This window comes from Choloepus didactylus, chromosome 2, assembly GCF_015220235.1.
Source record: "Choloepus didactylus isolate mChoDid1 chromosome 2, mChoDid1.pri, whole genome shotgun sequence".
NCBI lineage: Eukaryota > Metazoa > Chordata > Mammalia > Pilosa > Megalonychidae > Choloepus > Choloepus didactylus.
Window position 1 is genome coordinate 213,277,879 of NC_051308.1, and position 257,580 is coordinate 213,535,458.

General features: G+C 45.5%; 7 protein-coding genes, 1 non-coding gene and 2 pseudogenes across 25 annotated transcripts; 5 read left to right on the forward strand and 5 right to left on the reverse strand.

Annotated features, from left to right (window-relative positions):
* Positions 1-14,410: 14,410 nt before the first annotated feature.
* On the forward strand, positions 14,411-17,363 carry LSM10 (LSM10, U7 small nuclear RNA associated). 2 transcript variants are annotated; one of them, XM_037817646.1, is made up of 3 exons: positions 14,411-14,571; positions 14,719-14,851; positions 16,396-17,363. In XM_037817646.1, exon 3 carries the CDS (start codon positions 16,427-16,429, stop codon positions 16,802-16,804), a length of 378 nt encoding a protein of 125 aa, XP_037673574.1. In that variant the 5' UTR covers positions 14,411-14,571; positions 14,719-14,851; positions 16,396-16,426; the 3' UTR covers positions 16,805-17,363. The 2 variants fall into 2 exon arrangements, with proteins under 2 accessions (XP_037673574.1, XP_037673567.1); XM_037817639.1 differs by lacking the exon at positions 14,719-14,851 and having other exon boundaries at positions 14,413-14,571; positions 16,396-17,361.
* Positions 17,364-22,855: 5,492 nt separating this feature from the next.
* STK40 (serine/threonine kinase 40) lies at positions 22,856-65,923 on the forward strand. 4 transcript variants are annotated; one of them, XM_037827708.1, is made up of 12 exons: positions 23,489-23,679; positions 32,013-32,499; positions 44,387-44,506; positions 46,238-46,323; positions 46,677-46,820; positions 49,023-49,250; positions 50,042-50,094; positions 58,238-58,353; positions 60,975-61,119; positions 61,263-61,382; positions 61,741-61,825; positions 63,580-65,923. In XM_037827708.1, exons 3-12 carry the CDS (start codon positions 44,395-44,397, stop codon positions 63,796-63,798), a joined length of 1,308 nt encoding a protein of 435 aa, XP_037683636.1. In that variant the 5' UTR covers positions 23,489-23,679; positions 32,013-32,499; positions 44,387-44,394; the 3' UTR covers positions 63,799-65,923. The 4 variants fall into 4 exon arrangements, with proteins under 4 accessions (XP_037683637.1, XP_037683634.1, XP_037683636.1 ...); XM_037827709.1 differs by lacking the exons at positions 23,489-23,679; positions 32,013-32,499; positions 63,580-65,923 and adding exons at positions 22,856-23,250; positions 62,152-62,867; XM_037827706.1 differs by lacking the exons at positions 23,489-23,679; positions 32,013-32,499 and adding an exon at positions 22,861-23,250.
* Positions 65,924-78,231: 12,308 nt separating this feature from the next.
* EVA1B (eva-1 homolog B) lies at positions 78,232-79,826 on the forward strand. The gene is made up of 3 exons (XM_037827714.1): positions 78,232-78,417; positions 78,815-78,912; positions 79,114-79,826. Exons 2-3 carry the CDS (start codon positions 78,846-78,848, stop codon positions 79,542-79,544), a joined length of 498 nt encoding a protein of 165 aa, XP_037683642.1. The 5' UTR covers positions 78,232-78,417; positions 78,815-78,845; the 3' UTR covers positions 79,545-79,826.
* A 750-nt stretch (positions 79,827-80,576) lies between these two features.
* Positions 80,577-97,445, reverse strand: SH3D21 (SH3 domain containing 21). Of its 3 annotated transcripts, XM_037827711.1 has the most exons (16): positions 97,322-97,445; positions 96,989-97,146; positions 96,837-96,900; positions 96,469-96,587; positions 96,177-96,267; positions 95,978-96,033; positions 95,842-95,887; positions 95,597-95,697; positions 95,401-95,487; positions 95,136-95,178; positions 82,407-82,497; positions 82,273-82,316; positions 82,050-82,144; positions 81,008-81,882; positions 80,849-80,912; positions 80,577-80,760 (listed from the first exon to the last, which is right to left on the reverse strand). In XM_037827711.1, the coding sequence occupies exons 1-16, from the start codon at positions 97,323-97,325 to the stop codon at positions 80,689-80,691; spliced, it is 2,010 nt and encodes a 669-aa protein (XP_037683639.1). In that variant the 5' UTR covers positions 97,326-97,445; the 3' UTR covers positions 80,577-80,688. The 3 variants fall into 3 exon arrangements, with proteins under 3 accessions (XP_037683639.1, XP_037683641.1, XP_037683640.1); XM_037827713.1 differs by lacking the exons at positions 95,597-95,697; positions 95,842-95,887; positions 95,978-96,033; positions 96,177-96,267; XM_037827712.1 differs by lacking the exons at positions 96,177-96,267; positions 96,837-96,900; positions 96,989-97,146; positions 97,322-97,445 and having other exon boundaries at positions 96,469-96,783.
* Positions 97,446-98,436: 991 nt separating this feature from the next.
* On the reverse strand, positions 98,437-177,398 carry THRAP3 (thyroid hormone receptor associated protein 3). 2 transcript variants are annotated; one of them, XM_037827715.1, is made up of 12 exons: positions 177,282-177,398; positions 147,559-147,669; positions 117,484-117,652; positions 112,605-113,507; positions 110,371-111,084; positions 109,032-109,204; positions 108,165-108,276; positions 107,156-107,240; positions 105,007-105,194; positions 102,411-102,609; positions 101,846-101,989; positions 98,437-100,030 (listed from the first exon to the last, which is right to left on the reverse strand). In XM_037827715.1, exons 3-12 carry the CDS (start codon positions 117,618-117,620, stop codon positions 99,809-99,811), a joined length of 2,877 nt encoding a protein of 958 aa, XP_037683643.1. In that variant the 5' UTR covers positions 117,621-117,652; positions 147,559-147,669; positions 177,282-177,398; the 3' UTR covers positions 98,437-99,808. The 2 variants fall into 2 exon arrangements, with proteins under 2 accessions (XP_037683643.1, XP_037683644.1); XM_037827716.1 differs by lacking the exon at positions 147,559-147,669 and having other exon boundaries at positions 177,282-177,359.
* Positions 125,748-125,877, reverse strand: LOC119528386. The gene has a single exon (XR_005215687.1). It is a non-coding gene; the product is annotated as a small nucleolar RNA SNORA40 (small nucleolar RNA).
* Positions 177,399-182,206: 4,808 nt separating the features above from the next.
* Positions 182,207-188,253, reverse strand: LOC119514233 (annotated as a pseudogene).
* A 5,998-nt stretch (positions 188,254-194,251) lies between these two features.
* LOC119519896 lies at positions 194,252-195,031 on the forward strand (annotated as a pseudogene).
* Positions 195,032-202,903: 7,872 nt separating this feature from the next.
* MAP7D1 (MAP7 domain containing 1) lies at positions 202,904-225,183 on the reverse strand. Of its 10 annotated transcripts, none has more exons than XR_005215437.1 (18): positions 224,844-225,183; positions 212,674-213,027; positions 212,454-212,522; positions 211,710-211,873; positions 210,803-210,917; positions 209,251-209,361; positions 207,811-208,184; positions 207,566-207,711; positions 206,738-207,066; positions 206,238-206,415; positions 206,005-206,143; positions 205,776-205,880; positions 205,474-205,527; positions 205,233-205,275; positions 205,048-205,138; positions 204,732-204,925; positions 204,425-204,544; positions 202,904-203,160 (listed from the first exon to the last, which is right to left on the reverse strand). XR_005215437.1 is itself a non-coding variant. In XM_037827725.1 (18 exons), exons 1-18 carry the CDS (start codon positions 224,887-224,889, stop codon positions 204,534-204,536), a joined length of 2,361 nt encoding a protein of 786 aa, XP_037683653.1. In that variant the 5' UTR covers positions 224,890-225,183; the 3' UTR covers positions 202,904-204,533. The 10 variants fall into 10 exon arrangements, 9 of the variants coding, with proteins under 9 accessions (XP_037683653.1, XP_037683649.1, XP_037683648.1 ...); XM_037827725.1 differs by having other exon boundaries at positions 202,904-204,544; positions 206,238-206,349; positions 207,811-207,965; positions 208,062-208,184; XM_037827721.1 differs by having other exon boundaries at positions 202,904-204,544; positions 205,233-205,272; positions 207,811-207,965; ... (1 more) ...; positions 212,674-213,018; positions 224,844-225,181.
* Positions 225,184-230,398: 5,215 nt separating this feature from the next.
* TRAPPC3 (trafficking protein particle complex 3) lies at positions 230,399-240,304 on the forward strand. 2 transcript variants are annotated; one of them, XM_037827728.1, is made up of 5 exons: positions 230,399-230,555; positions 237,347-237,444; positions 237,677-237,776; positions 238,894-239,076; positions 239,551-240,304. In XM_037827728.1, the coding sequence occupies exons 1-5, from the start codon at positions 230,514-230,516 to the stop codon at positions 239,668-239,670; spliced, it is 543 nt and encodes a 180-aa protein (XP_037683656.1). In that variant the 5' UTR covers positions 230,399-230,513; the 3' UTR covers positions 239,671-240,304. The 2 variants fall into 2 exon arrangements, with proteins under 2 accessions (XP_037683656.1, XP_037683657.1); XM_037827729.1 differs by having other exon boundaries at positions 230,501-230,639.
* Positions 240,305-257,580: the final 17,276 nt, after the last annotated feature.

A 257,580-nucleotide genomic window follows, 5' to 3' on the forward strand; every position in this document is an offset into this window, starting at 1 on the left:
CTGGAATGCCCTATAGAATACACAAGGCAGAAGTCTAGAAAAGCCTTCTAAACAAAAGTACTTCAATGGCACACAGAAGAAAGATATAATAAAATTGAGATGAAGGGGGAAGAGAAAAGGGGAAAAAATATACTTAGGCCTCAATTCTTTTTTTCTCTTTTCTTTTTTTGAATCTTGGTAGACTTTATTTCTCACAGGCAGGCAGCCCTTTGTCTTATAACATACATAGTATATACTATTTCCTGCTTACTGGGTCGAATATGAATTAATCCATATAGTGAGCCATTGTGATGTTCTGCATAAGGTCATGATAAACAGAGTGTTACCTATTTTTGAACAGAGAAAAGTTGAGTTGAACTAGCCTTGGAGCAAGATGAAGTCTTCTGCTCTTTTCACAGAAGACAAACAGCTACTAATATGGTAAAAATGCATTTACCGTATCAGTAGCTATATACTATAAAGTGCCCAAGGCTGAGTTGATATATTTAGGTAAAGGTACCTCATTCAGAACTTCATATGTGATAGGGGCTAACATTTGATTAAAATTATGGTAATCCACAGTCACCTATAACAAACCATCTGATTTCTGCAGGACCCAGACAATTGAAATGAATGGAAATAATGAAGACCACTTTTCTATGATCCTGAAAGAATTTGATGGTAGATTTAATCTCCTCTTGTGATAGAATACAGCTTTACATTTCCTGTCTTATCTGGTAGTATGGGGCTTTTACAGGGACTTCCAGTTTGTTCTTAGCACAATGGCTATCACTCAATCACTCAGAGAAATAATGGTTTTTGCCAACTGCTAACCGATGCCAAATATGTAATAAGGGTCTATGTGGGTGTGCAATCCCAATTAACCCACTGTGAAGCAGACATGAACATATCAACATTTATCATATGACCTCCATAACCTCCCACTCTATTAGGAGGGCCTGGTAGCATTTCAGGTCCCCATGACATATTTTTGAGGGATCCCAATTTTCCAAAATGGAAGTTGGCACGAGCCTTCAGCTCTCCAGATCTCATTATTTTCTGGTTATACAAGTCAAGGAGTACATTAGTCAGCTGTCCATTTGTCTTACTCCTGTATTTATCACGGTCTTTTAGCATTTCCACATATACCTGCACTTCCTGGCACCCTGTCTACCACTCCAGCCATCCAACCTATTACAGTACCATTTCCACTTATTTAGATGATTCAGTGCTACCACCTTGTCCCTGCCAATCCGTAATACTGTTAGCCTCATACTATTAAGGAGACCAATTGTATGCAAAACATTTTCTGTTAACCTTGGTCAACAGAGAACAGCCATCCATGGATTTCTCAGAGATATTAGTGCCTACCTCACCCATGCATTTCTCTTTGCTGTAAGGCTTAGCCCTCAATTCTGAGAGGAAAGTCATCCCATGTAGTAACAAGCCTTAAAAGTAAGACTCTTTTTCCTTAGATCCAGATCCCAATAGGAGAGAAAAAAAGTTCAGCATAACAACCAGATTCTGGAGATGCCCAAATCTAAACAGGATCAGATTCCTTCATCCATCTCCACCTGGTTGTAGCTATCTGGTTTGTCACTCTGGTTTATGTCCAATAGAGAGACAAGTCGTCCCCTTTGCACCAACTCAAGTCACAGGAAACCATGGAAAGAGAAATGCACATTTTAAAATGCGTATATTTAGCATAATACCTAATCGTAAAGACCCAAAATAAAATATGAAAGCTAATACAACCTTTACCTACCTACCCACCCCCCACCCCCCACTCCCTTTCAACTGTGCCCTGGGTAATATCCGAAAAGCTGCTAAATTCCTAGACACTAGACAGTAGACAGAGTTAGAGGAAGTGCTTATGAGGGATCTGGGTAAGGAAACCCCTCGATAGTTGAATCTTCCCTGCATAGCCTCATGATTTGGTGCAAAGTAAATTCTCAGCTCATAACTTGCCTGTTTTCAAATGCGAATGTCAAGATGCATTCCAAGGGCCAGTGGAGATTATTTCTGTTTATTTGATTACCTTATTACCCACCCACACCCCACACACACACACACACACACACACTCTTTATTCTTTTTGTTTCTGACCAGTGTTGCCTCTGTTGCCACAAACACTACCTTCTCTGTTAGTTCCCCAAACTACAGGAAACCCTAATTGCCGCCAGCACATTTTCAGCAGAGCTGGGGGTGGAGCCCAGGACTCCTGGTCTCTCTGCTCTCGGTTCCCTTCATAAACTTCCTAACTTCCTTCTTTCCTCCTTTTTTTCTTTCCTCCTTTTTTCCTTCTTTCTTTTTCTTTATTTCTCATTGTAGGTTTATAGAAAAGCCATGCAGAAAATACAGAGTTCTCATATACTACCCCCCCCCATTATTAACACCTTGCATTAGTGTGGTACATTTGTTACAATATATGAAAGAATACTACAGGGTGATAGAAGACAGGAGTGTGTGGTTTGCAACACAATTTTGGGAGATGGTAGCACAACAATGTAAGTACACTGAACAAAGGTAACTATGAATACGGTTGAGAGAGGAAGGTGGGGAGCACGTGAGACACCACAAGAAAGGAGGAAAGATAACGACTGGGACTGTGTAACTTGGTGAAATCTAGAGTATTCAACAATTGTGATAAAATGTACAAATATGTTCTTTTACGAGGGAGAGCAAGCAAATGTCAACCTTGCAAGGTGTTAAAAATGGGGAGGCATTGGGGGAGGGATGCAATCAGCATAAACTAGAGACTGTAACTAATAGAATCATTGTATTGTGCTTCCTTTAATGTAACAAAGGTGATATACAAAGGTGAATGCAGATAAGAGGGGGGGATAGGGGAGGCATGTTAGACACTTGACATTGGTGGTATTGTCTGATTCTTTATTCTACTTTGATTTAAGGTTATTTTTCCTTTTGCTGCTTCCTAGCTGTCATTTTTTTGTTTCCTCTTTCTTTTGCCTCTCTACCTTCTTTGACTCTTCCTCCTGCCTTGTGGAAGAAATGTAGATGCTCTTGCTTAGTATGAGCAGAATGTTCAATTAGGATGAACTTAAATGTTTGGAAATGAACAGGGGTGTTGGTAGCAAGATGTGAGAATAACTAACAGTGCCGAATGGTGTGTGAATGAGGTGGAAAGGGGAAGCTCAGAATCATATATGTCACCAGAAGAAAAGTTGGAGGTCAAAAGATGGAAATGTATAAAACTGAATCCTATGGTGGGCAATGTCCGTGATCAACTGTACAAATACTAGAAATCACTTCATGAACCAGAACAAATGTATGACAATACAATTAGAAGTTAATAATAGAGGGGCATATAGGGAAGAACTATATACCTATTACAAACTATATACTACAGTTAGTAGTATTTCAACATTTTTTCATAAACAGTAACAAACGTACTATATCAATACTAGGAGTCAACAATTGAGGGGGGTTGGTGAGGGATAGGGGAGGTTTAGAGTTTCCTTTTCTTTTTTTCTTTTTTCATCTTTCACTTTATTTCTTGTCTGGAGTAATGAAAAGTTTCTAAAAATTGAACAAAAATTAAGTGTGATGGATGCACAGCTGTATGAGGGTACCCAGGGGCAAGTGATTGTACACGTTGGATCTTTGGATAATTGTATGGCATCTGAACAATCTCAATAAAAATGAAAAAAAAAAACAAAACAAACAAAACAAAACAAAACAAAACAAAAAAAAAATCCTAAAGGGAGTTGAGCAGGCTGAAAGGAAGGGACACTAAACAATTGACTGAAACTATATGAAGAAATAAATATTTCCAGTAAAGATCACATGATAAATATAAATACCAATACTACTGCATTTTTTATTTATAATTCCACTATTTACTTCCTACAGGATCTAAAATACATAAACTGGAATGATAAATCAGTGGTTTTGGACTCAATGTACAATCTGTAATTTTTTACAAGAACTACATAAAGGTGGGGGAATGGAGGAGTATAGGAACATAGTTTATGTGTCATATTGAAGTTAAGTTGGTATCAAAGAAAAACAAGATTGTTATAGATTTAAGATGTTAAATTTAAGCCCCATGGTAAACACAAAGAAAGTATCAGAGAATATGACTATAGAGATGAAAAGTAGAGTAGGTGTTCTGAGAAGTGGGGGAAGTGACAATGGAGAGTTAAGAAATGAGAGTAGGGTTTCTGTTTGGGGTGAAGGGAAACTTCTAGAAATGGATGGTGGGAAGGTGATAGCATTGCAACATTCTAAATGTGGTTAATCCCACTAATGGAATGCTAGCAAGGGGTTGGAATGGGAAGATTTAGGCTGTATATATGTTCCCACAATTGAAAAAAAAAAAAAAGTCTAAATAGATGACAAATGCCAAGGTTGATCCTGGGTGGGATCTGAGGATGGAGGAGAGGAAGCTCAAAGGGACACAGATGGGACACACACACACACACAAAAGGAAATATAGAATGTAAGCTTTGTATCAATGTTGAATTTCTTGAACTTCTTAGCTGCACTTAATGAGATTGCATAAAAGAATGTTCTTGTCCATGGGAAAGGTATATGTGAATTACATTGTTTGTTCAAAGATAAGTGCAGCTTGCTCACATATGTTCAGAGGACAGAGCAATAGATAAATGATAGATAGGGAGGGAGGGAGGGAGAGAGGGAGGGAAAGAAAGAAACGGTGGTGTGACAGGATGTTAAAGGTGGTGGATCAGGGTATAGGGGGAGGGGGGTCGGGGTATGATGGAGTTCTATGTATGGGGTTTGTACTGTTTTTGCAACTCTTCCTATAAGATTGAATTTATTTCAAAATAAAATCTATTAAATTAAAAAAAAAAAGAATCTTTATGGAACTTAGAAAAACATAGTTCCACATCAAGAGAATGTCTATGCCTAAGTCATGCCCCTAACCAGTCTCCCCAAGCTCTATTCCAAATAGTAAATAATGTCCATAAACCCCAACACCTTCGCCACTGCCACAGCAAAGGCTTTAAAAATAAAAATTTTTGTACCAAAATAACCTTAACCCAAACTCCCAGTACCTCATTCCCAAAAATATCAAAAAGAAATAATCTCCTTCAACTCCTTTTCCACAACATGATGTGCCAAAATCAAATCAGCCAGCGAGACCCCTGAAAACCTCACTTTTCTCCTCTATACGTAGATGAACAGTTTAATGGAAATGAAAACTTAAATCCCCAAACTGTCTTTCTCCCTACTAACTCCCATTATGTCCGCCGTCAAGGATCTTCAACAGCTCTCTCTCTCATAGGCACCAGGTATTATTTCCTGTGCAGAGATACAGCAAACTTGCTACTCCCAGGAAGGTGGACAGGAACTTGTACTATTACCACACTAGTTCCCAATGCTCAAATCCTAGCTCCTGCTGATATGGCCTCTTTAGGACAAATTCCTAATCTAGGATCTTCTCTTGAAATGAGTGTCAAGAAAGCCCGAAAACGTAGAGAATTAAACCTCTTTGGAACACAAACTCAAATCCTAAATCCAAACTGAGGACACATCAATCTAATTTTAGAACACCCAGGGCTAGGTCACACTATATATCGTGGTCTTTTTGGGTTCATTGGTATTAATATGCTAGAAGCCTCCATTTTAAATATATCCCGAATGCTACAACAAACATGGAATGCCACTGTCAAGGCATTAGAAAAACAAGAACAATCTTTAAATAGTTTAGCTAAAGTAGTCATACAAAATAGAAGAGCACTAGACATTCTAACTGCAACAGCAGGAGGAGCTTGTGCAATAATAAATGAAACCTGTTGTTTTTACATCAATAATACAGGGCAGGTCGAACAAAACTTACAAGTACTAAAACAAAATAAAAACATAATAAAAAGTAGTCTAGCAAATGTAGGTGATTCCTGGTTAGAAAACTTTCTCTCAAATTTTCTTTCATTCTTTTCTACACCTCTATGAGCTATTCTGCTCCCCCTTATTGGGCCATTAATTATCCTTATATTAACTTTCCTTTTTGCTCCTTGTCTCTTACAATGTCTATTTAAATTTATCAATAGATCAATAGCAGCCATGACTAACCAGCAAAATTCCGAAAACATACTCCTGTTGCAACAAAAATTCGAGAATTTGCTCCTGCCGCAGCAAAGCCTATCAGCCCATTCCTGCAGAAGATGTACAAGCATCAATTTAATAATGCTGAAACTTAGTTCAAGGCAACTTTCCCCAACTACGTCCCCACCCAGCCAGAAGAAGCTAAAGAAGGAACACAATGCCCCTACTCCCTCCAAAAGTTGCCTCGAGCAAAGTTAAAGGATTAACCCAAATTCAACCTAAACTTTTGCCAATTTTATTAAAAGTAAAAGACAGGAATGCCAGACCCCAGAAAAAAGAGTCTAACATATAGAAGGAATGGCTGATCCAGGGGCCCCGCAGCTTATCTCATAGATACCAGATGTACCATAAACTAAGAGTTAAAGACTGTTTTAGAAATCCCAGTCATAGTGGCACCTCGACCCCAAAAAGCAGATAAGACAAGATCAGATAGGTCCATAAGATGAACACCCACAAGCAAGCCAAAAGGTCTGCTTCCTCCACATAGATAATACAGCTGCACACCAAAGAAGAGTAGTGTGTTAGAACCTTAGCAACGAATCAGCTCAGAAGTTGATAAGCCGTCACCCACTCAAAGCACAAGACACCCTTCCCTCCCCACATGGTTTTTTTCTTTAAAAAATGCCACTCTCAGAAAGAGAGCTGGAGCCATTTTCTTTCTTTTCACTGGCTCCCACCTGCTTTCTTCCTCTAATAAATCTTAAACTTTATACTTAAACTTTGACTCGCTGCATTGTGTGGATTCTTGAATGACTCCAACCTAACAGTAACATTTCTATAACCTAAAATTTCCCCTTTTAACCACATGCAAATATGTAATTCAGTGGTGTTGATGACATTCACAATGTTGTGCTACCATCACCACCATCCATTAACAAAACTTGTCCATCACTCCAAACAGAAACTACTCAGTGTAAGCATTAACCACCCCCCATTCCCTACTCCCACCTTGGTGCCTGGTAATCTGTATTCTTAGTTTCTGTTACTCTATGAATTTGCTTATTCTAATTATTTCATATCAGCAAGCTCATACAATCATTGTCCTTTTGTGTCTGTCTTATTTCACTCAATGTATCTCTCCTTTTGAAATGTTGAGGTCAGCAGGTTGTCAGGGAGAACATTTTGTGTGAGCCAAGGACATTTGGCCCTGGTTTTCTAGTGATCCTAAAGACTTTTCAGCTAAGGTTACAACTAATTCACAGGTGTCCAGGTGTCCAATAGCCTTTTCTCATCTCTATTCTCCTTGGCTCTTTGGAAGCTCCTGGCCCTGCTGAATATCCCCTTTCTTCTCAAAACTCATTCAACCTTTGGACTTGGTGGCTCTAATTGTATTACTTTTCTGCCCACATCTCCTCTCTCTTCCTCAGTGGCTTCTGATTGAGGATTGCCCTGTATGATACAGATTTTGATGCAACCATTTTAAAAAGTCTGCCAAATTGGCCAGATCAATTCCCAGATAATGTACATGACATATACTTCATCCTCATTTCATACCTGTGATTTTTTTTTCTATTCCTCACCCTCATTTCATCTCTCACTCTCAGTCTATTTCTCGAATCCCATTGCTGACTGAAAGTTTCATATACCCTATGGTGCTCTGTTTGCATTCTTTTGCAAATTGCTTGCATCGCTTTTTTTTTTTTTCAGAGAGGCCATTTTAGTAACTTCAACCATTACCTCTGTGCTATTGAGTCCCAAATCTCTGTATCCACCCACCCCAACCTGTGCTGCAAACTCACTTTCACTGACATTTCCACAGCACTTTACATTTAAGATATCTAAAACGGAAGTCATTTTATTTTATTTATGTAGTGGATTTATTGAACTTTCAAACAACATTGTCATGGGTTCTTCTCTTTCCACCTCAAACCTATGGTCTCTGTTAGAAAAGGTTTGAGCCTTATCAGGTCATGATTCAATGGGTTTGGGCTCATCAAGTAAACTCCCACTCAGTTAGGAGTATAGGGACAGACAATAGTTTAAAAGTAAAGAGCACGCAAGACAAGAATTCACCTTTAACACATTTTTACTAAAAGGAGCACTTAAGGTAAAAGGAACACGTTTTCAATGTAAAAATTAATTGATACATTACCAAGCCTGGGAGCCCCCACTCCTCCAGACGCAGCTGGACATGAGATCAGAGCGCTCCCCCTTGTTTCAGTTACAGAGAATTTAAGGCATTTTTGAGTTACAGTCAATCAAATCATATTCTATTTTTACATTAAATGATGCTTCGTGAACACACATGTCTCACGAAGCAAAGCATCTCAACCCATGAATTGTTCAAGATCAAAGGAAGGTATCCACATTATCAGAGACTTAGCCTTGAATGCCCGTAAAACTCCACTGATAATATTTTTACTAATTAAGCTATGATTTCTGTAAGAGCAATTTAACATACTTTACTTGAATAAAAATTAGAAAAGAGATTACTATTACTTGTCTCTAACTTGTTAATATAGTTTTTCTTATTTTATCCTATTGATTAGTTTAGCCATTACATTATATTGATAAACATACACTTGATTAGTGCTGTATTCAACCTTGATACACTATTTACAACTTCTCTATGATTACAGTAACAGCTGCAGTCCATCATATTTTCACAGAGGACTGGGTGATTATATGTTATCTGTATCTAAAAAGGTTGAGAGAGCCTTTCTGCTTTCTTGAAAAATATTCACAGTTCTTTTAACTGTTTAGCTTCTCCTTCAGTATAATTTTCTTATACGGGTCTTGAAGGGTATGAAACATCTGTCCCAGTTATTCTTGTAGGGCCTTTCCACTTTTTATCATTTGGAAATTGTACTTGAGTGTTTTTAGGTAAAAGTTCTGTTAAATATGCTTCTATATCAGAAGGAATAACTGGTTCTTCACTATCAGAACAGAAAACATCAGGTGGTACCAGCATACCATCATAGAGAGAAGGAATCAGAGTTCTCATTATCAGATTCCTCAGTAGAGATATTATCCTGTGACAGCATAGAGAAACTTTTGAAATTAACCTAATACAAAAATAAGATATTTTCCGTAGAAGAGAATTAGAAGCAATGCGCAAAAGTTACCAACCAATGGAGTAGATCGCTGTTCTAGTTTGCTAATGCTGCTGAAATGCAGAACACCAGAGATGGATTGTAAAAGGGGGGTTATTTGGCTACACAGTTACAGTTTTAAGGCCATAAAGTGTCCAAGGTAACATATCAGCAATCGGGTACCTTCACTGGAGGATGGCCAATGGTGTCCAGAAAACCTCTGTTAGCTGGGACAGCACGTGGCTGGCGTCTGCTCCAAAATTCTGGCTTCAAAATGGCTTTCTCCCAGGATGTTCCTCTCTAGACTGCAGCTCCTCAAAAATGTCACTCTTAGTTGCACTTGGGATATTTGTCCTCTTTCAGCTTCTCCGGAGCAAGAGTCTGCTTTCAACGGCCGTTTTCAAACTGTCTCTCATCTGCAGCTCCTGTGCTTTCTTCAAAGTGTCCCTCTTGGCTGTAGCTCCTCTTCAAAACTTCACTCACAGCTGCACCGAGTTCCTTCTGCTTGTCAGCTCATTTATATGGCTCCACTGATCAAGGCCCACCCTGAGTGGGTGGGGCCATGCCTCCATGGAAATGATCTCATCAGGGTTATTACCTACAGTTGGGTGGGGCACATTTCCACGGAAACACCCAAAGGATTCCAATCCAATCAGCTCTAAAACGTCTGCCCCACAAGATTGCATCAAAGGATATGGCTTTTTCTGGGGGACATAATAGATTCCAACAGGCGCAATTGCCTTGCAAAGAAGCGAGTGGCGGGTCACTGGAGTTGTACAGACAGAGGTTAGGGGCATCTGCAAGGTGTTGTGGAGAGGGTTTGGCACTGGCGATTAAGTTGGAGCACATGGCCTGGGGAGTCCATTCTAGCTTTTAGGATTCTGTAATCCTCCGACAGTTGGAAACAGAGCCAAAACAGAGCTTATCTAAAGGGAAGAGATACTCAAGGCTCCTGAAATGAACTCAGTTCAAGTGGGCCCTGTACTAAAACCAATTCTGGCTGCTTAAATAGAAAAGGAATTTATTGAAAGGGCATCAGGCAACACAGAATTGTCCGGAAGACTGGAGAACCACCAAAAATTGTGTGGGAAACAAGGAAGGGTAGGCAGCAGAGTAAAGAAACCTAACACCAGCACCTCCACCCAGAAATGAGACACTGGATGACACAGACCCCAGGATGGAATCTAAACAGTCCTGCTGGTTTGTATCACTTGCCCCATGTTTAAAAGTCTGATAATGGCTGAGTTTAGGTCATGAGCCCACACCATAGCTGGCAAGAACTAGAGACAACATCTAGCCTTTAAATCAGCTGTAGCGGGATGCAGAACTCTACCTCCTACTGAAATTCATAGGATGTCAGATTTCCGCAAACTTGAGGGAAGGAGTTTCAGCCAGAGTGATCAAAAAATAAGATATTCTCCACATGTATAAACCACACACCCCCTCCCCCAACACTAATTCATATTGATGGGCCACCTTTTCTCTGGATTCCCGGTGTTAAAATTTAAGTCGTGCTAAACATATAATCAAAAAAATTTAATTGATTCCTTCTCCTTCCACCCACATTCCATATTTAATCAGCCTCCAAGTATTCTGATTTGCTCATTTCAGGGTCTTTAACATTGCTCCTCCTTTCCATTCCCACCGCCACCATCTTCATTCAGATCCCTATCATCTTCTCATCACATTCATAAAACTAGTGTTCCTCTTGCAATTGTGGTTTGCAGAGTAAAACACTTGGGCTTCCTAAGGCCTTCTCTCTGTCCCACCATTCAGGAGACTAATAGGAAGGTAAAATTTATATAAATAACTATGGCAAATCAGCATGCAACAAGCAAATTAGGAAAGGTATGAGAGGTCAGAGGAGATCTGTTGCTCCCAGTTGGGGTGCTCAGTGAATACTTCAAAAGATGTAACAGTTCAGATGGGCTTTGAAGTAGAGATTGGATTTGAACATCCAAGGATAGACAAGGGAGGATCTGAGGCAGATGGAGCCTAGCAAAAGCAGAAACAAGAGTGTATGGCTTGCCTGGGGATTGCTGAGTAGTTGAATGCATTATTAGATGGGCAGACTCCTGGGCTTCACTGCTGATTCAGTAAGCCTGGGGTTGGGTTTAACAAGCATCCCAAAGAACTTTGAGGCAATTGGTCCCCATACTATTTTAAGAGGCACTGGTTAGGGAGCTTGGGTTGAGAACTGTAAGGAGAGCCAGCTGTAAGTTAGGTTGGAATCAATCATGGAGGGCCTTAAATGTCAGCATTGGAACCTCGATTTTGCCATTAATTGAAAGTTTTCTTGACAGGTAAATAAGGTCAGAACTATACTTTGGATCTGTTGGCAAGTGAGATTGTAAGAGACAAAGACAAGTAACATGGTTTTTACAATGAATCAGATGAGGAAAAGGGACTCACCTAGGATGGTGGTAGTCAGAATGAAAAGGCAAAGGAAGGATGGGAGACATACTTCACAGAATTTGCAAGGCTCAATGAATGCAAGGTATGCGGGAGTCAAGAATTGATGGATGTTGTCAAGGTTGCTCAAGATACCCAACTTGAGTAGTTGAAGAATAGTGGTAGCAACCACAGAAATAGAAAAATTCAGAGCAGCAACTGGTTTGAGAGGGGCTTGCTGAATTTGTCTTGTAGACAATGTTGAGTTCCAAGTACTAATAACACATGAAGTGATAAGCAATGGACAATTGGAAAATAGAGATCTGTAGAGCACCCTGGGCTGAAGACCCAGACAGGAGTCTCAGGCTGTCAGTAACAAGGAAAAGGCATGGAAATAGGTGCAATCAAGTAGAGAGGAGGGCTGGGAATATGGCACTTTTAGGGACCTGGAGAAAGAAATGGGCTGAAAAGAAAAGAGAGAAGTGGGTGAGGAAGCAATCAAAGAAATGGATGAAACCATATTATATAATGCCCTAGGGGGTGGCAGGAACAGCAAGAGGATGGTCAATATTGTCAAGCACTGAAGAGGATCACAGAAGTGAGAACTGAGAATGGGAATATAGGTTTTATGCACAAGGAGATCATTAGTAGCCCTTGCCAGAGAAGTTAGGGGAGTCCGGGTAGCAGAAGCCAGATTACAATGAGTTGAGTGAGTAGGTGTGAGACAGTGAAAGCCCTCCGTATAGAGCAGCAGTTCTTAACCTTTTTGGTCTCCAAACTCCTTTTTACACTCTTAAAAATGATTGAAAATCCAAAAAAGTTTTTGTTTGTGTGAGATGTACACACAGGCACCACACTTCAATATTTACCACATTATACATTAAAATAAAACTTTTAGATATTAAAAATTCATTTTTAAAATAGCAATAATCCATATAAGTTAATATACTTTTATGAAAAAAATGACTACTTTCCAAAAGAAGATTCAATGAGACAACCCATTTAAAAAATCAAAAAAGGACTTGAAGTTTCCAAAAAGAAGATACACAGATAGTCAATAAGCATATGAAAAGATGTTCAATATATTAGCTTTTAGGGAAATGCAAATTAAAGCCACAATGAGATACCACTTCATACTCTCTAGGATGGCTATAATTTTTAAAATGGAAAACAAAAAGTGTTGGCAAGAATGAGAAGAAATTAGAGCCCATGTAGAGTATCAGTGGGAACGTCAAATGGTGTGGCTGTTGTGGAAAACATTTTGACAGTTCCTCAAAAAGTTATCCCATAACCCAACAATTCCACTTCTAGGCATATACTCCCCCAAAACTGAAAACAGGTACTCAAACAAATGCTCATGATTGAATGTTCAAAGCAGCACTATTGACAGTAGTCCAAAGGCAGAAACAACCCAAACATCCACCAGCTGATAAATAAATAAACAAAATGTGGTCTATACACACAACGGAATTATTCAGCCATAAATGAACCTTGAAAACATTATGCTCAATGCAAGCAGTCAGACACAAAAGGCCACATATTATATGATTCCATTTATATCAAATATCTAGAATATGTAAATCCATAAAGACAAAAAGCAAATTTGATAGTTGCCAGATATTGGTGGTAAAAGGGCTGAGAACAGACTGCTTTATGGGTTTGGGGTTTTCTTTTGAAGTGATCAAAATGTTTTGGAACTAGATAGAGGTGGCAGTTGCACAACATTGTAAATGTACTAAATACCATTGAATTGTACACTTTAAAATGGTTGACTCTACGTTTGTCTGAATTATACTTCAATTTAAAAATGGCAAAAAAATACATTTTTAGAAGTCTTTAATATCTGTCTTAATAGAAGACATCTGGATTCTCATGCCTGCTTCTACACTTAATCCATTGTGATATGTTGGTTTGAGAGGTCTGACTGTGCAACAGGAGCAGCTTGCATGGAAGAGGAAGATGGTTTTAATTTTTAGAATAAGAAGAGACAGGGCTGTGGTCCCTGGTAAGAAAGAAAGGCTCTCTTAATGAATAAGAGAGTGAATGAATGAATGAAACAAACCTAACCCTTATTGAGCTGCCAGGTGCTTTCACGCATTGATGAAGGTCACTCAAACCTTACAACAATTCTCTGTGATGGGCATTATCTTTCTCCCCACTAATGAGGAAATTGAAGCTGAGAGAAGATAAATCGGATCTTGTCATTCCCCTTTGAAAGCCGATCATTGCACTGGTAATAGATAAGGAAACGGAAGCACAGAAAGAATAATTCACTTGCATAAAATCATACAGTTAGCAAGTAGCAGATTTGAAACCAGGCACTGCTCCAGAGCCTACGCTCCCAACAATGAAATCCAAAGCCCTCACCTTGGCTTACAAAGGTCTCTTCTCAAACCACGCTCCTCAGCCTCACTGGCTTTTCTGTTTTTCCAAATTGTTCAAACTCGTTCCCACCTGGTCTTTTGCACAAACTCGTTCCTGTGATTGCAGTGCTCTTCCCCTCGTTTTCACAAAGGGCTTCATGTCATCCATCTCAGCTCAAATGTCAGGTTCTCGGGACATCCCTGACCATCCAGTAAAAGTAAGTAGCCAGGCACTATCACATTACCCTGTTTTAGTTCTCTGAAGGGATTTTAACTTATTTTGTTGTTTATTTATTCCCTTACGACTAAACCTTTTTCCAGTAGGTTTAATCCTATTGCCAAATTAAGGAGCCTGTCTACTTGATCACCGCTGTATACCCCAGTGCCAGGAAAAGTGCTTGTCACATAAGTGATGGCTCAGTGAATATCTGTAGAATGAATGAATAATTGACTGGGATGAAAGAATACAAGGACGTAAACTCGGGAATTACAAGGGCGCGAGCCATGACACCCCGCGAGGCATTCTGGGAGTTGTAGTTTCCGGTTTGTCCCGCGGTGACGCCATGCGGATAGACGCACTCTCTATGCTCCCGGAAGGTAGAGTGGCCCGTCGTTGCCATGGCTTGTTGGTCTGGAGCGGGCAGGAGGCATTCCACTTAGGCACCCGCTAACTTCGGCGACAACTTGGACGAGGAAAGCGAAAGGAATCCCGCGCGGTGAGTCAGGGACGCCGGGGTGCTGGGAGCCAGGGGGCGGAGCGCGGGGCATCCTGGAACCCCGGAGGGCGGCGGGGGAGCAAGGGGAGCGTTTTCTTCCCCATTTACTGACTATAACAGCTCTTCTCCCCAAACCCATTCCTGCAGCTTGTGAGTAAAAGGTCATCATCATCCCCGTTTTGCAGAGGGCTTAAGCTAAGAGAAGCGAAGTGCCTTGAGCGAGATCTCTCATAGGAAGCGGCCGAGTAACCCCGTAACCCAGGTCCAGCCCAGACTCGAGGTCCAGTGATTGCTCTTTTATTTTTTTAAACATTTTTTATTGTGAAATATATACACTGAAAAGTGATAACTTTCAAAGTACGGTTTAACAAGTAGTTATAGAGCAAATTTCGAAGTATGGTATGGGTTACGGTTTCAGTGATTGCCAGTTGCAGTCAGTTGCACCTCTAAACCTTTGCTTGATCACAGATTCCCCAGAGTGAAGTCTGGGTGGAAATGGGTGAGGATCGTTAGACTCTCCCCGGGGCCCAGATCTCAACTTCCCCCATCAGTGGTGTAGTCTGGCTTGTCACTGTCAACGCGCATGGTCCTGGCCTGGATTCTGAGTGAGGTCTTATTGAAAGAAAGTTCCACCACCTTCCATTCAGGGTCTGATGAGAGGAGATAGATAAGACATAGTCATGTTAATATAATTTCAAGGCATGTTGAAAGAATGTTAAGTTACTGAGATTCTGTTAGCCTCATTTAACCTAGTGTTTAATAGATGTGGAAACAGGTTCAGAGACACTGTCCTAGGTTTACTGCATTATTGAGTGGAGAGGGGACTACAACCCAGGTCTCTGCCTTCAAAAGTGCTTTATATTTACCTAAATTTCTACTTAAATTGTACTGCATAGGGTAAAAAGCAGTCCTTCTCAAAGTGTGGGCCCTAGACCAGCAGAACCTGGGAATTTGTAAGAAATGCACATTCTGAGGCCCCACTGCAGAAGCTCTGAGAATGAACCCAGCAATCTGTATTTTAACAGCCCTGCAGGTGCTACTGATGCCCACTAATGTCAACTGGTGTTGACCAATGATTCTAAGGCTTTAAAGTGCATATGATGGCCTGCATGAGGCCCTGGGTTCAATCCCCAGCACCTCCACCAAAAAACAAACAAAAAAATAAATAAAAAATAAAGTCCGTATGATTCACCCAGGGATCATGATAAAATTCAGATTCTTTTTCAGTAGGTCTGGGATGGGGCCTGAGATTCTGCATTTCTAACAAGTGCCCAGGTGATGCTGAAACTGCTAGCCTCTGCTAGTCTACAGGCCATACTTTGAGTAGCAAGGGTATAAACTGCCCTCTAGGGCAATGGCTCTTAAACTTGTCTGTACATTAAAATTACTTGGGGAGCTTTTAAAAATTAAATACCTAGGCCCCATCCCTGACCAAATGAACCAGAATTCCAGGGGTGTGGTGGCCAAGTAAAAGCTTGCCAGGTGAAATGTATAGAGCAGGTTCAGAACCATTGGTTTAAGGTTTGGAGTCAGGCGGCCATGAATGCCAGCACTTCACTTACCAACTGAGAGACCCTGGGTAAGTAACTTAACCTGTCCTAGCCATATTTTCTTCATTTATAAAAACGGTATAAGTCATCCTCGGCTTGCAAGGTAGTGCGAGGATCCTATGAGATATGTACATAAAGCACCTGGCTCCTAAAGGGTATTCCATAAATACAAAAATTGGGGAGGACTCTGCAGGGCATTTTGTGCCAGATTCTGGGGTAGGTGAGTTGGCAACCGCACCCTCTAGCCTGACGCAGCTCTGACGGTGTGTTCTAGCCTACAGTGAGCAGCCATCCAGTGCGGCAGAATGGCCGTGAGCCACTCGGTGAAAGAGCGGACCATCTCCGAGAACAGCCTGATCATCCTGCTGCAGGGCCTCCAGGGCCAGGTAACCACTGTGGACCTGCGGGACGAGAGTGTGGCCCATGGATGCATAGACAATGTCGATGCTTTCATGAACATCCGCCTGGCCAAGGTCACCTACACAGACCGTTGGGGGCATCAGGTCAAGCTGGATGACCTCTTTGTGACAGGCCGTAATGTCCGCTATGTCCACATCCCAGATGATGTGAACATCACCGCCACCATCGAGCAACAGCTGCAGATCATCCATCGGGTGCGCAACTTTGGGGGCAAGGGCAAGGGTCAGGGCCGGCATGAATTTCCCTCCAAACGCTGTAAGTGAGACTGTCTCCTGAGCAAGGCCCAGTTGCCACTCTGGTTCTGCTGAGTTCTACTGAGCCAACTCCCTGCCCAGATCATAGGAAGGGAGCAGGGCCAGCCCAGAGACTGGAATCTGCCAGACACCTCCTGTCACAGCTGCCTTTCACAGTGTTCCACCTCCCAGACTCACCCTGGGACCCAGAATCCTATTTGTCTGTCTGTGGCCTTGGGGTAGGGACAGTCTCCTCTTCTGATCATTTGCATCTGAATCCCTGATTTATTGATTTAGAGAATCGGCCAAATAGTTTTTAAACCTCTCCCAGTGAAGATGATTATATGTGCTTGGCCTGAGCCACCCATAAGTGCCCCCTTTTCTCTTGGAATTGTGTTCATTTTCTCATAAAACTAAATTTAGATACAAACAAGTCCCTGTCTCATGCTTTCCTGGCTATGTGCTAGGCTCTGTCTTTCCTGTGTATTGGGACACTGTTTCGCAAGCTTGACTGCACATTGGAATCACTTGGGAAGTTTAAAAAAAATACTGAGACTTGAGTCCTATCCTCAGAGATTCTGATTTAATTGGTATGGGGTGTGGCCTGGCATTGGGATTTTTTAAGATTTCCCAAGGCAATTCTAATACACAACAAAGTTTGAGAATGGTAGTTTGAGTAGGAAAGTACTTCAGTCTGGTCAGGTAGAAAGTGGCTTTTCTGTTCAGATTCCCCATGGGACAGGCTGTTAATCTCATTTCCATTTCCTAAGGTGGAGAGAGTAGAGTATCCTGGCTCTCACCTTGGCTGTGAAATCACCTTGACTTCAGCCAACAGAAAGAAATCAGCCTCAGATTCTGAGAGTTGTTGGGCCCTGAGGGACGAGAGGGTTATCAGGGTTAGAACCCAAATCTTTGTTGGAGCTACCTACCCTGAAGTCATTCCAGTCCTGTCACAGACAAACACCCATCTCAGTGAAAGCAGCTCCATCCTGTGGAAATTGTTTGTTGTCATGAAACAAACATCCAAGCACAATCCAGCTGTGTGCCAGGCCTTCTGCCGATTTAGACCCTGCTGGAGAGGGGCTTATAATCCACTAGGCATTATAAGAAATCCACAAGAAAAACAAAGATGGAATCCAGTTGAAGAACTGCTGTGCAGTCTTGAATAAGTCAGGGCCCCTGGCCTTAAGAAGCTTTTTCATTTCTTGAGGGAGATTTGAGAGAGGCCTGCTCCTTTGGGCAGTAGTGGCCCAAGGTCATTGTATTCACCTTTTGGCCTAGTCTTTGTCAAGGTGTTGTCCTTGGACCTTCTCATCAGAGCCAACTGGGATGTGTGTAGAAAATTCCCTTTCCTTGGATCCACCAGGAACCAGAATCTGGGACCCAAGAGTCCACATTATTAACACACATATACCCTGTGATTCTTCTGCGCGCTGTATTTATTCCCTTGCTTTAGAGGTCCTGGCATCCCGACTCTGCCTTTTGCGTTCAGGAGAAAGAATAGTGAGGTCCTAATGGAGAAAACCACTTCTGAATTTCCAGGCCTCTCTGACAGCCAGAGTTAAAGGAACCAATACCACACAGTCCTTGTAGTGAGAGAAAGCAGAAGGCAGGCACAGAGGGGCAGTCCTCACTGGAAATGCCCACGTGCCCTCAGTGGGTGGGGACAGAACCTCTCCTGGAACGATGAACTGGTGGGGCATCCCCACAGACAGCCTCCCTGGCCAATGTTTCCCACATGTCTGCAGATGTTTCCAAACTTGAAGAGGGTTAATGCTGGGAGTTTAGCCTACGGATGGAGAAAAGGTCTAGCTCTGAGGCTTCTAAATGGTGTGCCAAGGTCTCCTATATCCTCAGCAGAGCAAGGGAGGGCCCCCAGACCACAGAGGGAAGCCCCTAGAGCTAGAGCAGATTGCTGAGAAGAGAGGCTCAGGGCACATTCCTTAAGCACTGTGCTTGTGCCAGACCCTGCTGAGCCCGCTGACACACACACACATGCTGAAACCCTGGGGTGTAGGACCCAGCTGAGTCTTCAAGCCCCAAGAATATGGGTCTTTTGGCATCTGGCCCTGATTTGCTGGGAAAGGCTGTCAGGAGCTCAGGGCCACAGGCCTATGGGAATCCAGGAATTCTCTGTTGATGGTCATTCATTCCACAAGTAATTCTTGAGTGCCAAACATGTATCAGGCCCAGTGCAAGCTACTGGGAGAGAACAAGATGGACAAGGAGGGGACATTCTAGTGGGCGAGACAGATAATAAACAGAAGTAAATGAAATATTTACAGATGTGATGAAGGAAATGAACAGGGTACTTTGAGAGAATAACATTTTGGAGAGTGGTCTAAAGAAGTGAAAATTAAACTGAGAAGGAATGTGCCATTTGTAGAACCAAAGGAAGGCAGAGGAAACCATCATTGACAAAGGTCCTGAGGTGGGAAAGCTTGGGGGTTTGGGGTAACAACAGAGTACCACTGTGACTACAGGTGGAAGGGAGTATGGAGTGGGACGACTGACAGAAGTCCTGCAGGTAAGGAGTGTAGCCAGTTCTGGTCTCTGATGTGCAAAAAATGTAATCTGAATTTTCTCTTAACTCAACTAAATTCCTATTTTACCCTAGTCAGTGAGAGTGGCAGAAACTTAATCACAGAGAGAATTAGAGTTTCCCCCAGTTTCCTTGGAATTATGTTTGAATTCTAGGGCACTTCCTTTCAAGATACCAAAGTATGGGAAGGGTGGTCTGATCTGGCAGTCATCTGACCACACTGGCCTCCATTGAGATGTCCTTGTTTTGTTCCCGTCTGGTCTTGTATTACTGGTCCATGAAGGTTGCTGCTGAGCTGTTCCTCCCTGACCAACAGACCCCTCCAGCGTGTAACCCATAGCCCTCTCAGGTGTTCATTTTTTTTTCCCCCCTGCTTTTCCCAGGCTACCTGAAGGCCCAGGAAATTCTTTGGAGCTTAGATTAATTAGGCCCTGTTTGTCCAAATGCAGCTGTTTCTTCTGAGGGTCCTGTAAACTGCCTGGTGCTCCACCCATGAAAAAGCACAGCTGCTCTATGATCTCAAATCCCCTAGACCTAGAGGCTGAAGACAAGTTCCTCTGTTCTCAGAGACACCACCCCCACCAAGTCTCAGTCTTCTAGCTCCCCCTTGTTACAGTTTTCTAAATTTGTATCTCTGCACAGGAATTCTTTCCATTCCTCCCTGAGGGCTAGGCTCTTGGAATTCAGAAGCTAAAAACTGACTCCACGTTCTGCTGTATTATTCCTTTCCTGAAGTACTGAATGCAAAATAACCTAACTATCTGCATAAGGGAAGGGCTGAGAACACCAAGAAGAGGTTGAAAATAAATTTCAAAATGTTATGCCCCCATCAGGATTTGGGTTTTATGCCACTCATTGCCATGGTCTTTGTTCAAGAGAATATATACACTCTGCAGCTTCAGCCAGTGTGGGGATGCGAATTAATGACTGACCCCCAGGCATTCTGAGGGCTCAGATGGCACAGGGTTTCCACTCCCTCCCCTCCTGCTCCAGGAGAGAAGAATACAGGGGTCTCTCTCATTTAGGGGGAGGGGACTACCAGGGCTCTGAGGAATGCCAGTGGGCCTGCAGCTTGATGTTCAGACTCCCTGAACAAGTGACCCAGTCTCTGCAGTTCTCAGCAGGGCTGAACTGGATGAGAGCATCCAGGTCAGTGGTTTCCAGGCTGGCATCCCCAGCTGAAGGGTCTCAGAAAGCGGCAGGGCTCTCTTGGCATTGACCCAGAAGGACCCAGAGAAACAGTGACTGTGATGTGGAGGGTGTTCAGGCTGGCTTAGTCTCACCTTTGGGCTGGAAATATCCCAGCTCAGTGTGGTATCACATTGACTTGCTCCTGCTGAGCACAAGCTCTAAGGGCTGAAATATGAGGCTGTAATAAAGAAAAAGGAAGAAATGACTGCATGCTGGTCCTATTCAGGAGACAAAACCTGACCAATTATGCGGTTCATGTAGACGGAGAACACTAAAAGAGGCTCTGAAGTTGAGAAGGTTGGGAACTGATCCAGTCCAACTCTGTCATTTTACAGTTGGGGAAATTGAGGCCTGGTGGGGGGAAGAAGGAGGTCTCTCCAGGTCCCATGATTAAGTTGGTGGCAGAGTGCCAAGGGGGAGTCATCATAAAGATAGCTACTACTTGTTGGATCTCACTGCGTGTCAGGCTGGGTTATGGGATACTTCATGAGAGCTGAGCTGTTGTCCGTTTTGGTAACACTGGATTCCCGGCATGGACTCCAAATAGCTTTGTAGGATGAAAGAATCACCTCATTTTGTCATCACAGCAACCCTGGAACTATATATTAATAACCTCATTTTACAGATGAGCAAATAGGTTCAGAGAGGTTATGTGATTTGCTCAAGGTCACAGAGCCAGTAAGCATCAGAGGGAGGATTCGAACTCAAGTCTACTGACTCCAAACTCCATAATCTTAACTATCACACTATACTCTTCTGCCTCCTGGCACTCTTGTCATCATACTGACGACAGCGTAAGATGAGCGGTGCTTTTGCTTACTTCAGTGGTGACACCCAGCCACGGGGTGTCAGTCTGACACTCACAACTTGCTATACCAGCCCTTGGGGTCTGGCCACAACTGAAGCCAGCCAGTCAGTAGGGCTTGCTGGGGCTCAGAAGCCTGAGGAAGCCCCTGGGGGCTGAAGGTCTTCTCTCCTTCTGTGAAAGGCAGATCCGCCTGTACCTCATCAAGCAACCATCTCATCTCATGCTGTTGTGACAGGCGTCACTTTGTTGTGGCAGCGCCATCTGCCAGTATGCCCAGAGCTGGAGAGCCAGGGGGAGAGTATGTCACCATGTGTGTGTGTGTCAGTCACACTAGCAGCCTTCCCATGTTGGTGTCCTAATAACAGCTTTTCATTTCCTCTGGCTGGCACCTTTAGTTTCAACTCATTACCTCTCCTCCTCTCTTTCTCTTCCTCCTCCTCTCCTTTATAAAATCCTATATTTTGAATCAGCTGAGAGTCTCCTGGGGGTGGGGATGGTGGTGTCAGCCCCGGGTGATTCATCTAGCTGATAATTAGAGCTCTGGAAAACCCAAAACTCATTCCTGTCAGAGTCAGGGCTTCCGGAATCCCTAGGCTTTTCTCTTTGTCAGAGAGAGGAGCTGGGGGGCCAGGGCCTGGCTTCTTTGTGCCCGTCTTCTGGTCACGCACCTCATGTAAGCGCTATACCCAAGATAACCGTGAGCACTTGTCAGGGACTGTGAGAAACTGTTTCTGTAACTCACTGAATCCTCACAGCGATCCCATGAAGGGTTCTGCCTATTCTGACAGCGTGGGAGGCTTACAGAACTCACACACACTCACCCAGCTGGTAAGTGAAGCAGCAGGCATTCAAATCTAAGCTTTTTGGAATCCCCCAGACTTCATTCAAATCACAGCCCTGCCATTGTTTGCTGTGTGTCTTTGGACATGTTACCTCCCCTCTCTGAGCCCTAGTTTTCTCATCTGTTAAAAAATTCCTAATTCCCACTTTAAGATACTGATGTCTCCAAAGTGCTAAACACAGTGTCTGGCACAGTAGTGGGAGCTGTGTTGATTACTGTTGTTATCCAGCCCTGTTAGTTCAATGGGCACCAGGCATTCAGGGAGACAAAGGCAAGGATACCTCCACCAACTCTCATGCGTTGGCACTGCCTGTGTGGAAATGACAAATGCACATACCCTTAAGTGCCTGGCCACACACCCAGCAGTAAACACAGGCTTGGACATGTGTACCCACACATGGATACAGAATGCCCCATGGGACAGCTGGAAAGGCACCCAGGAGTTAAACAGTCATATGCAGCAGACATCCCGGCTCACACCTCTGAGACATAGGAGTGGGCCTATGGCCACAAGTGCTGCTGCCACTGAGCCCTTCTAGCTGCTTCTGCATGCCAGGATAGGGAAGCCAGGCTCTCAGAGGGCCCCAGTGAGTCACCAGCCTGATGCAATCCCTTTAAAGGGCTCATCTGCTAGTGCAAGAAGCTGATTCATAGAGGGCGTGGTCGCTGGAGGAAGAGGAGAAAGGGACCGAAACTACAGCAGGAGGGACTGAGGTTAGATGGCTGGAAGCGTTAATAGGAACCTTCACGTAAGCCTTAACAAGGAGTCTTGACCAGGGATCTCCAGGTTGAAGCTGGCCATCCTCAGGGTTTCCACCGAGGGGCCTGGAAGGGAATGAATTGTGAAAACTGCGACAGGAATTCCTGTCTTTAATTGAGCCTGATTGCAGCGCTCTCCGCACAGAGCTCCAGAAACCGGATAATGGGGATCGAGAAAGAGCCACTTTCCTGATAAATTCACTCCAATTGGCCGAACTTCCAACCGTTCGAGACTTCTCTAACCCGGGAAAGGCGACCGTAGGGCACGCGAGGTTCTGTGGCGTCAGGGCGGGGGCGGGGCCGCCGTCCCGCTTCACCGCAGACCTGGATGAGCGGTAAGTGCCGCCCCTTTAGCTCTCAGCCTCCAATCGTCTCACAGGTCTCGGCCCAGGTCCTACCTCGAACCAATCCTCAATCTGCTTTTGGCCTTTTGCCTGAAAATTTCCGCCCATTATAAAGATGGCGCCCCAATCCGAAGGCCGGGGGCTGGTAGACACAGGCAAGGGGGCGGGGTCCGGGGGCGGGCCGGGACTGCGGCTCGGGCCGGAGAGAAGGGTGGCGGTGCGTCACTTCCGTTGTCAGGTGGCGGCGCCGCAACCATGGAGGGAGGCGGTGGTGGCGGCCGCATTGGTGGCTGCGCTGGGAGGCGGCGGTAAGCGGCTCCCACGTCCCCGGCCCGGCCCCGGCCCCCCGGGACGGAGAGCCGAGCAGCCCCCGCTCCGGGCTGCGGACTATGGGCCAGCAGCGCTGAGCACCGCGGAAAGGTGAGGGCTGGGGTCCCGGGGCGGGGACCCGGGCGGGGGTTGGGGGTTGATGGGCGGGCCTCGGCGGCCGTGGCAGTGGGTCCGGGGTGACAGCCCGGGGCCATCTAGGTGCGACGGAAGTGGCAGCTGTGAACGCGCGCCCTCTGCTTGGGGTCTGCCCTTCCCGGGCGGCTGGGGCGGCGGGGGTGGGGGCTGCTGCCCTCTAAGCAAGGGGTGGCCGCGGGGAGCCTTGGTCTCCGCCGCAGCACTGGGAGGTGGACGCTGCCTAAAGTCGCTCAGCCAGCAAGTGAAGGAACCGGCGTTTGAACCCATGCCTCTCCATGCTTCCCTCTTGATTCCCAGAGTGACTTGAAAGTTAGAACGAGTCCCCAGGGAGGACCAGGGCTTCCTCCAGGAGCCCTTACTCGTCTGCACGGGTATCATCCCTGCTGGGGAATTTTCTCATTCCTGTCGCGTTCTGGTGTCCGTCAGAGCCACCTGCCTGCGAGTGCTCCACCTGGCCGGTCTTTTCCCAGGAGGGAGTCTGCTGTGGCCAGTGTTTCACCTGCCATGCCCCGGTCAGGCCCGCCCATTCCCACGCCACTTGGCCCCACCTTCCAGCCAGTGGGTCCGGCCATTCCCAGTCCCCATGCTGCCTTCTCTGCCCACCCCACGCCCCACGTTTGTTGCCTTTTGTTGGCAGAAGGAAGAGATGGCAGCCTTCTGTGGCAAGGTAGACTGTTTTAGGTCATGGGTGGAAACCGGTTGGCTTTGCTTCGTTTTGAGAAACAGAGAAGAGGCTAGTCACCCTGGGCTGGGCACATTTCCTTCTTGGCCAAGTAGTTTGCATGAGATAAGGAAAAGCAGAATATGTGGTGACTCTAAGTCAGGGGAAATGTAATCGTAGGGCCAAAAGAATCCTCGTTTGTAAACAGTGCTTGTGAGCCCTTCCAGAGCCCTTTAATGGCCTTGCTCTGCCAGTTTGTTGTTTAGATCTAGATAGTCTGAAGGTAGCTCTCATTCATTCATTCATTCCCCATAGGACAACAACAGTGTCCTTGCCTAAAGAGGCAAGTACAATATAGTATAGTGGTTAAGAGTTGGCTTTGGAGCCAGACTTCCTGAGTTCTGATTTGGTAGCTTTCTAGCTGTGTGACTTTGGGCATATCGCTTAACCTCTCTGTGCCTCATTTTTCTTCATCTCCAAAATGGGGATGATAACAGAGTTGCTAGCTATGAAGATTTAAAAAGTTAACACATAAAACAACATGTAGAACATCTCTGTCTGCCACATGATAAGAGTTCAGTGAATGTTAGCTATTATTCACATTTCCAGGAAGTCATGGTCTCGTTAAGGGAGACTGACCTGTAAACAGATAATTGAAATGTTGTAAAAAATAAAAAATAAAAAAATCTAGTAGCAGCAGGAACAGAGGATTGTGGAAGCCCAGCAGAGGAAGCTGCTAGTTCAGCCTGAGATGAGGAGGGTTCTAGGAAGTCTCAACAGAAAAAGTGATTCTTGAGCTGAGTCTGAAAGGATGGGAAGGCTTAGACACACAAGAATGAAGGGACAAGGTGTTCTACTTAGAGAAAGAGAGACAAGTAAACTCATAATTTGTTCAGAAACCTCAGATTGTTCAGTATGGTGTTATGGAAGTGGACATGGTGCAAGATGAGGCTGGCTAGGTTGACAAGGGAATGCCACATTAGTGATTTGGGACTTTATGCCAAGGGCAGTGAGGAAAGAGGAGTGACATGATTGGACTGTGTTTTAGAAAGTTCTCCCTGTTGTCCCAGCAGAGGAGGGGAAAAGGGGAGAGAAGAGATCAAAGGGCTGGAGACCTTTTAAGAGGTCACTGCACCTCTAAGAGAGGAGAACTGGTGCCGGGGTGGTAGATCTTTGCTGAAAAAGCACTCTGTGCTTTCTCAGCATCTGATGCCAGGTGGCAAGCTCCCTGCATTGGCCTGGGCCTCTCCACCTGTCACAGAAGTGCCTGGCGCATGTGCCCCTCTCTTCCTGGGATTGCAGGTGGCTTGAGCAGCTCAGGAGGTGAGGCTGCCCTCTCAGGGACCAGGGGGTAGTCAGAAGGCCAGTTGTAGGGGCATGGGGGTGGTGCGGAGAGGCTGCATTTGCTCGCTTGTGCCTTTAATTTGACCTTTTGGGAAGGCAGTAGGTTGTAGTGGTTAAGAGCTTTTTTGGCTCTGGAATCAGACAGATCTGGGTTCTAATCCCAGCCCTGCCAGTCACTAGGGTTTTCTTATTCCCTCCATGCCTAGACTTCTCATCTGCATAATGGGGACAATATGAGTAGGTCCCTCGTAGGGCAATTGTGAGGATTAAGTATGAAGTTGCTAGTTGAGCATTTAGCAGACACAGAGTAATAAATGCTTGGTGTTGGCTTTTATTACAGGCTGCAGGAAAGAACTTCCAGGAATTAGATGAAGCAGTTAGTGAACTGTGTCCCATTGAGCTGTCAGAAGTGTCCAGAGGGATCACAAGATCACAGCATTTTATTGTATTCTTAATGAAAAAGAAATCTGTGGGGAGTTTACCCAGTCTGTGTGGGAGTCATGCCGATGATTTGGCTCAGCTCTTTAAAAGAACCGTTTTTAAAAATAGAAGTAGGACTGCTGAAAAAAATAGTATTTTTAAATAAACATGGGAGAATATGTATTTAGAGTTTCTTCTCTGTTTGTCTCTACTAACAATCCTAGTCTGGTATCTGAATTAGTATCATCAGGAAACATCGCCTACGTTGATGTGTATGGTAGCTCAAAATGTAAACCTCGTTCCCACACACAGCAGCTCCCACACGTGGCCGGAGGTGTGCTAGGTACTGGGAAGGAGGATGGAGAGCCAGTTCCTGCCCTGGAGGAGCTTGTGATCTAGCAGGGGTAGGGGTGGGTTCCTAACCAACTAGGCTTGCATAGAACTTGGCGAATCACTCACAGAAGTCCATGCAGCTAACGGTGGGAACCTAGAGGAAGGAGTGAATCACCTTGGAGTTGAGGAGGAAGTCAGAGCGAGCTTCCAGGATCCCCTAGAACTTGAACTGGACCATGAAGGGTGAATAGAGTTTTCTGATGGTTCGGGCATGAATGCATGCTGATGCCCATGGCACTTTAGGGATCCATCCACACAGGCATGAGGGCACCTGGCTGCAGGGCATGCCGAAGGGGTAGGCAGGTACCAGGGCAAAGATGCTTGAATTTTTTATTTTCTTGGTGATGGGATGCCTTAGCTTAAGTGGAGGAAACACCACTAGACCTAAATGTTCCAGAGTCCTCTAGCTGCAGACAGAGAGTGGATTGGGAAAGAGCAAGTCTGGAGTCCTCTTTAAAGGCTATTGCAAGAATCAAAGCAAGAGCTGGTGGGGCCTGGATCAGGGCAGAGGCAGTGGGGATAGAAAGGAAGGGCAGAGACCATAGCTGTTTGGGGAAAATCACCTGGACCTTGGGAACGTTTGGAAGTGATGGCTGAGGGAGGAGCAGTGGCAGGTCACCCTGAGATTCCTGGTTTGGGTGACAGAGTGAAGGATAGTGCAGAGATAGGGATGACTTGGGGAGATGATAATGGCCAATGAAACCCACCAGGTCCATTCACCAAGCCCTGAGTGTACCCTCATGTGAGGGAATGGCTTGCAATGTCTGGTGGAGCACTGTCCAGCTTTGGGCCTGGCTTCCCTCTGGTTTTGTCTGAGTCAGCACCTGGGAGAAGGGCAGCTCCCTTCCTTCACCTTTCCTCCGCCCACATTTGGCCATGGAGATGAATTCTTCAATTTTTCAGAAACTCAAGCTGCTGAGCCTGCAAAACTCCTGTAATATCTTCAGCTTCAAATGGTCCTAAAGCAGCGCTTCATTCTGGTTATATCCACCCTGATTCAGCAAGCTACAGCAGACTGATGGGGTCACGAACAGCAGCATATCCTCAGAGGAGAGAGGGCCTTCCCAGGGCTCCCAGAGGTCTAACCTAGAAAGAGACCTTAAGATTGGATTTCCTCCCTGACTCTGGGTCAGCAGACGCAGCCCCTCTTCTTGGGAAGGAGCCTCCTGCAGAGGCCATCTAGGACTCTGCTCCACCTCAGGGAGGTGAGAGGGAGCTGCTCAAGTGGCCGAAACCCCTGAGTGCGTTGGGTGAGGAGACGATGGGGCTGTTGGGCAGGGCTTCATACAGACCCTTTGGAATGTAGGTTTTCACAGGATTTGCCCTCGGGTTTGTGGTGTGAAGAAGGGAGAAGAGAAAGTGGCCTGCCACTGGAGTGTTTCTGCTCCCTCTACCTGCTCAGGTGAGATTGTGGCCTTGGAGGGGGCACAGGGCCCCCAGCAAACCTGTGTCTCCTCTCAGGTTCTGTGATGAAAAGCCGAGAGAGAAAGGGATGGTATTGCTGGCTTTGATTTACTTATGATCTTAGAGATGGTTGGCATATGCACATCTAGGTCATTTTTGGCTACCTGGTATCCCACCGTGCTTGTGATTTATTCAGCAAGCTCACTGTTGATGAACACTTGGGTTATTTTCTGACTTTTGCTCTCCAGACAAAGCTGAAGTGACATTGCCCACTGTAGGGCATCTGCAGGATAAATTCCTAAAAGTGGGGTTTCTACCTCAAAGAGTACCTGTTAGCTACTTAAATTTTTTAAAAATTTCTAGGCCCCCTTTTAACAAACTGGAGTTTCTTTATTTCCCCTGCACCTGCCACCCCATCAGGCAAATCTGTATGTTGGGTTAATGTCCCCCTTCCTGAGGGGGTGCTGAGCTCCCCTCTTCTTGAAGGGGCCTGCAGCCCAGTGGTGTCCATTCTCAAAATAACAGCAGTCTTGGGTGTGAGTTCAGGCTCTCCAGTGCTTAGCTGCATACAGCCTGATTGTCATTTTTTAAAACTCTTAATTATTGGAAAGCACCAGAAAGCAGCAAAATTGGGATGGGCTCTTGTCATTTGGGATGAAGTGGTCCCCTCTAAATATGTTCACAGACTACTTGGCAAAAGAGATGGACAGAGCATCTTTAGCCTTAGGGAGTCTGTGGCCTGGGGGCCAGAGGGAGGTGCAAGTGGCTTGGTCATTGCATTGAGAAGAGGTGAGAGCAGGACTCTGTACCTGTTGTTGGTTTTGGGTTTGAGGCAGAGCTGGTTTAAGATGTAAGAAGGGACAGCAGGTGCTTCTAGGGAGAGGCTTAGTTCACCCCCTTGGGAGACCTTGAGGGTGGTGTAGCCCAGGATTCTAGGGGACTTTTGGAGCTCCGTTGCTGGCACCTGCCAACTCTGGAAAGCAGGAGTCATGCTACTTTTTGCAGTATGTATGGAGCTTTTGGTGTTACTGTGTTTGGTGTGTTTCCTGGTGTGTGTTCTCTTCTAACTCCTCTTTCAAGGTGGCCCTGCTGAAGGAACAGCAACGAAACCAGGAAAAAATAGAAGGCTCCCCACCACCTTCCAGGTCCTTTGCTAAGTACTCCATAATATGTTACTGAATCCTTATCACAGTCTGTAGAAGTAAGGGTTACCCCTATTTTACAGAAAATACCAAGGATCAGTGGAGTTAAGTAACCTGTCCACTGTTACCCAGCTGGAAGGGCAGAGCTGGGATTTCCAGCCCACACTGAGACTCTAGAGGCCCTGCCACCCCCTTCCTCCCTACTGGCTGGGCTCTGGCCCCAGGGAATGCAACCCACACAGAATCTTGGACTCAGAGAGCCACAGAGCTGGAAGGAACCTAGGCAAAGCTGAACCAGCTCTTTCTTTCTCAGAAGAATGGAAACTGCCACTGCCTGGGGACAAGTCCTTCTCCCTCCTGCAGTGGATGAGGAGACTTGCAACCATGTCACTCATTATTTAAAGGCCTAGACTCAGATCAGACCTGGCTGTAGAACCCCGTTCTGCCACTTGCTAGTGAGTGACCTTGGACAAGTCACTTCCTGTCTCCAACCCCAGTTTCCTCCTGTGTAAAATGGGCATAAGGGTCCCTGCCTCCTAAAGTAGTAATGAGGTATTGTTTGTAGCATGTTCAGTCCAGACCCAGGGGCCAGCTCTGATGAGGCCCAGGTGAGATCTTTGCTAGAGGGTCTGAGAGTATTCCCGAGGAGGCCCCATGAGCCGGCTTCTAGAACTACAGTTTGAATGATTTGGTGGTCCTCTGAGCCCTTATAGATTCCAGGTGGGAAGCAGGGAGTTCCTTACAGGCATGACTGCAAGTTACTTGGGAAAGGGAAGCTAACCCAGAGTGTTGGTTTTTGACCCTCTGTCCCCCACTTCCCTTTTGCACCTGCACAGCACACAGGCTTGTACCTCCCAAGCACTTAGGCTCACACGTTTCTACTCACACACTCTCAACGTGCTTTCTGTGAGGCCCAGCCTTCCCTGAGTCCACTGCTATTTTTTAACAATTCTAAGAGTCAAAAAAATTTAGATTTTTAAAAATTATTATTTTTGTAGTCTAAGATAAAATAGTCAAACAGTATAGAAGAATATAAAATAAAACTCTCCCTCCTCTCCTTGGGTCCCCAGTTCCACTGACCAGAGGTATCCACTGTTAAAGTTTCTTCTAGAAATTTCCTACACATTTTCAAGGATGTATATAATGTTTGTTTGTTTCTTTCTTTTGTCTGTTTGTTTTACCTAAACGAGATCATGTTGTTATACACAGAGTACTGAAGTTTGCTTTAAGGTATCATGGACATCTGTCTTTATCAGCAGGTGTGGATATAGTTTCAACGGCTGCATAGTATTCCATTGTCTAGATGGAATATAATTTAGTTAACCAGTCCTCTCTTGGTAGACATTTAGATGGTTTCTTGTTTTTTGTTTGTTGTTGTTGTTTTGGGGAGGGGTGTGTTTTGTTTTTTGTTTTGTTTTGCTGCTACATATGGTTCTACAGGGATCATCTTTGAGCATATTTATCTTTGTGTACTTGTGTGAGTTTATCTGTAGATATTATAATCCCCAGAACTGGAATTGCTGAGCCTGAGACATGTGCAGTTTCTTTTACTTTGGTGGATGTGGTTTCACATATATTTTCTGTACTCCTGCTGGGCCTCCACAGGGCCTGGGGGTTCTGAGGTGGAGAAGGCCCAGGTGCTGCCCTCAGGAGCTCACCACCTAGAGAGGGACACACAAGCAAACACATGACAAGCACACTCTTGCTGATGCGTGAACATCGTCTGTCAGGTTGGCTCATGGCCTTGGTGAATGGCTGAGTGTCTGGCCTCCCAGCAGCTCAGAGCAGGTGAAGCCCTTGTGTGGACCCTCCAGTCTGAATGGCCAGGACACTGGTAGCAAAGCCTGCCATCTACCTCTGTAACCACACCAGAGAGCCTCTTGCCTCTGAGGAGCTACGGCCGGGACATTGGGGAGAACTTCAGAAAGCCAACTCTATTGTTCATTGTCAAAGCTGTGAAATTTTATTTAATTAAATTTTGACAGGGGTAGTTAGGGAAAGGTAATTTGCTGTCCCCAGTCCAAATTGCCATTCCCACAGGATGATTGTAGTGATTTTTGTTGTTGAAAACAGTAGATGTAGAGAGAATTGCGTGCACCTGGGCCTGGCTTGGGCTTTCCTGTCTGTCGCTCTGCAAGTCTGGATGGAAGGAAAGTTAACATTTATCTTGTGCCTCCCACACGTTGGCTCCCAGCAGTTCTCCGGGGAAGCCTTCGCGGAGGCACCGCTATCCCTGTCCTCTGGGCGAGGAGACTGGAGCACAGGAACGCGTGTCCAGGTCACACAGTGGACAGAAAGGTGGCTCTCAGACCCCGCTGACTCTTCTTCTGTCACTTACTCTTCTCCTTGTCTGACTCGAGCTGTCCTGGTGGCAAGAACTTGAGCTCCACATGGGACTCATGGCAGGCCCAGTTCCCGGACTGGGTCACTGCGCAAAGCAGCAACTGACGGTTTGAGCTGAAGGGCCCCTTAGTCACATGCTCCTACCAGGGGCCTTCTGGTTGCTGTCTCCTCTCCCAGCCAAGAGAGCCAGGGGAGGCCTGTGGGTGACTTGGTCTGCTGTCACTGCACATGGCAGAGGGCCCCTCACGGAGCCTAGGGGCCACCACAAATGTCTCCCAAGCCAGTGTTCCTGGCTGCTTCCCCAGGCAGTTTCCCTGGATGAGGGATATCAGGCCAGCGCAGCCCAGGAAAGAGCTATTAAGTCTGTCCCTTCCTCCTCCAGCACCCACACACAGTGACGGATTATTTGTTATCACATCAGCTGCTTCTGGAGGCCCTCAGGAGGAGGAGCTGGTGCCAGGGCTGACCGCGTGTTGCCCTGGTGGCTCTCAGAGTGGCTGCTGGTGAAGCCCGTACCCCAGGGGCCAGCCTGGTTCAGCATCCGAAAGACTGGTTTCTTACTCCATTTATCCTTTCCGCAGAGGGGCCTGTGGAGAAAGCTTCCTTCCGCCTCAGTGTGCACTGCCCCGGAGGCTTTTCCCCCAGTCGCTCTGGAGCACATTCTCCTGGCCATGGGCCCTTAGCCTCCAGCCTCTCCTGCTGCTTCCTGCCTTCAAGGAGGCCGCGGAGGAGCTCAGCTGGGACTTGCTCAGGGCAGTGAGGTGAAAAGAGACGTCACCGATGACGTAATCTCCTTGTGTGGGGCTCATCTGTGAACTTTGCCTCTTGGAGGAAACTGGAACTGGATCCCCCGAGCTGCAGACACCTGGCCTTCCATGAGCAGCGCGGCCGTCTGGCCCCTCCTGGCCCCCAGGACCGCTGTGCTCATCACGCCCTCGTCCTGCTGAGAAGGCAGCGGTGGAGGACGGCGGATGTGCTGAGGGGGAAGCAGCCTGGGCTCCCGGCCCTCCTTCGGCCGCCCCTCCCACTTCCCACTTGACTGAGTCACTTCCTCCCTGGCTGCTGCAGGTACTCTCCCACATGCCCCGAGCAGAGCTGGGCGGCAGGGGGGTGGGGTTCAGCCCCGGTGCAACAGGAGAGCGCCTGTTAGAAGCCACGCGTTCCCTTGGCACCCCCGAGGCAGTAGAGCACATCCTTTAGAGAACGACGTGATATTATGTATTCTTGACAAATTGGACCTGTACCTATCCTGCATTTTCAAAATGAACAAAATCATCACTCTGTTTTGGAACAGTGAAGATGACAGCACACGCATGGCTCTTTGTCATCAGGGAGTCCTGGCTGAAGCTGAGGGATTAGTAATCTTCCCTCCATCTGCCTCCCCAGCCCCCCAGCATCCACCCTGAGCACAGAAGCAAATGGCTTCTAGTGGGTTCCTGGAGAAAAGGCTTGGAGCCTTCAAGCTCCCTGGGAGAGGGCATATGCCTTCTTCAGAGATGGCTGTGGTTCAGGCTCAAAGGAAAAGCCCTCAAACAGAGCCCCGCGCCAGGTGGGCTCGCAGGAGTGGAGGAGAGCAGGCCACAGCAAGCCTCAGGGAGCCTCGTCCTGGCCCGTGCACTTTTACTTGATAAAAGTTGTTGTGAGAATTAAAGAGACTCATGGTAAGGTAAGAATGTTACCTGGCAAGCAGTAGGTGTCCATCAGATGGTGGTGAAAAATGACATGTGCCTGGAGAGGCTCGTCACCGGTGAAGTGGCCTCAGCTTGGGGCAGGTAACACTCACCCCTTCACCCAGCAAACAGCTGGTGACAGTGGTCCCATGAAGTAGGGAGTTTTATCATCCCTGTTTTGCAGATGAGGGTGACTAGTTCAGTGTCACAAAGCAAGTGAGTAACAGACCTACATAACCTTAATTCCATCTTGCTCTTCCAACTGGCATTTTGGGTGACCGTCCTGTGGTTTGAAATATTTGTTTCCCTGGTTTCCTGAGTTGATTTTGTGGATGGAGAGCAGGTGTGTAGGAAGTCAGTGGCACAGTAGAAGCACCTGCATGTGTGTATTGACGTGCAGTGGGGGTGGCTGCCCTGTTGGGGACGCTTTGACGCTGCCCTTCTCTGCAGGGAGAGCCTGCTCAGGGGGCCCAAAATGCCACCTTCTCCAGGGACAAGTACGGCCCCTCCTTTCCCGCTCACTTATAGCTTTTTATTTTTTTGTAGAAATATATAGCATAAAATTTGCCATTTTAACCAGTTTTAAGTGTACAAATTCAGTGGCATTAATTACATTTACAGTGTTGTACTACCATTACCACCAGCCATTACCAAAATCACCTGCAACTTTACGGCTTAGCAGGTCCCTGATTCAAGGGGAATGATTGCTTATAGGGAAGCCCAGAGGGTGCCGTCCTCTCTGTGGTTGGCATTCCCAGAATCGTGGCAACATCGGACGGAGAAGGTGCAGCTGGGGAAGCAGTGTGGTCAAGGAGATATAATATGGGATTCAGAGTTGGGAGACCTGTGTTTTTGTCCCGACTCTTTGAACAGTTAGCCAGCTGACTTCAGGCAAGTCCCTCGGTGTCTCTGAGCCTCAGTTTTTCTCATTCAAATGTTTTTTTTTCAGAGTGTGATCAGCTATAACCATGTGTTTGAAAGTGTTTTGTAAACTATAAAGCCGAGTGCAAAAGTTAGTTGTGATGGTTAATGAGAGGGTGTGGACCTTCCATTGTGGGTTCTGAGTCAAAACTCACAACCCAGAGAGATGCCCGGAATATCTACTAAGGATCTGGCAGCACTCTAGTGTGGTTGGAGTCGGGTCTATAAAGCACACATCCACCGACTGCCTTGATTGGACCATGTGTGCAGTTTTGACATTGCTTACCCCATATAGTCAGCTAAGTGCCTAGTTGGGTCAGAAGTTCTCTTTTCTGGGGAACTGAAAGTGGTGGGAATTTTTGTGACCAGCAGAAGGACCTCTGCTTCACGTAAAAAACCTAGAGTAGCCTGGAAAGCCTGTCACTGGTGTGAGGGGCAGGCAGACTGGCACTCACACGCCTCTGCGTCTTGCTGCAGGAAAGCAGATTTTTTGGCTGCAAACAGAGGGGATTTTCCCACCTTGGGGGCTGGTCTGCCCCTCACCGGTGGGGTTGGGGTTGGGGGTGGGGGTGGGTTCAGCACAAGCTGCAGGTGTTTTGAGGATAGGTTTAATTCCTCAGTGCAGGTTGCTTTTCAGCAACAAGGAGTGTCCAAGCACAACCCTTGGCAGTCTGGCCAGCCTGGAGGACACGCCTGCCCCCAAGCATTTCTGACTTTGGAGTTTTCTGGCCAAACTCTATTCCCAAATCCATTCTGGCCCATTTACCTACAGAGAGCCCTGTACCTGGTCCTCGATCCTGCTTAGTCCTGTTTGCTGCCCTGAGCTGGTGAACACCAACCACCTGACCATCCCACTTTTCCCTGGATGCCACTCCAATCGTGGGCCTCCAGTTAGGCAGAGGTTTTTTTTGGTTTGTTTTGTTTTTGACTGTTACCACTTTTAATTTTTATGTTTTGAACAGCTATTGGAGATATTATATGCCCAATAGTAGGTGTGGCAGAAAGGAATACAAAGAAAAATGAAACTGATCTCTATTTATAGTCCAGGGTTTGGGGTGGAGGACAGACATAAATAAGCAATAACAATTAAACGGGCCTACAGTATCACAGCTCTGCACCATGAAAGATGGGTGTTCAGAGGAGGGGTGCCAGCTCTGCACTGGGATGTCAGTGGTGCCTTCTAGTGTGGGTAGAGTTCGCCTGTGAACCAGACGTTAAATCTCTTCACTCGGCCATGTCTGTGACCACCTCACTGTTGAGAAATGTCGCCTTTCCCAGCAGGGGCTTTAGTGTCTTCGGATGCATAAGAGACTGTTCAGCACTCTCCGTTTCCTCATTGGGCAGCTTCTTGGGCACAGGTGGTATGCTAGGGAAGCAGAGATGAATTGGGGTTGCTCCTTCAGGGGAGCCCACAGCCTGGGATGATGGGAAGTCAGGTGGACAAGCCGATGGCACAGCACAGTGGGAGGGGACGGAGTATGCTCAGGGGCTCTGGGGGCTCCAGGAGGAGCAGCCAGCTCTGCGGGAGGCCTTCCCTGAAGGCTCCATGATGCAGAAGGTGACACATCAGTGAGTGACGTGAGGAGAAGGACGAGCCAGCCAGGAGAGGAGGGCAGGACAAGGTTGTTTGTGGCATACTCAGGGAGTAGGGCAATTAGGTGTGGCTGGATTTAGGGTGCATATAAGGGCAATGAGCCCAAGAGGAAGCCCGTGCCTGGCCAGGCTCACCAAGGAGTTTGGGTTTCTTTCTGAAGACCATGGGAGCCATTGGTGGATCTCCACAGCAGAGACAGTATAGAGGAGAAAGTACAGCCTGCCGGAGCAGCTCCCAAGACCCCAAAGGGGTCTGCTGTTGAGGTGGGGTCTTCCGATGCAGTCTTCCTGCAGCCTTCCTGCTCAGCCTGATGAAGAGCAGCGTCCCACCATCTTGCACCTGGTGCAGAGAGGAACCCCCGGCCTTCATTGAGAAGCCAGCCAGCGCTGTGAAGATGTGCTCTAAAAAGACGCCACTAGGTGGCGGATCTGGAGATTGCATGAGGCCTCATTTCTTCCCATTCTTTGCAGTGTTAGGTGTAGCCAGCTGTGGGAGGCTCTAGGCGACTGAACCCCTGCTCCCACCAGGCTGGCTGCCCAACAAGTACAAGAGTCCCAGTTCTGCTCTTGTGAACTGGGTGCCCACTGGGTGAACTTGGGCAGGTCCCTTTGAACCTGTGAGTCTGGACAACAGATCCCTCTGGGGTCTTGGGAGCTGCTCTAGCAGGCTGCACTTTCTCTTCTGCCTCATGGGCCTGGGCCCGCAGCATCTCTGTGGGTGTGTCTCTGCTGTGGAGCTCCTCCACTGGCTCCCATGTTCTCCCCACCTATGGAATGAGAGAGTTGGAGTAGAGACCTCAGCAACCCCACCCAGTTCTGAACTTTTAGGATTCCATGCCCTTCGAGTGGCTGTGAACCACAGAGCAGCAGCCACCCTATCCCACTGTCTGCCACCTCCTTGCCACTTGGCTGCTCGGCCTGGGCCCCCCAGCCTGGGGCTGCTGGCAGCTACAGCAGAATACGCCTGCCCAGGAAAGGTAGACCAACTAAAGCTGCCACTGCTGTTCAAGTTGCCAATGTTTAGCAATTCTTGGATAAGCAGAAGAGCTCTAAAAGCTGGAACAGAACAACCTGGTGTAAGAGCCCAGTCTGACAAGGAAGAAGAATCCCCCAGTGCCCTTCAGTGGTCTGGGTGTGGAGGCCCCTAGCATGCCGAATTCCATTCTCCAGCCTGTGAATCAGTGGAGAGCCAGCCCCTGCCAGCACACAGCAGTCTGGGAACAGAGGAAGGTCACTGATGTGACCTGGGAGAAGCTGATCCCTCTAGACAAATCAGGGAACCAGCTGCTGTCTGCTGGCAGCCTGGCAGGGAGAGGGGAGGACAGTGTGAAGAACTCCCCCGTTTCCTCCTGTCCTCCCGCCCCCTTACCCCACTTCTTGAGCTGTGTCCCCAGAGGCAGTCTTACCTCTTCTGCCCAGCCACCTTTCCACCCATACGGATTCCTTTTCCCTACCACTCGGATTATTGAATCACTGCCCCAGAATACTCCAAGAGCTCTGCCTCTTTCCATCGCAGGTGGGGGGTTCTAGGCTGCCTTAGGATGGAGGTAGCTCCCCACCTCTTACTGTTTGGTCCTAATAGCTCCTTGAGCTTCAGGCCCCACCTCTGTGAGGAGGGGTGATCACCCCAGGCCATACATGTGTGTTTTAGGCTTATTGGGTTTGAAGCTATGAGGCTTTTTGTTTTAATTTTGAATAATTTCCAACCTACAAAAAAATTCAAAAATTCTACGCTGTGGCTTGCCAGCTTCAAGATGGTGGAGTGAAATGCTTCAGGGCTCTGTCCCGCCACAGAAGCTTTGAATAACTAGCATAACTGGCAGAAACCTCTTTCTCAAAGCTCAAGAAAACAGTTAAAGGAGGTAGTAACAGGAAGTGTTAAATCAAGAAAAAGGCTACTTAGAAACCGTAGGATCTCTTGGAGCCCTGGCTGGCCTCCCCACCCACCCCAGCTCTGCACTGAGCTGCCTGTGTTCCCAGCAGGAAACCCTGGTCCCGGGTCCACAGGGAGTAGAGGGAGGGAGCATGAGGGAGTATGCCCTCATGCACATACATCCTCGTGGGAGCATGGATGTCTGACCCTGGCTGCCTGCTGGTGACCTGAGGGACTTGCTGTCCCAGAACTTGTCCTGCGTGTAGAAAGCTGCTCACAGAGCTCTCCTACAGAACGCTGTGGGAGAGCAGTCAAGTGACTGCCTGTGGCGAGTAATTGCTGTCTGTAGGAAATACAGAGCAGTGCCCCAGGCCAAGAGGAAACTCTGCTTTGGAGGAGGGAATATCTGTATCCATGTGAATGATGGAATTCCTGCAGCCATATGCACATGCCCCAGACAAGATGCCTAAGCAGAAAGGATCAGGGCAGCCCCTACCCTTGCCCTTGACTGTTCTTTAAATTCATTGTGTGGATAAGCTTTGAAGGAGAGCACTGGCATAGGGCAATCTACAAAATCTACAAAGACTGGAAAAGGTGTTTTCTTTTTCCCTTCCTTTTTTTTTTTTTGTTAGATCCTGGCATTCAAGGAAAGCTCAGCTCTCTCATAACACTTACTGGATAGAAGCTTAAGGAACAGATGCCTCAAAGCCTCAAGTCAAGCAGTAACACATTAAAATATCAAAATGTCCAGGTTTCAACAAAAGATTATAAAACATACAAAGAAACAGAAAGTGATGGCACAAACAAAAGAGAAAATTAAAGCCTTAGTAACAATCAATAAGGAGGACCAGACCTGGGATGTACCAGTCAAAGACTTTTAAAAAATGGCTCTAAACATGCTCAGAGGCTAAAGGAAAACATGGACAAAGAACTAAATGAAATCAGGAAAATGACAGATGAACACAACAGAGAGATGGAAATTATGAAAAGGAACCAAACATAGCAGAAGAGCACAGTAACAGAAAGTAAAAATTCACTAGAGGGGATCATAGCAGATTGGAGCTGACAGAAGAAAGTATCAGTGAACTTGAAAATAAGACAATTGAATTCATCCAGTCTGAGGAATGGACTGAAGAAAGAACCCAAAAGAGTGAACAGAGCCTGAGGAACCTGGGGGACCCCATCAAGTGTACCCATATACACATTGTGGGAGTCCCAGAAGGAGAATAAAAAGATAAAGGGGCAGGAGAGACTAGTCAAAGAAATAATGGCTGAAAACTTTCCAGATTTATTGAAAGACATGAATGTGCACATCCAAGACGCCCAACAAACTCCAAACAGGATAAACCCAAATAGACCCACACTGCGACATGTTATAATCAAACTGTCAAATGCCAGAGATGGAGTTCTGAAAACTGCAAGATAGAAGCAAAATATCATGTACAAGGGAGCCTCAACAAAGTTAAGTGCCAGTTTCTCATCAGAAACCCTGGAGGCAGGAAGCCCGTGGGAAGACACAGTAGTTAAAGTGCTGAAAGCAAAAAACTGCCAACCAAGAATATGATATCTGGCAAAACTGTCTTTCAAAAATGAGGGACAGATTAAGACATTCCCAGATAAACAAAAGCTGTGGGAGTTTGTCATCAATAGACTGGCCCTACAAGAGATGCTAAAGAGAGTTCTGCAAGTTGAAAGGAAAGGGCGAGGGTAATGACATGGGTAAATATAAATGTAAATATAAATATTGTATTTTTAGTTTGCAATTCCACTTTTTACTTCCTACAGGGGTTGAAAGGCAAATATATAAAATGTCATGATGAATCGGCAGTTTGGGACTCATAATGTATAAATAATTTATGACAAGAATGATTTTCAAACTCAGGGAATTTAACATTGATACAGTACTATTATCTAATATACAGCCTCTATATTCAGATTTTGCCAGTTTTCCCAATAATGTCTTTCATAACTTCTTTTCCCCCCAATTCAACCTCCTTTAATCTGGAATAGTTTCTCAGCCTTTAACTATCATGACATCAACATTTTTGAAGCATACAGGCCTATTTTGTTGAATGTTCCTCAATTTGGTTTTGCCTGTTTCCTTGTGGTTAGGTTCAGGTTATGCACTTTTAGCAGAAAAATAACAATAGGTGCTATTGTCTCCTTCTGAATGCCTCCTAACAGGAGGCACGTGGTGTTGGTTGTTTCATGGTTGGTGATATTAACTTTGGCTTGGTTAAGATTCCAGCTTGCTTTTTTTTAATCGGAGTGTAATTTAACACAGTAAATTTCACAGATCGTTTAAAACTGTTCAGTTCAATCATTTTAACAAATGCACACACCCTGAAGTTATGCCCTTTAATAGTAAAAGTTGAGAGCAAAACCTGCACATCTGGCAGTCCCCACCCTACCCCTCCTATGCCCTCGTTTCGGGGGTGGGGGTGCTCACCCTGACTCTGCATGCACAAGTGACTGGTGCATGGGACCCTGTGCCTGGCCGGTGTGTGTAGGCTCACGTGTCTGGATGCCTGTGGAGATGCCTCAGGGGGTGGGCATGCCTTCATCTGCTTTGTCAGCGGAGTGGAGCGGAGCTGAGGTACCATCTTCCTTTGCAGCCACCTCCTGTGGAGGGTGGTGGTGTGTTGGACCATGTTGAACTCTGCCATACAGTATCCTACCTGGCTGTACTCCACCTGCCTGTGCTCTACCCTATTAGGCTATATCCCTGGACTCTAAGCATCGTTGGTGCCTAATAGTCCAGCCTTCCTTGCCTTGCTGGGAGAGCTGGGCTCACGTTGCCCAGCAGCTTTGGGGTGCTTTGGGGTGAGATGACCTTAGCCCCAAATGACAGAGTAGGATCCAGCATCCCCTACTTTGGGCATGCCACAGAGGGCTTCCTTCCTCAGCCTTCTCATGTTGAGGCCCACCACTTGTGCCCCAGGCTGGGCAAAAGAAATAGAAGCCTCTGCTTTCAGAATTCAGGAGCACAGCCACACTGTGCAGAAGATGGGGTGCTAGTCTGGGCTCTCTCTCTGCCTCTTTCCTGGGCTCCACTCCTCACCACCACTGTTGCATCACTGAGCTTCCTGTTGAGTCCAGGTTCTAAAGGAAACTGGGAGGATAGCACATGGAAAAGTTGACAGATTTAAAGTGCCAGAAACATCTGAACTGGGGACTAAGTTCCTGGGGAGCTGACAGTGGGCCCAGAAAAGACCAGACGAATAGCTGTCCCTGAGCCAGGTGGGCCAGGGCCCTTCACTCCAGCTTGAAAACCAGGCATCTCTGAGATATGCCCAGCCCTCCTGAGACCAAGGGAGCCAGAGTTTCACTGTCACAGAGCTTACTGTGAAGCCAGGCCTCCCCCATGGAAGCGTTTATGGACTCTTCGCAGGTGTGTCTCTAGAGGGATGATTTGGGGCTGGGCAGGTCTTCCCCGCACATCGGCAGGTATACCAAGACAGGAGAGCCCATCCCCAGGAGCTTCCCCGACCAGTGAGCCGCGCGGCAGCCTCTGATTTTCTGGGTCTGCCTCTTCACAAGCTTTCCTTTGCTTCATTCAGCTCCTGGTGGCATGGGGAGATGTTCAGGAAGGGAAGCAGCCTTGCTCCTACTTCCCCTGCCAGCGTCATTTTCCTCTCCCTGCCCGTCTGCTCCCATCCTTCTGTCTGCCTGCATTTTGGAGCAGTTCCCATGCCATTTGCTTGAGTAGAATCCTGAGTGGGGTGGGTGGGGTCAGGCTGATCCCACTCACTGTCTGTGCCGCAGCTGCTCCCAGCAAACTGTTGTCTAGACCATGCCTGGGCGTAGGCAGCGTCTACACAGACATGACAGTGCCTCAGTGGGGCTCTCCAGGGAACCGGGAAAGGGGGGAGGCTAGTGCTCCAGGGAGGAGGGAGAGTAGGGTTAGAATGGTGGTGATGCCAACTTACCTACCAAGGGGTGTGCTGCTCGGGGGTGTGAGCACGGTGGTCAGCTCAGCAGCTGCCTGAGGTGCACGAGCACAGGGCTCCTAACCCTGGGAATAACTGTCACCAACTGGAGGGAAGGCGTCTGTTCACTCCTGGAGTTTGTATGACTATCTGTATGTGTATATTTAATATGTATGTATATATATTCTCCCCCATGGAGTGTTCAGTCTGATGGGGGAGGGCAGACATTAAGCATATAAACACACAAATTAATATGTAATTACAAAATACAGGAAGTGCTATGAAGGCAAATTACAGGATACTGTGAGTGAGACTAACTTGGCCCCACTGATCATGGGGGTATCAGGGAAGGCATCTCTGAGAAAGTGATTTTTAAACTGAGAAGGATGCAAAGGAGTTAGCCAGGCAAGGAACAAAGAACACTGTTCTGGACACATTACTTTCCCAGCTTTTTAAGATGTTTCTAGAAGCATGTTTGTTCTTCCTGCTCCTGTGTGAATGACTTTGATTCTGAAAGGCACAGCCAGGCCTAACTGTGGCTTCTGCTCCACCTGGGGCTGTTGAGTGTCAGGGGCTCGCTGAGGTATATGATCCTATTCACTCTCAAAATGAAATCGTGGGTGCACTCCTCAGTGGCACAGATCCGGATGGGCGGCAGGCCTCCTCCACTGGGCTTGAAGTGCATCGAGTCACCTTGCCCTCATTTCCGGTTCACTGCTGCTGGTCTCCTGGGCTTCAAGTAAGGGCTGAAGCCGTAGTAGGTGAAGATTTAACTGATGACTATGCACCTGTTCTCAGAATAGGGGAGACCTTCCAGAAAGAAATACTGGCAAAAGCAAACCCTAAAAGAAAAGACAGGAATATTTATTTGTCTACATAAAAAATTTAGCCTTTTTTGGGCTAAAAGATTAAGAAAAACTTTGCATCCTATATTAGTTATAGCCTAAAAAAAGAGCACCTAAAAAAATCAATAAGACCAATACACACATACCAGTAAAAAATGGAAAAAGAACATGAACTGGAAATTCATAAAAAAAATAAACATACAACCAATAAGCATGTGAAAAGTTCAACCTATGAATAATTAAAGAACTGTAAATTTAAACTGATAAACTTTTTTACCCATCAAATTGGCAGATTTTAAGAACAAGGAGACACTCAGTCCTGGCACGAGTGCTAGGACTCGCTCGCCCACACTGCTGGTGAGACTGTAAATTAGCATAGCCTCCCTGAGTCCTGCAGTGTATGGCAAGCAGCTCTAAAAATGTGTTCCCCATTTGACCTGGCAATGGGATAAGTGTACCATGATGTATGTACAAGACTGTTAACAAATAATGGAAAGAACCTAGATATCCATAAATAGGGGCGTGGATTAAGCCATGATCTGTTCATACCAGGGAGACTGTGGAGCTATTTCAAGTGATACTGCAGATGAATGTTGTCATGCAGGGATGTTAATGGTTTTTGTTTGTTTTTCAGCTATTTTAAGATATATTTCACATACCATTAGGATTCATCCTTATATTTTAAGTGGGGAAAAAAGAAAGCTTACTAATTGGTAATTCAATGGTCCGAATTTTTATAGGAATGAAAACTGTATACAAATGTACACACTCAAAAACACACACACAGGGAAAGTCTGCTAGAATGTTAGCAATTAAATCTGGGTTGTGAGTTAAGGATGCCTTGTTTTATATTTGCATATCTGTATCTTCTGATGTTTCTACAGGGAACACTACTTTGTAAGAAGAAAACCTTACAGAAGTTTGGTGTTCTGTGTTTCTGAGCCCCTTGTGGAAGGGTAGCCATCAGGTCCCCTAGATCTGGCTCTCGCCTCCCTCCCTGGGTCACTGCTCGCCTCTCCCTTCCTTACGTTGTACACTTCAGCAACACAAGCTACTCGGGAGTTTGTTGCTTCCCTGCCTGGGATGACCTTGCCTGTTGCCCAGCTGCTCCTGCTCAGCAGTTCTGGTGTCACCTCCTCAGGACGCTGGACATCCCTGTGGCCCTCAGTGTGGAACCCATCTGTGCACATCTGTTCCTCGCCCCACCTCCCAAATCGCTTCCAGGGTGTCTGGCTTTGAAGAACTGGGAGGAAAACCCCTTTTTTGTTTGTTTGTTTTTGTTTTCCCAAGTCAAGAGGTCAGTGTCTTCCAGAATCTGGCTCCTGTACTGGCCTTTCACTTTAGCCCATGAGGAAGCAGGAATCATCAGGCAAATCACAATCCTCAGCCGTCTCCTGTGCTGTCCTTTAACTGGTTCATAAATGCACAATGCATTTGTTTTCCTCTTACAAATAATGTGCTCATTAAAGAAAAATTGGAAAATAACAGAGCGGGAAGAAACAGGTGTTCCTCCATGTGACAAGACCTTGGAGTCAAGGAGAGTTTGAGAGAGGGATCCTCAGGGCAGCAGTCTCAAGCTTCATGGGAGAGAAGCATCCCCTGGGCCTCCTATGTGACAGGCCATTTGCCGGGCTCCACTCCCCACTGCTCCCCAGATGGCAGGCAGCTGGGGTGAAGGGCACCCAGGAATCGGCCTCTCGGGACATTTGGAGGGAAGGCCTCACTCTGCGAACAGTTGCTTCAGGCCTGGGGCTCAGTTGGAAGGAGCTGTCTCCACAGTGGTCTCCCAGGGCTCCCCTTTGGCTTCAGCAGCTGCACAAAGCCCAGTTTCCTCCTCGCTGCTTTGGACCGGTATCTTTGAAGCAGGCTGGCTCCCCACCTCTGTAGTACTTACAGTGTATGCCCCTTTTACCCCTAATTAATCCCAAGTAAAGGAGGCTTGTTTCTCTGTCAGTGGGAACTGTCAGTGCTCCTCCAGGAGGGGGAGGAGGCGGCGGCGGTGGGAACAGCAGCAGCAGCTGGGTGACGCATCTCCAAGTCAGAGGCTTGCAGCACCAGGCTGGGTGAGCGTAAGGAAACTCGCCGACTTACTCAGTGAGAAGGGATGTCTTGTGTCTTGTCTAGAGCTGAGAATGAAGCGGAGAGCATCAGACAGAGGAGCTGGGGAAACGTCGGCCAGGGTGAAAGCCCTAGGAAGTGGGATTTCCGGAAATAATGCCAAGAGAGCAGGACCATTTGTCCTTGGTAAGCCTCTGACCATCGGGTGAGTGGGTGTGCTGGGCGGCAGGGGCAAGCCATTCTGGCGTGAAAGGTCAGACCTGTAGACATCCAGGCGAATAGTGGGGTCCTGACCGATGGTCAGAACTCAGACCAACCCTCAGCCTAATCTGCTAGCTCCTCACCACTTTAAATGGTATATATTTATATCAGTGGAGAATCTAGGAGCCTTAGATCATCAGTCCAACAAGGGTTGTCATTTTTGTTGTAGCCGCACCAGCCTCAGATCAATCTCAACTGAGAGCTACACCCTGTCCCTTCCCCAGAGAATCCCATATGTATTCCCAGAATGCCAGCCATGCCCATGGGAAGCACACAAACTGCATTATAACCCAAGATCCATTTTCCTAGGTACTTTGGCCATGCTTGCATGGCAGAATTAACTCAAAGCATTTTGTATAGCTCCCAAAACTTCTTGTAAAATTAGGAGAGAAAATTAGGGGAGAAATCCTAATTCATGGTAGTCCTGGGGAACAGGAAGGCCTTTCTGCATGGTGTCTGGGGTCTGGCAAGTCTAGATGGCCTGTGGTCAGGGTCGCAGGTTGTACGGCTCTGAGGCCCCCGACCCTCCAGACAGCCAGAGGCTGGGTGTGCATTTTGCTGTGGGGCAGTATTTTGAATTTGTGGGCTCAGGTTAGTTCCAGCCCCATTCATTCAGCATACAGTTGGTGGTGCCGCTGTGATTTGCCAGGCTTGTGTGTTTGGGGGGCACCCAACAGTGAATAAGACAGACAGGGTTCCTGCCCTCACAGAACTTAACATCCTAGTCAGGAAAGAAACAGAGTAAACAACAGACGAGATCATCACTGATGGTCATAGGTGCCTTGAAGCAAATAAACAAGATGACTTGAGAGCGAGAGGGGCCTACAGCTAGTGTGGGCAAGGAGAGCCTCCATGAGGACCTGACATTTGAGCTGACACCCGAGGGTGATATGGACAGCCATTGAAGAGCGGAGGGGGAAAGCATTCTAGGCAGAAGCAGCAGCCAGTGTAAAGGCCCAGAGGCAGGAAAGGGCTTAACGTGTTCAAGGAACAAAGAGACCAGGGCAGCTGGAGCGCAGGGAGAAGGGCAGGGAACATGTAAAGTTGGAGAGGTGGGCAGGAGCCAAATCACCAAGGTTTTGGAGGCCACAGAAAGGCACGTGAATTGTATGTTAAGAGCAGTTGGGCCGAGTTAAGCATTTGGGGCAGGGCAGTGTCACCATCACACGATCTGATTTATGTTCTGAAAGCTCAGGCAGGGTGCTGTCACAAGGTTAGCAGTATGCAGCTCCAGGAGTATAGAAGTTCCCCAAAGCTGCCACTTAGATGGGGGCCCAGCAGGCTCCTCTGAATCACCAGGGGAAGCTGTTAAAGCTCTAGGCTCCTGGACCCTCCCCCTGGAGTTTCTGGAATTTCTTTTTAACAGATGTTCCCCAAGAGTCCAGCATGCACCCAGGGTTGAAGACCGCTCTTTTTGAGAAGTATGCCTGCAAAAGCCAGGTGTATCTGAGGTAGATGTACACCCCTACCCCCACTCTGTTTTTGGAGGGGAGACCAAGAGAACTCTTCCCCTAGGAGATTTTTGGGGGTCTGTACAGTAAGTATGAACCCTGGTGCCTCATAAGGAAAAGAGGTTGTCAGAAGACCCCTTGGTTACACGGTGCCCCACTGCCCAGGGCTTCTGGAAAGTAAGCAGCTGTTCTTCTCTGTACCGAGGTCCCCGTCTGGGCAACTCGCCGGTGCCGAGCATTGTGCAGTGTTTGGCAAGGAAAGATGGCACAGATGACTTCTACCAGCTGAAGGTAAGTGGGGCACCGCGGTGGGGGAGAGCTCAGGACCCAGACACCTACCCTGCCAGCCCAGTTCCTCCCACTTCACACCTGCATCACTTGTGAGCAAGAGTAGCACCATTTTTTCCCGTGAAGCAATCAAGTTCACACAGTCTCACTCTGAAGAACTCCTGACTTAAAGAACTTTGTGCATAAATTACATTGCCGTCACATTAAGAAAACCTGTTTCACCGCGTATGCATATGTGTGAGTGTGTAAGTGTCGCACAGTAGAAAGTGAACCCACCCCGTTTCTCCTGATCTAGTCATTGTGCTTTGTAAAGTAAGGTTTTCGGTTTTTTTGTTTGTTTATGTGCTTCCCTAAAGATCCTTACCCTCGAGGAAAGGGGGGACCAAGGAATAGAAAGCCAAGAGGAAAGGCAAGGCAAAATGCTGTTACACACCGAGTACTCCCTGCTTTCCCTCCTCCACACGCAGGATGGCGTGGTGCACCACCATGGGCTCTTCCAGGTGAGTGGCAGAGGCAGGCTGCCTGCCTCCCACCCCACCCCTCAGACCCCCCAGGCTGGCTCCCAACCTGTGACCCCCTGGTGTCCCTGCCATGCTGGGTGCGTCAGGACTTCCTGGGCAGGAGGGCTGGAGGTCAGGCTGGGGCCATGCTGGCTGCTGTGATAATTGCTGCCCAGCAGGAAGGCACATAGCTTGCATCTTACAGCTTACAGCGGCCAGGCTTTCTTTGAAGAGCCGCTTTTCCGAGAAAAGAGGAAAGCAGGAAGTCATTTAAAAACACATGGGCTCTTTCAGTGGCTCTGGCCCTCCCAGCTGCATTGTCAGGATTTGGCCAAGCGGGGCTGGAAGGGAGAGAAATGAGGAAGGCCTGGCCTTTGGGGCCACCTGTGGATCTTCACCGTGGTTTTGGTGCTGACAGTCCCTTTGTCCGCCCAGGCAGTTCAGTCTGTTGGGCAGGTCTCCTGTGCTCAGATATCCTAGGTCCCTTAGGAAAGGTGCTGATTAGCAACCTGTGCCCTGAAAAGAGCCATCCTCAGAGCAGAACTGAAGCTGTGTCTCCAGAAAGGAAGCCTCAGATTCTGAATGCCCGGGAGGCCCCCAGCTCAGCGCCGGGAGCAGCTGTGCTCAGCCCTGTGCAGAGCTCTCGGCCAGATGCACTGGCCAGGACCAGCTCTTGCTGAGATGGGCCTTGTCTTTGAGAGGCAGCATGGTGTCGTGGAGGGCACACAGGCTTTAGGGACAACAGGCCTGGATTCAGGTCATGTGAGCTTGGGTCACTTCAGGTTCCGAGCCTCAGAGTCCTCATCTGTAAAATGGGGACAATGATAAAGGCACCTACCTCGCAAGGCAGTTGGGAAAATGAATGAGCGTGTCTAAAGCACCAACCTGCTACTGGCACAGTCATCATCATTGTTATTTCAGGTAATGTCAGTTCAATTTCCTGAAATAAAAATAGATGGAAAACGCCCCCCACCCCCATACATACACATCCTGCCAAGGCCTTTATTCTTAGATTTGCAATTAGAGGCAACTCAGTATCATAAGGCAACTCCAGAAATTAGAGTTTTCCTTAGACATGAAATCAAATCGAGGGTGATTGTGATTTCTTAGTAATTCATCGCTGATGGCTTCAAAATCTTGGCCATGGTTTATCTCATTCTGGACATGAGAACCTGGGTGATCAGAAGTATTTCTTGTGTATTATCTGTATGCCCGATACTGTGCTGGGACCTCTGGGGAAGAGAGTAAGAGATATGATCCTACCCTCAGGGAGAAATGTGGATTGTCACTACTCCAGAAATTCTCCAGAAGGGACAGTCAGTCTGCTAGGGATGACACCGAGGGCTTTTCTGGGCTGGTAGAGTAGAAGTCCCCATGTCACAGCTGTGTTTGGTCTTACTTGAGATGCCTTTTCAGCAAGAAAAATGGGTCTGGAGCTGGTAGCATGGTGTAAGTAGAAGTATCCACTTACCAAGCCCTGCCTGGCAGGACCTGTGCTAAGCTCTTTGCATGAGTTGACTCAATTCTCTCAACCACCTGTGGTGCAGGGATTGCTAGCTCCCTTTCACAGATGAAGAACTAAAGACTTGCAGAGGTTAAGCAAACTGCCCCAGTCACACAGCCAGGATGTGGTGGAGCTGGGACCTGAACCCAGCCGTCTGGTGCCAGAGCCTGTGCTCTTAACCACTGGCACATGACTGCACAAAATTGCTGCAGTGAGGACAGCAGGCATCCCAGACACAGATAACACTTTAACCCCTGAAGCCCTCTAAGATTGACCTCTCTCTAACCCCTACCATCTTGGATACTGATTAGCAAAAGTAAGTGTATCCTCATGATTGTTAGAATCCCTGGGCCTACCAAGGAGGGGAGGATGCCCAGGCCCCCAGGCTTGCTGCCTGTACACTGAGCTCAGTTCAGCCCAAGGGCCCTGATCCAGATCCTTTGGATTATGATCTTAACATTAAACCCAATGAGCAGACTTCTTACCTTTGAGCCCCTTCCTTTAGGCAGTGGGCATGTTCTCTGTGGGCTCTGGCTCCCAGTCTGGGGTGCCTGGAGCCAGGGTCTGACCCCTTGCTGGGCCTGGCCCCTGCACATGGAAAGCCGGGCGATGCCGAGCCTCCCCGCGGCCCCTGCTGCCCAGGCCTGTGTGGGTCTCGCATTGGTTCATGAATCTGACTCTGTCCCTTCGCCTCCCAGGACCGCACCTGTGAAATTGTTGAGGACATGGAATCCAGCCGAATGGTTAAGAAAATGAAGAAGCGCATCTGCCTCGTCCTCGACTGCCTCTGTGCGCATGACTTCAGCGACAAGACCGCCGACCTGATCAACCTGCAGCACTACGTCATCAAGGAGAAGCGACTGAGCGAGCGGGAGACTGTGATCATCTTCTATGACGTGGTGCGAGTGGTGGAAGCCCTGCATCAGGTGAGGCTCTGCCCTCTGCAGCTCCCTCATTCTCCGGAAGAGTCCTGGGCCTCCCAGTGACGGAGAGGCCAGCTGGCCCCACATGCCATGGAGAGCTTTCAGCAGAAAGCAGCTCTGTCCTGCCGTCACCCAGGTGTGCTTTGCTGCTGAGAGCGTCTGGGATGGTGGGTGAATGAGATGTATGCCAGGCGAGGCCCATTGGGCAGGTGCCATCCCACGTTCCTGGAGTGAGCTATCCCGGGCAGCTGAGGAGAGCCCAGCACAAGCACAGTGTTTTCCCCTTGGTCGAGAGGTTAAACTGTTCCCTCCTAGCTCAGGTGACAACAGCAGGATATCCACTGGGGGTGGCCACAGCCTGTCTGAGTTTTTCCTAGGGTTGGGAATGTCTCCCTGTTTCTGTAGGCTGAGCCTGCACTAATTGATTACCAGAATCATGGGACAGTTCATCCCTGTTCCCCACAGCCAGGCAGACAAAGGCTTGTCTTTTTCAGTGGGATGTTTGATAGAGGAGTGGGGCGTTCTCCCCTTAGCTTCTGCCCTGAGAGGAGAAAGAGCTGGAGAAACCACCCTGGGTGGGCAGAGAGCAGGTGGACTCACATGTTGTCCCGTTCATATACACAGCTGATGAAGTGGTAGAACTGTCCCAGTCTGTCTGTGGTTTACAAATCAGTTTCTTTACAAAGAGACAGAACTTCTGCCTTCCCAAGCAGCAGGAGAGCCCACATTCCACAGGCCGGCCTGCCCCCAGCTCTCACCTTCATGGTATAAACCATATGCCTGTTGCTTTCCAGAAAAACATTGTGCACAGGGACCTGAAGCTTGGGAACATGGTGCTCAATAAGAGGTAAGACTCACTTTTCCTTTCATGGTGTAACTTGGGGCCGGGTCAGGCTACATGGTGCATCTCCCCAGCGCCCTACAGTGTCCTTGTGGGGGTTCTGACTCAAGAAAGCCACTGCTCCCAGGAGTCCCGGGAGGGGGGAATGGGGAGTGGGGCTGCCTGCTTCTGCCTTTTGCCACGTGGGAATATGGTGCTTACTACAAATGTGAGTCTTAGAGGCCACAGAAGGGGGCTGTGGGAAGAATTTCAGAGAACCTCCTGCTGCATTTATGATGCCCAGATCCCAGTGGGTGCTCAGTAAATGACGATTAAAAATGCACAGAAGGGTGAACGAAGTTTCACATGAGCAAAATGAGGCCTCATAGGTCAGGTTCCTCAGGAAACAGACTCAGATTTGCACACAGGAGGTTTACTGGGGAGTGATCACAGAGAGAAGGGAGTAGAACTGGGCAGAGGGAGAAGCTGAACTGTGGTGCAGTCACGACAGGGCCTAGGTCTGGAGGGGTGGAGAGCCACGTGGCCCTTCGGAGGTGTCCTGAATCAAGGCAAGGGAGCATGGCTTCTGTACCCCCACAGAAACCAGTCCCTGGGTGTGGGCTCTCCCCAGGAAGGGGTGTAGCTGTGGGCAACGCAGCTTCTTTTGGCTAAGGGCACTTCCTGGAGAAAAATGCTGCTCTGAGCGTTCAGCAGCCAACACTCCTGGCAGCTGGGTAGTGAGTGCCTCTGTCTTGAAGGGGATCTGGGCAGCTCACCCAGCATCTTCAGTGACTCAAAGGCAGGGGAAGAGCCCCTGAGACTCCTGTCCACCCAGGTAGAGGGGCACCACAACGGGGCCCAAGACTGACAGGAGAAGGGACTGCTTTTTGCGCCATCAGTACCCTGGAAACCCAGGAACGGGCAGGGTGCACCCCCCCCCCCCACCGGCTCTCCCTGAGCCTCCCTCACCTCCCTCTCTTTTCCGGATGGTAGAGTGGGTATGAGGGCTTACAGATGGCAGCCAGCACAGATCACATGGAGAAGGGGCGTGATTCATGCCACCATGGGTTTGACCCATGCCAGGAGGACCCACCATACCTGTGGAGTGGCCAGAACCACAGTGGTCACTAGAGAGAAGCTGCAGGGAGGTGGGCCTCTAGGGTTGGGGCTCCAGATCCCGCAGCACCAGCCTGAGACAACTTCAGGAGGAGGGCACCTCAGCCGTCAGCCCCACCGTCCCTTACTACCCACCAATCTGCACCTCCTGTGCTGGATCCAGGATCCACTTAGCACAGCCCCAGGCCCTGTGGAACTCACTCACCATCTGATGGAAAAGAGCTTTCGCTGTTTTGAGGATAAGTGTGCAGAGGGCTGGGGGCAGAGAGAGGGGACCCAGTGGTTCTGCCCTCTGAGTTGATTCTTGAGGGATGAGAAAATTTGCCAAGTGGAATGATGAAACCCTGACCTTGTCATGCTCCGCAGGGAGGAGGGAAGGACAACAGGAAATTCCAGGGCTGCTTGAACCCTTGACTGGATGAAACGAGTTAGGGAAGATGGTAAAGAGCGTGGGCTTCAGGGTTAGACCTGCTTCACATCCCAGCACCGCCTCTTAATTTTCTTTGAGACAGCGAGAGTTTGCTTGTTGGATTATTTACTGAATGATCAGTTCATTCAGCAAACATGGCTAGAGAGCCTCCTGTGGTACCAAGCACTTCTCTGAGTTTCCATTTTCTCATCTGTGAAAGGGGAAGCGGTTATAGCTCCCTGGTAAGATTGGCTTGAGATGCAAATAGCGGATGTGAAACCGCCTAACAGGGTGCAGCCCATCAAAAGTGCACCCCCAGTGCTAGGCTCACTGGAGACCGATGGACCCCATTGCCAAGAGACAGAAGAACAAGGCCTCATCTGCTTGCCTCCCTTGGGAGGGGAGGCCCAGCAGTGCCCGAGGTCTGGACTGTAAGAGGAAAGCAAGTGTTGGGAAGTGCTGGCCATGCCAGCCAGCCCATGTTTTGGAGAGCATGTGATCTTATTGTCAGGAGACTTGAGTCCTGATCTTCCCTGGCCCTCTGGGAGATCTGGTGCCCATCACCATCCCGCTGTGGACTGCAGACTATTCACAAAAAGAGAGCCTAGTTGTTGGACTCCTAAGTCCCATCCAGCTGTGGTACTCTCCAAACACATTGCTCTCGGGGCCTTCCACAACCGCCCTTCGTGGGCTCCGAATGAGCGACCGGAGGGTTGTGGCAGGAACGCATGGTCAGGGACCCCTGGGCTGCTCGCCACTCCAGCACCCAGGCCTCTGTCTCACCGGTGGGTTGGCCTCTGGCTCTCGCTTCTCCAGCCCCCTAGTTCTGGGAACATCACCAGGAGGTCGCACCCCTCTTGAGTGATGCCAGTGTAGTGGTAACACTCTGCTGTGTGTGTCACCCTCAGATCCCAGAGTGCTGACACCCCCTTCTGACCCTGCACTTGGTTGCACGTCCTTTAATCTGATAACCCCCGTCTTTGGGTCTCGAGGCAGAGAGAGGTCCTGGTGCCCGTTCACTTGAGTCACGGGACTCTGAGGGGGCAGGGAGGGGTGGTGCCGAGAGACCTGCCTGACCCCACAGAGCCTGCCCTGTGATTTACCGGACACACTCCTCCCTTTCCCCCTTGCCAAGTGGAGGGCTGACCACAAGGCGCTCCAGCCCCTCCCTGCCCACCATGCCAGGCCCCTAGCTGGAGAGTGGGCAAACAAGCTGGAGGCGTCTGTCCTCTCCTTGCAAGTGAAACAGAGGGCTCCCAGGGAAGGGAACAGAGAGGAACATTTGCAAGGCAGCTGCACGACGAGTTCATCCTGTTTTGGAAAAAAAGGAGAGGGTTGAAATCTGAAATCCCCTTTTGGGATTATGTGAGGTCTGCTGTGCGTTCTTTCTCTTTCCTCCTTTCTTTTTGGGGAGGCAAGTTGCATACCAAGTTCCTAGAAAAGGTGAAAAACACTGTGGTTGCCCAAAGGGCCATGGTGAAAGGGTGACTCACCCTGAGCAGCTCCTGCTGACGCACAGCGCCTTCCCCTCACTGCCTCTCCCCTCCTGTCACAATGTGGCGGGGGCCCTGGGACTCCCAGGGAGTTGCGCCAGCCAGCCGACTTGGGTGGTAGCAGCAGGGCGGGAGGACATCACCAGGCTTCGGGAGGCCAGTTCAGTGGGCCTCAGTGCTGCCTGTGTTGTTTTCTGTGGGAGAGACTCCGGAATCCTCCGCAGGCTGAGCCACACAGGCTGATCTGGCCCTGCTGCCTGGCGCTTAGCATCTTAGCCACCTTTCCCTGGAGCCCATGGCCTTGCCAGCAGAGTGGAGTTGGAAGTTCAACACATGCTGGCCTGTGCACTCCAGGCCTGTTGTCACGATGTGGCACCCCTCACCCCCACCCTGAGGCTTCCCCTTCCCCAGAGGTGGTTTTCTCACCTGGGCTCTCCTGTCGGTAGCCTGTGCCAGGTGTGCTACTCTCCGAGGATGAGACCATCGTACCAACAGGCAGTTAGTGATCAGTTACTATTGGCCAGGCCCTGGGTTAGGTGCTTTCTATAAGATTCTCTATATTTAATCCCAACACAGGGCTGGGATTCAGGTGTAATATTTCCCCTGTGAAGAGGAGACTGAGGCTTAGGGAGATATTACAGAACATGCCCAAGATCACACAGCAAGGAAGTGGCAGAGCCCAGACTGGAGCCCCAGGAATCCGACTCCTGAGCCCACCATACACCCTCCCCTGAGCTGTCCTCCTCCCAGTGTCTCAGGCCTCAAAGATCCCCTGCAGACCACGTTTCCAGCTGCAGTGTCACCTTTGACCAGTGTGTCTGCTGTGTGGGAAACTTCCCAATGAGAGGCCCAGGCAGCCTCATGTTTGGAGCAGGTGACCTGGACGTTCAGAGATGGAGCAGTCCACTTCCTGACATACGCAGGATCCTTGGCCAAAACCCTTCTCTGCACCCTCGGCTCCAGCGCCCCAGGGGCCACCAGTCAGATTTTAATGGCATCTGACAGGCAGGCCTGTATGGAGAGCTAGTGTTGACATTTCCATTTGAAACGCAGAGGACAGACTGGTCTTTGTTTTGTGCCAAGCCCTTTGCCAGCAGAATTCCCCAAGACAGCTAAAGGGCTCTCAGAGCCTCTTGGATGCAGCTCCTGGGGAATTCCACCCCACCCCGTGCCTCTGAACTGACCCTCTCCTCCATCTTTAAGACTGTGTATTCTAATGAGAGGTGGCCCGTGGTCCCTGTGGCTGCCCTCCTTGCCATCTTCCCCAGCGTCTTCACCCAGATGGTGGATGTGGGCACCGAGCAGTTGGCCCTTGCTCAACCCAGGTAGAGGCACTGTCCTCACTGGCCCTTCCCTAAGGGAGAGAGGAAGGCTTTCCCAGGCCTCTGAGCTGGCCTCTCCCAGCCCCTCCAAACAGCACACTGGGGCCACTGGGGAGCTTCAAGGGGGCAAAGAAGGCATCCTTTCTGGGGCACTTCCTTTTGTTCATGTTGTGAGCTTCCTAGAAAGGCTCAGAGCCCAAGGCTGCTCTCACCCATGACCCTGTCAGATAGGGTGAATTTGCGGTTTTCTAGGTCAGGGCAGAGTCTGAAGTACAAGACAAAGATGAGTCAGATTTGATGGGAGGGGAGGAAATGTCAGGCTGGCGCACTGCCCAGGGACACTCACCTGCAGCAGCACAGGCTCAGAGCAGACAGCCCTGGGTTTGTCTCCCTCTCCCCTGCTCACTAGCTGTGTGGCCTTGGGCAGGTCACTGTCCTCTCTGGCCTTAGTTGTATTGTCTGTGAAATGGGATGTTGTGAGTATTAAATGAAAACAGCCCCCATCAAGCACTTAGGGCAGGGCCTGGACTTACCAAGTGCTCAGTACCGGTGCTGGTTGATAAGGACGAGGGTGATAACAACAGAGGACTGGCAAAAGGGGTCAGAAAGTGGCACTCGAGGGTGAACTCCCGTTTTGGCTCAGGTGACTAGCGAGACCACCCCCAGTTGTGTGCAGCATAGAACCCCCACACCCACACGCTGTAAAGCGGGGCAGGCCTGGCAGCTCTCTTTGTATCTCCTGGACTCCCCACGTTACTTCTTAAAGCCATTTGAGCCTTGTCCATCCACCTTCCCGGGATCTTCCTGGACTGTGCTGAAGCATCCCCGGCGTATGTTGCAGGCACACCTGGGGAGTAGCCCTGGCTTGGACTAAACGACCCCTGTGCCTGCCTGTCCTGGCCCCTGGGGACCACATTCCTCACCTGGCACCGGTGTCAGCAGCTCCAAGCTCAGGCCCTACCGCTTCAGATAAAGATACCAAGCACTAAGTACCAGGAAGCTTCCGGCCACACAGCAGGTGGTTGAGAACTGTCAAGAATAAATAAACTCATCACATTGTCTCATTCATGTGACTGCAGTGTTCTCTAAATTTGCATGCAAGCCTGCAGTCTGGTTTCAGCTGAATCACCTGCCACCCAACCTGCAGATGCTCCCCAGTGCCTGCCAGGACAGCCCAGCTAGGTGGTGGTGTCCTGGTGAAGCAGGTCTGTTCCCGTCTGTGGCAGAGACCATGATCTTTGGAGGTGCTTCCTGCTGAGCCTTCAGTGGGGCCCGCCATGGAGCCCCACAGCTTTTCTGGAGTCTACCCAGGTGGTCGACTGCTGCAAAGTTCTGCTTGTCCAGCCAGGGAACCCCAGATGGCAGGGCCGGGCTGTGGCCTCACCAGCTCACAGAGCCCTCTCTGTTCTGGACTGCCCTTCTCAGCAGACCCCAGCCCCAGTCATAGGTGGGGCCTGGGGGACCTTGGGGCAGTTGGCCTGAACTCAGAGAAAGCCAGTGAAGAACCAGGCCTGTGCTGCTATTTTGCAGTAAAAGGAAATGTCTCCTCTGGCACAGTGGGCCTCAAACTCCAGGCCTGGCAGTGGGGTCCCATCCCCAGCACTTCTGATTTGGTTGGTCTGAGCCATAGCCAAGGAATTGCACGATGAATCCGGTCAGGAGATTCTGATGCGGGGGTGTGGGTTGCATTTGGAGAAGAGTGCACTAGCTCAGTACTCTTTGGTGTCTCCAGATGGGAGCTCAGCTCCCGCTTTCCTCCTGGTTCTTGCAGGTGGTACCACCTCCCTCAGTGCTCTTAGCTGGACTCCCAGAACCCACCCCACGGCCTCTGGGCAGTGGCCAGGACTGGGGTTGGGGAGCCTCGTGTATAACTAACACAGCCACCACTTAGCCAGGGCTTTCCACAGTGCAGGTGCTGCCCGAGCGGTTTACCCACACCCAGGAGCCCTCACCGTTTATCCCCACCATTCCTCAGAGGAGGAGGTGGATGTAAGAGGGGTCAGGTCATTTGCCCAAGGTAACAAGTGGCCAGCCCAGGGTCCAGGCCCAGGTCTGTCTTGTCCCCTTGCCCGTGCTCCAGTGCTGGGCCGCCAGAAGCCCTCACCATGACCGGGTGGGGTGGGGTTTCAGAGCACAGACAACTGCTCAGCTTGTTGTGTGACCTTAACTCCTCTGTGCCTGTGTTTCCCAGTCTGTGGTTTGAGGGTGACATGGTAGAGTAGACGAGTTAACGCGCACTAAGTACTCAGAAGTGCCCCCAGCTCGAGGGAAGCCTGGCTTTGGTCCTCACCCTCACCGGGTCTCACGGCCCTCCTCTCAGGTCCTTGAAGTGTGTGACACTCTTCTTCCACCTCGCAGCCTCCGCCGGGCTGTGTCTTCTTCCTGGGGGATGTTCCCCCAGTCTTCACCTCTAGCTCCCTCTCACCCTTCCTGCTCTCCGTCTAGAAAAGCTGATCCCAGGCACTGCAGTCCTGGGAAGGGCCACTCGGCCCGTCCTCAATTGGTGAACCGGGTGGGCTAGACCACACGGGGAGAGGCCACCTCCCGGCTTTTCTCCTTCACAGAATTTTGTCCCTGGACAGAAAACGAGAGGGAACGTATACAACACATGAACCTCTCCTCAACGAGCCAAGCGTCCTTGTCCCCTCGGCAGGCACCGAGCCTGGGTGGTGGGGAGAAGTTAGGCTTGTGGCCCCCCAGCTGCCTGGTTGCCGCTGGCCGACCCCAGCCCAGGTGGGCAGCCCCCGGCACTGAGGCTCACGGCCCCACACAGCCCGGGCCCTGCACCAGCAGTAGCAGCCCTGCCCGTCGGGAGGGAGAACTCGAGGGCTCTGTTTGCTCACGAGGGCTGGGGTGCTCGTTCCATTGACCAGCTCCACGTGCTGACGGAGGTAATGCTGTCTTGGAATTTCCTGGAAAAGTTGCCAGGACATCCTTCCAAAGCCAGGGTCTCCCAGGCCTGTGCTGAAAGGGCAGGGGGTGACCGAGTCTCAGTGTGCTGCTGCTCGTCGGCTGTGACGCCCGTGCTGCCTTCCCTCCCTCTTCTCCCACTGGCCTCTGAGGCGCCAGAGAGGATGGGGGCCTGGTCTCCATCCAGAGGACCTGGTGGAGGAGCAGCTTCCCCACCCCACGTGCTCCCGCAGGACCAGAATTCCCCGGAGGGGCCCAGCTCTGCCTCCCTGCGGGACCGTGTGTGCTGGAGTCCGAGTTCCAGCCCCGCCCTTCCCAGGGAGATTGACTTGGTGTCTCAGTGCTTCCTCCTCTGCAGCTGTGGGGAATCAGTGAAGCAGTGGGGTGGGATGCTCAGGCCAGCATGCTGGGCACCTCATAGCACTGTGCGGAGCTTTTAAGTCACTTAACTCTGCTGGGCTGCGTTTCCCCCAGTGTAAATGAGGGGATCAAACTAAATCTCCAGGGAGTTTTTTGGGCAAACTTGAAAGTTTTTCCAAGCCTTCAGCTGTATCCCCTGAGACTCCAGCGGGCAGCAGGTTCCGGGAGCATCTCTGAGGCCTTCTCCCGGTGGGGAGGGACTCATCCCCGCAGCGACAGCTCTGTGGGTGGCAGCCGAGGGTGGCTGACTGCGGCCAGGTGGACGGCACCTGCCGGCCTTCCCCACGCGGCCTTCGGAGAGGCAGTGAAGGCCCGGGGAACAGAGAAGGAAGTGGGTGGCCCCTCTGCTCCCTGGAGGAGGGTGAGTGGGCAGCGGGGTTGCCCTCTGAAGGGAACCCAGCTCCTTTTGTTCAAGACTGGGCAGCCAGGGGCGCCCCGCTCGGGTCTGACACCTGTGGGTACAGACGCTGAGGGTGGTTCCGTCTCCCTCCCACTCCCAGGACGCATCGGATCACCATCACCAACTTCTGCCTGGGGAAGCATCTCGTGAGCGAGGGGGACCTGCTGAAGGACCAGAGGGGCAGCCCTGCCTACATCAGCCCGGACGTGCTCAGTGGTACGTTGTAGGCCTGACAGCCAGCCCTGGGGCCTTGGCACAGCCCGGCCTGCTCGGGGACAGCCCATTCGTCCAGCAAATCGTGTCTGTGGGCAGGCCCCGGGCCAGGCACAGGGCTCCAGCGGTGGCCAGAACCAGTGCTGTCCCCCATGTTGGTCTAGTGGAGGAGGACAGCGGTCATCACACTAACGCATGTTTAATTACTTAAGGATAGACAGGAATTCACTGGGTGTGTGTTTGGGGGAGGCAGGGTGTTCCAGAGGCAGCACAGCACACTTGAGGAACCCATAGAAGGCCCCTGCTCCGAGAGTGAGCATGGTTCCAGGGGAGGCTGGAGAAGTGGGCAGGGGCCAGAGCCCGGGGAGCCCTGTGGGCCCTCGTGAGAAGTGTCAGCCTTTACTTCAGGTGCAGTGGGAAGCCACAGACAGGTCTTAATGGAGCGCGCCATGATGAGACTTGCAGTTCAAAGATATCACCCCATTTGCTCATTCATCTCTTCATTCACTTGACCCTGTGTTCAAGGCTCTGTTCTAGGCACCTTGGATACAGTAGTGAGCAAAGCAGACGAAACGGCCCTGCCTCGTGGAGCTGACCTGGGTGGGGAGGGGAGATGGAGAATGAAATAAATAAGTTATATAGTTACTACCTGCTGAACATTTCTAGGTTCCAAGTCCTGTGCAGAGCACATAACATGCATTTTCTCTTTAAAACCCATAGCTAACTGGGAGGTAAATACTCTTAGCCCCTTTTTTACAAGTGAGAAAACTGAGGCTGAGAGGGATTAAATGTCTTATCCAAAGTTGTGGTGAATAGTAAACCAGAAAACTGAGGCTCAGACCTCTTGCCAAAACCCATGCTTGTAACTGCTTCACTGTAGGCTGTTTCTTTCCTTTTCCCCCAGGCCCTTTGCCCAATCAGGGTCCCCTCTGGTCCTGATCCCCTTGGGGAACTAGGGACATCAGTTCCCATCCCTCGTGTATGGAGGTTCCAGGGCTGGACAAGTCCCCTCATCTGCTCTCTGACCTTTGGGGATTTGGAAAGGGCCGGGGGCCATACAGCCTCGGGGAAAGCCTGGGAGAGGCTCGCCTCCACACAGCTGCTGGTCCCAGCCAGGGCAGGAGCAGGCCTCACCCTGGCCCTTTGAGGGCAGCCTCATTGCCGTCCCTGGTGATGACAAAGTAGCAGCCTCAGTTTAGAAGGCCACATGGCATTGTGCAAAGGGGGAGGCCAAAGCCCGTAAGGACCCTCCAGGTGCATGTGCCCTTACCCCCTTCAGTGGGCACGGGGAGACTTCCAGTGTCCCCCACCCCAAAGGCACTGCAGCTAGCCAGGGGGCCTTGAGGCCAGGATGGCCCACTGCAGGGGACGCAGAGGAGGGCTCCAGTTGCCTGGGTGCTGCTTGGCACCCAGGGAGGTGACACTAAGGGACCTGAGTGTGCACTTCCATACCCATCAGAGTTGAGTTGAGTTCATGGGACTCGAGGGTGCCCAGGGCGCCACTGGTGTGCCAGAGATGGTGCCGTCACAGAGGAAGTGGGCACTGGGGCTGGGGCTTTTGAGAGGCTTGAGTCGTATTTTACATTTGGGGGAGTAATTCAGGTAGCAGCTGCATGTGGTAGGCACCCAGTTACTGGTAGATAGATGATGGAATGATGCATTCCCCCCAAAATGGGGACATCCCAGCTCTAGCACTGTCCAGCTGTGTGATCTGGGGCCAGTAAGATCCCTGGGCCCCTGTTTTCTCACAGCATTGTGGTTGAGATTTAACGAAACGGAAGGGTTTATTATAATGCTTTCATGAAGATGCTTCTTGGTTAAATGTTAGTTCCCTTCTGTTTTATAGAGAAGGAAACTGCAGCACAAGGAAGTTTATCAGCTGGACACTTACTCATTTAGCAGATATTTGAGTCTGTGTGCAGCACCGGGACTGAGCAGGGAACAAAGGCAGAAAAGGCATTTGCATCAGAGAATCGTCTAGTGGGAAAGACAGGGTGTAAACAAATAGAACAAAAGAGGGATCCTTACAGATGGAGAGAAGTGCTACGAGGGACAGACTGGGCCGTGGAATCACGGTCGGGGGCAGGTGGGGCAAACTTGGCCGGGGCCAGTTACCTCTTTGTTCCACAAACCTTTGGTGACCTCCCCCTCTGTGAGCCACTCTGCTGGGCGCAGGGACCAGAGGCCCAGGCCCAGCTCACGAGGAGCTCACCTTCCGGGGGCAGGTGCTGCGAGGAGGAGGCATGTGGCACATGGCAGGTGGACCCTTTCTCCACGGGTGCAGGAAAGGCATCTCCAAGGTGGGCATCGTCCTGCCGAGCCGGGGCTCCCGGGCCTGAGCAGGGATTGGTTTGATGAGCAGGAGAGGGAAGAGCGTGTGCAAAAGCTCAGAGCACTGAGACAGTGTGTGTGGCTGGCTCTGGGAAATGAGGGGCGAAGGTGGTGTCCAGAAATGAGGGTGGGAAGATGGAGGGGTCCTGTGGGCTGGAGTTCAGGTGCACAGCTGATAAGCTGAGGAGCTATGGGCCACGGCAGGGGGCATCCCAGGGCCGTTCTCTTCCCTGGCTGTAGGGTGGTCCCTGCAGGCAGGTGGAAGCTGAGTGTGTGTGTCCATCTGCCCCCAGGCCGGCCGTACCGGGGCAAGCCGAGCGACATGTGGGCCCTGGGCGTGGTGCTCTTCACCATGCTGTACGGCCAGTTCCCCTTCTACGACAGCATCCCGCAGGAGCTCTTCCGCAAGATCAAGGCCGCCGAGTACACCATCCCTGAGTGAGTCCCTCCTCCCCAGGGACGAGGGGGTGTCCCCAGCCCTCGGGATTCCAGGGGCCGAAGCCACACTGCGAGGCCTAGAGCCCTGGATCAGAGACCCAGCATCTCCACACACCCCTGAGCCCTCTCTCTCCCTGTACCAGGGACGGGCGGGTTTCAGAGAACACTGTGTGTCTCATCCGGAAACTGCTGGTCCTCGACCCCCAGCAGCGCCTTGCCGCCGCCGACGTACTGGAGGCACTCAGTGCCATCATCGCATCTTGGTGAGTGGGCAGGTGCTGGCACTGGGCACGAGGCTGGGTTCTAAGATGCTCTGCCAGGCAGTCCAAGTTCCAGAATGGGCAGGTGCAGGCAGAATGCAGGGTTTGAGCACCTCCCTCAGGCCAGGTCCAGGCCAGATAAGGGAGGGGCGTTATCTCTGAGTGCTCACCTCAGCCTGCGAGGTAGAAACTGTTCCCCTTGGTCGGATGAGGAAATGGAGGCTCAGAAAAGCAGTTAGTCAAGCAAGGAGGCTGAGTGGATGCCCAAACCCAGGTCTCTGTGGCTCTAGCCAAGTCTTGAAGCGGTGGGAACCTGGTTTTCCGGGCTCCTGCCCACCTGACGGGGCTGCTTCCCCTGCAGGCAGTCCCTGTCATCTCTGAGTGGGCCTTTGCAAGTGGTTCCTGACATCGATGACCAAATGAGCAATGCAGACAGCTCCCAGGAGGTGAGTTGGAAAGGGCAGATGGGCCATCACCCAAGCCCTGAGGACCCAGCTCCCCGCGAGGGCTGGTGGCAGCTCCCCAGCAGGCTGTTGGGCCTCCTTGGCCTTCTTTCCCAGCCCTTGGAGTGGGGAACAGAGACTTGAGAGAGAGGGTTGTGGGGCAACTGAGTGGAAGCTAGCTCCCAGGGAGGCCCCATGGAGGCCCAGTCTGGCCCTCTCTTAGCTCCCTCTTCCTGCCGTCCTGGCTTTGCCACGTGCTGGCTCTTTAAAAGGTCATTTCTCTGCCCCTCTGACTCACAACATTCTCTCTCACCCTTCCTGCTTTTCAGTTTTCAGATGATTCATTTTCTCCCTTTTCTCTCCTCCCCTGTTCCCTGCCCTGGAGAAAGTGCTGGGCCCAGGGCAGGGGCAGGAGACATGGGCACCAGGCAGCAGCTGGTGGGTGATAGTGGGGTGCCCCCAGGAGGGCAGGGCTTGGCCAGGCCCCAGGAAGGATGCTGGGCCCAGACTGCTGCTGGGGCCTTTCCTCCCAGTCCACCCTGGAGTTCCACAGCAAGCCCCGGGCAGGTCAGACCAGAGGGGCCCTGCTGGGACTGCAGCACAGCCTACTGGCCCTTAAGGGTGGCCAGTCCTCATGCCCCTCCTGGGGCATGTTCAGCTTCTAAAAATAGTCATCACTAGCAAGCACCAGTTACCTGCTCCCAGTCCATGTCATTCGATCCTCCCTGCGGGCCTGAGTGGCCTGTGTTCCAGCCCCATTTTACAAAAGAAGGAACAGGTTCAGAGAGGGAAGATCATTTACCCAGAGCCATATAGCTTGGAAGTGCTAGAACCGAGCCTTGAACCTGAGTCTGCTTCCAAAGCTCTGCTTCCCCCTCTGATGATGAGCCCTGGGACCTTGCACTTGAGTGTCTGTTACCGTCTGCCTGGGCTGCTCTCAGGAGCCCAGCTTGGGGCCCCATATGGGTGGTCAAGAGAAAGAAACAGTTGCCCAGATGCAGAGCCATCCAGCACCAGGCCCCACTCTCTTTTCTTTTTTTTTTAATTTTGTAGTCGCATATATACAACATAAAATTCCCCGTCTAACCACTTTCAAGTATGCAATTCAGTGGTATTAGTTAAATTTACAATGTCATGCTACCATCTCCACCATCCAAACCAAAACTCCGTGCCCATTAAGCAGTAACTCCCCAAACACCACTGCCCGTCCCAGCCCCTGTAACCTATAATCCACTTTCTGTCTCTCTGAATTTGTATACTCTAGTTACTTCATGCAGTCTCTGTCTTTTTGTGTCTTGCTTATTTCACTCACCGCGTCTTCACTTAACACTTAACATGTGGCCCCTTCAGGGCTCACGAGACTGTGAAGGGGGATTACGGCCCTGTTCCACGGGTAAGGAAGCTGAGCCTTAAGAGAGAACGTGGCCTTTCCCAAGACCGGCAAGTTAGGAAGGCGGGATCTGGGTCAGATGTGGCAGGTCTCTGCACTGGCTGGAGCCAGCTGCACCAGCCCCAAGGGATGGCCACCAGGTCCCAGGTTGGCTGGCGGGTTTCGGAGACCCATATCCTCAGCCACCTGCCCTAGATCAGGCCCGCGGATGTGGGCACCCTGGAAAGGCAGGCCTCAGGCGCCAGGCCCTCCGGCACTCACTCCCCTGCTCTCCACCACTCTCCTGCCGTTTCTGTTTGTCTCTGTCTCTCGGTCACTGTCTCTGTCTCTTTCTGTCTTGCTCCCTCCCGCCCTCCATGCCTCACAGGCGAAGGTGACAGAGGAGTGCTCCCAGTACGAGTTTGAGAACTACATGCGGCAGCAGCTGCTGCTGGCTGAGGAGAAGAGCTCCATTCACGAGGCCCGCAGCTGGGTGCCCAAGCGGCAGTTTGGCAGCGTGCCCCCAGTGCGACGGCTGGGCCATGACGCACAGCCCCTGAACCCCTTTGACGCCGCCATCCTGGCCCAGCGCTACCTGCGGAAATAGCCGGACGGGGCAGCCTCCGCCGAGGCACCAGCACCATCTGCCGCCTCGCCCCGGCCCCCAGCGAGGGGCCCCACTGCTGGGGCTGCTGGGGCCAGACCCTGTAGTGCTGAACTCTTCCCCCAAGCTGCGATGGGGACTGGGACAGGGACAGCCCAGGTCACACCCGGGGTCAGCAGAGGTACCGCTTGGCTACCTTTCGGATTATTGTGTGATTGTTTGGTTTTTTAATCTGAGAAGCCTAGATAACTAATCTGCTTTTAATCATGACGTTTTAATCTACCTCTGTCTCTTTAACCATGCTGTCTCTGGACTGAGCGTGAGGGAAGAGGAGGGAGCCACCCACCCCCCGGGGGCCTGACCCAGCCGGCCGGGCGCCTACGCTGGCAGCTGCTCCCCGCAGTCCACATAAGCTGAAGGTGCCGCTCACTGCTGGCTCCCAGCATGAACGCCCACTCTCCACTGCGCCCCGGCCCCTCCCGTGGTCTCTGTCTGCCCCCCTCCCTCCCCACTCAGGCCCCTCATTCCCTCCAGCTTTGGAAAACCTTCACCTCATCTTAAGCCTAATTCAAATATATTTATTTTTTTACTGAAACCAATTTCTCTCCCCTCTCTAGGTGGCCCAGTCCCTGGCCACTCCCTTCCCCCGACCTGGCTGGACAGGGTGTCCGACCGCAGCCCACAGAGGGGCTCCCCTCCTCGGCCCCCAGGCTCTCCACTTTCTAGACTTGGTTCTGTTTCCCTCTCGGTAGCGTCTCTGAGGTGCTGTAGACTCGCATTAACCCTGGTTTCCTTCACCCTTCCTGTGGTACCGAGGTCACGCTGATGTACATTGTGAAAGGGGGTCCCTGCTGGTTGGGCCGGGCCGGTGAGCTGGGGGGTCTGCTCGCACACGCTCTCTGCCCCCTCCCCCACTCTTGTGTTCAGAGAACGGTCTCCTGCTCTGGCTTCACATGGGAAGTGGAGGGTGCCCTAGCAGTCCCTGGCCAGGGGCCTCCCTGGAGGGGTGGGGGCTCATGGGGAGAGTTGTAGGGGCTAGGGGACCTGTCCTGCCTGGCTTGAGAGCAGCCCTGCTGCCCTTTCTGAGCCGAGTTTTTTGAAGTGGATGCCTGTCTTGCCAGAAACGCTGTTCTCACCAGAAAGCCCTCCCCTCTCCTTCACTGGGCTTGGCCTTGCCCAGTGCCAAGCAAAGACCTTCCCCAGAGGCCCACCCCCCATGCCTCTGCCCAGCTGGCAGGACCCCCTCGGAGAGGCTGAGCCTCCTCCTCCAGGCAGCCCTGGGCCCTCAGGCCCTTCCTGCCTGTCCTTGCTTCCCAGGGGGAGGTGCCCAAGGCCTCAGCGACTGTGTTCCCAGAGTGTGAGCTGCCCCCCTCCAAAGCTGACTCACTGTGAGTGACCTTGGGTTAGTTCCCAAACCTCCTTGTGCCTCAGTTTCCCCATCTGGAAAAAATGGGGCCACCTCTTGCCAGCAGTAGCAGGGCCACCCATGCCCCTTCCTCCCCATGCCCCCATCCTAGCACTTGGGTGGCTCATGCCTCTGCCTCAGTGGGTTTGTGGGGGCCCCCTGAGCCCAGCACTTACTCCCCCTGAGCATTGAGCTCTGCCTCTGTCTCAGCCGCCCGGCCACTGAGAGCCAGGGCACTGTGCTGTGGGGACACGGGGTGCCCTCTTTTCTATATTTATTTCAAAAAGAAGTCTAGGGGAGGAGAAAGGCAGCCCAGCCCAGGGCTCCCAGCCCCTGTGACTCTCCTCCTTTGGGGCTCTGTGACTTGGCCAGGGCTTGTTACTGCAGAGCCCCTCGTGCCAGCAGCCTGCCCAGACCCTCCAGGGCCTGCTTTCCTCGTGTGGTCTTTCTCCTCCTCTTCAAAGCAATATCCTCCGGGCCTGCGGAGCCCTGTTGGACAGACCGCCCCTTCCAAGGTTCACCCACGCATCTGGTTACATTTGTGGCAAAGCAAAGGAGAGGAGGTTGGGTCTGCCCTCACTGGGTGTCACACGCTGAGAGAAGTCCTATTGTAAAGAAACAAAATGGAAAAAGTCACAAAAAAGTTTGTATAAAGACATATTTTTGTACTACATGGGGACTCTTCCTGCATGTCAGCAATAAAACTTCCTGATCTGGAACCACCGTGGCCCGTGTCGTCTGCCATTCTCACCTGCGTCTCCATCTCTCTGTCCCCCCACCTGGCCTCTCTGATCCCAGCCATGCAGCTTAGGATCCCTAAGTCGGGTTCTTGTAGCTTTTGGCTCTGCCACCAGGTGCGCTGGATCCACCCCCTGGCCAGCAGGCAGCACCTGGCATCCCTGTCTTGAATAAGGACGGGAGACCAGAACCACGCAGCATTCTCCCAAAACGACCGGCCCAGCCTCCTGCTAAGAGCAGGCAGGCGGCGTCCCAGAGCCGCTGCAGCTGGACGTCTCGGTCAATGGATCTTCTCTCTCCCTGCTCAGACGCCCATCCAGGGCAGCTGGGGTAAGGGGAGGGGCCAGGCCAGGCCTTTTCCTGCCCCACCCTCCCCTTCCCTTCCCTCCTCTCCATAGAAGCCAAGGGGGTTCCTTCCTTCCTTCTTTCCTTCCTTCCTTCCTTTGCCTAAATTTAGACTTTGCAGTTTGAGCTTCCTGGGCAGTGAAGCTGGAGGTGGGCCGGCCCCTCCCCCAGCAGGCTTCAGTGCCCACGCAGACCCACTTTTGTATTTATGATCCTAAAAGGACACACACGCCCAGATCTTCAAGCTCACATTGCCACACAGAGCCCCTTCCCAGTCATGGGTTCCCTACAACCAGACATTGGGAGGGGGTGGCCCCTCTCCAAGATGTGAGAAGACCCTGAACCCAGGGGATGCTCTGCAAATGCTTCAGGACAGGCCCTGAGCCCCAGGCCGCCTGTCCCTACCTTCACCCCACAGTCCCACCCCCACCCCAGCAGCCACCCACTCGGCCTCTGTCCAGTATCCAGATGTCTCTAGGGCCCCTACAGTTGTCAGGCTGACATTCAGCAATAAGCAAGGTAGCAGGTTCCGTGCAGGACTCGTTTTGCTCACTGTTGCGTCTGTAGTACGTGGAACAGTGCCGGGCACACAGCAGCCCTCCACAGCTGTTTGATGGATTGCTCTGAACGATCTCCTGTACTCGAATGTTAGAAGCTCTTCCTTCAGCAAGGCTTTTTTTAATAAAAAATAAACAGAAAAAGGTTTTATTGTGAGCTCTGGAAGCAAAGGAAGGGGAGAGAACCAGAATGTACCAAGATATGATCCACAGCCTCCTATACTCTTGAGAGGTCAAGCAAGATAAGAACTGAGGAGTCACCTGGTCTCCAGTGTCCTCTGGGAGAACAGTTTCAGAAAGAAGCCAGACTGGAGCTATCTGAAGGGGGAAAGGAAGTGAGCAATGGCGTCTCAAGAGCTGGGTGGTTCAGGCTCCAAACCCAAGTTACCCTTGACCCTCTCTCTCATACCCCGTGTCCACCCCACTGCTAATCCTGCCAGCCGGCCCTACCTTCAGAACACGGGCAGGCCCTGCTCACCTCCCAACCTCCACTGCAACCACCCGTCTAAGCCACCATCCCCGGACTCACTGGACTTGCTCCTGCGCTTTCCCCAGGAAGGCCCCGTCTCCACATGGCCGCCAGAGGGAGCCCTTTAAAACCGAGTCAGTCCTGTCCCTGTCTGCTCACAAGCCTCCAATGGCTTCCCACCACACGCAGGATAAAAACCCAGAGGCCCGACGTGGCTTTCGGGGCACGAGCCGTCAGGCTGTGTCTCACTTCTCTGCCCCCCGCCCTGCACTCTGTCCCAGCCAACACAGGCCTCAGCGAGCTTTGAGGCAGCCAAGCACACCTCGTGGCCTTCGTGGTGGCTGTCCTGGCTGGCTGGAAGGCTCTCCCCTCATCCCAGCACATTTGATATTTGCATGGCCCCTCCCTCACCTCTCAGGTCTCTGCTCAAAAGGTCACCTCTTCAAACAGGCCCTCCCTGACCACATCCACTGGCAGTCTCTGGCTCCCACCCTGCTTTATTTTCTGCATTGCACTTGGTGCAACCTGACATTGTACATTTGATTATTTATTGTCCCTGTCTCCTCTACTCTGATGTTAAGCTCCTCGGGAACAGGACTCTCTTCTGTCGTGTCCACTGTGGGAGGTGTGGAAATTGAGGGGACTTTGCCAAGAGTTCTTCACTGTTTCACGCTGACGCCACTACAACATTCCAGGAGCAATCTGCATACAGAGGAATTGACCACTTCACAGTTAAATACACATCATTATCTTTTATTTCTTCACATTATAGGAGAAAAATTATATATATATATATATATATATATATATATATATTTTTTTTTTTTTTTTTTTAATTAGATGTGGAGGTTGGTGTACTAGCCATAAATTTCATTTCAGGAGCACCAAGGGGGCAATACAAAGTATTGTGAAAAGGCAGCCTGGGGTCTGAGGGGAACCTAGAGCTGCCCTGTGGGAAAATGGTTAAGAGCACGGGCTCTGAAGTTCAAATCCAGGCTCCACCACTTCTATCCAGGTAACTGCACATACATACTTAATGTCTCTGAGCCTCACACAGGGTTGTGGGGAGGACTTGAGGGGTTGGGAGTGCACAGCATCTAGCAGAGGGCCAGGAACCAGTAGGTTACCCAGTATCCATGACTATTATTACTCAGCAATCAAACGTACTCCATTGCCCTCTTTCCAGCAGCTGTGCCAGGTGCTGAGGCCTGAATAGGGCTCAGGAGACCCTGAGCGAGCCCCCTTGCCCCCATCCAGGACCTAGGCAGTCCCTGCCCTCACGATGGGGTGAGGCTCTCCAGTGTCAGGAGCTAAGCCACCAGGACCAGCCACCAGCCTGGCCATTGGGGAAGGAGCCAAGTTGCACTTGGGCTTTGCACTGGGCCCTGAATATGCCAGGCCAGTGCCCCGGGGCCCTTCCCATAGGCTCTGGATCTCTCTTGGCCCCCTGACCTCGGATCAAGACTTGTCCTACCTGTGTTTCATCTTAAGACTGCTCTCTGTGCCTTCCAAGGTGACACATTCCTAGTCTCAGAGGCACAGGAGGTAAGAGAGGTGGCCAACAAGTGGGCAGATGGGCAGGCAGCAGATAAGTCCTAGGGAGACAAGCAGCAAGGAGGTAAGAAAGAGGTCAGTAGGTTGATAGGTGGGTGGCAAACCGGGCAGGCAGGCGACAGATATGTAGAGATGCCAACCAGAAGACCAGAGAGCAGGTGCCTGAGCAGAACTGCCAATAGGCCAGTAGGCAGAGAGCGGCCAGCAGGAAAGCAGACAGGTGGCCAGGAGGGCACACAGAACCAGGAGGGGTGAACTTCATGGGCCAAAGTCTTTGGGCACCTTCCCTTCAGCTTCTCTGAATCCTCCAGGACAAGGCTGCCGCTTCTCCCACCTGGCCTGGCATGGCCACATGCATCTCCCTGGAGAAGGCAACACTCAGTACTGTCCTGCCCTCTCTCTGAAGGGCCCAGAATCCATCTCAACCCCTACCCTGATCCAGCACGGCCACCTGCTCCACCAGGGCTGAGTCACACCTGACCCACTCCAAACTCACATGATCCACGCAAACTCAAACACACCTTTGCCTACAGGTAGAGATATCCAGAGATGTTTATGTACCATAGCACAAAGGTACACAGAAAACAATAAATATGAACATACTCAAAACCCTACAGACCCCACATATGCAAAGAAACAGACTTGTGGACCTCACAGAGGTCCAGGAACATGCCATAGAAACCAAGGGATACATCCCTCAACCTCACAGTCAGCCACACTAGCACAGCCGTAGCCCACACCAATATTCACATGAATGCTAGGCGATAAACATGTCATGTAGCAGCGACACAGGGACACACTACCCCTGCAAACTGCAGTTCCACACATACCACACAGCCCATGGAGACCCATAGAAGGCACACCTCACCCAGGCCAGTGGATGAATTCTGGCCTCATTTTTGCCCCTCAGCCCAATTCAGCACGGCTGAGCGTGTCCTCTTTCTGTCCTGTTCTCTTCCCCACACCCACCCCCCACCAGGCTCTCCTCACCAACTCCTACTCCAGGAGCTCTGCTTCAGACCTCTTCTCCCCCTGCCCCCTCGCCCTAGGTGATCCCTCTTAGCCGATGAGGACGCTCAACTCCCCATTTGCAGTCCAGATGCCTCTTTGACATCTCCACCAAATAGCTAACAGCTATCTCAAATCTAACACAAATAAAATGAAACCCTGGTGCCCTCAAAACCCTGTTCCCACATAAGCTCTCCTCAGGTGCTCTGGTCAAAAATCAAGATGCCCTAAAGTCCTCTTTCCCATCCACCTGCAAACCAGGAAGTCCTGCCGGTACTATCTTCAGAACCCCGCCTGACTCTGACGACCTCTCACCTCTGCCCCCAGCCATCTGGGTCCAAGCCCCTGCCCTTGCTTGCCTGACCAGCCTGCTTGCTGCTCTCCCTGCTTCCATCCTTGCCCTGCTGTGGCTCATCCTACACTGAGCTGCCAGAGTGATCTTTCCAAAGTGTGTCATGGGACTGTGACAGTTTCCTGCTTAAAATTCTTCTCACTACATTACAGTAAAACCCAAGCTCCTGGTTACTTAGTATGTGCAGAATGTTTAACTAGGGTGAACTTAAAAACGTTTGGAGATGGACAGAGGTGACAGTAGCACATTATTGTGAGAATAATTAACAGTGTTGAATGGAGTGAGAATGTGGTGGAAAGAGGAAGTTTAGAGTCATGTATGTCACCGGAAGGAAAGTCGGAGGTTAAAACGTGGGAATGTATAACACAGTGAATCTTGTGGTGGACAATGTCCATGATTAACTCTACAAATATAAAAAAGTTATTTCATGAATTAGAGCAGATTATAAGTAGTTAATAATAGAGGGGTGTGATGGTTAGGTTCATGTGTCAACTTGGCCAGGTGATGGTGTCCAGGTGTCTGGTCAAGCAAGCACAGGCCTAACCATTACTGCAAGGACATTTGTGGCTGGTTAATAATCCAGAAGGCTGGTTTATTAAATCATCAGTCAATTGATTGTGCCTGCAGCTGATTACATCTAGGATCGACTAAGGGAGTGTCTTTTGCAAGGAGAAAATACAATCAGTTGGATTTGATACAATCAGTTGAAGACTTTTAAGGAAGAGAGAGGACCTTCACTTCTGCTAGCCAGTGTCTCCCGAGTCCTTGGAGTCACCAGTTTGCTGCCTGCCCTATGGAATCTGGACTTGTGTATCCCCACAGTTGCATGAGATACTTTTACAAATCTTATATTTACAGATATCTCTTGTTGGTTCTCTTTCCCTAGAGAACGCTAACTAATACAACTTGGTACTGGGAGTGTTTCTTGAGAAACAGAATCTTAAAATGGGCTTTTACAATTTGTCTTCTACTCTAATTAGATTCAAAGGCACTAATGACTCCATTTCCAATAATCAAGATGGCACTGATAGTTCATGGCATGAGTTGGCAATATATAACTATTTGATTCTCCTAATCATACTTCTGTATGAAGCAAGACTCTGGATGACAGTGTTTTTGACACATTAACAGAGTTTTGCAGAGTTAAGAGGTATAATGATGTTGGCTGGTTGCTCTTAGATACGCTGGATAAAGTTATAAGAGAAAGGGACGAGCTAAAGGCTTCAAATTTGAAACTTAAGCACGGTAGGACAGGTGTAAAGGTTTCTATGTGTGCCCTGAAAGAAAATCTTATTTCCTGTGGCCACAGACTTCCGATCTCTGAAAACCAGACCCAGAGTCTCATTGTGTGAGTAGCAGATTTACAACCTAAACTAAAATCTCAGCCTCACAGCATGTCTGCTGTTAAAGTAAAGGCATTGATTGGAAAAGAATGGGATCCTGAAATTTGGGATGGGGACAAATGGATTGATAATGATGGCAGTGAGAACATGGGAATCCTGGATTCTGCTGAGTCTTTGCTAGATATACCTGCAATGGTTTGTCCTGAGGAAACAGCCCCCCCACCTCCAGCCTGCCCTGAGGAGACAGCTACCCAACCTCCACCTAAAGAAATTAACCCTTCAGTGCCTGCTAAACCTGTAATCACCTCCCCTGAGGAAGCAGCCCTCACTCCTCTCTCTGTAGAGACTAATCCTGTTACACCAGATAAAACAGCAATGGAATGTCCTGAGGTAAATGGCTTTAGGGATACTTCTAATTCTTTTCATGACCCACCCCCAACACCAGTCTTTGCTTCAAGACCTATAACTAGATTAAAGTCCCAACATGCCCCGAAGGGTGAGGTACAAAGTGTGACCCATGAGGAAGTACACTATACTCCAAAAGAACTGCATGAGTTTTCCAATTTATATAGACAGAAATCAGGGGAATGTGTGTGGAAATGGATATTAAGGGTGTGGGATAATGGTGGAAGGAATATAAAGTTGGATCAGGCTGAATTTATTGATACGGGCCCACTTAGCAGAGATTCTGCATTCAATGTTGTAGCTCTAAGTTTTAGAAAGGGTGTTAACAGTTTGTTTGGGTGGTTGGCTGAAACATGGATCAAAAGGTGGCCAACATTACCTGAGGTCGAAATGCCAGAACTGCCCTGGTATAATCTAGAGGAGGGGATTCAAAGGCTTAGAGAGATTGGAATGTTAGAGTGGATTTATCATGGTAGACCTGCTCACACACCCCAGGAATGTCTGGAGGACACACCTTTTACAAGGACTGTGAGGAATAAATTTGTGAGACTAGCTCCATCATCCCTGAAGAGCTCTGTAGTCGCCCTTCTCTATAGGTCAGATATTACTACGGAACTGCTGTCACTGAGCTGGAATCCTTAAACACAACAGGGATAAAGGTGCGCATGGCTACCATAACAGAAAACAGGCTCAAAGCAGCAGTAAAAATAATCTGACTTGCAGAGACTTAGGGCTTTGGCAAGTAGATCATGGACTACATAGAAGTAAAATAGATGGGCAGTCTATAAATTCTTATTTGATCTGTATAAGCAGAAGAATTCTAGGTCAAGTGAACAAAAGTCTACCTTGAATTACAAAAACAGAGTCACAGCCCCTTAATCAATTCCCAGACTTGAGACAGTTTACAGATCCAGAGCCCCTTGAATGAGGGGAAGGCTGGGTACCCTTGGGAAAGGACCCTGTTACACTGCCAAAAGTTTATATTGTTAATCTTCCTCCCAGCCTTCCCCAGGGGGACCTACGACCTTTTACCAGGTAACAGTGCACTGGGGAAAAGGAAATGATCAGATACTTAGGGGATTATTAATCACTGGTTCAGAAGTGACATTAATTCCAGGAGACCCAAAAACGTCACTCTGATCCACCAGAGTTGGGGCCTATGGAGGTGAGGTGATCGAAGGAGTTTTAGCTCAAGTCCATCTCACAGTGGGTCCAGTGGGTCCAGTGGGTCCTCAGACCCATTCTGTGGTTATTTCCCCAGTTCTGCAATGCATAATCAGACTAGATGTACTCAGAAACTGGCAGAATCCTCACATTGGTTCCCTGATTCCTGGAGTGAGGGCTATTATGGTAGGAAAGGCCAAGTGGAAGCCACTAGAACTGCCCCTGCCTAGCAAAATAGTAAACCAGAAGCAATACCGGATTCCTGGAGGGACTGCAGAAATTAATGCCACTCTTAAGGACTTAAAGGACGCAGGGGTGGTGATTCCCACCAGATCCCCATTCAACTCTCCTATTTGGCCTGTGCAGATAACAGATGGGTCTTGGAGGACAACAGTGGATTATCGTAAGCTTAACCAGGTGGTGACTCCAATTGCAGCTGCTGTTCCAGATGTGGTATCATTACTTGAGCAAATCAACACATCCCCTGGTACCTGGTATGCAGCTATTGATCTGGCAAATGCTTTTTTCTCAATAGCTGTTAGGAAGGACCACCAGAAACAGTTTTCATTCAGCTGGCAAGGCCAGCAGTATACATTCACTGTGCTACCTCAGCGGTACATTAACTCTCCAGCCCTATTTCATAATATAGTCCACAGGGATCTTTATCATTTCTCCCTCCCACAAGACTTCACACTGTCCATTATATTGATGATATCATGTTGATTGGACCTAGTGAGCAAGAAATAGCAACTACTCTAGATTTGTTGGTAAGGTATTTGCATGTCAGAGGATGGGAGATAAATCCAACAAAAATACAGGGGCCTTCCACCTCAGAAAAATTTCTAGGTGTTGAGATATCTCTTCTAAGGTGAAGGATAAGCTATTGTATCTGGCAAAAAACGAAGATATTTGTATCCCCTGTGAGTGCTCACCAGAGGGTGACTTCAGCAGAGGAAGATTTTAATAATAAAGTGGATGAGATGATCCGTTCGGTGGATACCAGTCAGTCTCCCCTATAGGCTAATGAACAAGTGGTCATGGTGGTAGGGGTGGAGATTATGCATAGGCTCAGCAACATGGACTTCCATTCAAAAGCAGACATGGCCATAGCCACTACTGAGTGCCCAATCTGCCAGCAGCAGAGACCCACACTCAGTCCCCGAGATGGCACCATTCTCCAAGGTGATCAGCCTGCTAGCTGGTGGCAGGTTGATTACACTGGACAATTTCCATCATGGAAAGGACAGTGATTTGTTCTCACTGGAATAGACACATACCCCAGATATGGGTTTGCCTTCCCTGCATGCAATGCTTCTGCCAAAAATACCACCCATGGACTTACAGAATGCCTTATCCACCATCATGGTATTCCACACAGCATTGCTTCTGACCAAGGACCCACTTCACAGCAAATGAAGTAAGGGAATGGGCACATGCTCATGAAATTCTCTGGTCTTACCATGTTCCCCATCACCCAGAAGCAGCTGGGTTGACAGAACGGTGGAATGGCCTATTGAAGACTCAATTACGGCGCCAACTAGGTGGCAATACCTTGCAGAGCTGGGGCAGAGTTCTCCAGGAGGCTGTGTGTGCTCTGAATCAGTGTCCACTCTATGGTGCTGTTTCTCCCATAGCCAGGATTCATGGGTCCAGGAATCAAGGGGTGGAAACAGGAATGGCACCACTGACTATTACCTCTAGTGATCCACCAGGAAAATTTTTGCTTCCTGTCCCCACAAGTTAAGCTCTGCTGGTCTATAAGTCTTTGTTCCAAAAGGAGGAGTGCTTCCACCAGGAAATACATCAATAATTCCATTGATCTGGAAGTTAAGATTGCCACCTGGCCACTTTGGGATTCTCATGCCTTTGAATCAACAGGCAGGGAAGGGGATTACTGTACTGGTTGGGGTGATTGATCCTGACTATCAAGGGGAAATAGCCCTGCAACTACACAACGGAGGTAAAGAAGCGTTTTCCTAGAACACAGGAGATCCCCCAGGGCATCTCTCAATACTACCATGCCCTGTGATCAAAGTCAATGGAAAACTGCAACAACTCAATCCAGGCAGGACTACCAATGGCCAAGAAACTTCAGGAATGAAGGTTTGGGTCACCCCACCAGGCAAAGAACCACGGCCAGCTGAAGTGCTTGCTGAGGGTAAAGGGAACATGGAATGGGTAGTGGAAGAAGGTAGTGGTAAATATGAACCATGGCCATGTGACCAGTTACAAGAATGAGGACAATGATGGCATGAATATTTCCTCCTTGTTTTGTTATATGTTTGTATTTGTCCATAAAGCAAATATCTTCGTTTTCTTCCCTATCTTATCCTCTTATCATATGACATAAGCTGTATTGTTCATTTCACAGTATTTAGGTTAAAGGGAATCAAGTTTAAGAGTCAATGTCACTCAAGGACTTGCATCCTATTCTGGAGAGATTTCATGCGTTTCCAGTTGTATGCAGGACAGCTGAGCATTGTTATGTGAAATATATGTCTGTTATTGTTCTCTATTTAGAGATAAAGTATGGTTTAAGGTGATGTGTATAACTGCCAAGTTGACAAGGGGTGGACTGTGATGGTTGGGTTCATGTGTCAACTTGGCCAGCTGATGGTACCCAGGTGTCTGGTCAAGCAAGCACTGGCTTAACCGTTACTGCAAGGACATTTGTGGCTGGTTAATAAACCAGAAGGCTGGTTTATTCAATCATTAGTCAATGGACTGCACCTGTGACTGATTACATCAACAAAGGGTGTGTCTTCCATAATGAGAGAATTCAAGCAACTGGATTTAATCCAATCAGATGAAAACTTTTAAGGGAGAGAGACAGAGGAGCTTCACTTCTTCCGCTAGCCAGCGACTTCTGAGGAGTTCACTGAACACTTTCAACAGAGTTGTCAGTTTGCTACCTGCCCTACAGAATTTGGACTCTTGCATCCCCACAGTGGCGTGAGACACTTTTAAAAAATCTTATATTTACAGATATCTCTAGTTGGTTCTGTTTCCCTAGAGAACCCTAATTAATACAAGGGGCATATGGGAAAAAAATGTACCTATTGCAAACTATGGACTATAGTTAACAGTAATATTTTAATACTCTTTCCATCAACAGTAACAAATGTACCACATCCACACTATGGGTCTGTAATGGGTGGGTGGGGGTGAGGGATGGTGTATGGGAGGATTAGGGTTTTCTTTTTTATTTTTCTGGAGTAATGAGAATGTTCTAAATTTGATCATGGGGCTGTATGCACAACCATGTGATGATACTGTGAGCCAGCGATTGTATACTTCAGATAGTTTCTATGCTGTGTGAATTTATCTCTATAAAATTGCATTAAAAAAAAAAAAACCAACTTCCTTACCAGGGCCCACGAGTCCCTGTGTGATTACCCCATCACACTTCTCTTCCCTCCCAGCACACCATCCCCACGGTTTTCCATCTGCCTTGGGGCCTTTGCACTTGCACTCAGCTGTGCCTGGAGCACTCTCCTGGGGATCTTTTTTCTCTTTTTCCCTGGAGCAATGAGTATGGTCTCAAATTGGTGGGGTGGTGAATCCCCTAGTTCTTGGCCTGGCTGCCTCCTCCTCAGGATTCAGGTCCCACCTGATGTGACCCTGCAGAGCCACCTCCAGCTGTTTTCCAGCATATGACCCTAGTCCAGCAACCTCCGACCACTTAGGACCACTTAGCTGTACACAAAATTATCTTCATGTATTCTTTGTCTTTCCAACTTAGTGTGTCAGCTCCACGAGGGCAGGGTTTACTGCTGAATCCCATTATCTAGGAAACGCTGGACACATGGTGCCAGTTAGTATTTGTTGATTCGCCGCCATATATATACAGACATACCCACCCCCACAAAAATATTCAGCAGATACCACATTAATAGACACAAATAAACAGATGTGGGCAGAAATTCCTCCACACGCACACAAAACAGAACAGAAACCCAGTCCCGTCCCCATCTCCATGGGGTCAGTCCTAGTCCTCCCCCATCTCCATCTGCCCTCTGCTTGAACCCAGTCTCAGGACTGGGAGTGGGGGTCTTCAGCCTGGACAGGGAGGGGGTCACTGGCCCACAGGCCTCAGGCAGCGCCTTGAGCTATGCCTACAATTTCCTCTCCCCCTTCCTTCACTCCTCCTTTCTAAGGCTCCTGCCAAGAAGGCCTCCCCCTCACCCCAGCCTCCACACAGGGAGGGGGGGACCCAAGAGGAGAGGGTGCTGGGAATCTGGCCAAGAAGACCCCAGCTGCACACACTGATGGGGCAGTGCATTACGTGCACAAGCCCTGAACCCAGGCAGAAATGCATGTGTGCAAGGGCACATCTTGCTAGGGGGAAACGCTTTCCTGCCACGCTCTCCTGCCCAGAGCCTGGGGGCTCGTGTGTACACTCAGAGGCCCCCTCTGGGTTCTGCAAGGCTGCCCTGGGCCTGGCTCCAAGCCAATAATCATTAACCCTGCATGACCCAGGGTTTGGCCAGCTGGACACACTCCCTGCCTGGCCCTGGAAGGAGGGGCAAAGAGCCCTTTCCTCCAAGGGTGGTTGAAGGACTAGGGGGAAGGCGACCCCTGGGGAAGGGCTGGGGGCTGGGACTGAACATCTGCGCCCGGAAGGAGGGGCAGATTTCCCTGGGTGAGGGCGTCTGGGGCCTCCTGGGAGGAGGGGCCACGTATAGGGAAGTGGTGAAGACACTGGACTTTAGGGTCCAAGGACAGTGGGTTTAAATCCTGACCGTTTGGTAAATTCAGTCTCTCCTGACTCAGTTTACTTATCTGTAAACTGGAAATAATGGCACCCACATTATAGGGCTGTTAGGATTAAATGAAATAATATTTAAAGGACTCGCCCGTTGCCTGGCACTTCTTCGGAACGCCATCCCCATCATTATTTTTGTTGTTGTTAGTAGTCCGGGGGTGGGTCCCTGCAGCCGGCCTCCCCGGCGGTTTCCTGTGGGGGAGCGGACGGCCCCCGCAGGCCTGGCTCCCCTCCTCCCGGTCGCTCCCTCCTCTCCCCTTCCTCTCCCGGCCCTTTTCCTCCCCGCCTCCCCCGCCCGCCCCGCCCCATCCCTCCTCTTTCCTCGGAGGAAACTTTCCGCCCGCTGGTCCATCGGCCCGTGTCCGGCCCGCGCTGCCGCCGCCTGGGAGCCGAGGCGGGCGGGTGGGGCGGCCGGGACCGGACGGGGCGGGAGCGGCCGGGCCCCGAGCATATGTGGCCGCCCGGGACGGACGCCGGAGTCGCTGGGGCCGTGCAGCCGGGAAGCGGGGCGTCGACGGTGAGCGAGCCCGAGCCTCCGGGCCGGTGGGTCCCCGCAGGGGGCTGGATGCGGGGAGGGAGCTGGCCTTGCCCCTCCGGGGACCGCCTGGGAAGTGGGGGAGGCAGCCGCGTCTCTACTCTCCATCCCGCTCCCCGGACGGCGAAACCGGGCCTCTTCTTGAAACTCCGCGAGGGGACGGCCTGCGGCCCTCTCCCCTGACCTCCAGGATGGAGGCGCGGCCTGGCCAGGGGGATGACCCCACCTCCCCCCCAAGACCGGGCCCTGGCCTGCATTTAAGTTAGGGAGCCCCTCGCTCCTGGGTGGAACTCCGGGCTGCTCCTCCAGGGAGAGGCGCTCCCCGGAGGAGCACACAGCTCTGGACTGGGGGGAAGGTCTGACCTTGCCGACCTCGCAGGCTGCCTAGGGAGCTACCTGTCCAGAGCAGTATGGACGCCCCCAAAAGGGACATGGAGTTGCTCAGCAACAGCCTGGCGGCCTACGCACACATCCGCGGTGAGGGCTGGCAGCCAGAGGGGCCCTGGGAGCATGCACCCCTCCCTGCCCCTCTCAGACCCCACCCCACCCCCTCCACGCCGATCACTTACTCCCAGCTTCCCCCACCCTCACTGCCCCCCAGCGCCCGTGCCCATTTTCGAGAAGGAATGACACCCACCCGCCAGGGCTCGGGCATGACCTCCACTCTCTGCCCCATAGCCAACCCCGAAAGCTTTGGCCTCTACTTCGTGCTGGGCATCTGTTTCGGCCTGCTGCTGACCCTGTGCCTCCTAGTCATCAGCATTTCCTGCTCGCCTCGCCCGCGGCCCCGGGGCCCCGCTCCTCGCCGCGACCCCCGCAGCAGCACCCTGGAGCCCGAGGACGACGACGACGACGAGGAAGACACGGTGACGCGGCTGGGCCCCGACGACACGCTGCCGGGACCCGAGCTGTCCCCGGAGCCCGACGGGCCCCTCGGCGTCAACGTCTTCACGTCGGCGGAGGAGCTGGAGCGCGCGCAGCGGCTGGAGGAGCGCGAGCGGATCCTGCGGGAGATCTGGCGCACAGGCCAGCCGGACCTGCTGGGCACTGGCACGCTGGGGCCCAGCCCGTCGGCCGCGGGCACCATGGGCCGCATGCACTATTACTGACCGCCCCGGCTCCCGAGACAGCGCCTTCTGGGTTCAGGACCTGCTGGTGAGCCTGGAGCTGTCCCTGACCTCCGGACTGCCCCCACCCAGGGTGCAATGGAAGCCCCGCTTGCACGGCTCCCATGGTGCTATTGGGCAAGGACCCCCACCTCCTGGGAGGCGGCCTTCCCAGTCCTGCAGAAGTCTGTAGGGGAAGGGTAGGATGTGGGGTTCCCAGGTCCCCACCCCCTCTAGGGGACAGTGAAGAGGTGACATGACCAATGAAAGTTGCGTTCTCAGTGACTCGGTCTCTCCCTTTGTTAGCCCTGCCCCCAGCGGCCTCCAGGACCCTGCCACGCAGGTCGCCCCACGGCCAAGGCCCCACTCCACTGCTTTGCCCTGCTGCAGTCACCTCGGTGCACCCTCCCGACTTCTCTGCACAAACGTTCGCGTTCACTTCACACACACCCTTGCACCCACATTTCACTCACACAGGAGTCTCCACGCTAGCAGCTGCATTCCTTACCCGCAAACGCCTCTGCACACGCCACACCTGTGCCTACAAATGCACAAGGTTCACGCATACATGATAATCGTGCGCGTGCATTCACCCACCAGTCCTCAGGGAACCCTGACTTTGAGCCCCAAGATCCTATGAACCCCAGTGAAACTACATGAGCCTGAGCTGGCTGTGGAGTTTGTGTAGGGGTCGAGGTGCGTTCCTGTGAGTCCCTCAGGGCGGACAGTTGGGGCCAACTGGGAGGGGTCCGGGCTGGCCAGTCCCGCCCTGGCGCACAGCTGGATCCGGGAACACAAGCCCCGAGGGCAGAGGCTGACCCCGCGGGGCCCCTCCTGCCCGGCGCGGGGCTGGCGACAGAAGGAGAAACTGTCCCCCCTCCACCATCCGGTGGATAAAAATAGCCGCGCGCAGGCCTTGGGAACGGTAATGGGAGCCACATGTTGGCCAGATGTGCCCGGGAGAGACCGCCAGGAATGCGGAGGGCCGGGACCGCCCCGCAGGCCCCGCCCCCCGCACGGACCAGGCGCGGCGCGCGCGTACTAGGCGAGTTTACTCTCTCCAGTTTCCCGAAGTCCTGTGCAAGGATGTGGGCGGCCGAAGCCATGTGTCCCTCTAGGTCGGACCGTATTCCTCCCGGGTCCGCCCTCAGTTCGTCTGCGTCTGCGCGTGCATAGACTCCCGATTCGGGGACTCCCGAGTCTTCTGCACCATCTGAACCTAGTAGGGAGAGGTCGTCAGAGGAGGACCAGCCGTCAGCACGCCCCCCGTCCCACCTCCACACACGTGGGGCCCACAGTCCCCCCACCTCCAGCAACAGGCGCTTCTCCCGCTCGTTCCTCAGCTCCTCCCAGATGTTGGTCAGTTTCCTTCTGCAAACACAAGACCCGGCGGTGAGGGGGAGGGGCGTGCAGGCCGAGAGCCCCGCCCCTCTGCTTCCCACACCTGCTCCGCAACCTCCACTCACTCCAGCTGCACCCCCATCAGCTCCAGAGACCTCCTTAGAGACTCCATCTCCTCCTTTAGACTCATTAGGTCGACACTGTCGCCCTTGATTTCTGTGGGATTTTGCGGGGCCAGGGGATGAAGGGAGGGAATCTCTTGGGGATCTGAAGTCGGCTTGTTAGGATGTGGTTTCTTTAGAGTAGGGGCTACCTCTGTGGGAGGTACCTCCTCTTTGGGAGACACCCCCTCTTTCAGCGGCATCTCCTCTTTAGGGGGCACCTCCTTGTTCAGGGTCATCTCCTCTTGTGGGGTAGTCTCACCCTTGGCAGGTGCCTCCTCTTTGAGGGTTGTAGCCTCTGCCTGTGGGTGGGGCTTTTCAACGGAGGACATGGTCTTGGGCTTGGACTTGGGCTCATGCAGGAGGAGGGAGCTGTCCCTCTCATCCAGGAGGTGTTTCATCATGCTCTCTGGGGAGTGAGGCTGGAGCAAGGGCTCCTTTGGTATGTGGCCCTCCTCTTGGGATTGAGCCTCCTTGGCCACAAGGGCCTTGGCCTGCTGCAGAGCTTCCTCTGGGAAGACATGATGGACTTGAGCATTATCTTGAGCAGAGGCCTCTTCAGAGAGCACCTGTTCTGGGGTCAAGACCTTATCTAGTGCGGGGGCCTCATCCCCAGAAGGGGCCATCTTTGAGTAAGGGGCTTCATGCCCAAGTGGGACTTCTGGGACCTTATCCACAGAAGAGACCCTTTCTGGGGCAGGGGACTTGTCAGGAGTTGGGATCTTCTCTGGAGTGCTGACTTCATCCGAGGCCGGGGTCTTCTCTGGGGTGGAGGTCTTGTCCAGACTGGGGGTTTTATTCACAGAAGAGGCCTTCATCAGGCTGCTCTGCTCTTCCTCCTGTGGTGATGGAGGTGGGGTCTCAGCTGAGGGCTGGATACACCGAAGATTCGGGTCCGGTTCCCCTTTTCCTGGGATCCTTTGCCCTTGCACACCAGATCTCGGGGAACCAGACTCTGCCCAATTCCCTTTTCTGCCCCCATCCTCCCTGCCCTGATGCCTCTCACCTGACCGAGTACAGAACGTTGCCGGGGAACCTGGGTTTTGGATCGCTTTCTGCCAGAGTAGCCAGGATTCCCGTTGAGGAAGCTGCCGCTATAGCCTATGAGAGCAGAACCTCAGGGGCCCAGGCCTACTCTGACCCTCAGTCTCCTCCCATCTCTATCCCTCAGCACAACCACCCCACCCTTATCCCCGAGTCTTCCCCCACTGGAGAGAGGCAGCCCTTACCTGAGTCATGGGGGAGGCGCTTCTGACCTTCCCCGCTGGGTGTCCTGGAACATACCTTCATCAGACCCTGGGTGTGGGGGGCATTTATGTTGTACCCTCCCCCCTTTATCCTACCCCCATATCCTACTCCTTACTTGGTTTTGCTGGGCCCATTTGGGGCTGTTGCCAGCTTCTTGAGCATAGGTATGGCTGTTTTGGGCATCTTTTTCGGGTCCTTAATAGGAACTGGGAGGGGAGAGAGAAGTGAGTCAAGTGTTCATTCATTTGTTCATTCATCCAACAGTCACTGGTCCTGCTTGTGCTGTGCACAGGGGACTAGAAACAGGAGATGAATCATATTCTGATCACCTAGTGCCACATGGGCATAGGGAACTGTGGGAGCTCCTTGGAGGGTCCCCTAGCAAGCTGGTGTCAGGGAAGGCTTGGCCGGGGAGAGGGCTCCATATCCTGCCAATTTTACTTCCACACTTATTCTAAGTCCTGTCTCCTTCTTAATGCCCAGGGCTGCTTTTTTCAGGCCTCTTCTCTTCCCTGGACCATGGCAACTGCGTGCTCCCTTCCAATCAACCCTCCCTCAAACTTCTTGGTCTTCTCCATCTAATTTACTCTCTAAAAGATCTCACCCAGTCTTATGGGTTTAAGTATCATTGATAAGCCAAAGACTCCCAAATTTTCATCTCCAGCCACTTCCAGTGGCCTTTAACACCAGACTCACATCCAACTGCCCTTTCAGTATTTCCATTTGGAAAGCTGATTGACATCACACACATGGAACACACCCAAAACCAATCTCTTTCTTCCCCTCCTTCCCCTATGAATTTCTCCTTCCCATTTGTTCCCCAATTTACCCCTTCACCCATTTGCCTGGACAACAAATAAGGAGTCATTTCAGACTCCTTTTATTCCCTAATGCTGCACATCCAAACCATCAGCAAATCCTATCAGCACTAACTTCAAAGTATATCCTGAATCCAAACACTCATCACCACTACTACTACTAAGCACTCTAGAGCAAGCCACCATCATCTTCACCTGGACTATTCACCAGCCTCCAGCTTGGGCTGCAGCTGCACCCACCCTGTCTACAGTATTTCATCCCATAGCAGCCAGGGTGGGCTTACGTTCCACTGGGGAAGCAGACATAAACAAAACAAGTCAAATATGGAGTATGTTGGACAGTTAAGTGCTGCTGAGAAAGGAAGTGTACAGTTTTCCACAGGGTGGTCAGAGAAGGCCACAACGAGAAAGTGGCATCAGAGTGAACACCTGAACGCACTCAGACACTGTGATATTCATGTCCACAGACACACATTATCACACGCAGATACACACAATACACACACAAATCCATTGAAGTGCAGAGGGTAAGAACATGGATTCTACAGCCAGACACCAGCATTACATTTCAGCTCCATTACTTGTAGCTGTGTGAGAACTTGGGCAAGTAACTTCACCTCTTTGTGCCCCATGTCCTCATCAGTAAAACATGGATATTACCAGTACACATGTCGTAGGGTCGCTGTGACATGTGAGTGACTTAATACATGTGAAGTGCCTAGAAGAGTGCCTGGAATATAGTCAAAGTTCAGTAATGCTAATTCCAACTTTTTCTTGCAATATGTGGCTATCTGGGTGCTCTGAAGAACTTTCCCACTAAAGAACAATTTCATCCTATTTAGGACACACTTCTTGAGGCACAGCTAGACCCCAAAAGAGGTAGGGGGTGTGAGGGCAGCACTGCTCTGTGGGATACAGCTGTGGATGTCCCAGACTTTGCCTCCCCGCCTCCTAGGAGGGAGAGCTGAAGTAGTCTCTGGTGGCTGGTACCCTCCAGCTACGAGAAGAAGTAGAAGCAAATCCTGTCTGGAAGAAACCTTCCCCAACTAAGGTCTGCAAGACTCCCACAGATTAAGCTCAAGTAATGACTCACAAAGATCATAAAGCACTCAAGGAGGCAGGCCACTGACAGAGGGTGTCAGCGGATACGAAACCCAGCAAATATCAGAATTGTCAGAGACAGAACGTGGCACAGCAGTGTAAAACATACTTGAAGAAATAAAAGAGGCAACCAAAGGACCATTAGGAATAAACAGGCAGACTTGGAAAAAGCAAAAGACAAGTTGAAGTGCTAGAAATAAAAAATAGTGTTGATCAGATTGGAATCCTTTGAGTGTTTCCATGGAGATGTGACTCAATCAAGTGTGAGTGAAACATCTGATTGGGTAATTTCCATGGAGGTGTTACCCCGCCCATTCAGGGCAGATCTGAATTAAATCACTGAAGCCATATAAACGAGCTGACAAACAGAAGGAGCTCAGAGCAGCTGTGAGTGAGAGACAATTAGTGACCTGAAAGCATAGTGAGACAAGGAGTAAAACATTTGATAACAATGTTGAGAGAAATGGATAACAGACAACTCTTGGCTGTAGCTGGGTGAAGTGGTAGGCAAATCCTCTCCCCAAAATACAACCATGTAGCTGGACAAAACTGATGAAACAACTGTTTCAGAGCTCTGGAAACTGCCCAAAGGCGTACAATAATCTGGGAAGTGTTTATGCTTGATAGTGTTCTTACCTAGGGCTGTCCCCATCCCTCCCTCCAGCTTGGTTTATACAGATGTTCTGCCAGGGTGAGGCAGGTTGTGAGGAGCAGCAGTTTTGCTGCCATGGTTGAAGGGAGTGGTGGTGATGTCCACATCCATATGCACTACACGGAGGTGACCTTGGCAGCAGATGGGTAAGACAAACTGCTCTGCTAGCCTGAGGTTGCAGTCTGGTTGGGACAAGCATATTACCGGCTGAGGCTGTGGGCCTGGGCAGCAGAGACCAGAGAATCCAAGCTATCCACACATTCCTAGCCAACCCTGAGGTCGCCTGCATGCTCAGTAGATATGTAAAAGGCCAAGACAAAGGAAAAACCAGGGAAGACTTGAAAATGTCCTGAAATTTAAATGTGCCCCCTAACACACACAGATCAATTAGCAGAGGATGGAAGTCTTCCTTACCCAATGTGTCTAAGCACACACAACCTCTGTCCTATTATTGGCTCAGCAATAAGCTACGCAGACAAGGTTGACCCCTAAGAAGTCATGCTTTTAAAAAAATATCAAACTGAGTGTGCTGGTTTGGATGTATTATGGCCCCCAAAATGCCATTATCTTTGATGCAATCTTGTGGAGGCAGACATATTAGTGTTGATTAGATTGGAATCCTTTGAGTGTTTCCATGGAGATGTGACTCAATCAAGTGTGAGCGAAACATATGATTGGGTAATTTCCATGGAGGTGTTACCCCACCCATTCAGGGCAGGTCTGAATTAAATCACTGGAGCCATATAAACGAGCTAACAAACTGAAGGAGCTCAGAGCAGCTGTGAGTGACATTTTGGAGAGCAACTGAGAGTGACATCTTGAAGAGGAGCTGCACCTAAGAGAGGACAAAATCCCCCAAGAGCAACATTTTGGAGAATGCCATTTTGAAACGCAATCTGGGAGCAACAGATGCCAGCGACGTGCCTTCCCAGCTAACAGAGGTTTTCTGGACGCCAATGGCCATCCTTCAGGGAAGGTACCCTGTTATTGAGGCCTTATCTTGGACATTTTATGGCCTTAAGACTGTAACTTTGTAACCAAATAAATCCCCTTTATAAAAGCCAAGCCATTTCTGCTGTTTTGCAAAACGGCAGCATTAGCAAACTGCAACACTGAGCAACCACATCAGCAGCTACACACCACAGGAAATACAGATATAACAAATTTAGACCAGGCAAGTTACTAAACAAAGAAGCAAAGAAACAAAAGCAGCAAACACCACAACTTTCAGGGAGAAGTCATAATCCAGAGAAGTTCTCTAAAATGTCCAGTTTTCAACCAAAAAAATTGAGACATGCAAAGTACGATTCATTTCCAGGGGGAAAAGGGTCAACAGAAGGTATTGCTGAGTGTCCATAGATGTTGGATTTATTCAAAGAACTATTATAAATATGTAAAAAAAAAAAAAGAAAAAAAAAAGGAAACCATGTTTAAAGAATTAAAGTATGATAACAATGAATCAACAAATAGAGAACCTCAATAAGAAATGAACCAAATGGAAGTTCTGGAGTTGAAAAATGATAACTGACAAGAATAATTCACTGGAGGGGCTCAAGAACAGATTTGAGATGACAGAAGAAAGAATCAGTGCACTTGAAGATAGATCATTAAAAATTATCCAATATGAAGAACATGGAGAAAAAAAGAAAAATGCAGAGCCTCAGAGACCTGTGGGACAGCATTATCATATCAACATAAGTGTAACGAGTTCCAGAAGGAGAGGAGAGAGTGAAAGGAGCAAAATATTTATGAAGAATGACCCAAAACTTCCAGATTTGTTGAAAACCATTAGTCTATACATCCAAGAGCTAAAACAAACAAAATATCCAGTAGGATAAATAGATTGAAATCTATACCTAGACACATCACAATCAAAGGGTTGAAAAGCCAAGACAAAGATAAAATATATCCTGAAAGTAGCAAGCTACTACCAAGGACAAGGGAACATTTATACATTTAATGGCTGACTTCTCATCAGAAATAATGGAGGACAGAAGGCAGTGCAGTGGCATATTCAAAGTGCTATAAGAAAAAAACCTGTCAACCAAGAATATTAGAAACTAGATAGCAAAACTATCGTTTAAAAATAAAGACAAACAAAAAGATTACAAGATAAACAAAGACTGAGGGAATTTGTTTGCATAAATACCAAAGGAATTATTGGGCTGAAAGGAAATGACAACAGACAAAAACTTGAATCCAGGGGAAGAAATGAAGAGTACCAGAAATGGTAAATAAATGGGTTAATAGAAAAGATGCTGTTTTTTCTCTCATTTCTTCTCTTAACCTTTTTAAAATATATAATCTTCCATAAAGAAATATTTATAACACTGTATTGCTGGGTTTGTAACACGTAAACAGATGTGATATATATGACAATAGTAGCACCAAGAAGGGGGAAGGATTGGAGCTGTTAACAGTATAATTTCTATATTTTACTGGAGTTAACTAAGTATAAATCTGAAGTAGAGTGTGATAAATTAAGATATTTTTTAAACCTTAGAGAAACCCCTAGGAAAAAAAAAAACTAAAAAAACTCACAGAGAAATTAAAATGGTTCACTTAAAATCTTTAACACAGTAGAGTAAAGGAGGAAGAGAAGAACAAAAAAGGCAGGGGACATATAGAAAGCAAAGAGCAAAATGGCAAGTGGAAATTCCACTAACAACCATTATATTAAATGTGAATGGTCTAACAAAAAGCCATATATATTGTATGATTCCTCTGATATGAAATGTAGACAAATTTATAGAGACAGAAAATAGAACAGTGGCTGCCTAGGGCTGGTGGGGAGGAGGAGAATAGGGGTTGATGGCTAAAGGACATGGGCCTTCTTTTTGGGGTAATGAAAATGTTTAAAATGGTGATGTTGGTTGAACAATTCTGTGGACATAATAAAAATCAATGAACTGTACAATTTAAATGAGTGAACTGTATGGTATGTGAATTATATTTCAATAAAACTGTTATAAAAGCAAAATAAAACAAGTGGCAGGTCAGATTTGTTCCATGGGTCACGGTTTGTTGGTTTCTGGTCTAAACACCCCACCCCAATCAAAATACAGATTGTTGGCTGAATTAAAATACAAGACCAAAATATATGTCTTGAATAAGAGATTCAAAGATGCAAATAGGTTGAGAGTAAAAGCCTGGAGAAAGAAATACCATGCAAATAGTAACCATAAGAGAGCTGGAGTGGCTACACTAATATAAGAAAAAACAAACAAACTTTAAAACACAAAAGTACTAGAGACAAAGGACAGGTCAGAATGATAAACAGGTCAATACAAGAGGAAGATATAACAACTATAAATGGATAAATGCCTCACAACAAAGCCTCAAAATATATGAAGCAAACATCGACAGAACTGAAAAGAGAAAAAGACAATTCAAAAATAATAATTGGAGATTTTGTTCAAGAGGAAGATTAAAATTTTAAATTTAGCCTTGTTCAGGAACAGCCACTAAAACAATAAAAATAAAGTGTACAAATTCCAAATCAATGAAAAAGTGAGATAAGAAAAAAAGGAAAGGAGAAAAGAACCACTGTAAAATAATTACATTTAATATAAACAGTCTAAACTCCCCAATTGAAAGACAAAGTTTGACAGATTGTATTTAAAAAAAAAAAGATTTTTAAAAAGTATTTGAATATAGAAACAAGTCTGGCGACACTGAACAAATAAAAAGGGAGGAAAAGTAAACAACACTAGAAATGAAAAAGGGGATGTAACTGCATGTACAGCTAAGATTTAAAAGGTTGTAAGAGAATACTATGAACAATTTTACACAAATTTTAAAATTTAGATGAAATGGATAATTAAAAATACATACAAAAGGACAAATATTGTATGATTTCCATTTATAAGAAATACCTAGAACAAGCAAATTCATAGGGACACAAAGTAGATTAGAAGTTATCAGGCGCCAGGCGTAGCAGGAAGGGGAAGTTATGGTTAATAAAGAAATTTTGTTTGGGGTGATGAAGAAGTTTTGATAATGGATGGTAGTGCAGCATTGTAAAGATAACTAATATCACTGAATTGTACACTTAAAAAGTGATAAAATGGTAACTATTATGTTATAAAAGTTATATGTTACCACAATAAAATTTAAGTATCTACCTAGCTATCTTGCCAAAACCAATTCAAAAACAGAATGATTCCCACTGTGTATAAGATGTACCAGAGAAGTGAAAACAGAATGAACATACTTAACCCATTTATGAGGTCAGTATAATCTTGATAACCAGATGATGACAGTAAAAATAAATGTAAAAATCTTCAGAAAATAAAAATTGGGAAAATGATTCCAACATATTTGAAAAGATAATAAACTATAACTAAATTGAATTTATCCCAGGAATGTAAGGTGGATCACTAACAGAAAATTCTACAAATGTCAGTCATCACATTAACAGATTAGAGAAAGCCCATATAACCATTTCTAAAGATTCAGATAAACAACTTGAGAAAATTCAACATCCATTCTTGATTAAAAACTTTAAGTAAACTAGGAAATAGAAAGGAACTTCTTTAGCCTAACGAAAAGATAACTATAAAAGACCTAAGCAAACATCCTTGTTAAAGGATGATAGAATTCCATTTTAAAATCAGGAACCTGATGATGAAGCTCATCATCATTGCTTCTATTCAATATTATATTGGAGATCCTAGCCCGTATAGTAAAACAAGAAAATGAACACAAAAGACTTAAGGATTAAAAAGGGTGAAGCAAAATTGTCATTATTCATAGAACACATGACTGTCTTCATAGAAAACTTTTAAGAACCTACAGATAAATTATTGAAAATAATAAGAGTTTAGCACCATGGCCAGCTAAATGATCAATATACAAAAATCAGTATTTTCACACACCAGCAATAAACAGAATAATATCTAATGTTTAAAAAGACACTATTTACAAGAGCAGTAAAAATTCTGAGATACTTGGGAACAAATCTAATAAAAGTCGTGTGAAACTTACTTGCAGAAAACAATAGAACTTGCATTGAAAAACCTTAAAGAGAGATAAACCATGTTCATGGAAAGCAAGACTCAATATTGAAAAGATGTTAATTCTCCCCAAATTGATCTATCAATTAAACGCAAGCTGACTGAAATTGCAACTGGATTTCTCATGGAAGTTTGTAAGATGATTCCAAAATTTTATGGGAGGGTGAGGAGAAGATGGTGGTACAGAGAGAAGTGGAAGCTAGTTAGTCTCCCTGGAACAACTAATAAACAACCAGGAACAACTAGTAAATAATCTGGAATAACTGCAATAACTGCTGGAGGACAAAAGCAACTGTCCACACATCATACACCAGCCTGGATTGGGAGGAATGCCTGAGCTCACAGCATAAAATCTCTAAGTAAAAACTGCAGACCTGAGCCGACAGCCCCTCCCCCACGGCAGCCCAAACTGCAAAGCCTCACTCTGCTAGAGAGCAGCACTTTCTGTACAAGCAAACATACCTCAGCCCAGCTCCAACTGAGGTTTTAATTAACAAATGTTGACTGCTCAATACAAGCTACGAATCCCCAAAAAGCAGAGGCTTTTGGTGACGACTGACCTTGGAGAGCCAGAAGACCTCTCTGGGAGGGAGGGGAAGCCCAGAGGACTGGGTGCTGTCTCTGGCCAACAGGTGAAACTGAGGGTGGCTGTGGACTGGCCCTGAAGGGGGACTTTCTCTCCCTTTTTTTGGCTCAGAGGGGAAAGCCTCAGCCATTTTCAGTTCCCAGTGCTGTAACCCAGACAAGGGTGGAGATAGCAGAGGCAGAGAGACTATTCAAATGCAAATGATATCTCCCCAGGGGGTGTATTTTCCCTAAAGGGAAAGAGGTGGTGCCAAGCTCTACTACCTGCCTTCCATTCAGAACCCAGAGCCTGGGGGAAAACAGCCATGGACCACACCTCCTTATACCAATCTGGAGTGACAGGCTGACAGGTGCCACTTGCTGGGCAGAAAAGCACAGTGACTTGAGGCCTCACAGGGTGTACCAATATTCTAAGACACACCCTCAGGGAGATGTGATACTTTTGCCTCCTTCTGAGACCTGAGCCCGTTCTGGTCTGGGAAAACCTGATTGGGGTAACCAAGGAAACCAGATGCCTAGACAACAGAAAATTACAACCTACACTAAGAAAAATGAAGTTATGGCCCAGTCGAAGGAACAAACTTACACTTCAACTGAGATACAGGAATTGAAACAACTAATGCTAAATCAATTCGAAAAGCTTAGGGAAGATACAGCAAAAGAGATGACGGGTATAATGAAAACACTGGGCATACATAAGGTAGAAATTGAAAGTTCAAAAAAACAACTGGCAGAATCTATGAAAATGAAAGGCACAACACAAGAGATGAAGACACAATGGAGACATACAACAGCAGATCTCAAGAGGCAGAATAAAACACTCAGGAACTGGAGAGCAAGACACCTGAAAGCCTACACAAAAAAGAAAAGATAGGGAAAAGAATGGAAAAATATTAGCAATGTCTCCAGGAACTGAATGACAACACTAAACACAAATGTACATGTCATTGATGTCCCAGAAGAAGAGAAGGGACAAAGGGCAGAAGCAATAATAGAGGAAACAATCAATGAAAATGTCCCATCTCTTATGAAAGACATAAAATTACAGATCCAAGAAGCACAGTGTACCCCAAACAGAATAGATCTGAATAGGCTACACCAAGACACTTAATAATCAGGTTATCAAATGTCAAAGATAAAAAGAGAATCCTGACAGCAGCAAGAGAAAAGTGATCCATCACATACAAAGGAAGCTTGATAAGACCATGTGCAGATTTCTCAATAGAAACCATGGAGGCAAGAAGGAAGTGGGGTGATATATTTAAGATACTGAAAGAGGAAAACCAACAACCAAGAATCCTATATCTGGCAAAACTGTCCTTCAAATATGAGGCAGAGCTTAAAATATTCTCTGACAGACAATGACAGAGTTCGTGAACAACATAACCTGCTCTACAGAAAACACTAATGGGAGTACTACAGACAGAAAGGAAAAGACAGGAGTGAGAGGTTTGGAACAAAAATTTGGGAGATAGTAGCACAGCAATGTAAGTACACTGAACAAAGATGACTGTGAGTATGGTTGAAAGAGGAAGGTTAAGAGCATATGAGACACCAGAATGAAAGAGGAAAGATAAAGACTGGGACTGTATAACTCAGTGAAACCTAGGGTGCTCAATGATTGTGATAAAAGGTACAAATGTGTTTTTACACGAGGGAGGAAAAAATGAATGTCAACATTGCAAGGTGTTAAAAATAGGGTAGGATTGGGGGAAAATACAATCAATGCAAACTAGAGACTGTAATTAACAGAAACATTGTATTATGCTTCTTTCAATGCAACATATATAGCAACAAAGACAATATACCAAAGCTAAATGCATATGGGGGGGGACATAGGGGAGGGGTATGGGACTCTTGGCACTGGGGATGTTGTCTGACTCTTTATTCTATGCTGGTTTAATGTTATCTTTCCTTTTACCGCTTCCTAGCTGTCATGTTTTGTTTTGTTTTGTTTTCCCTCTTTCTTTTTTTCCTTTTGTCTCTCTACCTTCTTTGACTCTTCGTCCTTCTTTGTGGAAGAAATGGAGATGTCGTTATACAGATAGTGGTGATAGTGGTGAATACATAAATACCTGACTGTACAGGGAACCATCAATTGTTTACTTAGGACGGAACGTATGGTGTGTGAACAAAACCATCTTAGAAAAAAATGTGTTGGTGAAGAAATCTTGAGGGCACTATATTGAGTGAAATAAGACATATAAGGACAAATGTTGCAAGGTCTCACTGATATGAACTAGTTATAATATGTAAACTCATACACATGAAATGTAAGTTACCAGGATGTAGAACAGGGCTAAAGAATGAGGAGCAGTTGCTTATTATGAGCAGAATGTTCAATTAGGGTGAACTTAAACGTTTTGAAGTGAACAGAGGTGATGGTAGCATGTTGTGAGGATAACTAACAGTGCTGAATGGTGTGTGAAGGTGGTGGAAAGGGTAAGCTCAGAGTCACATATGTCACCAGAAGGAAAAGTGGAAGGTTAAAAGATGGGAATGTATAAAACAGTGAATCTTGTGGTGGACAATGTCCGTGATTAACTGTACAAATATGAGAAATCTTTCTCATGAACTAGAGCAAATGTATGACACTATAACTAGAAGTTAATAATTGAGGGGCATATAGGAAAAAATATATACCTATTGCAACTATATACTCCAGTTAGTAGTATTTTAACATTCTTTCATCAACAGTAACAAATGTACTACCAAAACTATGAATCAATAATGGAGGGGAGGTGGTTAGGGGTATGGGAGGATTTGAGTTTCCTTCTTTTCTCTTTATTTCTTTTCTGGAGTAATGAAAATGTTCTAAAAATTGAAAAAAAAATTAACTGTGGTGACGGATGAACAGCTGTATGATGGTACCGTGGGTAACTGATTGTACACTTTGGATCTTTGGATAATTGTATGGTTTGTGAACAATCTCAATAAAATTTTAAATGAAAAAAAATTTATAGGAGAGCAAAGGTCAAAAAATAGTGAAAGCCACTCTTAAAGAACAAGGTGGGAGGGCACGCCCTATCAAATATCAAGATTTATTATAAAACTATAGCAATTATGAGAATGTATTAATGATGCTGAAATAGACAAATTTATCAATGATCTGGAAGGCCCAGAAACAGACCCCCAAACACATGAATTTTACATATGACACACATCATCACAGACAGGTGGGGAAAGGTGCGGTTATTCAATAAATGATGCTGGGACAACCAGTTGTCTATGGAAAAAGGTATAATTGGCTCATTCCTTAAAATCAATTCTACATGGATAAAAGCCCTTAAATATGAAAAGCAATACTTCAAAAGTTTTAAAGAAATATAAATAACTGTCTTTCTGAACTCAGAGTAGGGAAACAAACAAAAAATCCTAATCACTAAAGACTGACATGTCCGCATTAAAATGAAGAATATCTCTTCATCAAAGAACATCATTTAAAAACAAAGACAAGCCAAACTTTGAGAAAATATTTGCAGCAGGTATAACTCATAAAGGTTTAGATTACTCACAATGTCTGAACTCCTAATAAATATTTAGTAATCAAAGAAATGCAAATTAGGTCCATAATGAGATGTCTTTTTAGTACCTACTAGATTCACAAAAATAATGAAATCTGATAAGATCAAATGTTAAAGAGGATGTAGACCAACAGGACTGCTAATACACCGATGATAGAGTATTAAAGTGTACAGTCACTTTGGAAACAAATTTGACTATCTCATAAAAGTTGAACACTCACATTTCCTGTGCTCTAGCAGTGCCACTCCTAGGATTAGACCCTAGAGAAACTAATTACACCTGCATGAACAAAAAACATGCAAATGAATGCCCACGGTAGCACTATTTGTAGTAGAAAAAAGGAAAAACAACTAAAATGTCCAACAATGAAAGGAAACTGGACACATAAATTGGCATACTCCCTTCAAGGAATTTATATACAGAGAAATACATGAACTACATCTACACACAACAACATGGATGAATCTTAGATCCACACAGCTGATAGAAGAAAGCAAGTCCCACACTGTACACAGTATGATACCATTTGTATAAAGTTCAAAACAAGCACACGCACAAAAAAAGTGGTACATTGTTTAGGCACATACATATGTAAGAAAACTCAGAAACTCAAGAGAATTATAAACACAAAATTTGGGAGAGTGGTTACTTTTGGGGTAAGGGAAGTAAGCGAATGGGAAAGAGGAGCAACACACAACTATTGGCCCTGTTCTAGTTCTTGGGTTTGGATGGTGGACTATGAGTGCTTGTCACCATACTTTATAACACACATTATATATGTTTTTGGCATGTGCCAAATATTATGTTAAAAGATAAATGGCACATGAACACATATATAGAGCTAAGCACTGATCTAAGATCATGTGCACAGACTCATAGAGTCATACATTTCCTCACCAAATGAAATAAACACATCCACCCTGACAGCCACCTTCTCAAGACACATTAACACAATGACACATACAAACTGGCATATTCCTACACATTGACCCACATAAATTCCTACCAGGCCCCTGACCCACAGGGGAGGGAGCACATAAGAGGGTGACAGTGTATTGCACAGTGGGGGAACTACAGGAATTTATGGGCAACTCGACTGGGGAGCCTCCCAGAAGCATCCCCCAATCCCAGGCTTTCTGGGCACCCACCTGATTCCCGAGATACCATTTTCCGTGGAATCAGCTTCTTGATCTGTGCAAAAAAGAAGCATCAGAATCTGAAGGGGAGCCCTCACACTTGCAAGTCTACCCTCATTTAGGGGTGACCCTCCAGATGGGGCCAGGAAGCACCATAACCTGTTTCCAGGGAGTCCTATGCCCCTCCAGCTGTGTCCAATAAGCCACAAACCCTCCAACTTTGTCCAAAATAGCCTACCCCTGCCACCTGAGTGTCTGGTTCTGGCTCTGTACTCACTGGGGGTGGTGGGAGCACAAAGTTGTCTGGAAAAACTCCTCTTCTGCCTTGAGACTCTCCTTCCCACCAACCCTTATCCTCTGTGGTCTAAGAGACAAAGATGAGGTTGGGGAGGTGAGTTGGGTCCCCCAAGCCCCTCTCCTCCTGAGTCCCATCCATTCTCAGCACCCCCTCTCCTGCCCTTTTCCTTTCACACCTTCCTCAGTACTTTCACCTCATCCCCCCTTCGCAGCGCCAACTCGTCCGGGGCCTCCGGCTGGTAGTCAAACAGGACCCTGTAGGTCTCAGGGCGGGAGACTGAAAGGAGGTCAATCCACTAAAGCCAACCCGCCCCTGACCCATCAGCCACTCCCTCTCCCATCAGCCTAGTTCGTTTTCCCCTTCCTCAAGTCGGTGTGGCTTGGGGGAGGGCACCAGGGAACCCTTAGAGTGGGTGCTCACCTGTTCGCAGGTAGTCTGGAGGGCTATCATAGGTCAAGCTGCTCAGCTAGTGAGGGAAGGTCAGGGAGAACAAGCTGAGCTTCTAACCACACTAAGGGGAACTCAGCACCTCTACAGCCACCCCTCCCCAGTTTACCTTGGGAGGCCGCTGGGGACCAGAGATGACCGAAGGCACATCTAGGTTACCAAGGCCTGGCAGGGGAGAGTGAAGTTAGGGGAGATTGCTAGTTCACAGGCTGGATTATGGGAGAGGGTCAAACGGGGGGAGGGAGGGTCACTGGAGATTGCAGAATCTGGTCACAGGGGTTCACGGGGTCACAGGATCGAGGTCTCACTTGGGGGCCCACTGTCCAGCAACTCCACAAAGTTGGATGGGAAGGCTCCCAGCTGCCCGTTCTTCTTCCCCAGCCACCATCCGTCCTCAATCTGGGGAGGGGAGGAGGACGCAGGGCATCTGGTTCTGCCCCAAGGATCTCTAAAAATCCGACACCCCTGGTTCTGCCATTCTGCCCGAGCACCCCCCACTTGCTCCCTTATTTCCCCATCTCTCACCTCTCACCATTCGCACCCATCATCCCGCACTTGCTCCATTATCTCTCAATACCTCTCATCACCTCGTCTCCTCACCTCCTTTATCACTTCCACCATCTCCCCAGCTTGAAGCTTCAGCTCGTCCGCCTGCTCTGGGCTGTAGTTGAAGTTCACTTTGCACCATCTTTGGGCAGCCCGAGGTTTGGAGGGGTGACCTGAGGTCGGACGAGAATGTGGCAGCCTCAGCCGGTTGCCGGTCCGCTAAGCTGGGAAGAGGCGGACAGCGAGCGTGTTCCTGAGCACCTCCAGGCTCCGCCCCGTGACAGAGCATTGTACTCAGGAGCCAATCACAGACCAGAGACCCTCCACGAGGCCCCGCCCAGAGCCACGCCCGGTCACTGCGAGGAGGGGGCGGCCTCGGCTGCGTCGGCTCTGCGTGCACACCCGTTGGCCCCCGCGCTCACCTCTGCGGCGCGCATAGCGCGGTCTCCGCGCCTTCCCGGCGCCTCGCAGGTTCTCGGGAATTTCCTGGGAAAGGGGGCACGGGAAAGGGGAGGCGCTCAGCTCCCAAGCGGCGTGCGCTGGGGCCCCCGGCCTGCCTCCGACCCGGCCTCACCTGCACCAGGCACTCGGGGAAAAGGCCACAACGGCCCCCCCGTTCTCCGCGCAGCCAGCCCCGGGCTGGGCCCGCGCGTACTTCCCGGACTACGTCCCCGCACGCCAGGCTCAGCTCGTCCTCCTTCTGGGCGCGGTATCCGGCCAAGGCCAGGACCTCTACGGGCAGAGGGCGCGGCTCAGCAAGGCCTAGCTGGGGCACACTGGCTAGGGCGCGTCCTCAGGCGAGTCCCGGGTTCCAGGTAGAGGGCGGCGAGAAAGTGTGATAGTGGGACTTTTGTTACCATATCCACACGGTTGCACAGAGGAGCCACCCAAACCCCCTTGCACATACCCATGGTTTCCGGGGTACCCTCCAGAGCCTGGCAGAGTAGGGCGGTACGGCTCCGCCGGCGGCCGAATACTGGACCCGGTTAGGGTGGAGCAGAGTGCGCGGTTTTGAAGGAGGTGGGGACACTAGAGATAGGTCCAGTTCCGGGCGCTGGGAGTGGGCGGCCTGGCTCAACTGGTTCGGCTCCCACGTCAAGGGTGAGGAGTACAGGCAGGGTCTTCGGCTATGCTAAGATCAACTTCCATACTCTTCCCTGCCCAGTGTTGCTACTTTCCCGCTTCTCCCAGTTTTGGCCCCCAAACTCCCACCCACGGGCCTTCCCTGGCCCACCCTCCTGTTTCCCAGTTCGCAAGCTCTTAGCTGCAGAAGAGGCAGGGAGAGGCATATTAACAGGGTGGGGCCCCCAGAGGCAGCAACAGCTCAAACTAAGGCCCTGGGTGGAGACAGCAGCTGCTTGCTTGGTAAGCGGAAAGCTATTGGTGGTAAACTTCAAATCTCGCTGTTCTGCAAGGTGTATCCCCCTCCACACTGAAGAGAAAGGAGAGCAAAGGATCCCGTTTCGGGATCTCCAGGTCATAGTGTGGTTTCACAAAAATACCTCCCCAGCGGATTCTCCTTGGGGGGAAGTCAGAACAAGGAACTTCACAGAGTTTTACGAGACGCCTGCTCAGCCAAACGCAGAGCTGGCAATGATCTGATTTCCGGCCCACCTGGGGCCTGGTCCATGCAGGCTAGGCTTCCAAGGTAATCCTCCAGCTCAGTGATTTCCTCTACAGAGGGCTGAGCCATGTTATCCACCACCACTTGCCCCCTACCCCATCACTGAGGAAGCCAAAATTCTTGCCCATGATGCCACAGTGAAAAAATCTGGTTCTCCAGGGTTGCCCAAGGCACTGGATTCAGCAAAACAATGGGGGGTGGGAACAAGAAGTTAGTGGCTCAAAAAGAGATGGCCAAGGCTCCTCCCAGCCAGCAGGTGAGTGCAAGGCATGGAAGGATGGGGCTGAGTAAGTCTTGGCTCAGGCCCCACAGACACTTTCTTTCAGGTTCCCCGAAGCTGCTGTGGGGAAATACCACCATCACCAACACACACACAGGGTGACAATGACCAGAACCCATTTACATCTGCCACTTCATTTATTATTTTTTTATTTGCAGGAGGAGTTTGAAACAAGTCTTAAGGGTGTTTTTCATCCCCCCCACCCCCAACATGAATCATTCAAGTAAAACCACCAACTTAACTATAGAAATGTAGCAAAGTAAGGGGAAAGTAGCACAACAACCCAAGAGGCAAAGTAGGGGGGAAGAGGTGGGTGCAGTCCCATATAACATACGCATAATGCCATATGATTCACCTGCTCAGGACCGCCTCCCCAGAAGGCAAGCACAAGGACCCGGTTTCAGAGGATGTCCTCCCTGCCCCCCAAATATCTGAGAATGTTTCAACTTAAAAAGTTTAAGGTTTAAAAAAAAGAAGAAAAAAAAATCATACCACCCCCCTCCCAAAAAAATTACACAACAAAAAACCCACAACCCACCCAGCCACAACCACCTTCCTTATTCGATCCTAGGAGTTTCTTTTCATTTTATAAAAAGATTAATAAAAAATATTGAAAAAATTATTTTCTCATCTTGTATTTGTAAAGATAATAGAATTTCAGAAGTTTCTTAGAAAACTGACCAGAAACTGCCCTCTAGTTTCCACCCCAGTTGCTGAGACGATCAGCACAACTAGAAAGTTCAGGATGCTGGAGCTGCTGGTGGAGGATGGGAAGCCCAGCCCAGAAGCAAGCAGAAAAGATGGGGAGTAGGTGGTGGGATGTGGTCAAGAGCAACACCATGTGATACACGGCTGCGCAGAAAAGGGGAACACAAGGTGGTCAGAAAGGCCTTGAACTCCTCCACGACATACAAAACCGGTTTTTACAAAGATCCAAGCAGTTTGGTCCCAAACTGAGGTGAACACTTCAATGTTTATTCACATGCTTTGTTTTCTGTTTCAAGAATCAAAGTTGCCCAAATTAAATCTTTTGCTAATATTACTACATATGCCTAAAAAAAAGGAAGGGCTTTTAAAATCAGGAAAGGGAGGAAGAGATAGAAAATAATCAAATTAGTCCTCTTAGCTCCAAATAAAATGAAATTAAGAACAAAACTGTTGGTTTCTAATAGGGAACAAACCAAAATCCAAGCATTGCTCTTCCCCTCCCCACCCTAGGCCCCACCCCACACCAACAATAAATGAGAAATACAGCTAAAGCCCAATGTGTTGCGTTCTGCTGAAGAGCTGGGCATGACCCCAGGCTTCACGGACGGCCTCCTCCATCTAGTGGTACACAGCGCCAGGGATGCTTTTGGCTGTTGTAGCATTCCGTGTGGCTAGTGATGGGTGGGGGGATTTTCAAAATCTTTGAGGCTTCTCTGTTTAGTTCCTCACCAGCCATCTTCCCAGCGCTTCTCTCCCCTGGGCAGGGGCCACCAGAGTGGCCCCTACTCAGCTGTAGGCTGTAAATTGTCCTTCTCTTCTCGGTTCTCTGTCCCACTCTCGTCGTCTTCAATCTCTCCTTCCTCCCCACTGAATTTGTCATGGGCCCATTTGGGGCTGGTGCTGGATTTCCGGAACATGAACCGGCCCCGACCCCGGGGAAAGGCCCCTCGGCCCCGGCCCCGGCTCACCCACTTCTCACTGCCTTCACCTTCACGGTCATCATGCTGAGAGAAAAGAAAGCTGTCATCAATGATGGAATGTACAAAAACAGCCAGCACCCTGTTCTCTGACACCCATACCAATGTGCCTTTCCAAAAGAATCCGTGCCCCAACCCAGCCTTTTGTTTCTTCTGCCCTTCTCCTGTCCCTGCCACTCCGAAAAATGCCACTAATACAGAGCCACAAGTCAGTTGGATGACACAGATTAGGCAATAACTTGCACACCATAATGACAATGACGAAACTAACCTTTATTGAGCACTGAACTAAGACCTTTATACACATTAGGTCTCTCTCAATTCTCACATCTACTCTATCATTATCAACCGTGTACCCCTGCACAATGCAAATAAGGAAACTGAAGCTTAAGAACTTTAAGTAACTCCATATTATTTAGCACAGCATCTCTCAAAGGATGAGTTTCAGATAACCAATCACACCAAAATATGAAACCATGCCTGATCTGGGTTGCTAGTCAGTTAGCTAGAGAAAGCAACTCTTGGAATACACAGCTAGGCTCCAGCCCTTCCTGACTCTTCCCATCCCCCCTGCCAAGAACAGGCAGTGACAGCAAGGCCAAATACCTGCTCATGGTCTCCAATCAGTTAGCAGTAGAGGCAGGACCAGAACCTAGGCTTCCTGTCTAGTATCTGTCCTCTTCAGGTTTATGCAAGGATGAAAAACCACTTAACCTTCAATTCAAATAATCCCTGCTCTGATGACCTCGTGAGAGAGGAGCGATCCACTGCAAACATTTTGATAACATGGCTTCAAAGAGTATGCTCCCTATACCCTCATGCATACACACAGACCACACAGGCAAGGGCCTTAGGGTTCTGGGTTCAGCCTGGCTAAAGTGCCAGCTGCTTACTACTAGAGCTGAGCTAGCTTACCAACCTAAATTAATCAAGTTGACCACGCTCTCTTTCAGGTGGCAGGTGGAGTAAGGGGAAAGGGGCCTTATGTGGTTTTTAATCCTTTTCCCTACAGCAGTTCCACTCCAGTACCCATCCTGGGCCCAGATATCTGCATTTCCCTAGAGATACGATCAGGGTGCTCTAGGTATCTCAAAAGTTCCCAGCAGTCCTAGAAAAGCAAAGTGGCTGTGCACAGTCACTCACACAGCCATCTGTTGCCTAGCCACACGAGACAATACAGCTCCACCCCAGCCCTTCAGGTGGGTGATGGAGATTCAGCAGCAAGTTTATCTCAGTTACAACACCCCGAGTCACATCTGCTTGCATCTGAGCCTGCAGTTTACATAGCAAGGGCAAGAAAGCTCACTCAGCAGCTAGATAAACCAGCCTAGAAGGGCCCCAACCTGAGAGAAGGAAGGAGGCCCACAGGTGCCTGGGAATGACCAATAGCTTAAATGACAGAAGCCCCAGTGGCGTTTAATTTTGGAGACAGACCTCCTTTCTCAAAGAGATCCTGAGCTGTCTTTCCTCACTGTCAATCTTGTACTGGGAGTGACAGTGGAACCGCAGCATCAGGGGAGCGTCATTGGGTAGAGGCTGGAAGGGTGCTGAGAGGGGAGCAGGTAAACAAGTTCACAGACAAAAAGGGCAAGAGCTCCCTGATTATCTTTGGAATCCATAACATCTTAGATGGTAAACTCTCTGGAGGCCAGCACTGCCTCTCTGTAGAAAACACCCACCCAGCTACCACTCTAATGCCCAAGTGCACATCCCCCAACATGTGCAAATATGTGTGCACACATATTTAGTCACCGCTTCAGACAGACCAATTAAAGCCTCAGCATCAGCGACTATGTGTGCCAAAGGCCTTCTGGCCCTTTCTGGTAATCCCCAAACACATACCAAGTAATACTTCTTGCTTTTGGGTGTGTACTCTGGGTCCCACTCCTCTTCTCGGTTTCTCTTTTGAAAATCATTGTTGCTGTTGTTGTTATTGTTACCAGAGTAGCTGCCTCTGCCCCAGCCTCTTCCTCTGGCTCGAAATTGCTGTGGCAATGAAATGTGGGGGTGTGGAAGGAACAAAGGACCTTGTCAGGAATGAAGAAAAACAACTCCCTGCATTCTGTTTAAACATCTTCTAGCACAGAATGGACAGCTGCCTTCCCATCATATGCTGGTCAATTGATTTCTAGCCATTCCCTTTCAGCTCATCTCAATTCTATAGCCTAGACAGAAGATAAACATCACCCGAGGCCCTCCCTACACACAGCAAGAGTCAAAAGGAGGAGAAATTCTAGGTAAGTGATTATAGACAGAAAAATGACTGTAAAAATGGAAAGCCTGGGGGACTGGAGAGGGGCCTATAGACTCAATTACTAGTATCAGAGGTAACAAAATTGGCATCCTAATAAAGCAGAATTGGTGGGAGCAAGGGACTCGGACAAAGGGGGAAGGGGCAGAGCCTTACAAAGGTTCCTCGAGCTCGACCTCCTCCTCTTTCGCTTGGACCCACAAAGTCTTTGGTCCCCAATCTCGATTTGTCAAAGCCCGTGGTACTCTCCTCTCTCTCCTCTGTCTCTTCAGTGTACTCTTCTGCTTTGTAGGAGTGGGATGAATGGGAAGAAGAGGATGATGACCTGGAGCGGTCTCGTGCTCGCCGGTGCTTCCTATGAAGACAGGAAGAGCCAGGGAAGTCAATGAGCCTTTAAGGTAGGGCCCTTAGCTGGAGCTTCATGGATGGTGGCTCAGGGCCATCAGAAGTGTGTCTGTGACGAAGAAACTGAAGACGAGTAACCGTAAAAAAAAACCCAGTTCACCCCCAACTTGCCCACCCAGGGTATCCAGGGAGGTTCCCCCCAATTCTGTGTCAGTTCAATGACACATCTCCCTCTGAGCCTATGATGAACACAGGACAGATACAGGAGGAGAAACAAAGAACAGTTCACGGACTCTAGGAGCTCAGCCATATACACCTGCATGTATTAGAAAGAGGGAAGGAAACCAACACTTCATTAAGAGCTACCAAGGATCTAGTACTGGGCCAGAGGCATTATATATTATCATCTGTTAGTGCTTTACATTACTTGTACTTCTCATAGGCATAATACTGTCTTATCAGGTTACTCTAAAGTTTAAATAAATGTGTTTAAACACTTTATAGTGACATAGTAGACATGCAAGAAATGCATTAATGGCAACTGATTATTCAATATTATTTTTAAAAACGGGAGACTCGGGTAACAGAACTGAGTGGAACCTGAATTCAAACAGAGCTCTCATTACACCACTGTTGCACCAGTTGCCTCCCACCAAGTCCAAACAGGTTGTGTTATAAAGCACAGGATCTGAAGAAACTCTTCCCTCTCCTTCTCTTCATTTAGGGGAAATTACAGTCCAGGGCAAATTAGCTTAATGTGATGAGTCACTGTCCTTGCAGTAGAGGTCTGTGCCAGCCCTGCCATGTGGTAGTGGAGGCTACTGGCTGCCTCTGAGGTGGCAGGAGGGCCAGTCTCAGGAGGAGGGGTGGGTTCCAAGGGAGGAGCCAGGCAAGTGTCAGTCATCTGCTGCCCTCTCTTCTCTTGGTCCTCTTCCATTGTGAAAAGGACCTCTCAGCACACACACCCAAACACACACACACACACACACACACACTTGAGAAGCTTAAAAACTTAAAATATTTGAATCCTACTGGCTTTTTCTAGCATCTACTTATAAAGGGGAAATCTAAGTTATTGTCATGGAGTTCTTATAATTCAGATGTGTAACTCTGACTCCATTAGAAATCAGTGTCATTTCAAGAAGTTTTCAAAAATAATGTTGTCAAAACACAGCCACTTACTAGCTGTGTGACCTTGGGAAAGGCATTCTTGAATTACATCAGAAAGAGCTCTTGTGAACTGTAGTGTGATAAGTTAATGAGAACACCGTCATATCTACTATTGTTTTCTTGTCCCAAATCACAGGAAATTAGGGTTGAACAGGATTTGTTCAAGGTCACCCAGCACGTCAGAAGCAGAGGCAGGTATTCCAGGGAGAGAAATCAGGACTTTTTCCCCAAACCCAATCCTGAAATGCTTAAGAGTTTCTGCCTCCTTCCTCCAGTGACAGCCGTGAGGGCTCAATGTTCCATCACTTCCATGCCCTGTCGAAAAGGATCAGCTCCTTTTATCTACAAGCAGGCCCGACAGCTGTGGGAGCTCATAATGCATAAGGAACACAGTCCAATGGGAGACAAATGGAAGAGAAGATCTGAGTTTGATGTTTGTACGATTTTAGACAAGTCATTCTAAGCTTAGCTTCTTTTAATCTTTCAAAAGGCAAAATGGGAATCACACCAAAACCACTGAATTTATCTCAAAGGGCTATTATCAGAAAATGGTTATGAAAATGTTGAAATTCAGAAACAGCAAGAGTGTTGCTTTCCAAAAGGTGTGGGGCTTAAACTCTGCTACTTTTAATGAGGTGTAACTGCAAAGTTATGGAACTTTCGAAAATGTAAATAAAAACATCAGGTTGCTGGCATGAATGTTGTCCTACAAAGTTCAACAATGCTACCTTTGTTTAAAGAATATTTAGAACACTTCTCTTAGAACTGTCTTCCAAACTAGTTTAAAATGTAAGAGCAACTATCTCATCCTATCTATAGTTCCACCCTGTTTCTGTGACCATACAATGTTATTACCTGACAATGACTATGAGCCATTTCTAAAATACAACCTTCGCATGAAGATTAGTGATGAGAGAGAAATACACACAAATGATAAAAACAGCTGCAAAAGGAATCTCCAAATGATTTGCCACAACATCCCTATATCCAGATTAATTGTCACTCTCCCAGGAGGCCTTCTTTGGACCAGGATCACACTTACCTTGAGGCAGAAGTTTTGTTTTCAAACTAGGGGCCCTACTTGACCATTACACCATATAAAATAAGAAGCTGTGCAAGCTGCTATCATTCCTAACCCCAAACCCTCTGGTTCTGAAGGTCTGGTGTACAGCCCGAAAGGAGGAGACAAGAGATCCTACAAAGAGTCTGAATGGGGCGACAGACAGGGGTTACGTACTTCTGCTTCTTTGATCCTTTATGAGTTTTTTCTGTTTTCTCAGCTGATCTTTCCCTTGAGTGGCTTGAGTCTCGGGAATCCACTGATTCTCTTGATTTACCTCGTTTAAGATCTCGCTCCTTATGTTTTTTACGACGTTCAATATCAAGGCGGAGATCAACGGGATCATCTTTGTATTTTCCCTCAGCCTGCCGAAAGAGAAGTCAAGATTAAGGTTTTTGGGATTCAGGGCAGCCAGCTCAACCACCCCACAAACTGTGGTTTCTACTCCAATGTGGTGGTGCAGAGGAAGCACCGGGAACGGGAGGCACCTCACCCAACCTTGGGAGGGATGCAGGATGTCCCCCAAGAGTCACTGCATGAGGAGCCCTCACAGAGCCCAAGCCAATTCTCTAAAATAAAGAGGATGGCAGCCTTTTAGAAGGATTATACATTGTTCCTGCTTTGTTTCTGTGCTTCCTCTGTAGCTCAGTAACGACTGCCTAGTCTACAAGTTGAGAAGGCCAAAATCAGCTCTGGAATTTGGTTGGTTAGACTGGCTCAGACTTTGTCACCACTAAAAGTGGAAACCCTGACAGTACTGCTCATGTTATCCTTCCCATACCCATGCTGTAGCAGCCACCCACGGCTTAGTCTTGACTTTAAATGACTTCTGGGTACTGCGTCCAGAGAGAGACAAGGGGAGACTTAGGCAGCCTTCTAAAACACTGAGTTATTGGTAAGACCAGGTCTAGGTTTACAAAAGTGTGTGTGTGTGTGGGGGAACGACACTTTCTTGCTAACTTTCTAGGGAGTTTAACAAATCAGTGTATGCTGCAGATATTGTATGAACCCAGCAGTGGAAACAGCAACTTAACACCCTGAGACATCACAGCAATGGCTTTCAACAATTCTTAACAACAAGAAATTCAGTGAGAGCAAAGATAGAAGGTGATTTCAGGGACATCATGTTAGGACTTGCCTCATGGAAGTAAGCCTCCCTAAAAAAGGAAGGAATGAGCGGTTCACTCTGTACTAACATTTTACTTACATGAACTACTAAACTTTTTGTTGCAATAAAGTTTAATTTTAATTAGCAGCAGAAGTGGCAGTAAGGAGGTATACTGTTTTTTTATCACTGTGTTTTTGAGGGAGGGAATGGGGCCTCTGTATCCTCCAAAGACAAAAAAAAAAAAAAAAAAAAAAAAAAAAAAGACAAATGCAGCCGCTGCTCCCTTAGGCAGTGCGACAGCACCTCTAATGAGTTGGCTTTCTGAGACATGGAGGATGAGATCTCTTCCGATGTTTCAAAACCTTGGGTTTCACATGGTTAGTGCCAAGCTGGTAGGTACTTAGAGAAAGAGAGAAGGGGGGTGGAAGAGAAGAGAGGTTGTGCAAGAGTGCCTCGCATCACATTCAACCAATTATACAAATTTGTTTGGAAAACGTGAAAATTATTATTTTTAGAAAAGGTTTCAGCAGCGTGCGAACAGCCATCTGTAATTTTAAATTTCATTTGTATATGTGAACGAAGGTCAGTAAATACTTAAGATTTAAAAAAAAACCATATCTAGTATTTAATAGGAAAAGACTGCATACAACCTCTAAACCTCTTAACAGGGTTTACGTGCACATCACACTGCAAATGTTGCTGGGCTATCACTATAAAAATAATGTTTAGCTTTAAAGTAACAGTTAACCAACAGATGATAGATATGGTACAATGTTAGAAAAAGCTGGACTAGCTGTTTTAAACAGTCTACTTAGTTAAGATATGAATATTTTACTCTCCTCTGACATGCATGTCTTTTTGAAATCATGGTTGGAAATAGTGCATGTATACAATTGATTTGATAATACTTACAAGCAGAAAAATATCACAAAAAGTTTCTTCTCTCATCATGGGCACTTGTTCCAAAACTCCTCTCTTTTTTTTCTCAAGCTCACCTCAATAGACTTTGGGGTCATTTACCATATTCTAACCACTTCACAAAGGTTGTTGATACATTTAATAAAAATTAACCCTTTGTAGTTCATTTTTAGAATTATGCCCATCCTTAAAAGAAAAACACAAACTTAAGTAGAGAGTAATTTAAACAAACACATTTCTGTCAAGTTCATGCCCAACGCACTCATTTTGTTTGAATTACTGATCAAATCAACAGTTCACCTTGTAGCCAGGTTCCCGGGGACTTTTCATCTCGTCATGAGCCAAACCATGTTTTCTGAATGTACTGGGAGAAATGTCTATCCTCCTAAAATTGAAAATACAAAATGTGTATAATATTCCGTTGTGTGTATATAGTATTGGTAATACTCTAGTTCTTAGATTGGGTAATGAATTCACTGGCATTCCTTTTCATTATGTTTCATAACTGACCTACATGTTACTTATATACTCACATAAACATAGTAAATCCCAACTTTCCTGTCAAATTCAAAAGCACTGCTTGTCCCCTTGCAGTAAGGTTACAGTCAGGCAGACAGACTACAGCCATGCCTATTAATCTCAAGATCACATCATGACCATCTAGGCCCTGCTAACCTCAAAGAGCAGTCTCAATCTTGTGAATTAGAATTCAACGGCCCACTATTCCCCTATGACATTTAGGTATAGGTCAGAAAAAACTGACCGGGGGCACACACATTCCAACAGACCCTTAATCCAAGACTGTTGTACAAACATGGTCTTCCAACCTACTGCAAGAGATTCATGAGTTGACCATTAAGGAATTGAAGATAAGGCCATCTTTCTTTCTAGACGAAATCCCCATCTGCTGAGTAGATTCCGATAACCAGGATATTCATCAGATCTGCCTCTACGGTAATACTATAAACTCTTCCATCCCCCCCCCTGCTGCCAATTCTTCCAAAAGAAGAAAGGATATATTAAGTACATGGGTTTGCTTAAAGAAACTAGTGTTTCTTCTATTTATAGAAAGCACAGTGGTCACAGGTTTACCAGGTGCCAGTCCCAAGAATAATACAGAGGGTTCATCTATAAAGTATGTTCCCCTCTACTCTCAGCTACAAACACTTGCAACTATCCTAGATTCTGGACAACGTGGTCCTAAATTCTGCTGCTCCTAATGCATCTAATGTGGCCAAAAAAGAGCCAAGTTTAATATCTGATGTAAACTCTTTGATTACAACCTCCAGTGTAAGGCTGAGGTCCTCACCTGTGTATCTCTGGGCTTTTCTTGTTTTTAGCTGCCTCCTGCTCAGTTCCTCTCTTTAGGTATTTAGTAAAGCGTTCATGTAATGTCATGCCTGAGGATCCAAAGTGATGCTCTGTGGGAATTCAAAGAAACACACAATACATTATGCTACCAAAGACAGACACAAGGTTCAACTCCGTTGTATAAACCTGTAGCGATGTGACTGAAGTAGTCACAAACATACGGAAAAGAGGGAAGAAAAAAGGCTGGTACAGACACAATCCAATGTTAGGTACAGGATTCCCATCGTGATTCCCTTGTCTTAGAACGTGGACACAATGACAGAGAAACTTGGAGCTTACTTCGTTTTGAAGCACAGCACCAATTTCTGCCTGAGGTAAGCTGGAGATGCAACCTGTTGCTGGCCCAATCCAGCTTTTACATCATTTCTCTACGCTATTCCCCAAACTGCCCACCTCCACTTGCCAGGAGATGGCAGAATGATTTGGAGAAGAAACTCATACCAGAAGGTCTGCAAGAGATCACTATAAGGCTTCCATCTCCCAGAAAGAAAAAGACAGAGGTGCCAGAAAAGCCATTTTCCCTAACTCCAAATTTTTAAGCAACTTAAACCTTCACAATAAGGCTTTTTACCTAGTCTCATTAGCATTTCAAAATGTTCAGCTCTGTAATAAAAAAAAAAAAAAAAAAGGAAACTTCCTAGAAGGAACGTCCTTCAAAGCCAGCTCTTAACTTCTAAGGCCCTTTAGATGAAATAAAGAGCCCCAAAAGGATCCTTTATTCCCCTAGCTGTCCTTCCACTTATAAGTGGGGAAGCTAAGAGTATGGGGGATGGGGGGCAGGAAGCAGGCTGGAGTCTACACTCACCTTTAACATGGTGAACAATGGTCACTATATGCTGGGCAAACAATTCTGAGGGGCTACGCTGAGACTGAGCTGACTGTATGTGCTGGAAAATGGACCGAAATTCCTGTTCCTTTTTGTTGCTATGGACTAAATCCCGACAAAGCTTGCGTTCCTGAGCCAGTAAGCCACTGGGTCTGAAAAAGAAACATAGGGAGGCCCAAGGTAATAAGATATACAGAAAATGAAAACACTCAACCTCACCCAAAGAGTAGTATTTGTTTTCTCCAAGGAGCTTTAAATCTATCCATAAAGCTCCTTTTTCTCTTCCTACAAAACATTCAGTGTAACTCAACACACCACAACTATGGAAAACGGTTACCCAGATCTTGCTCTTTGCTTTTTCTCACTTCTTTTTGATCTTTGATAGGAACAAATATGAGTAGCAAACCTCATTGATTTTGCTGAAGGGGTCACTGCCAGTTTTAAAATATACAACATACAGTTTCTGGATGGGGTGAGGGGAAAGTTTTGATAATGGATAATGCTGATGGTAGCACAACTTTGTGACTGTAATTACCACCAATATAAATCATATACTTGATATAGTAGTTAAAATGGGAAGTTTTATGAAACTTGTATACATGTTAACACGATAAATGTTTTTTAAAATCTACAGAACTGTAAAAAAGAAAACTACACAAGAGATGGGAAAGTATTTTTAAAGATAAACTAGCTTGGCTAGCCAGGGCCATTCAGTGAGATGACACAAAGAAGCAGGGATGGGATGTGGACAAAACATTGTTCGGGCAGACTACCAATTGGCCAGGCAAAGTAAAAAACAATCAGCCTGGGCCTCACCACCCTTTCCTAAAATTGTGTGTGTGCGTGTGTTGTATGTGTGTTGTGTGCATGTGTGTTGGGGAGGGGAAGAGACAGATCCACCACCCCATTACCCCCAACTCTAAAATCGCTATTATCTGCTTGTGAGGACTGTAATACAGACTTCAGTGATCCAGATAAGCATGGAGAAATGGACAGCTTCACAGGCAAAAAATATCTTAAACACACTTAGGAAGAAACAGGATGAGAGCAGGGGTGATGGGTAGAGAGCAAGAAAGAACCTGAGGGGGACCCAGGAACCAAGAAAATCAGTCCCTGAAGAATGAAAAGACACACTGTGATACTGCCCTAGCACATAAATGCTCAGTGACAAACACCCTCCAATGAAGACAGGAGGACTTGAGGGTGGCAGCTTGGCTAGCAAGGGGAAATACACAAGGTCCAGAAAGTCTTCAGGAAGAGGGGTTAGAAGACAGCACTTAGGATACTAAAGCCCTGATGATCAAGGACTATATCTCACCGTGCAAGGTCCTCATCAAAAGAGTCCATCCGGACATTGACCTGGGCCTCTCGAGTAATAGAAAAGGAAGACTTCCCTGTGGAAAAGTCTCCTTTGGCTCCCAGCTTCTCTCGGTTCTCAGAGCTCTTTCTTGGGGGAGGTGATGAGCTTTTCTCCTGGACTGCTTTGTAAGCAGTCACTCGGAAATTCTTTTCAGGCACAAACCCCCTGTGCCCACTATCGGTTCTCTTGGCCGCTCCCCGATCCTCTTTTTTAGATCTCTCTGCAAAAGACTCCTCCTCCAGCTCCTCTGTTTTCCTCTGCTTTTCCTTCCCTGGAGGTGCATATACCAGGCCCTCCCATTTGCCTGACTTCTCCTCCTCCTGGTTTTTGTTTGCACCTGCTATGACTTTTGACATAAATTTGGGTTCATCATCAAACTCAGATTCTTTCCTTCCCTTAGCTTTGTCCTTATCTTGATCATCCATTTCCTCCTTGTGGAAGTCAGTCATCTTCTTCTCAAAGTCATCTCGGAGCTTATACCTTTTGGGAGATTGACTGCCCCGGAAAGGCTTCTCAGCATCAGTTTTGGGAGCAAATGGATCAGATTTCATTTTCCCATCACCCAAGGCCGTGTCAGAAAAGCTCCCTTTCTCTTTCATTTTGTCTTTATCAGTATTTGTTTGTTTCTGTTCCTTATCTTTTCCATTCTCTGTCTTCTGCTCTTCCAGATACCTAGTTATAAAAACACAAGGGAGATACACAAGAGCACTTCTTAAGCAACCCATTCTAAAATAGTACCATCTGATCTTTGGTTTTGATTCTCAGAACAAACATGTCTGGTAGACTTCAGTGTTACCAAAGGACTTTCTATATGGTTACATTCCAATTAATTCTTAACTGACCTACACAGATCTATGAACTTGGCATTTAAAAGAAAAATATATGGCCCATGGACTTGCATCTTACAAAAGCAACAGAATAGCAAGTTATTTTTAGGATGCTTAAAAAAGGCTTTTTTTTTTTTAAACCTACTTACCTTTAATGTGGTCTAGGGGGAGAAAAAAATATCTTACCCAACCTTCACTCAGTCACTTAAAATCTGCTTTCAGCAAAGTTAACATACAATGTTGAAACTTGGACTGTTTTGCTTTTATACGACACACATTTGGAAATCTAAGTCTCAAAAGAGACTTCAAATTTGATGCAAGTCACCTAGAAGATCTGAATATGAAATGTACTGTAAACAAATAAAAACACAATACATGTTAATCAGGGGGCAAACTCATCATACTGTTTCTCATGGAAAAGCCGAGTTCACGCTCATCAAGACTTCTAATGAAATCCACAGTCCTGGCAAGGAATAAATTCACATTTTAAAGCAGACTTACTAAAGGCTAGAAAGTACAGATTCTGAATATCTCACATATACCACTCATGGAGAAAGCGTAAGTTATAGTTGCGTTAAAACAGCAAAGAAGAATCAAAGCATAGCAAGATATCAAAGAATGTGCTAGTAAGACAAAAGAAAGAAAAAGGGAAAACACTTGCCTGGTAAATCCCTCTGGACCACAACCTGGTTCCAGTGTAACTGCCCTGTAATCTCTCTGCAATCCCGATCAATCCATCCATCCACACAAATATTCAGTCCACTCACCATGTCCCCCGGGGGGGTAGAAAGATGGAGCACTGTCATGTCCTCTCCTAATATGCAGCCTGGTTGGCTTTACTGGGACATATGCCCACCTTGTGGTTTTAAAACAAGGCCTTCCTGGACTAAGCCTTGGACTTTCCCATTCGGCCCAGTCTCAACTGGAGGGTGTGAAGGTGCAGTTCTTCACCATGATGGGCTGATGCAGATCAATCAAAGTAGATGGTGGGTTCTAGAGGGTCTAAAAGCTCCAACAGCCATTCACTGTGGCAAAGACCATATCTTTTTGGTAGCTGACCCAAAAATTTCTACTGCTTTCTGGCTTACATTGGTAGAATCCAAGGCAAATTTTAAATGTGAAAACATCACTACAGAGTAGGCTAAAGAAACTTTATGCTGCAATACAAATTCAGGAAGGTAGGAAAGTTAGTGTTAAGCTAAAGGTTTCCTTGGGTGATGCTTTTAAAGTTTGCTAATGAAAAGTTTAAGAAATGGGGATTACCTTATTACCATCAATCAGAGCCCCATCTCAGATCACATTACAATCAAACTGCCAGCTGGTGAGATAAAAACATTACCAGGCAGAGGAAAGGAGGTTACTTGCCTTTTTGTGTAGGCTGCTCCTCCTGAAACAGCAGTCTCCTCCTTCTGAGATGAGCCATATGCGGAGCCAGTAGCTGGCGGACTCTTACCCACAGGGCTCTTTTTGGATGGGCTCAGAGACCCAGAGCCATGATCGAACTGACCTTGATGTGTCCCAGCCTGAAACCCAGCACCACTCGACAGACTCGAGCCCATCTGGGATGGGTTAGAAAGTGGAGGGCTAGGTTTTGCCACAGGGCTAGGACGAGGTGACCGCCGCCTCACCACCACAGACTGGAGAGGGCTTTTGAGAGCAGGGCTTCGCTCCCGGGGACTCAGATCAGACACAGCAGAGGCCCTGGCAGAACCAGCACTGTAGCCGGTGGCATCTGGCCACGGCTTCGAGCTGTCAGATGATTTTGTATCTTGAGAGGTGCCTCCAGAGAATGTCTGCTCCTTGGCCTCATCTCCCTGGTTATCCCCAGCAGCCTGAGACGGCCGACTATCCTTGGAAGAGGACTTCTTCTCCTTTGCAGACTTGTGCTTAGAAGACTCAATTCGGCTGTGGTTGGAGGAAGAACGAGAGGATGAGGAGCGCCTTGACCTGTCAGAGGAAGACTTATCAGAGTTTCTAGAATGGCTCCTGGACCTGGGTGAAGGGGATCTTCTCTTTGGGGATCGTGATCGGGAACGGCCCCGACGAGGACTGTACGCCTGCCGGTAATTCTGCCAATTTGAGCGGTAGTTTCCATAACCTCCTCGGTTATACTGGCCCCAAGGATAAAAGCCTCTGTTGCGCCCACGGAAATAATAGGGCCTTCTATATCCTCTGTTGTGACCTCGGAAATCACGATTCTGATATACTCTTGGGTGATTTCTTTCTCTGTTATGAGCTGGAGAATATGATCTGGAACGAGACCTAGAACTGGAAGGGGGAGAAATGTTTGAATTTTTAGCCCAAGCATTTTTATTCAATAAAGGCCCAGCATCAGAAATCCCTGTTATGTCTTATGTGTTATTCATTTTCAGTTTTGTTTTCAAAGCAAAGAAACAAACTTAAATATTAATCCCACAATTTGCAGCCCATATTAAATACAAAAATATAAATAAGAATCACTCATTAATGCTGTAGCACATTTAAAAAGAAGATGTATTTCTACAGTGACTGAAAGAATCAAAATTTTCTTCATGTAGTAAACTAAACTACGACCATCTTAACATGGCACAATAACTGCTCAGAGTTTCACAAGCACAGGATTTTATAGGTCCCAAGGTTACTGGAAGTGATGAAGAGCTGCAAGCTGTGGTGCCAGACAAGTTAACTATTCAGGTCCCCTGGCCCCTAGACAGTTTTAACTCTCCACTCTCCATCATATTCACCTCTGTTTGTGCAGGGCTAATTTCTTAGTTCCCACTAAGACCTCATGTAGTAAAAATACAATTTACCAAAAAACCAAAAAAAAAAAAAACCAAAAAAAAAACAAACCAAAATAGGCACTTAAATAGGAACTTGGAGAAAGCATCTGTTCAGAGGATTTACTAAAATCAGATCAGCAATGCATACAAATATTGGTTATTTCCTGGGAACCTGGAAATGGCCTCCCCAGGAGGTCAAATTTCTGTGGCTGAGCTACATGCTCTTATGTAGGTGCCACAAGAGGGCACCATCTGACCACAGGGTACCCAATTATAGAGAAACTACAAAAGCAGATCCCACCCCCAGTCTGCACATATTTCAAGTCAATCTGAAACCCAGCATTATATTCTTCTTCATTTAATATAGAATTCTAATTAGGCAAAGGCACATTTCCAGAACCACAGGGCTTCAAGAGTAACCTAACTTTTATGTAAAAACTACACATTCACGAATGCCAGGCTTGTTGATGACAGGGAGCTTTGTTTCCATCAAAAAGTCAAAAACTATATATTTGGTGGTATAAAAATACACTGGAGTTCTTGATACCACTTGTTTTGTCAACTATAGCTTGTATCATTAACATTAACATCTATTCCTAAATACTTAGCTATACATACACAAAATTTACTAGAAAACTCTTTCTAAAAATATTTTCTTTGCAAACAGAAAACCCTTCAGTTTATTGGTAAGCCATCTCATTTCAGGCCTGAAAGGGAACAGATGCATTTTTGTGTGTTTTGAAAAATAATGCCTTTTACACATGAGCCAGGTTCTTTCAGAGTTTAACCACTAAACAAAACTGTACTTTTAAAGAGAAAGTTACATTCAATTTAATCTAAAGAAGATAAACTGGGTTGGTTTTCCACTATTTATTATCGACTATGCTCAGATGCTTAGCTATCCCAAGAACAAAAGCAACTGACAAAGACTTATCTTACTGTTAATAGTTGCTATTTAGTACAATTAAAACAAAAAACAAAAAACTTACCTTTCATACTTTTTCATTCGAATACAGTAACAACAATATAAGAAAAGAAGGGAGAGGCAGATGAGCTATGAAACTGAGTCCAACCCAATTAAAAAGCTATGCTAGAGGAAGATGATCCACCACCAGCACTGAAAGGGTTTAATGCATGCTCCCATCCTCAGCCGGCTACTGCTGCTTCTGTTACCAATTACTAGTGAGCGCCCTGTGGCATACTGCATCCAAAACCCAGTCATTGTACAGATGCAGGAACGTGAGTCTCTGCAGATTGCAAACGCAGTTATTTACGAGAAGTCACTTAAAAGGATACAGTCTGAAATACAAGGAAACAAATCAATTTTCTCCAAATCTGTAGAACTCAGCAGTTAGTTAATTTAAAGGCATGGTTTCTCAAACTCTCTGGATAGTACAGTTTCCTTGTAGGAGAAGGAAAACAAAAGAAAAAAAAAATAACTATGAAACAGATAAGCCAGAAATAAAAATTGAACACCCAGTGGCAAATTTATCTGTTTCTAAAGAACAGAGAAATCAGACTAGAAGCAAGTAAAAAAGCAGGTTTTCTAGTGGGAAAAAGTTCTTCAATTCTATAATCTTCGAAATATAAAACAGCACATGTAGACGGCACATTTTGCCTGCCTAAGATATTTTCCCTTCATTTGCTAAGTTAGTGACCATGCCACATGATTCATACGAGGAGGAAAAAGAGCTGTCCACAGATCCACCCAGATTTCCAGTTGTCATAAATATTTCAGAGCTGGGTAACATTTTTCAATTTGATTTATGTCAATTCAGCTTTGTCTCTTGTTTTAGCTGTACAATCTTCTCTTTTGGGACCAATTTTTAAATTTTCATTTACCAGATTAACTTTTTAAAAGATACCTTTCAAAACAAAATAAGCTAAACTAAAGTTTAAACCACCAAAATTAAAAGACTCTGGGTTCAAGGCAGAGTTACTCAAATGTCTCTGCTCAGTCCAATGGTCTTGATAGCAACTTCCTGAGGTAGATGAATACATATATTTAGTGAGTTTTTCTCCTCCTCTTTGGGGGAGGGGTGAGGAGGTGGGATGAAATTTTACTTACACAGACTCTGACACAATTGGGTGATCACAGACTAGCTTAGAGCTTGAACAAAGTTTGATATGAAAATGCATGCCCAAAAGCATGGTAGAGAGAAACAAAAGCTAGGTCTGGTTACCCTCAAAGTATCATGTTATCTTTTTTCTTAATCTAATCTTTCTTTTGTTTGAGGGAGAAACTTGAAATTTATAACCTCCCATTCTACATTAGATTGGAGCCATCGATATTTACATACAGCTATACTTTTTGTTTAACCTCTGGTCTGAAATTAATTTTTCAGGCGGCTTCTTAGATTCCATTAAAGAATTAACTTGTTCTTGTTGGGAGGAAAACCATTGCCCACCAGAAACAGACTCTTTTGAAGTACTATAGGGCTACAGAGACCATCAAGAATACAAGCTTAATCAATGACCTTTTCTGAGGTTTACTTAAAATTCCATCTAAGAAAAGGATTCTAGAGGTTCATCTAAAATAAACCACAGGCATCCCAAGTGGCAAAACTGAGAAATTATCTCCTTGCCTAGTGCAATTCTGACAAAAAGAATAAAATTATGCAAAGATCCCCCTTTAGTACTTAAACTGCATCAACCACACTTCCCAAAGTCACATACAGAAACGTGTATCCAGTGAAGGGTTCTTAAGTACCCACAAAAGAAAATTAAAACACTTCGAAAGAATGAAAAACCCAACTCACAATGTATCAAAAGAGGAAAGACGCTGGAGGTTTGGCATCCTATTCCAACACAATTGAAATAGGGAAATCTACCTGAAGGTGTGAAAACTGACTGAATTAAAGAATATTGGCAATAAATTCAAAATAATTATTTTCACATGTAGTAAGACAAAATGATGCCCACAATTGTGATTTTTGTTTTTTTTTTTTTAGAAGTGTTTTACTAAACAGATGCAGCTTGTTAGTAATTGGTACATTGGGTATATGCAAATGACTCCTGATAAGTTTTAAGTTTAATTAATTTTAGTGGGTTAAGGCTTTTCTCCTCACGATGGTGATCATACTACGTATGAATCCTCTTAGCTACCCTTTCTACTCTAATGATGCAAACAAAGTGTGGTCCAAACCTTCAAAAATAAATCAGCGAAAAACAATCAGGGGCAGAGATTTGAAGCAAGCAGCTCAAATAAAAACAAAAATCCTTTCTTCTAAAGTGTATGGGAAATAGTATGTGCTAGCAGAGGAGAAAAGAAATTAGGCAAACCACACAGTGATCAATGCTGATTTGCATTTGTAATTTCTGAAGAGAACTGGACATCTTACAGCCCAACACTCCACCTCAAGTCACCTCTCCCCGCCCCACCCCATTTGACACTCGAGGAGAGAGTCTTAACAAAAGATCTTCAGAAACCCACACTGACTGATGCAATGAGTATCTCAACAGACAATACAATGACACCCCCTTACCTCAGCCTGCGCTTCCTTGAACGAGACACAGATCGACTTCGGGATCGAGACTTCGAAAATGAACGAGAACGAGATCTTGATCCAGATCTTGAGCGAGAAGAGCGAGATCCTGACTTGGATTTATTTGTTTTTGACATCTCTGAAGAGAGGGTCAATGTTTCAATTACACCTAAGTAAATATATTCAAACAAATGAGTGAGTCTCTGCAAATCTGAACTTCTCTAGACACTTAGAAACAATTTTTAAAAATCAGATGAAATGACTGATATAAAAAAACTCTTTGCCCTTTCCAAAGAAGGAGTTATAACTCTTTTCTGTAAGGGGAAGCTAAGCCCACCTATAATTATGTCTGTGTCACTTACAGAGAACCTCTTTTGTTGCTCAGATGTGGTCTCTGTCTCCAAGCCAAACTGCAAATAAACTCATTACCCTCCCTCTATGTGGGGCACTACTTCCAGGGGTGTAAGTCTCCCTGGCAATGTGGGACATGAATCCCAGGATGAGCCTGGCCCTGGCATCGTGGGACTGACAATGCCTTCTTGACCAAAAGGGGAAAAAGAAATGTAACAATAATGTGTAAACTCAGAATTGATTCTTAGACTACAGCTTAGGGGAATGCTTATTGTAATGGTCCCTAGATTGTAAGTTCTTACAGCAGTCACATATATTCCTTAGTTGTAATGGTTATCTCTAAATTCTGAGATGCTGAACTCTTTGTGTATAACCTGGTTGGTCTCTGGAACTTTGACTGTGTGACACCTGAAACTCAGAGCTAGAGCTCAGCAGCTATGAATGTCAGTATTACCTCATACAGCAACTGCCAAGCTGAAAAAGAGTTCAGACTTCAGTTTGAGATCTGAATGAAGTAGATCTCATTAGGACTAAGGCAAATCAGGGCAAAGGGTAAAGGACGATGTTGACTGTGTCTTAAAAACGTCAACCTCTGTGTGAGACCAAGGGAAGAGATGTTTATTTGGTGCAGGATCTACATTTTCTGCAGCACACTAAGTAATTTAACTTGTACAGTCAGGCTATTCAAACACCATAATTACATTAACTATGAACAGGAAGTGAGATCTGTTAGGTTTGTATAGGTTAGTGGGAAATCCCAAAACATCCCAAAGTAATTTCGGCAGAGAATAAAAATGTATTTGCAGGACCCCCTAAGGAACTGGGGAAAAATGCAGAAAGGTTGAACTTCCCTAGCCGGTTTACTACCGATACTCTAACAAACTCTGAAGACTAACAATTTAATAGGATGCGCCCTAGATCTTGGGGCTTGTCCTTATGAAGCTTGTTACTGTAAAGGAGTGTCTAAGCCTACTTATAATTGTGCCTAAGAGTCTCCCCCAGAGAACCTCTTTGTTGCTCAGATGTGGCCTCTCTCTCTCTCTATGCCTACGCGGCAGGTGAACTCACTGCCCTCCCCCCTACATGGGACATGACTCCCAGGGATGGAAATCTCCTGGCAACGTGAGCCATGGCTCCTGGGGATGAGCCTGGACTTGGCATCGTGGAACTGCGAAAATCTTCTTGACCAAAAAGGGGAGAATAGAGCAAAATAAAGTTTCAGTGGCTGAGAGATTTCAAATGGAGTCAGGAGGTCACTCTAAAGGACATTCTTATGCGCTATATAGATAACCCTCTTTAGTTTTCAGTTTCTATTAAGAAATACCTGAAACTTGTTAAACTGCAACCCAGTAACCTTGATTCTTGAAGACAACTGCCTAACTATGTAGCTTACATGGTGTGACTGTGTGACTGTGAAAACCTAGTGGCTCACACTCCCTTTATCCAGTATATGGACAGATGAGTAGACAAAATGCGGACAAAAACTAAATGAAGAATGGGGTAGGATGGGGGGATGGGATGTTTTAGATGTTCTTTTTTACTTATATTTTTATTCTTATTCTTATTTTTTGGAGTAATGAAAATGTTCAAAAATTGATTGTGGTGATGAATGCACAACTATGTGATGATTCTATGAACAACCAATTGTACACATTGGATGATTTTATGGTATCTGACTATATCTCAATAAAATTACATTAAAAAGGGGGGGGGTTGGGCAACAAGTGAAGGAACAGGCAACATTCACTTCTACACCCATAAATTGGAAAACTAAGAAGCTAATTTTCATGAAGATGGAAGAAAAAGTCATCTAAATACAAATTGGGCCAAACTTAGCAATTCTACATATATTAAACTTACTGGAATTGACAAGTAAACTCAAAACCAGAATACCCTACACCCACTTCTACTCCTGGAGCTTCTTCTTTAATGTGAATTGAAATTAATCTCAAGAACATCATTACACCCAATAAATTAAGTGAAATAACACAAAACCACAGTTGGAAATAAATCACTGAACCACTAAACTCACTGAACAAGACCCTAGAGAGTGGATAAACATTTTAAGTTAAAACAGACCTGGTCTTTGCCTTCATGGAGTTTATAATCTAGAGGTGCAGACACATAATAAACAAGCAAGCAGAGAAAAACATAGTTACAAATTCTGATAAGTACTAGAAAAGAAGACAAAGAGTACACAACGCTGGCACAGATGATGCAGGGTGGTAATGACTTGTTTCCATAAGATGGCCAAGAGGCAGCATTTAAGTTGTCGCTTGAAGACTAAGAGCAAGTCGTGAAAAGAAAAGAAATGGAGGTGTCCAAAAGATGTGACGTTTCTGCTCCCAATATACATAAATATGTATCTAGACATACATTTCAGAATAAGACAGGGACAATAAACACTAAGAACAACTGATTAAATTACCGAAATCATTTTAATCCTTGTTGCTAGTTCATTCAAAACAACTCTCAATTCTATTTTGAAGGTCTTCAAACTTCATTTGATTAAAAATCTTTTTTCTATTTTTAACATTGCTTCCATGTCCATGTTTAAAAAATATAATGGGAAGTGGGTCAGGCAAATACCATCTTAGGAATCAGTTTAGCACCTTTTACATGTTGAGTATAATGTCTGGTTTCTGTTCAAACTTAAATTTACCTAGGCTTATTAAATAATGCCTGCTCTTTCTGGAGATGCTGTTATACAGGTGTTATAAAAAAAAGTCCAGTCCCTACAGTAGAACTATGGCATAACTTAACATAGCTCATGGCCATGAAATATGTCTTGGTTAAAAACATGCCCTCTCAAATACAACTATTGTAGGTAAAAAAAAAAATTTCTCACAACAGGAACACAATTAAGGTAGGTAGGTATCAGCCATGTTCCCATATCAGTATCATAAAAGATTCCACCAAGTGAACAAGTACTGATCACTACATCTGGTATGTGCTCAGCAAGTTAAGGAAGCAGAAATACAGGACCCTGGTTCCTAAACTCCAAGCTAAGGGCCTGCAAAATGTACTTAATCCAAATATCCTCAACTTTTCAACAGTCCTCAGATGACATGGTTTCATCCTCACATATCTGCCCCTGAATCAATTCCAGTTTGCCTTCCCTCCTTGCAACACTCAACTCTTAACATAATCCTCCAAATGTGGTCTAATACAGAGCTATTTAGATGCTAAAAATGCATCCTAAGATTTTAGTCTTTCTGGCAGCCACATCACATGTTGATTCACAGTGAGTACAGAGTCACTAAGCATTTTATGAAGTCCTTTTTCATAAAACCTTCTTCAGCTGCAAGAAGTCCTCCTCCTCCATCTTACATTTATACAACTACTGTTGTCTTTTTTTCATATACCCCTTTTATTTAAAACCCAAGTGTAGAATTTTAAATAGCCTACTGAAGTAATTTCAGATATGATTCTGTCTCTTAGAGCAAAGGTATGTTTTCAAACTGTTCTCCAGAGCCACCTGAAAGAGTAGTTTCCAGACCTATCAGCCTTTGCAAAGCCCAAGCCTTCTCTCCACCCCGACCACTGCTTAACTACCAAGAACAATAGTCCTTGGAAGAACATACATTGAGTGGTAAAATGCATTGTATTTAAAAACAAAAAACAAAAACACATACACAAGAAAAAAAACCTGCAGACTTAAGATACATAATTACATGGCTTTTGTATCATTAAAAACACATATCTTATTTTTCATCTCCAAGAAAAATAATACTGGCAGAGGAGACCAAAGTAAGCTTCTCCAAAGCAGACTCTTTCAAACATAAGGAAAATTAAATGACTCCTTTCCCTCTTCACTCCAGATTTTTCCTTTCTTCTTGATCCGCTAGTGACCATGACAGCATTGTGCTTAGCACATGATGGGTATCTGCTAAATTCAACAGAATAAACATTTTGGAATATTCACTATAGGTTACCCTGATGACTGGAAATCTGAAGGTGTCCTACTCAAAGGCTCTTATTTGGCAAGGGGCTGGGTTCCCAGAACTAAGCAGTGCCAAAGAGAACTTCTTAAAAGCCCACTTGAAGGGTTCCAACCCTGGCAGCCCTGAAGCAAATATAAACTACACAACTATCCTTCAGTCCACAAATACAAGGTTCATATTCAAAAAGGTCTTCTCAGAAAAAGGCTTAGCTGTTTAATTTTATGAGAAAAAAAGAATTTACCAGTTAAGTAAATTAAAAAGGCAAGCATTATATATATATATTTTAAATCACATAAAATAAAAACAGACCCAAAGTCTTCCTAATCTGTAAAATCAGTTAAAACTAAGTCCTTTGAAGCTCTCCGAACCCGTGGAAGAATATGGAAATTCAAGCCTAAAGTGACTAGTTTGATCTCTGGATATCTCTACGTAACTCTTTGGAGTGGCTCCACAGCTGTAACTTAATGTCTGCAGTGCTATGCTGGGCAAAACTATTTTTTTTCCTCCTCATTCTCATGAATATCAAATTTACTGTCTCACAGGATACTAAACTTCTTCAAGAGATCTTGTTGTACCTTAAAGAATATGCTCAGAGCACCTCCCATGTGTTAACTCATTTCAATGTTCATATTATAACCGATTTAAGACAAAACAAAGTGCTGGGTATTCTACTAAACACAAGACTCTTTTCTTAGCCACAAGTTGCTGCCCTGCAGCAATAAAGCATACAAAGGTGGCTTTATCTTATTTTCTGAGGTAATTATTAGAATGTGTTAACATCATGAAGTTTTCACTATCAATTCTTATTCCATGGCCTCCTAACACAAAAGTCAAGTGTTAATTCAAAGAAGCAGGAACGCTACAAAGGAACATTTATTTTGTTTAATTTGGGTTATAGGAGCCAAGTAAGATCTAAGCCTAGAGAATTTCAGGGCATGGTCAATAAATATCACCATCTAAATTAAAACTAACGGTCATGACAAAGGATAAGAACAATCATTGTGGAAATCTTCCCAGGAAACACTCCTCCAAAAACAAATGCAAAAATCTTAGCATAAGACTTAGAATCTTCTTAGGGAAGTCCCTAAGAAGTAAATACTGTAAGATATGCAGAAATATTGAAATGTGTAAGGCAGCTATGACATAAGTTTGTAAACAAGAGTTTTTAGTAATTAATAAATACTGAAAGGGGGAAACTTGAAGCATTAGAACTTGTATTTTCTCAAAGTTCAGGGAAAGAGAAGGTTGATTTAATGACCGAAACCAATTAACTAAAGAAAAATATCCACCTAAAAACAGGAGGACCATGGAGTTCAAATCTAAAAATTAATATATGGCCTAGCAAAGGATTTTTATGCTGCCTATGGCCATGAACCTGGGATGTCTTTCTGCAGTGTTTTATAGTTTTCAGAGTCCAAATTTTGTGCTATTTTTTAGTTTATTCCTAGATATTTTTTTTTCTTTCTGATGCTGCTGGAAATGGAAATGTTTTCTTAGTTTCATTTTAGGATTTTTCATTGCTAGTGTACAGAATACAACTGATTTTTTGAAATATTCATCTTGTATCCTACAACCTTGCTGAACTCATTTATTAGTTCTAATAGTTTTTAGTGCATTCCTTAGGATTTTCTATATATAACTAAGATCATGTCATCTGCAAAGAGATAGTTTTACTTCTTTGCAATCGGCTCCTTTGCCTTTTGTTTCACTTTTCTTGCCTAACTGCCCTGGCTAAAGCTTCCAGTACAATACTGAATAGAAATGGCAGGAGCAGACTTCCTTGTCTTGGTTCCTAACCTTAAGGGAAAAACATTCAGCCTTTCACTATTAAGTATGATGTTAACTGTGAATTTTTCATAGGTGCTCTTTATCAGATTGAGGAAATTCCCTTCTATTCCGAGTTCACTGAATGTTTTTATCATGAAAGAGTGTTGTGTTCTGTCAAATGGTTTTACTGTGTCTATGCAAATGATCATGTGGTTTTGGTCCTTTATTCTATTGATATGGTGTATTACATTAACTGACTTTCAACTATTCTCTCTCTTAACACCTACCTTTAAAATGGGTTTCAAGATTAGTCCTGTTTATATATCTCTAACATAACCTTAAGAGAGTGGAAAAAAGAGGATAGCACACTTTTCCAGACTAGATGGCACTACATTTGATGACTGTTGGATAGCACAAGAGTCCTACCAAATAAACTGAACAATTCAAGACCAAATCCAGGAGGTCACCAAATCAACCAATCAGGGACCGTCTCTGACTTGCTCTCTATTTTATCTCCAGTGCTTTAGACAGTGTTTGGCCATGGAGTGGACAATCAGTATTTGCTAACTGAATAAACAGGCTCTTTTAAACTTCCTCTTCACTCTCCATTCTCTTCACCATACAAGCAGGAACAACAGAACAGAAGATCAGTTCATCAGATATTCTTAAACAAGACACAGACCCACAAATACAGAAAGAAATTCATCATTCATAAAGGGTTTTAGATAAGGCTATGAACCTGGTTTCTGCTTCTATGTGCCTCTGAATAGTAAGGGGTAGAAAAGCAGAGCTCATGTGAAATATTAAACATGTTTACTATTTTATGCTTTCCTCTGGAGATTGTCTTCTCCTGAGTGTAAGAGGAAGGGGAATACAATCAAGAGCACCTGTAGATATCCCTAGGCTCCTAACACTTTGCCAAGGCATCACACCCCACCCACATCCCTGAAGAAATCAAATCAGACTTCTTCCTCACATTTACTCTGCTACTTACTGGCTCTCTAGATAGACCTGTAAATAGTTCAATTCCAGGGTCTTAAAATTTACAGAAAATGTATACCCACATATTCACTGAGCACCCCCCTGAAAAGGAGAGGGTTCTTTGGGAATAATGGCAATTTTACTGCTTAAACAGTTTAAAGATAAAACAAAAATTTGCCAGTATTATAAAATCAAAATTGTTCTGGAGTTTAGTAAGTTAAATTCTTAAATTTTAAATATTAAATTCTGTGGAATTTGATAGAACTTGCTTTAAAATGTGTAATATGTAGGTAAAGATGTTTGCATAAGATATACCTAGATAAGCACATGCAGCAAACTGTTACCAGTGGTTACCTCTGTGGAGCCGGAAGGAAGATACGAACAGCAAAGTGGCTGCAGAGGAGTGGGACAACAGATGGAGCAGACAGGGTAGAAGCACTTGCTTCTTTCTTTATATGATTTTTTTAGCCAGTAATTTTACAGGTGATTTGCCCCCATTATTATTAAAAAAAAAAAAAAAAAAAAGCCTTGATTCCCTTATCTTCAATGTGGAATCAAACATCATCTACCTACCTTCTGTTGAGCTAATAAGAAATCTTATAATAGTAATTTCCACATGACCCTAAATAAATAAAACTATATTTTTAATTACTTGAAGTCCATTTCAGAAACCTTACAATGCAGTTATTTGCTCTTAAGTCAGTAAATTTTTATTTAAGGAGTTTGACATGTGATTCACTCATTCCACTGCCCATCAAAGTCACCTTTGTTCCTCTGAAGTTCATATTAGGTAAGATTTATCTTCAAGGTAGCCTTTTTTTTTAAATAATCCACAACTGCTGTCAGTCAGCCTTGTCACAATTCTTTTAAATGGGCTTCATTTCACCTCTACTTGCAAATGGACATGTTGATGATGTACTTCAAAAATTCCCTACCTAGAATTCTCTGGACCAAATTTCTTCAAATTATTCACTTTGGGGTCTTTAGAATCAGAATGAATAACTATGCATGGTTCTCAATTTCAGACAACCTGTAATCATGAGTTCGTATCTTACTCAAAAGTTACTACACCCAAGAAAAGCAGAGAGCTGTGGGATATGCCAGTACCTGAAACTCCACACATCAGGGTCTCAAATGCATGGGAAAAAAAGGCCATTTTAATGTTTTAGGTTAACATTAAAATTAGACTGATAAATTAACATAGCTATGATTTCCCTTATGATTGGTGCTTTTTAATTCTTCTACAGTCCTGGGACTAACCTTTATGGGCTATGGATTGCAAAAGAGGATTTATTTTTTGCACCTGTCTATGGGTCTCTGTCCACAAATTAAACAAAACCACAAAAGGGCCATTCACTTGCTCTTGTATGACTTTAAAGAGGGTTAAGAATCATAGCCAACTGGGCTCTATAATTTTTAAAACATTTTTATTATGAAAGTGTTCAAACACACACAAAAAGTAAAAAGTATAGTCTCCAAGAAACCTAAATGCACCAATCAACCAACTTCAAAAATTGTCATCACTCTGCAAGGCAGGCTCTTTTCATGGTCAAAATCCTAACAAGTTTGGGTGAATACAGTCTCTGCAGCTCCTTTTCCATGCCCTTCTCTTACAAAAAAAAAAAAAAAAATCAGATTCCTTACAAAAAGAAACCAAACATGCGATGAAGGAGCCCACAAAAAGCTCACCTCTACTTGCTTCTCCAAGTGTGTGCTCTGTAAATAGGTCTAAAAAGAGAATCATTCATCAGCAAGTAACAATTACACTGATTAAAGCTCCAATACATTTAAAATAAATTCCAGAGTGCAACCTTCAACTATCTCCCAATTATAGGACATGAGTAGTCCAAAATACCATTCCCACTGTAGGCTGTTTGTTTCATCAACTTGTTTTTAGAAGTGTGAATAATCCGTAACAGCTGAGAAAATTATTATGTGAGGGGAGAAAAGGAGAAAATATGCACTAATAAACTACAGATTAGCAGCCCCAAAAGGCTAAGGCTTCTAACTCTATGGAGCCCCAAATCCACTATAAAAACTGACCTCACTTCAACTGGCATTTGGAGAAATATTTGACATTCCAACGTTTTACCAATGTGTTTCTATTCTAGTCATACTATCAACTTCCTTGAAAATAACTCCTCTATTAAAGACAGCACATATTTTAGTTGACATATCCTAACAATGCATTCATTCACAAAACAAATTCTCAACTGTCCTTCCCTACACTTGCTGGGCTGGAAAGAGAATTCAAAGGAAGAACCAGCTCAGCCTCACAGAAATAATTCAGCTCAGGGAGGCTCCATGTTCAGAAACTGGAGAGGCCAGTAAAGAAACCGATGGCCAGTAAAGCCCATACCCTCCATAGAACCTGGCCCTCAGTTCCTGTCTCAGGGTAATTGTAAAGACAAAAGGCCCATCTCTGTGTACTGTATTCATTACATAAAAAGACTAAGTCATGATGGATACAAGGATAATTTTTCTAAGTGGACATTAAGAAGTTTCCCTGAGTGATCAGACACCCAGGGGGTGAATCTCCCTGGCAACGTGGAATATGACTCCTGGGGAGGAATATAGACCCGGCATCATGGGATGGAGAACTTCTTGACCAAAAGGGGGATGCGAAAGGAAATGAAATAAGCTACAGTGGCAGAGAGATTCCAAAAGGAGATGAGAGGTCACTCTGGTGGGCACTCTTACAATATAGACAACCCTTCTTAGGTTCTAGTGAATTGGAGTAGCTAGCAGTAAATACCTGAAACTATCAAACTACAACCCAGAATCCATGTATCTTGAAGAAGATTGTATAAAAATGTAGCTTGTGAGGGGTGACAATGTGATTGGGAAAGCCATATGGACCACACTCCCCTTTGTCTAGTTTATGGATGGATGAGTAGAAAAATGGGGGAAGGAAAACAAACACACAAAGGCACCCAGTATTCTTTTTTACTTTAATTGCTCTTTTTCACTTTAATTTTTATTCTTGTTATTTTTGTGTGTGTGGTAATAAAGGTGTAAGGGATTCATTTTGGTGATGAATGCACAGCTATGTAATGGTACTGTGAACAACTGAATGTACACTTTGTCTCGTATGACTGCATGGTATGTGAATACATCTCAATAAAAAGAAAAAAAAATTTTCCCTGAGGGTAAGCTCTGAAATAGTTTAAAGTATAGCAATTAAGGAATGGCAAGCCTAGCATAAATTTTCACATGGATTATTTGTGATAATAATAGGGCATTTTTTTTCTAGGTCACGATTACTGCCTGTGTGAGAAGTACTGGGCCAGTTCTAATCCAGAAGTCCAATGCCAAGTCCTCAGAAAAAACACCAACCTCTGTTCTTTCTTTTCTATCCCTAATACTCTCTAGACAGCATATAGGAGCACTGGGTTTTTGGCCACTTCGAAATTTGATACTAAACTGCACAGCATAAAACATCATGACATTTTGCTATCAATTCAACCTTGAAGAAAAAATTTTTAATTCCTTTCTAACACTACTGCTATTCACAATGGGATCCCCAATGCAAATGGGACCTATACTGCATAGTTCTGCATTTGGACCTATTCACTCTCCAAAAGCCACCAGATGCCCTGTGTTCTGGGAATGGATGTGGGGACTATAGGTTCCTGTCCATCAAGGAGGGAGCCCATCCTAACTCAGAAATAAATGCTCTTCTTGACTCATCCCCTTCCAAGCCCAAGCGTCAGTCATCAACTAATAAACAACAGATGTTGCTCTCCCTCCTGTTTGGCTATTGCGAATTGCCTTCCTTCCCTCTCCCGTTCCCCACCCAAATATCAAGGGCCCGGGGGGAGGGCAGAACTGATCTTTTTCATTGCCACTGGTGGGCAATGAGAGGCTGAAAAACATAACTGCACCAAGCAAGTGTGCAGGCCACTTAAATAAGAGAAATTTATCAAAAGTAAACCTATGCTCTTAATAAACCTTGGAGGGGCAAGTGTTTTCACCTGTCTATGCCTGTTGTATCATCCACAAAATGATGATTTGGAATAGCTCTATCACTGACAAAACAAAGTTTGGACAAACTGAGCAAGACAGTCCTCATCACTGCTTCAGCCATGCCCTAATAATGGAATTAAGTGGCAAGGGTTAAACTTCTTGTTTCTAAAAGAGAATCCTCCTCCCACCCCCAATCAGCTATGAAATTCACTGCAGAAGAAACGGTTTAGATGCACATCATATTCTACACTTTCTAAAAACTATCCAATCTATTTGAAAAGTCTGATATTAAGAGATGCAAATTAAGACCACAATGAGATACCATCTAACACCGGTTAGAATGGCTGCCATTAAACAAACAGGAAACTACAAATGCTGGAGGGGATGTGAAGAAATTGGAACTCTTATTCATTGTTGGTGGGACTGTATAATGGTTCAGCCACTCTGGAAGTCAGTCTGCCAGTTCCTTAGAAAACTAGATATAGAGTTACCATTCAATCCAGCGATTGCACTTCTCGGTATTTACCCGGAAGATCGGAAAGCAGTGACACGAACAGATATCTGCACGCCAATGTTCATAGCAGCATTATTCACAATTGCCAAGAGATGGAAACAACCCAAATGTCCTTCAACAGATGAGTGGATAAATAAAATGTGGTATATACACACGATGGAATACTACGCGGCAGTAAGAAGGAACGATCTCGTGAAACATATGACAACATGGATGAACCTTGAAGACATAATGCTGAGCGAAATAAGCCAGGCACAAAAAGAGAAATATTATATGCTACCACTAATGTGAACTTTGAAAAATGTAAAACAAATGGTTTATAATGTAGAATGCAGGGGAACTAGCAATAGAGAACAATTAAGGAAGGGGGAACAATAATCCAAGAAGAACAGATAAGCTATTTAACGTTCTGGGGATGCCCAGGAATGACTATGGTCTGTTAATTTCTGATGGATATAGTAGGAACAAGTTCACAGAAATGTTGCTATATTATGTAACTTTCTTGGGGTAAAGTAGGAACATGTTGGAAGTTAAGCAGTTATCTTAGGTTAGTTGTCTTTTTCTTACTCCCTTGTTATGGTCTCTTTGAAATGTTCTTTTACTGTATGTTTGTTTTCTTTTTAACTTTTTTTCCATACAGCTGATTTTAAAAAGAAGGGAAAGTTAAAAAAAAAAAAAAAAAGAAAAACAAGGAAAAAAAAAGATGTAGTGCCCCCTTGAGGAGCCTGTGGAGAATGCAGGGGTATTCGCCTACCCCACCTCCATGGTTGCTAACATGACCACAGACATAGGGGACTGGTGGTTTGATGGGTTGAGCCCTCTACCATAAGTTTTACCCTTGGGAAGACGGTTGCTGCAAAGGAGAGGCTAGGCATCCCTATGGTTGTGCCTAAGAGCCTCCTCCCGAATGCCTCTTTGTTGCTCAGATGTGGCCCTCTCTCTCTGGCTAAGCCAACTTGAAAGGTGAAATCACTGCCCTCCCCCCTACGTGGGATCAGACACCCAGGGGAGTGAATCTCCCTGGCAACGTGGAATATGACTCCCGGAGAGGAATGTAGACCCGGCATCGGGGGACGGAGAACATCTTCTTGACCAAAAGGGGGATGTGAAAGGAAATGAAATAAGCTTCAGTGGCAGAGAGATTCCAAAAGGAGCCGAGAAGTCACTCTGGTGGGCACTCTTATGCACACTTTAGACAACCCTTTTTAGGTTCCAAAGAATTGGGGTAGCTGGTGGTGGATACCTGAAACTATCAAACTACAACCCAGAACCCATGAATCTCGAAGACAGTTGTATAAAAATGTAGCTTATGAGGGGTGACAATGGGACTGGGAAAGCCATAAGGACCACACTCCACTTTGTCTAGTTTATGGATGGATGAGTAGAAAAATAGGGGAAGGAAACAAACAGACAAAGGTACCCAGTGTTCTTTTTTACTTCAATTGTTCTTTTTCACTCTAATTATTATTCTTGTTATTTTTGTGTGTGTGCTAATGAAGGTGTCAGGGATTGATTTAGGTGATGAATGTACAACTATGTAATGGTACTGTAAACAATCGAAAGTACGATTTGTTTTGTATGACTGCGTGGTATGTGAATATATCTCAATAAAATGAAGATTTAAAAAAAATCAGTGAAATATAATAAGAAATTTGGTTACTTTAAAAAATAAATAAATAAATAAAATTGGTTGTGATAATAGCTGCACAGCTATAAATATACTAAAACTGTTGAATTGTACACTTTAAATAGATGAATTGTATGGCCTGTGAATTAGATCTCAATAAAGTTGTTCTCAAATGTTAAAAGAGTCCAGGGACTTTGCCACTGACCTTCTGAATATAATTAAACTTATCAACTGCATCTGGGACAATCCACCTACACCAAATTCAGGTAGCACCAACCTCACTTGGGAAAGAGCTCCAGAACAAGGTCAAGGGTCCACCAGAGAATCCTGTCAGGCTGAGGGACACTCCACTGTTCTTCCCAGCACAGAGAAGGCAAGAGGTCACATTTTCTTCCTGCTTTTCAGTGAGTGAATCAGTTTCTTATCCTGATAACAGTGCAAACTCCATCCCTTCAGTCTTTCAGTTTTTAAAGGAATAGTACTACATTACGTCTCCGAAACTTGGAAAAGTAGGAAAAAGTCTGTGAGATATGTATTTTCCATAAAGGCACAGAATACGGCACGTGGAGGGGCAATGATAATTTCAAGGCTGATTTCTATACAGGAATCAGAGTTTCATAAAGATCTTTTCTAATCTAATATTTTCAAGACCAAAGAAAACATTAAATAAATAATAATTTAAGAGCATAATGACAAAAGTTTTCTAAGAAAGATCTTTATTCATTCTTTTAATCAAACTAAGTTTCTCCCCAGTCAGAAATTAATACATATGGAAGTCTTAAGACAGCTGGTATAATTTATATATTCACAGAAAGCAGCACATTCAGTTTATTTTTGGAAGATATGCACATAGTAAAGTTTACACACCACTGTCTTGACTGGTGTGTATTCTCCAAACTACCATGTTCCAACAAGTGCCAAGTGCATTCTTCTGTTGATTCAATCAATATTTATTGAGCACTTACTCTATGCCATAAATCGTGCTAGAAGCAGCAAACAAGAAATACAAGGTTCCTGTCCTTTTTTAATCATAGGTAGAAAAATATTTTTTCAGGCTCATACTGTGACTTTGCAAGTTTTTTGTTTTTTGTTTTTTGCTTCGGTGAACAGTGAAAAGAAAACCAAACTAAAGTCAGAAAGAAGGTCACTAGTTGTGAGATCTTTTCCAAGTCACATTCCCTCTTTGAAATGAAGTTTTATTACGTGTTAAAAATAAGAGATAAAGCTTTAAGTTAATAATAATGTAACAAAATTTATTGTGACAAATGCAACATATTAATGTAAGATGTTAATAATAAGGAAAACTGGGTGTGGGGTATATGAGAACTCTCTCTCCCATCTTTGCAATATTTCTGTGATTCTAAACTATTCTTAAACAAAGTTTATTAAAAAAAAAAATGGGAGTAATGGCACCCATGTCTCACAGTTGTAAAGACAAATGAAAAATCCCTACTCGATGGAAAAGGTACCTATCACCTCCATACAATTAGCAATCAAGCTAGGACTATAATCCTGGATTCAATGTTCTCCATAATGTTACTTCAAAATGAGCACAAACACAGGTGTTGCTATTAGGTGAGGGAATATGCTAAAGAAAATCCACCTAATTTGCTCTGTCCAAAATGGGAAGAACCCTAGAGAGTCACTTTGTAGTAATACTGGGCCAAGTTCTGCAATGGGAACGGCTTTGGCAGCAAAGAGAACTGAGTTCAAATCCTGACTCTGCCACTCATCAGCTGGACTCTCTTGGAAGGGGAACACTGTGGCCTACTTCACAAGATGAGCATGAGAATTAAAGAAGTATACGTCAAGTGCCCAGCACACTGCAGGTGAGTTAACATCTTGGCCTTTGTTTAGCTACACCATCAGAGCAGTGAAAGGAAGATATATGTGGACTTCCCTAAGAGTAAACTGATTTCACCACTGAGTCTTATTTTCTTGCTATTTACCTGTCTATAAACAAAAAATAACCACATATCTTCATACACAGTACAATAGTGTTCTATACCCTTACTGACTAGATTGGCATATGTTGCACACACACAAGAAGCACTAGAAGCAAAAGAAAAAGTCATGACTCAAGAAAATCTCTGCCATGTCGCTAGCTGAAAACCAACTTAAGGAAGAGAGAACTCAGGGACTAAGTCTCAGGGTTAACACATTAAAATATTAAGATGTACAGTGCGTAACCAAAGATTACAAGACAAACAAACTGAAATGATGGCCCATTCAAAGGAACAAGATAAAAACTCAGAAACCAACAACAAAGGAGACCCGATTTTGGACATAACCTATAAAGACTTTTAAAAAATGATTCAATATGCTCAGAGAGATAAAAGAAAACAGGGAGAAAGAACTAAAGGGTATCAGGAAAACAATGAAGGAATAATATGAGAATCGCAATGAAGGGATAGAAATTTTTTAAAGGAACCAATCAGAAATACTGGAGTTGAAGACCACAATAACTGAAATGAAAAATTCTCTAGCGGGAGATGGCAGAAGAAATAACCAGTGAACTCAAAGACAAGATGACTGAAATGATTCAAGAAGAGGAGGGGGGAAAAAAAAAAAGTCATATTCTCAAGGTCATGACCTTTTGAAAACAAATCCCTTTGCCGTGGGATGCTGACAGGGAAAATCAACATGAAGCAGATCACTCCTCTGGAACTTTTTCATTACAATATCCCTGGTGTAAGCAACTTGTTGTATGTCCCCTTGAGAATTTACTCAATAGGTGTCTATTAAACTCAGGATCATCTATGCAATTAATCTTTCATTAGAGAAATGGAATGAACAGCATAATCAGGAGCTTAAAAAATCTTCAATTCACCCCAGTGGCTAGTCTCTATATCCCTAAGGGAAGGTAACAGCATTTTAGTTCCCCTATTAAATGGGTGTGTGTTACCATTGGGGAATATATTCTTCTCATGTTTTAGAGGAACTCTCGAGGTCTACTAACTTAATAAACACACTGTAGCCTAGGTTAACTAACAACCTATGACTGGCTTCCTTCCAGCTCTCATTATGGAAAATCTTTTTTGTAAACCAAATTAAGCAGCCAATCTTGACATAACAATTTTTAAAAATGAAATTATTCCTATTAAGACCTTGGGTTGAACCAGTGGCACACACAGCAATTACCTACAGAGCTTTTTAAAATGTCCATACAAAATGACAAATATTGTTATGATCCCACACGTGAAGTATCTAGAATAAGAAAATTCACACAGAAAGTAAATTAAGTATTACAGGTGGGGGAGTTATTGCTCAGTGGCATAGAGTTTCTGTTTGGGGTAATGAAAAAGTCTTGATGGAAGCATAGCATTGCGAATATAGTTAATGCCACTGAATTGTATACATGAAAGTGGTTTAAATGGAAAATTCTGAGCTGCATATATATGTTATCACAATACAAATAAGTAAAATTTTTAAAATGTCCTCTAATGAAGATTGTGATTCAGGAAGTCTGAGTCTGGAAAGGGGTTCAGAGCCAGTGGTATATGAACACTACAGATTCCAAGGACTAGGACTGTAGTAATCATCCCCACCACTGCTACACACACACCCATTATTTACATACAGTTCTACCTGAAGCTTATTTGCAACTGTATTCCACCATAAAATGAGGAAAAAGTAAGAAAATTACAGGATCAGTCCACAAGATCCAACATCAAAATAATTCTAGAAAATGAATAAAGAGACAAAAAATTAAAGACATAATTCCAGAAAATTTCCCAGAACTGAGAGCCGTAAGTTTTAGTCCACTGAGAGGCCAGCACAGTAAACGAAAATACCCAGCCAAGAATTCTTTATCCAGCAAAGCTATCCTTCCAAACTTGAGGGAGGGATTAACATTTTCACAGACAAACAAATAATGAATTTGTTAACAAGAGACCTGCCCTGCAAGAAATACTAAAGGTAGCTCTAGCAAATAAGAAAAAACCAAGACAGAGGTCTGGAGAAGGGCATAGAACTGAAGAGGATTAGTAAAGGTAACTTAAAAGAAAAAAAGAAGAAAAATAGATCTGACAACAAAAAACCAAAGCGATAAGAAGGCTGGTTCAAGAACTCCTTTCACAGTAATAACTTTGTATGTGAATGGATTAAACTCTCCAATTAAAAGATACAGACTGGTAGAGTGGATTAAAAAGTATGACCTATTGAAAAGCTGTTTACAAGAGACTCATCTTAGACTCTGTGACAAAAGACACTGAAAGTGAAGGATGGAAAAAAACATTCTACGCAAGCTGCAACCAAAAGAAAGCAGAGCTGCCTGTACTAATATCAGACAAAATAGACTTTAAATGGAAATATGTCATAAGAGACAGAGAAGGACACTACATATTAATAAAATTCACCATGACAATTAACCAGGAAGAAATAACAATCATAGATGTTTATGTAGCCGATCAAGGTGCTCCAAAATACTTGAGACAAACACTGGCTAAACTGAAGGGAGCAACAGGCACGTCTAAAATAATCGTGGGAGACTTCAATTTACCATTCTCTTCCACTGACAGAACAACCAGACCAAGTACCAACAAGGAAACTGAGAGCCTAAACAATATGATAAATGAATTAGACTTAATAGACATACATAAAGTGTTGCATCTCGAAATACCAGGATATACATCCTTCTCTAGCGCCCACAGAACGTTCTCAGGATAGATCATATGCTGAAGCACAAAACAAGTCTTAATAAATTTAAGAGGACTGAAATTATTCAAAGCACATTCTCTGACCGTAACGGAACGCAACTAAAAATCAATAAGCACCAAAGAACCAGAATTTTCACAGATATATGGAGGTTAAACAAACACTCCTAAACAAGTGTTTCAAAGAAGAAACTGCAAGAGAAATAGGTAAATACCTAGAGACAAATGAAAACAAAAACACAACATATCAAAACCTTTGGGATGCAGCGAAGGTGGTGCTGAGAGGGAAATTTATAGCTCTGAAAGCATGTATCAAAACGGAAGAAAGAACTAAAACCGAAGACCTAACTGAAAAACAGAAAAGGCTAGAGAATGATCAGCAAACTAACCCTAAAGTAAGAAAAAAAGAAATAACAATATGATAAAGGGCATATATGAAAAACCCACAGCTAACATAGTGCTCAACAGTGAGAGGCTGAAAGCCTTCCCCCTAAGATCAGGAATGAGACAAGGATGCCCACTGTCACCTTCACTATTCAAAATTGTGCTAGAAGTTCTAACCAGAGCAATTTGACAAGACGAAGATATAAAAGGTATCCAAATTGGAAAGGAAGAAGTAAAACTGTCATTATTTGCAGATGATATGATCATATACTTGAAAAATCATGAGAATTCAACCACAAAGCTACCTGAGTAATAAATTCAGCAGTGGTGAGATATGATTAACGCACATGAGTCGGTAATGTTCCCACATGTTAATAATGACCTAACTGAAGAGGCAATCAAAAAAAAATTCCAGTCACAATAGCAACTAAAAAAATCAAGTACCTAGGAATAAACTTAACCAAGAACATAGAAGACTTCTACAAGAAAATTACAAAATTTTACTAAAAGAAATAAAAAAGGACCTAAATAGGTGGAAAAATACTCCATGCTCACAGATAGGAAGACTAAATATTGTTAAGATATCAATTCTACCCAAACTGATCGACAGATTCAACGCAATCCCAATCCAAATTCCAACAACCTACTCTGCAGGCTTGGAAAAGCTAGTTATCACATTTATTTGGAAGGGAAAGGGGCCTCAAATTGCCAAAAACATCCTAAACAAGAAGAACAAAGTAGGAAGACTTACACTTTCAGACTTTGAAGCCTACTATAAAACTACAGTGGTCAAAACAGCATGGTATTGGCACACAGATAGACATATTGATTAACAGAATCGAATTGAGAGTTCAGAAATAGACTTCCGGATATATGGTCGACTGATTTGTGATAAGGTCCCCAAATTCACTGAACTGGGACAGAACAGTCTCTTCAACAAATGGGGATTGCAGAACTGGATAGCCATAACAAAAAGAATGAAAGAGGACCCCTACCTCACACCATATACAAAAATTAACTCAAAGTGGATTAAAGACCTCAATAGAAGAGACAGTACCATAAAACTCCTAGAAGATAATGTAGGGAAGCATCTTCAAGACCTAGTATTAGGAGGTGGCTTCTTAGATCTTACACACAAAGCACAAGCAATGAAAGAAAAAAATAGATAAACAGGAACTCCTCAAAATCAAAAGTTTCCATATCTCAAAGGAATTTCTCAAAAAGGTGAAAAGGCAGCCAACGCAATGTGGGAAAATATTTGGAAACCATGTATCTGATAAGAGACTAATATCTTGCATATATAAAGAAATCCTACAACTCAACAATAGTACAAACTGCCCACTTATAAAATGGGCAAAAGATATGAAGACATTTCTCTGAAGAAGAAATACAAATGGCTAAAAAAACATGAAAAAATGTTAATCTTCACTAGCTATTAGGGGGATACAAATCAAGACCACAATGAGGTATCATCTCACACTAATAAGAATGGCTGCCATCCAACAAACAAGAAACTACAAATGCTGGAAAAGATGTGGAGAAATTGGAACTCTTACTCATTGCTGGTGGGACTGTATAATGGTACAGCCATGCTGGAGGACAGTCTGGCAGTTCCTTAGAAAATTAGGTATCTAGTTACCCTATGATCTGAAAGCAGTGACATGAACAGACATTTGGAGACAGATGTTCATAGCAGCATTGTTCACAACTGCTAAGAGATGGAAACAATCCAAGTGTCCTTCAACAGACTAGTGGATAAACAAAATGTGGTATATACATAGAATGGAATGCTATGCAGCAGTTAAGAAGCAACAAGGTTTTGAAACATATGGCAACATGCATAAACCTTGAAGATATAATTCTGAGTGAAATAACTCAGATGCAAAAGGATACTGTATATTACCACTTCCACGAACTATGTGAACAATGTAAAATCAGTGTCTCATACTGTAAGAATATTGGGGACCTAGTGAGGGGGAATGATAATCTATTATGTTCAGATATGTTAATGATGGTGAATTCAAAGATATGGTAACGGATACGGGTGACGATCGTTAATGGGATTATAAGTATCAGAGATCGTTAATGGGATTATAAGTATCAGAGATGCAAATAGGAATGAAAGGGATTGTTTAAAGGCATGTTTCCCACAGATCAGCACACAAATAGAAACAGGTGTTTGCATGATATACTTCTAAGGTATGACACTGGCACAGAGAGTTGACAACAGAAGGCACATGGGAAAAACCTACACGTTGCATGCTACAGATTGTAATTAATAGGAATACCATACTAGTATTACACAAAAACTAGGGACATATAATTGGGGACTGACAAGAGCTGCAAGATGTTCTGGGTTATGAGAATTGTTTAAAATGGAGTGATCAGGATTGTACAACTGAGTGATGATACTATGAGACATGGATGGATTATTGTGGACATAAAATATGTTATGTGAACTCAGGAACCCCCTACTTCATAAGTAAGTCATTGATCCTGAGGCTCGCTCTTGTGAAACTTAAGGTTATAAAGGGGATGCTAAGCCCACCTATAATTATGCCTAGGAGCCACCTCCAGAGAACCTCTTTTGTTCCTCAAATGTGGACTTTCTCTAAGCTCAACTCTGCTAATAAATATCACCCTCCCCCCAAAGTGGGACAAGACCCCCCAGGTAAATAAGTCTCCCTGGCGGTGTGGGACATGGATTCTGGGAATGAGTCTGACCCTGGCATTGAGGTATTGAAAATACCTTTTTGACCAAAAAGCGTGAAAAGAAAGGCAACAAAATAAGGTTTCAGTGGCTAAGAGAATTTAAATAGAGTTAAGAGGCTGTCACAGAGGTTATTCCTATGCAAGCTTCAGCTAGGTATGCCAAATGGCCCCAGCACGACAAGCCCAAGTCAATAGTATTCTCGAAAACTCTAAAGAATACCCGAATCCCTATGTCAGACTCTATAAAAGTTTCACTCACTAAGTTTCTTCTTCACAAACTTAAATCCTCCAGAAAGCTCCTATGCCAGCTAAGTCCCCAAATCCAGAAGCAACAGCCTCTTCAGGGACATCAACCAGATGTGTCCCCTTTTCCCATAATGTCAACACCCCTTTTCAACATTAACAAGTTAGGATGTCACTGCCTGGACATCCCTGAAGGTTGGGAAAGTGATTAAACTAGGGGAAGGGGTAGCAACAGACAAGATGGAATCTAATAAAGGATTATGAATACTGAATCTTTTGTAATTTTCTTTTTCTTACTTGCTAGGGTACTAGAATAGCTACAAGGAAAGAACTGAAATGGTGGAACTGTAACCCATAGCATTCTTTGAAATGTTTTCTATAGCTACTTGTTAAACTGTAATTTGAAAATTATCATCTTTTTTATTTGTTATATCTCACAATAAGGAAATAACACAAACTATGGTACTGTAACTCATAACGTTTTTGGAAATTTCCTATATAACTACTTGTTAAATCGTACTTTGAAACTTATTACCTTTTTGCATATATGTTGTATTTCATGGTAAGGAAATGACTGAAACTGTGAAATTGTAACCCATAAAATTCTTAGAAATTTTCTACTTGTTAAATTGCACCTGGAAAGTTATGTATATATTATGTATATGTTACATTCTACAATAAAAAAAAAAGATTTAAATTAAAGAAAAAAAGACCAAAAAAAAATTTTGGTAATGGATGGTGGTGATGGTAGCATAACTTTGTGAATGTAATTAACACCACTGAGTGATATTATCTGAAAGTGATTAGTCTAAGAAATTTACCTGCCATGTATCCTTTTCTCAAGAAGCTACTGGAGAGGGAGTTCCAGGAAGATGGTGGATTAGGAGAGACAGAGCAAAATTCTCCTACATGAAAACACTAGATAAACAGAAAGCACCCCAGAACAGCAGTTCCAGGGTTCCACAGGCTGGGCAGGGACTGTTACACCACATAGTGGGTACATAGGTGGAGAAGCCGAGAGACTGCATTTAAGACTGGTGAGTGTTCAGCCCACAAGGTCAGCAGGGAACAGGCGGTTGGAGACACCTGATGAGCGCGGAGGGGAGCAGCCTCCCATGCCCCGGGCACCCTCATCAGCACTTGGCTGGGGTGATAACCCTTTGCAGACCTGCAGCCAAGAGACCCTGTGCCAGGGACTGGCAGTTGGAGCAGCCAGACTAGTGTGGAAAGGGGCAGCTTTCTACATCCCAGTCAGCCATCTTAGCAATTGGCTAGGAAAATAACCCTTCACTGCCCCGCAGACAAGCACTCCCTTGAGGGAATTCGTGAATTGGCAGACTTGTGACAGTATCCACTCTTCTTCCACGGAAGCCTTTGGTTTGCACAGCCTAGAGACAAGGGCACTGCTCGGAAGAGGCAGGAGCCCTCCCCCCAATCCCAGGGACTCACAGGCGCATGGCAGACAGGGACTGTGGGACATGTGAGCTGGAAGGTGAGACATGCAGCTCTGTGTCTCCAGAGTACTCCACCCAAAGCTCTGGGAATGGCCGGGACCACTGTATCCTGGCACAGACTCCCTGCCAGACTGCGCAGGGCACGTCACCCCACCCACAGGGCTGGCAGTTCCCAGTGCACACAGAAAATTGGTGCACTGATTGATGTCCACATGGTTTGGACCCCCACGCAGTGCATGGATAAAGTTGGGGGAGAACTGGCTTAAGGGTTAAAAGGTAGCTCAAGAGCACCATCTGCTTGTAGGACAGGGAAAGTGCACTCCACCAAGCTGTAGCTCTGCCAAATTATTAATGTTCAGATAATCCTGCATACCCTAAAAGAACACTATCAAGATAAGCAAATGCCAAGAGGCTAAAAGCAACAGAAAATTATAAGGCATATGAAGAAACTAGAAGATATGGACAATCCAAACATCCAAATTAAAAAGCCAGAGGAGACAGAACTTGGAGCAATTAATCAAAGAAGTATACTCAAATATCAATGTCATGGCTAAATATATAAAGGACATCAAGAATACCCTGGGGAAGAGCATAAAGAAGAATCTGCCAGAGTAAATTTAAAAACAGCCAATCTTATGGAAATAAAAGACACTGTTGATCAAATTAAAAATATTCTTGAGACATAAAACAGTAGATTTGAAGAAGAGGAGGAAAGAATTAGCCAACTCAAAAACAGACCAATGGAATGGGAAAGCAGAAAAGAATGAATGGTGAAAAAAACTGAAAAGTTTGAAATGGATCTCAGGGAAATGATGGACAACTTGAAGCACACAAATATGAAATATGAGTCATTGATGTCCCAGAAGGAGAAGAGAATGGTAAAGGGCTAGGAAGAGTTTTTCAAGATATAGTTGGGGGAAACTTCCCAACCCTTCTACATGACATAAATATGCAAATCAAAGACTCCCAATGAACTCCAAATAGAATAAATCCAAATAAACCCACTCCAAGATATACACTGATCAGATTGTCAAATGCTAAAGAGGAGAAACTTCTGAAAGCAGCAAGAGAGAAGTGATGCACCACATATAAGGGAAACAGCATAAGACTAAGTACTGACTTCTCAGCGGGCACCATGAAGGCAAGAATGTAAGAGTATGACATATTTAAATTCTAAAAGAGAAAAACTGCCAGCCAAGAATTCTTTATCCAGCAAAGCTCTTCTTCAAAACTGAGGGATAACTTAAAATTTTCACAAACAAATGCTGTATCTGTTTTAACAAGAGACCTGCCCTACAAGAAATACTAGAGGGAGCACTACAGGCTGAGAAAAAAAGACAGGAGAGAAAGGTCTGGAGAAGGGCACAGAACTGAAAAGCATTATTTAGGGTAACTTAAAGGAAATAGAGAGGGAAAAAAATAGATATGACACCCCTAGCTAGACTGACAAAATCAAAAAGAGAGAAGACCCATATAAACAAAATAATGAATGAGAAAGGTGACATTACTGTGGATCCCAAAGAAATTTAAAAAAATTATAAGAGGATACTATGAATAACTGTATGCCAACAAACTGGATAATGCGGGGGAAATGGACAATTTCCTGGAAACACATGAACAACCTAGACTGACGAGAGAAGAAACAGAAGACCTCAACCAACCAATCACAAGCAAAGAGAGCCAGTCAGTCATCAAAAAACTTCCCACAAATAAATGCCCAGGGGCAGATGTCTTCACAGGGGAATTCTACCAAACTTTCCAAAAAGAACTGACACCAATCTTACTTAAACTCTTTCAAAACACTGAAGAAAATGGAACTACCTAACACATTTTATGAAGCTAACATCAATCTAATACCAAAACCAGGCAAAGATGCTACAGAAAAGGAAAACTACAGGCCACCTCCCTAATGATATAGATGCAAAAATTCTCAACAAAACACTTGCAATCAAATCCAAAGACACATTAAAAGAGTCATACACCATGACCAAGTGGGGTTCTTCCAGGCATGCAAGGATGGTTTAACATAAGAAAATCAATCAATGTAATACAACACATTAACAAATTGAAAAGAGAAAAATCAAATGATCAATAGATGCTGAAAAAGCATTCGACAAAATCCAACACCCCTTTTTGATAAAAACACATCAAAAGGTGGGAATTAAAGGAAACTTCCTCAATATCATAAACAGCATATATGAAAAACCCACAGCCAGCATAGTACTCAATGGTGAGAGGCTGAAAGCCCTCCCTCTAAGATCAGGAATGAGACAAGGATGCCCACTGTCACCACTATTATTCAACATTGTGCTAGAAGTGCTAGGCAGGCCAATCCGGCAAGACAAAGAAATAAAAAGCATCCAAATTGGAAAGGAAGAAGTAAAACTGTCATTGTTTGCAGATGATATGATCTGGAAAACCTTGAGAAATCGATGATACAGCTACTGGAGCAAATAAACAAATTCAGCAAAGTAGTGGGATACAAGATTAATGCACAGAAGTCAGTAATGTTTCTATTTGCTAGAAATGAAGGAAGTGGAGAGACACTCAAGAAAAAGATACCATTTTCAATAGCAACTAAAAAAATCAAGTACCTAGGAATAAACTTAATCAAAGACGTAAAAGATCTATATAAAGAAAACTACATAGCTCTACTAAAAGAAATAGAAGGGGACCTTAAAAGATGGAAAAATATTCCATGTTCATGGATAGGAAGGCTAAATGTCGTTAAGATGTCAATTCTACCCAAACTCATCTACAGATTCAATGCAATCCCAATCAAAATTCCAACAACCTACTTTGCAGACTTGGAAAAGCTAGTTATCAAATTTATTCAGAAAGGGAAGATGCCTCGAATTGCTAAAGACACTCTAAAAAAGAAAAACGAAGTGGGAGGACTTACTCTCCCTGACTTTGAAGCTTACTATAAAGCCACAGTAGTCAAAACAGCATGGTACTGGCACAAAGATAGATGTATCGATCAATGGAATCAAACTGAGAATTTGGAGATAGACCCCCAGATCTATGGGTGACTGATCTTTGATAAGGCCCCCAAAGCCAATGAACTGGGACATAACAGTCTTTCTCAACAAATGGGGCTGGGAGAGTTGGATATCCATATCCAAAAGAATGAAAGAGGACCCCTATCTCACACCCTATACAAAAATTAACTCAAAGTGGATCAAAGACCTCAATATAAAAGACAGTATCATAAAACTCCGAGAAGATAATGTAGGGAGACATTTTCAAGACCTTGTATTAGGAGGTCACTTCCTAGACCTTACACCCAAAGCACAAGCAACAAAGGAAAAAAAACATAGATAAATGGGAACTCCTCAAGCTTAGAAGTTTCTGTAACTCAAAGGAATTTGTCAAAAAGGTGAAGAGGCGGCCAACTCAATGGGAAAAAATTTTTGGAAACCATGTATCTGACAAAAGACTGATATCTTGCATATATAAAGAAATCCTACAACTCAATGACAATAATACAGACAGCCCAATTATAAAACGGGCAAAAGATACAAAGACAGTTCTCTGAAGGGGAAATACAAATGGCCAAGAAACACATGAAAAAATGTTCAGCTTCACTAGCTATTAGAGACATGCAAATTAAGACTACAACGAGACACTATGTCACACCAATTAGAATGGCTGCCATTAAACAAACAGGAAACTACAAATGCTGGAGTGGATGTGGAGAAATTGGGACTCTTATTCCTTGTTAGTGGGACTGTATAATGGTTCAGCCACTCTGGAAGTCAGTCTGGCAGTTCCTTAGAAAACTAGATATAGAATTACCCTTCAATCCAGCGATTGCACTTCTCCGTATACACCCGGAAGATCTGAAAGCAGTGACGCAAACAGATATCTGCACACCAATGTTCACAGCAGCATTATTCACAACTGCCAAGAGATGGAAACAACCCAAATGTCCTTCAACAGATGAGTGGATAAATTAAATGTGGTATATACACACAATGGAATACTATGCAGCAGTAAGAAGGCACAATGTAGTGAAACACGTGACAACTTGGATGAACCCTGAAGACATAATGCTGAGCGAAATAAGCCAGGCACAAAAAGAGAAATATTATTGTTACCACTAATGTGAACATTGCTGGGGGAGAAGGTATGGGGTGTTGGGCTTCCCCACCTCAATGGCTGCTGATGTACTCGCAGACATTGGGGTCTGGTGGTTTGATGTGCTGAGCCCTCAATCACAGGACTTGCCCTTGGGAAGACTGTTATTGCAAAGGAGAGGCTAGGCCTGCTTATAACCGTGCCTAAGTGTCTCCTCCTGAGTGCCGCTTTGTTGCTCAGATGTGGACCACTCTCTTCAGCTAAGCCAGCGTGGCAGGTGAAATCACTGCCCTCCCCGCTATGTAGGATCTGACACCCAAGGGTGTAAATCCCTCTGGCAACGTGGAATATGACTCCTGGGGAGGAATCTGGACCCAGCATCATGGGATGGAGAACATCTTCTTGAGCAAAAGGGGGATGTGAAATGAAATGAAATAAGTTTCAGTGGCTGAGAGATTCCAAAATGAGTTGAGAGGTCACTCTGGTGGGCACTCTTACACACAATATAGACAACCCTTTTTAGGTTCAAATAAATTGGAATAGCTAGCAGTAAATACCTGAAATTATCAAACTACAACCCAGAACCCTTGAATCCTGAAGACGATTGTATAAAAATGTAGCTTATAAGGGGTGACAATGTGATTGGGAAAGCCAGGTAGATCACACTCCCCTTTGTCTAGTACATGGACGGATGAGTAGAAAAACGGGGGGAAAAAAAAAAAAAACACCCAGTGATCTTTTTTACTTTAACTGTTCTTTTTCACTTTAATTTTTTATTCTTATTACTTTTGCATGTGTGGTAATGAAAATGTTCAAAAATTAATTTTGGTGACGGAAACAACTATATGGTGGCACACTGAACAACTGATTGTACTCTTTGTATGACTGTATGGTATGTGAATACATTTCAATAAAATTGAATTATTAAAAAAAATACCATAAGAGACAAAGAAGAACACTATATACTAATAAAACAGACAATTCACCAAGAACTAACAAATCATAAATTCTAATGCACCCAATCAAGGTGCTCCAAAGTACATGAGACAAACATTGGCAAAACGGAAGGAAGCAATAATGTTTCCACAATAATCACGGGAGACTTCAATACACCACTCTTTCCTATAGACAGAACAACCAGACAGAGAACCAAAAAGGACACTGAGAACTTAGACAATGTGATAAATCAGACTTAACAAACATTATATATAGAGTCAAGAGGCTCTCCTGGAGCTTTCTCTTATGCAAGCTCCAGCTAGATATCCCAGATGGCTACAGTATACCATGCCCTTACTGACAGTAGTCCCAAAATACCTAGGTCCCTATCTGAAATTCTATAAAAGTTTCACTAAGTTTTCTCTCTCAGAAACTTAAATTCACTGGAGTGTTCCTTTGCCAGACAAGTCCTAAAACCCAGAGGCAATAGCCTCTTTAAGAACAACAATCATTTGTTTGGTAATAACAAACAAGACAAGATTTAACAAAAGTCTATGGATACTGAAACTATATATATATATTATATATATATAATTTTTTTTTTTTTTATTTAGATGCTGGGGTGTTGGAATAGCTGGAAGAAGGTAAATGACATGGTGGAACTGTAACCTAAACATTCTTTGAATTTTGCTCTATAGCTACTCATTGAATTGTTCTTTGAAAGTCTTCACCTTTCTGTATATACCCTATATTTTACAATAAGGAAAGAACTGAAATTGTGTGGAACTGTAACCCATAACCATTTTTTGAAACTACCTATATAACTGCTTGTTGAGCTGTACATCGAAAGTTAACACCTTTCTGTATGTATGTCACATTTTATAATAATGGAAACTGCTGAAGTTGTGGAACTGAGACCCATGATATTCTTTGAAATTTGTTTTCTAACTACTTGTTAAATCATACTTTGAAAATTATCCCTGTTTTGTAAATATGTTAAAGCTCGGAATAAAAAAAGGATTTAAAAAAAAAAAAAAAGAAGAAGTTACTACAACAAATTGCGAAAGAAAAAAAAAAAAAAGCTACTTGAGTGAAGTGTTCCTCCAAACCAAGGGATTAAATCAAGAAAAAGACATGAGAACAGGTAATGAGATCCAGTACAAGAGGGGTAGGGAAAATCACCCTAATGTGCTGTTGGGCTAGCAAGTTTGATACCTGTGCAGTTGCCTGGAGCACACATCCAGAATGGAGTAGATCAGAAGGCATCTCCAAGAAGATAACATTTATAATATAATTAATGTGCTTAAATATAATGTAGAAGATTTACACTTCTGGTAGAGTTTGTGGAAGAATTACTGACAAAAACACAAAAAAATAAGCAAAACAGACACAAAAATAAAGATAATTAAGAGAAAACGAAAAGCTGTACAAAAAAAGGGGAGAAGTAGCCATTGCATTCAACTTGACTGGCTCTGAATAATCTATACAGAATCAAAACATTGTCAACAGTAAATATTGCCCTAACCAAAATTACACTATAGCCAGAGTGATAAAAAAATGTGGGCATATGAGGTGGTCAACAAAGTCCACACAAAAAAAACATTTTTCAAGGTAGGAAGTTAAAAGATAATACCAAAAAGTAGAAAACCAGTAAGCAGAAATACAAGCACATTATTTAGAGAGGTAATACAAAAGAAAAAGCTAAAGAGGTGGAAATTACTGCTTCTAGGGACTGGCAAGGGGGATGGGAAGAGACTGCCGTTTTTCATAAAGCCCTGTGGAGCTGTTTGTCTCATTTGTCTATATCGTGTTTTTTCCTGCACATGCATTAATAAAAATTAAAACTAAAAACTGCAGATAAATATTAAATGGATTTTAAAGTTAAGAAAATTATGGGGGAAATCAAATATAGCAATAATTTATTCATGTATATCACAAAGTTCTCTATGTGAAAGTCTAAATGTCTACCAAAAAGGAATTCGTTAAATAAATTATATGGCACATCCAGATGATAAAATGCCATGCAGGCAATAAAAAATACAAAAGGAGAAAACGTATTTCACCTTGTTTACAAGAACCAGGTGACAAAAAGTACAATGACATATTTGAGTAATACATACATGAAAAAAGACTGTTCACCAAAATATTAACAATAAAATATGCATGTCAGATTTATGGATAATTTTCTTCAGAATTTTTAAGTGACTACTCATGTGTCATTAAAGAACTCAAAAGTTAGTGAAAAAAACAGTAACTGCTAATTCCATAATTTGAATGGAATCAGAGAACAAAGAAAGCTACTTTATCTGGTTTCAGTTTGTTAAATTGAAAAACATATACTGCTTAATAAGAAACCAGAGCTTACATTAAGGGATCTTCTAGATTAATCAATTCTTAACACAATAGCTGGTCTTATAAATCAGGGAAGTAATTTCAGATCTTTTTATCACCATACATTTACCTTATTAGAACAATGATTCGACTTGCACTGGATTCCAAACAGAAACAGACACCACCACAAAATATTGGCAGTGCCACTATCTTCTCCAATTTACAAAGTCAGGATGCAATTCTGCAATGAGAGGAAATAAGCACCAATGAAACAGCTACCCACACACCTTGAGACAGCATCATTTGATGGCTGAAATCCTTAAGTCCTCAACTTCAATTCAAGAGGATACAGGCTTCTCTCGCAAAGTATTACTGGTCTCTCTTAGATTTTCATCCACCCAACTCCTAGAGTAAGGGTGGAGTATGGAAAGCTAAAACCTTCCTTCTCATAACCTGATACTTTAACTAGCAATAGAGAGGAAAACAAAGTTCCAAGATTAGCAAGCTCATTTATGTCATTAATGTCCTCACTCCTAGCTTATTAAAGCTATATGGTTTGTTTACATTACTATAAAGGCATCCAGGATCCAAATAATCTGAAGATACAATCTTGGCAGTAACCTTTGTTTCTTCATTTACTCAGCATTTATTCAATATTTACTAAGAGCCTGTATCTGCCCATCAACAAGGATAACCTCTCAGTCTCAGAGTCAGGAGGCTACAATGTACTCAATTTTTGTTTTCTACTACTATGTGTAGTTAATTCTCCCATATTCCAAGTACTTCATCGGGGCATATCAGGTCTACCTAGTTTCAAATACATGGGAAAATTTCTATTGGGACTTCCATGATCTAGGCTGCAGCAGGGCCTTTTGATCCCAATGTCCAGCCTTCCTGATTCTCCTCAATCTCTGGAGCTGGTTTACTTTCCACCCTTGTGAACCCAAGTGACCTTAGTAGATACCAAGTACCTTAAGTGCAGGCTACCTGCCTTAGCTTTCTGTGAAACCTGTAGTTTGCAAAAAGCTGAACCCTTGCCAGGAAGGACAAGAATTTATTTCCTTAAAGTATAGTCTCCAAATCCTTAATACAAACAGAACCCTCAGCCTAGAATTCCTCCTGCCCCATCACTGAACTTCTACTTATTCCTTTAAGAGTCTCCTTCCCCTAGCAAGCTTCCCCTGGCTCTTCCAGGCTAATTAAGTTAGGTACTGCTTCTCTGCCTTACCCTGGAAATGTCTCCTCTTACACTCATGTCATTGTATCTGTTTATTGCTGATTTCTCCCACTGGGCTGTTAACTCTTTACATACTGACAGGTGTTTGCTGAGTAAACCGAATATCCAAGGAATAAATTCTTGTCTTATACCAAAAACAATCAGATAATTAACATTACAAAGAGCCAACAACAAAAAAAAAACTACTCATAAAAATACTATCAGGAAAAGACTGCTTTACCCAGATGAAATCAGAATTCAGTCAGACTCCTAAACTGAAGACAATGGGGGTATATATTTACTTAATTGATAAAAAGCCAAAATATTAAACTTTCAAAAACTTGTTTTATTCAAGATACTTTTGCATGTATTCTTTCAATTATTCTTATAATGCTTTCTAAGTTACATCAGCCAGGCACATGAGCTAACATCAGTCTGCTTGAGGGTAACTGTTACAACACTGAGAAAGGGACTTATGCTACGACATTCGGAACTGAAGAAACTATTTCAATACATTCATCCTTAAAATTCCAGCTAGATGGCAAATATTTACTACAAAAAAAAAAAAAAAATCTTTCATGTCCTTACCCCATCCTGTTTCTTTCCTATTAATTAACCTCTTTTCAGATATTGGCAAGAATGCTATCAGTTTGACAAGTCTTCAATTTTTCATCATTGTTGTGGGTGAAGAAGAAAACTTGAGGCTCTGGCCCTTTGTTATCCTGACCGCAGGAGTGTAAGGAGACACCGGAAGCCCTGAGTCATCCTCTGCCACCATGTTTTTATGACCCCCAGCTTGTCCTGCCTGTGTCATCTGCCCAACCACAGAGCTTACTTTTCAGCCTCTATTCCCTAAATCTCCCTTGGCTGCATGCCAGCGTATTACAAACAAAGACCACCTGACACTGCCAACAATGTACCTTTTCCCTTCTACATATTACTAATAGTCCATCTATTCTACAAAAAATTTATTAAGCACCTACCACATGCCAGGTACTATTCTAGGCACTTGAGATTCAAGAGTTAAAAAGACACTTAGTTCCTATAGCTTACATTCTAGGGGCAGATGGGTGGAACAATCGTTACAATTTTATACAAAGTCATCAAGAAAGGCCTCTCTTGTGAGACATTCAAGCAGACATTTGAAAAGAACGAGAATGCTGTGCATGTATCTGAAGGCAAAGGGATCTAAGAAGAGGGAATAGCAAGTGCAAAGATGCTAGGGAAGAACATGCTTGGTTTGTCTGAAGAAGAGATCAGGTCAGAAACCTGAGTCAATGGATAGAACTTTGCAAGCCATTACAAGGATTTTGGTTTTACTCTGGCAGTACACGCAGCCACTGGTTTGTGAATGAAGAAGGTACGTCAAAGGGACACAGGAGCTCACCAAAAGAGCTCAATGGTCAAAGTTGAGAGCAATTTGAACAACAAGGCATAAAATAAAATATACATGAATCCATACTAGAAAACGACTGAATAAACGGGGGAAAATAAACAAATCTCCCATGCAGAAGAATTCCAAATAATTTATGTTACTACTCCACCCTCAAAGAGGTGGGGTATAATGCCTCATCCCTCAGGTGGGGGTGCACGCAGGGATTTCCTACCGATGACGAGAAAAGGGGAAAAAGGAGTAAATTACAATGGAGAACAGTGTCAAACACTACCACAGTCAGGTGATTAAGGCTAACATCAACAGTAAAAAGTCATGTTGCTAGCATTGTAGCTTTGATATGATGTAATAAAAATGGCACTTAATCTATGTGGTCTTTCTCCCCAAAGCCCATTACCCCAATCTAGTCATGAGAAAAACATCAGACAACTCCCAGTTGAGGGGCATTCTACAAAATACCTGACCATTACTCCCCCTAAACTGTCAAGAGCAAAAAACAAGGCAAGTCTGAGAAACCGTCACAGACAAGGGGAGCCTAAGGAGACATGATGACTGAATGTAATGCAGTGTCTGGACAGGGTCCTGGAACAGAAAAGGATACTAGGTAAAAACTAAAGAAATATGAATAAATTATGGGCTTTAGTTAATAATTTATCAGTGTTGGTTCATTAGTTGTGACAAAAATCCATAATAATTTAAGATGTTCATAAGGGAAACTGGGTGTGGGGTATATGTGAGAATTCTACCATCTTTGCATATTTTCTGTAAATATAAAACTATTCTAAAACAAAACATTTACTGAACAAAAACAGAAAAGGCAGATATTTCGAGTGGTTTTCCTTGGCTCTTGATTCAACAGATGCTGTCAGATGATGCTCATTCCAGGAGTCAATGCTGAGAATGAAGTGACTAAAAAGACAGCCTCTATGAATAGCTTGTATAACTACAGGCAAGAGTATTTTCAAAAATGTTGAGAATACACTAATTCAATACAATGTGAACTTGAATCTGCTAAAATGTATTTCAACTGATGGTAGTAAAAATAAGTGCAAAGCAGAAAAGAACTTAGTTGGTTAAATTTACAAGCCTGTGAAAAAGTAAGGTGTGGTAAAAATGTAAGGTGTTTAAAGCCTATGGTTATTCACTGCATTATTCACCAGCAGATACTGTGCCGAAAGTTCTTCTATCAATCATATGTTACTGAACCAGAGTGTGAAAAGTAAATTTCATGGCTCTTATTTGGTAATTTTCTTAATGAATTCAACATAAAATTAAAGGCAAAGCTGCACTTCTACACAAAATTTACAGAGCAGTAAATTAATAAAAACATTATTTATATCACAGGTATTATCAAGGTACTTTATTCACTTCCCATGCTGTCAACAATTTCCCACACAAATTCAAAGTGGATATATTTCCTAAGCTCAAACTACAGTTCCAACATTTTTTTCACTTCAATACAAGTGCAAACTTTCAAAATCCACTTGATTGTGCAACTGAGGAGCTTCCCTAACCTTCAAATGGAAATGGTTAATCCACAATTTAACAACATGCGAAAAAAGCAAAAATCTAGAGAAGAATTCAACAAATGCCTGCCCATGATGAACATCTTCAGTTAAAATCACATGTGCTTTGTGGGCCTTGACCAAGATAACTGAGTAAGAAATTTCAGGGCTCCATTCCCTCACAGCTTTGAACAACCAGAAAGAACTGGCAGTAACAGCTTTCTCAAAGCTCAAAAAACTAGTTTAAGGCTTGCAGAAACAATACCAGTGCCAAAACAAAAAAAAAGGTACTTAAAGCGGTAGGTTCTTGTGGCGTGGTGCCCTGGCTGGCCCCTGAGAGAGGAGAAACCTTGTGCACAAACTGGGAGCATGTATGTCTGGCCCAATCTGTCTGGCGGTGGCCTGAGGGACTGCCTGTCCAGGACGTGTCCTGCACATAGAAGGCAGCTAACAGAGCTCTCCTAAAGAACGCTGTGGGAGAGCAGTCAAGTCGTGGCTACTCTGGCAAAAGACTGCTGGCTATAGGACATACAGAGCAGTGCCTAGGACTGTGAAGAAACTCTTTCCTAGGGAAGAGAGGACATCTGTGTCCATGTAAATACAGGAATTCCTACAGCAACAGGCACATGCCCATGATGCATGTGAAAAAAGGATCAGGGAGGCCCCTACACTTTGGCCTGGAGCTATTCTCTATATTCTCACTGTATGGATAAACCCTGAAAGAGAGCACTCAGGTCAATCTACAAAGACTGTGAAAGACGTTTTCTTTTTATCCCTTTATGTTGTTGCTAGCTCCTGGCATTCAGGAAAGCTCTGTCATAATGCTAGCTGGATACAAGCTTAAGGATCAGACACATCAGTCTAAATTCCAGCAACACCACAATGAAATATCTAAATATCGGAGTTTCAACAAAAGATTACAAAACATACAATGAAACAGTAAACAATGGCCCAGGCAAAGGAGAAGACTAAAACATCAGAAACCATCAATGAAGAGGACCAGAACTGGGACACACAAGACAAAAACTTTTTTTTAAATGGCCCTACTTATGCTTGAAAAGCGAAAGGAAAACATGGACAAAGAGCTAAAAGAATTCAGAAAATGATAGAACCAAAGAGAATATCAACAAAGACATGGAAATTAAGAAAAGGAACCATACAGAGCTGAAGACAACAAGAGAAATTTTAAGTTCCCTAGAGGGGTTCAATAGCAGATTGGAGCTGGCAGAAGAATCAGAGAACTTGAAGAACTTGAAGACAAGACTATTAGACATTCAGCCTAAGGAGAAAGAAAGAACGAAAAATGAACAGAACCCGAGCAATCTGTGGTACACTGTAAGTAAGGGTTAAGTTTAGCTTTCACAAAAAGGCAACATGGAATAGGGAAAATGGAGACTCGGCAGCAGAGCTGGCTTAAACTGGCTCCATGGTAAAGGGAAGGAGAGAGCCCCTGACATAAGCCCAGAGTTGATGCTCCCAAAGGCGAGCTAGTTAGCTCTCTCAGATAGGCTGTACAATTTAAAATCCCAAAGGCGGGCTAGTTAGCTTTCCTGGACAGACTGTACCCTCTGGAGTATCCAGCCAATGGAGAAACAGGGGAGGGACTTGCGTGTTAAGACTTAGGATATAAATATTGCTATGTTCTTTGGTTTGGCGCACCTGCCACATTTCTTTGGTGATATGCCCGCTCTTGCAAGATTGTGAATAAATTCTTTTCTCCTCCACAATCAGGTGAGCATTTTTAGGTATAGTGCTTGTTTCTAACAGATACCATCAAGCATACTACTACATGCAAAATGGAAGTCCCAGAATAAGAGAGAAAGGGACAGAGAGGATATTCAAAGAAATAATGGCTGAAAACTTCCAAAATTTAATGCAAGACAAGAATATACACATCCAAGACACTCAACGAACTCCAAAGAGAGTAAACTAAGACAGACCCAAGCCACAACATATTATAATCAAACTGTTGCATGCCAAAGATTAGAGAATTCTGAAAGTAGCAAAACAGAAAAAGCAACATGTAACATACAAGGGAGCCTCAGTAAGATTAAGTGCCAATTTCTCATCAAAAGGCAAGAAGATACTGAGAAGACATATTTTAAGTGGCAAAAGCAAAAAATAGCCAACAAAAGAATTCTCTATCCAGCAAAACTGTCTTTCAAAAATGAGGAAGAGATTAAAACAATCCAAGATAAAATAAAGCTGAAGCAGTTCCTCATCATTAGACTGGCCCTACAAGAGATGCTAAAGGGAGTTATACTCGTTGAAAGAACAAAAGACAACAGATCAAAGCTGCAAGAAGAAATAAAGATCTGTGGTAAGGGTAACAGCACAGGTAAAAATAAATACCAGTACCACTGTAATTTTAGTTTGTAACTCCACTTTTGACTTCCTACAGGATCTAAAAGGCAAACATAAAATTTAAGGATGAATCAATGGTTTTGCAATCAATGTATAAATATGTAATTCTGACAAGAACTACATAAAGGTAGGAAGGACAGAGAGATATAGGAACATTGTTTATGTACGCTGTTGAAGTAAACTGGTATCAAAGCAAACAAGATTGTTATCGATTTATGATGTTTAATTTAAGCCCTATGGTAACCACAAAGAAAATATCAGAGAACATGCAAACTCATAGAGAAAGTCGAGTACAGACTGCCAGGGGCAGAGGGCAGAGGAAATGGGGAGTTACTGCAAAATAAGTGTAGAATTTCTGTGTGTGGTGAAGGGAAAGCTATAGCAATGAACAGTGGTGAGGGTACTCTAACACTGTTATATGATTAATCCTACTGAATGGTATGCTGGGAGGGGTTAAGATGGGAAGATTTATGTTGTACATTTGTCTCCACGATTCAAAAGAAAAAGAAAGAGAAACTAAACAATTAAATGAAAAACATGATACTGGATGGGATCTAGGAATTGAAGAGAAAAGGCTTAAAAGGCCATCACTGGAACATAAGAAAAAAAATCAGAATCTAGAATGTAAGCTTTATATTAACATTAAATTTATTCAACTTGATCTTTGTTCGTAGGAAATGTGCACGGTGATATTATGTGTTCAATGATAATGTGTGCAGCCTGTTCTCCAAGTGTTTGAATAGATGGATGCATGCATGCATGCATGGACAGATGCACAGATGACAGATGAATAAACCTAATGGTGCAGCAGAGGCAGCAAAATGCTGAAGTTGGTGGGTCTGAGTGTCTGGGGGGTGAGGGTATGTTGTAGTTCTTCTGTATGGGGTTTGTATTATTTTTGCAACTGTCCTGTAAGTTTGAAATTATTTCAAAATAAAAAGTTAAAAAAAAAAAACAACTAATGAACCTTGAAGACATCATGCTGAGTGAATTAAGTCAGACACAAAAGGAGAAATATTGTATGTTACCACTACTGTGAACTCTGTGAAAAATGTAAAATAAGTGTCTTATAATGTAGAATATAGGGGATCTAAAGACACACACAAGCTAGTGAAGGGGGGGTGAATCTAATATGTACAGATATGATAATGGGGGAGAACTTAATGGTATGGGAATAGTCAGGAGTGACTATGGTTTGTTAATGGGATTATAAGCATTAGTGATTCACTGAAGGTAAACATGTTCATAAATGGTTGTTTAAAGGCATGTAACCCACACAGTAGCACCACAAACCTAAATAAGTGTTAGCATGATACAAGGTATCACACTGGTGCAGAGCGTTAACAACAGAGTGGTATATGGAAAAGCTACCCATTACATATTAAAGACTATGTTTAATAGAAATGTCTTACCAGCACTACACTAATACTAGGGATGAATAATTAACAGCTGATAAGATCTCTGAGATGTATTATGTTATGATACTTGTTTAAAGTTGAAACTGATGATTGTACAACTAAGTGAAAATAATGTAAGAAACTGACCATTTATCTTGGGATTTAATATATATTAAGTAAAATTAGGAACACACTACTTAATAAATCAAGCCCTTGACTTGAGACTTGCTCTCGTGAAACTCAGGGTTGTAAATGGGAGGCTGAGCCCTCCTATAATAATGCCTAAGAGGCACATCCAGGGATCCTCTTTTGTTGCTCAGATATGGCCTTTCTCTCTCTCTAAGCCCAACTCAGCAAATAAATTCATTAACCAACCCCCCACGAGGGACATAACTCTCAGGGGAACAAATCTCCCTGGCCACGTGAGACATGACTCCCAAGAATGAGCCTGGCCCTGGCAGTGAGGGATTGAAAATGCCTACTTGACCAAAAGGGGGGGGGGGGGGGAAGAAAGGTAACAAGCTGAGGTCACAGTGGCTGAGAGATCCCAAATAGAGCCAAGAGGCTATTCTGGAGGTTTCTCTTTATGCAAGATCCAGCTAGACATCCCAAATGGCCACAGTATGCCATGCCCCTACCAAAAGCAGTCCTCAAATTCCTAGGTTCCTACCTGAGATTCTATAAAAGATTCACTTGCTAAGTTTTATCTCTCAGAAACTTAAATCCACCAGAGTGTTCCCATGCCAGACAAGTCCTAACAACCAGAGGCAACAGCCTCTTTAAGATCAACTATCAGATGTAGCCTCCTTCCCCATACTATCGACACCCCTTTCAATATGAACAAGTTAGGGTGCTCACTGTCTAGCCACCCCTTAAGATGGAGAAAGAGATTAAGTGAGAAGAAGGGGTAGCAACAAACAAGATAAGATATAACAAAGGTCTATGAGTACTGAACCTTTATATAAACATATATATTTTAGATGCTGAGGTGTTGGAAGAGCTGAAAGGAGGTAAATGACATGGTGGAACTGTAATCTATAACAATCCTTTGAAATCTGCTCTATAGCTATTTGTTGAATTGTGCCTTGAAAGTCTTCACCTTTCTGTATATACCCTATATTGCATAATAAGGAATAACCCATAACAATTTTTGAATTACCCATATAACTGCCTGTTGAGCTGTACATCGAAAGTTAACATCTTTCTATATGCATGTTATACTTTACAATACTGGAAATAGCTGAAGTTGTGAAACTGTGACCCATGATATTCTTTGAAATTTGCTAACTACTTGTTAAATCATACTTTGGAAGTTATCACTGTTATATATACATGTTAAAGTTCACACTAAAAAACAGCATTAAAAAAACTAACACAGAACAAATATATTATCCAATGAATTTGTAAAACACCCTTCCTCACTTAAAACACTAGAATCTAATTTCTCAATTTGACAGAGTAACTCTGAATCAACATCTAGCTTTTTCAACCAGCTACACAAATATATACACAATAAAAAACATCCAATAAAAAAACATAAATACAAGGCAAACTAATTACAAAAATAAAATTACATATCTAGAGAAAGATGGAAAACATCATTCAGTTGACAAATGAGACAACAGAAACAAATTCAAATCACAAACAAATCCACCAACAAATGAAGATCTGGCAGAGTTAGATCAGTTAACAAGTTAGAGAGAAAAGACTTGCAAGAAAATAATGATGTGTTAGATTAAGAAAGATCCTTGGAAAAACTGTTGAAGCCCTCAATATTTTTGCAAAAGTATGAAATGAAATGATGTAGCATATCAAACACTTTTATCAGAATTGGAACAAAAAAAGTAATCAATACTTTGATACAAAATTCTAATAGCAGTGTTAGTATTGCTTACAGCTGTCAAGTAAAGATGTAAAAATCTTATTTTCATAATAGCTAGTTTCATTTTTAAAGATAAATTACCAAACCTTCTCCATTTTTTAGTTTGAAATTTTGGTCTCCATTTAAGTGAATTTACTGCTGTGGTCTTTTCCAATAACTTCCAAAACTAATTATTCTCCAAAGAAGCCTCTCTCTACATACATTGTGCTTGAAACTTTCACAGAGTTAATAGTCTATCTAGTATTTGTGCCTCTCATGAACTAGTCTGCCTTTCCCAGTAGTCTCAGAGTTCCATGAGATCTAGGACCAGGCTACCTGGGAATGAACCCATTAGTGGTAGCTCTACCACTCACTAGCTGTGTGATTTTGGATAAATTACTTCACTTCTTGCCTCACTTTCTTCATCTCCACAACATGAATAATAATCACACCTCCCTCACAGGGCAATGACTGGATGAATAAATAAGCTAACAGATGGAAAGTTACCCGGAAAAGTTCTAAGCACATGTAAGTGTTCATTTTACTTATTATCATCAGATACACTATAGTCACATGTTTAAAGTCATTACTTACCGAAAGATACTGCCAACATGAGATATATAGTACTACAGAAATTCAGAAGGGCATTAAGAACACTTGATCTGGGTCCTGGGGAGGTGAACAAAATATAAAAAAAAATCCTGGGTGGAAAAGCAAATGAAACTGTTCAAGAGCTATTCAAGCAATGTTCAAGAGCTAAGGAATGGAATAGTCTGGCAGAAAAGACAAGTTTACCTAAGGGTGGGACCAGAGCATAAGTAGCCTTGAATGCCAAGTAAAAAGAAAGCTGAACTATATTTCTGAAAATGGAAAGTCACTGAATATTTCAAAGTAGGCAAACTGTCAGGGTGATAATAGGTCAAGTCAGGTTGGGCAAGACTACAGATAAATCAGAAAGCTGTCAGGTTTGAGGTGAAGAGACCTTGGAATAGGATTAGGACCATTCATTTATCATATTTAATTAAGGCACTATCCTGGCCTTTAAGCAGATAATGTGTAAGGTTGAGGGAGAGGTGTTACACCATAATACCTACCAGATTTGAGTGCCATCGGAGAGGTCCAGTGGCAAAAGCCACTTACTGCTGGAGGAACAAGGAAGGTTTCAAGCAGGAAGAGTTGATATTTGAGCCAGTTCTTAAAAAACAAGACAGATGGCAGCATAGAGAGGTGTGAAATTTAGTTAGTCCTCGAGAGTAACTGGTAAATAGCCAGGAACAACTAGTAAACAGTCTGAACAACTCTTGGGGGACATCTGTGACTGTTCACATATCATACACCAGTCAGGAATGGGTGGAACGGCTGAGATCACAGCATAAAAACTGTAAGTAAAACTAACTGCAGAGCCAGCGCACTTCCCCCCACCGGCACGGTAGGCTGAGTTGCAAAACCTGGCTGTGGGCGAAAGCAGCAGTCCCTACCGGGAGCAAAGGAATGTAGCTCAACCAAGCTCCAGTTGTGGTTTTAATTTAACAAATTTGGACTGTTGAATACAACCTACAAGCACAGATAAGCCCTGAGCAAACAGGAATCTGTGGCTCCTCCCAGCAGAGAGGAGGCAGGGCTGAAAAAAATTTAAAAATACACACACACACATACACACATACACAAACTAAATAAAAACAGAGGCTTTTGGAGACAGCTGAGCTCAGAATACTGGAAAATGGCTGTGTCCCAAAAAAGGGGGCACAGAGAACTGGGTACAAACTCCGATCAACTGGCAAAACTGAAGGGCTGGAACTGGCTCTGAAAAGGGGTTTTTTCTCTTTTTCCTTATTTTTTCTTTCATTCTAACAGCTCATTAGAGAAAGCCTTAGGCATTTTCAATTGTCAGTGCTGACCCAGGCAAGTGCGGAATTAAGAGTCAGAGAGGAAAAGGAGAAATTCAAGTGTAGAAGAGAGCTCCTTGGGGGGGGGGGGGGGTTGGTTCCCTAAGAAAAGGGGGGCAGGGCCCAGCTCAAGTGTTGGCCCTTCCTCAGAGAACTTGAACCCCAGGGCCTGGGGGAAGACAAACAAACCAGAAACAACTTAAGCTTGGCTTCTGACACCCTCGGCCCCAGGCCAGGACAGGGTCCAGACCTCTTTATGCTGGTGGGGAGCTGCGGAGTAACAAGCACCACCTGCTGGGCAGGATAGGAAAAGTACAGAGTCTGGAGGCCTCACAGGAGAGTCAGACAACCTGCTCCTCAGGGAAACTTGATATTCATTACAGCTTACTCCTAAGACCTGGGCCTGTCTGGTCTGGGAAAATCTGATTGTGGTAAACAAGGAAACCAGATGCCTAGAAACAAAAGATTTTGAATCACCTTAGGAAAAACGAAAATATGGCCCAATCAAAAGAAAAGCTTACACTTCAACTGAGATACAGGAATTGAAACAACCAATTATTAATCAAACAAATCTCCTAAATCAATCCAAAAACCAAATCAACGAGTTGAGGAAAGATATGACAAAAGACATGAAAGATATAAAAAAGACACTGAGCGAACACGCAGAAGAAAACCAAAGTGTGAAAAAACAATTGGCAGAACTTATGGGAATGAAAGGCACAATACAAGAGGTAAAAACACAACAGAGACATACAACAGCAGATTTAAAGAGGGAAAAGAAAAGATTCATGAACTGGAGGTCAGGAATCTGAAAACGAAGAATTTCAGACAACAGGGAAAAGAATGGAAAAATATGAGCAGCGTCTTAAGGAATTCAATGACAATATGAAGCGCATGAATGTACATGTCATAGGTGTCCCAGAAGAAAGGAAAAGGGGCAGAAGCAATAATGGAGGAAATAATCACTGAAAATTTCCCACCTCTTTATGAAAGACATAAAATTACCAAACCAAGAAGCGCAGCGTGCCCCAAACAGAACAGATCCAAACATATCTACGTCAAGACACTTAGTAATCAGATTATCAAATGTCAAAGACAAAGAGAACTCTGAAAGCAGCAAGAGAAAAGCAATCCATCACATACAAGGGAAGCTTGATAATACTATGTGCAGATTTCTCAATAGAAACCATGGAGGCAGGAAGGCAGTGGCATGACATATTTAAGATACTGAAGGAGAGGAGCTACCAACCAAGACTTCTATATCTGGCGAAGCTGTCCTTCAAAAAATGAGTTTAAAATATCTTCAGACAGACAGACACTAAGAGAGTTTATGAACAAAATTATCTGCTCTACAGGAAATAGTAAAGGGAGTACTACAGACAGATAGGAAAATACAAGAGAGAGGTTTAGAACACAGTATTGAGTGACAGTAACACACTGAGCAAAGAGGACTGCGAGTTAAGGTTGGGGGAGGAAGGGTAGGACAACAGGGAAAAGGATGAATGTCAACTTTGCAAGGTGTTAAAAATGAGGTGGTATAGGAGAAAAAAATACAATCAATGCAAACTAGAATTTATAGTTAATGGTAACATTGTAACATGCTTCTACTAACTGTAACCAAGGCAATACACCAAAGCTAAATGTCTATAAGAGGGGGATATAAGGGAAGGGTATGGGGATTCTTGGTTTTGGTGGTACTGACTTTTTCATTGTATTTTATTTTAATTTAATTTTTTCTTTTGTTGCTTTTTAGTTGTCACTTTTTTTTCTTTCTTTTTCTTTTTTTGCCTCTTCCTCTTTGTGGAAGAAATGGAAATGTCCTTATATAAGATAGTGTTGGTGAATGAATAACTATGTGATTATACAGGGAACCACTGATTGTTTACTTAGGATGGAATGTATGGTGTGTGAATAAAATTGTCTAAAAAATAAACAGAGGGATTCAAGTGCTGGGAAAAAGAAAAAAGTAAATGTGGATAGGCAGAAATGGGGGAAAAGGCATTCCTGACTAGGTGCATTCAATGGCAGTGGAAATGAGAACAGAAGAGAAGTTTGAAACTGCCTTACACATTCAAGGCATTCAACAAATAATTCATTGAACTTAGAAATGAGGGAGAGGAAAACCAAGGCTTCAAAACTGAGTGACTAGGAAAAATATGACATCACTGCAAATAGTAAAGCTGACAGGAAGATTTAATTTCAGGTCAAGAAAATATGGGTTCAGTTTTGGATACATTAATTTGCTCATGTCGGAGACTCCATAAAAGCACATTCATCTTTGAAGACTTTTTCTTTCTTAAATTACTAATCAGAAGTAGCTCTGGATTTGACAAGCAGGTCAATAACCATTTCTCAGAATACTGCCAATTTAAACTTATTTTCAACTGAAACTTATTACGAGAAATAATCTCATCAACAATCTTAAAGATTTCTATCTTTGGAAAATAAAAAACATGCCTATCCAAAATTCCCATATTCTTTGGTTCTCCTAAATCAAGAAAATAAATTAACCCAGTAGCAATACACAAACACCACTAGGGAGTCTCTTCCTCCCACAAAATACCCAATCCCAAAACCACCTCACCACACCTACGCAGAGGGTTTCTCACAAAATGCTTCTTTTTTCCAAAGCATTTATAAGCAATGCAACAGCTCACCATAAGAAGCCCTATATTCATAAATTTAGTTAAGGAAAATTAAATTGCTATAAAACTAATATAACCAGTATAACTGCAAATCTTATTTACTAAGAGATCTGTGTTGTCTGTCAAAGTTATCCTTCATTGGAGCTTTTCCTCTAAAGATTCCATTCAGCTGTTGAATTCATGCCATCTCTGATTTAGCAATCCTACTTTCTATTTTCTGTGACTGTAAGGATTAAATGGATTAGTGTATATAAAGCATATAAACACTGTATTTTAAAAAGGCAGTTTGAGAAACAAAAACAAGAAGTTGGAAGACAGGAGGGTAGCAATGCATAGAAAGAATTTTATTTTTCCAAATCATTTCAGCAGTGAAACAAAACTTATTTCACATTTCACTGAGACCTCCCCCACAATAAAATGTTTACACAATCATCAAGCAGTAAGTTAAATCCTCAAGAGATTTCATTTTCCAGCATCATCTTCAAAAACTAAGCTGACACAAATATTTTACAATGAAAAGGAGAAATTAGGTTAGATCCCTAGGATTTTGCTTGCTCCACTATAGGTCCAATTCAGGTATTATCTACTCAGTGAGAAAAAAAATTACACTCTATGCTGTGTAATTTGTAACAAGAAATGTAGTCAAGAAAAAATAACTTTTGAATATTTTCAACAGAAAACTCTGGTCACTCAAGAGTTACTATATAAAAAGCTGTATTTTACAAGTAGGATGCTTTCGAATGGGAGACAAGAATCAACGAGTTTTATTTAGGATTTAAAATTTAGATCTGAGTACGGTTTTTCTACCCACTAAAATGAGTCAAGGCAGGAGCACAAACAATCCAGAAGACAACCACTGTAACCCTACAGCTTTGCAGTGATATTTAATACCCAACAAGGAAACCAAAGATCCTCTCCTGAGAAGGCACCTCCTATTTCTTGTTGGCAGCTCAGTAATAATTAGTTATTGGAATAAGACCAGGAAAGAAAGGCAAGATCAAAATACCAGCTGAAATGGTATATTGTACACAAATTATATATTGTACAGCTTACAAATACTTGCACATAAAATCTTAGTTTCCTAGTAACCAAAAGCCATAATTTAGTTGTCAACTTCAAAATTAAAGAATTTATCTTTCCTCTACATTCATAGCTCATATATGAAAATACCTCAACACATTAATGGTCAGAGAGGTATCAGCTTTTATCAGGAAATGTGCACTTTGGATTAACCATATTAAAAACTTCATTAAGTTTCCTTTTCTCAAAGAGAAGTAGTTTCAGAAATATAAAGGAATGATCATAAGTGATATAGAAAAGTATTTGCAACAGTTAAACGACGCTCTCGATCAGTCATTCAACAAATATTTATTGACGGAATTCTTCATGAGACAAAGAAATACTGGATCCACTGCTTTTTAACATTTTTTTTATTAAAGCAGTTGTAGGTTTATGGAAAAATCCTGCAAGAGTATAGAGTTCCCATGTAACCCCCACACAGTTTTCCTCATTATTAACATTTTGCATTTGTATGGATACATTGCTTTTTAAACTAGGCGTCCATCAACAATGATGATTTGTTCAGAGACTGTTTCACTGCAATGACCAAATCCAAATAAAGAGTTTGAAACAATTACATTTAAGAATTTCTGGTGTGCTCAATTAGCACTGTTTACATAACAGGAAAAATAAGCACTAGACTAAAGGTCACTGGTTCCATCTGTGCCCAAACTTGTGTGAGATAGGATTTTCCTCACTTTTACACATCCAAATTAAAGGTCCAGAAAGCATGTAGTAAATACAAGGAGTAACAGTAAAGGACTATGCTTTCAAATTCCTTGGTTCTTTAGCCATATTAAAGTTTCAGAAGAAATACTGAACTGTATAATTTTTCATGTATTCTTTATATTATGATAACTTAAAATACTCTCTTTCTCAGGAAAAGCTAAACCTTCTTATAATTGTGCCTAAGAGTCCCCCTCTGAGTGCCTCTTTGTTGGTCAGATGTGGCCTCTCTCTCTCTAACTAAGCCACCTTGGCAGGTGATCTCACTGCCCTCCCCTCTATGTGGGACCTGACTCCCTGGGGTGTAAATCTCCCTGGCAACGCAGGATATGACTCCCGGGGATGAATCCAGACCCGGCATCATGGGATTGAGAACATCTTCTTGACCAAAAGGGAGATGCAAAATGAAACAAAATAAAGCTTCAGTGGCTAAGAGATTTCAAATGGAGATCAGAGGTTACTCTGGTGGACATTCTTACACACCATATACATAACACTTTTTAGGTTTTAATGTACTGGAATAGCTAGAAGTAAATACCTGAAACTACCAACTCCAACCCAGTAGTCCTTGACTCTTGAAGATGACTGTATAACAACACAGCTTATAAGGGGTGACAGTGTGATTGTGAAAACCCTGTGGATCACACTCCCTTTATCCAGTGTATGGATGGATGAGAAGAAAAATGGGGACAAAACCTCAATGAAAACTAGGGTGGGATGGGGGGTGATTTGGGTGTTATTTTTTTAATTTTACTTTTTATTCTGATTCTGATTCTTTCTGTTGTAAGGAAAATGTTCAAAAATAGATTGGGGTGATGAATGCACAACTATATGATGGTACTGTGACAGATGATTGTACACCATGGATGACTGCATGGCATGTGATTATATCTCAATAAAACTGAATTTAAAAAAACTGAATTAAAAAAAATTCTCCCTTTCTCAAATAAAAAAAAAAAGGAAATTTTTCACAGGAAATAACTTGTATTCAAAGGCTATGAACTTAAAACTTAAATTCTAGAATTTGTGTTAAAAGGGGATTACAGATCCCTCAGTCCATGTCCTTCATTTTACATATGGAGATACAAAAGCACAGAAAGGAAAAATAACCTGATTGCATTTGATTGCATAGCCTGCTCACTTTCACTCTGGACTGTGTTGCCTCTCTTGAAATTTATAAACAGGAAAAAAACAGTATGTTAAGATTTACTCACATAGATTTTAAGTTATATATATTTGACCATTATATGTCCATAAATATGGCTTTCCCACTACAACATAGCTATTCTACTTAGCATTCCACTGTATAAATGTACTATAATATAATCAGTTCCCTGGTGCTGTACATTTAGGTTGCTTCCAATTTTTCACTTTCGTGATGATTATCCTTACCTTTAAACACCTTTACAATTTATTTCCTTAAGGTACATTCCTAAAGTACAGATACACACTGTTGTGCTTCAGAAAAGCAATTTATATAGTTACCAGCAGTGCTTGAGAATGCCCATCTCCTTACTCTCCTTTACAAACAAGGATTGTCATATTGCTTCCTATCATGATGGAGATCCGAAGGAGGAAATGTATCTCACTATGATTTAATCTGCAGTTTTCTAGTTACTAAAGAGCTTAAACAACTCTTCTATCAAGTTCTTGTCATATTTAAAAGGCTCTTTGAGATATTAATTCTTCATCATGGTCCAAGTATTTCAGACTATCCTTTTTTGGCCATACAAAAATTTTTAACTTTTATGAATTAAATCTAGGAATATTGTTTTATGATTTATTCTTTATATAATGCTTAGAAAAGCCTTCCCTACCCAAGATTATATACACATTCAATTATTTTTATTCCTAGTTTTTTCATGGTTTCATTTTATTTACATTTTAATTCATATAACATTTCTTTTGTCAAGATAAGAATCTACTATTTTTCAAAATAACAGCCAGCAACAACATTGATGAACCTTGAAGACATTATGATGAGTGAAATAAGCCAGATACAAAAGGACAAATATTGTATGGTCTCACTAATTATAATGAGCAAACTCATGGAGTTAATATCTAGAGTATAGGTTACCAGGAGATAGAATGAGAGCAGAGAATGGGGAGCTGAAGCTTAATTTGGCAGAATTTTTAATCAAGTTAATTAAATGTTTGGAAATAGAGGTGATGGTAGCACATTGTGAATGTAATTAACTGTGCTGAATTACGGGTGTGATGGTGGTTGAAAGTGGAAGTTTAGGTTGTGTATGTCACTGGAAGGAAAGCTAGAGGATAAAACATGGGACTGTATAACAGTGAACCCTGTTGTGGATGACTGCAGTTAACAGTACAAATATAAGATTGTTCTTCCATGAACTAGAATAAATGTATGTCATTATTACAATGTGTTAAAAATATGGTGGTATATAGGGAAAAAATACAACTACTGCAAACTATGGACTATAGGTAACAGAAATACTGTAACATTCTTTCCTCAATTATAACACAGGTACCATACTATACCTATATTAAATGTCAATAAACGGGGAGGGGGACTCTAAGGGGTACAGGATTTTTCTTTTTTGAGCAATGAAAATGTTTCTCAAATCGACTATGGTGATGAATGCACAACTCTGATTATACTGAGAGCCACTGAATGTACACTCTGGAAGGACTGTATTGTGTGTGAACAAAACTGTTTAATAAAGAATAATAACAATTAGCCAGTTGTTACAGCCCTGTTACTGAATAATTTATCCTTTCCTTACTATTGAAATACTAACTTTATCATATACTCTGCTCCTTCCAAATACTATTACTTGAGTGCCCTGGATCTTTCTCATTGTCCTTTTAGGCTTAATTTCATATAACTACTTCACTTTTCCAAACAGTTACCAGCAACCCATCATCTCTTGTTTCCATATTTAATAATGAGATTAATTTGTTGAGTCCCTACCATGTGCCTGGCACTGTGCTAATTACCTAACCATAGCAATAACCCCTTTAGAGCTAGAGAAATCTATCTCAGTTTGAAACTGAACAGATACTCAAGGGGAGTTAAGCAACTTGCACCAAAATTGCAGTTTAAAAACAAACAAAAAAAGCTTCTGATGAGGAAGCAGAGACTTCCATTCCTCATCATATTCATCTGTATCTCCTAAAACTAAGCAGCCTCCATTGCAGAAAAGGAAGACTGTAAGCCAACAAAAAAAATATATTCCTTCTGCATTCTACGTTGCCATTCAAATTGACAGGCCACTTTAAATTGTCCATGACTCGCTGAATGGTGAAACAATTTATAGTTGCTGAAAACAAATATTCAGCAATACATATCTAAGTGACTAATGAGCCAGTAACAGAAATAAAGAGACCAGGCAAGCAAAGTCCTACGCTACTGAACAAAGCATTTACAATTAACCAAATCAAAATATAACCTGCCAAAATTTCCAGGAAAACAAGAGAAATACCAGGACCAATGCTCTTTTTTTTTTATTGAGATTTTTCATATACCATACAATTATCCAAAGATCCAAAGTGAACAATAAACTGCCCATGGTACCATCATACAGCTCTGCATCCATCACCACCATTAATTTTTTTTTTCAATTTTTAGAACATTTCCTTACTCCAGAAAAGAAAGAATGACACACACAAAAAAGGAAACTCAAATGCTCCCATACCCCTAACCACCCCCCCTCCATCACTGATTCATAGTATTGGTATAGTACATTTGTTACCGGTGATAGAAGAATGGTAAAATACTACCAACTGTAGTATACAGTTTGCAGTAAGTATAAATTTTTTTCCTACATGCCCCTCTATTATTAACTTCTAGTTATAGTGTCATACGTTTGTTCTAGTTCATGAGATTTCTACTATTTGTACAGTTAATCACAGACATTGTCCACCAGAAAATTCACTGTTTTATACATTCCCATCTTTTAAACTCCAACTTTCCTTCTGGTGACATACGTGACTCTGAGCTTACCCTTTCCACCACCTTCACACACCATTCAGCACTGTTAGTTATTCTCACAATGTGCTACCATCACCTCTGTCCATTTCCAAATGTTTAAGTTCACCCTGGTTGAACATTCTGCTCATAATAACCAACCGCTCCCCTTTCTTTAGCCTCGTTCTATATCCCAATAAGTTACATTTCATGCCTATGAGTTTACATATTATAATTAGTTCGTATCAGTAAGACCCTGCAATATTTTTCATTATGTGTCTGTCTTATTTCACTCAATATAGTGCCCTCAAGATTTCTTCATCAACCCTTTTTTTAAGACAGTTTTGTTCACACACCATACATTCCATCCTAAGTAAACAATCAATGGTTCCCTGTATAGTCACGTATTTATGTATTCACCACCATTGCCTCTATCTGTATAAGGAAATCTCCATTTCTTCCACAAAGGAGGAGGAAGAGTCAAAGAAGGAAGACAGACAGGAGAAAAAGAAAAATAGAAAAACAAACAAACAAACAAAAAACATGACAGCTAGAAAGCAACAAAAGATGGCATTAAACTAAAGTAGAATAAAGAGTCAGATGACATCACCAATGCCAAGAGTCTCTTCCCCTTCCCCTATTCCCCCCATATGTATTTAGCTTTGGTAAATTGCCTATGTTATATTAAAGGAAGCATAATATAATGTTTCTGTTAACTATAGTCTCTAGTTTGCATTGGTTGTATTTTTCCCCCAATCCCACCCCATTTTTAACACCTTGCAATGTTGACATTCATTTGTTCTACCTCATGTAAAAACATATTTGTACCTTTTATCACAATCGTTGAGCACCCTAGGTTTCACTGAGTTATACAGTCCCAGTCTTCATCTTTCCTCTTTCCTTCTGGTGTCCCACATGCTCCTAACCTTCCTCTTTCAACCATACTCACAGTTATCTTTGTTCAGTGTATTTACATTGCTGTGCTACTATCTCCCAAAACTGAAACCTTTCACTCCTGTCTATTCCTTTCTGTCTGTAGTGCTCCCTTTAGCGTTTCCTGTAGAGCAGGTTTCTTGTTCACAAACTCTCTCATTGTCTGTTTGTCAGAGAATATTTTAAGCTCTCCCTCATATCTGAAGGACAGTTTTGCCAGATATAAGATTCTTGGTCAGTGGTTTTTCTCTTTCAGCATCTTAAATATATCACTTCCTTCTTGTCTCCATGGTTTCTATTGAGAAATCCTCAGAGTCTCATCAAGCTTCCTTTGTATGTGATGGATTGCTTTTCTCTTGCTGCTTTCAGGATTCTTTTTCTCTTTGATGTTTGATAATCTAATTATTAAGTGTCTTCACACAGGCCTATTCGGATCTACTCTGTTTGGGGTATGCTGTGCTTCTTGTATACGTAATTTTATGTCTTTCATAGGAGATGGAAAATTTTCATTTATTATTTCCTCTTATTATTGCTTCTGCCCCTTTTCCCTTCCTTTCTCCTTCTGGGACACCAACAACACGTACATTCCTGCATTTCGTTTTGTCCTTATGTTCCCAGAGATGTTGCTCATATTTTTCCATTCTTTTCTCTATCTGTTCTTTTGTGTGTAGGCTTTCAGGTGCCTTGTTCTGCAGTTCCTGAGTGTTTTCCTCTGCCTCTTGAGATCTGTTGTTGTATGTCTCCACTGCGTCCTTCATCTCGTGTGTTGTGTCTTTCATTTCCATAGATTCTGCCAGTTGTTTTTTCAAACTTTTGATTTCTACCTCTTGTACGCCCAGTGTTTTCATTGTACACTTCATCTCTTTTCCATATCTTCCCTAAACTTTCTGAATTGATCCAGCATTAGTTTAAATTCCTGTATCTCAGTTGAAGTGTACGTTTGTTCCTTTGATTGGGCCATAACTTTGCCCCTCCTAGTGTAGGCTGTAGTTTTCTATTGTCTGGGCATCTGGCCTCCTTGGTTACCTCAATCAGGTTTTCCTAGACAAGAACTGGCTCAGGTCTTGGAAGAAGGCAGTAATTTCAGGTATCCCTGAGGGTGTGTCTTAGAATATTGGTACACCCTGTGAGGCCTCAAGTCACTGCGCTTTTCTGCCCAGCAGGTGGCGCCTGTCAGTCTGTCACTCCTGACTGGTGTAAGGAGGTGTGGGACTCAAATGTCCTTCTGAAGCAAAACGTTAAATATGAACAGTTTTCATAATCAATCCCAAAGGTTTATAACTACTTCCTCCATGGGTCCTTACTGTTCACCTTTACTATTCAGAAATGCCTAAACCACAAGGAAAGAAAAATCACATGTAATATCTCTTCCTTAATCCCAACTATTAACACCGACCCAAGGAAATTACATTATAGGAAACTTTTACTTTCTATGTTATGTATTTCCATAATGTCTAAATTTTTTCAAGCACCTGTTAGGTCTGTGAGCAGAGGGGAATAAACTGAAGCTAATACCCTACCTTCACCAATGGTTTGATATGATATGACTGCCTGGGGTGGAAGTGGGAAGGCTTTAGGGGACTTTGCTGTTCTCTCTTTTTAAAAATGAAAACATAAATGCAGAACTGCTCTGACTGAAAAGGGTATGGGCAGCTCAGAGCCCAGCCAGCTCAGCCTCTCTCCAGATTTCAATGGCTCTTGAATCACCTCCTCTCTCCAACAGAATATTTTACCTGCAGTTCTACAGAATAGCCTTAGAGGATGTGTTTTGAATATAATTTTCATAAAACAACTTGATTAAGATATAATTCACATATAATAAGATATATACATTTTAAGAACACAGCTCAATGAGTTTTGACAAAATACAATGTATAACACCACCCCAACCAAAATATAGAATTAGTTCCATCACTCCAGAAAGTACACTCTTGCTCCTTGGCAATCTCCTTACCCACTCCTCTATACCCACTGCAAATTCTTTTCCACTGGTAGCCTAACAGAATCTGAATAAACTAAAACTCGATAGTGGAAACACTCCTAGAGAGATTGCCACACCTCCAGCCATCAATTTATTCACATATTAATTCATCCTTTCAATAAATATTTACAGAGCCTCTAGTATGTGTCAGAGAACATCCCAGATGTGGGGATTCAGCAGTGAATAAAACAAATCCCTGCTTTCCTCAACAGAGAAGTGAAGAGTGGAACACAATAAATAAAAAACAGTATGTCAAGTAGTAATAATGCAGTTAAAAAGGGAAAAAAAAAAGTACCAGTTACTGACGGAGTGGTATTATAGATAAGGTAGCTAAGGAAGATCTCTCTCAGAACACTTCTCTGTATGATAAATATATGGATACAAAGGGACATCAAAACTGCCAAAGACATTAATTATGAAATCAAAGACATTAAGTATGACTTAATTAAAGTAGGCAAACATCCCTCTGCTTTTTCACCTGTAAAGAGTGTAGATCATATGTAGATATTTTCCCACTACTTAGCCTAATAAAGCATTTTCAGAACCAGGATTATTTTCAGAAAATCTATGCTTATTCAGTATTAATTGCTTTTAAACACCTTTACTCTAAATGCTCAGCATACTGAGCACAGAACTCATAAATTATATAACTAACTCTTATAAATATTGAGTGTCAAATAAATAATTGCTTTAAACAGGTTACATTTACAATTCTTAAATTATAAACTTAGTTTAAAAAAAAAAAACCTCTCAGTTTAAATGCAAGACTAGGTAACTTTTAAAGCTCTTTCTAACTCTGATGCTGTAGTTTTAGGATGTGCTAAGTAAAATGGTATTTCTTTAAGGTGGTATTGTATATGAATTAGAGTATCTGTGAGCTGTCAACCTTCATAAACCGGACTCTGGGAATGGTGAGAGGAAAACAGATGGCTGGGACAAGGCTATCGCATGCCAATATGCTTCCACAGGAAAACCCCGAGTAAAATGCTAAGGATCCCAGTTTGGTAGAGCTGCAGAGCTCACTCAGCCAAACGGCCCAACAGCACCTAGCAATGAGATGGTCACCCCCACTTCTTCCATGCAGCTGGCAAAGACATTGTTGCAGGGGGGAGGCATATCATATCATCTGGAGTATGACAAGAATTAAGGAGCCAGGGGAACACAGGGAAGTTAAATGTGTAAAGAGAGCAATACAGTATGCAGGGTAAGACCAGCAAGGTGATCAATGACATACAGAATATCCAGTAGCCCCAAGCACAAACAGATATTACAGTCACTCTGAACATCTAGAAAGCACATGATGGCAAAGTAAAATGGCTCTGAGACAGAAAACCAGATGCAACAAGTCTGTGATTTAAAGAAAAATACTTTTTTAAATGGCACACAGATCATTTTTGAGTTATAATACCCGGACACTAGCACAGTACTGCACACATCTCTGTCTCCAAGTTTGTGAGTATGTCTCTTGCTCCTCCAAAAATCTTGCCCTCACTGTTGCACATTGCTCTGAACACTCCGAGGAGCTGCTCGAGTCTGGTTCCAACTCTGAAATTCAGGATTATGGGTTTCAACCTCTTTCAACCACCATCCCACACTTATATGCATACACTCATATATGTCTTCTTTTAGTACTTTTCAGGATTTATGTTGTTATACCTGAAACAAATGATCATTTCCTACTACTGATGTATGTGTAATCTCTGAATATGCAAGTGGGGATTTACATTTAAGTCTGAAACTCAGAAACCAGTATTTTAGCCTGTCTGAACACCAACTTGCCACTAAGCCACACTAACTTTCCCAAACCACTCCTGGGTAACTGCAGGTTTTATTTCATAAAAATTTAAATATAGTAAATTTTTAGTGACTTTCTACCAAGAAGTCAGCATGTTATGCTCAGAAACCAAATACAATACAATTAAAAGGTAAGCTAATGGCCTTGGCATCAAGGAATTTAGGAAACAGGAAGCATATGCTCCTTGACTGCAATCTGCCCACACCTGTTCAAAGGCTAAAGGAGAGGTCTGTTTCTCAAAAGCTCTTCACACTCAGTTAACTTTGAATTTCAGCATCATAAAGACAATTATAATGCCTCACACACATGGCATTTAGAGTGTACAATGTTCTCATACACATTTACTCATGCAACAACAAAATTCCCTAAATCACAGGTCTTTAAGGCTGTACAAAGAGAGAGGCAGCAACCCCTTGACAGCTATGAATTTAAGAGTATACAAAACAAAGCTTTGTAAAGGTTCATTTTATTAAGTATAAAGCAAGAATTTAAATTTAAAAATAAACCCAGTTTGTTTTTTTCTACTGAGCAACCCACTCTGGCATCTGATTTTTCCTTCATTGTTAAAGTCCAGAGCCAAAGGTAGTCCTAGTCAAAAATCTAGGACAAAACCTTTAGATAATATGGGACCATCTTCTAGGAGGCCTTCATGTTACAGAGAGCTCTGGAGTGAACAAATCTCCTGGAAAACAGTCTCACCTCTAGGCCATCCTCTATCAATCCTTATTTATTCCACCCCTTTTAATAAAACAGAAAAAAGGGATGCCCACAGAAAACTGAGTTATTAACCTCTCCAAAAATTACAGAATTACTGAAAGCAAAGCAATGGACTTCACAGATACATAGTATTAAAAAAAATTAAATAACTGGTTATTTTGCCCCAGGACAGAAGCCAAAAAAGCCTTCTAATAAGACATTCAGCGATTTTTCTTTGCTTGGCCTATCTTCTGACAATGGCCAAACTATGCAATTACAACATTCCAGATGCTAAAGCACACCAGGCAAAAGAAAAATGAGGACACTGCACATACGCCAGCTAAACAGCATGGGCAAAGGTCAGATCAGTGAATTTGTACTTTCTACAAGGCCTGCGTCTCTTCAGTTTGGAAACAAAATAATTCAGTGTTTTGGGTTTCCCCCTTTAAGCTTCACCTCTCTATTCCAAAGTTACCTAATATTTTGTTCTTTTTCAGAAGGAACAAAGGGAAGAAGTAAGGCACCAAAACAGACAACAAAAATGGGAACAGAATCCAGACCAGTATCGTATATTTAGAACAGGGACAGCAAATTCAAATGTCTACCGCAGACAAGTAATATAAAGGTGTAAAATGACAAACTCAACTTATACTATGGTCCATGGCAGCAATACGTGTCAGAAGCTATGGTGGGGTCTGTAGCAAACTGGAGACAGGACATGCCCCAACTACAGAAGCTGCTCAAAGGAGACACGCAGGTCCTCGGCTGCCAGATCTAATTTCTCAAGGGCAGGCTGAATCCAAAATTTTATATGAAATCTCCCTGTTTTTCTAACACTTCTAACTAATTCAAATTTACAACATTCTGTGGGCCAAACAAAACACATATGCAGACTGGATTTAGTCCACGAGTCTTCAGGTTTCAGCTTCTGCTATAAAAAGAAAAATACATGGTTCTTTCAGAGGTGGAGCTCTAACTTCAGGGTGGAAAGCACATCCTATGCTTCCAGTAAGACACTTTCATCTAGTATCATAATACAATTGAAAATATACTACCAAAAAAATATGAATATATATCTGAGACCTCTAATTATTGAAGGAAAGCCAGAAGAAAATCATGTTGCTTTTCACACACTAGAGTGCTCCATTTCTGCCACTAAAATAGAAACCAGAAACAAAACCCAATAGCAAAAATATTAGGAAGCTGATTTTTATGAAACTGGGGTCTCATTACTTTTCAGATTCCTGTGTGTACAATCAGTCCCCTAACTTCTGGATAATAAGGAACTAAAAGATGATTTCTATGGTTTCTACACACACACAAATCAGAGTTCCTTTGAAAGACTAAGAAAGTCAATCTTTTAGAAAGGGTATACTACACATACAATGTATTACTATCCTAGTAAGCCTTAGACAATTACCGTTATGGGTTATTAACCTGCATTACAGTTTAATAATGCTGTTAACCTGCATCACAGGCTCTCGAATAAACACCTGAGACTCTAATGAATATAATAAAAGGTAAAGACACTTTCTTTGAGAAAGGCACCCACCTCACAAAAATTTTACAGAGTTCATAGGCCCCCTGGAATCCAAGGCCCATGGCCCTGTTCTAGAGAATATTAATCCTAAATTAATCTCCAAACCCTCAGCCTCTCTCCACTACACCATCTCTACTCCACCACCCTACCTCAGTCTGCTACTATCTCTGCCTGGACTAGAATAGCCTCTTAGTTGATAATCTCCCACAATCCATTTTCCATACTACTGCAGAAGTAATTTTAAAAATATAAAATCAACCTCCCCCCTTCCCCACCCATTAGAACTTCTCAACCAATTCCCTAAACAACCTGACCTCTGCTTACCTCTTCCAACCCATCTTTAGCCATTCTCCTCACTTTGTGTCAGCCACACTGGGTCCCTTTTCAGTGCAGAAAGCACACAAAATTCTTCCTATCTTGGAGTTTTTATATTTGCTATTCCTTCCACCTGGAAGGCTCACCCTTTGATGCCCTAGAAATCTGGTTTCTCACTCTCCCCAAAAAGAATTCTTCTGATCACCTTTGGGTCTCCCCTCTTTCAGTGACTACTAGAGTGCCCTGCTTGATACCTATCACCACATCACTTTTCTCAATTTGTAATTTATTTGCTTACCATTTGTCTTCCCCCACTACACTGTAAGTTCCAAAGAGGCAAAACCCCCATCGATACCACACCCCACTGTACATAGGGCCTAGCACAAGAGATGGTACCTGGCAGGCTCTCAGGCACTATTTGTTGAGTCAATCAATCGGAGTCACACAGTGACTCAATCTTGGATGTTTAGAAAATGTGCAAAAGCAATCGAAATCTAATATTTGATGTTTAGAAAGCTGATAGATGGGTAGATAGAATGATACAGCAAATGTATCAAAATGTTAAAAGTTGGTAAACCTGGGTATCAGGTGGCAGGTATATTGGAGCTCCTGTACTGCTTTTGTTATCATTTTTGGAACTTTCCTGTAAGTTTGAAATTATTTCAAAATAAAAAGTTCTTAAAAATCTAATATTAGAGAAAATAGCATTAATGACACTTCCTTCAATTCAAATGTCACTATGCCCAAGAGAAACAGGCTAGCACACTAAGATTCTCAATGGCAAAGATTACCAATTCCAAAAAAATCAGTAAAGCTTACATCTAAGGCACTCTTTCAGTGGGTCTCATTCCTCCCCAGCTCAGTGCTAACCTCACAAATACTCTAAGCTTCCACCTCCCTAAGCTTCCACCTCTCTCCAATTTCTCAGTACAAAAAAGATCACCTTATTTGTAAACCATAATTTCTCTGGCTAAACCATATTCAAAAACTGCATGTATATGGTATTAAAGAAATATGCTTAAGAATTACTAATGCTGCTGCTACTACCACCACCACTATTGCTAAAACGGGACTGTACCTAGTCTGCAGACTAAAAACATCTGTAACCAAAACCAGAGATAGTTCATGGGTGCTAAAAGACTTGGAAAACAAAGAGGTGGAATTATATTGTGCAAAAAAGTTTTTTAATTAAACATTTTCATACAGAAATGTCAACCACCTCTTTTACAAAATGCAATCAAATCTAAAAGGCTGAAGTAAAATTTTTCAGGCGCCTGAAGTACACACACTAGTTAACAAAATACCTCTCCTAGCAAGGAACAAACAGAGCCTGATTTAATCCACAAGTTGTTCATGGCAGCAGCCATTTCTGGCTCTTTGACAGGCTTCTATATGACACGCAGGCCAGGCTGTCTAGGCAACACAACCGACACTAATTCCACAAATAAAAAAAAAGGTAGAAAAGGATCATCTGAAAGGGATGAGTTTCCGCTCTGGACCCAAAATCTAAAATTCCTACGAATAATAACATATAGTTTAACATTTGCCATGCAATAAACAAGAGGTTTTCAGTCTATCGCAAATAATCCTCACAATAACCCTATAAAGCGGCCACTGTTATTTACATGTTATTTTGCAGATAAGGAAACCGAGGCACCTGGAAATAGAGCCCCTCGAGCCAAAATTAAAAGCTAGCAAAGCCAAGGTTCGAACCCAGGAAAACTGGCTCCAGAACCCTTCCGTTACACTACCAGAAGCTTCATTGGCTTTCTCCTGACAAGCCCTCCCATACTCTCAGAAGCTTTCCCTTCAATCCAATTAACAACCTCCCCGTAAACGTTGTACTTCCACAAATGGCTTCCAACTTCTGGAAACCAGACCTACGAGCCAGCTTCTGCCGCCTGTTCTATCCCTAAGATTTAAGAAGGCAGAGAGCTTAATGAATACAAGTTGCTCAAGCGTTAAGAAAAGCAAAGAAAATTGCGTCGTACAAACAGAACACCCGCCAATAATCTCTGGAATGCAGGTCTGCCTCATCCCCAGCCCAGGAGACTGAAATAAGAGTGGAACAGGAAATGGGGAGCAATATTACCCCCGTAGCAGATAAATATGGATTATGCCTCCTTTGGCCACAAGGCACAAAAGAACCGAAGAGGTACTAACATATACCGAGTGCCAGCCACATGCGCCCTAGAAGGCCAATGGAGACTGGGTGGGGGGAAGGGCAGCCAAGAATTCCAAGAAAACGAAAAATCCAAATAATGGGGTTCGTACCACCAAAGTAGTGAGGCAGAGCTCCCCAACCCTCACCCGGGACAGATGGCAGAGGAGAAAAAAAGAGTGGGAGCTGCTCAGGGGAGTGGGAGAGAAGGCGGCCCCGGGGCCTCGCGAGCTAGGCCGAAGTAAGGGGAAGCCCTGAAGGGCGGGGAAGGGGAGGAGTCGGAGGGAGCGGGGCCCGCTCAGAAGCAGCCAGGGGGTAAGCTCCGGGGAGCGGCGTCGCGCCGCGCCTTCCCAAGAACCCTGACCCAACCGCCGCGTAAAAGACACACGGCAAAACGACTAAAACCAGCCAAGCAGCCCTAACTCCCACCAGAATCGCTCACTCACCTGGGCCCAACGCAGCGATCGCAGCAGCAACCTCGCAACGGCACAACCGGCCCGAACCTCGCCCCCGCCCGACAACGCGTCCTGCGTCCCCGCTCTCAGACGACGGCGATGGCAGAGGCAGCGTCGCCCTGCCACCTCCTGGGTAATGTAGTCCTGGACCCCGCCTCTCCCTGCCAATTTTGCGGGCCACTGAACTATGTTTCCCACAAGGCAAGGCGAGCGTTGGACCCGCCGCTTTGCATCACGCGCCGACCTGTCGGCAGTCACGTGGGTTGATCGGGTCCTTCCCTTCCCCCCGCCTGGGTGGCCTACGGAAGAAGGGGGGAGGTGGACGGAAGGGGCGGGGGCGTTGCTGACGCCACTGTCTCCACCATTTTGGACCAGTTTGGAGGTCTGGCCTACGCCGCAAGCCTTTGGTGCCCAGCTTGCGTTGTTGTAAGGTCTCCGAGCTGCTAGTCGAATCGCCTGGGTTACGGTCTCTTCCCTGCCACCTCTCACTTTGTGACCTTGAACAAATCTCCTCCATTCCCTGAGCTTCAGTTTCGAATCCTATAAAATGAAACTCATAATTTCAACCCCACAGAGTTGTGAGGCTCCGATAAAGTGAAGCACATGAAAGCGTCTTGTACCCTGAAAGCGCGATGCACAATGGAATTGGCTTTTTCAATTGTGATGTGATCTCCTTAGGAGGCCCAGGAATCTGGATGGGCAGAACCCTCACCAGCCTATCTCCTGCCACTATTTTCAACCCTACCCTTTCCCTCTTCACGCTGGGAGCACGCAAAGAGGTTTCTTCAAAGTGTGGCCCTGGAAAGCTTGTTGAAACTCAGATACCTGGGTGCCACTCTTCTATGAGCCAGAAGCTTCGGGGAGTTTGGCCTTGGAATTTCCGCATTTTAATCAGACCTCTCCAGTGATTTTTAAGCACTTACACGTTTGAGAACCATGGCGTTTACCAGGGTTTTGTACAGACTGGTTTCCTCCGGAATTCCTGCCCTAGTGAACTAGCACCTTTAAGACAGGTAAACTGCCACCAGTTCTGTGAAGCCTTCCAAGTTTACTAGTTCTACACTTCTGTGCTACACTTGAACTTTATACTATGATTATCAGGGCCTGTGTTTTTTGTCTTCCCCACCAGATAGTGAGCTCCTTGAGAACAGAGATCAGTTCTGATGGCATTCTGCATTCCCGGGGCAAAGTTGACAAAGTCAACATCAATAAATATTGAAGTAATTTACTGGTCTTCCTGAAAGAAAAGCTCATGGCACATCAGCTTTCCATGACTGGCCTCAATAGCATTCCTTCCAATCTGCTCAGTCTTTCTTCTCTGGGCACTTCCTGTGGGCCAGATACTGAGTAATGCTTCTTGAAACGTTTTGATTCAATTTAATTTTTAATTCACAGATATTCTGAGTGTACTATATGCCATGTTCATTACAAAATACTGGGAACACAGCGGTGAACTATATGGATACAAAAAATACATAGTCATTCCTCTTGATTTCTTAAACACTATTCTGGATATATTGTCTTCACCACCCTCTGCCCTTTCCCTGTCCATGGAAACTTACCCTAAGGTTCCAGCCTCCACCCTCTTCATCCTATTCAGCCTCTCTCCCTGAATAACCTCTTTCTTTGAGTGATCGGGTACACACGGGGGAGATAAACTTAACAGTCCATCACATACATAAGTAAGTATGTGGTAAGAGAAAACACAGAAGAGTATATGATACATGCTATGACAGCATAGAACAGGGGTTGGTAAACTGTGACCCATGGGTCCATTCCAGTTACTATCTCCTCTTTACAGAAAGAGTTTGCTGACCCCATGGCATAGAATCATAAGGCCCTGACCTAAGTTAGAGGGTCAAGGAAGGCTTCCCTGAGGAACTGACCCATAAACATGAAGTTAGCCATGCCAGGAATTGGCAAGAAGCCTTGACTTCTTGATATACAATGCTCCAGTTAAGTGTGCTTGTCTTGACCATACTCTGGGCTTCCTGCCTTCCCATGCCTGCTCATGCCTGCCCTCTCTCAGCATCAATAAATATCAAAGACCTGTCTCATTAGTTCAGGGCCTCTCTCCTCCAGGATTCCCCCAGCACCACTCTGCATGTATCAGATTCTGCCTTATGTTGTGGTTTCTGTACCTCTCATCCCTCCACTAATCTGGGAGCAAATATAGGGCCATCTGTTGCTTTTGCCTGCCCAACACCCTCCATTCCTCCTCCTTCTGATAGCAGCACTCTGCTAGTCCTTTGAGAAGTCATCCTTCCCTGACTCTGACTCCTGGGTGACTGGGTGACTGGCTGGTCAGCACATTTCAAATTCCTTTGGTTATAGTGATTGGCAGGTGGTTCAAATCAGGCCAGCAGAGGGAATGAGTATCAGCCTGAGACCTTTGCTGGTACTCTGAGAGCAGAGCCCTCTCTTTCTTCTAGGATTGCTAAGCTGGATGAGCATCAGTTGGACTTGTTAATGGTCATCTTCACCACTGTTCGGAGACAGCCTTCCTGAGATGAATTTAACACAGTAGAAAGCAGAGCCGTGAGTTGGGAAAGACATATCCCCAGCTACATCAGTTGAGCCCTTGGATTCATCCCTGCCTGGAGTTAGCAGCCCCTCTGGACTTTTCTATGCCATGAGCCAATAAATGAGCTAGTTTGAGTTGGGTTTCTGTCACTTCAAGGTGGAGTCATGATTAACAGAGAAAAGGTGTTGGAGCTATCTGTTGTATACAGTGCCTCTCAGGACAGGAAGGAAGGCGGGAAGGGAAATCAGAAGACAGTGGAACCAACACCATTGTCTAATACTCTAAGCTTGAGAAGCTGCCTGAGCAGTTATCTTTGCTATGGCTCAAACCTGGGTAGCTTAACCACCATCTCTGCTTTGCAGGAGAACCAAAACCAAAGTTCTGGTCAGGGTCACAGTTGCTTGTTTTTCTGTTGACAACCAACAGGAGGAGGCCTTACATTGCTGAGCTTTAGTTGGAGATGGTTACTCCTTAGCCAGTCAGCAAGCATCTACTCTCGGGAAATACTCTAGTCCAGGGGTTCCCCAATTTATCTGCATATTAGAATCACCTTGGGATGTTTTAAAAATCCCAATGTCCAGGCCACATCCCATACCAATGAAATCAGACTCTCTGGGTGTGGGACACAGGCATCAATATTTTCTTTGTATTTTCCCAGATGATTCCAATATGCAGACAAGTTTGGGAACCACTGCCCATACCCCACCCCCATTTTCCTGCTTCCAAGGCTGACCTTTCTATAATGGAGAGGTTGTCCACCTAGCTACACATTGGATCTCCTTGGGGTTTTTCCAAAAATATCCATACCTGGACTCCACCACCCAGAGATTCTGATTCTCTTGGTATGGGGTATGGCCCCCATAGTGGCATTTTTTTGAGTGCTCCCCAAGAGATTCTAATGTGCAGTGAGGGTGAAGAGCTAGGTTTGTCGTTATTGCTTTTAATTTCCAATCTGTCACAGACTGATTCTTTTATAAAATACAATAAAAGTAACTTCCTAGAAAGATGAGATTTTAAAAGACACACAAAATACAATTTTTTTAAACTCACAATATGCATTTATTTCAAGGTTAAACAGAAGCCCATTTTCTTCAAAAGTAATTTTCTACTTTTTTCATAAAAATATAAAAGACTTAGCATTCATAGTTTTTACAATATTGAACCCAAACCAAGATTTTTCTACAAATGATACCACTTTCCAAAAAGTTTAAGACATCACCGAATAATGTGATGTTAAACCAAATGGTCTCATCACCACAAAGTATTTTACTTTTAAGAAACATTGTGCAGTATTTCCTTTTAAACCTGATTTTTATGTGAGATTTCAATTGTGTATATGCTATGTAACCACACAAGATTTAATCCAAGTCATTCATATTTATGCAGTAGACTGTCATATGTGACCAGTTACCATATACACTGTCATACAGTAATTGCAGAAATGGCAAAAGGCGATCTTTATGAAAGACAAAAAAAAAAAAACCTTTTTAATAAAAGACAACCAACACTGCCATAATCGTCTGCAAAAATCACCTCTTCCTCCCACTTCTTTTCTCCTTCAAATGGTTCCTTTTATAGCATGCCATTACTCAAAGATATTTATATCACTTTTACTTAAGATAGCTTTATACATGGTTGCTTTCTTTTCTGATATGGGGAATTTATCAAAAGGCACCAAGATTAGACTCCTAAGTAGTTTCCAATTTTTTGCCCCTTTTGAGGTTCCTCTAGAATGATTTCCCTCGGACAAGTGTGACTCTGAGAACATAAGGAACCACAAGATAATGAATAATGCAACAAGCAATGTAAAACTTGTACCATTCTAAAGGTGTAAATATATAATAAGTTTCTTGAACTTTTCCTTTAGGACAAGAAGTCAGAAAAACTTTCTGAATGTAAACATAAAAATAGAGCACATTTATCAACTGTAGGAAAACTCATAACCTTACAATAGCAAGGTATTAAATCTTATAGAATAACACATAGTCAAAAGCATTAGAAATTCATTGTCTGATATTCTGATGCATTATTCTGAAAACATGTCTGATAGATACATACCATTAACATATAACAAAATATGGCCTTTACTTCACAGGGGAAAAAAAGGTAAGTTTCATCACAAAAACAGATTTACTGGATTTCAGTTTTGATTTTTAGAGATATATTTTAAAGATAAAAAAGCAAAACAAATTCCCCTTAAAATAAAAGTCTTTATATATGTAATCCATTATTAATACTTTTTATGATGCTCTTACAATGTAAAACATTTAGAAACTTTTAAACTCTAGAAAGTTTGACCAGTTACCCTTCTTGGCCTTAACATATTTTAAATCCCCTTTAGAGAATCGCTTTAATGCTTTCAGTCTATAAGTCCAATATGGATGGAGCAGTTCTATTTCTTTTTCTTCTTCTTTGGTGGTTCATCCTCAGAGCTGCTATCTGTGCTGGTGGTACTGCTACTGGAGGAGCTGGAATCTGAGTCAATCAGAGGAGGAGGAAGAGCTTGTGGAGGAAGCTGAAGACGATGGACTAGAAGAGCTTTTATCAGTGTCACTATCCTCTGAGGAGGATGAGGTAGATGTTTCTTCACTTTCTGATGAAGAATCACTGGCCGAACTGTCGCTGCTATTGGTACTGGAACTGGTTACACTCTTAGACCTTTTTTTCTTGTTCTTTTTTTCTACATTAGTTTCTCCAATGCTGATACACATGAAGGGGAAAAAAGCTCCTTTGCTGTAATAATAATCTGTTTTCTTTTTCTTTTAAAGCTTTCTTTAGTTCTGCTGTTCTTGAAGGCCTGTGTAGGTATTTCCTTTTTCCTGTGCATTCGTAAGTCCAGTGTCCAAATTCTAAGCATTTCTGACATCTTACATGTTGCTTATTTGCTTCCCTCACTGGCCCGAGCTCCTTGGGGCAGGCGCCGTGTTAGAAAAACGGCTACACTACGCCGCTTCCTACTGGGGATCCAGTGGCCTCGCGTCCCAGCGTCCACTCACCCGCCGGTTGACGCGGTCTCCCGGCTCCCAGGCCGCCCCATCGCCCGACTCGGGCCCTCACTTACCCCTGTCTCCGCGCTTTGAGACGGTGCATGGGAGTCCCCATCTTAGCGACACAATTTTTGTATTAGATTCAACAGACATGAAGTTACTCGGTCTCATTGCTATAAAAGTTTTTAAACACTTTCTCTTAATCTCGTCGGGGACCAGACACCAGCCTGTCTTTGAGCAGTACTTTGAGTAGCCTGGCTCACTTCTAGTCCCCACTCACCCCACCCTCCACTCTGTGCCTTCTCACTCCCTTGAGGAAAAGGAATATTTTATCTGCTGGATGAGTCTGAGAGAAGAATCAACAGGCAAACAAGGTCTGGGCTCCCCTCCCTTTTCAGGCCAAACCCCCAGAGATGAGTGAATTCCCCTCCTGCTTATGTCCTTCACGTGGTCAACACCTGGGGCAGGGCTGGAGCCTGACTTCTAGAGACAGTTCTGGAAACCCAGCTCTCTGTCCCCACTCTCAGGACCCCCCAAGGACTGTATAGGCATGTCTTCATCTGGTCGAGGCTCTCCCTTGGGTGGATCTTCCCAAGGTCTAGAGGTAGGAGGGAAAAGTGTCAGAGCTTGGATCCCAACAAGGGCAATGGGCAATAAAACTGACTTGGCTCTCCATCCTCCTGCCCCACCTGACTTGCTTGAATTCCTCTCACTTGGTCCTGAACTTAGAAGGAGGTGGCATGAGTAAACATCACTCTCAAACTCCCATTCTAGCATTCTTACCATACTTTCATTCACTCATTCTTCTTGTTACATTGGACTGTGTATTATGTCTTGTCTCCTCTGTATTCCCCTAGCACAAAGACTGGCAAATAAATTCTCAACGTGTGAGTAAATTCACACAGGTGTTGATTGAATTCCTCTCCCATTTATGAGCTATGAAAGGGCACAAAATATACAAATGAGACACAGTGTGATCCCCTCTCAGGATTCTCCAGTGACCCATATACAGCCTGGCAGGGGCCGGGAATGCTTCACAAAGAAAGGGCATTTGAGCTGGTTCTTGAACAGGAGGGGGGTGGGCAGGACTGAGAGGGAGGAAACAGTATCCCAAGCAGAGGGACAGGTACAAAGATTTGGAGATATGAAAGGTTCCCTTGAGGGAATATTGTGCTTCCTCAAGGGCGTTTGGAAGGAGTGTTCTGGATGACCCTTCTTACACACACCCACATCCATGGATAAACCAGAGGGAGGAGCTTCATGTCAATTCTTGGTCACTCATGTGGGCAGATCAATTGAGATTGAGCACCCAGACCCAGAAAGAAAAGCAGAATATGGCACCAGCCACCTGCTGCTATTCTCCCCACCCTTGGCTCCAACCATGCTCCTCTTGAAACTGGGGTGCCCCACACACACACTTTGGGGTAACAGTAAGTGTAATGCCACTGATCCCTCTTGATCTTTGATTTGACATTGCTAGGCTCCCACAAAGCCAGTGATTCCCAGGAAAGCCAAAGGGTCAAACCTGGGTGCATCACATGAAGAAACAGACTGAGGCCCATAGTAGGCCCAGCTCCAGGCTGGGATTTGGGTCTTAGACGCCGATGCCCACCCCACCCCAAGAAGCAGGGGACCAGACCTCACTAATCTGTCTCCTCCAAACTACTTTAGAACTGGGAGCTTATTCCTCTCTGGCATATTTTACTTGCTTCTGAGACCTATTCTTTGAAACAGGTGCTTATTTATCTTTGGTCTAATTACCTGCTTCTCAACAGGGGGCAATTTTGTCTCCCAGAGGACATTTGGCAATGTCTAGAGACATTTTTGGTTGTCACAACTTGCAGGGGAGGGGTGGGGGTTGCTGCTGACATCTAGTGGGTGAGGCCAGTGATGCTGCAAACATCCTACAACGCATAGGACAGTCCCCACAACAAAGAATTGACCTGCCCAAAATGTCAATATGCTAAGGTTGAGAAACCCCTTTAAACCCTTTACCTTACTTAGCCAGAAAAAGTTTAGTAAAGCTAACATTTTTTTTTTTTTCAAGTTACACTCCCCTTTAAAATATTAAGATATTCTTATGGTCTGATCAGCAATAACTGACACAAGGTTGTTTTTTGCAGTTTCAATAAATTCATTCTCGCTCACCTTTCCCTGGTCCTTTATAGGGTGGTGATGGAGGTTGTGGTGGGGGGAGTAGACTGCAGAGATGCACTGGGGTCAGGTGGGGATGAGAGATGGGATCACAGTGTGGAGCACAGGCTTTGGAGTTAGACCTGAGTTCACATCCAGCCTTGACTACTTCTTTAGCTGTGTGCCTTCCGGCAAGTGACTTATTCTCTCTGAGCCTCAGTTTTCTCATAGGTAAAATAGGATAACTCCTATCTTACAAAGGTCCAAGCACTCGGTAAAAGATAGCTATTATGACTTTATCCAGAGGCTGTAGAGAGCCATCAGAGGAAGTTATGTGAGCCTGGGGAAGGCATATGAGCTTTGAGTGGTCCCTTGGACAGCCCAGAGAAAAAACTACTTACCCTCACTGTGGCCTGTGCTTAATCTCACTCCAGGTAAGTCAGGAAGTCTTTCTTGAAGTCTAGCCTGAATCTCCTAGTGTGGCCTAAACTCTTTTTGTTTAGTTCAATGCCTCCACTGGTTGTTGCCACCCCCGAGGTCTGACTAAGCAGCAAAAGTATTGAGGTGGTAATTTGCATTTTGTTCTCCCTGTCCTGGGTAAGGTTCCTTCTTCTTGCCTGGGGGTGGGGACTAAGGCTGTTAAAGGCTTTGGGGTTGCCTGGCCAAAAGCAGAGGTTGCCAGGCACCAGAAGACATCCCCCAGGCAGGGCTTTTGTTTATCAAGGCTCAGCTCCAGGAGACAGGGAGCTGGGTTATTTCAGAGCACAGGGCTCCCAGGCTCGGAAGGGGTGGAAGAGGGCCCCTCAAAGAGGAGAAAGGTTTGGAGCATTTTTCCCAAGCCTAAGAAAGTGAACAGGGGTTTGAGTGTCTGCTGCTGTTGTCATCGCTCCTGGAGTAATAGTGACGTGGTGCCACTGCTATTCAGATCTCCCAGGACCTCTGATGGGCCTGCAGCGTTGCCGCTGGGGGAATGGGGTGGATGTCTGAGCACTAAGAGGAGTGGCCTTGGGAGACCCAGCAAAAGACACTGTGGTCAAACAGAGCAGATCCATGGGGGGTGGTTGACCAAAGACCAGAGAGCCTGCCCCCAAATGTTCCAGTCTGGGTAAAGTCCCATGACTCTTGCACAGTGATTTGGAGGAGTGGGACCATGATCAAAACTTAAATTACATAAACTTAAAATTACATGAAGTATATTCAAAGCTAATGACACCCAAAGCTCATTATTTTACTACGTTTTACTATTATCTATGCTCTCGAAGTGAATTACAACTACTTGGTGAAAATACTAGTACATCTTCCCAACTCTCCCTTCAGTGACATCTTGTTGGTGGCTTGAGATTGGCCACAGTGAGAGTAATTACACCACAGAAATCAGGAAATGCTCCCAACCAAGTCTCTTCCTACTTCCCTCCTCAGCTGTTTGCAAACTTTTACCAGCTCACCACTGGGCAGAGAACTCCCAAAATATGGTTGTGATTGAATTTCCTACAAGCCAGGCTGCTGGGGGTGGGGGTGGGGGTTTGAAGCAGATAGTCTGATTTAGAGAAATAAATAAATGTGACATTTCTTACATCTATGTATTGTGGGAAAATGCATACTTGCTACCAGTACCTTGTAAAGACATCGTCCAGGGGTCTCATCTCTCCTTCTTGCCTTAGGGATAAGAGTGCACACTCACTCACAGAATACCCTACAGCACCTGTGGGAGCCTTCTGGATGAAAGAAGAGCAGGGACCTTGTTCATTGTTGTATTCCTGTTATGAGGGACAGGGCAGTGGCTTCAACAGACCCTCAGATCCCTTCTCAACATCAGCGACTCTCCCAGTTTCCCTGGCTTTGGAGTCAGGGCAGTTGAAGCCATGCTGGGGATGGGGCCCTGAGTGCAAGGACTGATGGGAGAATCAGCCAGACAGCAGGAGTTAGTTGCCTACTCTCGAGCACATGGGTCTACTTGGGGGCAGAGAAGGTTCTCAACTTGGGGGAAGGGGGCAACCCCCTTCCGGGGACATTTGACAATGTCTGGAAACTTTTTTGTTTTTTGTCACAACTCGTAAGAGAGCAGCTACTGGCATCTGGTGGGTAGAGGACAGGGATGCTACTAAACATCCTACAATGCACAGGACAAGCCCCCACAACAAAGAATTATCCTGCTCAAAATGTCAAACCCTGGGACAGGGGAACCCTGCAGGGAGAAGCTGCATTAAACTCAGAGACAAAGCAAAGGCCTGCCTGTCCCGTAGTTACCAATCCCTTCCTCCTCCACAACACCCGTTTCTCTGCATGGGCCGTTCGGTCTCTTATTTTCGTCTCTTTTGCCCTGCTTCCCTAGTCTGTCTCTTTGGTTCTGTCCCTGTTTATCTCTCTGTTTATATCTTGGTCTCTGTGTCTCACTCTCAGTCATGCCATCCGCTCTGGCTGGATCCTTGTGTTCTGAGATATGAGACAAGCCTTTGGCATTCGTACTCCCTCGGCCCACACTAATCACTCCAGCTGCCTCAGCCTGGGAGCCGGGCCAGGAACTTGACAAAGGGAGAGAGTGCAAAGACCTGGGGGCCTACAAGGTCCCCACTCTCCCCAGCACCCTCCCTGCCTTTGCCTTTAGGGCCCTTTTGCCTGCCTCTGAGGGTTCTGGGGCTCACTCCATGCTCTCTGCCTCTGGCCTCAAGGTCCTGGGGCCCAAGTCCACTGCCCCCTTCCTCCCCCACCCCAACTACTCCCACAGCTCCTTAAATTTCTCTTCTTGCCCAGTGCAGCAGCTGTTATGAAACAACTGGGGGCTGGGCAGCTCCTCGTTCCTGGCCCCACCCTGGGCAGCAAGTGTCCCTGGGCTCGTGACGCTGCTGAGACCGGTGCCCTCTGCCCAGAGACCAGGAACCTGGGCTCTCTGCCCTGTACCGGGTTTCCAGGACCCAGAGCCCAGTGTTCAGAGCCAGGATGTGGTTCCCTGTGCTTGGAACCCAGAGCTCGGTGTCCGGGCTCAGTTACCAGTGCCTGTCACTAGGACCCAAGACCCGGTGCCACAGCTGCCCACCCTGCCCTTCCCACGTATCTCTTCTGCAGACCTCCATAGTGGCCTAGGCTGCTTGTGCTGAGCCAGGGGGGCCCAGGGCCTGGGACCAGGGACCCTGCAACCGGCACTGCAGAAAAGTCTGGGAGCAATTTTTAAAACAAATTTGAGGGACTTTTAAAATAAAGAAATCATTCAAAGAATAAATGAGGCAATGGAAAGTCTCCTGCCACCTCTGTCCCTCTGTCATTCAGTTGTCTGCCCCCAGTTCTTGGGATTCCTCCCAGAGGCACTTACTGCATCAGCCATTGACAGTCCTCCTGCCTGCAGTCCTGCCCACCTGCCTCCACCTCCAGCCACGTTACCTCCCACTTTAAAACCTTCCAGTGGTTTTCCACACAACAAAAGAAAGAACAAGCTTTGCAGTTTATCTGGATACAAGGCCCTCCTGCTTGATTCCAGCCCAGCTCGAGGGACGCTTGGCAACCCTCCCTGCCTGCCTCTCCTGGAAACACGCCCGCCCCCACCCCTGCCCCGAATCCACCTGTTCAGGCTTCCATGCTCTTTCTTGCTCATATTTCTCTTTCAGTCCTTTCTTGAACACAGACTGAGCACCTACTGTATGCCAGTCCCTGGGCCAGGAAGAATTCAGTGAATGAGACTAAAATGTTCCTATTCTCTTGCAACTCCCATTCCGGCAGAGGAGCATTTAATAGACAAATAGTAACAAAAAAGTGTTTCTTATGGTAGATTACAGAGCTTTGGTGTCAAAGAAGGCCTCCTGGAAGAAGTGCTATTTAAGATTTGAGCAGTCACCAGCCAGTGGGGGGGTGAGGGAAGGAGGCCAGCAGTAGTGTTCCAAGCAGACGGAACAGCTTGGGCAAAAGACCAGACAGCAGACAGCACAGGAGGAGTTGCAGGTTCAGGGTGGTGGGGACACAGTGAACAGGGGCAGAGTGGGGCAGAGGGGAGGAACCCAGGAAGCTGCTCTACCGGTGCAGATTCTATCCCGATGGCTTGAGAAGGCCTGGGAGAGGTTTAAGCCAGAAGCAGGGGAGTGCTGCGGACAGACTTGCAGCTGCTGTGCAACGAGTACATTGAGGGGAAGACCTTGTTTCTAGAACAGCAGGAATGACGGCAGTCTGGGCTAGGGTGAAGGCAGTGCAGACGGATTCAAAGATATTTTGGAGATGAGGCATGGGCCATGTGGGTCATGGGTGACTTCCCAGGGACACTGATTGGGAGACTAGTGGACCCTGCTGATGATCTCTGGGATAGGGGTAGGGTGGGTGGGGGAGAAGGCAGGGTGGGGGATGAGTTTCTGAGTTTAGTTTTGGATGTGTTGAATCCGTGGTGCTTGCAAGATGTCCAAGCCAAGATGTCTGGCAGACAGATTGGCAAGTCTGTCAATCTCAGGAAAGAGGTCTGGACTAGAGATTTTTATTTGGCAGCATAAAAATAACAAGAAAAATGATGTTTATTTTGGTTATGGATGGTGGTGATGGTAGCACAACATTGTGAATGTAATTAATACCACTGAATTTTATAGTTAAAGCGGTTAAGATGGGAAATATTATGTTGAATATGTATTTACCACAATACAATTTTTTAATGCTCTCTAACTCTTATTGAGCACCTACTAAGTGTTAGACATTTTTCTGACTTATCTACATATATTGATTTACTGATTCCTCACAACAACCCTAAAAGGTATGTGCCTCCACTCTTCCCATTTTCCAGATTCAGGAACAAAATGTTCAATGCCCTACCCAGGGTCACATGACTACTAAGTGACAGAGCCAGGGTTCAAAACCCAGCAGTCAGCTCCAGGAGCCATGCTCCTACCACACCCCACGGCTGTCATCTAGATTGTCTGGGTCACTGTAGTCAAAGCCCCAAGAATGGATGAGATTAACTTCAGAATGTAAGAGTGGGAAGGACAGACAGATGATTATCTGTGAGGAACACCAGCATCTAAAGTCTAGGTGCCAAACTGGTGGCCCAGGGCCTGAATCCTGCCCTAGGACAAGTTTTCTCTAGAATGCATAGTGTTTTAATTTTTGAAAGTTAATTTCCAACATTTAAAAATGGAAAGATTCCATATAAAAATCTGGATTTGTAGCTTCTTTTGAAATATCAGCTCTAGCACTCCATTTTGTGCCTAATATCAACACCCAGAGCAGATAATTTCTTTCCTTTTTTTTGGCTTTTACAATGGGTTTATTAGTTTACAAATTTACAGCTTTAAGGCCATGAAAATGTCCCAATTAGGGCATCAATAGGACGATACCTTCTCTGAAGAAAGGCTGATGGCTTCTGGGCTTCCTCTGTCACGTGGAAAGGCACATGGCTAGAGTCTGCTGGGCCTCTCCTGGGTTTAGCTTCTGGTTTTTCCTTTGCTTTCTCCAAAATGTCTCTGTGCTTCTGTCTTAGTTTCTCTCTCTCAGCTCCTATGCGTCCTTGTTTGTTTCTCCCAGGACGTTTCTTTCTAAGTGTCTGGGGTCCTCTCTTATCTTTTCTGGGGCAAATTCTGGATTTCATCTCTTAGTTTCTCTCCTTGTTCTGTTTTCTTTTTCTTTTTTTATTTTGAAATAAATTCGAAGTTATAGGAACACTTGCAAAAACAATACTAACCCCATACACAGAATTCCATCGTACTCTGACCCCCCTCTCCCGATAGCTCAATCCACCAACTTTAACGTGCTGTCACATCACTATTTCTTTCCCTCCCTATCTATCATCCATCATCTATTGCTCTGTCTTCTGAACATATGAGAGCTAGCTGCACACATCCTTGAACATACACTATAATTCACGTATACACTTCCCATGAACAAGAACATTCTTTTATGCAATCCCATTAAGTGCAGCTAAGAAGTACAAGTGATTCAACAATGATATGAAGCTTACATTCTATATTTCCTTTTCTTTATGTCTCAACTGTGTCCCTTTGAGCCACCTGTCCTCTATCCTCCAATACCATTCAAGTTCATTCTTGGCATTCAATTGTCATCTATTTAGACTGTCTTTTTTTTTTTTTTTTCCAATTGTGGAGACATATATACAGCCTAAATCTTCCCATTCCACCCCCTCCCTAGCCTTCCATTAGTGGGATTAATCACATTTAGAATGTTGTAATGCTCTTTCCCATCATCCATTACTAGAAATTTCCCTTCACCTCAAACAGCAACCCTACACTCATTTCTTAACTTCCCATTGCCCCTTCTCCTATTTCTCTTAACCCATACTCTACTTTTCATCTCTATGGTTATATTCTCTGATAATTTATTTGTGTTTACTGTGGGGCTTAAAATTAACCTCTTAAATCCATATCAATCTTGTTTTTCTTTGATACTACCTTCACTTCAATAGGACACATAAACTATGTTCCTATACTCCTCCATTCCCCCCCCTTTTATAGTTGTCTAAAATTACATATTTTACATTGAATTCAAAACCACTGATTTGTCATTAGAGTTTGTGTATTTTATATCATGTAGGAAGTAAATAGTGGAGTTACAGTTCAAAAATTATTGACTTCTATTTGTATTCCATTGTGGTTGGAGAATGTGCTTTGAGTATATTCTTTTTTTTTTTTTTTTTTTTTTTTTTTAATTTCTTGAGGCTTGTTTTATGTCCCAGCTTATGGTCCCTTCTGGAGAAAGATCTGTGATCACTGGAGAAAAATGAGTGTCCTGGTGATTTGGGATGTAAGGTACTATATATGTCTGTTAAAATTCTCTATATCTCTTCCTCCTTTCTTTGTTTCTCTGTTGGTAGGGCTCCCTTTAGAATCTGAAGTAGGGCAGGTCTTTTATTGGCGAACTCTCTCAGCATTTGTTTGAGAGAAGAATTTAAGCTCTCCCTCAAGTTTGAAGGAGAGTCTTGCTGGATAAAGTATTCTTGTTTGGAAATTTTTCTCTCAGAATTTTAAATATGTCATGCCACTGCCTTCTCGCCTCCATGGTGGCCGCTGAGTAGTCACAACTTAGTCTTATGTTGTTTCCTTTGTATGTGGTGAATTGCTTTTCTCTTGCTGCTTTCAGAACTTGCTCCTTCTCTTCAGTATTTGAGAGTCTGATCAGAATATGTCTCGGAGTGGGTTTATTTGGATTTATTCTATTTGGAGTTTGCTGGGCATTTATGCTTTGTGTATTTATATTGTGTAGAAGGGTGGGGAAGTTTTCCCCAACAATTTCTTTGAATACTCTTTCTAGACCTTTACCCTTCTCTTCCTCTTCTGGGACACCAATGAGTCTTAAGTTTGGACGTTTTATTTTATCTATAGTATCCCTGAGACCCATTTCAATTTTTTTTTTCTCCATTCTTTCTTTTGTTCTTTCATTTTCTGTTCTGTGGACTTCTAGGACACTGAGACATTGTTCAGCTTCCTCTAGTCTTGTATTGTGAATATCCAGAGTCTTTTTAATTTGGCCAACAGTTTCTTTTATTTCCATAAGATCTTCTATTTTTTTATTTACTCTTGCAGTGTCTTCTTTATGCTCTTCTAGGGTCTTCTTTATGTCACTTATATCCTGGGCCATGGTCTTCTTGATGTCCTTTAAATCCTTTGCCATATTTTCATTCCTTTATTGTAGTTCTTTATTAATTGTGCGAGGTACTTTGTCTCTTCCGATATCTTGATTTGTGTGTTTGGAATTGGATTCTCCGTATCGTCTGGTTTTATCATATGCATTAAAATTTTTTGTTGTTTTTGGCCTCTTGGCATTTGCTTTGCTTGATAGGGTTCTTTCAAGTTGTAAAAAAAAAATGCCTATCTAATTTTTCAGAAACACAGTTTGGTGGCGTACACTTTCTCTAACTACCCAGCAGATGGCGTCTGTGAGTCACCTATACCTCTCAAGTCAGTTCTCCACCTTGTCCCCATGGTGTGTGGGGAAATGATTCTTGTGGGGTTCAGTTGGAGAACTCAGTTTGGGTGTATTGCTGGAGCCATCCGCCCTGAATGTGGGGCATGTGTACGGGTGGCCAGGAAGGAAGGACAGTTTTAATATTCAAATCCCCCAAGTTCCTGGGGATTCAAGGCCTCCGCAAGAGTCTAAGCCTTCATTTCATTTCAGCCCCAGACCCTCTCTCTTGCTGTCCCACAAACCACTGGACTTGGCGCAGTGTCCCTGGGTTCTCCGAGCAGGTCCCCCCACCCAGCCACGATCCTCCAGGACCTCTGCCAAGGGAATGCCATGCTATGTCACCAGCACGCGCTGTCCCTCAAGGGAAGCCCCGGGCTGCCGGGCTGTGCCAGGGCGCTTTCAGCCTGATGCAAAAATGGCCGAATGGGGCATCTCCACACCCCCCTCCTCTCACAGTTCCTCCTCCCCAGCTCTGGGACAACTGGCGGGGCTCTAGGGCTGTGGGCACAGACCCGGGCAGGAGTTTATCCAGCTCTCCGGGGATCCAGCTGCTAGCCGTGTGGTTTCTTTCTGCTTCCGGCTCTCCCCTCCCTTCCCCCAGCCCCAAGGGCATCTGCAGCGGGCTATCTTCCAGGCCAGACACCAAAAGGCTGGCCCAGCCCCCTCTTGCTGTGTTTTACTGCGTGGTTCCCACTATCGCAGCTGCAGCTGCTCCTGGGTTTTTCCCTTTTTTTTTCTTTTTTTAAAAGAGCCCGTCGGTCACCAAACACCAAACCCTGGGTTTCCCAGACGCCGCGCGGCTGCGGGTCTTCCAGCCAGCTTACTCACTCGTTTCAGAATGCAGATTCCCACTTTCACCAAGCATATGGCCTCTGCGGAACTAGAAGACCTCGTCCAGCTGTTGCATCACTGTAACCAGTATTCTGGGTCACTTTCTGATTTTTATCTAGTGTTTTTCACGGAGGTGTATTTTTTCCCTGTCTCACCTAGCCGCCATCTTAGTTTCTCTCTCCTTGTCAATTTCTTTCCTTTTTTATTGTAAAATATGCATAATGCAAAATTTATTTTAACCTTCTTAAGTGTGCAATTTTGTGACATTAAGAACACTGACAGGTGGGGCGGGTGGAGGGGAGACGGTTGTAGGGCTGGTGTCTGTGCAGGAGCCTGGGCGGCCTGAGGGTGCGGAGACACTGGGGGTGGGGGACGGTGGCAGCATGGCGGCTGGGTACAAGCAGTTCAACCCTCCTCTTCCTCTCTGTCGCTGCCACCGGGATCCTTTAGATTGCGTGTGTTCGTTGTAAGCCCGCCACCCGCCCGCCAGTCCTCTGGTCCACCGGTCCACCCGTTCTCCCTTGCGCCGCCACTGCCAGCTCTGAGGGTCGGCCGGCCGGGTAACTCGCCCTCCCACCCCACCCACTGGCCCGCGGGCCAGGACCATGGAGGACGTGAAACTGGAGTTCCCCACCCTCCCACAGTGCAAAGAGGATGCCGAGGAATGGACCTATCCTAAGAGACGAGAGATGCAGGAAATTTTACCTGGATTGTTTTTAGGCCCATATTCTTCTGCTATGAAAAGCAAGGTATGAATTTTAGGTTAGGTTCACCAAGAAACTTTATTAAACAACTTTTTTGGGCTACCTATACTATAGAAACATGGAATAACCCATATAATATGCATAAGACAAAATATTGAAGCAAACTTTATTAAACCAAACTTTCAGCAATTATTTAGATATTTAGTCTTGGATATTGCAGATAATCCAGTTGAAAATATAATACGTTTTTTTCCCACGACTAAAGAATTTATTGATGGGAGCTTACAAACTGGAGGAAAAGTTCTTGTCCATGGAAATGCAGGGATCTCTAGGAGTGCTGCCTTTGTTATTGCATACATTATGGAAACATTTGGAATGAAGTACAGAGATGCATTTGCTTATGTTCAAGAAAGAAGATTTTGTATTAATCCTAATGCTGGATTCGTCCATCAACTTCAGGAATATGAAGCCATCTACCTAGCAAAATTAACAATACAGATGATGTCACCACTACAAATAGAAAGGTCATTATCTGTCCATTCCGGTACCACAGGCAGTTTGAAGAGAACACATGAAGAAGATGATGATTTTGGAAACATGCAAGTGGCAACTGCACAGAATGGCTGACTCAAGAGCAACCATTACAGAAGATGTGAATTGAATTTCTATTTGGGAAGGAGAAAATACTAGAGACAATAATAATGTAAAATTGTATAAAAAAAAAAAAAAAAAGCAGTTTCTTTTCGATTAAATGTTGCTTCCAGACGTGTTTCTCTGCAACTTGTTGAGCAACATTTTAAGAAGATGTTGGACTTCTGCAATAGACGGCACTGATGGTTTTACTCCTTTTTGGGTTTTTTTTATTTTTCATTTTACAGTTTTATTATAAACCAAGAATTTTGGACTTGCAAAGAGGTATTATTGCAATAATGCACTTTTCATACTTGAAATTTATTTGTACGATATAAAGTTATTACTTTAAACAAAATGCAAGTTAGGGGGGATTTGTTTATAAAATTTGGGTAATTTATAACAAAAGAGTTTACTAAAGTTTGCTAAAAATTCATTTTGTGTTATATATATTACATTTTAAAAATAATTTTACAGTTCAGTTTTATGATGGAGCCTCTTACAGAAACATTAACAAAATGCAGGAATATGCCACGTTTCTCTTTTTTAGTATAATTCAGTACCTAAATTGTCCTTTTATTTTTCTAAGCTCTTCTTGGTCCTTCATTAATAGTCTTTAAATCACGTCATTAGCCAATTTCCTTACTTTAAAATGATCGAATTATTGTTTCCTTACTTGTTACCTTCCTAATTTGTTTATTCCATTAAAAAAAAAAAGTTTAATGAACAAAAGAAGATGTTTTGCTTTATACTATAGATTCTCCCTCAAAAAGGATAGCGTTAGAAGTCTCAAGTAACTTCCCTTTTTTGCATTACTTATTATGGGTTCTTTTGAGAACCTGTTTTTTTGTTTTTGTTTTGTCCAAAATGGTTCTAAATAGAATATACCAATTTACCATTATTGTTTTTTTTCCCCTATGTGAAACCCAAAAAAGAAAAGTGCCTTGCATCATTTAAGAAATGAAAAGACAAAACCTCATGACCTCCAAAATTAATCTACAGAACAGTGAAAAGTAAGATTTTCTGTAATTTCTTTGTTTTTAAACCATAAATTAGTTTAAATAAAAAATACTAAGTTTGAAGAGACCTTAGTAAATTATTTGGAACATGTTCATTTTATGTTATCTTAATGATTCTGTGAGATTGTTCCAGCCCTGATAGAAGCTTTTCTCTGAAAATGCATTTATTGGAGAAAGTGATTTGTGGGAGACCTTATCATTTTAAATTGGCTTTTTAATAAATTCTTTAAACTGGAAAAAAAAAAAAAAAAGAACACTGACACTGTTGTGCAACTTTTACCGCTATCGATTTCCAGAACATTTTCATCATCTCAAACAGAAATTTGTACCCATTAAGCAATAACTCCTCATTAACCTCGAATCTACTTTCTGTCTCTATAAATTTGCTTACTCTAAGTATTGCAAATCAGAGAAATCATACAATATTGTCCTTCTGTGTCCAGCTTATTTTACTCAACATGATATCTTCAGGGTTCATCTGCATTACAGCGTATATCAGCACAGATAATTTTTTAGAAATTTTTTATAGTGGTACTATTAATTGTAGTCCATGGTTTAACTGTGTTGTGCAGTTTCACGAATTTTTTTTGAATTCAATTTTATTGAGATGTATTCACATACCATACAGTCATCTATGGTGTACAATCAACTGTTCATAGTACCATCATACAGTGTGCCTTCATCACCCTAATCCATTTTTGAACATTTTCTTTATACCTCCATGGTTTTTTTGTTTTTTTGTTTTTTTTAATTTTATTCTAGTCCTGTTCTAGTTTTCTAATGCTGCCGGAATGCAAAACACCAGAGATGGATTGGCTTTTATAAAAGGAGGTTTATTTGGTTATGCAGTTACAGTCTTAAGGCCATAAAGTGTCCAGGGTAACACATCAGCAATCGGGTACCTTCACTGGAAGATGGCCAGTGATATCTGGAAAACTTCTGTTAGCTGGGAAGGCAGGTGGCTGGCGTCTGCTCCAGAGTTGTGGTTTCAAAATGGCTTTCTCCCAGGACATTCCTCTCTAGGCTGCAGTTCTTCAAAAATGTCACTCTCAGCTGCTCTTGGGGTGTTTGTCCACTCTTAGCTTCTCTGGAGCAAAAGTCTGTTTTCAACGGCCATCTTCAAACTGTCTCTCATCTGCAGCTACTCTCTCAGCTTCTGTGCATTCTTCAAAGTGTTCCTCTTGGCTATAGCGCCTCTTCAAAATGTCACTCTCAGTTGCTCTTCAAAATGTCACTCACAGCTGCACTGAGTTCCCTCTGTTTGTCAGCTCATTTATATGGCTCCAGTGGTTTAATTTAGATCCCCCCTGAATGGGTGGGGTAACACCTCCATGGAAATTATCCAATCAGAGTCATCACCTACAGTTGAGTGGGCGCATCTCCACAGAAACACTCAAAGAATTACAATCTAATTGACACTGATAGGTCTGCCCACACAAGATTATATCAAAGATAATGGCATTTGGGGGGACATAATACATTCAAACCAGCACAAGTACTATATAAATACAACCTAAAATTTCCCATTTTAACCACATTCAAATAAATAATTCAGTGCTGTTAATCATGTTCACAATATTATGCTACTATCACTGCCATCCATTACCAAAACTTTTCCATCATCCTAAATAGAAACTATGTTAGTACAGATGATTTTAATAATCCTCTTTTCTATTAAAAAAGGTCAGCAATAATCATTATTTTTCAGCTCCATTCTTTTAATTAGCAATTGAAAAGGATAACTAACTTTTAAAAGTATTATTCAAATTCAGTAAAATATTGCATGTTTGAATTAAAATTTGCACTTACCAAACGAAAATATTATACTTCACAGTTCCCATTGTGTTTCAAATTTTAAACACAAAACCTTGGCCACTTCTGAGTTTGTTTTTTTTAAAGCAGTTTTATTCGCATCTTATACCATCCATCTAACATGTACACCAGTGGTTCTCAGTATAATCAGAGAGTTGTGCTTTCATCACCAAAATCAATTTGAGAACATTTTCATTGCTCTAAAAAGAAAAAAAACACCAAAATCTAATACTGCCCTATTATTGACACTTAGCACTGGTACTTTTGTTACAATTGATGAAAGAATATTAAAATATTAGTATTAACTATAGTCCATGGTTGGCATAAGGTATATTTTTTCCCATATACCACCCTATTACTGTTGAGTTTTAACATCTATGTTAGCTGTAAATAAGCACAAGTGGTCACATAGAATTACAGAATTGAAGCAGCCCAAGTTCTGTTTCTTTTTCTTTCCAATCACTGTGCTATCATTGTTTATTCTGAAACTACTATTTAAACTCAGGGATATTTAGTGTCATGGGCCTGAGACACAGTCAAGTCCAAAGCAAGCGTGAGTAATTCTAAACCATTAACAAATGGCTTTCAAAATGAACATGTGTAGCTGAATCTGTATGTGTCAAGAGGCTGACTATATATTTGAGATTTCTCCCAATTAGCTTCCATGGGAAACACAATGTTTATTAAAAAATCTGTAATAAATTTGTACTAATTTGAAGGTTGCAGGTATACTATTAAACCACAAAAGTAACCAGAGCAACTGTTTAGAACATAGATCAACAAAATATTTTTTTCCGGGAGAAGTATGTTTTAATTGACACTGTTTAGAATTGACAGTGCATGGTGATGATAAAAAAGCATACTGACTTTTAGTCACTTTTACTATGGTTCCTAAATTTTCTACCTTCCATGCACCATTATTGCCCACATGTAAGCATGTCCCTGCCACCATCCTGCCCATGGTAGGCCACTGCTAGCAATACTAAGATCAGATTTGGACCTGAGCTATGGATCAGAGCTGAGTAGGGCACAAGAGCTCCCACCAGCCCACCTCCCCAGTGGAGGCAGTCACGTTCTCAACCCTTACCTTAAGGGCCCTACTAAAGATTTAACACTTCTCAGGCATCACCTCCTACAGGAAGCCTTCCCTGACATTTGCTCCCACCTTGAATTTGCGATAAATATCACTCCTTTGTATATATCCCCATAACCCTGTTCCTAGTTCCACCACTGCCTCTTACATTGTATTATGACCATACATCTCTTTCTACTTCTAGACTGAGCACCCTGACCTGGCCCTATTTATCAGTGTTCAGTGTTCAATGTTCTGGCACATCCGGACATGTCTAATATGGGTGTCCTGAAGGGGACTGTTTGGAGAAGTGGGTAGCCGTACAGGGGAGGAGTTGTGGAGCTGCCCCAGGCTGTTAGAGGCCCCTCCCACAGAATACTTTTATTCTTATTTGTTAGTTCAGGGACTGCCTCGCTCGTATCGCTAGTACCGATTAGCAGGGGAGGACTTGGAAGCTCACAGAAGTCAAGGGAGTGGCCCGCAGCTACAGAGCAGCTCACAGGCCTAGACTGGGCCTGGTCTTCGTGGAGTGATGTGGAGTCCTCAGCTGTCTCACCAATGTGCACGTTTAAGCACCAGGGGGAGCCAGATGCCAGTTCATGGGGAAGCTAGGCACCGGTTTAGGGGTTGGAATACTAAGCAGGCCCCTCAGGCCTGGAGGAACACAGACTCCCGTGGAGCTGGGGAGTCGTGATAATGAAGGGGTGTGGAGGGGGTTGTAAGAGAAGCTGAGTTCAGGAGCTGTGGCAGCTGGGATGGAGGAAGGAGGAGGAGGGTAGGGCCTGTGATGTTTTCTGACCCTGCCTTGGCTGGTCCTGTTGGGAAAGGGACAGTGTGGGGAATGGGTGGGTTCTCCAGAGGGGAGGGCCCCTGCCTCCACCTCCAAGCTCCTCAGTCTCACTCAGGGCCTGGAGCAGACCGGACATTCCTAAGTCTCCAGAGGAGAAACCAGGAAATCAGACCAGGAGGCCAGCCTCCCTGAAGCCTGGGCCAATTCTTCCAAAGCCTGGGACTTCTGGGAAGAGTCCTGCTGTGCCAGGAGATCCACCCAGGCTCCTGAGCACTGTCCCGCTCTGAGAACTTCCCCTGCACTCTGCCCTCCTGCCCTGCTGCCTTCCTGGTTCCTCCCTCTCAGGCGATGGGACCAGACCCATCTCCTGAGCACCAGACCTGCACAAGAAATTGCTATTCAAGAAGGGCAGGTCAAAGTCATGACCTGTCCCCCTAACACCTAGCCTTCTTCCAGAGTTCCCTTTTTAAGCAAATGACAATGGTATCCATCCGATTTTCAACCTGGAGAGTTTGGCATCATCCTTGACACCTCCTTCGTTCTCATTCGCCTTGTCCAATCCATCCTTTTACCTCTTCTCTCTACCTCTTGGTTTCTACCAGTCCCTGGACCAAATGCCCATCATTTCTCACCTGGAGTGGTGCTCCTATCTGGACTTCTGCTATCATTCCAGCACCAATCCTACCCCTCCACTGTCCCTTCTCCAGGTATTAGCCCTGACATTCTTTTCAAATTGCTGATCTGATCTTGTCACCCAGCCAAAAGCTTCCCAGGGCTCCTGCAATAAAGATCAACCTCTTAGCATGACCCAGAAGGTCCTGCATGGTCTGGTCCTTCCTACCTCCCCGGCACTGTGCTCCCTCCTGCTCCCTGCATCCCAGCTACATTGGCTGCGCTGCTCATCGCAGAGCCTTTGTATGTACCGATTCCTCTACCTGGAATCCCACCCCTCTGTCTTAACTCTTGCTCCTTCAGATCTCAGTTCCAGCAGTGCTTTTTCAGGGACACCATCCCTGAGCTCCCTGACCAAGTCAGAGCTCTTATGATTCACTCTCCTAGCACCACAGACTTCTTCACGTTTGTCACAGTTATAATTGTACATTGTTTGTAATACTGTTATGGATTGAATTGTGTCCCCCCAAAAGACAAGTTCATGTCCTAATCCCTGGCCCGAGAATGTGACCTTATTTGGAAATAGGATCTTTGAAGATGTTATTAGTTGAGAAGACGCCGAACTGGATTATGATGGGCCCTAATCCAGTTTCACTGGTGTCCTTATAAGAAAGGGAGAATTAAACAGACATGGACAGACAGAGGAGGGAATGCCATGTGACAACTGAGGCAGAGAACGCCATGAATTGCAAGCCAGCCACTGCCAGAAGCCAGGAGATGCATGGAACAGATTCTTCCCTACAGACTTCAGAAGCAGGGCCCTCTGACGCTTTGATTTCAGACTTCTAGCCTCCAGAACTATGAGACAATAAATTTCTGTTGTTTTAAGCTACTTGGTTTGTGGTGCGTTGTTGGGGCAGCCCTAGGAAATGATGACAAACATTATTTAATGACTGTCTATTTCTTCCGGTAGACTGTAAGTTCCATGTCAATTTTTGCTCACTTGAAAATCTTCAGCCCCTTGCTCAGTGCCCAGCACAAGGGTGCTCAATAAATGTTCCTTGAATGAATAAGTAAATATATGCTGCACACGTCTCTCCATCTCTCCCCCAAGCCTAAACCTCTATCATCTTTTGTCTCTGGACATTGGCAATCACTTCTTCATGGTCTCCCAGTTTACACTCAAGTCCCTACCCATCAGCTTTCTACCCAACAGCCAGAGTGAGCTAACAGAAAAAACAATCTGATCATGTCACCCTTACCTCTTGTTTAATAGCCTTCAATGGCTTCCCATGGCCCTTGGAATAAAATCCAAGCTCCTGACCACAGCCTTACAAGGCCTTGCTTGGTCTGGCTCACCTCATGCCAAGCTCCACCTCCCCAGAGGACCTTTCTTAATTCAACAAATATTGAGTGCTGTTATGTACCAGGCTCTGGGAATTCAGTGGTGAGCAAAAACAGACTCACTGTCATGGGACTTTCAGTACCCCAGATCCTCAAGCATGCTTCCTTCCCTGCAGGGCCTTTGCACGTGCTTTCTCCCCCCTGCCTGGAAAGTGCTTCCCCCCAGCCCTCCCTTGCTCTACCTTCCTGACTTTGCAGTCAATACCTACTCAGTCATCCTATCTCAGTTTACACACAATTTCTTCAGGGACATCTTATCTTACTCCCAACCTAGGTCGAGTCCTCCTATTATATGCTCCTATTGTTTCCTATTTTTCACTTTCATGGCACTTAGCACATTTTGTATTTTTACATTTGTTTCTATGGTTATTTGATTAATGCCCTTCCCCATCAGGAAGCTCCAGGAATGCTTGGCACCACGTCTGCTGTTTGCCTACCATTGTTTCCCTCTGGTGCTTAGCTGGTGCTGAGTACATGTGAGGGGCTCCACCACAGTTTACTGAATGAATAAATGAATGACTAAATGATTTCCCCACAAGAGTTCAGGGAGTACTCCCCTTTGGGGAAATATTGACACCTCTACCTCACGCTGCCCACCTCCCCAGTCCTACCTGCTCTCCCCACTGTTCACGATGCCCCAGCAACGCTAATCCCAGCTCCTCCTCTGGGGCTTCCTACATACTGACCCTTCCAACTGCTTTTTCCCCTATAGTTGGCTCCGCTTCACCCTTCAAGTCAAGTTTAAAAGTTTAAATGTTACTTCTTCAGGGCACATCTCCCTGTGTATAATCTCCCCTTTATTGCCCATCCTTTCATCTAGTTCATTTCTTTTGTTGTAGCGCACAAGTTGGAAATTATACATATAAATTAATTATCTGTGCCTCTATGAGTTAGAATGCATTGGGCTACAGGTAATAGAAAAGCCAACTCACAGTGGCTTAAACTATAAGGAAAGTTATCTCAGGTCATCACAATTCCAGAGGTAGGACTGGTTGTAGGGTTGCCTGATTCAGCAGCTCAGTGATGTTCTCAAGGACCCAGGATCTCCCCATCTCTCTGCTCTGCCATCACTGGTGTTGGTTTGGTCCTCGGGTTGGTGAGCAGGATGGATGCAGCAATTCCAGGCATTACATGAAACCTCCTATTGTATAAGCAGGGTTTTCTCATTAGGTGTATTACTTACCCATTGCTGTATAATAAATTATCATGACTTAGCCATTTAAAACAACATTTATTATCTCACAGTTTCTCTCGGTTAGAAACCAGGAGAGGCTTAGCTGGTTGGTTCTGGCTCAGTCTTTCATGAGGTTGCAGCCAAACTGTCGGCCAGGGCTGAAGTCATCTGAAGGCTTGACTGGGGCTGGAGGATCTGCTTCCAAGCTTACGCTTGTGGCTGTTGGCAGGAGGTCCCAGTTCCTTGCTCCTGTGGGCCTCCCCTAAGGCTGCTCACAAACATAACAGCTCTCTTCCTCTAGGGTGAGTGATCCAAGAGCAAGAAAGCAAGCAAGATGAGTGTCTAACCTTGGAAGTGAAACACCATCACTTCTGCTTTATTCTACTGGTGACTTGCCCCATCCCTGGTACATTGTGGGAGGGCACCACACAAGGATGTGAATGCCAGGATGCAGGGACATTTGAGATCATCTTGGAGGCTGCCTACCACATTGAGTCCTTTTCCAAAGTTAGGAACCCTTTCACAGAAGCCTTTGGGAAGGGTCTGTTCATGTCTATTGGCTGGAATTGTGTTATGTGTGAATGCCTAAACTCATGAGACATTTGGGACCATCACTTTTTGGCTCTTTACAATTATGATTCACCCCTGGGGCTGGGATCCACCTCTGCTGAAGCATAGGGTGGCATCTAGGAGGAAGATGGCCACTTGAACAAAATCAGGATTCTTTGTAGACGGAAGAAGAAGAGATGCAGATGGATGTTGAGAGGGCAACCCATAATGTCTATGACACATACCTGCTAGCCTGTAAACTCCCTGAGGATCAAGGCTACAGCTTTTCCTACAACTGCATCCCCAGAACATTGCTCACTACCAGTACAGAAGACATAATATTTGTTGGATAAATATATGAATGAATTCAACACTAACCTGGAAGACCATAGGGCAGGGAGTCTAAGACTGGTACCACTGGGTGAGGACAGACCACCCTTTCCCCAGGCCCTAGGCTCCTTAAATTCTCCTTAGAACTCAAGAGGCCACCTGCTCTCACCCCCACTGCCAGCCCCAAGGATAGACAGGACTGGCAGAATTATTCTCACTTTATTTCTGGAGAAGTTTGATCAGATGCAATAACACTGATTCCAGGCAAGGGAGGGGGCATGGGTGCCCCTGAAGCAACCAGTATCCTGTGGCCCAAGATGCACCCCCATCCCCAGACCTGGGATCCCCCTCAGTTACAGTTAAATAAAGAGAGGAAGATCCCCCCAAGGAGCCTTGTGGGGAGGGTGTACCTCCTGCACCTACCCCCCTCCACTCAGAGGCATCTGAGCAAAAGCTATTTACAGTATTCACATCCACTGTACCCCACCAAACCAAAGCAAATACTACAGGTGGCCCTTCCTCAAATGAGGAGGCCAGAGAGGCTGTGAGTGTATGTGTGTGTATTGGGGAAGGGGGTTGTCCATGCGTGTGAGCACACATGTGCACTGGGGGGAGGGTCTGGCTCCGGCCAAAGAGACATCAGTCTATAAGGTGCGGATTAAAAACAACAGAGAAGACCCACCCCCAGGGGCCCAGTCCACTTCAGCTTTATTCGGTCTCTTTCTCTTCCAGACACCCTGGTGGATGATGCAGAGGAGCCCTCATAGCTGTTCTGGATCCATGGTAACCCTTTAAAGGACTTCTGGGGAAAAAAAGGAGAGGGACACAATCAGGGCAAACCATGCTTCCAAGGCCCAGATAGTTGGGGGTCTTCGGGTTGGAGTTGGGAGGGGAGCTCTGGCAGAGTTAAAAGAGAGGGCCAGGCTGGGGAGTGCAGGGAAGGTTATTGCAGAGGGATGGACGTGGGTCCAGGAATCAGGGCTCCCCACCTGTGACCTGCGGGGGCTGCACCACGGCTTTCTTGAGGAAGGCTTCTGCCTCTGCGAACGGCAAGAGTGCCTCTGGTGTTCGGCCCAGACTCTTGTCCCCGGGGGGCCCCTTGGGGGAAAAGCCATTTTCTTGGTGCGTTGGGAGAGGCTGAAGGCCATTCACCAGGGACCCCTGTGACTCCTTGCTTGGCATGCTGTGGATGGAGGGAACAATGCTCAGTAACATCGGGAACATCCCAGTAAAGCCCGGGCCACCCCGCAGCTCCAGCTTGACCCTGCCTCCCTGCTCAGGGTCCCTGGGATTGGGAGCTGATACCTCCACTGAGGCTCCTGGGGGCCCAGCTCCTCTTTCTGCACAGCCTCTTTCTGAAGCCCCGAGGGCGGAGCCTCCACGGCTTTCACAGGGTCTATCATAGACAAGGGAGGGTGATCAGCCAAGGACTGGTGAGGCGGGTGAGGTCTGAGGATGGGGATGGGGGTGAGGAAGGACAAGGGCTTTACCTGGGCTGGAATTGTCCTTTGCCTCCTTTCTGTCCTGCTTCTGCTTTGAAGGAAGAAGAGCAGTTAAGACTCAAAGCATACCTGGACCCACCCCACTAAGATACTGAATTCCTCTCTCTCAGCCCAGGCTGTGAGCTGCCTCCTCACAGCCTCCTCTTTCTTGACCCTGGATGCCCTTTCCCCAGGCTCCTTTCCTCACACACACCCTCACTCCCTGCACTGCCCCTCAGGGGATCCTGACCTCGGTCTCAGCAGCTTCTGACTTCCGAGTCCGCTTCATGATCTCCTCCAGACGCTGTATTTGGAAATCCCATACCAGTTAGGCTCAAGCCCCGCTCTAATCCTAAACTTCCCACCAGCCCAGTCCCTGTGGTCTCAGGGCCCTCAAAGTTCAAACCAACGCCTTCCAGGCCAGGACCTAGAAGCTGCCCAGCTTCTTCTGGTCCCACCGCCTAAGGAACCCAAGGCAGGGCCCACTCCCCACCAAGCCCCGCCCACGGCGGGTCTAGGACCGCCCCTACTCTCAGCGGCCACTTTCCACACCTTTCTACGCTCCTGCCGCTCCTGCACCTCCCGCTGGAAGTGCATTTCCCGCTCCAGCCGCTGCCGCTCCGCTTCTTCCCGGGACCGAGCTTCTGCCTCCTCTTTCTGCCAAGACCGGGTGAATGTTGGGCAGCTGGGCTGCAGCCTACCCTCCCGGCCGCCTCCCGGCCCGCCACCAGGAGGCGCCCGCGCCCACGCCGGTCCCGCCCACCGGCCCGCTGCGGGGCACCTGCTTCTGCAGCCGCTCCTGCTCCTCCTGCTCGGCCTGCGCCTTCTCTCGGGCCTCCTGCTCCTCCCGCCTCCGGGCCTCCGCCTCCCACTCAGCCCGGGCCTCGGCCTCCCGTGCCAGCTGCTCCTCTCTCATTCGCCTGCGGCACAGACAAAACTTGGGGCTTGGTCCTGCGCTGCTTCTCCACCAGCCTCCCCTAAGGGACTCCCCTCAGTCCCTGAGGGCGCACTCACTTGTCCCTTTCGGCCTGCAGCCTTCGTTCCTGCTCTTCGCGCTCCCGCTGCTCGCGGGCCTGGCGCCGCTTCTCAGCCAGGAGCCGAGTGGCTTCCTCTCGGTCTGTCGTGCCTGCCATGGGTTTGCTAGAGGTCACCGGGGGAGCAGGGGCTGGGGGTGAGATTAGGACAGCAGTACCTGGAGGAGGAACGAGGGCCAGGATTCAGCACCCAGCAGCTCAGGCACTTCCACCACCCCTGCGTGTCCTCCCTCATGCTTCTTGGAGCTCAGGGTGACCCACTTACCCAATTCCTGCCATCATTTCATGGTGGTGAGGTCCTTATCTCTGGCCTGTGTTCTGGGCCTGGACCTGCTTGAGGGCAGGTGCTCCTCCTTCTGTCTCCCAACACCCAGGCCCCAGGCAATTCTGGTGGCCCCCAGCCCTGACCACCTCCCCCACCCAGGTAAAGCTGGCTTCTCTGGCCCCGCCCACTTCTTCGTCCCCTCTCTTCATGCCCACCTGCAGGGGTCTCCACTGTGGGCTGCTCCTTCTGGGGCTCAGCTGGTGTGGGTGAGGGCACAGGCGAGGGGGCTGGTGAGGCTGGGGCTGCTGGCTCCTTCTCATCACTGGCCCTGCCCTTGGTCTGGTTCTTGTCCTCAGGCCCTGACGCGTTGGGGCTCTCCTTTGTCTCATCCTTCCTCCGAACCCGCCCCTTGGGTGATGCAGTGGTGCCTCGGGGGGACGGTGGTTTGGGGGGCAGAGTGTGGCCTGGGCTGGGGCTGGGACACGGAGAGGCAGGCCTGTGCCAGGATGTGGAGGGAGAGGACGGCCGGGCCTTGGCTTTGGGACTGAGAGAAAAGGGAAGGGTTAGATCTTGAGGACAGAGTGCCCGTCCCTCTCCCTGAACATGTCGACCCGCCTTGGCTAGGTCAGCACCGCCACCTTATGCATGCTGAAACAACCACATTATTTCCTTTTAGAGCATATAGCCCAGTATATAATTACATATTCATATGTGAGATTCTTTGATGAATGCGTTGACTTCCCAACAGCAGGTAAGAGCAAGCACTGGGCCTGGTTTGGCTCACCAAGTGTCTCCAGCGTTCAGAACACTGAATGGCATGGCCATTCATTCCTTCTTTCGGAGGTATTTGTTGATACTTCCCATGTATGTGACAGGCACTGTTCTGGGTGCTGGGATACGTCAGTGATCAAAACAAGGGAAAAAATTGCCCTCAAGGAGCCTTCAAGCGAGAGGAGAGTGCCGAACAAATATTGTGAATGAATGGCCTGGTGACGTCATGGCCCCTCCCCCGCCTTGCGCCCCGCCCCGCCGCCTCTGCCCACCTGAGCTCCGAGGCCGCGCCCGTCGACAGGCGAGGGCGCGGGGAGGCGGGTAGCGACTGGCGCTTCTTGAGGCTGCGCTCCCGGGCCAGGGCGCTCTTCTCCTTCTCGTTTTCCCGGTCCTTGTCCTTCTTCTCCTTTTTCTGCACCTGGAAGGGCGGGTGGATGAGGATCCGGGTGAGCGAGGGAAGAGCTGAGGTCGGCGGCGCCCGGTCCCCACCCTGCGCCGGTGAGCGGCGGCCACTCACCGGCGAGGCCTCGGGCCGGCGGCGGGCCAGGGCGGGGCTGCCCCCAGCGCTGGGCTTGCGGCGCTCGGCGGGGACACAGCGGTGCGCGCTCCGCGGGGCGCTGCACGGCGGTGTCAGGGGGCTGGCGGAGGCCGAGCGCGGGCACACGGGCACGGCTGTGGAGGCAGAAGAGCGGTCGGGATGCGGCCCAGAAGCAAGGCTGGCCCCTGCCGCGCCCCTCGTGGAAGGGCTCCCAGGGCCACGGTCCCTACCCTGCTCCCGGCCGTTGCGGGGCAGAGTGACTGCGCTGCGACTCCGTGCCAGGAAGGAGAGGGTGGGCGTCATCAGGCGGTCTACGATGCTGCTCTCCCATGCGCTCAGCTGCAAGCTCCTATCTGGAGGGACAAGGCCAGGTGAAGCTGGTCACCGCAAAGGGCCGCATAGAAGCAGGCAGAGGCATAGGGGGATGGCCAGGTACAGTCCCCATGCTAAGCTCAAGGGTTCTCACCCAGGAGGACGCACCCTCCAATAACACGGGGGCCACACTTGTCCCTGTGCCCCTGGGACTGGACTGCTACTGCAGACCCAACTGCCCACCCCCATGTCCCATTGTAGGGCCCTGCCTTCCTACTCTAGGGGGCTAGTCTGGGGGTACATGCCCCCATGGATTTGGGACAGTGAGGGTCCTTGTGTTCCTCTCATTCAGGAAGGGCTCAGCTTTTAGAAGTCCTGTGCCAGGGAGAGGCTGTTTGGGGGCCTGGTTGCCCTCAGCTGCTAGATTATTTTTAAGCCTCAGTCAGGTGGGGTTGGGACAGCAGCTGATTTAGTTGCTAGACAACAGAACAACCAAATAAAAGCTAGAGGAGCTTATAAATAACTCCAACCACAGCCCCTTCACATGGTGAGCACCAGGGCATGGTGGGAGTTGCAGGGGCCATGCCATCCTGGTAGGCCACAGCTCTGGAGCCAGCCAAGACCATGGCTGGGGCTCTGATGGCAGAAAGGGCAGGGTTGTGTGGGCCCTCCAGGGTACAGCCTGAGCGGGATTCTCCCACCCCCCATCCCCTGCCCACAGCACCCAGTCTGGCACTCCCAGGCAAGGCACCTGCCTAAGTTTGGCCCAGGCCAGCTGGCTGTGGTTGGAGATGAGGCTGCCTATCCATTCCCACCTTCAGCCCCCACCTCCAGCTTGCTCTTGAGGCCTCTGCCAGTTTCTCTGCCTGTGGGGACATTGCCCTTTGTCTCTGTTCTCCTCCCCTGCAGGGCGCAGCTCTGTCCTCAGAGTCCAGACCCAAATGCCGGCTCCCCCAAGGGGCACAGTGCCCCAAGTGTGGTAGAGTGGAGGTGGAGACCTGGAGCATATGAGGGTCCCAGGGGCCTAGGGTTCTGGCTAAGCTCTGGAGGAGGCTTGGTGGGAGCTACAAGGGGCTCTGGAGTGGGGAGAGCTGGACCTTCTCTTACTTCTACTGGGGGAGTTCCAGAGCGTGGCAGAGGACTTTGAGAGCCGCTTGTTGATTATAGAGTCCACGTGTTTGGGCAGGTTTACTGCCGACACGGAGCACCTGCTCCCACCTGGAGGGGAAAAGACACGGCATTAGGGCCGGGCCAGACAGGAGCCAGGGGGGGCACTGAGGCCTTCCATGCAGGATGCTCTTCGGGCAGGATGAGAGAGGAAGGAGTGGGCAGGCTAGGAGGGGGTGGGGGTAGGTAGGAGCAGACTTAGCCCTGGGAAGGGGGTGGGGAGGTAGGTGACCAGAGATAACCCGGGTTGGGGGAGCCGACAGAGAAGGAACAGAGGGAGATGGAGGAAAACTAGAGAAACTACAGCCTTCCTGGCCAGAGAAAGCCATTTCCTAGAGCTGGGGGCGCTGTGACCATCCACCCCAGCCACCCAGCATTGATACTTGCTGACACTGCCCAGCCAAGGCACTATGGCTACAACACCCACGTACTCGGACAAATGCAGAGATGTTCCTAAACAGAAGAGCCCACAGGCATAAGTCACTCGCACAAACAGATATTCATAGAGACGCACAAAGACAAATACAGGCAGATGCAGGCATAGACACTTGAGCATGCACATGTGTGCAGACATGCACAGACCTAGAAACACAAACAATGATAGTGTGCCAGACCTAGAGACACACACAGGCACAACCCCCCCGGAAGCACCCCAACTATTACATTTGTGACAGCTACGACAGCTGCCATTTGTTGGTTGCTTGCCATGTGCTGGACACCACACGGGCTATCTTGCTTGATCTTCTCAAACATCTACCTACAACCTCGCAGACAGGTAGTATGTTTATCCCCATTGTACAGATGAAGAAAGGGAGACAAGAAGTTAAATGACTCATCTGAGGTCACATAGTGAAAGTCAGAGCTGAAATCCTAACACAGTTCTGTCTGATTCAGGGGACCCCACCGAGGTAGACAAAGGTACGTACACGCCAAGGCCAACACACACTAAGGCACACAACACAGATCCATGAGCACCTACGCTGACAGATATACAGCTGGACATACTGAACCCTGCCATCCTGCCATTACATAAAGACATCCGAACACCATGACACATACAGACCAGCAAAGCATCAGACCAAAATCCATGATGGCCCTATGTGAAGAAAACCCAGAGGCAAAAATCGACTTTCCAAGGTATGCACATGAGGGGTGACAGTTTTCTATAAATACTGAGTGCCACCAGGACATTAAAGTCCTCTTTTATGTATTATCCACTGAAAATAATTGACAGGAGCAAAAAAGGCTAATTCTACATTGATAGGGGCTAAAAGAACAAAACAAAATGAAGAGACCCCACCTCTGACATGCTAGTAGACATCGCTGGGAAGGCACAATTTAGGTTACAGACCATTCTAGGAGACAGAATTCACATAAAACAAGGCACTACCTGCTACAGGGAGCCCCCAGCTTTTTATACTGAGCTGCTCCCTTCCCCCACTTCAGCCTCACCCACCCACCCACAAGCCCCATGGCCCCTCCATCCACTCACTAGTCTTATGTCCTGGTGAGTTGTGGTGCAGGGCCCCTGCCCAGGACCAGCGCTGCTGCCGGATTTCAGTCCATGTCTTCTTCACGGACCGCTGGATGGCTGCTTCATAGCGCTCCTGGTGGTAAAAGGGAAAGGAGAGAGGTCTGGGTTCAGAATCATTTGTCATACATGAAGAAAGGCCTCTGTCCCTCCAGTGACATTGCCCCACCCCCAGAAGCTTTTCCTGACTCATTGCAGGTAACTAAGGTTATTGAATCCTTGTTATGATTAGGGACCATTGGCAACAGATCCCTTTCCACTTGTTCTTGGGAAGCTTTTCACTGTTCTTGAGTCACTTCCTGGGTGAATGAGCTGTCTCTCTGAGGACAGGGTGGGACTCCCCTGGGTCTGGGGCCCCTGGGCAGGGCCATGTGGCTCTGGCACTGAGGATCCTGATGTTGAGGCTGTTTTCCCCTTGGCCTGGGGCCCCTGAAGCAGGCGTTGGACCTATGTTTTCCCTTGGGCAAGCCCCGGCCACCTTTTCCTCCATTTCCTCACCAATGCTCCAGTGAGGGCTCTAGCTATGTCATGGAGCAAGTCATGCTCACACAGATACATATATGCATGCATACAAACACAGGCCCCCAGGGGCATGCACCCAACTACACATATGGACAGTACACATGGTTACAGGTATCCACACCCACAGTGCAGAACCAAACATGTACACCGTGGCACAGATCCCCACATACTGCACACACACAGACACAAGTAAAGATGTGAACCCAGATATAACCACATACACACAGATGACGCAGAGGCATGCATGCACATATAAGGACACACTTAGCCAGGATACAAGTGTGTGGACCCACATATACACAGATGCATGCATGCATGCCCAGTTCAGAAACTGGCATGAACGCACCTTGTTTTTCTCTAGCTTCTGTCGCTGCCGCTCCTCCAGGGCTGCTCGGCGTTGCTCAGCTTTAAGCCGCTGCTCCTCCAGCCGCCGCCGGCGCTCCTGGAGCTGTTTCTCCCGCAGCATCTTGGCCTTCTCTTCCTTCTCCAGCCACACAGCCTTCTTGGCCGCTGTTGGGAAAGGAGCCCCCGGGAGAGAGCGGGGTGAGGGGTTCTGCAGTGGGCCCTGCCAAGCGTATCTCCTCCAAATGACCTTCCCATTACCCCAGCTCTGGGTGGGTCTTTCTCCTGCCTGCTTAAGGGGAACCTTCCCTCTCAAGCTTCTCCTCAAATCAGAGGGCTTCCTGAAAGCAGGCGCAGGCCTCAGAATGGAGGCCTATTTCTCCCCCATTGGCCTCATGGACTCTGAGTGCTGAAGGAGAAATAAGTTATTTAGTGCAAGATCCCGTCTGATTTGGGGGCCTGCTGGGCCCCGACTAAGAGCGTGGGATCTGGAGTGAGACATGACTTTTATGACTCTGAATCTCAGCTACTCTGCTGATTTCATCTGTCTGAGACTCTGTTTCCTCATCTGCAAATGTTGGTAATACTTCACAAGGCTGTCGAGAGGATGAAATGAGATGGTGCATGCATTGCTCTGAGCACAAGGCACATAATTTAAGTGTTCTAGAGGTGCCTGCTGTTATTAATAGGATGTTGATGGTGATGTTGACAATAATGAAGATGATGAAGCTGCTTTCCAAACACTCACCCAGGTACTTGGCTCGCTCTTCTCGCCGCTCTTTGGCCAGCTTGTGCCTTTCTCCTGCCTTTTTCGCATCTTAGCAAGCAAGGGGAATAAGAACAGAATTAGTCAGCCTCGGGCCCTCCCCTCCTCTCCTTTTTCCTCTCCCCATCTCTTTCCCCATCTCCTCCAGGGCCAAGGGACCAAGGACATTGGGCCCAGAACTGAGGGCATCCATCACACACACCTTGTTTGGTGGGAGGGCTGTCAGAGGTTGGCACTGCTGTTGGGGATGGCTGGCTGCTCCTTCGAGGAGGCCTGGTATCCCGTGGGCCCGTGGCTGGCGGGGTGGGGTCCCTGCTCTTCACTTCTGAGGAAGGGGTCTCCTCCTGTGGGGGAGCTGGTGTAGGCCCCACCTGCCCTGGGGGGCTCGCTGGTTCCACTAAGAGCTGCTTAGGGCTCGCAGGGTTCTTCATGGCAGGGGGGGTATCCGGGGGAGTGTCAGGGACCAGGGCTGACATCGGTGGTGGCGGTGGAAAGGGGTCACCTTCTGGAGAAGGTCTTGGCTCTGCGGGGATCCTGGCTGCCATAGCTGGAAGACCAACACGGGAGAGGAGAGAGGGTCAGATAGTATGTCTGTGCAATCAGTTCAACACACAGATCACCTCCCTCATCCAACTGACTTATTTTTCATGCATGCATGCATATTGAGTTCTTTCTATGTGCCAGACTCTGTTCCAGATGCTGATCATATATATAATGGTAAGAAAACAGCTGTGTTCTCTGCCTTTGTGGATCCCACCCTCCAGCAGGGCAGATGGACAAATAGCCAGGCAATTACAGGTTAATCTACCTTTGGGGGTGCTTCCTGGAAAAGTGACAACTGGGATGAAATCTGAAGGGTGAACTGGAGTTGGCAAAACAAGGAGAGACATGAGGGTTTCTAGCAAAGAGAGAAGCATGTGCAAATGTCCTGGAGAAGAAGGGAACAGGGTGCACTGGAAGAACTGAGAAAAAGTTTGTAACAATTATTAACGCACCAAATGGTAATGATTTGTTTTGGTGTCTGCCTTCCTTATCTCTCTGCTTCATTGCTGAGTCACAGTGTCCACCTAGCCCAGGGCCTGGTGCACAGAGGGTGCCGGTGCAAGGGGGCACTCGGAACCAATCAAGAGGAAGGACATAAGCCTGGGCCCAAGTGAGGTGCCCATGTTGCTAAAATCCCCAGTGTGGGGGCAACCAGCTATGTCTACTTTGTAACCGTTTTTTTTTTTAAATATCTACCACTCCATATTTCTTCTCTTAAAACATAAATATTCCAGGGACCCTGGAAAAGACACCAAAGTGCCAAGTAAGGAAGACACATAATTTGATAGGTACACGTATACATGTGTGTGTACACACATGTGCACATGTACACTGCGGGAGAGCTGAAAGGCTTTGGAGTCAGCCAGATAAAGGCCCCAATTCTAATTTCACTGAGAAAGGAAGGGAGGGCCCACTTCCCCAGCAGATAACCTTGGGCAAGGCAAGCAACCTCTCCAAGCCTCAGTTTTCCTATCTGTAAAATGGGGATTATAAGCCCAAGGTAGTAGAGGTGTCAGTACAGTGCATGACATGATTCATATGCCAGGAGGCACCTCTCTCCCTTTTCCTGTGGGTCTTATGAAGCTGCCAGGTCTCCCAAAGGGAAGCCTCTGCCTCTTGAGCCCTGTTGCCATCTGCTGCTACTCTCTGTGTACTGAGGAAATGGTGGGGGCACAGCCACTGACCCAAGCTTAGGGAGCAGGGCTGGGGTACATGGGAAGGTGAATCTAAGGAAGCATTTTTTGCTCTCACTGGGCACCTCCACCATGCTGGGTCCTCTGCTCTGGGAACTCCGGCCCCCTCAGGAGGTGGTGACACCTCTGCAGGTGGGTGACAGCATGTGGGGGGGGGGGTGGTGGGTAGAGGCACACCTAAGGAACTGCCTTTGGGATACCTGGCACCTTCTTCAGGGATGCAGTGGAGTCTTGTGGTTGAGTTTGGGCTCTGAAGTCAGGCTGAGTATGAATTTTGGCTTCCCTACTAATTACCTGTGTGACCTTAGGCTAGTTACAGACCCTCTCTGTGCCATAGTTCCTCATCTATAAAATGTGGATAAAATAATACCTACCTCACAGGATTGTGATGACTGTTAGTTATAACAATAACCATTAACATTTATATAATTATTGAGAGCTTTCTCTGTTCAAAGCATGTATTAACTTGTTTACCCCTCACTGACAATATTTATGAAGGAAGCACTATAACTATCCTTCAGACAGGAAGGATAAGGAAAGTAAAGCAAAAAGAAGTTAAGTGATTGGAGGTCACTCAGCTGGTAAGTTGGAGGGGTCTGCTTTTCATGCGCTTACCCATTCCACCCTCTTGCCTCTGGTTAAGGCAGAAAGTGAGGTAATTCATGTTTTGCAATGAAATTACCTGAGGATCACGCTAATTTCCCCTCATTCTTTCCCTTTTAGCTTCCTGGGCTCTAGGCAAGAGCCCCACCAAGGCCCTGTCTCCCCAACGGCCCCTCCAAATCTGCCAGACACTAATCCCCATGACAGTCCACCCAGCTCTCCCCATACCAGCTCAAGACAGCTGCCTGGTCACTGCCAGTCTATTTCCCAGCCAGCTGCAAACTACTTTTCCAACTCCAATGGGCAATAAAACTAACTACTGGCAACCATTTCACGTGTGCCCACTCTGTGCCAGGAGCTGAACTAAGCCCTCATATCCCTATCCTGCAACCTCATAACAATGTTGAGAGACAGAGATTCTTATGCTCATTATACAGAGGAGGCAGTTGAGGCTCACCCTGATAAGTGATTTACCCAGGGTCCCAGAACCAGCTTGTGGTGGAGCCAGGATTTGAACCCAGGACTGTATGGGCCAAAGCCTGGGTGTGTAAGTACCAAGCTTGAAGTCTGAGGGTGAGGCCTGTTTATCCCCGTTCTCCTAGCACCCATGCATGCTTCAGGTGTCGCAAGGAAAACTGGTAGGCGGGTAGTTGTGTACACCTAAGCAAATCACACCCACCAGGCAAGATAGTGAATCCCCAACTAGGTCCCAATTATCCATCTGATGGAAGCCCGGGTGGAGGGAGGAGGCCTGGGAGGGACCTGCACCTGGGCATCAGATGCAGCAGAGTGGAAAGGTCATAGGCTTTACAGTCAGGCATGCCTGAGTGGGGTTCCTGGCTCTGCTCTGGGACCTCGGTCATGCCTTTTACCTATCCGAGCCTATCCGAGCCTCAGTTTCTTCACCGAGATCTTGTGACAGACAGCAAGTAGGTGCATCATCTCTGGCACCTGGCAGGGAGGGGCTCCATAAGTGGCAGCTGCCCTGAAGAATCTGTCTACTTCTTCCCATCTCTGCCACAAGAACCCACTTTGGTCAGGCCTTTGCTTCCACCGCACTATGAAACTGCTCTTCTCAAGGTCAACAGTGACCTCCACCTTGTTAAATCCGGTAGCCATTTTGCAGAACTCACCGTGACCTATCAGCAGCATTTGACACAGGTGATCCCTCCATGGCCCTTGAAACACTTTCTTCTCTAGGCTTTAAAGACTTACACGCTTCCCTGGTTTTACTTCTACCTGGCTGGCTGAACTTCTCAGTCCTCTCTGAGGTCCCTCCTTAACTTCCTGACGTCTTAACGCTGGCGTGCCCCAGGGCTCAGGCCAAGACCTCATCTCTTTTCTGTCCACACGTACTCCCTGGGTGATCTCATCTGGACTCACAGCTTTAAATACCATCACTTTGCTGATGACAACCAAATTTATGTCTCCAACCCCGACCTCTCCCTTGAGTTCCAGTTTCATTCGTGCAACTCCCTACATAACACCCCTGGGGTGTCTAAGTGACATCCCAAGTTTAATGCATCCAAAACTGAGCTCCTGATCCCCATACCTGCTTCTCCCTCCATTTTCTCATCTCAGTTCACAGCAACACCATCCTTCCGATTTCTTAGGTCAAAAGCCTTGGAGTCATTTCAGACTCTTCTTATCCTATACCCCATATCTAATCTCTCAGCAAATCCTTTTGTCTCCTTGATTAAATGTATCCAAATCTGATCATTTCTCACTAGCTCCACTTTTACCACCTTGGTCCGAGCTACCATCACCTCTTGTAAAAGACCCTCTGCTCCTGTTGTGTGTTCCCAATGTTTGCCTTTTACCCACATCGCAGCCAGAGTGATTCTGTTTGAAAAGAAATCAGATCATGTCACTCCTCTGTCAAAATCCTTCGAGGACTCCCCATCATGCAGGGAGGAAAAACCAGTCATCACTGGCCTACCAGGCCCCAGAGAATCCTTCCTCTCCAGCCTGTCACCTCTCCTGCCTTATCTCCTCCTCTCTCCCTTTGCTCAGTCTCCTCAGCCACACTGTCCTCCTCACTGTTCCTTAAACATGGCAGGCATGCTCCAGCTTCAGGCAAGCTTTGCGCTTGCTATTCCCTCTGGGGAGAATTCTCTGCCCCCAAATTCTCCTGTTCTTAACTCGAATGTCACTTCTCACTGAAGCCTTCCCTGACCCCCTATTTAAAATGACAAACTGCACCTGAACTCCCCCTCCCCTTTCCAACTATACCTTTTTCTTTTCAACTCTCTTTTTCTCTACAAGCGTTCTCACCATTCTAACACTGCCTCCCACCACTAGAGTATAATCTCCATGAGGGCACAGGTTGTTGTCTATGTTGTTAGCTGCTGTATTTCTAGAGCCGACAGAGGCTGGCATGGGGGCATTCCATAGCTATTTGTTGAATGAATAAATGAATGAACTCCACCCTGGCAGATACCATCATCCTCTCTCTTACCTGGATGACTGCAAAGTCCTCCCACTGCTCTCCCTGCACCCATCCCCACTCGGCTCTCCACTGAGCAGCCAGAGTAATCTTTCCCAAATGCACATCTGATCATGCTGCTTCCTACTACTCGAAACCTGTTAGTGGCTTCTCACTGCTCTGAAGATAAAGACAAAACCCTTGCACCCAACCTAGAAGTTTAGCATAGTCTGGCCCTGCTGTCCCCCTTCCCCACGTGAATCTTCTCTCTGACCCTGCTCTGCACCTGCTTTCTGCACTCCAGTCACACGGACCTTTTAATTCCAATAACCATCCATGTTCCCTCCTGCCACGGGGCCTTTGCACATGCTCTTTGCCTCTTTTCCTAGTTAACTCTGACTCACCCTTCTGATCTTAGCTCAGTCATCACTTCCGCAGGTAACCCTTTCCTGGCTTCTCTGACCAGGATGAATCTGGCTTCATGTGCCTCTTGTTTGGAGCACTGTCACAGGTACAATTTTAAACTTAAACTTAAACTTTTAAAGTTTCAATTTAAACTTTCTTGTGTGGTTCTTTCTTTATTGCCAGCCCCTAAGAGGGCTGCACCATGCCTGTTTTGCTCACTACTGTATCATCAGCCAAGTACATGGAGACAATCAGGAAATGCAGTTGAATGAAAATAAAGCACTATAATATGGTAAACCTGAGGCCACCTGCCCACATGGGAGATTTTTTTTACTCTAATGAAGAGTAGGTCCATGTGACAATTTATTGCACAGGGATAAACACTTGAAGGGAAGCATAACAACCACATCTCAGTAAGTCTGTGCACCTTCCTGGACTAAGTCCCTAAGAAGTTAATAAAAATAATAATGAGTATTTACTCTAGTAGCTCAACCAGAAAAATTTCTCAAGAGGCAGACAGGACATTTGGAACTCCTTTTCTGACCTGGTGGACTATTGACCCTGAATACAAATATTTTCCTCTGAATCAGGCCAAACCTGATGAAATGTTACTGGGACAGTGGTATGTATCTGGAACAAATTATATCAAGCTGAATTAATTTCTTTATTAATTATCTATATGGCATGGTTAACCGTTTTTAATTTTTTCCCATTTCCAATCATCAGATGAGATTTTCTGCCACTCAGTTTTAGTCTATGTTATTTTTGGTCTATGTCAGATTGTGCAGTTTTAGCCACTTTCAGTTTTACATTGTTACGTTGGTATCTACCAGAAGTATTTGTTAAGAATTGGATAAGAGACAGATAGTTTGTATTTACTTCTTGGCACAAAGAGCACTGGCAGGGCAAAGGTGCAGGAGCTGGTTGCAAGGTAGGGTCAAAAAGTCCTGTCTTCCCAAGAGCCCCAAAAGGGGTTTGGAAAGGATGTGCCTGGGATCTGCAGAAAGATCAGGGCCAAGTTCCTTGGAGGGACTGCCACATGTCTCAGGCTGCTAGCGTCCCTTCTCCACCCACTGGGAGCTGGCAGTCCTTTCCTCTCCGTTCCATCCTCTCCCTGCCCCAACAACTCCTACGGGGCCAAATATTCCTCTCACAACACTGATAACTGAGTTTTTAGCGTTTCTGTTTGCTTGCCATCCACCCCATCCCCCATTAGTGTGAGAGCTCATCACAAGAAAGGACTGGGTCTTCATCATTTTTGCAGCCTCAGGGACTTAGAGAGGGCCTGCCTGGCACAGAGGAGTTCTTTCTGTTAATGAATGCCTGGATGGTTGGATGGATGGATGGGTGGGTGGGTGGATGGTTGGATGAGTGGGTGGATGGATGGGTGGAGGGGTGGATGGATGGATGGGTGGATGGGGGTTCTTTGAACAGTTATAGTCAGACCCCCAAGCTGTTCCAGAGTCTAGCCTTTCTAGATCCTAAATGTCTTGATCATATCAGTCAGTCCTGAGACCCTGCCAGGCCCTAAGCCCAGTAAGGGAAACAAACTAATCTACTGAGGCCCTACCATTTAGGAGGCACTTTCCTTTATCTCATTTAATTCTTTAAAGCAACTCTAAAGAGAAAGTACTCTGATGGCTTCCATTTCCCAGGTGAGAGAACTATTACTCAGGTTAAGTGAATTGCTCACATCAATGTCAGAGTTAGGAAGTGAACCCAGGTCTATCTGATGACAAAGCCCTTATGTCACGCTTTTTCTGGTAGGCGGTCACATCACCCCTCCCTGAGGCTCCTGCCTGTTTTCTGAAAAAGGAAGTGATTTGGTGGCTCCCCCCAGTGGGGGTTCCCCCCACAACGGTGAAGGGTGTAGGTGGGGCAGGGAGGCCATGAGCTCAGAGTGCAGGAATGCAGGGAAGGCAGGCTCCTGCCCGGGCTGGCCACCAGGAGGCAGGAAGTGAGGCACCTGGGCAGGCAGGGGAGCGAGCCGCCCACTTCTCAGGGGCAGAGCAAGAGAGTGCTCAGGGGAGAGTTGGGGAGGGGTGGGGAGTGTGCACAGGCAGCACCCCTGGGTGGGGAGCATGGGGGACACGGAGGCATGCTGCAGAGAGAGGAAACAGAACAGGGCTCAGCACCTCAGGAAGTAATGCTGGGCCAGACAAACGAAGCCAGGAAGGCAGATGGATGGGCAGGGACACCCAGAGAGATGGACGTGTACACACACTAGAGAGGGAGACACCCAGACAATGTAGACAGAGCCCGCACAATGGCGAGAGACAAGACATTCTTTATGTCTTCCTCTCTTTCTCACACAGGAAACAGACCTAATGGAATTCAGAATCAGAGGGCAACACAGAACTACACACACACACATACCCGCACATGGAGTCAAGCACCCACCCCGAGGCACAGATGAAGCCACAGAGACACATGGAGACACAATGTCCCCAGGATATTTACACAGCCTCTTTCAGGCCACTGCTGCCCTGTGCCTTTTAGGCTTTCCTTGACCTGGGCCCAGGGAAAATCTGATTACCAACAGCAACTAATGCTTGTGTCAGGCACAGGTATAAACACTTGAAAAGCATGAGTTCATTTAATCTTCACCACAATCAAATGAGGTAGATATCGTAACCACAATCAAATGAGGTAGATATCGTAACCCAGTTTACAAATGAGGAAATGTTGGGGGAAATTAAGATACTTGCCTAAGCCATATGGCTGGTGAGTAGCAGGCTGGGGGTTGGACCCCAATCATTGTAACAGAGCCTGTATCCTCACCCTACTGCCTGATGGGGGCAGCTTCTTGGGGATACCCTCCTTCTGGAGAGGTCTGGGCTGGGATAATGGGGAGCAGGCAGGAAGGGCAAACCCCAGGGGGCAGGGGGATGCTTGATTGTGGGGCTAGGACAGAGGCAACCGTGAGGGGGCAGCATCACTCCCGGCCTGGATGGGGCTGAGCTCTCTCCAAGAAGGAATGCACCAGGAGTGGGGCAGCCTGTTCCAGGCAGCCCTCAGAACCTGGACAGCCAGGCATCGGGGCCAGATCACCGGCCTGGGTGGGTGGTAAAGCTGGGAACCCAGCAGATACTGCAGATCTGAAAGAGCACTCTGGCCGGGCTGGCGGCCATTGTTCCCGGCCTCCAATCAGGAGCACCCACTTCCTGTTATTTTAGGCGGCAGGAAATGACCCCATCCGGCAGCCTGGGCCCCACCACGTCCCTCCCTCAGCCCCAGCAGGGCTGCCCAGGCTGGGCCCAGATGCTGAGAGCAGAGGGCTGGTGATGGCCCACTGGCTGGACTGTCACCACTGCCTAGGACAAAGGCCTCCTTCCAGTCTGACTGAGACTCTGGCCTAGCAGGGCTCTGGGGGTCCCAGCTGGCTCCACCTCTGCCAGAGAAGAGATCCTAGAGTCCCACAAGATGCCCACAGAACACCAGTCATGAAAGAGAAGGCCAGACCCTGTCACCAGCCTACTTGGCAATCGAGAACTCAGCAGAGGCCAATGTCCAGGGGCAGAATAGCATAGCGGTTTGGTGCACAGGCTTTGGAGTCAGATGGACCTGGGCTCAGATCCTGCCTCTGCCAATTTCTACTTGTGTGACCTTGGGTAAGTGGCTTTGCATCTCTGATGAGCCTCATCTGTACAATGGGGATAATAATAGTTATGGCATTGAGTGAGGAACAAATGAGATACTGCATGCACTATGTTTAGCATTGTGCCCAGCACAGAGAAGGCCTGTAATAAAGGGGAGGTGATAAAGGGGAGTAGGGGATAATTAAATGGGAGATCATTTGGTCCACCAAGGAGTCTACGCTTGGCCCAAGTCTCCTCTACAGCCTGGTGAGGAGTGCTACGCCAGCAACACTGTCCTCTCTGCTCCCCTCAGGGCAGTGCTGCAGCTGAGAGGTGATGCAGGAACACTGAAGGCTGTGCCCGGGGTGCCAGGCAGAGCTACCACAGGCCAACAAAGCTGTATTATCTTGCCTAGCTAGATGGCTCCCTCACTGGCCCCAAAGCCCAGTGGGGACCCAAGTCCATGTGGCCTGAGACTTGCCGCAAAAGCCTCAAGTGTTACCCGCCTAGTCTGGGCCTTGCTTTCAGTCCCTTCCCCCCTCCCTTAGCCTGGTCCCACCAATTTCTAGTGTCCATCATGGGGGAGGGGGAGTCAAGCTGGCCAAATGCCCCTTCTCATTTGCATACGCATGGCTGCACATTAGGGGCTCATTAGAGACCTCATTACTGGGCTCACCAGCTCAAGGATCCCCTACCCCCACCCCAAGTTGTAGGCAGGAGATGCCAGCCAGGCTGGCCACAGCCTTTTGTGTCAATCTCACCAAACCTCAAATGCTTCCTTCTCTGTGAAGCCCTCCAGAGCCCCCTGCTCCGACAGGTATCACCATTGTATCTCTAGACTGCAGTGTTTTGCACCTCTGCCTCCACCACTGGTCTAAGAGCTCCCCAAAGTCACTGGGCTGGGCACATGATGGGGCAGCAGCTTAGGTGTAATGGCTGTCTGGGTACACTCCTCTTGGATCTTCTCTTCTACTCTGGCTGTGCCACTGTTCCCCAGATACACCCTGGTCTGTCTGGATACACCCTGGTCTGTCTGGAACTCCCTTCCTCCCTCCCCTCTGCCTCACATTTGCCTCCTGAAATTCTAATTATCCACCTCCTCTTCAGATCTCCAAAGGAATTAAACATAATAATTCATGTTGTTTTAAAAACAACATTTAAAAACAACAAAACCAATCAACTAGTCAGCATTTATTGAGTACTAACTACATGCCAGGGCCTGGGCTAAGTGTTTTATGCATTCATCTAATCTAATGATTCAAGGTCTCTGTGAGAAAATTTCTACCATTACTCTCAGTTTATACATGGGAAAACTTAAGACTTAGGTTCAACAACTTACTTGAAGTCACACAGTAATAAATTAGGTCTGCACTCTTAACCAAATGGACTTCCAGTTCCCACCCCCACCTCCCATGCTCCAGCCCAGTCTCCTGGCATCAGTTCCAGGGAGCACAATAATGGTAAGAACATTTTATTGTGGGTGTCTGAGTGCCCTCACCTTAACACTGCTGGGCTGATTACACCGCCCCCATTTTCCAGGGCCAGAAACTGCCCGGGATTTCCACCAGGTCTTTGGACCCAAAAAGGGACACCACACTCAGCCCCCTCCTCCATGCTGCCTCCCCTTAATGCTCAGTGTGCAAAAGGGAATGCAAAAGAGGTCAGGGATCGTGTCATGTGCACTCAGAATCTCAGCCCCAGCCTCAAACTCTCCCAAGGCATATGCTGTGGACATGCCAGGTGCTCGTGGCTTGTTGAATTAACTCTACTCCCAGGAAGCTCTTGCTTTGTAGGGGACCCTGTCCCCTTCAAGTTTTCTGTGTAAGGACCAGCCGCCATCCCTATCCAGGTTCTCACATAACTCCATCTAGACACCCTTGTATAAAAGAGTCTTCCCAATCCAGGACGTTGTATGCAGTCACCACCCCCATCCAGGCCTCCCAGCAACCCCCACCCCATGCTCATATTCAATCCAGGCATCTCACCCAAGTGCCCTAACTGTGAACCACTGCCCACTCAGATCCCTCTTATATGGCCCAGTTGCCATTCCCATTGCGGTCCCAACGTACACAGCAGTGCCAGGGACCCTCAGGGGCAGAAGGCCAGTCAGCAGGTAGACCTAGGCTGGGTCTCCCTGGGTGTCCCCTCTCCGGCTCAGCAGAGCCAAGAGAGAAACAGGCGTCCTTATTTCCAGTACAGCCTACAAACCTGCCAACCACACCAGCCTGGTGGCATCCTCCCCTCCACATTCTCCCAGCTCCCACGCCCACCAGGTCCCCTCGAAGCACCCATGCTAGCAAGAGGAGGAGCCCACCCACAGCCAAGCGGCCCCACCTTATTCTGGGTTCTCCGCACCCACAGACACTGTTTCATCCTAGCCCATGCCCCAGGGGGCAGGGAGGTGACAGGATTAGGCTCCAGGACTCCATGGGGGTGTGGGGATAGGGCCACCTCCCCCTGAGTCAGTGGGAACAAAACTCGGGTCTTCAGTAATTGTGCTCTTCCCTCCCCTTCCAGGAAGAGGAAAAAAGAGAAATCGCCTCCCTCCAACACCAGGCAGGCCCAACCAGAAACCTGTCCCCACCCCCTCATCAGCTGCTCCCAGAGACGAATGGGATTTGCAGAAGTCCTGGGCCCCGGTGGTTAGTGGGAGGGAGGGGGGAAGGGTGCTTTGGTGGTCTGGGGCCTGGAGAGTGTGTGTATGAAGGGGGGAAAGTGGCCAAAGCGCCAGCCTGGAGAAGGATGAGGCAGGTCCCAGGAGTGTGGCCTTGAGCCTTCACCTCATTCCCCAGGGAGAGACTCAGGCCCAGAGAGGCTGCGAAGGAGGGAGGGCAGAATAAGCAGATTTACTTCTGTCCACCTCCTCCCCAAATCGGGCTGGGTGGGCTCCGGAGCAGGCCAGGCTGCAGGGAGGCGACCCACTCCCCAGCTCCCGCCCTCGCCCCTAACAATGCCGCCTCCCCCGCCCCCTCCCCCTTGCCTTTATCCGGCGGGTTTCTCGGCCGCCTCCGCCAGAGACCTCCCCCTCCGCTCCGCTCCCCTCCCCTCGCGGCCGGCGGGCAGCAGCAACAGGCCCTTTGCGCGGCAGCTGGAGGGGTGGGGTGAAAGCGACGTATGGGTCAGGGCCTGGGCGTGGGGGACGCCCGAGTCCAGGCTTCGGTATGCAGGGCGCCAGGCCCGAGACTCTGGACCCCCGAGACACACATCCAGGCTGGGGTCACAAGTGCCCACCGGGCATGGGGATGAGGACACAAGCCTCAGCTCAGTGGAAGAGGACTCAGGGCCTGGGGTGGAGCAGGAAGGGGTGGGGGTGGGGAAGTCAAGACAGCACTGGGCTGGGGCGGGAGGGTCACCCCGACAACTCTAGAGCCGGGTTCCCGCGGATCCCGCCGCGTAGGGCGTCCCGGCGTCCCGGCGCCCCCGGTGGGGGAGGGCGCAGCTGTCAGAAGATGCGTCGGCGGCTGGGAATCGCGGTCGCCACAGCAGCCTTTATTTTTAAACTTCAAAGTGGTCAGAGGGCGCGGCGGGAGAGGGGTCCCCGCCCAGAGTGCCGGCCCCATCCTCGGCCTCTCCTGCGGCCCCTCGACCTCCCCACCCCTCTTCCTCTGCGTGACTCCCGGGATACCTGGGGGTGCGCCGGGGCTTGGCTCTGCATCCGGGCCGCTCTCCATGGCTGCAGCGTCACTGGGGGTCTCGGGGTCTCAGCGATGACGGCAGCGGCCGCCCGCGGCCAGGAAGGCGGTCCCGCGGCGCATCATGCCCGTCCCAGCCCGGCTGGCAAGGACTCGGAGGCGGGGACGCGCTGAGGAAGGCCGCGGCTGGAGCGGCTGGGGTCCTGCAACGCTCGGAGTCGCCGTCCGCCTAGTGTCCGTCGGCTCAGGCCGCGATCTCGCTCCTCGCCCGGCGCCGGCCCAGTCCCGGCCGCGACCCAGCCCTATTGTACAGCCCGGGCTGGGCCTCGCCTCGCCGCTGGAGCGTACCAAGTGCGGCGCGGGGAGGACCGCCCCCTCAGGCCTCAGGGACTAGGCCGCCGTGCGTCCGCCCCGCCCGCGCTGCCCCCACCCTGGAGCTCACGGCCTCGAACCTCGGCAAGCCCCCTCTGCGACCGCGGAGAAGGGGGCACCACGGCTGAGGGAGGATGCCCGTTGAGCTGCCTCCCCCTGCCATCGGGCGTTGGTATGCGCCGCAGCGCGAGAAGACTATGTAGGGAGCGCTCGGGTGACTCACCCGCCGCTGGGACTGGGGGGAGGCGTGGGGGAGCCGGCTTGAGAGTCCCCGATCCCACTCTGCAGCCTGGGAGCTCTGGGGCCGCGGGAGCAACTAATAGTCTGAATTGTCTCCCAAACCCACCTGAAACACAATCGGCCCCGGAGACGTCGTGGGGCATGAAGGAGGGTCATACGGAGACCCCCCCTCCCCCAAAGGCTACGCTTTCTCTCTGCCAGTGATGGCTGGGGTGGGGAGCAGGGATGGGGGCGTTGTTGCTGCCCATCCCCCAGCCTCCTATGGTTGGTGTCTTCACTGCTCCTCTGGGGTAATTACAGCCCTCCACTGCTGCTTCACCCAGGTCTTTAATCTTCTGGGCTCTTCCTGGCTCCCCAGTGGGTGGTCCTGGCCCTGTTCCTCCCCCACCCCCATGGGAAGACCCCTCCAATCTCCTCAGAAGCACATTCTCCCCCGCAGCTTGTGTTGGATGGAGTGAGCCTCTCCTGACTCCCCAAAGTAGCCCTGTCTCCGAACCTCCTGGTGTGGATCCCCCAATACCCTTATGGGTGCCAGCTGAGGTGAGGGCCTTTAGCCAAGTTAGGCCCAGCCTGGGGCAGAGAGGGGGGAGCTTGCTGGGAAGGTGGATCGATGACGGTGCTGCAGGATTGACTGAGGGGAGGAAGGAGGAGGCACAGCTGGGCCTGCCCACCCCTGGCCCTGCCCTTGTCCTGACCTCCAGAAGAGCAGTTCCCTATTCCTCCATTGGCCAAAATTACGCCCAGTGAGATGCTCTTTGCCCACTCTCCTTTTGCCCCAGCATCTCTTTTGAGCAGAGGGCAGCCTTTTGGAAGGGGAGGGTAGCGAACAAAATGGTCTGGGTCTCAGACAACCTGGGGGCAGCCAGTCCTGGGAAATGTGAACAGCTGGGGGCCTGAGCCCTTCTGAGAGGGCCTAGGAAGAGAACAGTGCCTTTCCAAAACAGTAGGAAAGGATGGCAGTGGAAGGCCTGCAACTGTAGCCCGTAATCTTCAACTGTGACAACTTTTCTGAAACCCTATTTGCTCACCTATAATTTCAGGAAAATAAAGTGCTATGAAGAATCATGGAGTCTTTCCAAGGATTAAATAATGCAGTGCAAATGAAGTGCTTAGCCTTCTTAAATGAACTGCCCAATAAAGAAGCATGATGATGACAGCTCTGATGATGAGGGGGCTTCGGGAGGTAAAAGTGGATTAGGATGCAGAGCAGGTCTTCCATCTCTGTTGCTAGCCACCCCATCTGCAGGGCAAAGGGAACATGTAGATGATGGAGTTGATGATTGCCTAGCTCAGGACTGGAGGAAGGGGCAGCAGTCATATGTGAGATCAGAGGTCTCTGGAACCTGCATCTTCCAGAGCTGAACAGGCCCAACCTGGGCCAGGCAGTGCTGAGACTGAGGAGGATTTAGGAACAAAACCTGAGAGGAAGACAGCCCTCTGGGATGGTTCTTCCTCCACTCCTCACCCCCTGGTCTTGAAGGATGGGTAGGTAGGCAGAGGTTACTTCAGGGACAAAGACTACAGATGGGAATAGTGAGAGTCCCATGTTGCCTAGAGCTCAAGAATAGTGGAGGGGGAAACTGTAGCTAAAGACGAGACAATAGGCCACGGATGGCCTATATGGATCTTGAGTGCCAGTTGACTTGGAAATGTAAGATCACAGGTTGCCGTTGAAGATTCTCCAATAGGGGAAGGGTCAACAGGGCTTTGGAATTGTCTAATTACCTGGGATTGACTTTGGGGACCTCGCTGACAAACGGTGATGTGGAATATTGTTCTAACTCAGTAGTTCTCAACCAGGGGCAATTTTGTGCTCCAGGGTTCATCTGGTAATGTCTAGAGACAACTGGAAGTGCTACTGGCATTTAGTGAGTAGAGGCCAGGGGTACCACTAACCATGGTACAATGCACAGGAAAGCCCCCCACAAAGAAGAATTTTATCAGGCCCCAAATGTCATCTTCTCTAGACTGAAGGTGGAGGCACCTGCACCCCTTCACAAGATGCTGTAGTGGGAGCCAGCAGCACATCTGGGAGTCAGACAATTTGAGGGTCAGTACTGGCCAGCCCCGGAAGGCTTCCTGCACAGCAGACGAGTTCCACAGGAAGTTCTGGGAGGAGGGCTGAGGGGGAGCCAGGAGGGCGAGGGTGTCCTGTGATTGGTGCAGTCAGGGTGAGCAAATGAAGTGGGTTCCTCTCCATTCTAGCCCTCATCGGAATCCCTGGCAGATCCCAAGCCCCAGCAACCCAGAGGACTTAGAGCAGGTGGCTCTCTCTGAGTTTGGGACTGAATGACAGCACCTAGGTGGCTCCACATGCCCCCCCCCCCCAAATATCAGCCCAGAGAAAGTGCAAGGGGGGCACTTGCGACATCGGGATGAAGCCCCAAAAGTATGTCCTGCCCTCTTCAGTGAGGTGCCGGGAGCTCTGTCAGCTCCTTCCCCCACCCCCTGCAGCCCAGTGCAATCCCCTCCCCCTCCACAGAAACAGGCGTGAGTGAGCCCTTAGTCTCACCACGAGGCTGGGCTGGGGCTAGGGGGCAGGTCACTAAATGGGAATCAGAAATCTGTCCCCTAACTGGCCCCCCCGAGGGGGAAGGCAGAGCAAGAGCACTTACAACCTCCTAGGTTTGGTGGGACCGGGTGCATGATGAATCTGATAGAGAAGTGAAAGAAAGCACTAGGAGATTTGACCCAGAGAACTGAAGCAGGACCGAAGCCCCGGAGGCCGCCTCCGCATCCACAGAGCAGGAAGTGGGAGGGGCCTCATGCTGGGGCAGCCCAGAGAACAGGACACCAGGTTCTCACCCACTCTCCCCACGCCCCCGCCAAGGTACCACAATATGAAGGGGACTCTAACCCAGACCAGCTGTCCAGGGGGAGCCTTAGCCTCCAGGGTCCACTCCCTGGGGCTGAAGGTGGGGAATGTCATCAAGGTGGGTGGTGACACTAGCTGCAATAAGGCCTCCCTCCCTCCAGCTCTGGGGGATGGGGAGGAACAAAGAGAGATTGGAGGGAAAGGAACTCACAGTCCAGAACCAAATAGGTTCAGCCTTTGGGATCCTGGGATGGGGATGGGGGCGATGATCTTGTCTAGAGCCCCTCAGAGGGATGGGAAGCTCTCCCTGAGTTCTTTTCTAGGGAAGAGACGAAGGTGGGGTAGTGCCGGGTGTTCCGAAATGTCTTTGGTGGGAAGGGATTGGGATTTGGGAATGATGGATTGAGAGCCCTTGGAGCAGCTGTTGAAGGAGCTTCTAAGTTCCCATCTGAGCAAGGAGGAGACCCTACACATCCCCCTAAGATGGGCCCCATCCCCACCCTTAAATTCAAGACTGATGACACTGTGAGCTCGAGTCCCAAAGAGAAAGAGATGCCAACAGCAAGAATCACAGGCAGAGAGAGAGAATCTCAGAGGCAGGGAGACCAGGCGGGGGAGTCTCCGCCTCCATGCTCTCCAGGCTGGCCCTGCCTGACAGCAGGCTGGGTGGGGTCGGGTGGCTGGCCGTGACTGTGACTCAGGTTTCTGTGGGCAGCCAAGGGCAGCCGGCAGGGAGGAGCCCAGACCGACAGACAGGGCCGGCCAACTGCAGATTTCACCTCAGCTGTCCTCTATCCTGGGAATGCAGGAGGCTCTTCTCTGGCTGTGTTGGCTTGGCAGACCCCAGCTTCCCTGTCCCCCAACCCACTCTCAGTTCCTTCCCAGAATCCTCAGCCTTCTCCCCTGGGCACTGACATAAGGAGGGAGAGGCAGAGGTCACTGTCTCCAGGGAGGGCCCAGAAGGTCTGTGCCACAGGGAGGAGAAGGGTATACTAATGATTGGTCCTGCACCCTGAGGGAAGAACCGGGGAACCCTGGGCACTGGCTTTCAGCCTGAGCAGCCTGGGCCCCCCATCCTTCCCCAGCTTGGCTAGCTCATGTCTGGACAGGCTGGTTGTCATGGTGAAGGCCAGAGGCTAGACTGCAGCTGCTGCAGAGTCAGGCTACCAGGCCCAAGTGAGGAGAGGTTGCTCAGGGACCCCTTGCCCAGCCCCCTCAAAGTTGACCAGCCAGGGAGGGATTGGCTGGAGCTGAAACCAAAGAGCCATGGTTGGGACTGTAGGACTTCCCCTTGGTGATGGGTGAGGCTGTGGCCAGCACATTCCTCTGGTGTTTCTGGGTCCTGTTTGTTGGGCTGTGTTTTTAGAGGATGGCCTGAAGGAAGGGAAGGCACCAGTTACTTTGTGTCTTTTATGTGCCCAAGAAATCTGCATACAATCTTCACAACTGAGAGAGATCCAGCAATTTGCCTAAAATGGCAAAGCTGGAATTCAAACTCACCCGCTAACTCACCAAAGCTGGTGATCTTTCCTGGGAACCAGGCAGGATAGCTGTTCTGGGAGAGGGGCAAGGAAGGGAGAGAAACTGATCTGAACTTCATCTAACAGACTGGCTATGCCATCACAAGGCCACAGGTGATAGGATGCAGGTGTTGGCTGCCTTTGGGATTTTGTGGATAGATGCCAGTTTGAAGAGAAAGCCACTAGTGCAATGCTTGGAATATAGTAGGTGGTCATTAAATATTTTTGTAATGAAGAGGCCAGATCTATGTGAAAGCCATTGCTAGTTTTCTGGGACATTCTGACAACTTCTGGCTCTGAAGTTGTTGCAGCAACAGCGGAAGAGGCTAGTTCGAAAGAGGGAATTTCCAAGACCGACGGGGGCGGGAGAGGAGTCAGCGGAGCTTCTCTGACCTGGTGGGGATGGAGCGATTATTGATACAGAATTACCGCAAGCTGCGGACGCCACCTAGCGTCCAGAATGCAGGCCTCCGGGCGTTGTAGTCCGACTGCACTAAGGGCGGTTCTGCCAACAGGGCTGTTGGGTGTTGTAGTCCAACGTTTGTCCGGCGGGATTTACCCTCGTCGGCTAGACCATGAATCCCGTGGTGCCCCGCGGCAGGCTGCGCACGCGCGGTGGGCCAGAGGTTGATGGGCCACGGCTGAATTTAGCCGGCTCTGAGGGGGTCGCCGAGTGGGCCTGAGGCGAGGCGAGGTGGGGCGGGGCAACCGGCACCATGTCGAGGCAGGCGAACCGTGGTGCGGAGAGCAAGAAAATGGTAACCCTGAGCGCGTAACCTCGACGGGCGAGGCGGAATTGAAACGCTCCGGGGAAGGGTCCTCCCGTGAGCCCTGGGAGAAGGGTAATTCTTGCAGGAAAGCGGAAGGAGGAGGCCGCTTGGTGGGTGGAAAGGGGAGAGTCAGTCCGGGGGCGTCCCGGGCGGGAGGCAGGTTAGAAGACTGCTGGAGTAGCTCAGAGACCCCTCCTCAGAGACTGCTGGAGTAGCTCAGAGGCCTTCACAGCTGTGTGCTAGACCAACAACAACGACGGTAGTAAAGATAACTACCACTCATTGCTCTTTTACTCTATTAGGCACTGAACCAAGCCCTGTACGTGGGCTGTTTCATTTAGTTCGCAGAGTAACCCAATTAGGTGGGTAATATTATCGCCATTTTGCTGCTCAGAGAGGTTATGTAACTTGCCCAGGTTTACAGCTAGGAAGAGACAGGATTTAAACCCAAATCTCTCTAACCCTAACGCTAATGCTTCAGACTACTAGGCTATAGGGAATCACACTATGCTGTGGGCATTGTGATTGATGCTCAAGTACTGGCCTTACCCGGAAGAACTTTCTATTGGGTGGGGTTAGAGGTGGGCCACAGTAGGCAGTGAGTGGTACCCCTCTAGTGAGGGGTGGGGTCTCCCTTCTTGTCTGGGAATAATGGAACCCCACATAGTCCAATAAAGCTTCTGATACGGGCTGTGACTGGAGAGTAAGGTAGATATAATTTTTCTCCAGACGAAGGGGCCTTTGTGGCAGGTGTTACTTTTCTTTGGTATATTCTTACCTCCTCTGGAATGGCCCATGCAATCTGTCTTTGTGTTCCTTCCAATTAAAAAACTTGAGTATCCAAGGTTGCATGGCTGGGTAGATCAGGGTCCCTTCCTTGACACCTCAGCTCTAGCAGGTGTGATTGAACTTCTGTCATACCTTTGCATCTTACACCAGGAATAGCTACCAAAATGAGCTGCAGGAGGCCCTATTATAAATCGAGAGTAATGGTACTTAGCTCTCAGATACCTTTTGAGAAGCTGATGATTATTATGGATCTTCTCTCAAGAAATATTATATAGATTATGTATAAAATATTACTTACAGTTTTCTGAGGGCTTGTAGGACGTCTGTAGGCCCCATGTATCACATGTATCACAGATTATGAATTCCTGTTTTGGAGGAAATACCAAGAGTTTAAAAGAAGAAAAGGAAGAAGAGAATATTTTTGCTGGGAAACTGTCATGTAGGGGAAAAGCATGGATGTTGGGTTGGAATTCTGGCTTACTCAATTGGTTCTCAATTTCCTTGTCTGTAAAATGGGAGCAGTAATGCCTGCCTAGCACAGTAGCTGAGGTGTAAATAGTGAAATATATGGGGTATGGTCCATATATTTTTCCTAACATATGAACAGAAGTCTTCCTCTTTGTTTTCATATCTTGCTCTCATTTTGGACATTTGAAACTGAAAATCAGTATTGCAAGCATTGAATACAGCTTTAGCAGAAACTTGCTGTCTCTGCCCCCATCCCCCAGTATTCACCCGGCTTTGGTGAAATGAGGAAATTAAGGAGGGGCAGTAGAACACTCCTGCCTTAAGGCTTTTGGAACTGCAGTTGTCTCTGCCTGGAATTCTCTTCCTCTGGATAGTCACCTGGCTCACTCACTAGTTTTCATTCACAGTTACTCAAGTGTCAAAAGGTATCTGAGAACTAAGTAACATTACTCTAGATTGATAATAGGGCCTTCTGCAGTTTATCTTTGGTAGCTGTTGCTGGTGTAAGATGCAAAGGTATAAGAGAAGTTTAATCATCCCTGCTAGAGCTGCTAGATGCAAAAGGCCTTCCCTGATCACCCCACTAGTCCTCTATCCTCTTACTCTACTCTCTTTTTCTTCATAGCACTATATACTTCATTACAAATTATTTATTTACTGGTTTATTTTCAGTCTCCCCATTGAGACTATAAACCCCTTTGAGGGTATTTGTTTTGTTGCTGCTTCTTTTCCAGCACCTAGAAGGATGCCAGGCACTAGGCATTCAACATATGAATGAATGAAATGAGGGTTTGAGTGCATCCTCTCATTCACTTCCTGTTGCTGCCTACCCAGGGCTTGTCACGTGATCTTTGTGGCCACCAGGTTTTGGCATGCGCCTCTTCTCTCTGCTTGGGGAATTTCCCCTTCTAGCAGCCCCTGTCCCCATCAGCCCAACCTTCTGCTAAATGCTCTGTTTCCACTTAAGCCTTCAAGACCTAAATGGTTAATATACCCAAGTAACCAGCTCTCTGCTTTTAGTGTTTGCAAACAGAAACAGCCCATTTGTTCAGCAAACTTTTCCATAGTCCCAACTATATGCAAAGCTCTGTAGTAGGTGCTGTGGGAGATGTAGAGATGAAGCCCTGGTCCCTAGCCTTGAGAAGCACACAGTCTGTCAGAGAGACATGCCTACACAAAACAAGGGGTATAGTACTGTCTGGGACTGAGTTCTAACTCCGCCACTTATTTACTCTATGTCAATTAATTTCTTAATTGTTCTAAGCATCAGTTTCACCATCCTAAAAAAGGGTAAAAAGGAGGTAATACTAGTACCTATATTATAGAGTTGTTCCAAGGATTAATTAAAGTAATGCATCTAAAGCTAGCAGAGTAAAAGTGCATCTAGAATATAGCCGACACTGAGTAAATATCAGGTAGCATCCTTAGTAGTAAAGCTATTAGCCTTTGTGTTTCTGTATAACATTGGTTCCTGAATTCCATGGACAGTCAGGCCTGCCCTTCTTTTCCATTGTGTTACTAGTAATCCATCCCCAGCATTTCTATCCTCCAGTGCTCATGGAGGTGATTCTCCGTGACAGGAGGATGGAGAGCAAGAGAGAGGGCTGGACTTCCTCAGCTGCTGGGGGTGGTTAGACTGTATTACTCTGTTCTGACAAAAATGGTAAGCATGACTTTTGGAGCACTGGCTTCGAAGATCAACCCCTTTAGGGAGATTTGATGTTTTGTTTGGGGCAGTAACTAAAAGCCTTCTGAAAACCATTGACGGCAGTGGCTCACCTGAGTATAAGACTTGGCTTAATATACTGCTCAAGTTGTGCCCTCAGGGAGGAGCCCTTGGAGATTGTACTGGCATAGCTGCCATAACCCCTTATGGTTTCTTGGTCTGCAAAGCACCTTCAAGTCCATTATCTCATTAGCTCTTCCCAAAAACCCTGTGATTGGCATAAGAGGTTTTACTGGTGGTTTTTGTGTCAGGAGATAGAGGTTTAAGCAAAGTGAAGCTACCTACCTAAGGTCTCACAGCATTGAAGTGCAAGTCCAGACTCAGAATCAGGTCTTCTGATTACAAACCTAATTTTCTTTCTCTGTGCCATAGTAATTGTTGGAAAGTTCTTTATATTAACCCCAAATCTCCCTCCTTTCTACTGGCCTTCCTTGAACCTAGTTCAGGGTGCTCTCTGGCACCACATAGAAAAAGTTTAAAATAAAAATAAAATCTTTCTTATTCCTTCCAGATTGTTTCCTAGTACCTTGCAGAAAACACCAAACAAAAATACCATTTTAAAAGAAGTGTATTTTTTTTTCTTTTAGAATGTAAGCTCCTCAAAAGCAGGGACAATATTTTCTGTATGTTCTATTGTGTGTAGTACACTGTAAATGCTCATTAAATATTGATGATGGGAAAAAAATATATATCACTTGAATACTTACTCTGTGGCAGGCTCTCTACAAACATTATCTCATTGGCATTTCACAGTCACCTTGAAAGGCAGATACTATCATCACCATTTTACAGATCAGAAAAATTGATGTTCAGGGAGATTAAGCAATGGCCTAGGATTACTCAACTTTTTACAGGACAGTACTCAACTATAAGAAGACTATTAAGTCTCAGTTACTTAACATGTCATCTGTAAAATGGGGATAACTGTCCTATTAACCTCTTGTGGTTGTTACCGGAATCAATGAGAAACTATCTATGAAGACATTCTGAAACTTTTGCAAATGTAAATGACTGTTGTTATTTTTATTATTATTAAATGCAATCATAGTAGAAGTGTTGCAAAAGAGATTCATGTTTCTGTTGAACCCAAGTCTGCAGACTCTGCAAAATCCCTGTTGCTTCTCTGACTTCATCTTTTATTCTCTCCCTGGCTCACTCCTCTCTAATCACACTGGTCTAGTTTTTTCTCAATATGCCAGGCACACTCCCATGTCAGAGCCTTTTATTTACTCCCTGGAATTTTTTCATGGTTTACCCTTTCCTCCATCAGGTCTTTGCACAGATATCACCCTTATGAGTCCTTCCCTAAGCACCCTATTTAAAATGACACACATACATGAACATACACTCTAATCTTTTTTTATGCTGTATTTTTCTTCATAGCACTTATTACCATTTGGCTGACCATGTATTTTATTTATTTATTTGGTTTATTGTCTCTCTCCTATTAGATAGTCCTGGAACATAATAAATGTTGAATAAATTATTTTTTTCTATACCACAGCCCTACTTCTATTTTTAAAATATGAAGTCATTTAAATTACATATTTACGTCTTACAGTGTTCCAAATAGGCTTGGTTCATACTTGAAGATGCAGACAAACTTGCAGATTAAGAAAGGGTGTTGAACTCCCGTTTGTCTAGTTTGTGGATGGATGAGTAGAAAGGTGGGGGAAAGAAACAAACAAACAGACAAGGGCGCCCAGTGTTCTTTTGTACTTTAGTTGCTCATTTTCACTTTAATTATTATTCTGGTTATTTGTGTGTGTGTGGTAATGAGGGTGTCGGGGATTGATTTTGGTAATGAATGTACAACTATGTAATGGTACTTGTGAACAATCAGATGTACGATTTGTTTTGTATGACTGCGTGGTATGTGAATATATCTCAAATGAATTAAAAAAAAAAAAAAGAGAGGGTGTTGAGAGCCTGGGTCAGGATCCCATTCCCAGGTCCCAGACATATTGATTCTGTGACCATGGACAGTGTTAACCAGGACCTTGATTTTCTTATTGATAAATTGGGGTCAGCTGCATGAATAAAGTGCTTGATAATGTCACCATTTGCATGTTACTTGGCATCATAGTGGGTGAGGCTCCTGGAGTCTCCATCCAAGAGCTCGTAAATAATGGATGGAAAGCTCTCCTGACTTAACACAGTGGTGCCAACTCTTTGGACTGGTAACCACTGGATTGTTTCCATCCATTCATGCCCATGCCATTCTAGTGCCAAGCCTTTGACTTTACTAAAAATCATTCCCCTCCTTAATAGCTTCCCCTTAATTGCAATATTTGGTAAATGGTCTCTTGGAGACACCCTGATCTGACTGTTTTATTTGAGTTCAAAGAACCTCCTGATTCCAAAACTGATTTTCTTTGACTTGCAAGTGTAGCTAAGTTTGTGTTTTTGTTTTGGAGGTGGGAATTGTTAATGTTGCAGTTTTAGGGAACAGCAGAATAAACATTGGCTAAACATGAATAAACATTGGCTTGGAAACCCTTGATTTATATTATCCCTCAAATTACTTTTGTTAATAATTTGCTAGGTGTCCTTGGGCAATCAATTAACCATTTAAGTCTGTGTTCCCTTATCTCTAAAATGGGGATAATTCCTGCCCTTTCTGCTTTACAGAGTTATTGTGGGGTGGAAAATGAGGTGATGAAAAGTAGAATGGGGTGTATGAGCAAAAGGCATTAACATTGTTATTCTTGCTGTGACCCCACCACCAGGCATTGGGGATGAGGTGAGGAGTTCTGCAGCCTGAGAGCCTGGGCCTTAACATTACATCACTTTCTTTCCCAGACTTGAAGACAGAAAGGTGCTTTGCTCAAGGTCTGATGAGCCACCATTCAAAAAAGACTGATTTGGTAGTAGTCTTGATTTCTCAGCCTCAATTCTGTATTATCGACTGGTCCATTAATGTGTTTCTCACACTTGTTTAACTCTGATAGCACCTTTTTCCACACCTGTTTCTTTCATTCTGTAGTCTTTGTATTTGCCGTTCCTTTCACCTTCCACATCTCTCCTGGTAGGTAGTTGACAGGATTGTTTACTTGAGAAAGAGTTTCTGTGATTTTTAATTGCAATTGTAATGGAAACCAGTTCTGGTCAGTTTTGTTTTCCAGGTACACAAAAGGTCATATTCTTGTCAGAGTTACCCCCTTTCCTGGAAACATTTTAGCTATGTGTCAAGAAGGAACATTAATTTTTCCATACTGGTCACTTAGGAGAGGGGTTGTCATCGGTATCATGGTCTCAGCCTAGGACTGACTTCCTTCCTGTGGACTGGATCCCTGGGTCTTCTGCTGCTCCCAAGTGGAGCCTTTGGAGTGCTCTTTAACTTGAAGCCAGACATTCTAAGAGCTTGGGGAAGTCATCAATAGCACCTGCTAACACAAAGAATCTAATTTGTAAATATCTGCTGCAGGTCTTTTTTCACAGTACCTAGTGAACCGTTGCTGCTCTCACACCAGCTTCTAGTGACCTGAGCTTAGGCTTGGCAGCTGTGGTGGGGACTTGGTTGGCAGAAGGCTGCCTTGGTATGTTGGAAGAGTGACTGCTTACTGCATGAGGTGCTTTGTACAGCCCAGTTTTGCAGTGGGTCTGGCTGCAGGCCTGCTAAGTTCACCTTGAGGGGTCAGATTCCCTGGCCACTCCACAGGAGATGATGTTCTTTTCCACGAGATACAGGCAACCTTCTTTTGAATCCCAGCAGTTACAACAGGGCCAGTCCAGACTCTCACTACTCTTTCTCTTCTGTACTGTTTGGTTCTGACTGCTTTTGAATCTCTTTTAGAGCTCTGAGCTCTTCACCCTGACCTATGGGGCTCTGGTCACCCAGTTATGCAAGGACTATGAAAATGATGAAGATGTGAATAAACAACTGGACAAAATGTGAGTGAGCTCTATGTGGGAAGGTTGGGATGGGGCTCCTGGCACATTAAGACTATGTTGTTCTTTAGATCCTTGAACAGGGTCTTCTCTGTCATAGCCAACGTTTTGGGCAGTTTCCACTGAGCTCATTCACTGGGATGCTTTAAGACTATCCCCATTTTTCTTTTGCCGTTAACAGCCTTATGTTCATACTATCATTCCTTAATGCTGTGGTCTCTAATTTCCTTCCCAGGGGCTATAACATTGGAGTCCGACTGATTGAAGATTTCTTGGCACGATCAAATGTTGGGAGGTGCCACGACTTTCGGGAAACTGCAGATGTCATTGCCAAGGTCATTATCCTGGGCCACCTGGCCATCTTGAAGGATTGCCATTGCGAGGCACTGCTTACCATTCCTACATCTCCCTTAGAGAGACTCTGAATCTCCCCCAAAGACTAGTTTGGTAGTGTTTTAGGCCAAAGAAGCCTTCCGGGTAGTTTGGGAATAGCACAGATTCTATTCTAAGGAAAGAGTGGTTGGAGTCATCCCTGTGGATTAAAGCCCCAGTGAAATAGAGCTAGGTCCTCTCTGCTGCAAAGGTGTAGCAGGGGAGCATGGGGGTTAAGATTACAGACTTTGGACTTAGCCAAACCTGGCTTCAAATTCTGGCTCCAGTATTTACTAGTTATAGACTCTTAAATTAGTTACTTTTAACCTCTTTACTTTCCAGTCTCCTCGTCTTTAATACAAAGAAAATAAGAGCTATCTCACAGGGTTGTTGTAAGGAATAAATGGAAATAATGAACATTAACATTCAATGTAAAATGAATGCGTTTAGCATAATATTGTACATATAGGAAATGTTTGCCATTGTTAATAATGTTAGTGATATAGTGTTAATACAGATTGGTATTACACCTGTAACTTTGGTATTAGTTACGTTAAGGTTGGTTCTGTCTGTTGTAGAACATGTAGGCCAAGCCCAAGTCCTAAAGAGGGTTGATAGTTATGAGAGCTTCTCTGCAAGGATATAGAATTAGGAGGGTGGGTAGAAGGAAAGATGTGTTCATTCTGCCACAGTGACCTGTATTTGCTTTCAAAAGGTAGGTTCCAGTAGCACAAACAGGAGACGGAAGTAGATTAGGGCTTCTCCACATTCTGGTTTACATTTTGGTTTACATTTTGGTTTGGGGCATCTACCCCTGTCAGATCAGTGGTCCTTTCTGCTGAGAAGTGCAGTAGAAAGGACACTGAATTGTTTCTTAATTTTATGGTTAGAAAATTAAGGAGAGGAGTGCTGAATTGTGCATAGATGCTTTTCTTTTTTTTCCTCCTTAATATCTAAAGCTTCAAAATCTTGCAGAGGCCACAGTTTTGTTCCAGAACTCCTTATTTCCCATCACCCACCCTGTTGGACAGACAGCCCCTGCTGCTCTTCCCCACAGTGCTGCTGTTTGTCTCCTGACAGGTAGCGTTTAAGATGTACTTGGGCATCACTCCAAGCATCACCAATTGGAGTCCAGCTGGTGACGAATTCTCCCTAATTTTGGAAAATAACCCCTTGGTGGACTTCGTGGAACTTCCTGATAACCACTCCTCCCTTATTTATTCCAATCTCTTGTGTGGGGTGTTGCGGGGAGCCTTGGAGATGGTGAGTGCAGCTCTTTACCTTCTAGGACACCTGAAATGTAGTAGGGGCATGATAAATGTTTGAATGAATGAGAAAGAGAGAAAAGGAAGACCTTTGGGTCACTGCACTGCTTTTTTGCCTGAGATGGTGATGCGGCTGTGTGGATCCAAGTCTGATGTCGCTATATGGTGATTATCCTCCTTTCTATCTTGGAGGTTATGCCGTCAGCCCCCAAACCCTAGGAATATCCATTCCCATCTTGGCTTATTTGGTGGCATTCTTGGGTATTCTTTGCTAAGTTTCTCCTTATGGGCCAGGGCCATTGACTTGTGCAAGGGAACATTGGATCTGGTAGTCTTGCCCCTAGAGGATGCCTGTGGGAAATCAGTCCCCCTTTTTGACTGCTGTGGGTGAACCAGTTATAGCTCCATTCCCAGTGGTGCCCCATAGGCTGTGGCTAGGCAGCTGCCCCTTTATTTTCCCACTGTCCCCCAGGTCCAGATGGCTGTGGAGGCCAAGTTTGTCCAGGACACCCTGAAAGGGGATGGTGTGACAGAAATCCGAATGAGGTTCATCAGGCGGATTGAGGACAATCTCCCAGCTGGAGAGGAATGACCATTCTCGGGACTTCAGAGGGGCCACCAGGAGCACTTGTTGGAATTGGAAAGCCTTAGTGCTCTCTCTGCCCTCTAGAACTCAGTGACTCCTTAACACAGATGTTATATATTCTTCTAACCTTGTTTCCATTCTTCATGATAATAAAGAGCAGACTGTGATACAGTCCATTTGCCCCACAAGTGTGTACACATTCAGGAGGGAAATTCTTTACTCCCTTTCCCTGCAAAGGGGCAGGATGTAATTGTCTTTGGTTGGACTAGAAAGCGCTCAAACCATTTTACATTCCTGATCGAATTTTCCAGAGAAAAACTCACTTTGACTCCATTAGGAGGCAGGCCTGACACACCTGTCCCTTGGCCTTCAGAAAGGGAGTCCAGGGTTGGGGTGGAGTGGTGGAAGGAGGAGAGGTGGGGAGGGGCGTGGGTAGGAATTGCTAGCTGTGGTCTGACAAAGTATAGTGCTTGCCAGGAAAGGGGGGCCAGACATGCCGGAAACACTGACTTCTGGGAAACCTCCCAGGTCTCTCATTCCTCCCTGCTGTTTGGAGGCAACATCTCCTCTTTTTACAGAGGGTCCATCCTTTTTTCTTATGAACTCTTCAATAAAGACACATTCTTCAGTGAAATCCCAATCATGTCCTGTTTTCTTTCCGCCCAGCCCTGGGAATTTTGTTACAGTGGGGTGAAGAGACCAGGTAGGTTCCTTGGCCCTGTATTGCTTTGACCTGGTCTAGGAACAGGGCTTCTCCCCAAGCACCAGAGGGTCTGGGAAACCCGGGAACCAATACAAGCAAATGAGGCTCCATCAGAGTAATTTTTGGCTCTAGTATCTGCAGCAAAATCTAGAAGTAGGCCATTATCTCGGACCTGCCTAAAATGGACTATCCTGGGCTCTTGCCCACCAAATCGGAAGGTTTAGCTAGGAAAACCAGGTGAACTCTGGTGTTGGGATCCCATTTATTGAATGCTTACCATGTGTCAGACACTACTGAGCACTTAGTATGCATTATCTTATTCACATTCTGTTTTTAGAGGAGAAGATGCAGGTATCCCAAGGTCACACAGCTAGTAAGGGGAGAAGCTGAAGTTCACAGCCAGCTCTGCCCAACTCCAAAGCCTATGATCTTAACGATATGATACTCTATTGATGCCTGTTGAGCACTGTATGGGAGGAGGGGACTGGGCATCTTCCAGCCTTACAGAGCTTGGGATAGCTTTTAAACGGAGGGAACAGCGGTGTCAGGTGATATTTGATAGGGCTGATCTTGGGGGACAGTCTAGGACCTTGAGGTCAGACACTCAGGTTGTTGGAGGAAAAAGGGGCCTCCAGGCCTTCTCCAGGTTAGTGGCGGTAAGGTGAGGGGAGGCAGCTATACATACATTGTGCTTGAAGTATATCTTGGCTCTGCAGAGGTGGTAGGGCCTGGGACCCCAGTAAAAAAAAAGGCAGTTTGCACAGGACCTGCCTCCAGCTAGTTTAGGCCACCGAGGAGCAAGGAAGGGTACTTTTTTTTTTTTAATGCAATTTCATTGAGATACACCCCCACACCATATAATCCATCCAAAGTATACAGTCAGCGGCTCACAGTATCATTATATAGTTGTGCATTCATCGCCACAATCAATTTTCAAACATTTTCATTACTCCACAATAAAAAAATATAGAAAGAACACCCAAACCATCCCATGCCCTTTATCCCCCTCTATTACTTATATATTTTTTTCATTATTTTATCACTCATCTGCCCATGGGAGTGTCAGTCACCAGGTTTTCACTCTCACATGGTCACAGAGTAAAAGCTATATAGTTATACAGTTATCATCAATAATCAAGTCTTCTGGATTACCGTTAAACAGATTCAAGTATTTCCTTTTAGCTATTCTAATACACTAGAAACTAAAAAGGAATATTTATATAATGCATAAGAACAACATCCAGACTGACCTCTCGACTATTTGAGAGCTCTCAGCCACTGAAGCTTTATTTTGTTTCATTTCTGTTCCCTCTTTTAGTCAAGATGGCATTCTCAATCCCACAATGCCAGGGCCAGGCTCATCCCGGGGAGTCTTGTCAAGGAAGGGCACTTTTGTGTCTCTAAGTATAGGAAGGCTTATGCTCCCTCTGGGAGCCCATCCTTCTCTGAGCCTTTCTATCTCCGCCTCCAGAGACAATCTGGGGCCCAGGGAAGATATTCCCATTTTATTCAACTGTATCCTTAACACCCAGTATGCGGCTGGATTCAATCACACCAGAGTTTGAGAGAGTGAAGGAAAGGGAATGAAGGAATGAATGCTGGGGCCCAGCCGTGGAAAGCTTTTTTGTGTGGTGTCTGGACTCTGCTAAAATACTCAGCTGCACCACCCTTTCCCTTCTCTAGGGGGGCCCTCACCCTTCCTCTCCTCCCAGGACCACAACCTACTTTAGCAGCTGTTTGTATGGTGTGAGGTTTTGGATATTTCCTTTCCCAGAATTAAGATTGGGCAGCATTACAGGGTTGGTGAGTTGTGGAAACAAAGCCCCCTTAGTGACTTTCCCCAGTTTTACAGCCCGGTGATCCTGTGACGTACACCCAGGGGCTAAGGGGAAGGAAAGGGTTTGGGACTACTGAGGCTATTTGGAACATTGATTTCATCTTCCTTGTGAACCAGACTACAACCCTAGCACCCTAACTTCCTGGCCCCCTACCCCAGCCTCACCCCTGTAGTTGATTATCAGCCTGTCTGAGGATGACTGTGAGGCTGGGACAGTCCCCCAGGTTAGTCTGGTCCCCCTTCTCCCTGATGTACTGACACTCTCACTCCCAGCAAAATAGATGAGACAGGTTTGCATGGCTATAGGAGTGGCCGACTACTGAGCGCGCTTCCCAAAGAGGCGAGTGCAGGGGCTGGAGGAGTCCAGGCTGGCAGCCTTTGAGCCTGGGGCTGGCTGGGGCAGAGCTCTAAGGAAAGGCCCCGCTTTGCGGCCTTTGACCACCAGGGGTCTCCAGATCACTGTACTGCCCCAGAGAGTGACCATTGTACCCCAGGTTTTCAGAATTTGCCAGAAGATGCACCCAATGGAGCAAATCTCAGAGATTGGTCAGAGACCAGTTGCCCCCTCCCTCCGGTCACCCCCATGGAGTCTGAGAGCAAAGCTCACATGTCTGCCAAGCTAAAGTACCTGCCTAGTGGACCCGGGCATTGGAAAGAGTGCTTGGGCCTGCACTAAGGAAGCCTGTGGCCCTCTACACACCCAAACTCTCATGCTAGCTTCCTGAGTTGTACAAGCTAGCTCTGAGCCCTCCTAGCCAACTCTCCGTACTTCCTGAGCAGAGTCCAGAGCACCAGCCCCATTCCCCTGATGTAACAGAGTCCTGTTCCTGCCTCAGACCCCCCAACACCAATGACATTTCCATATTGTGGTCACACCTTCCCCTGGTGAACTGGCCTCCCCTGCATCAGTGCTGGGGATCTAGGTCCCAGTAGGGGGAGCTTAAGTTGTATTAAGCAAAATTACAATAGTGTCCTAACCAGTACTTTCATTGTGGACAGTAGGAGGTGGTGGTGCAGGAAAAGCATCCTCCTGGAGCTTAAGTGCTACCATGTGCTATTCCCTGGAAGCCAGAGGGCCGGTGGGAGGGGAGGGGGCTGGCAGGGAGGAGGAGCTGTGCAGTTACCATCCCAGCCTTTGATGTGGGGCCAGGCCTGACCCCAGGATGGCCACTGCCAGGGACACAGTGCATTCCTGGGGGCAATTTACACCTCTGGTAGGAGGAGAAAGGAAAGTTTCTATTGTGGGGAAGGGGGTGGAGGGAGGCCGCTGCAGCAGAGGCTTGGTGGTGATGGTGGTGGGATGGCTGTGAGGAACAGTGAAGGGAGCCGAGGTGTAGGAAGGCAGCACCTCCTGCCTTGGCCTGCCTAGCTCATCTAACTTGGCAGAGGCCTCCTCCAGGAAGCCTTCTCTGATGGAAACCAGAACTGGTGAGCAGCAACGCTGCACCCTCATCACATGCGTGGGCCTGCCCAGGTACAGCCCAGGAGGATGCAGAGAAGCAGCTGCTCTTCCCTCTTGGCTCTGGGTAGGGGCCTGACAGCTGTGAGGGCCCCTAGGACTGAGCCAGGCTAGAAGAGGGGTGGGAGGAGGGTGTGCGTGTGATGATGAAGCATGTGTAAGCACACGTGGACATTTATTCGTCATGATAGCTAATATTTCTTGAAGAGTGACTATGTGTCAGTGCTCTTCTAAGCACTTTACATGTATTTCTCATTTTATCTTCACAACAACCCTATCATTATCCCCATTGTGGCAGATGAAGAAACCTGAGGTTCATCGTACATAGTAGATTCAGGACTTGAACCCAAAGAGTCTGATATTGGACCCCAAGCTCTTATCCATCACGTTATTTGTTACATATGTGTTTGTGTATTTGAGTGTGTGTCTGTTTTCCTGTGTTCCTTGGGGATTGTGTCTGTGTGAATTCTTTCAGTAAACAAACATGGAGCCCAGGGCTGGGGACGAGGAAATGACCTAGACCCAGCCCTGCCTGCTTGGAGGTCTGCCCACAAAGAAACAGCTGAAGGCAATGTGTGAATGTGGGTGTGATGGGGGAGCAGGGAAAGAGCAGAGGTTGACAACAAGGGACAAGGGCAAGTCTGGTTCTGCTACTTCTTAGCTATGGGACACCAGACAAATGATTCAAACTCAGCCTCAATTTTCTCATCTGGAAAATGGGAATAATAATGCCTGTCTTGCTGACTACTTTTAGGATTAAACAAGTTGTTGTGTGTAAATATCCTGGCACATGCCAAGTGTTCCATAATTGGCAGTTATTATTAACATTTTTGTTACTGGGAAGACTGTCTTGCAAAAACTCCTGTGTATGGATATGCGAGTGTCTGAGAGTGTGCAGTACTCAAAAGGAGGCTCTGTCTATTCCTGTGTCCTCAAACATCTAGCAACTTCTCAGTACCAAGTAGGTGCTCAATAAATGTCTGTTGACTGCATGTTGACTGTGAGTCTGGGGTAGGAATGGCTCTTCGAGTGAGGGGGACACTGTGGACCTTCCCCAGGACCAGCTGTGAAATTTGTGGGGTCCAATGCAAAGTGAAAGTGCAGAGGCCTCTGTTCAAGTATTAAGAATTTCAAGATGAACCAGCAGAGATGGGATCTAAGATCGCGGCATACAGAGGAGTGGAAGCTAAGTAGTCCCCCTGGAACAACTAAATAAAACCAGAAACAACTAGTAAATAATCCGGAATAACTGCAGGGGGACAACCATGACTGTCCACTCATCTGTCCACACCAACCTGAACTGGGAAGAATGCCCAAGATCACAGCATAAAAACCTGTAAGTAAGAACTGCAGATCCAAATCAGGAGACCCCTCCCCCACAGCCTGAGCTACAAAGCCTCGTGGTGCCAGAGAGAAGCTTTCTCCCAGTGAGCGAATATAGCTCAGCTGAGCTCCAACTGGGGTTTTAATTAGCGAGTGTGAACTGCTCACTACAAGGTACGAATCCCCAACAAGTAGACAGAGGCTTTGGGTGACGACTGAACTTGGAGAGCCAGAGGGTCGCCTTGGGCTAGCTCTGTTCCTTTTTCGACTCAGTGGAGAAAGCCTCGGCCATTTTCAGTTCCCAGTTCTGTGACCCAGATGGGTGTGGCACAGGCAGAGAGAGACCATTGAAATGCTAATGACCTCCCTCTAGGGTGTCTATCTTCTCTAAGAGGAAAGGGGTGGGGCCCAGCTCTACTACCTGCCTTTCATTCAGAACTTACACCAGTCAAGAATTATAGGTTAATCTTTGCATCAGGCAGAGAGTGCCCCTGCACGGCCCGATGGCCTGGGGCTTCCCTTGAGGGACGACACGCACTAGTGACGTAGCACAGCCTTCCCTCAGCAGAGGTCCTGGAAGATCACAGCTGAGAAGGAGGGCCCGCTCGGAAAACCCAGGGACACTACGTCAATGCCAGTGGTTTGTGGGTCAGCGACAGAGAAAATCTGGGGCAAAACTGAAATGAAGGCATAGACTCTTGCAACAGCCTTGAATCTCTGGGAACACCTGGGAGGTTTGAATATTAAAGCGGCCCTGCCTCCCTGACCACCCAGACACATGCACCACGTTCAGGGTGGACAGCTCCAACAACAAACACAAACTGAGTTCACCAACTGAACCCCACAAAAATCATTTCCCCACACACCACAGAGACAGAGTTGGGGAGAACTGACTTGAGGGGTATAGTTGACTCGCAGACACCATCTGCTGGTTAGTTGCAGAAAGTGTATGCCACCAACTTGTATTTCTGAAAAATTAGATTGGTATTTTTTTTTTTTTACAACTTGAAAGAACCCTATCAAGCAAAGCAAATGCCAAAAGGCCAAAAACAACAGAAAATCTTAATGCATATGATAAAACCAGATGATATGGAGAACCCGATCCCAAACACCCAAATCAAAATATCAGAAGAGACACAGAACTTGGCACAATTAATCAAACAATCACAATCGAGAAACAAAAACATGGCACAGGATATAAAAGACATGAAGAAGACCATGGAACAGGATAAAAGGGACATAAAGAAGACCCTAGAAGAGCATAAAGAAGAAATTGCAAGATTAAATTAAAAATAGAAGATCTTATGGAAAAAATTGTTGGCCAAATTAAAAAGACTCTGGATACTCATAATACAAGATTAGAGGGAATTGACAATGTGTCCTAGGTCCACAGAACAGAAATGAAAGAATAAAAGAAAGAATGGAGAAAAAATTGAAAAAATCGAACAGTATCTCAGGGATACGATAGATAAAATAAAACATCCAAATTTAAGACTCATTGGAGTCCAGAAGGGAAGAGAAGGGTAAGGTCTAGAAAGAATTCAAAGAAATTGTTGGGGAAAACTTCCCCAACCTTATACACAATATAAATACACAAAGCATAATGCTCAGCGAACTCCAACAGAATAAATCCAAAAAACCCACTCCAAGACATATTCTGATCAGACTGTCAAATACTGAAGAGAAGAGCAAGTTCTGAAAGCAGCAGAAAAAGCAATTCACCACATACAAGGAGACAACATAAGACTAAGTTGTGGAAACTAAGATGGTGGCTGTGAGACAGGGCAAAAAAAACACCTCCGTGAAAAACACTAGATAAAAAACAGAAAGTGACCCAGAATACCGGTTACAGCGATGCACCAACTGGATGAGGTCTGCTAGTATCACAGGGACCGTATAATTGGTGAAACCGGAGTCTGCATTCTGAAACGAGTGAGTAAGCTGGCTGGAAGACCCGCAGCTGCATGGTGTGGTGGGGAAGCCAGGGCTTGGCATTTGGAGACCGACTGGCTCTTTTAAAAAAAAAAAAAGGGAAAAACCCAGGAGTGGCTGCAGTTGCGGGAGTGGGGATCACGCAGTAAAACACAGCAAGAGGGGCTGGGCCGGCCTCCCAATGTCTGGCCTGGAGGATAGTCCGCTGCAGATACCCTCGGGGCCGGGGGAACAGAGGGGAGAACCAGAAGCTGAAAGAAACCCCACGGCTTGCAGCTGGCTCCCCGGAGGGCTGGATAAACTCCTGCCCGGGGCCATGCCCACAGCCCAGAGCCCCGCCAGTTGTCCCAGAGCTGGGAAGGAGGAACTGTGCGAGGACGGGGGGTTGAGATGCCCCATTTGGCCATATTTGCATCAGGCTGAGAGTGCCGCTGCACGGCCCGGTGGCCTGGGGCTTCCCTTGAGGGACGGCACACACTGGTGATGTAGCACGGCATTCCCTTGGCAGAGCTCCTGGAGGATTGCGGCGGGGAGAGGGACCCGCTCGGAGCACCCAGGGACACTACGGCCAAGTTGGTGGTTTGTGGGACAGCAAGAGAGAGGGTTGGGGCTGAATGAAATAAGGCTTAGACTCTTGTGGCAGCCTTGAATCTCTGGGAACCTGGGGGATTTGAATATTAAAGCTGCCCTTCCTCCCTGGCCACCCATACACACACCCCAAATTCAGGGCGGATGGCTCCAGCAACACACCCAAACTGAGTTCTCCAACTGAACTCCATAAGAATCATTTGCCCACATACTGCGGGAACAAGGTTGAGAACTGACTTGAGGGGTATAGGTGACTCACAGATGCCATCTACTGGTTAGTTAGAGAAAGTGTATGTCACCAAACTGTGTTTCTGAAAAATTAGATTGATATCTTTTTTTTTACAACTCGAAAGAACCCTATCAAGCAAAACAAATGCCAAGAGGCCAAAAACAACAGAAAATCTTAATGCATATGATAAAACCAGACGATATGGAGAATCCAACTCCAAACACACAAATGAAGGTATCAGAAGAGACTCAGTACTTGGCAGAATTAATCAAGAACTAAACGAGGAATGAAAACATGGCAAAGGATTTAAAGGACATCAAGAAGACCATGGCCCAGGATATAAGTGACATAAAGAAGACCCTAGAAGAGCATAAAGAAGACATTGCAAGAGTAAATAAAAAAATAGAAGATCTTATGGAAATAAAAGAAACTGTTGGCCAAATTAAAAAGACTCTGGATATTCACAATACAAGACTAGAGGAAGCTGAACAATGTCTCAGTGTCCTAGAAGTCCACAGAACAGAAAATGAAAGAACAAAAGAAAGAATGGAGAAAAAAATCAAAAAAATTGAAATGGATCTCAGGGATACGATAGATAAAATAAAACGTCCAAAGTTAAGACTCATCGGTGTCCCAGAAGGGGAAGAGAAGGGTAAAGGTCTAGAAAGAGTATTCAAACAAATTGTTGGGGAAAACTTCCCCAACCTTCTACACAATATAAATACACAAAGCATAAATGCCCAGCAAACTCCAAATAGAATAAATCCAAATAAACGCACTCCGAGACATATTCTGATCAGACTCTCAAATACTGAAGAGAAGGAGCAAGTTCTGAAAGCAGCAAGAGAAAAGCAATTCACCACATACAAAGGAAACAACATAAGACTAAGTTGTGACTACTCAGCGGCCACCACGGAGGCAAGAAGGCAGTGGCATGACATATTTAAAATTCTGAGAGAGAAAAAATATCCAACCAAGAATACTTTATCCAGCAAAACTCTCCTTCAAATTTGAGGGAGAGCTTAAATTCTTCTCTCAAACAAATGCTGAGAGAGTTTGCCAATAAAAGACCTGCCCTACTTCAGATTCTAAAGGGAGCTCTACCAACAGAGAAACAAAGAAAGGAGAAAGAGATATAGAGAATTTTAACAGACATATATAGAACCTTACATCCCAAATCACCAGGACACTCATTTTTCTCTAGTGATCATGGATCTTTCTCCAGAAGGGACCATATGCTGGGACATAAAACAAGCCTCAATGGGAGACAGGGCAAGATGGTGGACTGGTGAGCTGTATGTTTTAGTTACTCCTCCAGGAAAGTAGGTAGAAAGCCAGGAACTGTGTGGACTGGACACCACAGAGCAATCTGACTTTGGGCATACTTCATACAACACTCATGAAAACGTGGAACTGCAGAGATCAGCGAAATCTGTAAGTTTTTGTGGCCAGGGGACCCGCACCCCTCGCTGCCAGGCTCAGTCCCGTGGGAGGAGGGGCTGTCAGCTCCAGGAAGGAGAAGGGAGAACTGCAGTGGCAGCCCTTATCAGAAACTCATTCTACTGATCCAAACTCCAACCACAGACAGACTGAGACCAGACACCAGAGAATCTGAGAGCAGCCAGCCCAGCAGAGAGGAGACAGGCATAGAAAAAAAAAAAACATGAAAAACTCCAAAATAAAAGCGGAGGATTTTTGGAGTTCTGGTGAACATAGAAAGGGGAAGGTCAGAGCTCAGGCCCTGAGGCTCATATGCAAATCCCGAAGAGAAGCTGATCTCTCTGCCCTGTGGACCTTTCCTTAATGGCCCTAATTGCTTTGTCTCTTAGCATTTCAATAATCCATTAGATCTCTGAGGACGGCCCTTTTTTTTAATCCTTTTTTCTTTTTCTAAATCAATTACTCTAAGAAGCCCAATACAGAAAGCTTCAAAGACTTGCAATTTGGGCAGGTCAAGACAAGAGCAGAACTAAGAGAGCTCTGAGACAAAAGGCAATAATCCAGTGGCTGAGAAAATTCACTAAACACCACAACTTCCCAAGAAAAGGGGGGTATCCACTCACAGCCATCATCCTGGTGGACAGGAAACACTCCTGCCCATCGCCAGCCCCATAGCCCAGAGCTGCCCCAGACAACCCAGTGTGACGGAAGTGCTTCAAATAACAGGCACACACCACAAAACTGGGCGTGGACATTAGCCTTCCCTGCAACCTCAGCTGATTGTCCCAGAGTTGGGAAGGTGGAGCAGTGTGAATTAACAAAGCCCCATTCAGCCATCATTTCAGCAGACTGGGAGCCTCCCTACACAGCCCAGCAGCCCAGAACCACCCTGGGGGGATGGCACTCACCTGTGACATAGCACAGTCATCCCTCAACAGAGGACCCGGGGTGCACACCCTGGAAGAGGGGCCCACTTGCAAGTCTCAGGAGCCATACGCCAATACCAAGGACTTGTGGGTCAGTGGCAGAGACAAACTGTGGTAGGACTGAACTGAAGGATTAGACTATTGCAGCAGCTTTAAAACTCTAGGATCACCAGGGAGATTTGATTGTTAGAGCCACCCCCCCCTCCCCGACTGCCCAGAAACACGCCCCACATACAGGGCAGGCAACACCAACTACACACGCAAGCTTGGGACACCAATTGGGCCCCACAAGACTCACTCCCCACTCACCAAAAAAGGCTAAGCAGGGGAGATCTGGCTTGTGGAGAACAGGTGGCTCGTGGACGCCACCTGCTGGTTAGTTAGAGAAAGTGTACTCCACGAAGCTGTAGATCTGATAAATTAGAGATAAGGACTTCAACTGGTCTACAAACCCTAAAAGAACCCTATCAAGGTCAGCAAATGCCACGAGGCCAAAAACAACAGAAAATTATAAAGCATATGAAAAAACCAGACGATATGGATAACCCAAGCCCAAGCACCCAAATCAAAAGACCAGAAGACACACCTAGAGCAGCTACTCAAAGAACTAAAGATGAACAATGAGACCCTAGTACGGGATATGAAGGAAATCAAGAAGACCCTAGAAGAGCATAAAGAAGACATTGCAAGACTAAATAAAAAAATGGATGATCTTATGGAAATTAAAGAAACTGTTGACCAAATTAAAAAGATTCTGGACACTCATAGTACAAGACTAGAGGAAGTTGAACAACGAATCAGTGACCTGGAAGATGACAGAATGGAAAATGAAAACATAAAAGAAAGAATGGGGAAAAAAAATTGAAAAACTCGAAATGGACCTCAGGGATATGATAGATAATATGAAACGTCCGAATATAAGACTCATTGGTGTCCCAGAAGGGGAGAAAAGGGTAAAGGTCTAGGAAGAGTATTCAAAGAAATTGTTGGGGAAAACTTCCCAAATCTTCTAAACAACATAAATACACAAATCATAAATGCTCAGCGAACTCCAAATAGAATAAATCCAAATAAACCCACTCCGAGACATATTCTGATCACACTGTCAAACACAGAAGAGAAGGAGCAAGTTCTGAAAGCAGCAAGAGAAAAGCAATTCACCACATACAAAGGAAACAGCATAAGACTAAGTAGTGACTACTCAGCAGCCACCATGGAGGCGAGAAGGCAGTGGCATGATATATTTAAAATTCTGAGAGAGAAAAATTTCCAGCCAAGAATACTTTATCCAGCAAAGCTCTCTTTCAAATTTGAGGGAGAGCTTAAATTTTTCACAGACAAACAAATGCTGAGAGAATTTGCTAACAAGAGACCTGCCCTACTGGAGATACTAAAGGAAGCCCTACAGACAGAGAAACAAAGAAAGGACAGAGAGACTTGGAGAAAGGTTCAGTACTAAAGAGATTTGGTATGGGTACAATAAAGGATATTAATAGAGAGAGGGGAAAAATATGACAAACGTAAACCAAAGGATAAGATGGCTGATTCAAGAAATGCCTTCACGGTTATAACGTTGAATGTAAATGGATTAAACTCCCCAATTAAAAGATATAGATTCGCAGAATGGATCAAAAAAAATGAACCATCAATATGTTGCATACAAGAGACTCATCTTAGACACAGGGACACAAAGAAACTGAAAGTGAAAGGATGGAAAAAAATATTTCATGCAAGCTACAGCCAAAAGAAAGCAGGTGTAGCAATATTAATCTCAGATAAAATAGACTTTAAATGCAGGGATGTTTTGAGAGACAAAGAAGGCCACATACTAATAAAAGGGGCAATTCAACAAGAAGAAATAACAATCGTAAATGTTTATGCACCCAATCAAGGTGCCACAAAAAACATGAGAGAAACACTGGCAAAACTAAAGGAAGCAATTGATGTTTCCACAATAATTGTGGGAGACTTCAACACATCACTCTCTCCTATAGATAGATCAACCAGACAGAAGACCAATAAGGAAATTGAAAACCTAAACAATCTGATAAATGAATTAGATTTAACAGACATATACAGGACATTACATCCCAAATCACCAGGATACACATACTTTTCTAGTGCTCATGGAACTTTCTCCAGAATAGATCATATGCTGGGACATAAAACAAGCCTCAATAAATTTAAAAAGATTGAAATTATTCAAAGCACATTCTCTGACCACAATGGAATACAATTAGAAGTCAATAACCATCAGAGACTTAGAAAATTCACAAATACCTGGAGGTTAAACAACACACTCCTAAACAATCAGTGGGTTAACGAAGAAATAGCAAGAGAAATTGCTAAATATATAGAGACGAATGAAAATGAGAACACAACATACCAAAACCTATGGGATGCAGCAAAAGCAGTGCTAAGGGGGAAATTAATAGCACTAAACGCATATATTAAAAAGGAAGAAAGAGTCAAAATCAAAGAACTAATGGATCAACTGAAGAAGCTAGAAAATGAACAGCAAACCAATCCTAAACCAAGTAGAAGAAAAGAAATAACAAGGATTAAAGCAGAAATAAATGACATAGAGAACAAAAAAACAATAGAGAGGATAAATATCACCAAAAGTTGGTTCTTTGAGAAGATCAACAAGATTGACAAGCCCCTAGCTAGACTGACAAAATCAAAAAGAGAGAAGACCCATATAAACAAAATAATGAATGAAAAAGGTGACATAACTGCAGATCCTGAAGAAATTAAAAAAATTATAAGAGGATACTATGAACAACTGTATGGCAACAAACTGGATAATGTAGAGGAAATGGACAATTTCCTGGAAACATATGAACAACCTAGACTGACCAGAGAAGAAATAGAAGACCACAACCAACCCATCACAAGCAAAGAGATCCAATCAGTCATCAAAAATCTTCCCACAAATAAATGCCCAGGGCCAGATGGCTTCACAGGGGAATTCTACCAAACTTCCAGAAAGAACTGACACCAATCTTACTCAAACTCTTTCAAAACATTGAAGAAAATGGAACACTACCTAACTCATTTTATGAAGCTAACATCAATCTAATACCAAAACCAGGCAAAGATGCTACAAAAAAGGAAAACTACCGGCCAATCTCTCTAATGAATATGGATGCAAAAATCCTCAACAAAATACTTGCAAATCGAATCCAAAGACACATTAAAAATATCATACACCATGACCAAGTGGGGTTCATTCCAGGCATGCAAGGATGGTTCAACATAAGAAATCAATCAATGTATTACAACACATTAACAAGTCAAAAGGGAAAAATCAATTGATCATCTCAATAGATGCTGAAAAAGCATTTGACAAAATCCAACATCCGTTTTTGATAAAAACACTTCAAAAGGTAGGAATTGAAGGAAACTTCCTCAACATGATAAAGAGTATATATGAAAAACCCACAGCCAGCATAGTACTCAATGGTGAGAGACTGAAAGCCTTCCCTCTAAGATCAGGAACAAGACAAGGATGCCCGCTGTCACCACTGTTATTCAACATTGTGCTGGAAGTGCTAGCCAGGGCAATCCGGCAAGACAAAGAAATAAAAGGCATCCAAATTGGAAAAGAAGAAGTAAAACTGTCATTGTTTGCAGATGATATGATCTTATATCTAGAAAACCCTGAGAAATCGACGATACAGCTACTAGAGCTAATAAACAAATTTAGCAAAGTAGTGGGATACAAGATTAATGCACATAAGTCAGTAATGTTTCTATATGCTAGAAATGAACCAACTGAAGAGACACTCAAGAAAAAGATACCATTTTCAATAGCAACTAAAAAAATCAGGTACCTAGGAATAAACTTAACCAAAGATGTAAAAGACCTATACAAAGAAAACTACATAACTCTACTAAAAGAAATAGAAGGGGACCTTAAAAGATGGAAAAATATTCCATGTTCATGGATAGGAAGACTAAATGTCATTAAGATGTCAATTCTACCCAAACTCATCTACAGATTCAATGCAATCCCAATCAAAATTCCAACAACCTACTTTGCAGACTTGGAAAAGCTAGTTATCAAATTTATTCAGAAAGGGAAGATGCCTCGAATTGCTAAAGACACTCTAAAAAAGAAAAACGAAGTGGGAGGACTTACACTCCCTGACTTTGAAGCTTATTATAAAGCCACAGTTGCCAAAATAGCATGGTACTGGCACAAAGATAGACATATAGATCAATGGAATTGAATTGAGAATTCAGCGATAGACCCTCAGATCTATGGCCGACTGATCTTTGATAAGGCCCCCAAAGTCACTGAACTGAGTCATAATGGTCTTTTCAACAAATGGGGCTGGGAGAGTTGGATATCCATATCCAAAAGAATGAAAGAGGACCCCTACCTCACCCCCTACACAAAAATTAACTCAAAATGGACCAAAGATCTCAATATAAAAGAAAGTACCATAAAACTCCTAGAAGATAATATAGGAAAACATCTTCAAGACCTTGTATTAGGCGGCCACTTCCTAGACTTTACACCCAAAGCACAAGCAACAAAAGAAAAAATAGATAAATGGGAACTCCTCAAGCTTAGAAGTTTATGCACCTCAAAGGAATTTCTCAAAAAGGTAAAGAGGCAGCCAACTCAATGGGAAAAAATTTTTGGAAACCGTGTATCTGACAAAAGACTGATATCTTGCATATATAAAGAAATCCTACAACTCAATGACAATAATACAGACAGCCCAATTATAAAATGGGCAAAAGATATGAAAAGACAGTTCTCTGAAGAGGAAATACAAATGGCCAAGAAACACATGAAAAAATGTTCAGCTTCACTAGCTATTAGAGAGATGCAAATTAAGACCACAATGAGATACCATCTAACACCAATGAGAATGGCTGCCATTAAACAAACAGGAAACTACAAATGCTGGAGGGGATGTGGAGAAATTGGAACTCTTACTCATTGTTGGTGGGACTGTATAATGGTTCAGCCACTCTGGAAGTCAGTCTGCCAGTTCCTTAGAAAACTAGATATAGAGTTACCATTCGATCCAGCGATTGCACTTCTCGGTATATACCCGGAAGGTCGGAAAGCAGTGACACGAACAGATATCTGCACGCCAATGTTCATAGCAGCATTATTCACAATTGCCAAGAGATGGAAACAACCCAAATGTCCTTCAACAGATGAGTGGATAAATAAAATGTGGTATATACACACGATGGAATACTACGCGGCAGTAAGAAGGAACGATCTCGTGAAACATATGACAACATGGATGAACCTTGAAGACATAATGCTGAGCGAAATAAGCCAGGCACAAAAAGAGAAATATTATATGCTACCACTAATGTGAACTTTGAAAAATGTAAAACAAATGGTTTGTAATGTAGAATGTAGGGGAACTAGCAATAGAGAGGAATTAAGGAAGGGGGAACAATAATCCAAGAACAGATAAGCTATTTAACGTTCTGGGGATGCCCAGGAATGACTATGGTCTGTTAATTTCTGATGGATATAGTAGGAACAAGTTCACAGAAATGTTGCTATATTATGTAACTTTCTTGGGGTAAAGTAGGAACATGTTGGAAGTTAAGCAGTTATCTTAGGTTAGTTGTCTTTTTCTTACTCCCTTGTTATGGTCTCTTTGAAATGTTCTTTTATTGTATGTTTGTTTTCTTTTTAACTTTTTTTCCATACAGCTGATTTTAAAAAGAAGGGAAAGTTAAAAAAAAAAAAAAAAAAGAAAAACAAGGAAAAAAAGATGTAGTGCCCCCTTGAGGAGCCTGTGGAGAATGCAGGGGTATTTGCTTACCCCATCTCGAAGGTTGCTAACATGACCACAGATATAGGGGACTGGTGGTTTGATGGGTTGAGCCCTCTACCATAGGTTTTACCCTTGGGAAGACGGTTGCTGCAAAGGAGAGGCTAGGCCTCCCTATAATTGTGCCTAAGAGCCTCCTCCCGAATGCCTCTTTGTTGCTCAGATGTGGCCCTGTCTCTCTAGCTAAGCCAACTTGAAAGGTGAAATCACTGCCCTCCCCCCTACGTGGGATCAGACACCCAGGGGAGTGAATCTCCCTGGCAATGTGGAATATGACTCCCAGGGAGGAATGTAGACCTGGCATCGTGGATGGAGAACATCTTCTTGACCAAAAGGGGGATGTGAAAGGAAATGAAATAAGCTTCAGTAGCAGAGAGATTCCAAAAGGAGCCGAGAGGTCACTCTGGTGGGCACTCTTACGCACAATTTAGACAACCCTTTTTAGGTTCTAAAGACTTGGGGTAGCTGGTGGTGGATACCTGAAACTATCAAACTACAACCCAGAACCCATGAATCTCGAAGACAGTTGTTTAAAAATGTAGCTTATGAGGGGTGACAATGGGATTGGGAAAGCCATAAGGACCACACTCCACTTCGTCTAGTTTATGGATGGATGAGTAGAAAAATAGGGGAAGGAAACAAACAGACAAAGGTACCCAGTGTTCTTTTTTACTTCAATTGCTCTTTTTCACTCTAATTATTATTCTTGTTATTTTTGTGTGTGTGCTAATGAAGGTGTCAGGGATTGATTTAGGTGATGAATGTGCAACTATGTAATGGTACTGTGAACAATCGAAAGTGCGATTTGTTTTGTATGACTGCGTGGTATGTGAATATATCTCAATAAAATGAAGATAAAAACAAAAACAAAAACAAAAAAAAAACATTACGCTTAGCAAAGGAAGCCAGCCACAAAAGAAAAAACAAAACAAAACAAAAAAAAAACCAAGCCTCAATAAATTAAAAAAAAAAAACAAAAAAAACAAAAAATAATTGAACATAGTCAAAGCACAATCTCTGATCACAATGGAATACAAATAGAAGTCAATAATTTTTTAATTGTAACTCCTCTGTTTACTTCCTACATGATATAAAATACACAAACTCTAATGACAAATCAGTGGTTTTGAACTCAATGTAAAATATGTAATTTTTTAAAGAAATGTATAAAGGTGGGGGAATGGAAGAGTATAGGTACATAGTTTATGTGTCCTATTGAAATTAAGCTGATATCAAAGTAAAACAAGATTGTTATGGATTTAAGAGTTTAATTTTAAGCCCCACAGTAAACACAAAGAAATTATCAGAGAATATGACCATAGAGATGAAAAGTAGGGTATGGGTTAAGAGAAATGGGGGAAGGGGCAATGGGGAATTAAGAAATGAGTGTAGGGTTGCTGTTTGAGGTGAAGGGAAATTTCTAGTAGTGGATGGTGGGAAGGTGATAGCATTACAACATTCTAAATGTGATTAATCCCACTAATGGAATGCTAGGGGTGGAATGGGAAGATTTAGGCTGTATATATGTTTCCACAATTGAGGAAAAAAAAAAAAAAGACAGTCTAAATAGATGACAATTGAATGCCAAGGATGACCCCGGATGGGATCTGAGGATGGAGGACAGGAGGCTCAAAGGGACACAGTTGAGACATAAGGAAAA

Excerpts from the sequence above, each read along its gene's own strand:
- LSM10 (XM_037817646.1), top strand. The coding sequence starts at position 16,427 with ATGGCCGTGAGCCACTCGGTGAAAGAGCGGACCATCTCCGAGAACAGC.
- STK40 (XM_037827706.1), top strand. Across the intron at positions 50,095-58,237 it reads AACATGGTGCTCAATAAGAG|GACGCATCGGATCACCATCA; the intron begins GTAAGACTCACT and ends TCCCACTCCCAG. Across the intron at positions 61,826-63,579 it reads ATGCAGACAGCTCCCAGGAG|GCGAAGGTGACAGAGGAGTG; the intron begins GTGAGTTGGAAA and ends CATGCCTCACAG.
- EVA1B (XM_037827714.1), top strand. The coding sequence starts at position 78,846 with ATGGACGCCCCCAAAAGGGACATGGAGTTGCTCAGCAACAGCCTGGCG. Across the intron at positions 78,913-79,113 it reads GGCCTACGCACACATCCGCG|CCAACCCCGAAAGCTTTGGC; the intron begins GTGAGGGCTGGC and ends TCTGCCCCATAG.
- SH3D21 (XM_037827711.1), bottom strand. Across the intron at positions 95,888-95,977 it reads GTCCCCAGCGGCCTCCCAAG|CTGAGCAGCTTGACCTATGA; the intron begins GTAAACTGGGGA and ends TTCCCTCACTAG. Across the intron at positions 80,761-80,848 it reads AGAAGCGCCTGTTGCTGGAG|GTTCAGATGGTGCAGAAGAC; the intron begins GTGGGGGGACTG and ends TCTCCCTACTAG.
- THRAP3 (XM_037827715.1), bottom strand. The coding sequence starts at position 117,620 with ATGTCAAAAACAAATAAATCCAAGTCAGGATCTCGCTCTTCTCGCTCA. Across the intron at positions 111,085-112,604 it reads GGAGCAGCCTACACAAAAAG|GTATCTGGAAGAGCAGAAGA; the intron begins GCAAGTAACCTC and ends TTTTATAACTAG. Across the intron at positions 107,241-108,164 it reads AAAAGCCCAGAGATACACAG|GAGGATAGACATTTCTCCCA; the intron begins GTGAGGACCTCA and ends TTTCAATTTTAG.
- MAP7D1 (XM_037827717.1), bottom strand. The coding sequence starts at position 224,889 with ATGGAGAGCGGCCCGGATGCAGAGCCAAGCCCCGGCGCACCCCCAG. Across the intron at positions 211,874-212,453 it reads AGAGCGAGCCAAGTACCTGG|CGGCCAAGAAGGCTGTGTGG; the intron begins GTGAGTGTTTGG and ends CTTTCCCAACAG. Across the intron at positions 207,067-207,565 it reads GGCGCGGCCTCGGAGCTCAG|TCCCAAAGCCAAGGCCCGGC; the intron begins GTGGGCAGAGGC and ends CTTTTCTCTCAG.
- TRAPPC3 (XM_037827728.1), top strand. The coding sequence starts at position 230,514 with ATGTCGAGGCAGGCGAACCGTGGTGCGGAGAGCAAGAAAATG. Across the intron at positions 230,556-237,346 it reads GTGCGGAGAGCAAGAAAATG|AGCTCTGAGCTCTTCACCCT; the intron begins GTAACCCTGAGC and ends AATCTCTTTTAG. Across the intron at positions 237,445-237,676 it reads AATAAACAACTGGACAAAAT|GGGCTATAACATTGGAGTCC; the intron begins GTGAGTGAGCTC and ends TTTCCTTCCCAG.